We start from the raw sequence: 288,358 nt of genomic DNA on the forward strand, positions 1-288,358 counted from the left end.
CCAGGGACAAGTACTCTTAGAACGAAAGTTTGCTTTCTTGGCAATCACAAATTTCACATTCACAAAATAATATTTACAAACAAGTTATAATTTACACATTCGGAGAAAAAATTTGGTAGGAAGAACCACAAATATTCAACTAACCTCATGAGTGAAAAGCACGATGGAAATTAAGTAATTGCGTTTGCCTTTCATACGCAGACATACAAAGTGTTAGTTGAGCAATCGCAAACAATTGCTAATAACAAAAGCTTTACAGCACTGTAGACAAGTTTATAGCTTAGGCCAGAGGTCTTTAATCTTGCAGGACTAAAGGTCTACTTTCCCACAACAAGTGTGTCTCTGTCTGCACCTGTCCTCGCTAAAGCTGCTTCGTAATTTAACTTGAGACACCTCCAATAAATATGCCCAACTCGACAGTTATTTGTGTTATCCACGGTACGGTGAGACTTGTCCTCCGCTGAACTGTGGACCCTGCATTAACTATAAGCAGATTAACCATTGGGCAGTAGCACCGGTCACATATTTTTGGTCAGGACACTTCTGACAAGGTCACACCGCGGTGGTGAGAGATGTGAACTCCCATGCCTCGTATGCTAGAGATCATTAGTTCGATCCCGACCTTAACACGTTTATATTTTAAGTTTGGATGTTCTCCCCGTGGTGATGTAATTTTTTTCTCCGGGTCCTCCGGTTTATCCCTCCACATTTAGAAACGTGCGAGTATTTGGCTGCTATACATTTCCACATGATAAGCCACTTGGTTGAGCTATCATTTGTGGCCAGGTCGCTCAGTGGGCCCTACCTGATACAATAAAAATAGCTAGTAGTTTTAATTTGATGCCATGCACGCTGGGAAGGCCGTGTGGCCGATGGGATGAGCAAAACTACTTCCGAGTGTCTGTGTGGAGGGGATGGGTGTGCATGCATAAATAAGGAAGAGGTAGGAGGCAAATTTCCACTGGGGATCATTGTCTCGGTGTGGTTTTACTGATTTTAATTGCCTCTTATGCACAGATGCATATTACATAATGCATCTGTGCATAATGCATCTGTGCACCTGCCCTTCATGAACAGTGGAGGGGTGGGTAAGCGGGCGGACGTCCTTACACTCTTTCATCATGCCAATATCTCGGCAGCGCTTTAGGCGGCATGCTTGGCAGTGCCGGCGGTTGTCCTTGGTGATGTTGCACTTCCCTTCAAATGGACAAGTGAAGGAAGCACTCCTCTTCATGCTCCTCCTGCACAAACACAAATGCCTCCGCGTTTATTTTCCCATTTTCACCTTCGAAAGAGAACCCTAATTACAACAATTACATAGGACACGTTTTGCAATCAGTAATATTTATGCACGCCACATAGGGAGTATATCTACTGGGAATTCACCTGCTATATGTAAGAATGCACGGCACAATTTGCGGCAATAGGCTATTATATGCGAATATCTAAGTCCAATATGCTAAAACAGACAATTATCTGCATCTAAATTGTGAAAAAATACCTAAAATGTCCCAGATCTTTCCTTAAAAAAACGGATCGATGAATTCTCACAAAAAAACTGCTCCAAAGACAATTTATATCTGTTTGTCTTTATTTCTAATATACAGATATATGGACATATGAATACTGCAATCAGAGTTTGATTCCTTGCTTTGGCTCACATTAGTTGAATAATTTCTTCATCAGTTCTGAGCTCCGCATCACGAACTTGTGCAAATCAGTTTGATTAAATGTCTCCAAACGTGCTTAAATATGGCTGAAAAATCATGATGAAGTATTCATCCAGCAGTATATTCATAAGGGATGAACATTATTATCCATTGCAGTTTACAACTATCGTACCATTTACCTACAATATTGCACATCTTGTAAAACCAACCAAATGTCTATTGTTAAATGTTATTTCAATGAATAAATGAAAAGGATAACTCTTACAAGACTTGAATTGAAGCTCATATCGGCGCTAATGAAAACAAATGTATACAGTACAGCGTTCCCTCGCTTCTCACGAGGGATGCGTTCCAGAGATGCTCATGGAGAGCAAATTTCGCGGATAATATTGGCCCACAAATATCGTATGCGCAACGTCTGCAGACGCTTCTAAAGCTTCAAGAAGTTATCTCTTTCATCGCTTTATCTCATCACTTTTCTCTCTCTCTCGATGTAGCCGTGTAGAGTTGCAGATACAATTCGCGAATAGCCAAAATCGCAGATAGCAAGGTCGTGAATAACGAGGGAACTGCACTAAAGGGAATGCACTATTGTCTTGTGTGACTCCACACAATCTTGCACAAGTTATGTAACGTAACGTTGAACATAATAGACAGGGCAGCCTTTGACAACCATCAGAAGGGGCATTAGTGCAGCTTGTATTAAACACATCTCTGCTACAACTGCCCATACAGACAGATATTTCAGTGTGTTCATCAAAATGAAATACATCAGTCACCATGATGGCATGAAACGATGCACGTTAGGCAACTTGTACCCTGGGTACTGATACCAGCTAATTTTCAATCACCATACGTGCAAAATAACATTTGCGATTGCATGGAATGGAATCCGTTTGTGAAAACAAGTCAAATGTATTTGGTTAGACACTTAAATTTGTAGTTTTATCTTCCCCCACGTTAACTCTTAAAGACTATTTATTACTAAACGTGGTGTTTATCCATAACATTAAATACACGATCTAAGGGCAAAGGTGGAACATGCCATGCAAATTGGTTACACAAGCAACATTTTTTTTTCTCTGCTCGAGTTCTCACTGTCTTAAATTGAATCATTGGGTTATCACCGCAATACACTGTACATAATTAAGTGCTTAACAGGGATTCATATCAAAGCAAAGACCTGCACTAACTTGCGTTTATTTGCATATATAAGGGTCCTCCATAGACCTTTGCAACAGAGCAAGGGTAACTGTGCCTAGTATATCAAAAACAATTGAGTTAATTACAAACAACTGTCCACAATTACCTCTCTACCGAGCATATCATGGATTACACCTGAAAATGATGACCCATGATTCCAATGTCAAAAAGAGTTTAACGATTGTCTCTTTAATTGTAATAAAATACTGGGTTAAAAACTGGTAGTCGTCAACAATCATCAAACATTGAGAACCTGATGACGGTCGCTTGTGTTGCGCCCGAAACGTCGTGATCTATTTTATTTTTTACCTACGTGACTTTACCGAAAGAACCAAAGAGTATAGCCTAATTTTGTCACCCATTTAAATTTGTGGCACTTTACCCCTGTGGTGCACGGGGTTTGGACTCATTCACTCCACAAGGGTGGCATTAAATTAAAACAGGTCCAAGGTTTTTTCCAGGTGGACAGAGCCGGTCACGTTTCATCTCGAATACCTGAAGAAGCCCTTGCATCCTTCACAGGTCATGGCATTGAAGTGGTACCCCGTGGCCTTGTCTCCACACACGCCGCACACCTTGAGCACGCCGCCCTCCTCGTCGTCTTCCAGAGCGTTGGAAGTGCTCACCGTCATGTTCTGAGTGGCCATCATTGCGGGCTCAGCAGCCTAAAGCTGGCCCACCTTAAAAACGATCTCACACAATCAGAGGAACAACGGGTGTGTTCGTACCGGTGAATGCATGCAGTGTATTTTGCTCGCACATTTTTTTTTTTGCAAAACAATACAATAACATTCAATGACATCTTGCTTTTTGCAAAGGTGTATTAAAAAGGACAAAGTGTTGTTTGGATGGGTTTCAAAGCTAAAGCTGTGGATGGATGGAATTTGTCAGCATTACTGAGAATCACTTACATTTTTACCGTACATTTAAATAGCAAACTAAAATAAATACAAAAAAATCGTGGCAAAACAGGCTATCAAAGTCCATTCCTAGTGGGTACCAAAGAAAAACAGCAGAGATGTACCGGTAATTTACTAGACAGTTGCAGCAAAAACGTCAATAACCTTTTAGCCAAACTGTTATGTAAGAGACCAGCGTTTGCCTGCACGTATTACACCCATCTCTGTTCCTGAATATGGAATCACGAGGTGGAGCGGTATTGTACAGCCCAGGAGGCGTGTTTTTCATGAAAAAGTGTCCTATTATTATTAATAATGGAGCCATCCTCCTCCCGTGCAGTGCGAAGCCAATGGGACGACCTATTTGGTTATGTAATGCCCCACCGTGCATGCAGCACATCGCTCGCTGCGTTTATATAAACGCCGAAATAACGCAGACGCGCAAAGAAAACACAAATCATGATCGGACCTCAACGAGACGCGCACGTTCTCACAACGTTCAGAGGGGGCCCCCTCCCAAAACAACCACGCGGAATAAAGGAACCGAGACACTTCTAGATTTGAAGCTTTCGTGACTTGCAAGGATTCATACTCTTAGGTTTTGTCGGTAAAGTCACGTAGGTAAAAAAAATCAATAGAAATAATAGTAGAAATAAAATAATATAAATACAATATTTTATTTCTATTGTTTTTATTATTATTTTTTTCCTACGTGACTTTACCGAATAAACACAAGCGTATGAACCAATACACTTTGGAACCCCCCTCTATGCAGACCCCCACAACACCTCACCCCCCTGTTGGCTTGGCCAGGTGTCTTGGGGGCTCCTGTTGAGAGTCAAGCTACGACTATCACCAGCCTTGTCCAGAGACCCCTCATCAATCCTCTCTACTCAACACCGATCCTATGTCCCAGCCGTACCACAAATCTCACCCTCTCTCTCATCCGTATTCCTTTTCGTCTCTACCTCCTCCTCCTCCTTTTCAAATCGTCTCGAGTTCCACTCTGTATCTCCTCTAAATTCGACGGTAAAAAACAAATCTCCACCACTCCTTCAAAATACTCGAAACTCTTTCTGGAACAGCGACTTTCGTCTGTACGACGTCTCCCGCGGCGCGTCTTGCTCACCTGGCGGGGTGGGTGAGAGCCTCTCTCGTGTCGTCTTCTCTCTCACCACCACCACCACCCACAACAACAACAACTCCACGTCGTGGCACGGTGTACAATCCTCCACGCACCACCCGCTCGCTCGAGTTGTCCTCTTCTTCCACCAGGAGCCTCCACCGAAGGGCCACGCCAAAGCGACACCACCCACACCACCACCACCACCACCCCAAAGCGAGACCACCACCACCACCACCACCACAAGCCCTCTCTCGCCACCAACACCGACCCCCGCTGCGAATCGCTGCCGCTACCGTCAACTCGGCAGGACGAACGATCCCGGCTGACGGGCGACGTCCCGTGGTGGTTGAGAGACAGCGGGGCAGGGTCAAGTAACCGAGAGGATTGAGAGGCTACGGCGGCGGTGGTGGTGGTGGTGGTGGGCGAGTGATGGTGGTGACAGTGACCGCGGCGTTGGTGAGTTACGGTGGTTGAGTGGCTTGCTGCTGGTGGCTTGTTGCTGGTGGCTTGTTGCTGGTGGCTTGTTGCTGGTGGCTTGCTGCTGGTGGTGGCTTGCTGCTGCTGCTGGTGACGGTGACAGGGACAATGCGAGCTGGGCCCCTTCTCCGCTTATGTAATCGTGCAGGGCCGCGCACTGTACTCGGCGCACTATGCCCGCGTGTGGTGGATCGATTCCGATTCTGCGCGCGGTCTTTGCCGGCACGCGGGAATCGAATCGAAGACCTGGCATTGCTCAGAGAGGAGGGGGGTGTTGGAGTTTGTTCGTCTGGCATCATCATCATCATCGTGATCATCATCATCGTAGTCAACAACAACAAGCCGCTCGGTGCACACGTTCATAGTATTACGTAACCGTCGACCCACACGGTTTCATCCCGTATTATTGTGCAGGGAAATTGAGTTTTCAGGTCCATACGGCGTTCAGCTGTTTCAATACGGGCAAAAGGAATGTCTCTTTTTTTTGTTTTGTGTTTCACCCTCGTGATGGGACTTTGTCGGATGAACGTTGAGATTCATAAGGGGCACGGGGTGACCAGTAAGGTCTCAATTGATCCGTGATAAAGTAGGCACTGATAAGGGGTTGACAGGTATGCACCATCATCATGCCTGTAAACAACAACAACAACACGCGCTTGGTGGACAATCTCACCAGAGGGAGGAGGTTCTCTGAGGTTTAGACTAGAGAACAACAACAGCACGCGACCATCAGACACTGATACTCATACCTGTCAACCCCTTATCAGTGACTACCTGATTACAGATCAATTCAGACATTACTGGTCACCCCGTGCCCTTTATAAATCCCAACGTTCTTCCGACAAAATCCCATCACAAGGGAGGAACACAAACAAATAGGACAATTTATTTGGCCGTATTGAAACGGCTGTACGCCGAATGGACCTGAAAACTGAATTTCCCTGTACAAGAATACGGGGTAGACCGTATGGGTTGACAGGTATGGATGCTGGACACGAGGCCTTTGGGGATGGACGTGAATCTTCAAGGTCCGAAGTGGCTCAGTCTGGCACTGCCCCCCCCCCCACCCTGGCTACGATATTAATAATACCCAACTCTTAAAGAGCATAAATTGCTTCTTGGTGTGTCCGCACGAGACAGAATCGGAATATTGATTTGTACTGGATGAATCCGATGAGCTATAAAGCTCTTTTTCTTTGGGTCTTTCGGTAAAGTCACGTAGATGTGTTCAAAGAAAATTACAAAAACTACGACGTTTCGATCGCAACACAAGCGGTCGTCATCGTCCTTTCCTGATGACGACCGCTTGTGTTGCGACCGAAACGTCGTAGTTTTTTTGTTATTTTCTTTGAACCTATCTACTACGTGACTTTACCGAAGGACCCAAAGAATATGAATTCCTGCAGTCAAGAAAGCTTTAAGTCGAGACTTAAAGCTCTTTTTCACAGATGTCCAGTCGGGGCGGGTATGTACGTTACAACAAACAATATTAAAAACACAATAGGAGTGCAAAGTATAGGAAAGGTAAATCAAATAATTTCGCAATATTCAAATAAAACTAAATGATATTTTATCTTACCAGGCAAAGCCCACTGAGCTACTTTTATTAACTTATTTTTCAGAAGTGACCTGGCCACAAACGATCGCTCAACAAAGTGGCTTATTGTGTGGACATTTATAGCAGCCACATACGCTCGATGATTGGCACAGAAAAATGATATTGATACCTGTCTGAACCACACTGCTGGACTATACAAAGGTATTGCAGATACAGAATAAGTTATACTGGTAGGAACCTCCTGGTTACACCAGCCCACAGGGGATTATTGTGTCCGTCCGTCCGTCGTGCATCCAAAAATGGGAGGGGTGGGGCTGGGTGGAGAGGGGAGGGTGGGGAGGGGCTGGGTGGGGAGGGTGGGGGTGGGGCTGGGTGGGGAGGGTGGGGCTGGGTGGGGAGGGGCTGAGTGGGGAGAGTGGGGAGGGGCTGGGTGGGGAGAGTGGGGAGGGGCTGGGTGGGGAGGGTGGGGAGGGGCTGGGTGGGGAGGGTGGGGAGGGGCTGGGTGGGGAGGGTGGTGCTGGGTGGGGGGTTGGAGGGGTGGGGCTGGGTGGGGAGGGGCTGGTCACCCCGTGGTGCCCTTATAAAACTCAACGTTTAACCTACTCATGCCTGCTTGTGCCCGCCCTCACAGTCGGGCATATTTGCGGAATACACCACGCCGCCGTTGACCCTGGCCATTGACCGAGCAACCCAACGTTCCTACCAGCTCCCAGGGGGGGTCTGGCGAACAATAGCAGGGCTCTCATGAGTTGGGGGAGCTTTTGGGAAAAAATGAATGTGATCATGAAAAGCAATGCACAGCACCAACGGGCCTAGAGAAAAGCGGTCTCAACAACTGCAGATATTCGCTGCCATAACCTGGCTCATAACCGTTCACACTTAGAAAGGAACGGAACAAAGGTTGAAGAGCATGGATAGATGGACTGACCGAGACCAAGACTCATCCTCTCTTCGAGTCTCCAGCAGTAACAACTGAGACACAAATTAACATCCGTTCCATAAATCACCTTAAAAATAACAATTTTCGCGAATTTACACCGAATTACACATGTCGCTTGAGTTGTTTTATGCAGTGAGACACGTGATGCGCAGTTCCCTAAGGCTGGCTCGATGCGACTGCGTTGTGCCATGAACACTTAATCCTAATGAGGCTAACGTGTTACATAAGACACCTTAAGCAGAAACTTCCCCTTGCTTTGTCACTTAAAGTAATGCCGCTGAAGCTCAAGAGGAACGTCACCAGATGTGAATTAAAACATGCAGCTCAGCTTCGGCAATTAGCACTGAACCCTCCCCATTATCACAATGGAAGCTGCTGCCTCTATTTGCTTGAGCGATATCAGAGCCGAAGCCGCAGGGAAACGCGGCGATAAGATATTGATATATTTATTTAGCCATGTGTTTTTGCTTTGCGTCTGCGCGTACTCGCGGCGCTGACGTGATACGTTTAGTAGATAGTGTAATTGTATCCTTTAACATAGACCTAAGTGGCGGATTTGCACGATTTGGATTTAAGAACAAGTCATAACCTAATCCGCGAATTCGTCGTGGAATAATTTGACAGGGAGTCACAAAGCGCGCTGACCTTTCTCCCGTAATCCGCGGCACACCGTGTCGGCACGAAAAAAAAAATGCGGATTCATTGGGATAACCTCTGCGGTGCACCGCGGATTACACGATCCGTGATATGGTCGCCCCCCCCCCCCCCACACATCTCTGCCCCCCATATCAATGTGGATCATTGGATTTCTGCTGAAATTGTTAAAACTGAGATTTTAATAAATATTCTGTATGTTCTATGCAATTGCATATAACATTTCATGGTACAGGCAATATTAAATATGGAAGTTAATTGAGGTTGGCCCATATTTATTTTTGGGTTCCACGTGGTAGTTTTAGGCGAAAGTTATTGTCGTTAACCCTCCACCGCCCGACACGATTGTCACGTCTACTGGATATGTCTTCATAAAATTCTGACAAATAGAGCTCGAAGCTCACCGGTGGCTTAGGACCTTTCATGACAACATTTCACGTTACACCATGATGTTTCGCTCAAACTACTTTGACCTTCACCAGGTGGTGAACTTGGGCGCTGAGTGAGGCTGCCTCCGCTGGCTCTGTGCTCTTAAGTACCCGCCGTGACATCACCAAACGACAAAGCAGGGGTCACCTCCATGTCTTTGTAATTTGGCCCTGGGCCACCTTTGATACATTCATTCTTTCAAACATCCTCAAAGAAATCCATTTTCAATGTTTTTCAGTGGACTCCCAATTCAGTGGGTTACTTCCGGGTCGTTAACGTCAGACATGGCTTTTCATAGACAATACACAGATCCATATTTGTTCTGGGGTGAGGTCACGGAGTACTGTGGTTTTATGCCAAAATTCTTATAATTATTTATCGTCAATCACACTCACGGCCATGAAAAGAAACACATGTTTTAAATATTAGGCTTTGGTAGCGATCTGTAGTTTTCAAGCATTTGTTGATGTGTTCTGTGGGATGTCGAGACCACAGCATGAGCCGATCAGACCACGAAAGGCCCCCTCCGACAGAGGATGATTTACACATTAACCAGATTATTCGGGTGGACACCGGCATTTAGTCATTGAACATATTGCGCAGAAGCAAGAATTACAGCCACCTTTCTTTGGTTATTCAATCATTAAATCAATCAGGTTGATGATCCAGCACTCCCTCATTCACTCACCAGGGTTTAATGCTAACCACCGCGATGGTTAACGATTACTATTTAACCACCGTGCTGCAGGTCACCACACTTTTATCTTCCTGCTTCTTCCTTGGCACGACTCCACTTTTGATTTTCCGTCCCTTCATCTTCTTCTTAACTAAGTTCTCATAACCTTGCTCAAATCAGGAAATGTATGAACTCTGTATCTATTACAACTTTAATAGTGCTGTTTGGGCCAGTGCTTAGCAACTGTGATTAAAAGAAAAGTCTATAATTAGCTTATTTTAATTTGTTGTTGCATAAATGTCATCAGCACATCTACACTTGTACCCACTTTGTCTCTTTATGTTTGTGTTTATTTCCCAAATACAATTTTTGGAGAGAAAAAAATAATAATTGTTGCACAACTTTGGAGAACGCGGTCTCTTTCCCCGACTCATCTTTTGATTTGTATGTTTGGTTGTTCCATTTTTGTAAGTGTTTTTATAATAAAGTTTTTTTCCATTTGTTTATTAAAGCTCCAAAGATGGACTCAATATATATAAAAAGGCGAGTGTACTATAAGTTTGTTGACGAACGTAGACATCTGTTTGGAGGAATACAACTGGAAAAACCACATCGGAACATGTAACCTTTGGCAGCTATTGAAGGTGGATCGGGATTAAAATGTTGAAATACAGAGCCGGGCGAGAGCATGTTGGAAGATGTCTTAAAAAACTGAACTTAAAAATGACATTGATTGACAGAGTAACTTATAACATGTTTCACCGATGTGTATTACCCGCTGTTATATACATAGGAAACATGATCACTGACAAAGAAAATGAAACAAAAGATGAAAAGTAACCACATATTCAAGAAAAGGTGAATATTTTGAATTGCAGCACGAGGCAGGAAGAGAAACGCGTGCATTATATAATCACTCGCATGTTAAGCACACCATATATTCTGTACTGTTAAGACAAAGTGGGATTGGGTCTAACACATCGCTGTAAGGGATAAAGGCCGGTGGTCGCGACTAACGAGGGAATTGTAGCCAAGCAGAGAACGCATTCAAGACGTCCACTGTGATGCTTTTGCATTGCGGGACTGTGAGGAACTGGTGCGTCCCAAACCTAGAATGGATTCTTATTTTACTAAGGGTGAATTTATACGTTTAGGAAGTGAATGGGAGACGTAACCAATGGCAGGCAGCAGGGAAGACGTGTGGTTATATAATAACGATGGCACGTTTGTTATCCCTACATTTAATTTGAAAAAGCTGCCACGATTTAAACAACGTTATATAGCTCGTAGCTGTAGAGAGCGAGAGAGAACAATGCGGTTATATTTCGATTTAAAGCTTTCGTGACTGCAGGGATTCATCTTCTTGTTTCTTTCGGTAAAGTCACGTAGAAGGGAAGTAATAAAATAATAAACATAAAACATAATAAAACAATTCTCACGACGTTTCGGCTACAACGCAAGCAGCCGTCTTCAGGTGAAGAATGAGACACTACCAAACTAGGAGCTTATATATAAGCTGCATTGGGGGTTGAAGAGCGCCTTAACAAAAAGAATGTGCATGTGAAGAGGAATTTAGCATATTCATGGAAAATGCGTAGGCGTTGGGCGGGGGGGTGTCAAAGTCATATTATGCCCATGCATTATGCAGGATCAGCAGCAACCAAGGGGGGTGCAGGGATTAGCAGTAACAAAGGAAAGGAATGTTAATGATATGTAGCTGCAGTTACTCAACAACCACGTAGAAAACTAAAGTATAAACTACATAAAAAACTAAAGTATAAACTGCATCGCACCATCAGTATACTTACTATACTCTATAATAAGCTGAGTTACTAACAGCAAGTAATACATTACAATTCTACCTCGTAAAAATTCTATAATATGCTTCCATCTAAACCTTATTCTCTTATATCACACGAGCATATACCGTACTATATACTGCCATAGATAAACCCAACATTAAATTATATACTGTATTGCTGTAAACCAACCTATATCTTATACATTTAATATAACACTATGTATTATTCTACACACCCTAATGTGTATCGAAATAGTTTATTACGTCCTTCCAATGATTGCTGAGCCAGAATCCATCTTCTCGGTTAAAATTGTCTCTGTGTTTGTATATGTGGATCGCCTCATGAACGAATCTCTCATGATAGCCAGATGGCTTGCAGAGAACCTCTGTCTTGGAGAAGTCGATATCATGTGAGCCCACTGAGTTGTAACAGTGATCTGCCACGGCTGAGGTGTTTGTCCTACCGTGTTTCAGGTCAGCTTTATGTTCACGGATGCGGTCCGAGACATGTCGTTTGGTTTCCCCAATGTAACTGCTACCACAGAGGCAACTTAGTTTGTAGACGCCAGGGTACTGTATGTCTGGAACCACATCTTTTACAGACGGTACCAGATCACGGATTTTATGTACTGTGTTGAATCGGACCTGGATCTTGTGTTTAATCAGGATTTTGGAGATCTTTTTTGTGACTCCAGCAATGTAGGGTAAGGTGATGGTCTTGAAAGGCTCCTCAACAGGATCCTTCTTGATGGTTGGAGTGATGGCTTTGCGGATTGTATAGTCGGAGTAACCATTTGCCTTAAGAGCTTGGTGTAGCTCTCAAGGGCTTGAGTCACATCGCTGCAGACGTAGCAAGATCTGAAATCTCTGTAACCCTCAAAAACGCTAAGATGCCAGCTAGCAACATCAGCAAAGAGGAGCGTTTTGAATTAGCTCAATTAAAAAAGAGGGATGACATTGTCATCCTCTCAGCCGACAAAGGCAATGCCACTGTCATCATGGACAAAATAGAATACAACAACAAAATTCAAGAACTATTAAACGATGGCAGCTATACAAAAATAAAAAGAGACCCCACCAACAGCCTCGTCTCCAAAACCAACAACATCATTTCTGCTTCAACCGCATTAATTGATCAGACCAAACAGTTCTCGTTGAAACCTTCTGCAGCCAGACCACCAAGATTGTACGGCTTGCCAAAGATACATAAAGAAGATACACCTCTTCGTCCCATTGTCTCTACTATCAACTCCCCCACTTACAAACTGGCTCGTTTTTTGTCCGAAATCCTACGGCCTTTCACTGGAAAAACCACCTCTGCAGTACTAAACTCTACTGACCTGGTATCGACAATCAAGGGGATTGCCCTGTCCCCAGACGACCTGCTTGTCAGTTTTGATGTGGTTTCCTTGTTCACCAAGGTACCTGTGCCTGACACCATCGCAATCATTGAAGACTTGGTTCATCAAGGACTGAATGCTGGGGTACCCCCCCTGGTGAAACACTGCTTAACCAATACATACTTCACCTGGAATGGAACCTTCTACAAGCAAATTGAGGGCACCCCAATGGGCTCCCCCCTATCTCCGGTTGTAGCCAACATCTTCATGGAGAAATTTGAGACGGACGCTATCCAGACTGCCACTCTACGCCCGACCTTATGGAAGAGGTACGTAGACGACACTTTTGTCATCTGGCCACATGGCCGGCCTGCTCTAGACCAATTTCTCGACCACATCAATTCCATACACCCAGCCATCAGATTCACCATGGAAGTCGAAAATGATGGCAAGCTACCCTTTTTGGATGTCCTAATCAAAAGGAGACCTGATGGTTCAATGAGCCACTCTGTCTACAGGAAAGCCACCCACACGGATGCTTATCTAAAACCGGATTCCCACCACCATCCATCCCAGAAGAATTCCCTCATCAAGACTCTATATCATAGAGCCCAATGCATCTCCGACCATGAACACATTTCCAGTGAACTCAAACACGTACGCCAAGCTCTTAAGGCAAATGGTTACTCCGACTATACAATCCGCAAAGCCATCACTCCAACCATCAAGAAGGATCCTGTTGAGGAGCCTTTCAAGACCATCACCTTACCCTACATTGCTGGAGTCACAAAAAAGATCTCCAAAATCCTGATTAAACACAAGATCCAGGTCCGATTCAACACAGTACATAAAATCCGTGATCTGGTACCGTCTGTAAAAGATGTGGTTCCAGACATACAGTACCCTGGCGTCTACAAACTAAGTTGCCTCTGTGGTAGCAGTTACATTGGGGAAACCAAACGACATGTCTCGGACCGCATCCGTGAACATAAAGCTGACCTGAAACACGGTAGGACAAACACCTCAGCCGTGGCAGATCACTGTTACAACTCAGTGGGCTCACATGATATCGACTTCTCCAAGACAGAGGTTCTCTGCAAGCCATCTGGCTATCATGAGAGATTCGTTCATGAGGCGATCCACATATACAAACACAGAGACAATTTTAACCGAGAAGATGGATTCTGGCTCAGCAATCATTGGAAGGACGTAATAAACCATTTCGATACACATTAGGGTGTGTAGAATAATACATAGTGTTATATTAAATGTATAAGATATAGGTTGGTTTACAGCAATACAGTATATAATTTAATGTTGGGTTTATCTATGGCAGTATATAGTACGGTATATGCTCGTGTGATATAAGAGAATAAGGTTTAGATGGAAGCATATTATAGAATTTTTACGAGGTAGAATTGTAATGTATTACTTGCTGTTAGTAACTCAGCTTATTATAGAGTATAGTAAGTATACTGATGGTGCGATGCAGTTTATACTTTAGTTTTTTATGTAGTTTATACTTTAGTTTTCTACGTGGTTGTTGAGTAACTGCAGCTACATATCATTAACATTCCTTTCCTTTGTTACTGCTAATCCCTGCACCCCCCTTGGTTGCTGCTGATCCTGCATAATGCATGGGCATAATATGACTTTGACACCCCCCCGCCCAACGCCTACGCATTTTCCATGAATATGCTAAATTCCTCTTCACATGCACATTCTTTTTGTTAAGGCGCTCTTCAACCCCCAATGCAGCTTATATATAAGCTCCTAGTTTGGTAGTGTCTCATTCTTCACCTGAAGACGGCTGCTTGCGTTGTAGCCGAAACGTCGTGAGAATTGTTTTATTATGTTTTATGTTTATTATTTTATTACTTCCCTTCTACGTGACTTTACCGAAAGAAACAAGAAGATGAATCCCTGCAGTCACGAAAGCTTTAAATCGAAATTTAACCGCCTCTACGGGGAGGGTTTCCACATAACTTTGAGATCCTTCAACAAGCTCCGGGATAAGAAGGCTCAGCTAATCGAGTCTCTCACCTTTCTGAAGAGATGCCGCGACTCTAAGGTAATACCAAACGCATTTACACTAACATCTGCTGCTGTAACTTCTTCTAATGCGAAACGAATTCTGTCTAGAACTAGCTTAGCTCTTATCTCAGAGAAAATCAGACTTACGCGCACCGAACTAGATCAGTTAGACAAGACACTCTACAAATCACACTTATCTTTGAGTGTAACAATGTCCACATCGGATTGGGAACATGTGGAAAAAATGACTGCCTCTTCAGCTGCCGCTATGTCGACTAAATGTAAGGACAACTTGATTTCCAAATTCAATCGCCTCTCAAACAAGAAACCGGACCCACACATTGAAAAGCTAGATATTAACAAAGTCGTAATTAATCGCAGTAACAGTCCTATTTCTGAAGGTTTGAAATCCGTTTTAGCTAAAGGACTAAACTTTGCAGTCACACCTAGACACATACCAGTTAATGATATAATTGCTCGAGTAGATGTAGCTCTCAAGGGCTTGAGTCACATCGCTGCAGACGTAGCAAGATCTGAAATCTCTGTAACCCTCAAAAACGCTAAGATGCCAGCTAGCAACATCAGCAAAGAGGAGCGTTTTGAATTAGCTCAATTAAAAAAGAGGGATGACATTGTCATCCTCTCAGCCGACAAAGGCAATGCCACTGTCATCATGGACAAAATAGAATACAACAACAAAATTCAAGAACTATTAAACGATGGCAGCTATACAAAAATAAAAAGAGACCCCACCAACAGCCTCGTCTCCAAAACCAACAACATCATTTCTGCTTCAACCGCATTAATTGATCAGACCAAACAGTTCTCGTTGAAACCTTCTGCAGCCAGACCACCAAGATTGTACGGCTTGCCAAAGATACATAAAGAAGATACACCTCTTCGTCCCATTGTCTCTACTATCAACTCCCCCACTTACAAACTGGCTCGTTTTTTGTCCGAAATCCTACGGCCTTTCACTGGAAAAACCACCTCTGCAGTACTAAACTCTACTGACCTGGTATCGACAATCAAGGGGATTGCCCTGTCCCCAGACGACCTGCTTGTCAGTTTTGATGTGGTTTCCTTGTTCACCAAGGTACCTGTGCCTGACACCATCGCAATCATTGAAGACTTGGTTCATCAAGGACTGAATGCTGGGGTACCCCCCCTGGTGAAACACTGCTTAACCAATACATACTTCACCTGGAATGGAACCTTCTACAAGCAAATTGAGGGCACCCCAATGGGCTCCCCCCTATCTCCGGTTGTAGCCAACATCTTCATGGAGAAATTTGAGACGGACGCTATCCAGACTGCCACTCTACGCCCGACCTTATGGAAGAGGTACGTAGACGACACTTTTGTCATCTGGCCACATGGCCGGCCTGCTCTAGACCAATTTCTCGACCACATCAATTCCATACACCCAGCCATCAGATTCACCATGGAAGTCGAAAATGATGGCAAGCTACCCTTTTTGGATGTCCTAATCAAAAGGAGACCTGATGGTTCAATGAGCCACTCTGTCTACAGGAAAGCCACCCACACGGATGCTTATCTAAAACCGGATTCCCACCACCATCCATCCCAGAAGAATTCCCTCATCAAGACTCTATATCATAGAGCCCAATGCATCTCCGACCATGAACACATTTCCAGTGAACTCAAACACGTACGCCAAGCTCTTAAGGCAAATGGTTACTCCGACTATACAATCCGCAAAGCCATCACTCCAACCATCAAGAAGGATCCTGTTGAGGAGCCTTTCAAGACCATCACCTTACCCTACATTGCTGGAGTCACAAAAAAGATCTCCAAAATCCTGATTAAACACAAGATCCAGGTCCGATTCAACACAGTACATAAAATCCGTGATCTGGTACCGTCTGTAAAAGATGTGGTTCCAGACATACAGTACCCTGGCGTCTACAAACTAAGTTGCCTCTGTGGTAGCAGTTACATTGGGGAAACCAAACGACATGTCTCGGACCGCATCCGTGAACATAAAGCTGACCTGAAACACGGTAGGACAAACACCTCAGCCGTGGCAGATCACTGTTACAACTCAGTGGGCTCACATGATATCGACTTCTCCAAGACAGAGGTTCTCTGCAAGCCATCTGGCTATCATGAGAGATTCGTTCATGAGGCGATCCACATATACAAACACAGAGACAATTTTAACCGAGAAGATGGATTCTGGCTCAGCAATCATTGGAAGGACGTAATAAACCATTTCGATACACATTAGGGTGTGTAGAATAATACATAGTGTTATATTAAATGTATAAGATATAGGTTGGTTTACAGCAATACAGTATATAATTTAATGTTGGGTTTATCTATGGCAGTATATAGTACGGTATATGCTCGTGTGATATAAGAGAATAAGGTTTAGATGGAAGCATATTATAGAATTTTTACGAGGTAGAATTGTAATGTATTACTTGCTGTTAGTAACTCAGCTTATTATAGAGTATAGTAAGTATACTGATGGTGCGATGCAGTTTATACTTTAGTTTTTTATGTAGTTTATACTTTAGTTTTCTACGTGGTTGTTGAGTAACTGCAGCTACATATCATTAACATTCCTTTCCTTTGTTACTGCTAATCCCTGCACCCCCCTTGGTTGCTGCTGATCCTGCATAATGCATGGGCATAATATGACTTTGACACCCCCCCGCCCAACGCCTACGCATTTTCCATGAATATGCTAAATTCCTCTTCACATGCACATTCTTTTTGTTAAGGCGCTCTTCAACCCCCAATGCAGCTTATATATAAGCTCCTAGTTTGGTAGTGTCTCATTCTTCACCTGAAGACGGCTGCTTGCGTTGTAGCCGAAACGTCGTGAGAATTGTTTTATTATGTTTTATGTTTATTATTTTATTACTTCCCTTCTACGTGACTTTACCGAAAGAAACAAGAAGATGAATGCGGTTATAATTTGTCGATGCGGCACAGCTGATTTGTAAATATTTTATTGTTGTTGCTAAAACGTTTCATTGTTTTTAATTGTACTGTACTTGCTCCCCCACTCTCCCTCGCCCCGTTGGCACTCACAGCCAGTGACGTCTGGCGAAAGTGGATTCGTGAATACCGTTATTGGCTCCGCTCGAGAACGCTTGTCCCGTGCTGGCAGCTGAACCGATGATTGTGTGCCCGGGTAATGACGGCGCTGTTGTGGGGGCCGTCGGCCCCCGGGGTCCCTCCCGCCTGCATCCCCTATTCGTTTACGTTACCCCACCTCCCTATTACCCGCTACGGTTTCGCCGGCATTCGAACGCGACGCCCCTACGGTTACAGCCTCGCGCCGCGCTCCCACGCTGCGAGCATACGTGCGCACATCATCGTCGATCAAACGCCGTGCTCGCAGTATAGCCCTGTGCGGCACGTTCCCAATGCGCATCCGTATTATACACGTAGTGAACGTGCGCGCACACACGCATACAGCTCCACACGCGATACCCACTCTTGCGCCGCTCTGCGCAGCGCTCGCCGCCTGCTGGCCGCTCACGTTATGAGCGCGCACCTGGGGGACGCCGATTACGCACGCACGCCCACACACACGCCGCTCCGCGCACTCCAACTCAACTCACGTTATACTCGCGCACCTGTATCACACACGGAGTGAACACACGCGACACCCACTCTCGCACCGCTCTGCGCAGCGCTCCCCCGAGGCGAGCCGCAGCACCACAGAATCACTGCGTACCCACGCGCAACCCGCGCGCTCAGCTCCGCGCAGCGCTCACTCACGTGGCGAACCACTGTGCACACAGCGCACCCACACGCTCACACTGCACGACAAGATCACGCGAGACCACGCTTCGCTATTAATGATTTATTATATGCCACCTGCGAATTGATGTGGAATCAGTGAGTCGACGAGGCTGGCCTATTCCACTAAACCTGTACCTATTCCCTATTTATCGGCTTACGATACCCTACTTCACCTCCCCACTCACTGTTTGGTGCCCGCGGAGGTTCGCTGCTCTCTGCGCTAACAGCGTACCTCGATGCGTCGCACGGACGTCCGGGTCGCTGGCTGGAACTCCTGCTGGTCCGCTGGCCTGGAGAGAAGGGGCGATTTCCCCTCTCCGCTCCTCTATTTATCCTCCCTACCTCAAAGGGGATGCTGCGCTGAACAATGGGCTCGTGCACCCCAAGCCCGCGCACGGCGGTTCCCGGGCGCTGTTGATATGCTAATCAGTGCGCGACGTTGGCGGCGTACATCCTAATTACTCCCTTACCCTTCCTAACAATGGGGCCTGCGCGCTCAAGCGCAATTATCCCAACCCTCCATGACTATGCGCAACAGCCCCTGTGACCCCGCTATTCATGCTGTCTCGTGCCTCCCCTGCTTGCCCCGTCGACTCGTGGGGGTGTGTGTGGGGGGAAATGCGCCTCAACCGCGGTGGCCGAATGCCCCACGCCGCGACCACACCATATTAAGGCTGGCAGCAGCGCCGCGGTACCACGTAGCACGGGGGAGGTCATCCAATTCCCTGATCGCCGGAAACCGTGAGAATTAATCCCGATAAGGGTCTCTCGGATAAAAACCGGTCGATCAGGTAACCTTCCCTTCCAGCTCTATGGGGGGGGGGGGGGATGCGTGCGGGTGTGTGCTTATGTGGGGCGGGTGATGGGGGGCAGTGCGGTGGGGGAAGCCGGGCGGCTCCCTGGCTCGGCAGAGCGGCCCCGTCGCTGTGGCACCACATAGCCCCCCGGGGTGCCAGTCCCCGTCCCGGGTTGACTTGAGCACCTCGCCTGGGTTGCCCCCACGAGGTATCGCCGCGGGGTCCGCGGGATTCGCCCGGCCCTTGTGGCTGGCCTCGGGGGTGGCGGCTCCGTCTCCTGGGGCTCCGGCGGTGGTCTCCTCCTCCATTCCAACGGCTCCCCTCGGCCCCTGGCACCTGCGGGCTGGGGAACAAACTCAGAGGCGGTGGGGTTTAAGGGTCGCCGTCCTCGTCGCCCCCGGCCCCGCCCGGGGCCCCTCGGAGCCCTGGGCTCCGTGGGGCCCATATACTGCGCGAGGCCCCCGGGCACGGGGGATGCGGGTACTCCGGGATTTCGGGGCCTTCGGGTGACGGGGTTCTCTCTCGCCGGGGCCGCTTTCCACGGTTTTAAGCGGCGGACATTGACCACCGTCTCTCGACCCCTCTCCCCGCCATCAATTAGTACCGTCCAGGGGGAGATCTGTCGCACCACGGTCCAGGGTCCCCGCCAGTAGGTCGTCAGTTTCCCCACCTGCCCGGCCCCGACGCGAGGGGTGTGTAGCCACACCTTAGCACCTGTCAGGAATAAGGGGGGTTCCATGCGGGGTCGGGTGCCCTGTTCCTGCCGCCGATGCGCGGCTTCCCCTTGCGGGTATGCTCGGCCTCGGGCTTCTCGTAGGGTCTCCAACAGGTGTTCCACGGGGCGGCTTCCCTCCTCCGGCTGGGGGGAAGGGACGCCGAATAGCAGATCTGCGGGTAAACGAGACTCACGGCCGAACATCATTAAAAACGGGGTTTGTCCCGTCGACGTGTGTACGGTGGTGGCGTAGGCGAAAAGGGCGTAGGGGAGGTGTTCATCCCAATCCCGTTGATTTGCGGCCGCCATACGTTTGAGTTTCCCCGATAAGGTCTGATTCATGCGCTCCACCATCCCGTTCGCCTGGGGGTGGTACGCTGTGGTTCGGTCCTTCTGGATTCCGAACTCTCGGCACAGTGCCTGGAACAACTCGGCCTCGAACTCGCTACCCTGGTCGGTGAGGACTCGTTCTGGGATCCCGTGCTTAAGTACGTAGTGTTCCACAAATGCCCGGGCCACCACCAAGGCCGTTTTATCAGGGATGGCCACTGCCACGGGGTAGCGGGTGAAATACTCTACTGCGACTAGGATATATCGGTTGCCTCGATGGGATCGCGGGAATGGCCCCTGTAGGTCGATCCCGACCAGCTGATTCGTGCGGCTGACGCGGAACGGCCTTAGGGGTACCTGGTATCGTGCCGGTTTCGGCCCGCACTGCTGACAGGCGCGGCAGCCCTGTACCCAGGCCGCCACGTCTTGTGCCAATTTGGGCCAGAGATACTGGCGACGCAGGGTCTCTCGAGTACGTCGTTCCCCATCGTGGCCCCCGAGTGGGTGGTCATGCACCAGCCGTAGCAGCTGGGGTCGCACCTGGGCAGGAACACAGATGCACCCCGGCTGGCCGGCCTCGGTTAACTCCCGTACCACTCCGTTCTGCACACACAACCGGGCATACAAACCGCTCCAGGGTCCTGGTAGGGCGCTCTTTTCCTCCCGCAGTGCCGCCTCCACTGCCGCCAGATCCGGATCTCGCTGCTGGGTCTGTCTCAGCTGCTCGTCGTTTAGGCCCGGGAAGGCGCAGCCGACGTCCTCCTGGATCCGTCCAATCGGGTCCCGAGCCGCGGGTCCCGCGCTTGCCGGGCGGTCGACGGGATCCTCAGTGCCACCTGTGAGGGTTTCCGTGGCGCACACTGCACTCTCTCTCGCTGGGGGGGGGTCAGTGGCCGCGGCCTCTCGGGGGTCCGTTGCCTGCCGGCAGCGTCCCCCCGTGAAACACGGGCAGGCCTCCTCCGCCCTCGTCTCGGCGTACACCGTGGGTCGCCTCGACAAGGCGTCCGCGTTTGCATGCGTCCGGCCAGCCCGATACTCGATTTGCAGGTTGTACTCCTGCAACTGCGCCAACCACCGGGCCATCTGCCCCCGCGGCTCCTTGAATGTAAGAAGAAACTGCAGAGCATAATGGTCAGTGCGTACGCGACATCTCCTGCCGTACAAATATGGCCGGAACTGTTTGCATGCGAAAATCACGGCGTACAACTCTTGGCGGGTCACGCAATAGTTCAGCTCGGCCCCACTCAAGGTCCGGCTGGCGTACGCGATGACTCGTTCCGTCCCATCCTGTACCTGTGACAACACCGCGCCCAGCCCGCTGCTGCAGGCGTCGGTGTCCAAAATAAAATCGGTGGTAAAATCGGGGAAAGCGAGGGTGGGGGCGTGGGTGAGGTGATCTTTGAGAGTGGTGAAGGCCGTCTGGCAGGCCCCCGTCCACTGATAGGGGTGCTTAGGGGAGGTGAGTTGGGTGAGGGGGCGTGCAATCTTGCTGAATCCCTTTACAAATCGACGATAATAGGTGGCGAGCCCCAAAAATGATCTGATCTCCGTCAGATTCCTTGGCCGTGGCCACTCCACTACGGCGCGTACCTTCTCCGGATCGGTGTGCACGCCTGCCTCGCTGACGCGATGCCCGAGGTACCCCACCTCGCGTTGTGCGATGTAACACTTACGTGGCTTGAGCTTGAGATGAGCCGCTCGCAGTCGCTGGAACACCTCTCGAAGCCTGGACCAATGCTCAGACAAAGATCTACTGAACACTATCACATCGTCCAAGTAAATCAGGCACTGTTCCCACTGCAAGCCCCGCATCACCAACTCCATCAACCGCTGGAACGTCGCGGGCGCGTTAGTGAGTCCGAACGGCAACACTCGAAACTCAAACAGGCCCATCGGGGTGGTGAATGCTGTTTTTGGCCGATCCTCCTCCGTCATCTCCACCTGCCAGTAACCGGACGCCAGATCGAGGGTGGAAAAATACCGCGCTCCTGCGAGACTGTCGAAGGTGTCGTCGATGCGGGGTATGGGGAAGGCATCGCCGAGCGTGACTGCATTTAGTTTACGGTAATCGACGCAGAACCGGGTTGACCCATCCTTTTTCGTTACTAGTACCACCGGGGCTGACCAGGGGCTCGCCGAGGGCTGAATTATGTTATCGCGAAGCATGTCCCCAACTGCCTCTTTGATTTGGTCGCGTTCGGGTGCGCCCACTCGGTACGCAGGGAGTTTGATGGGTCGGGCTGCACCGGTGTCAATTTGGTGCTTAACAAGATCGGTCCGACCCACGTCCGAGTCGTGTTCACTGAATACGTCGGCATACTCCCGCAGTAACTCGCGCAGCCGATCGGCCTCTCCCTTAGGTAAATCCGCCCATGGTACATGTAACGCGTCGAGCAGGGGAACGACCTCGGCTCGGGGAGTCGGGCCGACTCGCCAGGCCAGGTCCTGGTCACCCTCCGAACGACCGGGGTCCTCAGCCCAGAGTGCGAACACCGATTCGTCAGAGTGGCGTGCGTGCAGGGGGTGTACAGTGGCGATCGGTGTGCGCCGTCGCAGTATCGCTGGGGTATTGTGCGGGTTAAACATCCGCATAAACAATCGGTCCCCATCTGCGTTTACCAACGTGGCGGATCCCACGACCCCATATCGTTTTGCCAACTCCGGGTGAGGAGTTAGCATTACCTCCCCTGATGGTCGGAGCGCGGGGTCGGTGGGGGATGTTGCCACCGGCACCAGCATCTCGGTGAGCGGTCCGATGGTGACTGCCGTCGCCAGGATAGCGGCCACAGGTGCGAAGCGGGGGCGCGTCGGTTCTCGTCCCAGGAACGGTATCCGCTCGCCGTTGCTCTCCACGGTGGCGCATCGCTGGCGGGGTTGCACGTTGAGTCCCAGCCGTTCTAAGAGGTCGGTACCTGCGATACACTCGTGACACAACGCACTCGACACGTAGAACTCCTGGGTGCACACCTGGCTGCCTATGCGGACTTCTAAGGTGGCTCTCCCCAGCAGCCCCATTCCGGCTCCGCTCGCCGTGTGCAGCGCGCGGTCCGGTGCCTGCAGGTGACGCACGTCGACCCCGATCGCGCTGCAGTGCGCTGCGCTCACGAGCGAGGCCACCGCCCCCGTGTCCAGCAGGATTCGGGTACGCACTCCGTTTACCTCCCCTTCCACCAGCGACGTGGCCCCCGTGATCCCCGCCACCAGCTCCCGCAGCCAGTCGCCAGGAGTCACCGTTTCTGTGGGCGTTGTTGCTGGAACCTGTGTGGAGATCACTCGCTCGCCATTATTCTCACAGCTTGTTTGTGTCGGGGCTACGTCGATTTCGCCCCCCGGTGGTCCCCTCTCTAGGGGGGCCTTAGTGTTTGACCTTAGCTCTTGTCTAGCTCGGGCGACCTGAGGACAGTCCCTCACCAGATGCCCTCGGCGATCGCACATATAACATGCCCGGGGAGGGGTGGCGGCTCCGTAATGGGCTCTCTGCCCACTCCCTCCTCCCCCAGTGCGCTGCTGCTCATACTCTGCTTCTAGTCGCGCTATCCTTCCAGTTAGCCCTCCTACCGTGGAGTCTAGTTCCCCCATCTCGGATCGGATGGTCTCAATGGAGGATTGCAGTTGGGTCATATTTTTATTTGCTTCCTCGCGTACCTGGGTTACCCTTTCACCTACTTGGGTTATCATATCTCCCATACCGGCCTGTAACCCGGCTACCCACCCCGGGGTCGTCTCGCTGGGTCTCTGTGGCTCTCTTTCCCGGCCCCTTACCGTCCTCGCGAGCTCCTGTTCCTCCTCCTCGTCTTCCGAGAGCAGGCTCGCAATGGTGCGCTCTCGTCCCAGCCCCCGGAGCTGCGCGCGTTCGCTGTGAATTCTTTCACACTTACGTGCGCGCTCGACAAGGGTGTTAAAGGGAAGACGTGGGCAGCTCACGTCTGGCTGCCACCACGCCGTGCGAGACAGGTACCGCTGGATTTTCTCGGCGGCCAGTTCCTCAATAACATCAGTTGCGTACCCCGGGCGTGCGATCTTTGTTAACTCGCGCACTTGTATCACACACGGAGTGAACACACGCGACACCCACTCTCGCACCGCTCTGCGCAGCGCTCCCCCGAGGCGAGCCGCAGCACCACAGAATCACTGCGTACCCACGCGCAACCCGCGCGCTCAGCTCCGCGCAGCGCTCACTCACGTGGCGAACCACTGTGCACACAGCGCACCCACACGCTCACACTGCACGACAAGATCACGCGAGACCACGCTTCGCTATTAATGATTTATTATATGCCACCTGCGAATTGATGTGGAATCAGTGAGTCGACGAGGCTGGCCTATTCCACTAAACCTGTACCTATTCCCTGTTTATCGGCTTACGATACCCTACTTCACCTCCCCACTCACTGTTTGGTGCCCGCGGAGGTTCGCTGCTCTCTGCGCTAACAGCGTACCTCGATGCGTCGCACGGACGTCCGGGTCGCTGGCTGGAACTCCTGCTGGTCCGCTGGCCTGGAGAGAAGGGGCGATTTCCCCTCTCCGCTCCTCTATTTATCCTCCCTACCTCAAAGGGGATGCTGCGCTGAACAATGGGCTCGTGCACCCCAAGCCCGCGCACGGCGGTTCCCGGGCGCTGTTGATATGCTAATCAGTGAGCGACGTTGGCGGCGTACATCCTAATTGCTCCCTTACCCTTCCTAACAATGGGGCCTGCGCGCTCAAGCGCAATTATCCCAACCCTCCATGACTATGCGCAACAGCCCCTGTGACCCCGCTATTCATGCTGTCTCGTGCCTCCCCTGCTTGCCCCGTCGACTCGTGGGGGTGTGTGTGGGGGGAAATGCGCCTCAACCGCGGTGGCCGAATGCCCCACGCCGCGACCACACCATATTAAGGCTGGCAGCAGCGCCGCGGTACCACGTAGCACGGGGGAGGTCATCCAATTCCCTGATCGCCGGAAACCGTGAGAATTAATCCCGATAAGGGTCTCTCGGATAAAAACCGGTCGATCAGGTAACCTTCCCTTCCAGCTCTATGGGGGGGGGGGGGGGGGGGGGATGCGTGCGGGTGTGTGCTTATGTGGGGCGGGTGATGGGGGGCAGTGCGGTGGGGGAAGCCGGGCGGCTCCCTGGCTCGGCAGAGCGGCCCCGTCGCTGTGGCACCACACTGTCACAAGCCCCCGTATTGATGACGCCGCGGACGTGGAACAGCGCGAGATCCACTGACAAGACCCATTGGAAGCCTGGCAAACATTGGTGAATATTGGTTTTGCTTCATTGACATCACCATCAGCCATGACCAAGCCACTGTTGGATGAATGTCTCCCCCAAACTGTGGCCTTCTCTCGTGATTCTGTGATGCAACGATCCGCCTAGCATCTGTACACGTGCAGATTCATTTGTTCCATCTCCTCGGAGGACGTCCTAGGATGCATTTCATCCATTGGCTACCAATATTATTATTGACCATGAGTTAGTTATCATGCCTTCTAGTGAAGTGTCCTGCCCAAGCCGACCGACTTTCCTTAATAGTTAGAACGACGTCTTTAACCAGCGTGTTTTCTAATCCGTCTGTTCCTCTTTCTGTATCTTATATTTGACCCAGCATTAGCGCGTTCACCGCGCGTTGCAGATGTTTACGGTTTAGAATGTATTCATGTTGAACTTCTTTCGTAAGGTACGTAGCCAACCGTGCTAATCGGAGGAATCTGGTCGGCTGGCCTGGTTATCACCGTGGGCACAACCATACAAAAATAGTTGGTGTCTGCTTTACAAAGTGGACGTAAAAAAGATCCCTGCCGTCATTGAAATGAGAACATTGTGTGCTGACACCATAATCCAAATTTGCCAAATTATACAAATTTACCTGTAAATTACTCAGTTGGGATTACACAGAGCAATCGCCGCCTCATACTGGCAGACGAAGACTACATCCAGATTGCAGGCCATGTACAACGTCAGCTTTTGTCCACAGGGACATCTGCCAATGAGGGTGCCCTTTCAAATTATTGAGATAAGTCGCCCATCGCGTGTAAAGTGCCGGTCAAGCCCTGGTGTAAAGGGTACTCATGTCAAAAATAATTAACAACTATCCTTATATTTATCATACAAATATGTGGGGAGCGGAAGAGTAGCGGTTAAAGCGCTGTGCTACCAACCTGGCGACCCTATAAGATTCCCGATCACGGCCAACATCAGTGACGATTATCTGAACTGGGCCTCCCCTAGGTCGACACAGCCTCAAATGAGTATCCGGTGCGGTGTGTAAACATCGCCACTGGGGAGACAAAGGCGGTTGGGTGTGGTGCTGGGCACCCACCCCTCGTGTTCCGTTCCGGCCTTCATAGGTGCTCGATAACAGCACTTGCCCCAACAGTCTGCTAAGGCTACACGGGGGATGTTTGTTGTTGTTGAAAACAACGTCAGCCACGTCTTTGGGCTCCATGGTAGTGTAAACAATGTGTATGTAAATGATGGTCTACACTCAATTAAAAACCAAATTACGTTTCTGTATCAAGTCACATTTCTCCGATGGGCGTTTTGGCCTGGGGGAGAGGAATACAACACGAGGTCTACTTACGAAGAAAATTATAGAAAACAAAAATCCGACACAATACGCACACACGACACAACACGGTGAAAACGGCGCAATGAGGATGTGCGCATTCAAGTTAGACTCGGTCTGTGTCAAAAACCATTTTTAACAGAGCAGTAAAAAAACGTAAAACACAGAACTCTGCCTGTGTGCCCCACTATATTTTTGGACGTCACGTAAAAAAAAAGACACAAGGGAATGAATGCCGAGACAAAGTTGTTTACCTCGTGCCCATGTCATCCTAATTTTCCTTGCAAATTTGCCCTCCATAAAGACACCCAATGTTGTTTACTCGACGATGCAGCAAATGATCGATGCAACAAATGCTTTATTGCAGTAAATTTTGCAACAACAACAAAAAAAAGCAGCATAATCGTGTTACACTCCTTACACCTCGTTTTACACGGACGCAGCAACCCGCTTGCTAGCGGAAAAGTGTAAAAAAAAATCCCCGAACAAAATTAAACCGAACACCTGAAGTCGACATTAATCTACGGAGACTCGGAAGAGTTGTATACATCAGGTAGATGAAGGCGAGTGTTTTTGGTAGTATGAGAGACCACCGTAACGGTCATGTCAGTAAATAACTCACACGTGAATATATTGGTAAGCAAGGCCAAACTGAAAGGCCATCCAGCACATCACAAAAGCGTTTGTCTCCAAGCGTTGAAGATTGGCCTTGGAAAAACAATAACAAGTTTTCAAAATAAATGTTTGCCAAAACCCCAGTATGAGCTTGCACATACGATTGCACACATGCGCTCTTTCACGTGGAATATATGTAAAAAGTTTGGAGAGCAGAGCAAACAGACCGATGCAGTCGCACAGACACCACTTTTAACATACGACCCCACGAAACTTGAGCAAACATATGGATTCTACCTCTCCACCTGGAATTGATAGAATGGCCTTTATGACGTCCATCAAACAAAGAGAACCGACTCAGAAGTTATAAAGTGAAGAACTTTACCAAAACAACTCGCCCCTTGCTACCATTTGAGCATATAATCTTCAGCTAGGCCCCATGAAGCGGCATCCCTTTAATCAAAACATTAAAAATAGTTGCTCTGGTACAAGGCACCGTTAAATTAAAATGATCAACATGCTTTAGAGTAGTTGTCCGTGGAAATAAATCGACTTAAAAAATTTGTAGAATGTTCCGTTAAAATTAGTTTTTTTTCTATAAACATGACATCTGAAACATATTGGCAAAAAACGTAATGACCGCAAAATTGGTGCAGTACTCGTGTGAGGAATGTGCGGCGTTGACAAAGTTGGCAATTCTTTACAAAATAAAACTCAGTTTCAGGATGTGCTACGTGTGTGACTTGCGAATCCAATGCTCGGTGAGCGTCTTTCGCCGCTAGGAATAAAACCACGGGCAAAACATCCTGTTCTTTTTCTTAAAAGGAGAGTGGGGGGGGGGGAAATCCTCGCCAACATTCAAGGTGCGTATAAAATGGCAATATTTGCTAAACAATTGCACCGCATTTGTAGTGCAGCCTACACTAACGACTGCACACCAGCAGCCATTTACTTTGTAGGTTACATTACAGAACTGACAAGCAAAAGCTTGTCGCAAGCCGCCTATCTTCTCCCTCCACCAGTGTGCTAAACATTTTTTAAATCCTTTATATTAAGTTCCCTTGCTTGCTTGCGCGCTTACGACCGTGCAAATCTTTCGGTCGTTTTTTTACCCACTTCCCGTGATCCAATCGAGCTGACATTTTGCACACAGACTCGTTGTGCGTGACAATTAATTTTCGTGAAATTTCTTTTTCCAAAATTTTACACTTTTTAGGAAAAAAAAAATTATATGTAATTACCAATTGCTTAATGGTGGCAAGCAATCATCTGACCCATAGGTGGCAGCCATCTCAAGCCAGAGCACGAGAGGACTCTAGCCGCCACGCATATAAAGGATTTATAGTGAAAAACTTTGTTTTTACGGGTTAATTTTTTAACCAATACTCCTCGCTGTTGCTGCTGAATAACGCACAAGGAGGGCATTTGTAATCTCCCAAAGTCAACCATCCACTCTGAAAGACAATTCAGCAATACCCATTAACACAGCAATTATTATACTCAACTCAACGTACTGTCCAGAAACGGTAAAGAATAAAAAAACATGTTTTTTTATCGTACGACAGTGGAGGAGCTTTTAGACACGAGCTTATATGTTCTTCCTAGGCACATGTTATCGACGCTTGCAAACAGGGTCAAATTACTCCAGTTTAAGGGATCGGGGACTGGGTGATTAATCGCACAATCGTAGCAAGAGCGCAATGGCTAGAGACTTGCAGTTCCATTGTTCGTGTTCATCGGGTTATACATTTCTCTTTTTAACAGTAAATATCACATTCCCCCCCCACCCCCAAAATCGTCACATTTTATTTTAGTGGTGTTATAGCTGTATTAACCTCCTCATTGCATAGCCGGTGGGGAAAAAAACGTTACAGTTCAGTAGTAGTTTTATTCTGGCATACTTTGCCCGCTGCCACTTGTTCTAATCATTACATATTTGACATGCACTACACGCGCAAGGAGCGAGGTTTTAATTAAAGGAAAGCATTCTCACTATTATCCTGCGGACCTCAAACACTCGCGAGCATGTTTATTAGAACCTTCATGGAATGTACAACGTATACATTAAAGGCTGATGGCAGTAGCTCCATGGGGGGGAAACGGGCACATTTCATAAAGGCAATGCTGTTCAGGGCGGTCCAGATGTCTTGTGACCCCCATTTAAATCTCTAAAACTTAATATTTTAAAGTAAGGTTTATTTAAAACATAGATGAATATATCAAAAGGGAAAACATTTTTGAGGTCGATTAAGTGGGGGGGGGGGGGGGGGGTCACAAGACATCTCGACCACCCTGTACACCAGGGTCACACAAAAGTAGACATTCTTTTCACCAGGCATTTTGTAAAGCAAACATTTCCCATGCATTTACACACAAGCTAAAGAGTGTGCAGTGAAACCTCTTAACATTTTTTTTGTGCATTCTCTGTTTGCTTTCATTGTCCATGAGCCCCACCAGTCTGAGATATGCAGGCACAGACTGCAATCATCATCATACCAAATGTAAACCATGTGGTAAAAACGGCTTTGTTTATACGCAAGCATAGTACAGAGAGGTTGGCTTTCAGACGTGGGACAAACGTAACGGGTACGTTACGTTGTCCTGTAAACGGCGTCGAAGTCAACTTCAAACTCTGCTGCACTGCACTTTATGCCGACACCCTTGGTTAACTTGCCGTCACCGCATGCTAAACAAGTATTCTTTTAGACATATGGCATTGCTTCGAATGAAAAAAAAACTTTCTTTTAAGGGAAGAGAAAAAAAACCCCACATTAACATTGATCACCCAATTGTGATGTGTTGGACTCGTTAGAAAAAGATGGCTGTGCCTAATGCTTGAGCGTAGAGAAACATAGTTCAGTAATTGCATTGAAATAAACAAAGTGTATTTGCGTTCTGGTCTCTATTAAACTGAGCTGCTGAAAATTAAGTTTACTAGTGAAGTGTTAAATGGAGCCAAATGAATGCTCATTTCCTGCACCTGCATTTGTTTGCACGGCCAAACCTTTAGGTAATTTCAGACAACAGAGGCGGGTGCGTACGTTCACAAATAAAGCAAACCTTTTCAACTGCCACTTAAGTGCGCACTTCTAAAATGCAGGCTGCCAATTACATTTTGGAACTCAATGGGCTATTTATTGCATTGGTGGTCTTGTGGGGGGGGGGGGGGGGTGCCATTTCATCCCTTGTTACATAACCATTTTAAATCTGTCACAAAGATAGAGAAACCACACCTGGCAGGCCATCCTCTTTCTCTCTGTATGTCAACAAAGCTAAACATACCTCCAGCCTTGACTATTGACAAGCCATGAAGGCGCGCGCGTGTGTCGTCAATGCCAAATTTATTTTCTGTAACATTTTAGCCAGCCGGAGTTTTGTCAAAATGATATTTAAGATAAGTCTTATTTGTTGTTGCTGTAATTCAAATTCCGGCCCTTATCGAAAGTCACCGATGTACGTTTACGCATTTCTACATCGTGTTAAATTTACCGTATCAAATGACAGTGTTCAATATGTGCACGTTTCGCTTGCGGAGATATTTGTTTCACCCGGCCGTGTTCTTGGTGACGTGGGCAGCGAGGGCATGCCGCGCGCTCTCGTGGAGGAAGTCCCTTCTCCACATTTTACTGGAGATTTTGTCGGATCTGCTAATTGTCCGACACGGGATGTACTCTCTTAAAATTGGACCCGACCCACCACCACCCCCGCCCCCCCCAAGGCTGCAACTTAAAAATGTCTGGTCTGAACGCGGCACTGGTCGCTGCCGATTTCTACTGTAGAGAATTGGTGCAACGTGAGGAGATGGAAAAAAAATCGACTTCGTTTCCAGCGGCAGAGGAGATTGCGTCGCACGTGTACCGTCGATGGCGGTTTATAACAAGTTTTAAAAATAAAAGCGAGATGTTTTTGGAGATGTTTTAAAATGTCTCAAAAGGTCGCGCCGACGTCACTGGACACCACGATATTAGTCCACGCATCGCGCAATCCTGCAAAAGCCACATTAAAAAATAAAAGCCAGACGTTATTGGGGAGCAGCGACGGCACAAGCTAGTGAAAGATTGCATGTCGTGCGTAACGAACGTTTGACGAATACGGAAGGGACACGTGTACACGCTGCACGGCGCTTACACTGTAATGGGTGACAGGAAAATTGTAAAGGTGAAATGGTCAATTGTGATGGGGACATTTCAAGTCAAGTCAGTATTTTAAAAAAAATTACCCTCAGGTGTAAGCACCACCACTATTACAAACAATATGCAGATGCAGTGTTAAGAGTATAGTATTATTTTTTGACATGTCTTAATTTGACAGGATATTACTGTAGTGAGGTTTTTTCTTTTCTTCCAGCCCCCTTATTGTTTGACTCAGTTGTCTGCACGTGAGTAATGCCACGTTACATTTGTGTCAGACTAAAGCGGTGACTTCAAAGGGGAGTAATAATGATGTGAAAATCAAATTGTCATCTTCCCACTCTCTTTGCGAAGGTTTCTGTAATTTTTATAAAGTTGGTGGGCACTCCTGCCTGCTGGTATATAATGTATTCATATATAATTTGTTAAAAACATTTAAAATATTCTAAACTGAATGTTCCATAAAAGACTGAAGAATTCACTTCGTTTCAATGACAAAGATAATATACAACAAAAATGTACGTAAAGCCAAACCATTATATAAACCTAAAGTGTAGCGGTATTACCATAAACGCTACGCTGAACATTTTTTAAACATGAAAAGCAATGAGAAATTTAATATTCCAAATCAATTACCAAAATGACATTCCATATACATCGTAGTATTTCGGAGGTCAATGTTACATTGGAAATGCACTTTCACCTGTTATGCTGGCCATGCCACGTCTGTAGACACGAACAGGACTGCAAAAAGATTCACGCTCCAGCCTTGAAATTTGCTTTCTAACACCACTGCGGACAGCAGGGCCTCCTCTCGAGGGAGAAAGTACATCTCTCGAAGTGATATTTCCTTAAATGAAGTAATCCCATGCTACTGCACCATAAGAGACGTATGTAGACTGGGAAACTGGAAATAAACTTTTATTTTACCAGGTGAAGCCCACTGAGCTATTAGCTCTTTGTCATAAGTTACCTGCCTGCCACAAATGATAGCTCAGCAAAGTGGCTTATCATGTGGAAATTTAGAAAACAACTAACTGGGGTTCGCAAAGAACAACACACGGGAATGTGAAAAAAAGCTTCCAGGGGTTACAGGTCAAATAAAGGTCAGTAGTCACAGAAATAGTACTTAACCTAAACTATTAAACTTTAGTTTTTATTTTACCAGGTAAGGCCCACTGAGCTATACAGCTTTTTTTCAGAAGCGACCTGGCTGCCTCAAACAAGTGGCTTATCATGTGGAAATTTATAGCAGGCAAATAATCGAAATGCATGTTTCGAAATGTGGAGGGAAAAACTGAGCCCAAAGAAAAATCCACGTGACCACATGGAGAAAATGCAAACTCCAAATATGCAGGCATCAGGATCTGGATTAAACCCACAACCTCCTGTATATCAGGCGAGGGAGATAACGTCTCGCCACTGTGGCTCCCCAAAATAACGAGCTCGATAATGAATCATTTTTGTTTATGTTATTTGTCAAAGAAGGCAAAAGTTGGCCAAAAAACTGAGCTTCATTTTCAACAAGTCATAAAAACCTCTATCAATATTATTGTCAATTTGACCTGTTATTTTCCAATACGCTGTTGTGTTAAATGGAAAGAAAAACAAAGGAGTAAGTTCAAGGTCATCATCAGTGACGAATGGGAAAAACTTATTAATTTATGGGCTGGGCACCTGCATGCATCACTGCACCAAGGGGCAGATCACATGACCACACAAGGAGAGGGTTTTCACAAGAGCGCGAGTGAGGCCACTGTGACGGCAAAGGCCTCAGCATTTAAGCCTCCTGAAGACAGCCAGACCTTCACACCTTTTTCAAACTTCAGCACCTCGGGTCCCATCGCGGTCCGCGTGCATCCAACGTTTCAAGCGTGCGATGTTGAGCAAGAGGGCGAATTGCCCCCGAGCGGCAAAAAAACTGGCAGGAATGGGCAACGTCGGTTTGTTCTGTAGCACGAGGTGCCAGAGTTTGAGGATCGCCAAGTCACCAAGATACTGTCTCGTTAAAACGCCACACCCCCCCACCCCGCCACCACCATGCATGTGATCAATCGAGGTGTAACCGGGTGCCAATCCATGAGAAACGCACGAGTCCTCGCTGCGACTGCGCTCGGGAGTCAGGACCCCAGCGCTGTCGATTGTGCCACCGGTGCTGTCCAGCATGCAGAGTTGGAATGCAGCACTTCCCCCCCCACCCCCATCTACTTTGGGGAGTCTGTATAATGTTCTGGCTTTACGTAAAGTAATTGCGTTAAATCTGAACCGACACAATAATTTTTTTAAGATTCATGTTCGCGTCTAAGCCTCGTAAAGAGCGTCACACCTCTGAAAGAAACCCACCAAAAAGTAAAAATGTTAAACAAAAAAAATTATATAGAATTAAAGAGAACCTGCCATAATGAATACGTAAAACATGCAAACACTGCATATAGTGTTTAGTAGAAATATTTACAATGTTGTGAGAAATACCCCATTTGAAATAACACCATAACCTAAATATGCTTTAAGTTAAAAAAACAGTATACAAACACTCCGTGCATCACGGTGGCAACACGGGGCAGTGCAGGTCAGCGCACCCTTTGTGCCGTGCCACCTCACTGCCTGCCGCCGCCAGATGCCTTGGTGTTCACCACTAACTCTACGATGCGTTCTCAAGCCTCCAGCAGTACGCGGCATTTCAGATTTTTAATACCCCCCCCCCGCCCCCGCTTTCAACGGCATCGACTTTGGTAGTGGATCACGGGCTAGTTGCTGAAGAGGATGCGAAGGTTGGTCTGGGTGCAAGGGAAATGCCTACTTGCTGATCACTGCAGTAAAGCTGATGTTCGTTCGGGCTCCTCCACTGCACAATGGACGGTAACTACTCTTTAGCATCGGCTGTCCGTCACAGTGCCCGGAGCACTTTGCAATGGGTGAGTCACAGCTGAGTAGAATTCAATTGAGCCTCCTACAGTTGTTCTGAGGTTTATTTTTGTATAACTGTCCTACGATTATTATCTTTTTCTTTACACGAGTGTCAATGCAAAGGACTCTCCCACACTCGCAGTAGTGTTGTTGTTGTTGTTTTGTGCACGCAACTGCTTCTCAACTGAGGCCGGGGTGTGTGTTTTTTTTACTACCCGGTGAGTCTAGTCGATTCCCGGGCAAACACGATCACAATCGCGCGGCTGCTCAGCCTGGCCGAAGCAGCACCCCGGCACTCGCCCTCCCCCCCCCCCCAACTCCCCCCACCCCCCGCACTGACGCAGTGTTACTGAGTGGCGGGCGACTCCTCGCCGACTTTGCTGGCTCTCTGAGATTTCCTAAGCTGCTCCTCCTTCTTGCGAAGCTTCTCCCGCTGCCGCTCGATCTTCTCCTGCGCCTTGCGCTCCTTCTCTATCGCCGTCCTAATCTCCTTCAGCTTCTTCTTGATGCTGGAGCGCTCCGCAAGGTTCGTCACGCCCAGGGCCTGCAGAAGGTGAACGGGAGATGGTTCACAAAACGCCGCGCTTCTGGGCAACCTTCCCACTGACAAACCGAATAAAACACACACACTTCCATGACAAAACTGTGAAATAAAAATAAATAGCTTGTGGTAGACTAATTAGTCATTGATACGCCCTGGTAAAATCATTTCAAATTCACGTAGAAAGCCAACTTAAATTGCTGTTTTGGTCTGGCGTATTACACGCTCTTGACAGTTAACACGTCAAATGTGCATTATGAAACTACCAGGATGATTTGCGCACAACGCATGAAAATAAAGCAACAGCATCCAATGGTGTTGCAGGACACACACGTGTTGCAGGATGTACGCAGATACACAGGCAGTGCGCCTGTTGGCACATCGCACGTGAGGACACGAGTGTGAAGGTCAGCGCCGTCGAAAGGTTTTTGGAGGCCCGGAGAAAAATGCCAAATGAGGACCCCCTTTATGAGGTCCTAACCAAATTCGAGGCCAGACAAAAACTAAAATTGCCATGTACCCAGGTGATCAGGTGGCTCAGACTTCAGATCACTGAGTTGGTATTGCTGAGATATGGCTTCACAAGCATAGTGAGTTGATGGTTTCAGCCCAGTGACCAACAGGGAAAAAAGAGAGGGGAAACCCCTCAACAATACTTACCTGCTCACTAGAGCCCACGGTCATTTATGTCCGAGAAATTGCAATGTTATCATTATAAAGATTATAAACGGCAAGCACCTCTCCCCTCCCTTCCTATTCCACCTTCCTCCAGCTCTACAGGCTTCCAACAACCCCAACTGGACTTATTTACCCACCTGCCACCACTGGTCTCAAGGGACGTGACAATGTCAGCACGATCGAAATAAGATTAGGGGACGAAGCGACACCGACGGAAGGCTGCGGAGAGCCGTCGTAACGGAGGCCGTGGCCAACCTTGAGCTTGGTGCTGTCGAGCTGCAGCAGCTGCTTTCCGTCGACGCCCTGCGTCGTGAAGGCCTCCACGTGCTGCTCCATGCCGAGCTGCGCGAGCCACTGGGACACCTGCTCAGGCGTCCACTCCGGCACGGTGCGGTTCGCCCACTGCTGCTGCTTCGCGGGCGACTGCAGCGCTTCCTCGGAGCCCTGCGACACCCGCGCAACAAGCCACCGTGGTTCGCTCCGTGAGCCGAGTTGCGCACGAATGAAGGAGCGAACGAAGGAGCGAACGAACGAGCGTATCACCCCCCCCCCCCCACCATCCAGTGGCATTGCGCAAATAACTCGTGCTAGAGCAGCCGTGCCAAATCGTAGTCGACTGGGTGCCACGAGGCTGGTGGCCTCACTCCTAAAGCGGAAAGCAAGGCTCAGCTGCTCAACGGGGGAGTGACTAAGAGGCACAATGACAGCCCAACGGTGAGGTTGGACCTCTGTTAAACGTATGCAAATGCAGCAGAATCAAGATTGTTAAAATTAGCAGCAGGTGCGAAGGAGAAACATGCCATCCACTGGATCAGCTACAATCAGATTGTATTTTGTTTTATTGGTGAGGAGGGGGGGATTTGCTATATTTGTGTCAATATTTTATCGAAATCATTGTATTATTTTATACTGTGACAAAAAGCTATAACAATACAATTATATTTCATACAAACTCTTTAAAATGTTTTTTTTACAGCTCGTAAACAACCTTTGACTTGAACTGAAATATCCCATGAGGCAGTCCTTGAATGAATGAATGGCAGTACAATGCCATACCAATACTGTCCAGGCACATATTATTTGATTAGAATGTGATGGTGGAAGCCATGCAATGGACGACTTTACCTTGGTGGAAAGGAAACAATGAGGAAGGGTTACAAACTCTTATTCGCAAGCAGGAGGGATGTGGGATGTTGCAGAGACGCCATTAAAGAATGAGTCACAGGGATGCGCAAGAAATGATAAATGACGCACCAGCATCACAGAACAGGATTCTCAAGAGTGAAACGGTCCATTGATTAGGAGCATCAGCAGCAGAAGCATAGGCCCAGAGAGTGCTTTTGAACATATTATTATTTTACTGACAATCTACAAAACATACATACTGTATAGGTCGTGGCATCATTTTTACACAATGAACGCTTATTCATTAAATAATTCGTGACAAATGATTCTGGTTCGGAAGTGATCGTTGGCCAATAAGCTCGTTTTTGCCCATTTCAACGCAGCAATGCTCTCTTTAACTACAGCCTTTTGGCGTCATCTGGTCCAACACCAATGGAGACTAGGCTCTAAGAAAAGCTGTCTCGGGTGTGGACCAATCAACTTCAAGGACAGTGCAGATCATTATCATCATCAGAGTTTTTTTTTTGCATTTTGACTGCTTGTGTTGTGGTTATTGCAAACAAACATGATGCCTTGTATAAAGGTGTCAGTTTTTGTACCAGTTGAAAGGGTAAAAAACCTATTACTAGACACCAGAGTCCTGCTCCACTCGGACCTCTGCGTGAACTCCAACCCATGCATTGCTACGCACTCTGCTCTAGTTACAGGGCGACTGGCGAGATTTGTTTTTTCGCCGCAGCATTGGAGAGAGAGAGAGAGAGGTCGGGGGAGGGGGGGGGGCAAAGAATGAGGCTGTAATGAAACATTTACGCTCCGAACGGAGCCTGTTGTTTCTCTCTCTCTCTCTCCCCGTTTAACGGTTCGCTTTTGCGACAATCTTGAGAATCCTCGCTGCGAGCGGCAGTGCCCTCGGCAGGCGCCGTCCCGGCCCGTGACAAGTCAGTGGTCATACCTCCTCAGAGGAAAGGGTTAGTGTGTGTGAGCGGCCCCTGACTCTGGACTCTGCTACCAGACCGGGCATTTCCAGCGAGCTCGTGCTGCTGGGGCTGAATTCCCCACTGAATGCCTAGCAATGGGGGGGGCGGGGGAGCAGCAGTGCCATCACGGCAGGGTTGACACACACCCCCCTCCACGCATGCACAAAGACAAACACACACCTACTTACATACATCAAGACGCATATACAGAACTTAAGCACGCGAAAATACGCCCGCGCACATACACAAATACATAACAAGACAGACACAACTGCAAAAAACTATTTGCACATATATACACTTAAACAAAGGTGTATAGCGTTAACAGACTTTTGGGGAAAGTGCTATTCGTGAGAATTTATGAAGATTTGCACAGCACACGAGGTGGTGGTGTTCCCAATATCACGCCTGGCCACCTTGTCTCCCCAGTGCTGAGGTTTACACAACGCACCAGGTACTCGTTTAAGGTGTCCAGGTCCAGTTCAGATGTTACTTGTCACTTACGTAGGCCATAGCCAGCATTTCCACCCAGGTCACAGGGTTTGTAGTGCAGTTTGCTAACCACTACACACACACACAAAGACTCCCCCCCCCCGCCCACATATAAGATACAGACTGTTGGGGAAAGCACTCTACGTAAGCACCTAAGGTATTAAGCCTGGCACAATAACGCACGAGAGAACGGTGTTTTTTTCCAAAGAGTGTAGTGTGGCCATAACCACATCTCCCCTCTGCCGATGTTTACACCATCCATAAACGCGATAAAGGCAGAGTTGACCGAGGTGAGATCCGCGGACAAGTTGAGATGTCACTCGCCGACGATGCTATCCGTGGCCAGGAACCGAACTACGATTTGCCGGGTTCAGAGTACAGTGCGAACCACTGTGCGTATTCCTCAACATGACACATCACATACAGAGAGACAAATGCACACCCACATGCAACCAATGGGGGCCCCACAGAGCATTAATTTCACCAGATTCACCGACTACACATGGACACGAACAAACAGCTCACATACATTCGCACAATCCGCTGAAGAACGGAAAGTTATCCGATTCACAATGGACATTGTATAACATCATCAAACAGATTTTCCCCAGCACCAGCACAGAAAGTGACATATCTGTCACTGTAAGCACTGTGAATTCTGTGTCGTTAGAGCAAGGCAAAATACGCAGCATTAGACGTGAACAATATTCGACATGCATTTGGCAAATGGACAGAAAGACGTTAATCAAAAACGAGTTTTTGCATGCACGACTGCATCAGTCATCGTGAGGGTTACAAAGGTGTTTCTCAAGTTCCTTAGGCTCGTGTGGTAAACATCGCACCAAATCGCAGGAATGTGTCACACCTATGGCCGGATAATGCGACAACCGCATTTTGGTGCACTGTGCCATCGTTATGCCAGTTATTCCTCGTCTCGTCCAAAGCCAATTTACAATTTGCGCTTCTGGAAAAATGACAGTCTCATAAGTGGATTCATTATGAAACGTTCGTAGTTAATTTTTATTTCCGAATCAAGGAAGCGGACATTTCTCAACGGCTGAATGTCGCAAGTGAACAAACTCCATCAGCAACATGTAATTCTGGTCCTTCCCATGCGCTTTCACAGCCCGTGTTATTTGGAAATATCCGAATGTTATTTTTTTTGAAGAGTGCATTTATTTTCACTAAAATCTGAGTCCCAACTAGGGATCTGCTCTGGATTGCAATGCACAAGGGAACGTCCTCAAATACACGATGAAATTACGCCCCTATTTATTTACAAAACGGCGAACGCTCAGGAATTCACACACTCATGCGCCGGAGCCGCTCGATTCACTTGGTAGGAGCTCGGGGGCTACATGGGTCAGTCAGCCCCCTGGGAGATCGGAACAGCTTAGGTGAGAGCGGTGAGGAAGGAAAGCGAGAGGCGTACCGTCTCCAGCGAGGTTCGGCTGAAAACAGAGGGCCAGGAGAGAGTGGCCTGGGAGAGGTGAGGACACAGAAGGCTGGTTAGTAACAGACAGAACTCTTTACGGATCTCGGATGCGTGTTCGGGTCGTTAGGGCGTTTTCCTCCATGCGCTGGGATGCCTCAGTGTATGTTCCTTGAAGAAGCTCCCAGCACGTGCAGCAAAACGTCGGACGTCGTGCCAAACAACAGGCGGTACGAGCCGAGCACGCATCAGAAAGCTACAGAGCACAACTGTGAAACGTACGCCGGGAGTAGAAATCTTTCACCGTCGAGCACATTCACAGCAATGTCACACAGAGCCACTGGGTGGCGCTTACACACCTGATACAGCGAAAATATCTTTAAGATCAGCGTTATGGAGCTGGACAGCATCAGGAGCAATGTAAACCAGTTTGCATTAGCAATACATTTGGTAGACTAAACCAGATTTTATCACGACACTTTGAAGAACGAGACGGTGAAAGAACGTAACAGAAATATCGAAATGGTGGCAGAGCACTAATCAGACGATGTCCCGAGAAGCTTGGACATTTTATTTCGCACATGGCTAACCGTACGTTCAGTCTAGCCGTGCAAATCATTCCACAGTTCATTTGGTGAAGCCAAATGAAAATATTAATATATCCCTTTATTTATCTAGAAAAGCCTAAGTCTTAGAAAAAATAATTTTCAGCAGGATCCTAGAGCAGGATGTTTGGTCAAATCCTTAAATGATTATTGTATTAGGAATGGTGTACCCAGAGGAAACCCACGCATACTAGAGGATCGATTTTTCTAACGCATGTTTCTAATGTGGTGGAAAAAACCGGAAGACCCGGAGAAAAATCCACGCGACCACGGGGAAAACATGCAAACTCCAAACATACAGCTGGCGACAGGGTCAGGATCAAACTCATGACCTCCTGCATACCTGGCGAGGTAGTTAACATCTTGCCACTGTGGCACTGGGCTCATACCACACTGGGGACACACTGAACATGCAGGACGTTTCCACTCCTTACAGAATCATCAGACACGGCAGTAAGGGGAACTGGAAGAGCCCCCCGGCACTTCAGGCCTGCCCTAGGTTTGTTGGTGGTGCCCTGGTTGCCCCAGCCGTGCCTGGGCTCCGTTGGTTCTCAGCTCCTTTTGTCATCCCTGAGACCCATTGACATTGGCGCCCCGGTTACTCCGTCCCCTTGGACTTAGCCTCCTTGTTGGCCTGAGGCCTGGGATACAGCGTCGCTCTCTCTCCTCTCTCCCATGAGTCTGGGTCCCAACCACCCCCATTGCACCTTCTTACCGCATATATACAGTATAAAGCCTCTTGAGATGCCGTTGAATTTAGATGCAATGTAAATTGAAATAGTTGTAATTGTTGAGTGCTCTGCGCTCACCTACCGGTGCCAGATGACCTCCAAGTCTTACGAAACCAAATCTCACATTTCTGTCCAATCAGGAGAAGGGTTTCTCATTTTGGGCCTCTTAAAGCTGGTTACATATCTGAGCCAATGCACAGATGTTTAAAAAAAAACATCCTGAAAAACTTTTACACAGTAGATAAATGTTAGTGAATATAAAACGAATTTGCACGTGTACAAAAGCAGCGCGAATCGATAATCCTCCTCGGGCAGCAGGGGTGTGGATTAAGGGCTACTATTGTATAGCACAAGACGGACAAAGCTTATTTACGTCTGCAGTCTGCAGCGCGGGCCACATGTTGGCAGGCGAGCGACGGGAAGGGCCCGGGGCGCTCCTTCCGCCTTGTGCCGCGCCTCTCGCAGTCTGCGGCATGTCAAGTGCCGGACGCCCCTCCCCAGGACGGCCCTCACGGGATTCCGCAAATGTTTCCCGGCTGAACGCAGTACGCGGCCTCCATTTATGGCGAACGTGGCTTCAGCGACAAAAACGGGCGCTCCCTGCCGGGAGCTCGCTCGACACGACGCAGCTTCACGGCCTATTCAATCACGGCGGTGTTTACGCGCCATCTCCGAGCAACGTCCACTTCATCTCCTCGGTGGACGTTGCCCGGTCGCCGGTGCGTTCGGGAGCAACCCGTAAAGATGCTGACGACAAAGCCACAGCCCCAAAATCCCTTGCTTTGACATCAGTGGTTCGAGTATCGATTGTTACGATGGATTCACACGCGGGCTGGCTTCGTTTAGGGCACTGGAGCCCAACACGGCCCATATCCCTGGAAGCTCCGCTCGGGAGTTGCACGCGTTCGGCTGGCGGGCGGGCGGGCGTGCAACGGTCAGCGTCGTGGCCAGCATAACAAATGCATCGTGGCCGAAGGCGTCTGGGGGTAGGGGGCACGTGCACGGCAAATCCACACGCGAGGTGGTGCTGCAGTCCGAGCCATCTCGCTGCACAGCACACGGAGTTGAATGGTATCGCGGTCTCGCGCCGTGTTGCATAATTCCTACTTTGTTATTTTGGAAGCTGTGCTGTGTTTATCGATTGCAGTTCCATTAAGGCACACGGCCGATATCAGGCTATGCAAGATGTACAGATGTGGAAGATAAATTTCGTAATAGTATTTTTTCTGGTGGATGTTGCGTGTGTTTAAATGACATGTATATGCACTCATCTAGCCAAAACAAAGCCTATAGACCTGCTTTTGAGTGGTTTAAAATACAGAACACGGAAAACTCACCATCTATCCACTCTCAGGGTAAAATTTCACCAAGCGCATCACAAATTACACAATTGGGATTGCACATAGCAGCAATCATCGCCCCTCCTGGCAGATCCATTCCCCAGGTCATTCTTGAAAATTAGACTAATCCTGGTCTCTTGGGTTCTCGCCTGGATCAACTAAATAAACCTGAAACTCGACACTTGAGAAATTTTGTCCGAATCTTATGCGTGGAGGTGTACGCGCACACAAGGACACCTTGGTGTCTTTGTACAGCGCTTGCTGGCCGACCCTAGCAAGGTGTTGCCCGCCAGTTAGTTGGCTCCCTGCCAGCTCAATCATCTTACCGCATAATTCCACTCTTTTCTCTCTCTTTCCTCTTGCGTCCCCCTTTCCTGCTTTAAACTTACAACCAGGTTATTCTCGGAGATCCATCCCCCTACACTGAACACATCTTCCCCTTGTATCATCCTGCTCCTGTGTTTCTGTGTTCGCTTTGATGAAAAATATGAATGTAATGTTAAATAGAACGGCACGTGGTTAACGCGACTGCTGGGCAAGAGGCCCCATTGGTTCCGTGAGTGGCGTGATTTTCTCCGCTGTGGTTCCGGCCGCAATGGATATTTATTTGGTCACGATGCGCTCATCCGGCCTCGCCCTTTTGGAAATTGATGTCGATGTTTTGAATGAGCGCTGCCGTGATTTGTTCCTCTGAACCAGTGCACGGGATATTAACTTCGAGAAAAGGTCACCGCATGAATAAAATAACAGGAGATAAATGTAGCTTGGATTATGTAATTTAGACACGTGGCGGAGCACACTCGGCACACTGAGTAAATCTATTTTACAATTATAGAAATAATAGGGAGAACACAAGGGAACGATATGAGAAGGGTATAAAGCTTTGTCTGCAGGTGTCAATTATGGCCCGCCACCACAGATAGGGTATATTGTTGGACGAGATCTTGCCACTCTATGTGAAACTAGTATGAGTAAATGTGTTCCCATTCCACTAAGAATTTGTGTTCACCTTTACGTATACAGCACCTTCAAAAGCAATCTCATTTGGATGCTTTATGAATGCATATTTTGTACAATCATATAATAAATGACATACCAATGCATCGAATCAACAGTAAATATCGACTCTCAAGCCTGGGATACACGCATAAAGCTGCATGCGTAAGAATCAATGTTTTTTGTTTCGTATACGGTGCATGCAGCAGGTTCATTTCACACTTGCAGACACAAGCGTCCGCTACATTCAACACAATTTAAAACAATGATAATTATAATAATAATTTATTGAATCGAGCTGTGGCCATTAATAGCAACGATTCATAACATTGTCAGCGGAGCGAATCATTGCACCACCGATAAATTCGACCGTGATTACATTATCAAATAAACACTCCGCTGCATTCAGTGGCTTCACTCAAATTCCCAGCGATACCATCGTCGGGGGCTCCTTGACAGTTAACGTGAATCTTATTGACATCCCTTACACCAAGTGGATAATTTATTTTTTGTTTGCCGTAAAAAGGTGAAAATGTTTTGCTGCCATGTCAAATACGAGCGTAGCGCCGTTCTTGGAGAGACCCAGAGACGCACGCACGTAAACGCGCCGGCAGTTTACACTCCAGCAAAGCTCAAAAATGAGACACAGCTGGCATCCACAATGGCAGAGGGCAGCACCACCCCCCTGCCATCCTGTCGGCTCCACTGCAGGAAATGCCAGCGCAGTGTTGCAGTGACCTCTGCCCCCCTGCTGCAGTAAACAAGCCCCACTGATTAAACCTGCCCGCCAGAGCCACGATTAAATAGAAACCTCCAAGCGGTCGCCCGTGAAATTGGTCCAATGCAAAACTGTCTGTCTCTGAAGTAGAGACAAATAAATCAGCATTCCCTATCAGCTGACAGGTCAGTCGCTATGGCACTGCATCGTCAGCACCACATTGGACCCACTCACCCACTCCAGAATTGAACAGTGGACATTTTATGTTAGATATAAATTTTCTAAACGAATCTCTAGAACGTTAAAATTGTCATTTCATAAGAGCTACAGGGGCCTTGCTGCTGAGTCTAAATGGGATGAATTCCCTCAGGAACAAAACCTCGCCAAGACTGTGGACGCACTGTTTTTTCTAGGCACGTAAAAAAATTTCAATTGAGATCGATTGCTCAGGGCACGACACATGCATTCAACTGTGAATACGATAAATTATTATTTTCTAAATGTATGTTTATTCCACCGCTATGTATTATTTTTTCATTTTATTACAATAAAAATATAACATCTATTTCGTGAACTGAATCATGATCCTGAACAAAGACACCTCAGTGAATCCTAGAGGAACTAAATATAGGATTACCGATGTTGAATTTAAATAAGGGCAAAGATCACAAACAAAAGTGTTGCACTACAAATACAGAGTATTATTTTTTGCTATACTTGCTTACCCAGAAAAGCCTCACTGAGTCTCAAGATACTATTTTAAGGAGGGCCCTGCCAAGTTTTCACAGTAGGGGGGATTGTGTCTTTGAGAAATCTCAATTGAGTAATGTGATGTTTGGTCAATACCAGATGCACTGTTTTTTGTTGCTGTTGCTTGGGCTGAAACCGAAGAACACGGAGGACACCCATGCAGAACAGGGGGAGAACATACACACTCCACACAGAAAGCAGTCAGACCCCGGAATCGAACCCAGGTGCTTCTTTCTCTGAGGCAAGTGTTACCAATGTACCACCCTGCTGGCAAAAAATTGGTGATAAGGACAACAGCATCAAACCATGTAAGATATTTCTAGCAGCAAAAAAGATAGTGCTGAGGAGAGTCATCTGAAATATGTACGGTCCATTATAATTAACTATGGGTAGCAACTAAATTAATAGATCTTTGAGGCGTTTTTGAGCTGTGCCGCATGTTGTTCGGCATGATGTCCGACGTTTCGATACGACTTGAACATCCTATGAGGCTCCCAGCATATTGAGCGAAAAGTCAGACATCATGTCGAAAAACTCGCAGTACAAACTAAACACATTGGACATAACTGCTAAAACCTACATAGCAAGTAGCCATAGATAATTGTTATACCTCTTATCGTTTTCCATACTCAAAGACAAAGATCCCCCTATAGCCCAAACAGACTTAGGGCAAATGCTGTTAAGCGAGCGCCTATGAAGGCCGGCATGGCACACAGGGTGGCCAGCACCACGCCCGGCCGCCTTTGTCTCCCCAGTGGCAACGTTTACACACCGCACAAGATTCTCCTTTGAGGCCGAGTCGAGCTAGGGGAGGCCCAGTACCGGTTCAGACAACTGTCACTGGTGTTGGTGGCCGTGAGCAGGAAATCGGACCCACGCGTCCGTTCCCGCAAGTGCTGGGTACCTACCCTGGCACGGCGCTTCTCGGGGCTGGCGTTCACGGAGCCCGGCTCGGCAGAGCTGGTGGAAGAGAAGGAGCCCTTGCGAGTGAAGAGGAAGGGCATGCAAGACGAAGAAGCCATGTCTGGCCCCACAGCCACACCGCCATCCGCGTCCCCTCCATCTCTGGGGATGCAAAGAACACCGATTCCCCATTTAGCGAGCGCCGAGTAAGACAGCCGTGGCACATACGAGGTGGCGGTGTGGCCAACGACAGGCATATCGTACTGCCCTTATAGTTTTAAAAGATTTGTTTTATCGAGCGGTTCTGTGCTCTTTTCGTTTCAAATCTTGTCAGTTTTATTCTGAGTGTGCTATCGGCATTTCCACCAGATGAAAAATCCATTCAGATCTCTTGCAGAGCCGTGCGAGTGACCCTATGAGCTACGAGAACAGTCCATGGAAACGGGGAGCTGGAGTTTAGACAATTAAGCACAGAACCAAATTTCATGTGGAGGTTATGGGTGCAGTGGTGGCGAGATGTTAACTACTTTGCCTAGTGTACACAGGAGGTCGTGGGTTCGATCCCAATCCTGACGCCTGCATATTTGGAGTTTGCATGTCTAACTCCCTGTGGTTCTGCGGATCTTTCTCCAGGTCCTCCGGGTTTTCCCTCTGCATTTAGCCACTTCGTTGAGCGATCATTTTATGGCCAAGTTATTTCTGAAATAGAGATCTATAGCTCAGCGGGCCTGACCTGGTAAAATAAAAATAACTTAGTGTTTAGTTTTTATCCATTGACGAATGGGCTTATACCTATCGACTGCACTTGCAAACTTAATCAAATGCATTCAAATCCAGGATCTCAGCAGTGTCAGCCGAGACGACAGAGCCACCCGGGCTACCGCTTAAGACTGCCTTTCTCTAAAAACCACTGCCAGTGTTGACACACACAGTACTTAATTTGGGTTGAGCAGACCTAGGGGAGGCCCAGGTCACATGCGTGCAGAGTAGGCTGGGCTAACATTTGTTTTGTCCGTTGGCTTTGCTGTGGTTTTGCATGAAATGCGATAACAACCCAGACACAGTGCAATCATTGATATTATGCAATAGGGTTTATTTAAACCCAATAGGAGATCCACTGCAAATAGACAGTGCTTCTCTTTGTCAATGGGAGACTTTGTAAAAAAAATACAAATGTAGGGAGACGGGGCACAACATTGGTGCAATAGCAAGCATGCATTGCGCAGTGAATACATGCCATCCAATAAAACTGAAAACTATTTCCACCTCTGTAAACCTAAAAGCCTCTAATTGGGAATGTTTACAACCCTGGCAAGGAGTATTAATAGGTAATACGGTGGCGATGGGGCTCAGTGATTGATCGCACAGGGAATACAAAACCACAATAGGAATCGCGGGGAATGCTGCTCTTTCCCGCGGCTTATTACAGAGGTGCCTTTTAAGTTTCTAGGGTTGTGCAGCGATTTGGAGGAGCAAGTCGGTGTGATTGATATATTTTAGTCAGTGTTACACTGTATAATGGTTACGAAGTAAAGTGTAGGGCAGTTTTTTTTTATCTGCGTGGGTAAAAGCGACTTCCAAATCGAATGCCACGCCTCGAACAATAGTGTTAAATTCATCTGTGGCCATCTGTCTTCAATTACGTTCTCTTACGAATTTTATTTCCCTACGCACGGACTTTACATATATTACAGTTTTCCCTCGTTACTCTCAAGGGATGCGTTCCGGAGATGCTTGTGAATAGCAAATTTCGTGGATAATGATATTGGCCTACGAATATCGTATGCGCAACGTTAGCAGATGCTTCTAAAGCTTCACAAAGTTATTTCTCTCTCTATCTCTCTCATCTCTTCTCTCTCATCATTTTAGCTCAGCACTTTCTCACGTCACATTCTCTATCATCACTTTATCTTTCATCACATTCTCTCTCCTCACTTTATCTCATCACTAACTTTCTCTCTTTCTCTCTCGAGATGCAGTCGTGTAGAGTTCCAGATGCGATTCGCGGATAGCTAAGATCGCGAATAGCAAGTTAATGAATAACGAGGTAATACTGTACACGCATTTACGCATAACAGGTGTACACATGCAGTGCATATTGTTGCCTCTACAAATTAATTCCCTGGTGAGCTTTCGCAGTCGTATTTTGAGATGAGGAAAAGCTCCCCCTCTGAACCCTGACAGTAAGCATTGTGCCAAATTGTTGGAGAATGGCTCTGAAAGATGGTGTAACAGAACTACTTCTGAATTAATGACATGCCAATGTGTTACTAGTACAACACAGCAGTGTGTTGGAGAGCAAATCCAGAGCATTTACAATCTGATTTGTGGAAAAACAGGGGGTTTTCTCCAAAAATCTGGTTGTCTGCCTGATGATGCACGTTGCAATTACCGGCGAAACATCGTACTCAGATTGAAAAATTATGTGGATTTGCTCTCCAACACACCGGTGTGCTGTACTAGTAATGAATTGGTATGTTCTGTTTACGTGACAAACCTTACTAATTAGCTGTGTCGGGTGGTGGCGGATTTATATTTACACGATCTAACCCAAAAAAAACCAATATATAGGATATTGGTCGCGAAAGCCTACTTGCTATACTTCTGAATTCCCTTCAAAGGGGCCTCTTTGTCTACACTGGCAGTACACATTATATATACCCCTGCGAAGTGTGTTTGCTGCCAGTCAATCAAATGAAACATTTTAGAATTGACAGAGCTGGAAATCGGCTGGATTAGGTGAACAGCCAAATTTGTGCACAGTCATTGGCGACCAGGCTAAGATCATGAACTCATTACACTTGAAAACATGTTTTAATCATGGGTGGCTGAAACCCAGATTAAAACCCAGTGTGTCAGTGTTGCCGACTCAGTGCTCTGTCATTGTTCAGTGTATTTTAATAATCCAAAAAACTTTTTTGCAACCTACACTGCTTAGATTTGAGACTTTTTGCAAAGATGGTTAGCAAAATGAAGACATCAATTAACTTGTAATAATCATCACCGTTGCTATTTGGGCTTCCAAATGAAAGCTTCAACAAGACGCATTTACAAATAAGGCCATTTCATCAATTTATTTGCCTACTTTCGTCTGCAAATGCCACCAGAGCTAATCGTGTAATTCCAACTGGTGGTTAAATGTCACCCGTGTGAATGTCGCGATTCAGAGCGAGTGCCAATGACCTGCGCGTGCACGGGCGGAACCGTGGTCACCCAGTCAGTGCGCCGCGCCTACGAACCCGGTGACCTGCGTTTGATTCCCGGCCAAGACTAACATCAACGGTGGTTATCTGAACCGGTCCCTGGCCAGTCCTCGGTCAACTCGACCCTAAATGACAAGCTATGCATGGTATCAATGACAATATCGGTGACGATTCGGACCCATGCTTGGCATTCCGGTGCGAAGCTATCCCGATATGTGAGATACAGGCGGCCGGGCACGTGTCCTGGTTACACCACCCCTTCGTGCGCCGTGCAGGTCTTAACAAAGACGAAGATCTCTCATATAGCCTCGAACAAGGCAAGTACTGTTAGCGAGCACCTATGAAGGCCGGCACGGCACACGAGCGGGTGGGTGGCCAACACCACGCTCAGCCGCCTTTGTCTCCCTCGTGGCGATGTTTACACACCGCACCAGGTACAGGTGACACCTGACTTACGATGACTCGACTTGCTTTTATGACCTTTCTCATATTCAGTAAACCCCCGCCCCCCCACACAGTAACGACCAAAACTCGCATCTACGACCGCCTAACGATTGCTACCGACGCCGGGTCGATTGGCGACGAGTCTGCGTGCGCAGACTCTTAGTGTAGTGTATAGTAGCGTAGTGTATAGTAGTTTATGGTAGTGTAGTGTATAGTAGTGTATAGTAGTGGTGTACAGGCCACATGTTATGCTCAGACTCGTCGCCTGATGGCGCTGCTTTGCTCTTCTGCCGTATGGGTATGTACAGTATAGCCCGACAGGCTGCTGCTGCGCTTAGAGCAAACGAAGAGTCTGGTTAGCAACGCTCTTCACTTTTTCTAAACATTTTGAAGAATTGTCGCCTTCCGCTATGTCTGAGAAGAGGAAATGTGATGCACATGAAGAAATTTCAAATGTGTTTGATTTTACTTAATGTTTATAAAAGTTATGTTAAGTTACAATAAATGTTTGTTAGGGTTACTTTCATGTATTTTCTGGGTCAATTTTGGTATTTGAATGGTATGTAATGGGTTTCCAGGAACGGAACCCCAATTTATAACATCGTGCATATGGGGAATGAGGGTTCAACTTACGACGGCTCCACTTGAGACCGTCCAGGAACCAATTAAGTCGTAGGCGCGGGGGTCGCCTGTACTCAATTTGAGGCTAAGTCGACCTAGAGGAGGCCCAGGACCGGTTCAGATAATCGTCGCTGGTGTTGGCCGTGAGCGGGCTTAACAGGCACTCGCTAACAGCACTTGCGCCAACGGTTCGTACTAATATCTGCGAGATCTTAGTTATTATACGTACGTAGATGCAGCATGTCTGTGTCGAAGGCAACTGGGTCTGCGAGCCACTGCGACTCACCTGGGCAGCGTGGACGCCCGCTGGTCCTTCTCAGACTTCCTCCCTCGGCCCGATCGCCGCAGCGAGGCCCTGCGCGGGAGAGAACACACGGCCATCAGTCACCGTGCGGGAGAGACGACAAGGCCTCCCCATCTCATCATCGTCGTCGTCGTCGCCATGCTCGTTAGGTTGTTGCCGGCAATAAAATATCCCTGTTGGTATGCATACTGCTGCTGCTGCTGCATCACAACACCGGTGTCCGAAGCGATTCCCGGTAGTTACGATTATACCTATAACTCCAATCCATAAAAAAGAACTCACCTCGCAGATAAGCAGGCGGCGATAACGACCTCCCGTCACTGTAACTCACGTGAATGACCTATTCTGAAACTGCTTTGCTCTGGTCCCAAGGTGGTCACACATGGTATGTGGCAAATATTAAGCGAGCCTCCAGGGCCTTCCTGCTGAAAAAATGGAATGACCTCGGGAAGCGAGAGGCACATGGGGGTCTAATGAAGCGGAGCCGGAGCGCCTGCACCACATCGATTTGATTGCATAATAATTATGCAATACGAATAAAAGAAAGTCACTTCCACCGGCACTGAGAGCTGCGGTGTAAAACATGAAGGGGAACACCGAGTTGAACGAAACAGGAAGCGTGATGGAATATGCGGCTACTGCATGTGGCTTCTTTTGATTAGAATTTACCAGGTCTTGTTAACCATGATGTTACGTACAAGTGCGTAGGATTTCACAGTTGTGCTGGATTGCTTTCTGATGTATTTTCGGGCTTGTTGGCGTGTTTTGTTCGGTATGATACCTGACGTCTCGCTGAAGGTGCTCCCAGAGTGTGAAACTAGTGAAAAACCACGATATTACATCCCAAGGGAAAAAAAAAAAACTTTCGCGATCATTCAATGAGAAATCTAAAAAAGTAAAAGCCAACATAACAGGTGTAAATTGGCAACATTGTAAAAAAAACGAAGCCTGCATAGCATGAAATATTTTTCCGACGACAGTTACGCACAGCTGCGGTGCCTTGCCGGGGCGGTCCCATGACAAAATCCCAAAACTCCCGAATGCCGGCGATCGGCCGCCCCACCGCCACGCTGGAACACCCGATCCCTTACTTGACCGCATTCGTCGCGGTGCAGGGAACCGGTGTTCGGTGATTGGCTATTAATAACCGGCATCCTTAGGCAAAGGGTCAGAGCGGCCGTGCTGATAAAAAAACACACATCAGGCCCAGTTGACTCGGCTTATTCATCGACCTTGCTGTTTCCCTCCGCGAAGCGTTCGCCACTCACGGTTAACCTTGGCGCTGTTCTTGCGAACAAAGCAGCCTCGTTGTTCTGCCCCTTGCCGTCCCGAGGGAGCGCAATCGGGGAGCGAGCATCAACCAATCAAACGGGGGGCACATCAAAGGGCACTTTGCTGAAGGCGGATGCCGGCAGTGGCTCCGGGGGTTAAACTCGCCCCGCATTGTCACACGGACGCCAGCGGACACTTGGGGACGCGACGTGTTATTCGGGCGCACACATTGAAATCACTGCAATTTCAAAATGTATTGTGGGGGAAAAGTACAGCTTAAACGTAGCACGCTTTTGCTCCACTGTTGGGGTGCAATTTGTATGCCAATATTTAGAAGGCTACAATAGTACACTTACACTGTTGTGTCTAAAGTGGCCTGTTACTTTTACCGTGCATTTTTTCCCCCCAGTGTTCACAATGTGAGATTCAGGGACATAGTAAGAGTTTTTGTTGGTGTTGTTCGGCCGTTGTGTTGATTTGCAAACGGCATTTTTGCTCAACACAAGTGGCTGTCAACCTATCACTTTTCTCACCTAACATTTTTCTGGCAGGCACGTCATGTTTGAAATCAGTAGAAAAGCAGCATTCGGTTTTCCTGTCTTTTTATTTAACAAAAATAAAGATTACATGTCCTGAATATGTCAGACCCTCTATTATTAGGTTGCAATTTTATTACATCTGCTCCAGGAAATCTATACTGTTTTAAAACAAATTATCTGTCTCAAAACCTTGATAATCCATCTTCCTTTGCCTATCTATATATACATACAGTATATATAAATTAGATATGGATATATAAATTATATCTATCCAAGAATGCAATGTCTTTTTACATTACAAGCAATTGATTTTACATTCTGCTGCTAATTTAAATGTATTATTCTTGAATATTTTATTTACTTTCACGTTACATATAGGATGGGAAAAATATTGAAAAAACAAAATCTTTGCACGTTAAAAACAAATGTGTTCATAGTCAATGGTAAGTTATTGTGAATTCATTTACATCGCATGTAAGAGACAGCAAAATAAAAAGTGTCGTCAGGCAAATCCATGCTTCCTCTGAATAATTATCTCGTTTAGGGAATGTTCGCGAAGCTAACAACTCTCAATGGAAATTGTCGTCTAAAACCTCGTGTGTTTGATGCACTATTTAAAATAGTTTAAAAGCTAAAGCGAATCAGATTTATTCAGGGCTAAATCTCTCACTGAATACTTCCCGGGCCAATGGCAGAAAGGAGTAGGTGGTACGGGGACTAGTAGACACAGCCAGTGAGAGGTACGCTGGACGTGGTGTGCTGGGTTTGCTGACCCTGATACGAGTGTTTTCTGGCTGCAGGTCACAAACCCAATGTCGAGAAACTTGAGCCGGGATTTGCTGGTGGGCGTGTCCTCGGGTCCTTCTCCCGGGCTGGAGAAGCCAGCATCCTTGTCCTCGTCTCCAGTACGAGCATCCGACGCTTGGGGAAAAAAAAACCAAAAGCAGAATGAATCAAAATATGTATTTATACTGGAGGAATCCGATGAGCTACATAGCTCTTTTTCGCAGATGTCCAAAGCGCCAGAAGACCGCCCCCGTCTCCATCACTCGGCAAAACGCCAGGGCCTGTACTACAGCTGACAGGCTATTTACAAAACCTACCCACCAACCTAGTATCCCACAATTATCCTTCAACTCACCTGCACTAATTATGGGTGTGCCATAGTGAGGCCAAATCCAGTGAGACAGAGCGACGGAGGAAGGTTAATCAGCCATGTAGCCCCCCCCCGCCTCTCATCATTAAGCTCCAATTCCTTGGTGGCTACGAAGCCTTAACAAAATAAGAGTGGAGCACAGGCTAAGGAAGGTGGGGGTGGGGGGTGTAGTGAGCACATTAGATTCCCCTTTAAAAGGACAACAACCCTGTCCAATCACTCGCGCATTATGGAATTAACGAGGAAACCGTCTCCACAAATCCAAGGTCTCATTATTCCTGGCACAGCAGGAGATCCCACCATGCGACGCCGATTAAGGATACACACGGCAGGAGTTTCGGGCTCATTGGCTTGCCGGTGTTGGCTCTCACACCGACCGAGCTATTGTCGAGCAACATCACAGCCAGAAATGGACAACAAAATACAGAGCACTCGGGCAGATTTACAAAACAGTAACATTTTGTAAAAAGGGAAACGCTGCCCCCTGTTTACTCTGCAGCATACCATAAACAACGTGGCACTTCGATTTACAAACTCGTTTCAACATTTATTGCTTCTAAAAAAAAAATCCGAGACAGCTCTTGTATTACCTGTCGACTCCGCTTCACTAAGCCTGAACTTACGACGTGTTTTTTTTTTTGTCCGTACAATTTTTGATCTTTCCAAAGGAATGCTGGTTCAGATTTACTCCCTTTGAGAATTGATTCGTGGCAGTCCCAAACTCGTCTGTGGCACGGCGTGTGTGCGTGTTTACTTGCGAGCAGGGTACCACCTCGCAATGCCAGGGACACATGCCCGTGCCGCTGCGACAAAAGCATCGGAAACAAAGGACGCATTTCTAAATTACTTCCGAGTAACCGCTTTCATTCTGCGGAGAGTGAAGATGCGCAGCGTTTTTTTTTCTCACGGGGGTTTAATTGCTCGGCGGTTTCGCGTGCAGCAACTGGGGCACATGATGCTCGCAAAGTCCCCCAAGCTCGCGCATTTACTTTGTTCGTCATCAAAATGGCTGAGCATTTTAAATGAAGGTACATTTTTAAAAGATGCATTTCCTGAGACATCTGCTGTGGATGCATTTATTTATTTACATTCTGGTTGTTTACCCAGGAAAGCTTCACCGAGTCTCACGACACTTTTTTTTGCTCACTGTAGGGGACAATGATTTTATTTGCGAATTCCAATTGAGTACCTTTCCGGAATTTATTTTTTAATTGGTAAATTTGGACCACGAATCCGGCACGCAATGGCCCGCTCTTGCGAACCACGTTACACAACACCGCAGCAGCAACAATCAGGGGGCCGGGTGGCTGGATTCGAATAGAAAACCTCTGCAACCAACCGTGAATGCTCTACCGCTAGGCCATGTCGCCATAACCAGGCTGCTTTTTACTCAGGGATTGATTATTTAAACAGGTGTTAATAGGGTCGTGGCCTGTCTGTAGCTGCCACCACTGTACTTACATTCCAAGTTGTTTTAATCGGTAAGCCTGTATTCCTGATTACCCTAATTACATGCCGATTGTGTATTGTGGCTGAAATCTGGGTGGATGAGACCTAGCGAATATTAATCCCATTATACAGGGTGGTCCAGATGTATTATAATTGACCCCTAACATTGTTTACCTCTGCATATTCATTTCGGTTTTAAATAAACCTTACTTTAAAAAAAAGATTCAATTTTAGAGAATTAAATTGGGGTCACAAGACATCTGGACCACCCTGTACATATCAGTGAACTGGTGTTACTGTGCAAATATGCCAAAGTTTTTGTCTAGCAAGTGCAGGGAGCTTTTACAGCAACTCATGCGCAGCATTTCCCACTTCTTTCCTGCTCCTATCACTTTCTTTTCCTCTCTCCGATTGGCACTACAGCAGTGTGATATCATTTCAAGGCTGCGAAAGTCACGAGAGAAAGATACAACTTTGCAGGTGATTGAAGATTGAATGCAATGCTACATTCCATAATTAATAATATTAATAAAATGTAGCAGGGAAAACCCACTGAGCGAGAGAGCTCTTTTTCAAAAGCGATTTGACCATTATATTATAGCTCAGTGGCTTATCACGTGGAAATTTATATCAGCCAAATATTCTATATGCGGGTTTATAAATGTGTTGGGGAAAAACCGGAGGACCTGGAGCAATATCTACGTGACCACGGGGAGAACAGGCATCAGGATCGAGGTCAAACCCATGACCTCCTGTGTACCAAGCGAGGCAGTTATACATCTCGCCACCACGGCACCTATTCTATACTTGCAGAGTAAGAAAAATAACTATCCGATTCTTTGTATGACATGCAATTAAAAATTAAACTGATTGGCCTTTTAGAGGCAAAGAGCGTGAGAAATTGACAACATGTACGGAATGTAAATGCCACGTTGAACATAACTACCACGAAACAGGTCGTGGCACTCGGCCTAACTGAGGTTCGAGCCATCCTGATGACCCAACACCAATGTGACCTGCCACCTTCCGCTCCCACTCTACCCGTTTCCGTCTCTATGGGATAGAGTGTCACACCCCCCTCGTGCGAGTAGGTTTTCTCCGAGTGCTCTGGTTTCCTCCCACATGTAGACGCTCGTCGATTGAACGACAAAGCCTGGATGTGTGTAGAGGACCGCAGAACTTGGGAAAAAAATTTGGCGCCAGCTCGCTGTGAGGCTGAACTCTCCCGCTCGTCTGTTGCTTTCCTCTTGCCTCCGAGTCGTACCTGCTCTCTTCGAGAGTGAGCGAACGCTGTTCTGCGCGATGCTCATCGATATTATTATGGATGCCATCCGTGCGTGTGCACGTGATGATACGGGTGTTTTCGTTTGACCAACTGCTCTGTGATCGCTATCACGCTCTTGCTCATGGTCTTGCAACGCGTCTGTGGTTTGCGCGCGTGCTTGTGTGTGTACGTTTTTGTTTTTTAATATTGGCCTCTGTGGGGGTGACTCATGGTTCGTTTGAGGCAGCCGCTCACAACGATAAGTAGAGTGCCGGGCAGCCTAAACACGTCAATGAACCCATAACACCTGGGTCTGTTCCATGATACGTCAATGAGCCGTCAACACTTTACATGGCCTCCAAGTCCACCTAGCCTGGCACAAGCACTCTAGGGATATCACCGTCACTTAGTGGCGAACGGTTATTGTTGCTGTCGTTATGCATGTGTGTGTGCATGTGTGCTCAGACACTGCCAGATCGAGGTAGATATACAAGTATGGTATGGGCAAGATAAGAAATGGGGTTATGTGGATCTGGGCTGGTGTGCAAGACTTGAAGCTACATAGACTTGACAATGACTTGGTGTGGGTGGTTTAAAGATTGGCCACTTTGGAAAGAGCTTGGGAAGTTAATGTAGGTGGGGAGTGTCGGTGGGCCTTCATCACTTAACGTTGCCAGATGTCAACTCCCTCGCCTGGTATACAGGAGATCGTGGGTTCGATCCCGACCCTGACGCCTGTACATTTGGAGTTTGCATGTTCTCCACATGTTCGCTTGGATTTTTCTCCGGGGGCTTCCGGGTTTTCCCTCCACATTTAGAAACATGCGTTTAAGAGTATTTGGCTGCTATACATTTCCACGTGATAAGCCACTTCCCTTGAGCCATCATTTGTGGCCAGGTCGCTTTTGAAAGAGAGTTATATAGCTCAGTGGGGCCTTACCTGGTAAAATAAAAAATAGTTTATAGTATCTTCTTGGTTCTTTCGGTAAAGTCACGTAGAAGGGAAGTAATAAAATAATAAAAATAAAACATAATAAAATAATTCTCACGACGTTTCGGCCACAACGCAAGCAGCCGTCCTCAGGTGAAGAATGAAACACCACCAAGCTTGGAGCCTATATTTAAGCTGGGTTGGAGGGGGGGAGGTGGGAAGAAGCTCTTCGTTGTGGCCGAAACGTCGTGAGAATTATTTTATTATGTTTTATTTGTATTATTTTATTACTTCCCTTCTACGTGACTTTACCGAAAGAACCAAGAAGATGAATCCCTGCAGTCACGAAAGCTTTAAATAGAAATTTAGTTTATAGTACCTGGGCTGACGGGCGAGGCCAGGGAGGTGGACTTGGCCGCCTCGATGGGCGTCTCCGTGGGCTGGCTGGGCGACGACGTCTCGGCCGCTCCCGGCACCACGGTCTGCGTGGCCGGGGAGGACGGTGTGGACTCCAACTCCTCCTCCGCCACCTGACAACGTCGAGCGACTGGTCACCGTGCGCACGCCCGCACACGTCGCACGTGCTACACATGAACTGTGCGTCCGTGCGTCAGCGGCCCTCGAACGATGACAATGATCACGCCGCAGTGAAAACCGCAGTGGCTGGTGTGCGGCCTCTGTCGGGTTGCCTCGTATTCATCTCACGTCCCGCAATGCAGCCTGAAGCCTCAAGGACCCCACGATGATTGCTGTCGTGGTCATGGAGTGAAAGGCTTGAGGGCAGTTGAGCGAGAAAGGTCAGTGCCTTAAGCGCGACTCTTTTCGAAGCACGCAGAATTTCCGGAAGAAACTAACGAGCGAAGATGTCGAGAGACCGCCGAGTGAACGCATCGATAATACCGAGCGAACTTTCACGAGCCGCACACACGTAAGTGACGCCAAGCGAGGCGAACGACCGGAGTGCGACGGCACGGACCTCGCTGTCAGTCTTGCGGAGTTTCCCGCGTGAGGGTTTCTGCCGCTTGGCTTTGACGATGAGCTGCGCGCGGGCTTTGTGAGCGCTGGTGTCGAGCCTCTCTGTGAGCGGCACCACGGCTGAGAAGTCTGCACGCCGCACAAAAAACAAAGCGCGCGGACGACGGCACGGGTCAAGGGCCAACGTCTGGAGCCCACGCGGCCACGTACGGAGCTTTAACGAGACGAAACCTGGATTGCCGTCCTCATGTCCCACGCCGTGAATGCGACCCAGGCGGGCGCGAGCCCTGCTCGCTGCGCCACGATGAGCATTGATTGACGCTACGGTGGGCGGTTGCCCAAGAACATATGTTCTTTGTTTAACTTGGGCAAACGACCCATAATTCACGCTATATATTTTTATGTGGCCCAATGGGAAGGCAACGTGTTGTGCAAAGTTAATTACATTTTGTAATTTATTTCTGGAATTAACATACACACGCCTACTGCCGGTTACATATTTAAAACATACCACTGGCTGTCAATTAACATTAATTCAATATAAAACAGGATTTTCTAAATCTGTGAGCTACTATAATTATTTCCATAATAACCTCCTTTATACTTATGAATTTATAAAAACTCAGGCTTCATTGACATTTTGAAAGCTATTATTACACTTAGAGTACAAATTAATTAATTATTCCAGCCAAACTCAATCTACTCATGAATGAAGGACTCCCCGTGCCATGTCGGTCATGGGGAGGGGGTGGGGCAACCATACTTCACCATGCTGGTTAGTGTGGGTTTGGTGAAATTATAGGAAAGCAGGACCAGTTCTGATATCCCTTTGCCACTGAAGTTAGCCGTGGCCAGGAATTGAACTCGGGTCGTTGGCTTCATAGCACAGTGTGCGAACCACTGTAACCACTGCTCTATTCCACTGCATTTGCACATGTATGTGTGTAAGTTGAACTTCTTTCGCACCTTACGTAGCCAACCGTGCTGATCGGAGGTGCGGGAAACATGAACATAAGTAGAAATTGATTGGGAAGAGTTATTGTGACATTGAACACATCTGATCTCTGGCCTATTCAACGTGGAAATTCTCGTGAGCACAAGCATAACACTACCAGAAAAACAGACAGCAATTCACGCTTTATAGGCAATGAAAGTGTGAGGCTTCTGCCAGATTCATTTAGCAAAGAGGCCCAATCTAATTAACAGACAGACACCCCTTCAAGGAACAAAATGCTTTCACCGGTTTTTCTTTTTTTAAACCACTGCATATTTATTTGCGGTTCTAATAGATTATTGGATGGGACATTTATTGACTTTCAATTAGGCCTCCGGCTCGCAGCTCGGCCGTCTGGAGACATCCGAGACGCGCCTTTGCCGCAATCCCATGGTGCCCAGAAAAATAACGTGCCGTGGTGAGTTCACGTTAATTACAATCGGGAATTAATAACCTGGGATTCTTTTTCGTCTCACGATACATATGCACTGAATAATACGTTACGGTTGAAACAATGGGAACATTTTAACGCATCTGTGTAAAACATGGGATCTTTTTTGCCAATAGCAAAGTATGAAAAAATAAGATTAGGTTTTACCCTTCCTGGCAATAAAACAGGCGTGAATTGACACGACGGTCAATGGTACAGTGTATAATAACAAATAGTATAACATTTATATGCTTAATACAATGTACAAAGTAATATATAGTATCGTAATTGTATAGTAAACATATAGCAGTGTGATACACATTAGGGTGGGTAGAATAATACATAGTGTTATATTAAAATGTATAAGTGGTTTATAGCAATACAGTATATAATTTAATGTTGGGGTTGTCTATGGCAGTATATAGTACGGTGTATGCTTGTGTGATGTAAGAGAATAAAGTTTAGATGGAAGCATATTATATAATTTTTACGACGTATAATTGTAATGTATTACTTGCTGTTAGTAACTCAGCTTATTGTAGAGTATAGTAAGTATACTGATGATGCTTTTTTATGTAGTTTATACTTTAGTTTTCTACGTGGTTGTTTAGTAACTGCAGCTACATACTATTAACATTCCTTTCCTTTGTTAATGCTACTCCCTGCACCCTACCTTGGTGCTGCTGATCCTGCATAATGCATGGGCATAATATGACTTTGAAACCCCCCCCGCCCACCTCCTACGCATTTCCCATGAATATGCTAAATTCCTCTTGATATGCACATTACTTTTTGTTAAGGCGCTCTTCTTCCACCTCCAACCCAGATTATATTAAGCTCCTAGCTTGGCAGTGTCTCATTCTTCACCTGAAGACGGCTGCTTGCGTTGTAGCCGACACGTCGTGAGAATTATTTTATTTTATTATGTTTTATTTTTATTATTTTATTACTTCCCTTCTACGTGACTTTATCGAAAGAACCAAGAAGATGAAACTAAAACAGGTGTTAAGAGGTTTTTAACCACCAAATAGAAACCTTTTGCAAGGAATCATGTCTGCATTAACCATACGTACTTGTGGTGCAAACAGACAACATGCTCTAATAATTATATATGCATCATCTTTGAAACTAATTGGTCTACACCAGAGACAACCTTCTTTAGGGCCTAGTCTCACCAACCACACAAGTACGTGTGGTTATTGCACGCATGATTCCTCGCAAAAGGTTTATATTTGGAGTTTGGATAATCTTAACATAACTGTTTTATTGCCAGAAAAGGTAAGACTATTCTTATTCTTTCATACGTATGTGTGTACGTTGAACGTAGCCAACCGTGCTAATTTGGAGGCGCGGGGCGAGGAAGAACAAACTAAACAAGAAAATAAATTATAAAGATATGACGTTTCAATTTAGATGTAAAAAGTGCTTAAATAAACCCCCTGTCTTAACACCCCCCCCCCCCCCCTCTCTCCGCATGGCTAGGTCACAAGTTAGTCGATATGCAGGTCCTGTGTGGTGGGATAAAGCGTGGGTACTCGCACCCCTTCCGAGATGTCTGTCTAGCATTGAAGAGTCGGACAAAGTACTCTCTGTAGAGGGACTCTTTAGAACTCCCTCGAATGGAGGCTTCTCCCCTGTACTGGAGCGTGGCGGCGAAGTAGTGAAACACTTCAATAGCCCCCCCTTTTTTCACCAGTGCTTTGACTCTCATCAGCCACCCGCTATTGCCACCTATTTAGATGGTAACAATAAGTGTCATCATTCAATCATCCAGGAAAGACTCACAGGTCTCAAGAAACCTCTTTCTAAATATGGCTGCATTGGGTCGTTTGACCATGTCCTTTTTAATCACGTTGGAGGAAAGCAAAAGTAATCGAAGTACCTACAGAAAACCCACTGTGCACAAACGAGGGGCGAACATGCACATCTCTGCCCAGACAGGGTCAACGAACCAACGAGAGTTTGGGAGTTTCACAAAATCTGTATGACCCACCAACCACACACCATTCCCAAGCATTGGACTGCAGACGCTTGCAATCAGGCGGGGCGCTAATGCTGGCTCCGAAGAAGCCCATAAAGTACAGGCCGGGCTCGGAACCAGCACCCCTCCGGCCCACTCGGCGGCATCCGTTCACAACTTGCCATCCGTCACGGTTCCTTTCCGTTTACTGGAATCTCATTCAGCCAACGTTGGTCTCCCGTGCCAGCTGTTGGCAGGGGAGGCAGGGCTGGGAGGAGCATAGCAAGACAGGGGCAGACGTACGCGGGGGAGGAGGAGGGGGGGTGTTGCATACTACGTACGTACAGTACTCTATGTATGCACGCATCTGCAGTTCCTCGCATACTTGGAATTCTGCTGTTCCAATGTCAACTGTTTATGCGCACAGCACCGCAAAATGAACACCGACCAAACGCAAGAGGGCAGGAATTGGTGGGACTCCGTCCTCGTCTCGGCCCGAATTGATTCCCAAGGCGTCTGTGTCGAATTTAACCACGACGAGCGTGACACGTGCCCACACAAAACGCCCCACCCTTGTCCAACACCGCTGTGGAGGTCCCGTTGCTAACTCCTTCGGGCGCAAAGTCACGAAACGAACCTGAAAAAAGCCACTGGTTGTCACCTAACAAACCTAAATTTGTCAAAAATATCACGGGAGAATTTACTAAAGATGAAACTGACAAAACTGATATCTTGATAGAGACCTGGAATGACTCCTAAATCCACATAATGTCCTTGTCCCACCCCTTCCCTGCGACTTCCCCTGCCTCCCAGCCGCTCAAGAGTTCAACAATGCCTGGCGGGTGGGGGACTCCATTCTGTTCATTTCCTGCTTCATCCGAGGTCAATCACCGTCAGCCGCATTGCACTAAACGTAAATGTTGTGGGTTTAGTCTCCAACACACCGGTGTGCTGAACCAATAACGAATTGCCACGTTTTGTTCACGTGACAAACCTTACCGATTGGCCGTGTCCGGTGGCGGCGGGTTTTAACGACACATTTACATTCACGCGATCCTAAACCAAAACACACCTCTATCATGGATATTATTTTCGTGTCGTGACGACGGCTGTAATAAAGGGAGGACAATCTAGCGATGGAGCTGACAGCACCGGCATTAATCACTTTATCCGCGCAGGGCAGAGTCGACGGACCTTGCGCGGCCGAAACGAGCGTCGCCCGATGCCCGTTTTTCCCATTGGCGGCACCGAGCTGGGCGACAACGCTGTGGACGTTGCACAAAGTGGAACGTGTGCTTGTTATTTTACCGGTGGGGCAATGGGCTGTCAACAGCCCACTGTCCAGGGGTTGTATGCTTTGGCCAGACCTACAGCAACAATGTTCTGTGAATCTACTCCTGTCCTATTTAATGGCAGATCCTATTGTCAGTGTTAATGCACAAAGATTACGCCTTTTATCCGGATGGTAATGCACGGATAATTGTGAATAGGATGCATCGGCCACTAATTTTGGGTCACCCCCCTTATCCGCATGAAAGCTCGGATAATGGGATGAAATCAGTGCACCTGGGAGGCCGTTTCAGCTGAATAGGAAGAATTGGTGCGGTCAAAATTAGTTTAGTTCGGCTTGATAAGGGTGTGCAGACAATTACTAACGTACAGTGTGAATTTTTTTAAACGTATATACATACAATGCAGATAATACGTTTACAAATAAGATGGTTTTTACTATTAAACATAACTTCCCATCCACTGCATCAACCCGAGTGAGTGTTCGCCCTCGGGATGAGATCCTGGAAGTGCTCCCAAACACTGTACATGGACGGATGTGCAGTGCCCTCCTCCCCCTCCTCCTCCACCCTCACCTCCTCCTCCGCCCCCCACCCCCTCCTCCTTCACCTAGGCACCGCATCAATGCATGGCAGAGGCACTCTCTGCGAGAAGCCCTCGTGGAGCGGAACGCTTCGAATTAAATCGCGGCACGCGCGAGCAGCCGTCTCGGCCCCCAGCGTGCGCGATCGTGCAGGTGCTCGGAGATTCATTCGTTCCGCGCCGTGCCCTGGCACTCTCGCACGTTCTCTAGCGGAGGAGGCCCTTCCACCGCCAATGGCGCGGGCAAAGTAACTGCAGGGCTGCGCTTTTACATTTCACCTGCTTTGCTGCACTACTGGTAGTTGGCACGCCACTACGCCGAGTCTGGCAACCTGAGATCAATTATTGGTCAAGGTTAACATCAGTGGCGAGTGATATCCGAGCCTCTCTCCTTCACCAACCTGTAGGGACCAGCACGGGGAAGAATGATCAAACAACCCCCACGACTGACATGGCAGGGTAAGGCTTTTATCCGGCAGTGAATTATTGTATTATTTATCTCTTCGGAAGGATAAGTCTTTCATCGGACCGCTGCGTTGCCTCCGCACAGGTTTTGCTCCCATATTTGTAGGCAGCAGTCAACTTCGTTGAGTAATTGACCAAACATTGGTAATTTACAAATTTTTGTGGATTTCTCTGACTCCTTAAAATTTAAAGCGTCCACCCCCATATCCTGCATCCCGAAAGCGAGCAACCTCCAATATGCCACGCCAAGCGTGATGTGGCTGACAATGCCAATGACATCACGAAGCCCTGCACATCACCTTTCATCCAGCAGTATCACGTGGGAACAGAGGTGAAAATATTTGTTTTCCAACTACTACCGTCTTATACCATTACACCCCGTGTGCCCCCCCCATGTGTTCCAGTGTCTCTCCCCTGTGTATTCCCACACCTCCGTTTAGCACGGTTGGCTACGTACGGTGCGAAAGAAGATCAACATACATACATACGTGCGATTACTCGAACGATCGAAGCGATAGTCAGCAGAGTAATGAATGCCTTAGGTAACCGGATGTCCCAGCTCAAGTTGCAAGCATTGCAGGTGGCCACAGAGCCTGCGGGGCTGTGTCTGTGGCCTCCAAGGGTTCGAGCTGGAGAATGAGGACAACTCCTGAAGGCCCTCACGCAGCCCTGCACCATGCATGGGTTCTGGTTTTCTTGGGAAAATATATTTACTGGGAACTAGATTTCTTTTTGGAATGATCTAGCGCACAACCAAGTAAGGTATGTTATCTGTACGGAATGTTTACAGTTCCCGCGACAGTTTACTTACTTTCGGAGAAGTTAAATCTACACATGTACACACTCGAGATTGCAGCCAGAAAAATCCGAGCGCAAACTCTTAAGAAACACCCACAGCAACGGAACATTATCCTCAATTACGACGGGCCACCATGATGTCAACATCATTTAGATTTATGGAACAAGCGTGATTACGTCAAGGATGACTAAATCATATAGGAAAAAAATGGACAATTCTGTTCTTGAAAACGTATGAGCACCATGCACTTCAATAATACAAAGCGTTTTATGCTTGACAAATGGTTTATTTTTGGTTAGATCGTGTGGGTAAAATGTAACTGACGCTAGACCCACACAACTAAAATAATTATGTGTCGTTTTTTTTCAGTGTCATAAAGTGTACAAAGTTGAGAAGATGTTAAATTGTACTGTAAATATAACCTATCCGTAGCAATGCAAACGTCCAGCAGCAAAACGTCATCCATTTTTAAAGTTGAAGATACTAGTACATCTTACTGAGTGTTTTGTTGTGGAGTAGAGTTTTGGTGCAGTGGATATAGCGCGCTACGCCATGAACCTAACAACTGGAGGTGTATTATCACTTTATCACTACAGCATTTTGTTGACAAAACTGTGAACCAATATTATTATAATATTTTTATTTATTTATAATCAATTAAATCTAACAGCATCTTAAGATTTTTATGTAAAATAAAGGGTACGTATACAACGCTCTAGTGTGCTTTTGGGTTGTACGGATGTGTTCTTCGACGTGACGTCTGACGTTTTGCACCACGTGCTGGGAGCGAAACGTCGGACATTGTGCCGAACAACACACGGAACGACCCGAAAACACATCGGATAGCAGTACGGCACAACCGCCAAAAACCTTCGCAGTCAGGTGACACGCGTGTGCATGTGAAACCAGCAGGAGGAAGGAGGTCATTCTCAAAACACAGGTCATAGTTGCATTCGGCGGTGCTCGTGCGAGTGTTCGCGAGGTCTCAACATTCAGTTCAAAGTGCAGCCATCCGCTCATTCCTGCCTTAAAAGGGCGAGGGAGGAAGTGGAGGATGAGGGGAAAACGGAGGCCCCGGAGGCCTGTGTGTGTGTGTGGCTCTGTTTCACGACAGCTCTGCCACTGCCAGATAACTCATCCATCACGCCCCACGCCACCGCTCGATAATAAATTCGCACGCATGGCGCGGCAACACCCGTCTGTTGCAGCTGCCCGCTTCCGAACGTTATCAACACAGGGGCTCGTCGAATCTCTGCTGTGAGACCCCGTGGGCCCCAGTGTTCCTGCACCCCTCGAGCCACGCTAAAGGCTGCGGCTATATCTGAGTGTGGGGGGGAGGTTGAGAATTGGAGTGGGGTGGTGGTGGTGGTGGAGGGGGGTGTGGCCCTTGCGGAAACAATGTCTTCCTGTCAACCAGCTCACTCTCAACCTCCACAGAGAATACAACCGAACACGCTCTCCATGTGTGTGTTTAATAGTCACGGCGGCGGCGTGTGTTTAAGCGGGTAGCCCAAATGTTGCCGAACAATTATTATGCGAATGCACGGCACAGGGAAGCGACTGTTAGAAAGACACGCGCAAAACATAAATTCCACCTCTCCATAACTGCAAAAATGAGACTTTTGTTGACGTTATGTGTCACAGAATGCTGAATATTTTTTATGTTTCTTTTTCTATTTTTCACACAAATTTTCATTGAAAATGTGATGTTTATGGTGGGATGTATGCGTATGTTATGTGCTCATAGACTTGGCACAAACATCACAATCACACAGCCATGCCTCAAGCTGCAACTCACACTACCCATCAGCATTTTTTTGTGCTGTTGGTGTGTCATGTCATGAGACCCCAAGAATTCATTCAGATGGCTCGCAGAGCAGTGAAACCTATCATGTTATTCTTATTATTACGCTTGTTTGCCCATAAAAGCCTCAAGATTACTTTCAGGAGGGTCCTGACAAGCATCGGCAGTGACAATGATCACCTTGCAGAGTACAATTGAGTAATTTGTCAAATTTGGAACAGTTGGGCTACGATGCTGGGAAAACACATAGGCCTACTCCTGGTAACCACGTCACGGGATCTCTCACGCCCGCTGTAAAGCAGACGGCGTGCACTTTGTTGTTTCACGCATCCGCAGTAATAATCAGAGCAGTTGCTGGACCCGAACCGCGAACCTCTGTTTTTGTTTGTTGCGGTTGCACCCGATTCAAGAGCTGAATGGCTCACAGGGCTATACCAAATAAATGAAACAAAAAAAAAACTGAAAAACTCTGCAACATGCAGCGAATGCAACAGCTGTGTTACAGAATTCCCTCCGGAAGCGAGCATCACAAAGCTACCTCTGAGATCCCTACAAATAACTTCTAGATCCACAAAGTAGGGGCAGTACCTTGCCACCCGCCCTACTTCAGACAGTAATGTTCACTGCATGACAGCCAAACTAATAGTTAAAATTCGAAGAGCTGAAATTTAGCCAAATGACGTGTAGAACAACATTTATCGTGTTTGCTTTTCTGTGCAGCCATTGGTGACTAGGCTGAGTCTAATTTAAGGCAGTTGCATGGGTCCGAACCTAATCTCTCAGTGGTGCTAGCTCAGCGCACGGGCCTCCATCACGCGCAGTATGCCTAGAGGGGGTGGCCACGTGACTCTCTCACTGCTAAAGCCTCATTCACCAGCACAGGCTTAACCCACGCTCGTGCAAAGGCATGGGAAATGCCACCGAGTAATGGTACCCACTTGGGTGTTGGACAAATTGGTGTTGAAAGTCAGAGAAGGCGCTGGGCATGGGGCGACATCAGTCAGGTTTGATTTCGGCGAGAAGATTTTCACCACACGCCCGCACGTAGCTGCGGGTTGACCGATCACGACAACCCCCATAGCTCATCTTCCTAAGCCTCGTCACTAACCACGAGAACTTTCCTTAATTCAGGAATGGCGATACATTTATGACTTTAAAAAAACCTGCAACGCAGTTGGCTCCATTTACATCCTGCATCTTTTTCACCGTTGTCCCCGACACACACGTGGAGCACCCAGTGCCGGACTAAGCTAGTGCGGGGCCTGGAGCATATGTTATAAAACAAAAAAACACGTAAATATGAAAACACATACATGTTTTACTTGCATAATAAAGTAATTGTATTATTTCATTTGCTACACAGCCAGATAATATGACAAATCGGTAACCTTAAACACCCAGCCGTTCATAAAAGTTGAAGGCAGTATAGTACTATAGTAAGAGCAAGTGCAGAATCACTGAACCGGAATTGGTGGCTTAAACGCATTTAGCACGGGGCCCTTGAAAGTGCGGGGCCCGTAGCATTTGCTACTTTTGCTACGACAATAATCAGGCATTGGGAGCACCTCCTCCCCCTCCCTTCCTCCCGCCAGGCCTGGGCCAGTTGTCAAATGCCCCCTCGGCCAGGACGATCGTACAGACTTTGGGATCAGATCGAAATTAGACGATGCTGGATTTAAGCTTGATATTTGAGGGCGACCCTCTTAATAGAAACACGGCGTTGCACACAGCTTGCCGTCTGCCTCGTGCAAAAATTTTATGTACGGGCCAGATAAGATGAAGCGCACCCAAAGGTAAACGCTGAGTGGATGCCGTAACGGAAACATTTATTCCTCAGAGCACAATGCACAATTAAACTGCCAAACCCAATCGTTAGTCGGTTCAAGCGGCCTATAACAATTTGTGCAGGCAGATTTTATGAAGTATTCTGAAACGTAGTTAAGGCGCTGAAGATGTGTACCATCCTTGACTGCACTTGGCTTTAAAGGCGGCGATGCGGATTGCCGCCACTATGCGCAAGAGATTTACACCTCTTCCACTGACCCACTCTCCACTGGAAGCACCTGTAGACCAACCACCCCCCACCCCTCGCACGCATCTCTCTCTCTGTAGAAGGCTTCTCCCAATTTTGGCGCAGATAATTGAACCGTGAATCAACACAGCCCACGACAGGCCGCATCCACCCATCGTGTGCTACGGATAATTTGTGATAAAAGCCATTATTTCTGGGATGTCATTCAAGAAGCATTAAGAGGCATATTCGGCCGGGGCATATATATATTTTTTTAAGTACAGCAAACGCGTGCTAATCGGAGGTGCGGGGGGACTCACTAAACACACACACAAAATGTCTCACGTTTTTTTCATGCTGCCAGCCTTACACGTGTCGGCAATCCACATGCGGGCAAACGCACGTGCGGCATCGCAGCGCTGTCACGTGTGCCCGCCGCTGCCAGCGGGAAAGAGACGATCACCCGGCGCGAGAACGGGCGTGATTCAAGCGAACCCGACAAAGATAGGAGCTCTGAGTGCGATTTCATGTTGCAGTATTGGTTCGGCTGAGGAATCTTGATCTGCATTAGATCAGTCGGCGAAATCCCACGCGTTTCCCACCGCCCACCTCTCACATGCGCGGGGGAACTCTGCTGCACACGGCATTCCTGAAATGTTCCTCATTTTGGCTGCAAACCGCTCGCCGCACATTCTCCATTATTCAAACGACGAAGTGTACGGCGGAGAGATAGCGCTGGCTGCGTGGCCTAGGCGGGTCCCCCCACGTTTGCCTCCCAAACGCCAAGGCCACCAACCCCCCCAATCAACGCCCTATCGGCCGGTCCGACGATGATCCGTGGTGGGGAATGATGCGAGAGATCAATGCTCCGTGGGGCTCGCAGAGGTGAAGCAGCTTCTGCCAAACTTCCCAACTTACCGCCTCGCCGGATCCCACAGAATGCCGCTCACCCCACTCCCAGCAGGGCTGACAAGACCGAGCTGTGGCGTGGCAAAGCGATGATGGCAACCATTCACCGGCGTAAATCACGCACGTTCAACGTTGCTAAAAGATGCCAAGTTAATATCACGTGCCATCTTCTCTGTGCCATTAAGCTCCCACGTAGCTCACTGGAGGAAGAACTGTAAATGCAGTCAAGCTCTTCGTCAATCCGCTGCAGCGGCATCAAGGCCCCATCCCCACGCATTGTCATCTGTGGAGATTGCTTGGACTGTACTTGGTTGCGATGGTCACTACCGCTTGGTGGACGTGGTGTTATTATCTGTGTAATTATATCGTTCGCTGCACTGTGCGCACACTCGCGCACTGCGTGTTTGCACGACACGGCAATGGTGTGTCGTGCACCTGTAGCCAGCGGGCGTGGAGCGATGCTTCGGTGTTAAATATGATTCTTATGAATAAAATTGTGTCGGTGGGAATGTATTATTTTATAATCGGATACTGTATGCTGTATGTATGATGAGGATTGCTTGCGTTGCGATCGAAACGTCGCGATTTATTTTATTTAATTTTTTTCTACCTACGTGACTTTACCGAAAGAACCAAAGAGTATGGATTCCTACAGTCACGAAAGCTTCAAATCAAGGCTGTATGTAGTTGTGTGTATGTGGGTGTTGTGGGTATGTGTTTATGTATATGTGTGTTTATACGTGTGTATTGTGTGTATGGGGAGCGGCGACCGGAGTTTGATTCCCACTCATGGCCAACATTGATTACGAATATCTGAACCAGTCCTGGGCCTACCTCTAGGTCGACCCAGCCTCAAATGTGTACCTGGTGCGATGTGTAAACATCTCTACGAGGGAGACAAAGGTGGTTGGGCGTGCCGCTGGCCACCCACCCCCCTCATGTACCATTCATAGGTGCTTGCTAACAGCACTTGCCTCGACAGTCCAATAATTCTATGGGGGGGGGGGTCTTTGTGTGTGTGAGAGAGAGAGGGCATAAATAAAATCAATAGAAATCCACGGACATGAGCGAGGTTTCCTGGCACAGGCCAAATTATTTCACCGCCATTACTATTGACAAACGCTCCCTTTTATTTCCGCCCAGAATAAAAGGCACGCATGCTAAACGCAACCAATGCGCGATATTGACGCCAACGAGACACGATTTGAGACGAACAAAAATGCACTAGCAATGCACGGTTTGTAACAAAACAAAAAATGTAAAGGAACGCTTTGCGGACAAAAAAGGGCATCTGGTCCGGGCAGAATAAACAAAAAAAAAGGCGCCGTGGCGGTCTCATTTATACCTCAAGTATTTACGACGCCGTACAAGCATTGGCTCCAAAGAGGAATTCACACAGCGACCTGTGTACGCGGTCCTGCGGCCAGAATGTTAATTCCATTAGGACGACGCCGCATCCTCCACATCGATTCCTGCAGCTGCCCGGCAACATTAAGCAACACCGTGTTTCCCAGCTTCTTTGTGCTTGTCAAAGTCCATTACGTGCACTCGATTTACTTCACATGAAGTGCTCCATCTCTCTCTCCTCCCTCTCTTTTGTCATTCTCTTTATTCTGCACATTAGCTCTAATTTATGGCAACGGTATTATTGCTTCAATGCCTATTTGCCAAATCGCCCGGAATGAGTTCGATTCTCATCAGATATCGGAAAGCTGAGCGGTTTGAGCCTGGAAAGTGCGTGGATGTGCCACCATCACAACAAACAAACTGGTTGTTATAGGCTTCGCAACTATGTGGTGGTAAGCAGCGGGCAAAGCGGCAAACTCGAATGTTGTACTATACTTCTGCGTCCCCACGTCTATTGCTCCATGCCGCACTGACCAGAGTGAAGTCTGGTGAAATAATCCCCAAGACCCGCGCAGTGTGGGAAGGCCCTCATCCAGCAGTGGATTGACAAAGTGCGGTACAAGAATATTTTTTTCAATAGCTCATGCAAAAGAATGTCAATGTGCCTGGGGTAATTTGGGTGTTTGTTTTAATTCAACGTCGTTACACATCGCAGATTTGCACCATGTGGCTGAAAAACAGTGGAGAGCTAAGACATATTCACATCCTAACGTGTATACGATTCCTATTGCTAACATTGCAATTAGCACAATAATATAATGATCATGCGGCTTATTGATAACGCACGTTTAACTAATTATCAGATGCGGATGGCAGATTATGAGGCCAGGCTGTGCTGCAGGGCCCAGGTCATGGACACCCAGTACCAGTGTGAAGTGATTCGAAAACTGCTGACCTATTTCACACCTGGCGATGTCAACTAACAAATCGTGATTCAATCTGAACCAGCGTGCGGTCCATGCCACCCGTCGTTAATAGAAATATGTTCCATTATTCTTAAGCAATATTACAGCAAAGGTGGGATATCCGGGCCTCCGTGTGGCTCAGAGCTGTGCCAGATTTCCATTCTGTGGCCAGTGTGGCCGTTTCCGCAAATACCCCTTCCCGATTGGCATGATTTCCTCGAAATCCTGTCCCACGGCCGCTGTATTCTGAGGTGAAAACAGCCGCAGGAAGCGGTGATACATTTCCTGAGAGAGATAGCGCACATGAACGGCGTGCGCTTCGCGATCGCTCGCTCCACCGATATAAATGCGCTCGTGGAGAGACACGGCGTGGCCTCTGTGCATCTACACAAATCTCGTGGGGGGCCTCAGCCAGAGTTTGAACGTTTTTAGAAATGCGTTAATACGACGCACGCGCCGGTGTCTCGGGATTCGTACGTTCATTGATTTTTTTGTAACGTTTACAGTTCTCCTGACATAACTGCCTATATCACACACACACACAGATGCCTCATCTTAATCTGAAGGGACTTGACGTTTGAGGAATGGAATTTGGCTATGGTACAGGTACTTAAGGTGCAGTTACTGCAGGTAGTATGTGCAGGTACTCTAAACAAATCAACTAATACACTCTTCAGAGACAAAACAGCTCACCATTTACACAAATGGCTCTGTTCTTTTTCAACAACCTCTATCTAGTATCTACCTGACGTTCAGCCACAGGTAAACACCTGGATTCCATGGGGGTTTTCTTTACACTTTGACACCACAAGACTAATGGTATACATTCCACTTTGTCCATTGTTATTCAGTTATCGCGATGAAATTATTTAGGATTTCTGTCAGGTGGGGCCTGGTGAATGTTGCCATCAGACTAGTGACCACATCACGATGAAAATACTGCGGCCTCTGACATTAGGTTCGAAATTCAATTGAGACACTGAAGCAATCGACTGTACATCAACTGAATACATTTTCCTGGCTAAACTGACCTGGACTTCAGACATTGCTATTCATCCGGCCACACGAGGAGATACAAGGGACCCGTAAGCCGCACAGATGCTACACCGCCGATGCGTGAAGACCAGCGGCCACTATCGTCACCACCCGCTCGTCACGCAACGTCTCCCCGCTCTGCCACTGCTTGTCGATCAGCTGCGACAAAACACACCTGGGTGCCCAAGCAGCCTACGGTAATCTCCACACCGTTCCGGACGGCGTGTTTTATACACGGCAGCTGACGGACACTGTCAAGAAAATGTTCGGATGAAACACACAATACATCCACAGGTGGACATGGACAAGGTTTGGCAAGGCATGGCAGAGGCTTGGGAACGCGTTGTGAAAACATTTCCGGCACTGGCTTGAACACTCTCAGTTTTAACGCTTCTCAATGTAATCTTTTTTTGTCCCCCCAGCTCCCACACCCGGTGGTGTCTATATAAATTTTAATAACGCGGCAGTATATGACCCGTTTACGATGGATGCACTGCACCGTTGATCACCGCAGGTGTTCTGTGATGTGTAACAAACACTGTTCCACTACACCTCTGACTTCCAAAAGCCAATGGTTCCACGACTGCGGTAGAGACCCTCTTGAACAAAGTGCTTTACATTTGTGGCGCAGGCTTGTTTACCGACAGACCCCTTTTAAAAACAGTAAAACTGAACGGCGATGTTTTAGACAGGGGCAACATGTTATTCCCCGTAGATGGTAATGGCAATTCTTCTGTGTTTTTTGCTGCGTGTGCGGCTGACAGATGTAAACGTGCAGGGGAAAGACCCAAGATTAATGGGATAGCCGCAAGGGGATGAGAGCAGCACGACAGCAACAAACGAAAATTGTAATTGTTTATCCAGGATTACATCGCCGACTCTTTACCACGGGGTTTGGGATTGTTTTTTTGTGAATCTATTATGTAAGGGGCGTTTTGCATGAGGGAAGCAACCGGAACACCTGAAGAAAACCCATACGGGTGAGGGGATAACATTCAAAGGTCGACAAAGACAAGCTCACGAACCAAATTCATCCTTATTGGGGAAGTGTGACACTTCTTAAAGCAACTCCACGATTATCAGGAGGCGAACCAGTCTCTCGGAGCGGACGTGTGCTTAAGAGGATCTCTCTCTATCCAGACGTGATTTCGGTTTATGTCATGCATCGTTGGACACGACGGTCCGGCGTTTCGCTGAAGCTGACTAAGAACGTAGAGCGAGATGTCAGACATCAAGTCAAAATGCACAAACTACAACTCGAAAGCACATGTGGACAACTGCCATCTTAAATCCGAACAAAATAAATCACTGCTCTATGAGTATTAAAATCTTCTTCCTCCATACGGCAGCCCAACAACCATAATTTCACATTCAGGAGGTCAAGCCAGATACACGTGTAAGGAGCAGCGGAGATGTATCGCTGTAATTATTTAAAAAATGTTTTAAAGGACATTGACAATAAGTAGAACTTAGTTGAATAAGAAGTAAAAATAAGCCTGCAAATGTTCGATGTTTTGCTCCAAATGCTGACATTCTTTTTATTACCCTTGTTTACCCAGGAAAGCCTTATTGAGTCTCAAGACTTTTTAAGGAGGTCACTGCCATGCTTTTGTAGAAGGGAGCAATGCTGCTCCTGTGTGTAATCCAATTTAGTAATTTTCAGGTAAATGTTCAGCTTAACACTTAGGACTTTCGCGACCAATATCATCCATAATAGAGGTTTTGGGTTAGATCGCGTACATTTACACATAAATGTTCAGCATTGGGATCTTTGGCCAATACCACTGCATGTGATTTTTTAAGCGATGGGAGGAAACGAAAGAACCCAGAGGAAACCCAGGAAAAACAGGGGGGAGAACACACAAACTCCACACAGAAAGGTGCCCAAAGTTGGGAAATGAACCCAGGGCACTTTTTGCTGTGAGCCACCCTGCCCCCCTCAATGTCTCAGAGATCCCCCCCGCCCCCAATGCTCAACACAGACAGAGGCCAGCCCTGATGAGAGCAGAATATTAGATGTCTCATAGCTGTGTGCGAGCGTGGACATTTAAATTAAAAAAATAAAAATGTAAACAGTTGAAAATATCTCACATATAAAAAACCTCAAGTGTGCAAGCTTATTACTTGTTGCACAAACGTAGCGTCATATTAACAAAAAACGAAATATCAATTACCTGGCACGTAAAAGACACGCAAATGAACGTCGCCTTGTGAAACGCAAGAAGCGTTTGGGGGGCGGCTCAGGAACGCTCATGGTCTGAGGCGAAGCTTTTCAGCTTCCCCGTTCAAACCTCTGCTCACGATAATGGCGGGTTGGGATTATTGGTTTTACTGGAGCGGCTGGATAATCCTGTTGAACGATGAGACTACCGTTTAGCATGCAAGCGGGTTTAGAGATGAGACACGTTTGGCGCAATTACCGCTGCCACGTCGATGATAAAGAGATGAGCTGTGCGGAGTTTCACGCCATATGCCATGCTCTGCTGGCATTCGAATAAACCCATTAGGTAGCATGTGCAGGATAAGCATGTTACGGATAAATGTTATTGTTAGACATATGCCTCATGCCGTCTACAGATTCTGCATTTAATTACGATTCATACATGAATAGCTACATTAACTTGCGACTTGTGATGCAGTGACATGCAAAGCATGTATTCAACTAAACAACGCAACTGCATAGAGCAGCCTGTGAGTGTTTATATATGGGGACTGTGTCGAGTGGCACAGCGATTCATCCAGGCCATTAGCCAAACACAAGAAAATGCATGGAGCAGCCTGTGAGCACGTGCTCCAAACCCTGCGAGCGTGTGGTTCTACGATGGCCGTGCGGAGTGAAACGCAGCGACTCACCGAGCCCATCCTCCGGCTCTTCCGTCCCGGTGTCTGGCGTCTCCGGGACATCCACCTCGCCGGCTCCTCCTCTTTCATCTTCGTTCTCCGCGTCGCCCTCCTCTGCCTCGTCCGCCGCGCTCTTGTCCTCCTTCACCTTCTCCTCGTCGTCGTCGTCGTCAGGCTCAGCAAGGGGCCCCGTGGGCTCCTCATCTCCCTCCTCGGCGGGCCCACACGGCTTCTCCGCTTTCTCACTGTCTATCGTCTCCCGGATGTCTTCGTCCTCCGCGGGCACCTCTGTGTCCTCCTTGGTATCCGCCTTGGCGTCCGCCTTGGCATCCACCTTGGCGTCTGCCTTGGCATCCGCTTTGGTGTCCGCCTTAGCGTCCAACTTCTCCTCTTCTTCATCGGCGGCATGGGCGGCGGCTCCGTCCGTGAGAACCGAGGCCTGGGGCTCCTCGGCCTTCTTCCCATCTCCGTCGCCGGCCTCGGGCTCGTCGGCGGACTTGCTCTCGTCGTCCTCGGCCGGCGGTTTGAGGACCACGGGCTCGGGCTCTGCGGATGGGCGGAGAGAGACAGACAGAGAGAGAGGACGGCACGTGAGACGCGGGAGTGGAGAGCCGTGCGCATGGAGGCTTCGTTCACGACGGCACGAGCCTCCCAGCCCCCATTCAGTCGCCGTTCCCGGTCGGGCGGCCCCGCGGTAGTCGGAGTGAATCAATCTCGCCCGCACGCCGCTGCCTCTCCCCTCCCCCCCCCTTTCCTGCGCTCCTTGTGCATGGGAGAGGAACAATTTCTGCAGCTTGTCAACGATAACAAACTAAAAAAAATACTGCAGATGATAAAAGCACCCTCGCACACGCAGACAGGCAGACACGCTTTGCCGGGCCGTGCGTATTAGCATTCAGAGGGGCAGTAGCTCTCCTGGGATGTATCTGGAGATGCGCCTCAATAATAAAGATTGTGACATCCCTTAAGCGTTACAACCCATCAGCGTCCCAATCTCCGCGCCGCGACTATGCACGCTCCATTTGGTGCAAAGCGCGCGCGTAAATCGTGGATAACGGTAACACAACAAAATCAAACTTTGCATCCGAGCGAATATCACTTGAAATTCAAATGAGCAAACTATGAATATTTATTAAATACATTTATAGTCTACTTCATTTGACAACCGCAGTAGTTTACGTGCGTGTGTGCTCCAACAGCTTCTACTGAGCACCCTCATTGCAACCCATATCCATAACCCGCGACACACAAACACCACACACGAGAACGTGTTTTGTTAAATTCCTGCGAGAATGCATTTCATTGATTTACAAACAAACGGCCTCGGGACCACCACAACAGCAGCAGCAGCAAGCAGCGGAGGCCCACTGAAGCGACACACCACAGTGCAGTAGCAGCAGCAAGCAGCAGAGAAAGCAGAGGAGTTCACGAGCACAGACTCGAGGTAGGGGGGGTGGGGGACACTCACCGCAAAACTCCATTGTGCCGGCCCCTGGGAAATCAGGAAGAGGCTACATCCCTCCTACATCCTGCCTCGACGCGTCGCTGCTGACCGGCGGCCGACCCACCCCCCCCGAGCACGTCCATGGAGTGCCGGGGGCCCCCGTGCGTCAAGCGGCCGCGCTCCGTCCCCCACCACACCCAGACGCGGCGTGCGCTCACGTGCGCGCGTGCGTTCGTGCGTTCGTGCGCGTGCGTGCGCGCGCCACGGAAGGGGGGACCCGCGCGTGCACGCGCCACGGCCGGGACCCGCGCGCAGGAGAAGAGCCCCGCCGACAGTCGCTCTCTCACGCGCCGCGGAGCCGTGGGCAGGGCAGGGCGGAGCCGTGGAAATTCGCCGAGCGAACGGAGCGGAAGGGATGCGGGAGTGAGCGGCGGCGGCGTCGTCGTCGGCGGTGGTGGTGGTAGTGGGGGGGAGGGAGAGGAAGGAGGAGGCAGCAGCGGCGGCGGCGACGTAGCGAGCGAGCGAGAGAGCGAGCGAGGGGGAGAAGGAGACAGTGACGGAGCGGCGCGAGGGAGAGCGCACGAAACGCAGAAGGGCTGCAGCGAGCGTGCGAGCGAGGCTACATTCCCCCACAGCTGGGCAGGAAGTGGGAACGCGAGGCAGTGCACGCTCCGGCACGGGCTGTGTTGTTGTGCGTGTGAGCGTTCAGGGGGTGAGGGGCCACACGCGGATGCTGACATCACCAGCGCAAATGATGAAGTTAGCCAAAGGAATCTGCTGCTCGTCCACCCAATTAAGTTCCGTTATTGCTGCTCGTTGTTCGCCTACGTCGATTGCGCGAGCGAGCAAAAATGCATTCTTCCATTGTTATCCTCAAGACAAAAGGCAGTAGTTAGATAATGATTACACGGCAATATCCACTCCTTGTTTCCACTATGAGCTCATTTGTTGTCGACTGGTGTGGTGGAACCAGCCTTATCCTTTTTATACTTAAGCCTCCTCCACTTATCTTTTAGTGCCCAAGTCAAAACTGTATCTGGTCAAAGTTAAATCCGACGTTCAACTTAAAGAAAACGAGCATGTACTTAAGTGCATTTTGGCAACGAAAGTGCGACGCACGTAGATTTTGCAACGTTGACTCATTTCCAAACATCAAACGCACCTGAAAAATAAAAGCTTACGAAGCATTCAGCATTTTCAGCACCAAAACAAACATTCCATTGCAACTTCTACGGGCCTACTTGTGCCTTTTCAAAATAATAAGAAACGCCACAGTGCATTGCCATGGTACGAGTCGACAAGTCATTTATATCCCCTTACAAAAATGTGCACACGCGCCGGCAACATGAAACCAACGCGCCTCGTGTCAAACCGCTCGCTGAAGGAACCTCCTTGCCAATGAAAAGGGTAACATTAGCGAGGGTTGGGACCGGGCAGAATACCACCACCACCCCCTAACAGCAACAGCTGCCGCTGGCCTGAGACGCGCGATTTAAATTGAGACTCCTGAGTGGAATCTCATCCGCGCGGTGGCCGGTGGCAGCCGGGGTTGAACGCCACCGTGGGGTCATTCAAGTGGAACACGGCGGGACGCTCCTGGCGGTGAGCGACTCCGAAGGCTTGCGGGCCACTACGACATTCGCGGAGGCGGTGCGACAACCATCGGTGGAGGGAGAGGAGGGGATCGGGCGTGGGATTGATGCTAACCCGTGAAGTGTATCGTGAGAGGCAGCGTCTCAAGCGATATCGGAGAAGGGTCGATGACGTGTAAATGCACTGTCTTGAAAACTGAAATACACTTTTTTTTTAGTTTACCAGGGTAAGGCCCACTCAGCTATATAGCTCTTTTTTTCAGAAGCGACCTGGCTGCAAATTATAGCTTTAACGAAGTGGCTAATCACGTGAAAGTTTATGGCAGCCAAATATTTGAAACGCGTGTTTCTAGATGTGGAGGGGAAAACCTGAAGATCCGTAGGAAAATCCACACAACCACGGGGAGATTACGCAAACCCCAAATATACAGCAGGCGTCAGGGTCGGAATTGAACCCACGACCTCCTGTATACCACACGAGGCATCTCGTCCTGCATGGGCCCATTGTTACCCAACTTACTTTTAATGTCCCAAGGTTTCCCCGGAAAGTGACTTCCAAAATAGGACAATTGTGGGGAAATCCACGACTGGTGGGCAATCAGATTGTGCAAGCAATCAGTGCGCGCTGCAAACTCATAAGTCCATCCCTCTGCGGGTATACACAGTGACACCGCTCCAGCACCTAATTGAGCGAACAAGCGGCAGAGGACATGCTCGCGGGAGTGCGAAGTCCCCCAAAGTGCCGTAATGAATGGACGTTGCCGGCCGAATGCTGATGGCCCAGACCGGGCAGCACGCGTGGCATTCGGGCCGGGAGCCGCGTGCCCGATCGTGGGGGACCGTCGTGGCTTTCCTCCACCAAAAAAAAAAAAAACTTCCCAACGCTTGCCGCGATGCGTCCCCGCTGTTGCTAATTAGGGCGACTAATTTATGGCGCAGACGCAATCATTACCGAAACAGCCCTCCACGTAAGCAGTACTGCGATATTTAAAAGAATCATCTGCATAAGCAACCGTGGCTTCTATATTGTACTCTATATACAGTACTATTTACAGTACTATTGTTTATAAATCGGAAAAGGGTTTTATAAAAACAGAAAGTAATTCGTTGTAGATTTTTATTGTTGTAATAAACGCAAGGTTACTGTATATGTAAAAATATATTTTTTATTTGAGACCATAAAGCCCCACGGTGAGGTCCAGAACAATTAGTGCAATGTGTGGGCAGAAAATCCAAATGTTATTTTGTTACGAGCCATTTGATGGATGCCCTCTAATTATTACCAGACTCCCGTACGTCGTTCAGAAATATTTTATTGAATTAACAGAAGCAGATAATACATCGTGGCATGTTAAACAGCCCCCTGCGTTGGCGATTACCTCACCCTAACAATATCCTTCCTTGCTTTATAGACTCGGCCCCTTAGTGGGGTTCTTTATTGTAATGGTTTGGCTGAAGCTCAGTACTAAAAACTACTGAGACATATATAAATGAATTATGTTATGAGATGACGTGCACATACGTTGGTGCCAGAATGTGATTTAGGAAAACATGGGACAAAGTCATCGGGATGTGACAAGATTTTCTCTGTCTTAGTCCATTATGTTTAAGAATCTAAATCAAGATGTACCGGCTGTCACCTAAAATGTACCTAAAAGACAATACACAAAATATTACGAAAGTTTGTAAGATAACCCAGCTCACGATTCTGTTACAAACTAAAACAAAAGAGGCCCAAAGTTTTAAATAGCTTTCATCGTCATCAACATGAGACAAGATATATCCACTGCTGCATGAAGGTCTCCCCAAGTTGCCATCACCCACCACAGTCTCGTGATGCCACAATCCAACTAGCTCCTGCACAGGAGCCGATTTCATCGCTCCATCCTCCGCGGTGAATGTACTGTCGCAGGTGTGTTTATCCTCCATTGGCTGCCACTCCAATCATCATCAGGCTCGATAAATCGGGCATCGTCACTTCCGGCAACGTCGTGCCACCCAAGCCCACTTTACTCTCTGCACAGTCAGTTTATTTACTGCCGCACTCATTGTGCAAAAAGTGCTTGCCACAAATGAACCACAGTACCTTGCTGGTCACGTCAAAGAGGACAAAACATCACGCCAACTCTGGTCATCCTTGCAGCGGCTTTTGGCGAGCCGTCAAACAGAGACGGTCGCCACATCGGGAGCTTTCAGATGCGATTCTGCGGCCGTCTGGAACGCTCTTCCTTCCGATATTAGGACGCCACTGGAGCTATGCACTTTTCAATCTAGATTGAGATTGAAAATTCATTCCTTTAGAACTGCTTTTTATGTTTAGGTTGTTGTCCTCCCCTGCACCTCCAATTAGCACGGTTGGCTAAGTACCGTGCAAAAGAAGTTCAACATACACATAAAAACACGATGTCTTTAACTGGAATGTGTTCTGTGACCAATGCGTTCCTACCGTCTTTTCAGTGCAATTCCAAGCGTGCACTTCTCCACGCTTGGTGCAATTTCCTTCAGCTTTTTTTCCATTACATTCATCAGCGTTCATGCACATCACCCGTAATAGCAGGTCACATGCACGTATTGAAACATGTATTCTTCACTCACGTCGGTACGTTACTTCCCATTATCGAGTTCAGCTTCCAAAATCGCTCCAACCTGCTCTTTCCTCGCCTCTGCAATTCACCATATTTTTAACCTAGTCCACCTTCAATAGCATACCCTGATGTGCATTCTAGTTGTGCCCCTATTAAGAGCCATCTTCAAAATCTTGCCCTGCCAGTAACACAATAAATAAACACTGCGATATGTAGCACCGTGCACGCGCTATTTTCGTTCGAGACCGCACGCTGCTATATTCACACGGATAAGTTGGCGAGAGAGTCTAAAACAAGCCGACGCGATTCGTGAAATGAACTGAGAGTGGTGGGACAAAAAGGGAACACAGCGTGCATGCAACACCCCCACCTCGATTCACGGGTACCAGGGCCGGCACTTGCTGGCGGGGGGGGGGTGGCGTGGGGGAGGAGGGGACAGGAGGGGGTGGGCGTGGGGGAAGGAGGGGGACGAAGAAGGGTGGTGGAGGGGGTGGTGGAGGGAGTGGTGGAGGGGGGGCGTGGGGGGAGGGCGTAAGGGGGAGGAGGGCGTGGGGGGAGGAGGGGGAGCGTGGGGGGAGGAGGGGGAGGGCGTGGGGGGAGGAGGGGGAGGGCGTGGGGGGAGGAGGGGGGGGGGGGCGTGGGGGGAGGAGGGGGGGGCGTGGGGGGAGGAGGGGGGGGGCGTGGGGGGGGTGGGGGAGGGGGTGGGAGAGGTGGGGGAGGGGGTGTGGGGAGGAGGGGGGGGCGTGGGGGGAGGAGGGGGGGTGGGGGGTGTGGGAGGAGGGGGTGTGGGGAGGTGGGGGCGGGTGTGGGAGGAGGGGGAGGGGGTGTGGGGAGGTGGGGGCGGGCGTGGGGGGTGGAGGAGGGGGGTTGAAGGGGGGATGAGGGTGGGGGCGTGGGGGAGGCGGCGAGGGGGTCCGCTCTCCCAGGTGGGTGAGGTGCTCACACCCACACACGCCCTCGACCAAGTCAGCGACTATCGCGGCAAAAAGCTTGCCACACAAATATTGCACACATCATTCTTATTATTCACCAGTCACATTTTGTCCCTATTAGCCGCTAGAAAACGTTGTCTTTCTCATCACTCGCCATAGCCGGAGAGGCCATCAAATGCATTTCAGCTGTGCGCGTTTGCTCTAAACGTTGCGTGTTTGAGACAATCACGGCAAAAGAATAATCCCGCTTCCTTGCAATTTTCGGGACGGCAACGATTTTGTCAATGGATAAACACGGGGGTCTGCAAACAGCGAGGCTGCTTAGCAACGAGGAATACACCGAGTGGACGTATGGCGCCCCAGGCTCTTGCCGCACATTTGTTTTTGCTTAGGCCTCGCCATGGCTTCACTGAAGGGGGGATGCTTCACCGCTTTAACAACAACACTTTGTTTGAACCACGCTGAGGCTGTGCTCTTAATTACCAACGGCTGCCCCCCCCCCCCCCCCCCATTATCAAAGCCACGCCAGTGGTTTCCAGCTCAAAGGAGCCGTCCATAAATGACGTCACGCGATTTTGGACGATTTTTGACCCCCCCCCCCCTTCGTCACAAAAAGTCAGACCCTCCTCAAATAAAAAAAATTCTTCAAATCGCTTTAAACTATTGCCATTGTAGTGCGTATTCAATGTGGCGCTGCACTCTGATGTTGTAGGAGAAAACATTTATTAAAAAGTCTATTCAATTAAGTAGAACGTGTTGTCTATATTTATTTAAAGTTGAGCATTTTTATGTGACGTCACATTTCTCAACCCCCCCCTCCTCGTCACACATCGTCACAAATGTCTGACCCCCCCCCCCAAGTGCGTGACGTCATTTATGGACGGCCCCAAAGAAACAACACGGAGCCGCAGCTCTGATCCCTTTTGACAGCACGAAACCAGCGGTGGAAATTCCACATTCCTTTGGAGCGGGGCGAGAGTTCATCCAAAGCACATCCACAATGATCAACTTCTCACTGCTGGGTTTATTTACCGCAGAGGGATGAAAGGCCGAGTCGAAATCTCGATTAAGATTTTTTTTGAACTCCTACGCTTTCTGCGAGTCGTGTGGTTAATCCACTGCACTGATAGGACACTTTGAAATAAAAACCTTAAGAGTGATGGTCCTTCACGGCAAATGTGCAACACCAAGGAAGCTCAACAAATCACGGAATGCATCCGCAATAAAAAGCCATGTCAGTGTGCGATGCTGCCAAAACGCAAGCAGTAACAACGCGTTTGGGCGTTGACAAAAAGTGCACACTCTATTTCCAACCCACGTGCTCCTGCTCCCATCAATAACAGCGCATCTGCATCAGCCGCAAAAAAATAACACTTCAGGCACACGACGTCAGTTTTCAAGCGTCTCCCGGACCAAGTGCGCGCTGCCTGACAGGAAGAAAACACATTCCTGCGGAGGGAGCTGGTAGGAACGTTGGGTTGCTCGGTCAATGGCCAGGTTTCAACGGCGGCGTGGTGTATTCCACAAATATGCCCGACTGCGAGGGCGGGCACAAGCCGGCGTGAGTAGGTTAAACGTTGAGTTTTATAAGGGCACCACGGGGTGACCAGCCCCTCCCCACCCAGCCCCACCTCTCCCACCCCCCACCCAGCCCCTCCCCACCCTCCCCACCCAGCCCCACCCTCCCCACCCAGCCCCTCCCCTCCCCACCCAGCTACTCTCTTCACGACGGACGGACACAATAATCCCCTGTGGGCTGGTGGAACCAGTAGGTTCCTACCAGTAAAAACGCCTCTCGATACGATTCCTTTGCGCCCGTGAGGCAAGTCGACACATCACCCCCCCCTGGTGGCCAGCCGGCTGCAGGCACCTGATCCTCGCCGCTCTCGTTCCACTGAGCACGGCACGCAAGCGCTGCGATGTAAGCAGCGCAGTATTTACTGCGGGCAGCAGCGGTGGCAGCAGCAGCAGGCTGAGCCGCTCGCAAAATAACGATGAGTGATGACCGCAGTGTGCTTGTTTATATGCCCGCTGACGCAACGCGGTGCCGCCAATACAAAACGCCACCACAGTTCCCCGCAAAATTTTAGAGCCGTCAAGCGGCGTTCCGTGAACGAACGGTGGTTTGTTTATAGGAGGTTGGGTTTTTGGAATATTCGGTTTTTTTTTTCGTTTTACCCGTGCATTACGTGCGCAGGAACGTGCACAGCGGAGGAAAAAACAAATGCCGCCCACTCCGTGGACGCATGTGCCCCAACGTTAGCAGCTGGCGAGGGGAATCAAATTGCTCGCTCTGCTCAGTGACCACTAAACCTTCCAACAGCAATGAAGAATGCCTTCCTCACCAAAATAGTGCCCGCTGTCTCTGCAGGGAGCGTATGAATGAGCTGCGTATTTAGTTCCCCGCATGTTCTGCGCCTGGGAGGAACCCCGGGTGCATCGACATGCAAAGATTGAGGAGTGCAGAAATGCGAAGGCGACTATGACACAAAACAACTCTGGTAGGGACGATACGGCTGTGAAGTTTGTGATGGTTTGGACACAGTGATGTCGGTGGATTGTTGCATTGCATGACCATGAGAGATGGTGATGGGTCATCCAACAGTGACTTGATTATAGCTGCTCATGATGATGAAGCTTATGATGACGTATGTATAACGACCGTCAATTACCTCGTTTGTTAGTTCTGCAATATTCCTTAAGAACCCTGTTCTCGGTATCTGCAATATTGACGTTTTTTGCCTTTATCTTGTTGTTGCTGTGCTCACACACCACGGAGGTGCCTTGACAAATAGCTGGGCGACCAGCTAAACGGGATTATTCCGCGCAACAAATGAAAATAAACTCAAAACGTGCAAGAATCGAGGAAAGTAAGACGGGAGAGACGTGGCAAAGAAAGATCTGAAAGAAATGAGCCTGGAGTTGTCAGCAGGCGGCGCGACTGATGCATTGCACATTGTCGGTGCCGAGCGGACAAAACGGAACCAAAGGAGGAGGATTGTTCTGCGATGGCCGCCTCACCCTCGTCGGAGCTGCAGGGAGACGGCTCGGGGGCCTGGTCCCCCGCCAGGCCTTTGTGCAGCAGCGTCTTGGAGAGAACGTCACGTGCGTCGGTGACGGACTCGGGGTCGGCTGAAAACGAGGGGCCCTCACCCGACGGGCCTCCATCCGACGGGCCCTCATCCGACGTGCGCGGCAGCAGATCATGCTGCTGCAGAGAGGGAGGCGCGGGTTGTTGGTTACACGCGCGCAGGGGAATCCTCGCTCGACAAACAAGATAAACCGGGCATAAAATATTGCTCGGGTGATTTATGTTGTACGGTCAGGTGTTTCGATGCCACAAAATGAGCCACAGAAGCAGCTGATGAGGCCCTTTAAAACACACACTTGATTGAGCGCAGGAATCACGCTAACGCAGCAGGTGCACGCCCACACACAAAGATCTCCCCATAGAGCTTACATACTCTGTTGTAGCAAGTGCTGTTAGTGAGCACCTATTGAGGCTGCCATGGTGTACGAGTGTGTGGTGTGACCAGGACCAAGCCCGGTCGTCTTTGTCTACCCAGTGCCGATGATCTCACACGGGACCAGGTATTAATTTAAGGCAGCTTAGGGAAGGCCCAGGACCAGTTCATGTTTCATTTACTGCACATATGCACACTCCAATTTTGGGAAATCACACTGCACTGAAAAGAAAAGGGAAGAGTTGAACAAGTGATAGGCCTTTCTATTCCAAGACACAGGCTCAGTTATGATGCAGGTCCTTATAAACAGATTAATTAACACTGCAAATTAAATCACACCACTTAGCAGCATCATTAGTGGGGGGGGGGGCCCACCTGCGGTGGGTGTGAGTGCCACTCACCACCGTGCCAAGCGCGACGTCACGCAGGAGAGGGGCGGACTGGGCAGCGTGCTGGGCAGCGTGCTGGGCAGCGTGCTGGGCAGCGTGCTGGGCAGGTGCGCCAGGGCTTCCTGTACTGTCCACATGCTCCGCAGGCAGCACCTTCTCTCTGTGTCAGTGAGAGAGCAGCACACTCATGGGTAAGACCACAGATGTTAACTATCTCGCCTGGTATACAGGAGGTTGTGGGTTCGATCCCGACCCTGACACTTGTATAGTTGGAAGCTGCATGTTCTCCCCATGGTCGCGTGGACTTTTCTCAGGGTCCTCTGGTTTTTCCCTCCACATTTAGAAATGTGCGTTTAGAGTATTTGGCTGCCATAAATGTCCACATGATAAGCCACTTTGTTGAGCTATCATTTGTGGCCAGGTCGCACCTGAAAAAGAGCTATATAACTCAGTGTAGCCTTACCTGGAAAAACGAAAAATTGTTTAGTTTAACAGCACATAGACACACGGGTCACGCAGTAGCACATTAAAGCTGCGGTACGCTAATAGAAGGCTGTGCTACGTAATAAATGATGGGTAAAGGTGATGCCCTGCAATGTCTTTCTTACACCACTGCTTCCGCTGGAGGGAGCTGCAGGAGCCCCGCTAGAGGGTATTTTTTACTCGCTTTTCCACATTGGCCGGATGCCTTGGAAGAGGTGGAAAGTACCCAGACTCAACTCCTACGTAGAGCCGATGACCAAATCGCCCGGAATGTGCCCACTCTTGTCAGATCACGGGAGCTAAACTGGGTAGTGTTTGAATGGGCGACCACTAAGCACAAACCGATTGTCATGGGGAGGCTGCAGGCCTCTGTTACATGGTGGCCAGCAGAGGGCTGTGCGTGAAAACCCGTTGTTGTGATGTACCTCTATGCTCCCCACAATCACCTATCCGCACTGACCAGCGATGGTCGAGTATGATAAAAAAATGAATGAATGAATGAAGAAAGGCAGACCTGTGGTCATGAGAGCCAGGTGGTGGAGAATGCGACACGAGCCCTTTTTCCAGTCGCTCGCTGAGCCGCTCCTTCACGCCGTCGCGGTCCTCGGCGAGCTCCATCAGGGCTCGCTCCTCGCCGCTCTCGTCCTCCTCGCTGCCCAAGCTCCTTCCGCTCCCCCATCGCAACTCCCCCTCGCCGGGGCCACAAGTCTCCCCGTGCAGCTCAAGTGACGACGATGACTCCACCACGGAGACCTGCGACACGATCAAACGACGCACGCAACAAGATCGTCGGCGACTATTTTGTTCTTGCGCACGGTGGCAACGTGTTCAGGAGGTGAATGCCAATGTCGAGGTCTGCAAGCCATGACCAGAGGGCATCCGGACAGAGTTCGTGTAGTTTCGCTATTGCCCCGCCTCCGTTGATGGTGCGCGCACTAGTGGTTTACTGTGTGGTCCGTAGTTTTGGTTGCATGGCCACAGGCACACTGCTGTGGCTTGTGTCTAATCTCTCCATTTATGAAGGAGATGCATGCATCGGGCCGTTCATGTTATGATGCTGTTGTGTAATTGTGTCGACATAACAATGCAATGTTGACTGTCCACAGATCCCGTCTATGTGGACAAGTAAATGAGAAAGCATTTCAGTGCACGATACTGACCATATTCTCCACGCTGTTCGTGAAGCTCACCCATGCAAGATTAGCAAAACAAAAACATAGAAAAAAATGCGGCATCTTATTTCATCTAACAGCATAATATATTTTCACAGTTTAAATTTATGGAAAAATCATCAGCAGTAGTTAATTATCGGCACGATAGACAACACTTGAGGCAACCAAAGCGGAACGCACAGCGCAGGCAAATTTTCTAACGAGCGGCGAGTCTGTGATTGCGGCGGGATTGGAGCCGGGGTGCATTACGCGACGGTACCAAGCGCTGCAATAAGCACAGGGCGCACACGCACACACAAAAGACAAAGATCTCCCGTATAGCCTTGAACCAGACTGTTGGGGCAAGTGCTGTTAGCGAAGCACCGATGGGGGGCCAGCGCCACACCCGGCTACCTGAGCACACGCACGCACATGCGCGCACCCACTCACGATCACACACAGGGATCCCTCCACTAATGTAGGCCTCAGGATCGTTTTGCGAGCTCGTACGTGCGTCAACATTGCAGGTCACGAGCCTTCTCACCGAGAGCCGGTCGGGAAAAAAAAATCACAACATCTAAAGACTCTGAACAAACAACGATGCTGCTGCTTATAACCAACATAAGGCCCCCACAGACATAATATAATAACTAAAACTAGTGAGAGCTACATTTGATATTTGGCAATTAATGCTTCCAAATGAAAGATTGTTAGACCCTGATTGTTTTTCACAGACATTGTTTCCAGCCACTGTGAAAATCGAATTCTGCAGTAATTTAACATGACAACATCTCAGGCAACGTACCCGACGATCTCATTTGATCTCGGAAGCTAAGCAGGTTTGAGCCTGGACAGTGCTTTGATGGGTGACCATAGCGCATAACGCAGGTGCTGTAGGCTGCTGCAGGGATAAGGTGTCAACAAATGGCAGTGTCGCAATATCCATTGTTGTACTATACTATGCTCCGACATCGTAGGTTCCCACACATTCTTCTACCCCTCAAGATCCGCAGGGGTACGCGGGAGGAGGCCCTCGTCAAGCAGTGGATTGGCAACATTTCCGCACGTGTAAAATTATTCTGCATTTACGTTCCCACCGTCTGTACAACATGGCTAGCAACCCTGTGACATGATCTTAGTTAAGGAGGGGGCCATACAAAAAAGTGGGGTTGGGGGTGCTCGACACAATCGATATTAAACAAGTGTTACTCTAAGCAGAATGGTCAGCGATGTGATCTACTTGCGTCGATCCCGCGTTCTGCTCTGTCTCTCGCCCGCTGTGTTCCGAAGAAACGGCTGCATCGCCCATTGCTACATCGTACTCAGTTTTGTGCCAACATTTTTTTTTCTGCTCGACTATAAGAATTGGTGGCAAAACCCGGGCCCGGTGTCCCAGCGGGAGGGGTAAGCTGCTCACAATCGGAAGCTTGCGAGGAAAAAAAATCCTGGTTGGGGATTAACTCAGCCGATCACCCCTCCTGGGGTTCACAAAATGTATGTCACTCTGTGGAGTAGCCAAACGGTGGTTTTCCTATGGGTGGACCTCACCTGTCGCAACACTGTGGAATTTTCACCACTGGCTCCAGCCTGTGAATGAGAGGTGCGCACCTCTCGTAAGAAGAAATCAATTTGACTGAGCCTTTAGCGGGGGGGTTATCCCCTTTCAACCCCCTCCCCCCCACACAAGGTGAAGGGGCTAGACTACTCATGGACAAGGAGCCTCCAGTGCAAGTGTGGAGAGTAAGGGAGGAAAATCATGAGGCGAGGACGAGCGGAGGACCATCTGCGATAGGGTGCGCACGGTGACGCCCGCTGCTGTGTGCCTGAGAGAGTTACGGGCCTTGGGAAGATCCCTGGCAAAGGATCAACAAGAACAACAACAAGATTCCCGAGGGACACTCCTCAGCCCTATCCCAGACTTTAGTTAAGCGCCGTGGTTTATAACGAGAGAAAAGGGAGGATACTATCATGGCCACTCTTGGATAATATTTACACGATCGAAACGCACCCAGTTATAATAGCGTATTTCGCACTCTCGTTGCATGAAAATGTAGGGGGGGGGAGAGGGAAAAGCACAAAAGTATCGTGGATGTCGCAAATTATGACCCTTTATATTTGCTTGCTCAATTTATTCACAGATTTATCCACTCTGGTGAATTTACGTAATTCCGCAGAACTGTTAAATGTGATGCATTGCTCTTTGCCAATGCACATATCGTGCCGACAACGCGACTGCCATCTGGCACTTGAATAATGATCAGGAACTCGTTAACTTCCATTGCCTTGGATGGAGCGAGCAGCGAAATTCCCGGGATGCATCTGGGCGCTTTGATAAAAGACGGCAATCTTCTGTGCAATTGGGTGCAGCGAGCCAGCATCCTCGGCTGGAAGTTTTGCTGCCATGCTCTTTGGTTCTTTCGGTAAAGTCACGTAGATGAAAAAATAAAAATAATAAAAATAATAAAATGATTTTTTAAATATAAATAAAATTACAGCAATTTTGCTCACTACAGTAATTTTGCTGTGGCTGTTCCACCTGATGACGGAAGCTTGTGTTGCCCCCGAAACGTCTGACTGAATTTAGTTATTTTCATTTTTTTATATTATAATTTTTTATCTACGTGACTTTACCGAAAGAACCAAAGAGTATGGATCCTTGCAGTCACAACAACTTCAAATCAAGAATTTTGCTGCCATGTTTTATCGTGGATAATTGTAGAAAAATTGAGTTGGCCTTAACTGGGAGAACCATGCAGCCTTTTACTCCCGTTAGGGCAGGCCAGTACGATCGATACATTAAACTGCCGTTTTGGATTCGTGATTTAGTTTGTAACTAATACAAATTCGAGCTAGCAGTCTGTTAAATAATAGATTTACAGTCCTATTTAAATCTACTGCTGGATGAAGGTCTTCCCACGCCATGTTGGTCATGGGAGTTTTTTTTTCACCATACTTCACTGCACGGGTTAGTGATGAGGGAAGAGCGCCCAAGCCCGCCAATAATAAAGTCAAAATAAATGTGCGCTTGTGAAATATTAAATAAATAAGGGTAAACCCAACCAACGATTGTCATTTTCTTGCCGGAAGATTTGCGAAACATGTTTATCCATTTCATATGGCTGCTGCACGTGTCCCGTTGGAAATGTAAGCAATAATAATTGATTCCCAAGCCATATGTTGAGAGCCGAATAGATTCATGCCGTTGGTGATAAGGCTGCAGCAGTGGTCTGCCAAGGCGTCATATTTACCCTGCACGTGCCCAGACTGCTCGCCAAGGTACAGCCACACAGTACGGCACGTGCAATCTGTAAATACGAAATCGCCTCTCGTCTTGCACACGCATACAAACTATTTGAGAATTGTAATCATCTATATAAATAAAAACGAATGCGCTGGATACCCCGTGCAAAAAAAAAATGTTGATCATTTTTTTGTTTTTAGGAGCGCAGTAAAATTTTAACTCGAGGAAATATTTACTGTGCGTCTGCTCTCGCCCCATGTGACACACACGATGGAGCAGAAAAGCCAGCGACTGTACGTCTGGCACTGCGGTCAGGGACACAGATAAAAAGCCACGACCGGCAAACCCGCGAAAAAAATGTAAAGGATAGCAAAAAAAATAATTGGAGAAAATTACAACAGAAAAAATGTGCACTTGTATCAAAATATGCCAAGAAAATGCATTGGAGTAATCTCAATGCCACAGATAGATGTACACGTCTGCACAATGTTAATGTCTGCACATTTATTTTGGCCTTGGAGGAGGGTGACACGCGATGGTATGATTGCACAGAATTGTAAATATTCAGAATAATCGAGGTCGCTCGAGACCGATGCTCGCAAATTATTTGTTAAATTCATTATTAAATCAATCCACTGGATGTGTGAAATTTTATTCTACATTTTTCGTAAAACGTTGCTTTAAAAAAAACATACCGCACACGTACCTAATTGCAGACTATTCAAAACATTTTTATCATTTCGTTGTTCAATATTAACCACTGAATGCCATAAATTACTTCCATATTTCTGCCAAAAACTCAAAACGCTCCGCAAGAACACTGCCCTAAAAGGAAAACACATACGTCGAACAACAGGCGACGATACAGCCAATGTCTCTTCTTTACAGTAGAGAAGCAGTTGCCAAAAATACCACTTGTTCTTTTTTCCCTTTTAGGGCAGTTCTTGACGAATATGTTGAATTTTTTTTCGATTTAAAGCCTTCATGACTGCAGGGATTCATCTTCTTGGTTCTTTCAGTAAAGTCACGTAGAATGGAAATAATAAAATAATAAAATTAAACATAATAAAATAATTCTCACGACGTTTCGGCCACAATGCAAGCAGCCATCCTCAGGTGAAGACCAGGTCTGTCGGGGAGACAGTATCTCCCCGATACGTCGTGAGAATTATTTTATAATGTTTTATTTTATTATTTTATTATTTCCATTCTACGTGACTTTACCGAAAGAACCAAGACGATGTTGAGTTTTTGTTTTGCACTTATGTTCCACCGCCAATGCAGTATATACATATGCCATATTTATAGTTCTGAATTAAAAACAACACGTGTTCAAGAAAAGCGCCTTGTTTAGTTGAAAGAACATGATGGGTATTGGACGAGCAAAGCCAGGCCAAGCCACTTAATCCTCCCCCATTGTGTCCAGTGCTGGGTTTGCTCATCTCGAACTGAATCGACAAGGCCCTTAAAAATATGGATTACTCAATAGCCATCGCTTTAACCTGTACACGGCACGGCGAGCGCTGCACTTGTTGACGCGGGCAAGCGTGCCTGTTTCTCAATTGCAGTGATGCCGTGCCCGTGGCGTATCAAGAATCGATTTCCTTGGACAAGATACTTTGTCGGCTGGCACATCTAGCCTGTAATGATTACTTATCCACGATTCATACACGGATATCTCTTATAAACGGTAAGTTTTCATCTGTTCGCATAATTCAACCGACTTTTATCCATTCTGACCATCAACAACGAACTCAATTTCTTTCTCATGAACAAAAAAAGCATCTGAGCCAAGGATCTGAAAACGCGAGTGGAATACACCGCATTCCATAATGCGGATGATATGAACCACCATCGTGAGCCACAAAATCCATTTGAGCATGTCTTGTGTTCAATCAGGACATGAGTCCACAATTGATGTCAAGCACAAGCAAAGAAACATACAGATTTTGGAAATAAAATCCAGCCATCACCTCTCTACCTGCTTGTAACAGCAATCGCAGAGCAAACTCTACTTTTCACTCTACTCACCTCCACGCACTCTCCTACCTCATCCCCTCTCATCTCATTCTAACTCTGGTGACCTGCACGGGTCACCGGCCTTGCCTGCACAGGTGCGCGAACGTTACTGCGGAAGGCCACTTGAGATATTTATGGTCAATCGCCCCGCTGCACACTCGGGCGACGTTTGGATTAGAAAATTTGCCCGCACACCCAAAGTACTGCAACGCACGTGAATTTCTCACATGTCAGAGGGCATTTAGAGCTTACCGCCACATAAATTACATAGATTTATGACAGCATTAACTTATTTTACAGTGTGATTAGGGCATCAGTGTAATGAATCATGGAATATAACTGAAAATGTAGGTTAAGCGCTCAGGATGGACGAATATCTGCCACCAATGCACATTAATAATGTATCTTTTTTATTCAATTATTTAAACTACTCTCATATTTTGAAGCGTTACATTTATCTTGGAAAATATACTTGCGCAGGTTGGATGACCCAAATGATTTCTATAACCTGCACGGCCCTGTTTTATGATCCCTTACGGATTGCTTGAACATTAAAACATTCCACGGAAAGACCACGGGTTGTGGCAGGACACAAATATTCCATGGGCCAAGACCAAATATTGTATTTGTTGGTACCACCTGAGATCACCAGTGGGGGGGGGGGGGGGGGGGGGTGGGACGTGCCCCCCATTGATCCGATCGAAATCCCTAATTTGGATCGGATCATTGGGGTTTATTAGTAATAAATCGGCATTTTGCGACCCCCACTGCCACTGTGTAGCATATTATTATGTGCTAGGGACTCTATGAGATGATAGGACAATAGTCTGAGTCCAAAATTGGCAATAAGTAACGGCAAAGCTGTTATAAGTGACTCACATAATTGTGCGCAGTTACGTATGCAGTACACGACTTCCCTGAAGGAAAACACCTTCAGCGAGCGCGATGCCGATCACACACGGTTTGAATTTGACCCTCGATCGATGGCTGCGCCATTGCCGCACACGCGTCAAATAAAAAGCAAGGGACAAGTCCTTACTTACTAACAACTCCTCTATCACCATTGGTACCTCATTTGCCAGTAAAAAATATGATAATTGTTTTTTTACCCTTTTATCTGGAAACAAAACTGACACCTTTTTTACGAGGAGTCATGTTTGCATAGACCACAATACCTTCAGTCATAATGCAAACAAAAAACATAACTCTGATAATGTATGCACTGTCCTTGAAGTTGATTGGTCCACACCTGAGACAGCTTTCTTCGTGTAAATGCTTACCCCGAGCTCTCATACTTTGATGGTGCATTGTCTTTGAGTTGTGCGCCTTTTGGCGTCATCTGGTCCAACCCAAGGACAGTGCATACATTATCAGAGTTATGTTTTTTTTAGCATTATGACTGCAGGTATTGTGGTCTATGCAAACATGACTCCTCGTAAAAAAGGTGTCAGTTTTGTTGCCAGATAAAAGGGTAAAAAAACAATTATCAACTCCTCTATCATTTTCCATTGCTGGAGGGGTTGCCCCCCCTACCTGAAAATCCTGGCTCCGCCATTGCCTGAGATGGCTAAACCCGAGTTGTATCCATATCTTTAAATTGCCAATAAAAGTGAATAATTCCATAACCTTATTGAACAAATATGTTATCACATGTTCTACTTTTATTCGCCATTGCTGCAACTTGCATTTTCACTAAATACATGCCACCTCCAGAGTAAACCAAATTTTTCTGTGGTTCATGGGCCAAAAATAAATAATTAAACACCTTCTGCTGCAGTTTGGCCAAAACATTTCCCAACTTAATATACAATAACGGAAAGACCAGGAGACTGAATAATAATAATAATGTGGTAGCCATGAATAGGAAACGCACCACTGAATACACAGTAACAATCAAGCAAGACCGGGTTGTATCCTGCTCCCGATGCTGGAATAATTGACGACTGTGGTGCAGGAAAATTGCTTTTTGTGTTTCGTTTGTTGTCCTTCCCCAGCACCTCCGATCAGCACGGTTGGCTACGTACGGTGCGAAAGAAGTTCAACATACGTACAGTACATACAAGAATAGAAGGAGTCAAATGAAATAACGGGCATCACCTTTGTGAAGTGCAACTTGGTGGCGGTGGTGTTGTCACCCTCAGGCTCGCTCGATTGGCCGTCGTCCCCTCTCTCCTCGAGCGCCGTGTCCCAGCCTCGCTGCTCGCCGCGGCTCTCCGGCGCGTCTCGCTGTGGGACGGTCGGCTCTTCCGGCTCTGCGGCACTGTCATCATCCTCCTCTTCTACCCAGGCCTGCGCGCAACAAACAGCGCAAGCGAATCCTCAGAGGGAGGCCCATGTCTGTGCAAGTTGAACAATTACACAGAAGTCACCTGGCAAAGGGAGATGTAATACAGTAAAATAAATAATGCATATGCGTGGCTTCTGTAAAGTGAACTCTGTAACACAAATGCACAAACGTGTTTGCATATTTGATAATGGCCATTGTTGTGCTTGTGTGTACCAGCACGTTTTGAGTAACGCTTCGATCAATTTGGACAGTTTTCAAATAGGGAAATTATTTAATAACAAAACCATATTTCTACTTTTGTTTGGTTCACAAATTATAACTTTGAAAGGAGCTATCATTTTCACCCCCCACCGCAACCCCACCGTTACGGATGGCCACACCGACGGAGAGAGAGCTGACGAATAAACACATTAAACCTCCGTTGGAAATCATTGAAGAGAGCCTGACACAATGCAGCTCTGTTCCGAGCTTTTGAAGCGTTCCATCTTTCGCGGCTGACTGTGTCAAAGCGAGTGCTGCTGGGAGTGAGCACTTGATTGGTCCGCTAGGCGTGTCGATTGCTGGCTTCTCTCACCCCCCCGTCCCCCCCAGTAAATAAAAACCCTCATCTGTGTCCTCATCGAACACTGGGGCCGTGCTTAATAGGGGCAGCAGTGGGGGAAAAGGGGCCAACTTAAGTGACACTCGAGCTGCGCTTAACAAGAATTATATAACCCTTTTTGAAGTTGCGAGCATTACGCAACACCGAGTTGTTGTTCCTTGGGTGTAACTTTGACCTGGTGTTTTCCTCTCAGGAAGTTGGTACTCAAGTTGTTATGACATCAGCTGAAAGCATCCGAAAAGTGCAATCCTAGCCCTAGAAAGAGAATTATCATGCTGCTGATGTCAGTTTCGTCGAGAGAATAACTATCAAATTAGCAATACGTTACAAAGCCATTTATACCTGAGAACAGGGATTGTTGTCGTCAGTTCCATAATTTAAAATGCTGCCATGGGTGATAATTATTTTTGAATTTCCTGACTAACGTGACCGCTTATGAGCCGTCGCACAAATTCAGATGTACATTGTGAAATGCGTCTACGATGTTGTTATTCATGGGTATCAAAATTAAGCGGATTTTCGCTCAGGCATGGAACGTCAATAAATCGGGACTGCGATTGGGAGAGTAAATTATTTGTCCACAATTCGTGACGAGGGAGATATGCTCGTAAAATACTGCGGTGTTGGACGTACTAAGACAAACTGGCTCCTTCATCCATGCCGTGATGGTGCATTCAGTTTCCTCTCTGTCAAAACATTGCTTTATTTCAAATGTAATACAAATCATTTCAAAACGATACCCCATATGTTTTTGCTAAGATGGAATTCAAATTTTGACTGAGGTTGTCTAATTTATAGAACAGCCCTGATATAAACATTGGAAGTATTCAGTGGATGAAAATGATCAGTTTCGCATTGGCACAAACAAAAAGAAAAATAAACAAATACAAACTACAACAGCGTGTTAGCAGTTGTACAATAGTACACATAACAACAGCAACCCAAAACGTTCGTCAATAACCCGAACCCTGAAAGGAATAAATATGTAATAGACGGTGTTTCCTGCATTTTTCCTTCATCATAAGAAAAAAGGGCCATTTCCGAAAAAACGCCTTCTGCTATGAAAAGTCATTGCTCAATACATTGCATATTTTACTGGTAGGAACCTCCTAGTTACACCAGCCCACAGGGGATGATTGTGTCCGTCGTGCAGGGAGGGGCTGGGTGGGGAGGGAGGGGCTGGGTGGGGAGGAGAGGGTGTGGAGGGGCTGGGTGGGGAGGGGCTGGGTGGGGAGGGTGGGGCTGGGTGGGGGGTGGGAGGGGTGGGGCTGGGTGGGGAGGGGCTGGTCACCCCGTGGTGCCTTTATAAAACTCAACGTTTAACCTACTCACGCCGGCTTGTGCCCGCCCTCACAATCGGGCATATTTGCGGAATACACCACGCCGCCGTTGACCCTGGCCATTGACCGAGCAACCCAACGTTCCTACCAGCTCCCTCCGCAGGAACGTGTTATATCTCTTCCGTTTCAAGGTTAGTGTTACTGACAAATGTGTGGATTTTTTTGGGACAATGTCTGTATTGATATGGCCCAGAACAGATATCGTGTCCTCCAAAAGCACTTGCATGAGCATCTCGACTGTGTATGTGTGTGTCTAAGAGGTGCAACAGGATTAAAGCTGAAAAGGTCTTAACTTGGGAGATTAAGGAACCTTAACCTGCCCGAAACCACATGACTGTGCCTAATCATTAGCGCCGTATAACGTATAGCTGGATTGTAATGGAAAACATAAATAACGGGACGCAAACCTATGCTTGCCAGTGCTGGACCAATGAGGTTTCACGATGTCTATGAGGAAATTAAGCCATGATTTTTTTCTGGCACGAGGCAGGAAGATATGAAGGCTAAGGCCAACAGAATTCCACGGGGAAGACGCTATTCTTCTTTTGCAAACGTGGTTAATTTTTGTGTGTGCGAAAACAGAGACGGTGTCTGCGGATGTTTGGTCCAGGTAGCGAGCCTGCTGGGTTTAGCACCAAGACAAAGCTGGAGAGGGGACACACTCATTGTTATTCAACTGCCATTGTCGAAGAAGCTATTAGATTTTTATGGATGAAAACCTATAAAACGGACACTGTGTTTATCTCCATATAACATGGAGAGTATTTTATTGCCAGGTGAAAAGGGCTTGTGCCTTCACCTTATTCCAGCAGATGCATGAACTGTACAGTACACACGTTGCATAAATAGAGCCGATTCGCATACCGGGACAACAATTATCAGTCACTGTGTTTGTTTCGCTCAAATGTAGGGGGCCGTCCATAAATGACGTCACACGATTTTGGACGATTTTTGACCCCCCCCCCCCCTTCGTCACACGGCGTCACAAAAAGTCAGACCCCCCCCCTCAAATATGACGTCACAAAGCTCTGCCCCCCCCCCCCCCCAAAAAAAAATAAAACATGCTTCAAATCGCTTTAAACTATTGTCATTGTAGTGTGTATTTAATATGGCGCTGCACTCTGATGTTGTAGGAGAAAATTTTATTAAAAAGTCTATTGAATTAAGTAGAACGTGTTGTCTATATTTATTTAAAGTTGCACATTTGATGTGACGTCACATTTCTCAAACCCCCCCCCCCTCGTCACACATCGTTACAAATGTCTGACCCCCCCCCCCCTAGGTGCATGACGTCATTTATGGACGGCCCCTAACCACGTTTGCAAAATAAAAGTGTACCCCCCGTGGGTTTCTGTTAGCTTTAGCCTTCACGTCTTCCTGCCTCATACCGGCAAAAATTGATGGCTGAATTTCGTCATAGAAATCGTGATCGTCATTGGTTCAGCACTGGCAAGCATAGGATTGCAAAGTGTTTTTTACTCTGGCTGTCACCTGATGAAGCTGGTTGTAATTACTGGCGAAACGTCGTACTCGAATTGTAAATGTTGTGGGTTTACTCTCCAACACACCGGTGTGATGTACTAGTAACTAATTGTCATGTTTTGTTTACGTAACAAACCTTACTAATTGGCTGTGTTGGGGTGGTGGTGGGTTTAATGACACATTTATATTTACGCGATCTAACCCAAAAAAAAACCTCTATTATGGAGCGTTATTTATGTTTTCCATAACATTTCAGCTATGTACGTTATGCTGTGGTAATAATGAGGCAAAGTGTGATTACCAGATTGGAACACCGAGGAAAACGGCTCTCAATGAACCCGGCCTCGAAATGAAAACTGTGCTCCATGTGACGTCGCCAACCAAAGGGGTGTCACAATGAAAAGGCCACATTTTTGCAACTACTAGCTCACGCCATTGCTGGTGGAAGGGACCGCGCGCTAGAGGGAGCTCTAGCGAGCCCGCTCCATCGAGAGCATTCTTACATACTGCATCTGTGTATGGTACACCAGCTGCACAGTGGCTCAGAGGAAAGCGCTCCAGAGGGTCATCAACACAGCCCAAAAGATCGCCGGCTGCCATCTCCCCACACTGGAAGAACTACACAGTTCACGTTGCATCAAAAAAGCACAGAACATTATAAAGGACTCTTCTCACCCTGGACACTCACTGTTTGAGCTGTTGCCATCAGGCAGACGATTCAGATCAGTCAAAACAAGGACAAACAGATTCAAACAGAGCTTTTATCCTACAGCGATCACCACACTCAATAATGCTAATTAATTATTAAGTAATAGTGTTTACAATTGACTGTGAAAGAGATGTGCAATGACAAAATGTAACCTTATGTGGGTATGTGGGTATACTTGGGCTGTTTTTATATATAGTATAAATTGATTATCTTTCATTTAATTTTATTTTTATTTTCTTGTTTTATTTAATTTAAATTTATGAATGATGCCCTGACTGGTGAGCATTTTAAATTTCGTTGTACTGGTGACAATGACAATAAACGATCTATCTATCTATCTAGGTTGGAGTACCCACGCTTTACCCCACCACACGGGACCCGCCCATCGACTCAGTGCGGCATACCCGTACCGTTGGGTGGACAGAGGGAGATTTAAGAAGCTTAACCCCGTTGCTTCAACTGCCACGCTGGGAGATCAAAACGGCGACCTCTGTATTGCAAGTCCAACGTGGAGCGTTTCAGAATAGGGTAGTGCTCACTCACTATGAATGTTTTTGGAGCTGAGCCCATAAAGATGAATTTCAGCCCTGAATGAGAACCCAAGCTCACAGCCCTGCTCAAAGAGAGCCTCGTGGGGTCAGGGGGTCATGGGTTGAGCACACAAGGAGCCTCATGCATGGCCCCGGGGTCACGTGGCCGTGTGGTTCATCACAGAAAAGCAATGCCTCTGCTTCTCGCCAGTCAGAAGGAATATATTTGGGGAAATGCTATAAAACACGACAAAGATACATTTTAGGGCCACTAACTCTCACATTTCTTCGTTCTCCCCAGAACAAACAAATAAAACTCGGGAGCTCGGACGCAGCAAGCAAAACAACAGTGTTATATTCCAAAGCGTTACACTTTTCTAAAGGATCGATCAGAAACATCTCTCGGGCTTGCTCTCTACATCGCTTTACGATTGCGTGTTCGTGTTTTACGAACGTGTTCTTGACAAGACATTTAACGTTTTCGCTTCACGTCTTGAGAGCTTCCTCGGGAGTTTCACATCCAGACATCGTGCTGAATGACGTGCGGCACGACCCAAAAACACACCGAGTAGCCGTACGCGGCCGTATCATTATTTCTGTTGCACCTAATAGCTGCAATGCCTTCGATGCTGTACACCTTCAACACAAGTCCGTGGGCTGGACGAACATAATGCACTCAAGATCGTGTTTCATTCTCGACGGCTCACAACGTCATTAGCATGCAAATAACTGAAAGACGACAGTCCCGCACGACGTCCCGTAAAGCCGCTGTTGGCCTTACGCTGGGTTTTTATCTTTACCCATTATGCCGGCGACGCGCTGAAACACTGGACGGTTAATTTCCGACAGAGATAACCATTCAGCCTGAATTAAATCTGCGTCGGCGAGCCCAGCCAAGCACAGCCCAGCCCCAGCCCAGCCTTCAAAATATACAAACACTTCGTAAAAAAAATTAAATGTGGCAAAACAAATCATGGAGCGACTCCACAAGTGGGGATTACGCGACACCCGGCCGTAAAGCATTCCGGCTCAACGCCGCGGGGGCCTCGCGGCAAACACTCTGGACTGGCCCGCGAGAGTAATGAAGCTAAAAAAGACCGTGTCCAACAACCACTCCACAGGAACCCTTTCTGCAGCGGAGAAGGGTTTTAAGGGCAGCACTCCTGACGGTGTCACGGCCACTATGAGCCCACGGTTCAGTTGAGCACGGAGCACGTGCGAACGAACTTGTGAGCAGCGTCACACAGCGGTACTCCTCCTCCTCCTCCATCGCTGCGTTTCCATGACCACTGGTGCCCTGGAGCAACCCACTTGCGGTCCAGGATCAGCAGCACGGGCCGGGATCCGTGTCCCTCCCACGCAATGTAAGCGGTGTGGCGCGGCCCCTTCCCGATACACCGCTCCCACCACCCTTCCTTCCTCTCCCTACCCGACAAAGCCGAGGGGGTGTGGGGCTAGCAAGGTGAGCTTGCTTGGGTTTTTATGAACAGCATTCAAGAATCCTGAGTGAGGTTCGGTTATCCAAAGTGAAAATATTTCAATTCAGTCATTTTGTACCCATGTGCTTTTATATATATATAAAACAACACGGTCAGCGTAAGAACACCACGTGCAGCGCATCCCAGTGCTGCGTTGAGTTCGCGGTGACACAGTTGGTTCCAAGCGTTGCCCGGGTAAAAGCTTGTGGGCTTCCTTTATGCAAGAGCTCTTGCCTCCAGCACGCCTGCAAATCAGAGGTCGCAAACGGGTTTTGATTCCTTACCCGTACCCGGCCGCACCAGGGTCGCAAATGGGTACCCGTACCCGGCCGGGTACAGGTACCCATACGCTACCCGTACCCTACCCGAAATGAGTGACAAATGGTTACTCACCGGTGACTCACGGCCTACCCGTACCCTTACCCGGCCGCACCAGGGTCGCAAACAGGTACCCGTACCCGGCCGGGTACGGGTAGCCGGGTATCGGGTAGGGTACGGGTATCGGGTAGGGTACGGGTATCGGGTAGGGTATCGGGTAGGGTACGGGTATCGGGTATGGTACGGGTATCGGGTACGGGTAGCCGGGTATCGGGTATGGGTACGGGTATCGGGTACCCAGTTGCGACCTCTGCTGCAAATTGACCCATATTGCACCCCTCCCCTGCACCCCCCTGCTGGGGTAGGCCCAGTAGGGGGCGCAACGGGAACGCGGGCTCCACCTTGTGAGCCCAGTTTTTCCAACCCAGTCAGGAGCTTGATCGAGTGCTCAACGATACAAAGTGTAAATCTTGACTAAAAGCTTTCGTGACTGCAGGAATTCCTATTCTTTGGGCCTTTCGGTGAAGTCACATAGATGGTTTACGTAGACGTAGCTTTTTGTTATTTTATTTGAACCATCTACGTGACTTTACCGAAAGACCAAAAGTGTAATAACCACGAAAACACAACTTCCTATTTCGTGATATTTCTTAATTCGTGTCAACCACCACTCTCAAAAACAATAAAAAAGAACCGGCTGACTACCTAAGTGAGAGTAGGTGTGTGTGTGTGTGTGAACGCTTAGCCCAAGATGTATTTTAGAAACACAACGATTCATCGCGGCAGCTATCCTTTTCTGAATCTACAATTAAACCGCTTGTCACGTAAAACCACAGCTCGCCATCGTCCCTCCAAACCCCTCCACATCGTAGCAGCGCGCCTCTTTGCTGTTCTCCACCCCTCCCCATGGATAACCCCTCCAATCATCTTACCCGCACTCCCTTATTACACCCCCCACCCCCGTTCCACCTGCATCACCACCCAATCAACCCTCCACAGGTACCCACGCATTCCCAATCAGCCACCCCGTTCTAACCAAACAAGAGCAATCGCTAATTCACACACCCCCCCCTGCCCACCGCCCCTTTACCGGTCACATGATGCAAAGAGCGTGGCTGTTTTCATACGCAGCGAGTGGGACACACACACGTGGACACTCACACACACACACGAGGACACACACACACACGAGGACACACACACACACGAGGACACACACACACACACACGTGGACACACACGTGGACACTCACACACAACAACAACCGCCATTCGCCACTAAGTGGCGGTGACGTCACCACGATGCTTGTGCCAGGCCAAGTGCACCTTGAGGCCACGTGAAGTGTCGAACGCCCGCTGGCAGGAGGTCACGGGGCAGACCCAGGTGCCACGGGTCGACTGACCGAGATGACCGAGATGACTGGCTGATGCACCACCTGTGCCCCCTACTGTACCAACTTGCTGTGCTTTAGCCACCCGGCGCTCCACTCGTTGTTGTGAGCGTCGCTCCTCCGCCCTCCGTTGTTGTTGGAGGGCGACTGCCTCCAACTGCCCAGTAGCGTCCTTCACGAGCCTCCTCCACTGAGGCCGATCTTGACACCGCTGGTACCAGTCATCGGCAAGTCCACTCAGCTCCACGTCCTCCTGTACCACATCACTCCATCTCTTCTCCAGCCCGTGCCGCGCCCGTCTAGCCCCCTCGATCCGGCCGAACAAAAGCTGTTTAGGCATGCGGTGGCTGGGCATGCGGGCTACATGACCCAGCCAATGCAGCCTTGCCTGCCGGAGGAGCTCACTGATGGGACTTTGCTCAGATCTTTCAAGGATTTGTGAGCTCCTCACACAATCCAGCCTGGTTAAACCCAAGATGGATCGTAGGCAGGCCAACCTAAATGTTTCCAACCGGCGAAGATGCTCCACCAGGGGGGTCCACGCTTCGCAAGCGTAGAGAAGGGAGGGAATGACCGTGGCCGAGAAGACCTGAAGCTTCGTGCGGAGCGACAGACCAGGTAGCTTCCACACAGCGTTACGCAACCGATGAAAAGATATTGCCGCTCGACTGATTCGGAGTGAGACCTCTGCTGATAAACTGGAGCCGGTCATAAGCACACTGCCCAGGTATGGGAAACTCTCCACTCTCTCCACAACTGCCCCATCACCAATTGGGAGTTGTGGGGGTGGAGGGTCCGATGGTACAAAATACCCAGGCAGGTGCTTAGTTTTGGTGGGGCTGATGGTAAGGCCCCACCTCTTAGTGGCACGCTCCAGTCTCAGCAGCAGCGTCTCCAACTCCTCTTCTGAATGAGCAGCTATTACCAAATCATCGGCATACATAACGTGGTTGACCAATAGGGAGCCATCCCTTGATCGCACCCGGGCATCGATCAGCCTCCCATTATATCTGTACCAAATGGAAATTCCCCCGGTACAGCTATTGAAGGCTTCACGAACTACGCGGTCAAAATAGATGTTAAATAATGTGGGAGCCAGAGGACATCCCTGTCGCACCCCAAGGTGTACAGGGAAAGGCTCCGACTCCCGGCCACGTAGTTTTACCCGGGCCCGCTCACCATCATGAAGGTCTTTAATGATCGTGAGCAGAGGGTCAGGGACTCCGAAAGCACGAAGAACAACCCAGAGCCCAGTCCTACTGATGGTATCATAGGCCTTGACCAGGTCAATAAAGCAGAGATGTAGGTCTTTTTGGAATTCCCTACACCTCTGCTGTAGCAGACGGACAGAAAATATGGCATCTGTGCAGGACCGCCCTTTCTTGAAACCGCATTGGGGCTCCGCAAGCCTCTCCTCAGCGTGCCTAGCAAGGCGATGTTGAATAATCCTTGCCAGGACCTTACCCGGCACACTGAGGAGTGAGATGCCCCTGTAGTTGTTACACACACACACGTGGACACACACACACACGTGGACACACACACGTGGACACACACACGTGGACACACACACGTGGACACACACACGTGGACACACACACGTGGACACACATACACAGCAACCTCCACATCCCGCGAAGGCGATTAACCGGGACTTGGGGGAAGAGTCGTCGTCGCACACAGCATTCGCTACGACGTTTGAGATGATTCACAATGCATGTTGCGGAGGTGGAGTGGTGGGTGGGTGGAGTGGTGGGTGCACCGGTTGGCGACATGCACAATAAACGCAGCATCCAGAGTTGGATTCCCAGCCACAGCGAACATCAAGGGTGAGTGGTGTCTGAACCAATTCTGGGCCCTCATTCACCAACTCGCATTGGCCTGCATGATTCCGTATGGTTAAACAACTCCCCATTACTCGCATGGTGTGGCAAGCCCTTCGTCTTGTCGGTAGGGTGACAAAAGGCTGTACAATAATGTTTGTATTAGTAATAGAAGAAAGTATGACCAATTTCAAAAGCACACACCGCCATCTTGTTGGTTCTTTCGGTAAAGTCACGTAGAAGGGAAATAATAAAATAATAAAACATAATGAAATAATTCTCACGACGTTTCGGCCACAACGCAAGCAGCCGTCCTCAGGTGAAGAACAGGTCTGTCGGGAAGACAGCGTCTGAATGAAACACCCCAGGCTTGGAGCGTCTATTTAAGCTGGGTTGGAGGGGGAAGAGCGCCTTGACAAAATAATTTGCATATCAAGAGGAATTTAGCATATTTATGGGAAATGCAGATATGGGATTAGTACTACTTGTGAAATGCGTAGGAGGTGGGCGGGGGGTTTCAAATTCATATTATGCCCGTGCATTATGCAGGATTAGCAGCATCAAAGGGAGGGGATAGGGGTAGCATTAATAAAGGGAAGGAATGTTAATAGTATGTAGCTGCAGTAACTAAACCACCACGTAAAAACCACGTAAAAAACCCTTCTATGTGACTTTACCGAAAGAACCAAGAAGATGAATCCTTGCAGTCACGAAACCTTTAAATCTAAATCCACACGACACTAGTTTTGAGGATTCATTGCTATATCAGCGTCCGTTGTGGAAGCTAGCGTGGAGAGGCAGGTGACAAAGAGAAAAATCCCCCCATTATAGTAAACACGAGATTGTGATCTCACGCAGGAGATGAGTGTGTGTGTGCATGTCTAGGACTCAGGGTTAGTTGATGGCCTCCAACAGAATAGTTTTATAGCCGACTGAAGATTTTAAATTAAACCACATCAAAAGGGCGCAGTGCAGATGCCAAAAAACTGTAAATTATTTTACACTTTACGGCATCCGAACGATAACCATGCAGGTCGTAAAAGCAGGAAGCAATCGTGTTGTGGCCTATGATTCATTTCCCACCCTCTTGCACACTCCACTCCCAATTCCATTATTCAGATATGATAGAGAGTTTTTTCTCCCCCCATCCTTGATTTGTATTTGTTAAATCCATTCTGAACAGCGATTACTCAACGCGCAACTTGCACGATTTAATATTTGTGCTATGGGACTTGTAGTGCATGCGTGGGTTGAAGCATTTAGCGTGAATTTAGTAACGGCTCGTAAATTCCACCGATATCAATCCTCAACACGAAATCCACGAAGATCCCAACAGTGCGAGAGCTTTAAACGTGTTATGCTGATGTAGAAAAGCCACCCGCCCACTTCTAAGCCCAAAATAGTTCGGCAGTGAACTCCTACTTCGGTTAAGCGCTCGATGCTTGGCAGCAAAGGTAGCCAGGCTTCATTAAGAAGGCGTGGTGCGTCAAGGTGCTGAGTAAAAGTCTGCTAAGGTTATGAATGGCATTGTTCAGTCTAAATAACATGTATGATTACTAAACAAGATGCTCTTAATATACCATTTTAGAACTTAAAAAAAAACTTCAACTATTTTTTTTAACAGGAATGCCCACTGAGCTCTATCGCTAGAAGCGACCTGACCACAAATGATAGCTCAACAAAGTGGCTTTACCGTGAGTATATTTCTAGCAGCCAAATATTATAAAGGCATGTTTCTAAATGTCGAGGGAAAATCCGGAGGACCCGGAGAAAAATCCATACCACGACGGGGAGAGAGACACGCAAACTCCATATATACGGGCGTCAGGGTCGGGATCGAACCCACGACCTCCTGTATACCAGGCGAGGTAGTTAATGTCTCCCCACTGATAAACGCGCAATTCCCAGAAAGAACAACCTGCTCTTACACAAATGACCCGGTCGGCTCTCACTCGCTAATTATAAGGTGATTTGGAAAAATAATGATGCTCGGTGCAATTTTTATAAACCGCCACTCAAGCACGAATAATCTTTAAAGCCCTAAGGACGTCGTTGATAGTGTCAAGACTGCAACTTGCAAAGGTTGTCACTGAGTACACTTGTGGCAAAATGGTACCACAATGAGGCTTGTGAGTGACAGGTCAGAACAGACCAAATCTCTGCTACCAAGGTGTTATTTCCACCCTTAACATCAAATATTTTGTTTGCTATTTATCAATAATATTTCGAATGCTTTATTTTAGTTGGTTCTTCGCATTAAAAAATAGAGTGTATATTATTAAAGTGTACAATGTTAATGTCTAATATTCTATAAATCAGTAAATATTCTATAAAACATGTTTGGTAATATATATCATTACTTCGTAACTCTTATTTGAATGCGCCAAACCTCACTGAGGCAGTCATGACGGTAGTGCGTATTCTGACACTTGCTCAAACATTCACAGTTTTTAGCCGTTAAGGTTGCACTCGGTATACACAAAGTGCTTGCCACAAATGAACCACAATACCTTGCTGATCTCGTCAAGGAGCAGAAACCATCATGCGAACTCCGGTCATCCTCGCAGTGGCTTTTGTCTAGCCATCAAACAAAGACGGTCACTGCATTACGCGGTTTCAGATGCGCTTCTGCGGCTATCTGGAACGCTCCTCCTTCCCATATTAGGAAGCCACCGAAGCTATGCCCTTTTAAATCTAGATTGAAAACTCATTTCTTTATAACTGCTTTTTGTTTCGTTTGTTGTCCTTCCCCCGCGCCTCCGATCAGCACGGTTGGCTACGTGCGGTGCGAAAAAAGTTCAACATGCATAAATACAAACATAACAGAGGCGACAGTGCCACCTTGTGGTGACCACGGTGAAGAGGCGTCAATTCTCATTTCTTCTTCATCCTCCCTCGCCCTCTCCGAGCCTCGCGTTCATCTTTTCACACTTTTTTTTAACACGGAAGAAATGGCCGTGTAGGGACCCCCCCCCCCACTCTGCCCTAACGTGCTCTCCCTTAACATGTGCCTATCACCACTTCCTTACGCACGTCCAATCACGTCAAGATCCTTACGATGCCCAGAAGGAAAGAAATTCCTCCTGGGAAGAAGGGGCCCATGGGCAGAGGTCGCAAACGGGTTTTGATTCCTTACCCGTACCCGGCCGCACCACGGTCGCAAATGGGTACCCGTACCCGTACCCGGCCAGGTACAGGGTACAGGTACCCGTTCCCTACCCGTACCCTACCCGAAATGAGTGACAAACGTTTACTCACCAGTGACTCACGGCCTACCCGTACCCGTACCCGGCCGCACCAGGGTCGCGGCCGGGTACGGGTAGCCGGGTAGGGTACGGGTATCGGGTACCCGGTTGCGACCTCTGCTCATGGGTGATGAAGGGGACTGGCTTCTTCACATCCAATGACCGTGACCCCGCAGGGAGAACTTTTAACCCCTGGACTTGAGAGAGAGGGAAAAAAAAATCTCCTGTCCCAGACTTGTGTTGGTGAAATCGAATCCACGATCCCATTAAAGATGGGAGTAACAACATATAAATTTGACGTGGGCTGCGGAGATGAAAAAGTTAAGACATTTCACCGTGAATAACAAAAGATTTAAATGACCATCTGTTTCCATCTAGAATGCAATTCAAGGGGCACTCAGCAAAGCTTTCGCTCTGTAAATACACGAGCATTGATAACACAGTAAGCAGCCGAGCTTTAAAGTGAAGCCTTTTAAAGTATTTTTAAATGCTTTTTTAAAGTCTTTACTTTAAAAAATGTCCTGTTCTCATATTTGTTTTTGATAAGTAATCATTTGTTTACATTCAACAGGCCCAGCCAATATTCTTGTTTAATCACGTGGGAATGCGTTTTGATAACTTTTCTAGTGTGTCAAGCGGGAACATTTGTTTTATATCAAATTTCCAGATGCTTGCTGCATATTGCAAAGGAGTACACTGGCGCTACATATACTCACTGTGACGCACACCTCGAAGAAGACAGAGTAAACACTTAAACATGTATTAGCTAAAGCACTTTCCCTCCCAACAACAAGAGTTAAAAATGTGTTATGACAAACACTGCAAATCTTGACGAATAAATAGCTGAATGTGTTGAACGGATCGTGTTAATATTTCATGGAATTTAAGCTCTTGATTATCAATTTCACCAAAAGAACAAATAATACAATGATGACACAATGACTTTTGACCCAAAAAAACAGGACAGCAGATGCTCATAGCGTTGTATTCAACAGAAATAAAAAATGTAAAATCTAAGGTTCATAATAAAAAACAAAAACTTATCATTCATATAGTTGTGCATTCCAAGTAAGCAATTATCACAACATAATTTTCTCACAAAATATATTCCCACACGTGTATCCAGTCTCACCTGCACGTATTCTGGTCTGGTGTTCCAGACTTGAGTCTCCATCTCGGCCTCGCACGTCTTGCTCAAATGCCTCCTGCTCTGGTTCCTGCCGAGCTGCGTGCTTCAAGCCTCCGAGAAGAGATGGGGAATCGTCGCAAGGAATCGGCTGGGAAACAAACGCCGCTCGTTCGCTTTTTAGGACACTCGTCGTCCCAAAGCTGGGCTCGCTGAAGCTAAGCGGAATCTGCGACGTGCAGCTCACCGTGCTGTTCTCCTTCGTGGCCTCGTCCGTGACCGCGGTGCTGGGGTGCTCGTAGTGAAACGTGGCCACTGGACAAACCGCAAGATGCGGTTGACGCGTGTCGTCGGATTCGCTCGCAGCGTTGCTGGCAATCTGTTCATTTGCTGTGTGCTCCTCTGGGACCACCTGCTCAGCTGTGCCTGGTTCTACGATTTCCCTGTGGTCTACCACCTCTGGCTGGAACACACCTGGCAACTGCTTTACGCTAATCTCCGACTCCTCCAACCTGTGCCAGCCCAGCTCTGCACTTGGCACCTCCTGCACGCTTGGCGGCTGGCGCAGATTAGAGAGGTCTGCTTTTATTTGATCGGACTCCACATTTATAATCCCTGGAAACCTGATTCTTGGTTCTGCTAACTGCTCTGGGACGGCCTGCTGTTCCAAGACCTTTGTTGTCGCTTTCTGCTCAGCTTCCTTCTTTTTTTCTGACTCCTTGTGCAGAACCTCCCGAGCCAATGGACTTTTGGGCTTGGTTGCAGCAGACTTTTGCCTGCCAATGAGCAATCTACAAGAAATAAACAAAAAGCAATTTCACTTGGAGGTCAAATGGCACTTCATCGGTGTATTAAAACATACGTGCCATTTTATGGTTGTGTGGCATTCACGCGATTTTAAGGTCGTGAAAAACTTAAGAGTATTAAAAAAGTACCGATCACACCCCTGTTTAAAAAAAAATAATGGTTTTAAAAATATTTCCAAGACAAAGACACGTACAAGGTAAAAGGTGCAGCCCTGCAATTGCTCACTCACACCGCTGCTGGCGGAAGTGTCACCACTAGAGTATGCTATAGACTAAACTTTTCAACTATAAACTAAACTAGTTATATTTTGCTAGGTAAGGCCCACTGAGCTATACAGCGCCTTGTCAGACGCGACCTGGCCACAAATGATAGCTTAACGAAGTGGCTTATCATGTTAAAATTGACAGCAGTAACCAAATACTCTAAACGCATGTTGATTCTAAATGTGCAGGGGAAAACTGGAGGAACCAGAGAAAAATCTACACAACCACGGGGAAAAATATGCAAACTCCAAATATACAGGCATCAGGCTCGGAATGGAACCGCCAACCTTCTGTATACCCGGCGAGGAAGTTAACATCTCCCAACCATGCTGGCCAGACAACTGGGAAAACGTTAGGGTACCCACACTTTACTCCCCCGCACGTGACTTGCCTATCAACGAGCTATGCTGTACCCATCGACACAGCTGGGTCGACACAGGTGTGTGGGGAGTTAAGAAACGTGACCCCATTATTTCAACGCCAGGAGACGCACATCGAACTGGTGACCTCCGTGTTGCAAGTTCAGGTGCGCTAACCGTTACACACCCACGGGGGCATCATCCCCATCGTACCGCGTTAAACAAAACACAGATCAAACGTGTTGGCAAACAGCGGTTTGGTTACGGGAGAGAGGATAGCTCGGGTGCAGGGAAGAGCGAGACCGTGCGCTCCGCTATCTCATGCGAGCCGTGCCTTGCGATCACCTCCCAAAGCACGTGCACGCCACTTTGCCAAATGACGTCAGACAGGGACAGAGGCTTGGGAACGAACTCGTTGCCAGTTTATTCTGCACCCCCCCCCCCACCCGCTACCCAACCCTTGATTGAGCCCTCGCACTGGAAAGGTGCTGGCAAGAGCCCCGGCTTTTATTCAACCGCTTGATTAATATGTGCGCGTGCATCTCGCGGAGAGAGCGTGCCCCGTGGCTCCTGAGCAAACAGGCCCAGCTGGAGTTAATGCGTCTGGCAGCGGGCACTAAAGGCCTGGCGCAGAAGCCCCGAGCCCATTCAGGCGACCAACATAAGCCGCACTTTAAAAGCTTTTCACGGGACGAGTGATGGATGTTTTGTCAGGATTCCAATAAGCGCTGGAGATCTTTGCAAAACCCAGGATGCGAAAATGGGCACGTCTCGCTCACGGATAGGAGCTTTATTTGTGCAGAATCGCTAAGCTCATTTGACTGTTGGCGTCTTACTTTGTAAGCATTTAAAATAATTTCTACTTAATATGACATAAAGCATTTGCTCAATTAACATGGCATTGAAAACCCCCAAAATTAACCTAAAGCGATGCTACATAACGCAGCCGTGATATCTAAGAGCATTGTGATATATCACACTTGATACGTAACCATAAAAGAGCGTTACAGGGACAGCAGGAATAAAAATCCAGGGGATTTACACAGCCTCTCCACCGGCCCCAAGTTCCCGTGCTGAGTGGCAGGGTCGCCCCCCCCCCCCCCCTTCTTACTTGACACGGCCGATGGTGTTCTTGAGCAAGGTGCCTGCAAACTCCTCCGAGATGCCCACCAGGCTCACACCATCCACCTCCAGCACCTGGTCACCGACGTCAATCCTGGACAACAGAGAGGGCACCACGCTCGCAGGTCGGGAAAACCACTCGCGGGGTGCAGGGCGACGCCCGGCCTGCAACACCGAACCTCCAACAGAGAACCGTCGATGAAGCGAGAGTTCATGAAACCACCTGTACTGCCCCACCCATTACGGGGAAAACAGCCAAAGCACATCGCCCTGGCGATCTGCCTAAGTTGTGGTCCCTCTGGATGAGGCCGCGGGTTGAGAGTTTCTCCTCGCAAGCTTTTACCAGGCATTGCCTGCGGTTGACTTTGGGAGCTGGCAAGCCTGCGGGTGAAAGCTCAGGAGAAGAATTTCCCAACATAACGGAAGGAACAATCTCTAATCACGCGATTCGGACCTGCGCACTTTAAAAAAAAGGAAGCTCTGATCTCGGCCCAATGTCAGGGATGGGTGGTGACAGTCGCCGTCAATTATTTGGAGCTCCACGAACCCAGGTGATTCAACAGACCTCGGTTTCAACCACCGCTGCAATATCCAACATCAAAAGGGTTACTTGGAATCAGCAAATCCCTTGATATTTCGGAAAATGCGTTGTTCCTTATTTTTTTAAAGAACGCGAGCTCGTGAAAATGAGGCAAGCGGAAGGATTTAGGGAGGGGGGGTCAAAAGGCAGCACCACCAGGGCCTGTATCCCGGGGACCCCGAGTAATCCCGGGTTGAAGGCCGGGGAGCAGGCAAAGTAAAAACAGCAGTCGGGGGTTTTTTGTGTGTGCGGCAAACGTTTGATGATTACAATCGCAGCAAAAAAAACGAAACTTCCACAAAGACTTTTCACAAGCATGGCCGTGGTCTCAGCCAGATTTTGATGGGCATGGACAGAGTGAAAAGGGGGGAAAGGAAGAATGTTTCTTTTGCAATGTACGGCGGCGGTGTAAGCATATGATTCAGTAACGTGTACCTTTTGAAAAGAGATAAGAAACAAACTGTGGATTCCCCACTGTGAACACTGGAGGCAACAATGCACACAGAGGTCACTTAATGTCAATTGTTTATTCTGAAAAGCCTCGGTGATTCTTCAAGGTTTTTCACTCGGGCCATACATCGGGTCGTTTGGGCCGGTTCCCTTTTCAGAAGTGTTTTGTGTGGTGGGAGAACACCAATGTTTCTGGAGAAAATCGACGCATCGAGACAGGTTTTATGAACCCACTTGCTGTGCTGCCACCTTGCAACCCCGGCTGGTGCGAGGGTTTCACAGATCTCTACGCGATCCACCAACACGTGTGTTCACCAACGTGCCCAGGTGGAAGTTGCGTCGCATTTTATTTTACCAGGGTACGGCCCACTGAGCTGTATAGCTCTAGAAGTGACCTGGCCATCATCAAATGACAGCTCAACGAAGTGGCTTATGAAGGGAAATTTACATCAGCCAAATACACCAACACGCGTGTTTCTAAACGAGGGAAGACCCGGAGGACCCGTAGAAAAAGCCACGCGACCACGGGGAGAACATGCAAACTCCGTATATACAGGCACGAGGGTCGGGATCGAACACACGACCTCCTGTATACCAGGCGAGGTAGTTCGGGTGAAGCAGACGTGATGAGCATCGCTTCTGCTTCACCGAAAAGAAACGCTCCAAGTGTTTGATATGTTTTGCCGGTTGATATGCCCCACCTTTTAACAGTGCCTAACCCAAAATAAAAAAAACACCTCCCCCCCCTCACCTGCCGTCCACCTTGGCAGCTCCTCCGTCCAGCAGAGCCGCCACGTGGATATTCTGCTCTTCGGGGTTGGGGCCTCTCCCCAGGATGCCGATTCCAAGACCTTTGGGGCCTGTGGGCACATAGGACATGACCGATGGAAACCAGGCTCGGCTCTTCGTGAGTGGTGTGTTGAAGACAGAATGTGGCCATAAAAATGTAATATCTTTCCCATGGGAATGCCTGTATGACTCAGGTTCTTCTAACTAAACATTGTTCTTGGAGACTTGTTAAGACCATCTTCTTGGTTCTTTCGGTAAAGTGACGTAGAATGGAAATAATAAAAATAAAACATAATAAAATAATATAATAATATAATATAATAATTTGTTAAGACCACTCAAGATTTGCTGGTTAGATTGGTAAAAAAAAGACCCTAATCCAAGCAAATGAACAAATGAGATTTTTTTTTTTTACACTGAACTCAGCCATGCACATTTTTCAATCACTCCGTTATACCTGAGCCACCTTTATCCAATACACGACTCTTCAACTCTGCCACTTGTTAGGTTACTCAACCGCGCCGCAACGTGACACTGTTATAGCACGCCTCGGGTATGCCGCCTTAACAAACATCAACACTGAACGTTTCAGAATGTTCCCGAGCAGCGAACGTTACGCATGAAGGCTGTCAAAGTTAATATGCGTTTTAATAATACATTTTAAACACGCATTCGTCCAACGAGTATCATTTATAAATGACAACGCATAATTTGCCATGTCCACATGTGACCAATAAAACATCTTGCTGGATGCCGAACTCTGCCAGTTGAGGGCGCAAGCCAGAAGCCGCAGTCTAAAGAGATGGACCGCTTGCGTGTTTGTGTGTGCAGAGGGGAGCGGTAGTGTAGTGGTTATCGCGCTGCGCTATGAACCCGGGGACCCGAGTTCGATTCACGGTCAGCACCAGTGACGATTATCTGAACCGGTCCTGAGCCTTCCCTAGGTCGACTCGGCCTCAAATCAGTACCTGGTTCGGTGTAAAACATCGCCACTAGGGAGGCAAAGGCGGCCGGGCGTGGTGCTGGCCCATCCACCCCCTCGTGTGCTGTGCCGGCCTTCATAGGTGCTACTTGCTAACGGCACTTGCCCCAACAGTCTGTTCAGGCTATACGGGATCTATGTTTGTTGTGTGCAGAGGAGGCTACGTGTTATCGGTGACCCAGTTCTGAGCCCACAGAGATAAGCAATCGGCGCCTGCTTCACCCGAAAGAAACTGCAAGTGCTCAAACTGTTTGGCCAATAACACACGAACTCTACACACGTGCGGGGCAGTTGCTGTGAATTTGGAACAAAATGCAAAGCAGAAGAATGTAATGCAAAGCACCGAGCTGGGGGTGTGTGTCAGCCGGCTGTGATTAAACCGGGTTCTCAGCTGTGGGTGTGAAATGATGGTCTCAGCCTGGTAACCACTGACTGCACACAAAAAAAAATCCCCATCGTATTATTATTATATTTAATATTGGCTAAATTCCAGCTGTGGGATTTTAAAAAAGAAATCAGTTTTGCGTGTGATTTGGCATATTCCACGGACAACTTGTTTTTCTCGGAAACAATTGTGATAGCAATAACGGGGTGGGGGTTATTGATTCTGCGAGAGTTCCAAATTTGATTCTTCAACTCACGACATGACACGAGTGCGAAATTGGAAGACATCTGGCAACAAGACAAAGACATATGCCGACAAAAAAACCAGCACACTGTGAACAAGTCTTGACAACTCTGTGGGCTGAGAAGGTTGCCAATTGGGAGTATCATGCAAACTTATGGCACACTTTGGAAAGACTGGTTATACCGATTGTTTAAACACCAAGTTGTTATACAAATATTTTAAAAAATTAACCCGTAAAAACAAAGTTTTTCACTATAAATCCTTTATATGCGTGGCATCGGGGCGGCTAAAGTCTTCTCGTTCTCTGGCTTGAGATGGCTGCCACCTATGGGTCAGATGATTGTGTGCCAGCATTAACCAATTGGTAAATAAATATTTTAAAAAAATTCCCTAAACAGTGTAAAATTTTGGAAAACATGTTTCACGAAAATTCATTGTCACGCACAACGAGTATGTGTGCAAAATTTCAGCTCGATTGGATCACGGGAAGTGGGTTAAAAAACGAGCGAAAGATTTGCACGGTCCTAAGCAAGCAAGCAAGCACGCAAGCACGCAAGCAAGCAAGCGAACTTAATATAAAGGATTTAAAAAAGACACCGATGATGTATATCGAACGGGATGACATGCGAGGTGCCTGTGATGCCAGGACCACGCTCGTTCTCTCCTCTCGTCTCACGTGCCACACGGGTGCCCAGATGCCAACTGCCCATTGCTGCTTCCGCTAAAGCCACACGCCACCTGAACCACTATAGAGGAACGCACAGAGCAGTCGGCCAACTCTCCAGGGGTGCACAAGCAAGAGCCTTTGAGAAGGATGGGGCGGACGCTGTTAGTGAGCACCAGCTAAGGCCAGCACCAGCGCTGGCACCAGCGCTGGCATTCATACACAATATGAGATCATCATTTAAGGTTGAGTTGACCTAGGACTCCTTACAGCACAGTCAGATACAACTTGCCACTGATTTATTCCGTGGTTGGGAATTAAACTAAGGTCACTGGGTTAGTAAAGCAGTGCTCTAACCATTTGTATGTCCCCAGTGATGATGTTTACAAACTGCACCAGGCATTCGATTAAGGTTGAGTTGAGCTAAAGGAAGCCCAGGCCCGGTTCATATAATTTGCGCTGACGGTAGTCGAGGTGGGGGAATTAGACTCGGGTCGTCACGATAGCCGCTACACTGTTACAAAGACAAAGATCCCCCGCATAGCCTTGAACAAACTGTGGGGGCAAGTGCTGTTAGCGAGTGGCACCTATGAAGGCCGGCACGGCACACAAGGGGGTGGGTGGCCAGCACCAAGCCTGGCCACCTTTGTCTCCCAAGTGGCGATGTTTACACACAACACCAGGTACTGATTTGAGGCTGAGTCGATCTAGGGGAGGTCCCGTTCAGATAATTGTCACTGGCGTTGGCCGTGAGAGGTAATCAAATTCGGGTCAGCGGGTTCATAGCGCAGCGCGCTAACCGCCACACTACCGCTCCCCACGTACAAACACAAACAAACGACGACACGCCGCACTAACACGGGCTACGAGTGGCATCACCTCCCAACGGGAGAAATTAAGATGCCGAGTGACCTGCTGCTCCTCGCACAGTCACCGCTCTGTGTGCACGCGCGCGCGCGGTCACTGCCCCCGCATCGCGTCACGCCGACGATGGTCGAGCACGCGCAGCGGCGGTACCGCCGGGACAGCTCCGGCCGCGCACAGCGAGGGGGACAGCCGAACGGTAATTGGCACTTAATGACACGCGGTGAACGCCGACAAGCAAGCTGGCGAGCGGGCGAGCGTCATTCGCCGCTAAAGCTGCCGCGCGCTGTGTTAGGGTGACGGCAACGAAAGGCGGTGTTGCTTTCTCCTGGATGCGCAATAACCCCCGAGTCTCATATTTACGAGAACGACTGCGCGTGCCAGCACTGCGTTGAAAATCGAGGCCAAAATACTTCAAGGAACGTACAGCGCCGTAGCAATTAAGTGTGCGCGTCACGTCATGGCCTGCGTGTGTCAGAACTGGCAGTGAATGTCACGTTCGTAGTGTGCCATGCTCAGAACCCGGCCACCCGAGTTCAATTCCCGCTCACGGCCAAGGCCAGTGACGATTATCTGAACCGGTTATGGGGTTGGTTTTCTTAGGTCGACTCAGCCTCAAATTACTCCTATTTAAACTATTTTTATTTTACCAGGTAAGGCCCACTGATCTATACAGCTCTTTTTCAGAAGCGACCTGGTCACAAATGATAGCTCAACAAAGTGGCTTATCATGCGGAAATGGAAAGCAGCCAAATACTCGAAACGCATGTTTCTAAATGTGGAGAGAAAAACTGGGGGACCCGGAGAAAAATCCACGCGACCACAGGGAGAACATGCAAACTCAAAATATACAGCAGGCGTCAGGGCGTGGTGCTGGCCACCCACCCCCTCGTGTACCGTGCCAGTCTTTATAGGTGCTCAACAGCACTTGCCCCAAAAGTCTGTTTAGGCCATACATGCTTTTTGTCTATATACATCACGTAGCAATGATTAATTACAGCTCTTTGGTTAGTAAATATTAGATGCAACCCAAAAGATAAACGGCTGTTATCTTTTAGATAAGTACCTTGGCTGTGTTTTCTGGGTTGTTATTAATGAGGCTTTAACTTTTTGTGAAATTCACCATTATTAAGCACCTTAGAGATGTCATCCTGACTTCACAGCCATACATTTGTATACATTAATGCAGTGCATTAGAGCGCACCATGCTGGAACAATTGATGGAGACTTCAAAACTGTATTTTGTCATGAATGAAGTGCATACATAACGGCCCAAATATACACAGCGTAGATACGCATCAAAAACACAGAGCGTAAGTCGGAAATTGAACCCAGTGGCCCGTATTAACGCCGTGCCACTCTGTCTAACGGGGGACGGTCACTATAACTCCAATGTAAATTACATTTTTGCATAAAGTTGTGTTTCTGTTCGAGACTTAACCTATAGAAAACAATACAAATTGACCAATGCGTGGCCTGAAACTTGGCGATAAAAACCAGAGTGATATGGATGAACCTTTTCAGCAAAGGCAATGAAATCGATGGAAAGTGGTGCAAAATCCATGCACGTGCAAGATGTTTCTTCCGCGTTTGGATCCGTACACAACGCAACACCACGACACGAGACGGTGGCCCGTTCGTCAGCAGCCACAGAGGCTGCCCCTCTGATGACACCCAAACAGAGTCAGCCTCAACCGCCCATCGTTCCGGCACGGGGGTACGGAGGGGGTTGGGGGGCAGAGGACGTCGCTTCCCTCCCAGTGCCCCCCCCCCCCATGGGACAGGTGGCATGGCCACTCTGTTTGCGCTTACCGAACGCTCACGTATGTCGCCATGCAGGAACCCTGCTCGCGAGGGCAGGGGGGGGGGTCATGTTCCAAATAAATAAAAGTAGCTAAAATTACCCTGAACGCCAAAACCCCCAGACAGAAGAAATGTAAGGTGAGATTAAATAGTAGCTCCTTGGTTCCAGAGTTGATGGACGAGCAGTCATATTTAGCCGTACGCAGAGCCGGCCCAGCCACTAAGCGACCCTTGCAATTGCAAAGGGCCCCGTGGCCAGCAGAGGGCCCCCTAGAGTCACTGCTAGCGAGTGGGTGAAAAAAATCAAACATCAAAAGGGCCTCCAACCAAATTTTGCTTAGGGCCCCCAAAGGTCTAGGGCCGATTCTGGCCGTACGCGAGGAGAGAGATGAAGAGATGACGACCGCCGACGATTACATGATTACGCCCAAACCTGGAGTGTTCACTGCAACTGAGAGAGAGAGAGAGCGCCGGTCAATTCAAGCGTCGGGCGAACGGTCCGTTTACCCGCCAGACGAGGAAGCCAATTTTTAAACAAGCGTTTCATTGCACCACTCGTGCACAAAGCCACTGGTAAAAGAGCTGTCAGAGAAATATGCCATGAGCAAGACGGATCTGTGCTGCTCGGTTTCCTGCTGCAAATCCAACAAAGAACTGTGGTGGAAGAAAGATTCTCCAGAAGATGGACTTGTCTGCCTTCTTGTTGAGGTGAAGAATTCAAGACGTAAATCTGTCACTTAAAACAAACACCTATTGTGACGGTTTAAGATTTTGGCTACGTTTTGGTTTTGTCACCCCCAGTGATTGAGGGCAAATGTCAATCGTTATTTTCATAGAGCTCCCGCCCTTTTTTCGCGCTGCACATATAACACATTTATTTTCTCTTTCAAGGTTCCGCTGTTTACATTAGCAAGCAGGCGTACACCTTGGCTGTTTTCCTTTTGCCTCGAGAGGAATTCCCTGTCTCTGGTCATGCACGGAAAGGTGCAAGCCATTCTACACCTGCCTAAAAAGAAAACACACCAACTAAAAGCTGGCTTTATTAATATTGACCACATTTCAGCCCATTTCCCCCCCCCCCCCACAATTTTATCCCGATTGCGCCATCAGGATTGTGCCACGAGACGAAGAATCTTGCTGTTAAAGAACAGAACTACCTCTGAAGTCACTTCAAGTTACGTTCATTCCATGCCGCTCAAACTGACATTTCTAATTATCAGCGCTAGGAATTCAGGCAAATTAAGTTACAGAACCAAATTTAACACGATGTATTTTTACACGCTTTTATTTAACTCACTTCGTCTGTTGTATCCTCAAAAAAGAAATATTGTAACTAAATTTTTACACACTTCCCAATGTGCTATCGACTGCAAACTTGAAATAGCTATGTCATACTGATGACAAGACTATATTCTATCATACAAAATCCAAAACATCTATTTTTAAACATTTTACACGCTTTTATTTAACTTACTGTGTGTATTGTCATATCCAAAAATCTTATAACTCAATTTCAACCGTATTCCCAATGTCGTATCGACTGCAAACTTCGTATAGGTATGTCATACTGATGACAATACTATATTATATCATTAAAAACTATATGTTTTAAAACAATCTTTTTAACGGCTCTAATTGTCCACGCTCAACTCACGTTGCCTGTAAATCACCACGTGGTCCCATACGTCACGGCAAGCCTCGGGGAGCCACGCCGAGGGGCGGGGGATGTGGAAGGAGGGGGAGGGGCGATGGGGGAAGGGGGCACGGGGAGGGGCAGCTCGGACAGTACATTTCATTAAAGCGTGTTTTTAAAAATAGTATTTTAAAATATTTGATTGTGTCTACAGTCATTGGTAACTGGGCATGAGACCGTGAACTCACAGCGCTTCAGGAACCCAATTTAACCCCAGGTGGTTGCCTGGGTTTCAACCCAGGGGTCTTGATGCCCCCAGCTCAGTGCTTTGACCCGTGAGCCCGGCGGCCACCGCCACCAGCTTCAAGTCAGATGTCACCCAGAAGACGAAGGTTTACGAAGGTTGGGGCTTCACGCCGCTTGTATAGTGTTGCCAGATTTTTTGCGGAGATGGAATGTTGGCTGGATTATCAAAGCGCATGATTCCTGTACCGCATTCACGGATGCATTGCAATTGTGCGGTGCAGGCCCTGGAAAACCATTCTAGGAATACAGAGCCTCCTACTGAAGCCTCAACATTTTCTAACATGTGGAGGAAGTCTGTCTTTCCAAAGCACCGTTGGTAGGCGCACACAGAGGTGGAGGCAAACAGACCCTGTTTAATATGTTCTGGCAAGCGATGTGTGGGTGGTGATGAATACAAAATCAAGCCGAATGAATCAGTCAGAGAAGTAACATCAGTCTTACTGAAGAGTGCCTCTCCGCACAGCACCACTGATAAGGGATAGATCACGTTGCTCGCCGCTAGGGGTGACCGTGATTATGCAAGTACAGTACCAGAAAAAGCATACGATGTTTCTTAATTATTCAAACGACTTCATAAGCAAGTGCAAATAAACAAAAGCAGGTTTACTTCAGTCGCTTAATGTGCTTTTTGCGTTGTTCTAATGAATGCAGATACATAGACTGATTGAGTAAGGTGTAATGATAGTGTCTAAAGCACATACCAATTTAAACCTGCATGAAAATCGGACGTAAACTCATATTTAAGTGAGTGTTGCAGGCCGTTTCTGAGGAGGGGCTGGTCACCCCGTGGTGCCCTTATAAAACTCAACGTTTAACCTACTTACGCCGGCTTGTGCCCGCCCTCACATTCGGGCATATTTGCGGAATACACCACGCCGCCGTTGACAACTGGCCATTGACCGAGCAACCCAACGTTCCTACCAGCTCCCTCCGCAGGAATGTGTTTCACAAGTGACCTGGTCACAAACAATAGCTCAACAAAGTGGCATATCACGTAGAAACTTACAGCAGCCAAAAACACATCAACGCATGTTGATTGTAAATGTGGAGGGAAAAGCTGGAGGACCCGGGAAAAAAATCGACACGACCACGAGGAGAGAGACATGCAAACTCAAAATATGCAGCAGGCGTCAGGGTCGGGATCAAACACACGACCTCCTGTATACCAGACGAGATCGTTAACATGTCGCCACAGAGTCGATCACGGTGCACCCCAGACACTGCGTTTCGACATCGCGCTGGAAAACATCTCCACTTTGGCTGACAAAGTGCATTTTGCGGGAGGCAGCATTCTGCTAAAGGCAATATCAGGTCGTGAGAGTTGCCACATACAGCATTCTGATGCACGGCTCTGCAAAAACCCAAACGATTGTCAGAACTGAAACGGGTTTCTTACTTACATTGAGTAATTTAACCACTTTTGGGTGAAGTGATGCATTTGAAGTAAGCTTGTTTTATTTGTGCTTGCTTATAAAGTCTTTTTACGAGTTGATAACTGAGCAACGTCATCTGCTGTTACCGGTACTTGGATAACCGTAGTCGCTTGCAGCGAGCCACACAAGCCATCGCTCATCATGCAGGGAGGCTTTCCCTGTGCTGCAGAAGTAACTTCTCTGAGTGACTAATAATAATGTAGAAATACAACCGACATGGCTGATGTTCTTGAAAAAATACTGTTATGGGGTAACTGATTGAGGCCTCCAGACTCTCAATTCTACTGATAGCGAGTGGCGACCAGCGCCATGGATACATCGCAGCTGGGATGTCAGTGCGATGTTCCGCTATTCCCCGCGCGTGCCAGTGCAATTCTTCAACCATGCAGTCACTACGCTTGACACACCGTGCCACACGCTCCTCGTGCGTGGAAAATAATTTCCAAAACCCCTTGGAAAAAGCAACCAAATGAATTTAGGCCTCCCTCCTACGCACAGGTACCTGCACAAAGAACACACAAGCTCCTCACAGAAATGTGCCCAAGTCAGGAATCGAACCCAGGCCCTTCGTGCCTTGAGCCACGCGAGTTAACACTGCGCCGCTTGACGCAAACATGCTTGAGGACCCTCCCCCCCCCTCTGAGTGGGGGCCAAAATCACGCCAAAACTATTTGAACGCCACAAGCGCTGAATCGTGGCCCCCCCATTGCGCTCGTACCTTTATCCAGCTCCACTGGAAACGATTCCAGATCTGCTGCGACCACCGCCGGCTTGCGAGTCTGCGCAACGACTGGAAGAGCCGCATCTCGACGCCCCTCTTCAGCCACTGGTGGGATCTCCTGCACCTGTGAGCACGGAACATTCAAATTAGATACTCATCTCAATGATCATTTTATGTCCACTCAAAATCATCCAATGGAACATTTGATGCTAAGCGTGACTAAAATGGACTCGTGGTACCTAATAATGGGCGAGTCATTTTTTTTAATCCCCCTGCTACTGTTCACCCAGCCATAAGACGAGATACACCGCAGTCAGTTGAGCAGCAGGTGGGGGGTAAATGTCCGGGTACTCCCATCTCTTCCAAGGCGTGCGGCCAGTGTGAAAGAGTAGGCCAAATACCCTCTCGAGGGATTCTATAGAGCTCTCTCTAGTGGAAGCCCTTCCGCCACAAGCGGCATGTTGCAGGGCAGCACCTTTACCGTGGAGCTTATGACTTGAAGAGTGATGGTAACGGGTTCGACTTAGGCCTCTTTTCCCGAGTGGCAGCGGCCACCGGTGTTTGATGCACAGCGCTGCCGAATCTCGCTAATTGTGTAATTAAAACGAGAAAATTACTGAAAACCTCAACGCAGCCAGGTTTATAGACCACACACTCAATGCGGTGACTGGTGGCCGCAGCGAATGTTTACTTTGCTTGGCCAGAAACCACACTTTGGGTGGCGATTGTACGTTACAAAAACAGCGGGGGTGGGGGGGGGCACATGAGACGATGCTCTTGGCACGAGGTTTGTTGAAGCCACGGTGCCCACCATGGAAATTATAAAGGCAGCTGCGATAGCGTAATTTATTTACTCGACCCAGACCACCTGCCAACTTCCTCGCGCAACTTTCGGGAAACCAAAATAGAACCGGCAGACTCTTGAAATGATGCTATAATTTGAGCACCGGCGCGTTTGCTGCGATTAACAGTCCGCACATGGCTCATTTTGGACCGGTTACAGAGGGATTGTTGCAACAATGGCAGACTAAAAGTAGAATAAAACAAAGTGCCCTCCCCTAGAAATTGTGTGAATAATCAACCCTGGCACCATCTGGTAGCCGAGCTGTACTTCCACCGGAGGATTCACAAATACGATGCAGGCATCACAGCGATAAACTCCGCTACTCCTGATGCAATGTCTGTCTGTGTAACCACCTCAATGTTGCCCTACACCAACATCAGTCATACGAAGAAGAATCAAAAGGCGAAAAAAGACTCGAGGATCCATATATTGATCATTTTCCACGAAACGCGAGTGTTGTATCGAGCACGCGGCTCCGATGCCAGGTACGCCGGGTTGGCGTCACATTGCACCTAAGCTGACCCTTGGTGCCCGGCAAGGAGCCCAACTCTCTCCGTCCTGCTCACAACTTGCGTTGGCGGCCTTCACTGAAGAGCCACAACGATCGAGCGAGTGGGGGGTTTGAAGCGACCAATCGGCGCACAGCGGCGCGCATGCCGACCACGGAGCCCAATTTAGCAACGTGCCAGAACCATCGTCGTCTTTGTAACGTCTTGCAATGTTGCAAAGGCAATGGTTGATGATTGCGCCACTGTAAGAAGGCAGTGTGAGACGCAGCATTATTCATGCCAACAGACCCCCAACACTGCTTGATGATGGTTGATAAATGAATATAACGATGGCACGGTCATTTGTCTGCATCTGTGAGAAGACGCTGCTGCAGGAAGCTTTGGACGAGCAGCAAGTTTAAGTTTGGACAAATGAGTGGAATAGCTATCTGATGTGTTTCCTTCTGGAAATCTGTGAAAAAGAGCTTCATAGCTCATCGGATTCCTCCAGTATAAATAAATGTTCTGATTCTGTTTCACCTTTATTTCCGCGTGTTATTCGTGATGTTATTCATGCTGGGGAGCATCTTCGGAAATTGTTCCTGAAGAAGCTCCCAAGCTCATTATCGTAGCAGCACGATAATGAAAACCCGAGGATAAGCACGGTTGGCTACGTACGGTGCGAAAGAAGTTCAACATACATGCAACCTACACAGGTAGTGAACAGAATGGCAGCCATGGGGCCAAAAGATGAGCAGCTTCACTGGGACTTGATGAGATAAAACTCAATTGCCTGCCGTTAATTACCAGCAGAGCCATTGAACTGACGGCAAGCTCAAGGATCCGTATTGTATCGGTAGGAGAAGAAAAACACAACTTTGCATTCTGTAAACCTCGATCGTCTCTCACACTCGCGGCAACTTCTGCCCACGTAACAATAAAATTGAACGCAGCGCTTGCTTGCTGTATGCTGGCTTTGCTGCACATCTGGAATGGTGCTCCTAATTACCGTGCAGATGAGGCAGACGCATCCATGCCAGTCATACCCAATACCCACACACATATATATGAACATAAATATATCGACGAGCTACCGAATTGTACAGTAGGTGCCTGGAAGCACTCAATCTATGTCGATCTGGTGAATGTCTGGCCGCACATGGCAAGTTTATTTAGCAGCGGGGGCTTTTCACAAAATATATCCCTTTCTGATACGTGTCGCCACAGTACGGCTCAGAGCCCGTGTCAGGGCAGAGCAATCTCGAAGCGCGAACGGGCAAACACAAATCCACCCAAATGAACACGTGCACATAATAATTATATTCGAAAGCCAATGGGCAAATGAACAGAGAGGTCTTGAGCGATGGGGGAGAGATGAGAAATTATTGGCTCACGAAAACCAGCAATTACTATTTTTGATTACTATTTTTTTTATCAGGTAAGGCGCACTGAACTATATAGCTCGTTTTCTGAAGTGACCCAGTCACAAATGAGAGCTCAACAAAGTGGCTTATCATGCGGAAATGTATAGCAGCTACATACTCCAAGCGCATGTGTCTAAATATGGAGGGGAAAAACCAGAGGACCCGGAGATAAATCCACGCCACCACGGAGAGAGAGACGCAGACTCCAAATATACAGCAGCAGGCGTCAGGGTCCGGATCGAACCCACGACTTCCTGCATACCGGGCGAGGTAGTTAACATCTCGCCGTCGAGAAGACGAACGGAAGGAACGATTCGCAATTAATTTCAAAGAATATATTAGAAAGGATCGATGCCGATCGAGAGAGAGAGATGGGGAGGCCACCCTCCCCACTGTTTTGAAGACGCGCATACCGCGAGCTGCGGCCAGAAAGGCTCCAAGGGAAATGCGCGAGTAAACACAGCCACTCGTTTCGTTAATAAACATCACACGCACCTGTGTTTGGGTGGGGTAAGAGTGGGGGGTAAATTCCCTCGAGATATAAATTAAAAAGTTCAAACTGTATAAATTGTGTTTGTTAATCTCCACCGCCATCAATGGAAAGGCCTCCTCTCCCTCCCACTGTCACCGATTCACGCGGCCATGCGACGATCAGCACGGCCACGTACGGTAGCGAAATAAGTCCTACATGCCTACAGAGTGCATGCAAGCCGATCTCGGTGCTCCATCTCCACGGTAGTTGCCCCTCTCAAAAATCAACCGCGCCCCCCCCGCCTCCCTCTCCTTTGACTGCCATTCTCTTCTCAATCTTGTCCATCGGCCAAAATCCCAGTGATGTGTCCTGCCCAAGCCAGTTGATGCCCTGAAGGAGTCAATAGGATGTCTCTGACATCCGCCCGTATTTTGATTTAAAGCTTTCGTGACTGCAGGGATTTATCTTCTTGGTTCTTTCGGTAAAGTCACGTAGAAGGGAAATAATAAAAATAAAACATTATAAAATAATTATCACGACGTTTCGGCCACAACGCAAGCAGCCGTCCTCAGGTGAAGACCAGGTCTGTCAGGGAGACAGCGTCTAAATGTCTCCACGACAGACCTGGTCTTCACCTGAGGACGGCTGCTTGCGTTGTGGCCGAAACGTCGTGCGAATTATTTTATTATGTTTTATTATTATTACTTTATTATTTCCCTTCGACATGACTTTACCGAAATAACCACGAAGATCCACCCGTATGTTCCCTCATCCACACGTGCCCCCCCCCCCCCCCCCCCCCCCATTCTAGCAAAGCAAGTATTTTTGCTGTTGTGAAAGATTTGTTTTACTGTTGAAACCGTGACAGGAGTTAACTAGTATGTGCTGGTTATACACCACATCTCTCCAATATTACACAACAAACTTACATCCCTGTCAGTTTTTATTTTATTTTAATGGACAACTATGTTTGATGCAGAGTCATTATACACTGAAGTGAAGGATTGTTTTGCTGTATACCATTTACAAAAATACGATATGTGCAGTACATCGTGGTGATGATGATGATGATACCATTTGACAAAAGTTAGAGAGCACTGGAGATGAATAACAATCCTAATTCGTGTAAACATCTTCACCCCGCTCAATAGTTAATTGCCTTCTGTTTAGTTTTGATTCGAAGCGACTGATACTTGTTCTGGAAGTCTGTTCACGTGTACGACACGGTCGACTGTTGTGACCCGGGTCTTCTTTGATTTACTTGCAATGGACTCTCTCTCTCACCCAGTTAAAACAAAGTAATGCATACCTGTCAACTCGTACGGGTTACCCGTATTCTTGTAGAGGGAAATTAAGACTTTTTTTGGTATACTTGTGTTTCTCCCTTGTGATGGGATTTTGTCGGATGAACGTTGAGATGTATAAGGGGCACGGGGTGACCAACAATGTCTGAATTGGTCTGTAATAAAGCTCGGCACTGATAAGGGGTTGACAGGTCTAGTAGTGGTGAGCGTAGTGGTGTGTACAAGTGGTGAGTGTACTAGTGGTGAGTGTACTCGTGGTGAGTGTACTCGTGGTGAGTGTACAAGTGATGAGTGTACTCGTGGTGTGTACAAGTGGTGAGTGTACTAGTGGTGAGTGTACTAGTGGTGTGTGTAGCAGTGGTGAGTGTACTAGTGGTGAGTGGTGAGTGTACTAGTGGTGAGTGTACTAGTGGTGAGTGTAGTGGTGAGTGTACTAGTGGTGTGTGTAGCAGTGGTGAGTGTACTAGTGGTGAGTGTACTAGTGGTGTGTGTAGCAGTGGTGAATGTCTATTTGTTTGTGTTCTCCCTTGTGATGGGACTTTGTAGGATGAACGTTGAGATGTATAAGGGGCACGGGGCGACCAACGAGGTTTGAATTGGTCTGTAATAAGCTCGGCACTGATAAGGGGTTGACAGGTATGGTAATGGATCGCCCGTTTGTGAATACAGTATATGCAATACACCTGGAGCAGTGACGCTACTTGCATTGAACTTTTAGTTTCAATTAAAAGTGTCAGCTTATTGATGTAAAAGAGAGAGCGGTCTTACACCTCGAGCAACAATGAGTCACGGTTTCTGCCGCCAATTCTGCATCGAGCCATAAACTGTGATTCATCCACTATTAAGGTTATGGGTGTTATTTTACATATAACATATATTCATTTGCTCACGTTTTTGCTTCATCAATATAGCCAAAAGGTGTTGGTCATGATGTACGTGTATCGTGACAACAAGGGCACCTGTAGTGTGCTTGGCCAATGGGCGTTTCCTGAGAAGGATGTTTGCGATATGTATTTGGATCAGATGGCAACTCCTGCTGAACCTGTTTATAGACAGTGCGGTTTAAGTTGTCTCCGATGGCCTGTGGACAATGGAAACCTTTCAAAGTAGAAGCCAGTGTCTCATTGCACACTCGTGTTCACTTACGCGAGTCTTGGCACGAGCGAGTGGGTTCCAGGCACAGCACAGAATGCGACTTGTAATACTGCTTCGTCTTTACGAGTGCAAAATGTTAAATTTCGATTGAAAGCTTTCGTGACTGCAGGGATTCATCTTCTTGGTTCTTTCGGTAAAGTCACGTAGAATGGAAATAATAAAATAATAAAATAAAACATAATAAATTATATAATTGGGGTGTGCACGGTGGGTGTTAAATTTTTATTATTTTATTATTTCCATTCTACGTGACTTTACCGAAAGAACCAAGAAGATGCAAAATGTTAATTCATGATAAAGCAATTGACGATAAAGTGTTACTGTTTGTGCGCTGCGCTCAGAAACTTTGATAAGTTATATTATAGATATTAAAATTGGCCTCTGTTTTTTTACTCTATTAAAAGCTTTAGGAGGTGAGCCAAGGGAGTGCTTTAATATTCGGAGGCGAAAATTCTCATTGGTCCTGCGGCTTAACGAGTGATTGGGGTGTGCAGGGTGGGTTAGTGGGTGACAACGAGAGAGGATGGAAGCGATGGTAAGATGTTAACTACCTCGTCTGGTATGCAAGAGGTCGTGGGTTCGATGCCAACCCTGACGCCTGCTGTGTCTATGGAGTGTCCATGTTCTCCCTGTGGTCGCGTGGATTTTTCTCCGGGTCCTCCGGTTTCTCCCTCCACATTTAAAATCAACATCACCAGTTCAGAGTATCTGAGCTATACATTTCCACGCGACGAGCCACTATGTTGAGCCATCATTTGTGACAGCCAAGGTCGCTTCTGAAAAAGAGCTACATAGCTCAGTGGGCCTTACCTGCTAAAATAAAATAGAGTTTCGTGTTCAGCTCAGGGACGTCAAGTGATGCGACAACAAACCTGATGTACTCGGATAACACTGGTCAACACACTTTTTCTGGCATAAGGTATTCCAACGGTTTTAAGGTAATTTTGGTGTGCTGATTCCAAATCTGGCATCAGTTTTTGTCTATCACATCAGGTTTTTTAAGATATCAAATATTGCATTTTCAATAAAAACTGCAGAAAAAAATATTAAATAAATGTGGATATCTACATAAAATGATATTATAAACACACTATCCTAAAAAGACAGCACCATATTTTAACACTAAAGCAGTCACTGACTCGCAACAACTTGCAATCATAAGTGACAGAGTTAATTTTGGGTAAAATCAATGAAAATGGGGTATGCCGATAGCATAAAATGAGATATGATAGAGCAAATGTGAGATCAAATTTGGAATCGGCACCCTGAAATTAGTCTAAAACAGCTGCAAAAGTCCAGGCCAGAAAAAAAGTTTTTTTTGTTGACCAGTGTAATCTGGGCAACCAAAATTGCCGCCCCATTCGCCTTACTCCATGGCGCTCATTTCCACGCATCTCATCCGCTGTGTGTCGCGCCACGTGAATTAAAAACCGAGGGAGCCGCGAGTTATTTGCTCGCTTAGAAAACTGCACACACGATAAATCAGTAAATAAGAAGACTGCCTCCACCGCCTTGCACAGATCATTACCTTCAAACAAAAGGTCTCCAATCTGGAGGGAAACAAGATCCTCAAATCGTAACGCGGAGATCCATGCCCCCGGGGCTATAAGTGGCAAGCACAAGCCCTTCTTGTTGTTGTTGGGCAGCGAGTGTTTAACTACATTGTAATTGTAGGTCAAACGTGCTGGCCGCCACCGCACTGCAGAGGACTGGCATCGTTGTTATTCACAAGTGACGGTTTCTGAAAATTGTAATGGGGCAACAAGGGCATACTACGCACGAATGTAGAAACATATTTTGACCCGTCTCAGATTTGCTCCAGACATAGTTGATTGAACAACCTTCTTCGTACGGCTGATTTTGATGTAGAGCAACAGCCATCATTTTACATTGAAGTGGCTAAGCCAGATAATTGCATTAGGAGCAGCGGAGATCTTTTAACAATCAATGGTACTAAACTACAGGAATGATTGAATAGCTTAATAAAAAGGTTCGTTAATTTAAAAAAAAGTTTCATGAACAATTGAAGATATGTTGCAGACAAAGAAACTTGGGAAACACATTTGAACATGAATACATTGGGCAGTTACTGAAGGCAGATCGGGTTCAAAGTTATGAAATAAAAAAGAAGCAGATGAGAGACGCTTCGAGTGCTTTTGGTAAGTGGACTTAATGATGAAAATCAACAAAACAACCGTATCTAGTACCTGTTTTGACATATGGGTCGGAAACAAGGACATTGTCAATGAAATTAGAAGCATGGAGAGGTGCACGCTTGGAATGACACCGAGATGCAGGTGAGAGTAACACGTGCATTAGAGAGCACACACAAGTTAGAGACGTCATGTCGACTGTCAGATAACAACGTAAGTGGGCTTGGAGTAGGACTCGTTGCCTGAAGGAACGATGGCCGTTGGTCGAGAGCAGTGATGGAGTGGCAGCCCAAGAAGGCTGCCTATGTTTGTTCTCTCTCTATGTATCTCTGTGATATCTGTCTGCTTATATGTCTGTCTATATGTCTCTGGTTATGTGTTTTATCTCTCTCTCAAATTTAGCATTCTCAGGAAGAACGTAATCAACCATGTAGGGTGTTGACTGTTATGTTATCCGACTCTCTGTTGTATTACATTACATTTCTAAGTATACTAGATTTGTGTTTCTATTTCATTTATACCTGATGATGATTGCTTGGGTTGCAATCGAAACGTCGTATGCTAGTATTTAATTTATTATTTTATCTTTATACGTGACTTTACCGAAAGAACCAAAGAGTAATTCCTGCAGTCACGAAAGCTCCAAATTAAGTTTTAGCCCAAGAAGGGTTTATGCTCGAGAATAAGACCCCCCGCGGCTCGGAGAGGCCTTCATCCAGCAGTGGATAGATCACAGCTGCTGCAGATTATGATGATGAGAGGAGTCGCTTTAAACACATGTGCCAAGCAGATGATACCCAATTAAGTGACTTAAATATCAATTACAGTGTTTGAAAAACTTATGTTAACTGCGGCCATCCCAACATATAACGGTTTAAACAAGAGCATGATACCAACTGGCTTCCATCACAGGTGCAGCTCGTTACTCATTAGACTCTGAAAACAAATCGTGTTATTGACTGGCCGGGTGTTTGGTCAGGTCAGCACCATCATTGGACCATTCTCTGCCAAGATGCCAGCGTCCTGATAGCATTGTGTTTTCATAGGAAACACACATTTTTACTTTAGTCAAATACAAAAGTCAACCCATATGTATAACGCAAATACACCCAGGCACCATGACTGAAGCCAGAATTCACGAAGGTTTGGTTTTAGGTTTTATGGATTATAGAATACATTTGATTTATTTCAGTAGGAAACGACCAATGAGCTGTTAGGCTTCATTTCATCGGCGTCCTGTGACGGTACAGAAGTTACACAGTATGTGGCGACACAAACAGAATGTGCTTCACATGTTACAGGAATATGGAACCGGTGTAAAACGTGACAAAAATCAATAACTGTAAAAATGTGGTACATTTGGTAAATCTTCTTCTTGGTTCTAGATTTGAAGCTTTCGTGACTGCAAGGATTCATATTCTTAGGTTTTTTTTCGGTAAAGTCACGTAGGTAAAAACATTAAAAAGTTAAATTAAATAAAAATCACGACGGAAGCTTGTGTTGCCTCCGAAACGTCGTGATTTTTATTTTATTTTACTTTTTAATGTTTCTTCTTGGTTCTTTCGCTAAAGTCACGTAGAAGGGAAATAATAATAAAAAAAATTATAAAACAATAAAATAATTCTCGTAAACACTGCAAACAATGTCCTCACTGGACATAAGCTCCGACTTCTTCTTCACTCTGCTGTCCGGACATGGAACTGCCTCCCTGACCACATTGTCAGTGAGATAACAACACTGTGTAACAATGTTTTTGTTCCTGGGTAGTAAGTGTTATTTTCCAATTGCTTATGCCTCAAAAGTACAGAAAATGGCTATTAATCCCCACAAACTTTGCTTTTGTGACCAGGACAGTGATATTTTTAAATGTACCTATTTTCAATGAGAAAACGTGGTGTGCATTTGTGTCATTCCTTCACGTAAATTCCTGGTCACAAAAGCAAAGTTTGTGGGGAATAATAGCCATTTTCTATACTTTTGGGGCATAAGCAATTGGAAAATAACACTACCCAGGAACAAAAATCATGTTACTTAGTGACAATCGGTTCTGGTCTTTAGGCCTTCAAATGCCGAGCACATGGACATATCTTAATATCACACACGCCTTGTAAGACTGACTCTTTGAGCTGCAGCGAAACAATAATTAATGCCGATTAGATGTACTAATGTCCGATATGGCCGTTCATAATTGCACCCAATAAAAAACAAACCTTTACGTACATTCTATTCTGTGTTTGTCACAAGAAGTGTTGCAGAGTTTACACATTTGCCTCGCCAATTGTAGCTATAATGTGTGGCAACACTGCTGCCGATCTTGCGTACCGCATGCCAACAACATAGTTTCTGCATGCGCAATTTGGTAATTCAAACTCACGCAGTGACTCATCCTAGACCCTCAGTGCAGAGAAATGCCACAGTTTTGCTCTGACCCCTGTACTGTTCTCCCGTTCAGCTGTACTGTGCACCGATGCCTACTTTATTGAGGGCGATAATGGCATGTGAATTTAAAGGTTGATTGATTGAGAATGTCTGTGTTTACATAGTACCAGAGATCATTTATCGTATGAGGGTTGCACACAATATTGCTTTTAGCGTTGAACAGAAGGAGTGCTCCCACTAATAACATTTTAACCCAGCGGCATTGGTTTAACGCGCCTGACTGCTGCTGATGAAACCCAGAATGCCGAAAAGGGTGCAGAGTTTGCTTGCTTAAACAAATGCTTTCTTGAAAAATATTGGCCTGGAAAGCCAAAGAGATGAATGGACTTAAAACATTTATTTAAATGTGGAGACACTTAACTGCTTATACTTATTTAACTTAATATGGTATTTAGTGCGTCCATTACAGAGTTACTCCACTCAGTTGTAGCGAAATGGTTGGCAATGTTTACGTTTTTTTTTATCATACACACGCATTCGATACATGCTCACTGAATAACTGGGTGGCACTTAACCAATCCAATTCACTTTGCCCACCCAGTAAATAAGGATGTCACGTTTATTGTGATTGTTTTAACGAGATCGTGATTTGTCGCTCGCATGGGCAGTCGTGGGGGGGGGGGGGGGCTGTCCGTGGGCCGTGATCCTAAACCTGGGAGACCTGTGCAGCCGGTCCCTTCCTGGTTCCTAAACAAACTGGAATTGTTCAAAGTCACTCTCCCAGAAAATGCACTCGCGCCTTGCAGCTACTTGAACCCGTCACGTCTCTCTCTCTCTCACTGAGCGAGGCAGCAACACATCTCTGAGCCAAGGGACAAGCGAGCAGTCCACACCGTGACCAAGCCCCCAACACTGGGGACGGCTACGGATAGATCGGGCGATATTTGGTACCAGCAGCATAGTCACTACACGTTTACGCTATCAAATACAACAACAACTAAGTGGCCTGCGCTAGCAAAAAATAATGTTCAGTGACCGTGTTGGCAGAGCTGCCCTAGAAAAATGTCTCCACCTACCCACCCACCCACCAGTAATTTGTTGAATCGGCGTAATTCAGGGTGACGATACGATTGAAGACTCGATTGTATTATTTTAACTTTGTGGTGAATACGGGGCTACACTCGTGGCTGGCTGCATGCATGAAATTAACCCATTGCATCGAGCATACGCAAAACAAATCACATCGATTTCTTCGCATGTGATTTGATGCATGTATCGCGAGTGCAAGAGTTGATATTGACGAATCAGTTCCTTGTTACTACACCACTAGCGTTCGTCATTAACGCTGCCCTACGACACTAACATTAACATTAACCTATTAACACCGTCATCATAACTGTATTTATATTTCTAATGAGTGTAAACGATCAATGTGATGAGGTTTTTTTTTTCTATCAAGAAGTAATATATATCCCTTTATCCAGCCACGACTGGATGAATGCCTCCTCATGCCCTTGAGTCATAAGATTTGTGATCATACTTCAGCCGCACTGGTCAGTCAGTGTGGGTTGCTCATACTTATTTGCTTAACGAGGTGAGAATTCAAATGAGCAGGGTAGTCTCATTTGCAAGCGTGACCTGAAGGCGAGTGGGCCGAGACCGGTTCACCAACTGATTGTATCTTTAGTGTCGAATGAAGGTCGTTAATTCACAGGCCAGTGCACTAACCACTGCACTGCCACCCTTTTTACTTATGCATACATGACGCACCGCGTATAGATGCTTTCGGTTTTTTTTAAAGACTGCCGATACGTGCGATAGAGCATATTCACTCGGGGACAATGTTTGCATGCATTTTTTCGTGACTAGACAACTATGATAGAAACAAATCAACCTGCTTACCTTCTAAATCTGTGAACATTTCACCTGCCACTCATATTGCTTTTGCGTGGCAGGTGAAACCCACTCCGGTACCACATAATGTGACATATCACTCAGTAGTCTGTGTCAACAAAAAACCTTGATGTGAAGCCGTAGAGGAATACACACTTTCTGCTTTTAAATTCTAGATATAATAATAATCAGTGATCACTGATGCACACGCGATAACGTGATCCAAGGGGCATTTTCAGCTTCTTAAAACCGGTCCCTATGTTAAAAAAATTGAGTTACAATATTTATTTTTTGAGGATACACCAGACGGAGTGAGTTAAATAAAAGTGTGTAAAATGAAATGTGTTTTTTTTTAATTCTATATACACATACAATGCACCCGGATACAGCACTGTTTTCATCCCAGTGAAACGGCAGCTGCTGAACGAAATCACATGCGGGGGAAAGAGCAAAGATACGCATGAAGACAAACGACCCCACAAAGACCAGTACGCTTTGTGCCATAAAAATAAAGTGAGCGCAAAACAAGCTGGTAAAGAATCGCCATGATAAGAGTCCTGTAACACCACAATGAACTGTTGAGTGAATAGGGGGATGAGGGCGGTCACGCTGTAAGAGTAAAACAAAACACAAAAGTTTCTTTTTTTTTCGCCAGCAGAAGGTGCGATTGTGACCACGGGCACGGCCCTCCCGCATCATGCCTGGCAGGTCACGTGACATCACCATGCTGTGAGTATAATGCGCATGGCCTTGTGACTTTACCCGTCTGAGTTAGTGGTCTACACCAAGGCTGTGCACGTGGTGTCATGTGACATGAAAGGCGTGATAGTTGGGCCTAATGCTACAGTCTGAATTGCTCCCACATGCAATTTGTATCCGATGAGCTTCTCATCGCTCTCATAAAAAAAGATCAATGGCTTTGCTCTTCTGCGAAGCATTTGAGAAACGCTAAACCGCATCTACGCAAACCATGGTCGACGCGGATACTTGATGCACAAATGAGGGAAATAAAAAAAATCTCCACCCAGAACAGAGCACAGAACATGTAGCGGCGACTCAATGCCCGATTCACAAACGCAAAGGAGGCGTCATCACAGCCATGAACTCCGATACCCCCAATTCCAATATTTTGCTCAACCACCTCAATGTACGATTATAGTTGCTGCTCTATATCGACATCATCCATACAAAGAAAACGACAGAAAGCGTCAGGATTAGTTGCTTGCCACGTGTGACGCTGTGCATCAGCAGCAGCAGCAGTATCCGGCACCATCGTCGCCAATGAGCACTGCTGCATTGTGGGGGCAGGTGAACTGACAGGCAACACAGAGGAGCCCGTCCACAGGGGAAGCATCAATCCACCTCTATAGCTCCCCGTCGTGCTCTCGGTAGTCCCGTGCGTTCCTTCGTTGTCCAACGTTTCACTCGACATGCTGGGAGCGTCATCAGGAACTGAAGGGAGCAGCTCGCTTTCTCATTCGATCAAACAGCATCTCGCTGGGCTGCGGCTGCCGTTTGATGTAACACTACACTCGCATATGCCGGCCGATGTTGATTCTTATCTTCATTGCTTGCCCAGTTCCAGATTCGGTTCCTAGCACGTTGGACAACCATGCTGAAACTGCACGCGGTGCAGCCCAAGAGAGCTACGCGGGCACAACCGTGAAAACACACGAAGCCGCGTCCATCCCAACTTCTGCATTACCACGTAGGCCAGATTTTGGACTTAATTTCACACGTGCTCAGCATGTAACAAGTCGCTGCCGCCTGGCTGACAACACGAGTAAATCACGTCCACTGCTCGATAGGCCTCAGTAAGACAAACAAGGTAAACACAACACTCTTTAACGGCTATTAGAGAAGTTTGCAGAGCTCAGAAGTATGACAAATTACCCAATTGGGAGTTCAGCTAACCCTGTGGTCAAGCAATGTGCCCACATCGAGGAAACGATCGAAACCAAGCCACGGTGTTTAAAGCTCATTTAATTCACATAAAGTACAGGCACTTCTCTATCCACTGCTGGATGAAGCCCCTTCCCGCTGATGCTATGTCGGTCAAGGGGGTTTGTTTGGCAATGCTGGTCATTGGGGTTTGGTGAAAAGGTGACCAGGACTCTTTCAGATATCACTCGTTGCTGATGTTCGCCATGGCCAGTAACCCAACTAGGGCTGTAACATAATGGACTCACCACTGCACCATTGCTCTACCCCCCCAGAATGCTCATTTGCTCATGATAACTGATTGTCCTGCTTCAGAGAATCAGATACATTGACATAAAGCGGATGAGAATACAATAAAAAAATGTCTTTAAGGAATGTAGAAAATAATGAACATTTTAAATTAAGAAGCTTCGTGATCAATATTTTTCATTGCCAAACGCTGGAAGGGGCTGCAGCGGCACGGATAGACGACCAGACCGAACGGAAACAAACGTCTCAGCCTGAACTATTCCGCCAAAGCAAATTATATTAAAGGGCTATATCCAGAAGATTTACGCCATTTTCCAAGGTCACGCGTTTAAGCGAAAATTGTTCAAAGCCACCTTTTTTAACGGCGTTAAATTTGTCCGCAATTAAAGAGTGTGGGGGGGGGGGGGGCGGCGAGTGCATGTGACCCGAGGGACAAATCCAGAATGCGACATCAAAATTCAAGGAATTGCCCACTCATGCTTTGGCGATTGCTGTTCAGATGCTTTCCTTCTGTAAGCTGAAATTGTTTCCCGGCACATGACAAAAAAACAACATTGAGGTTAATGTTCACAAAATGTGAACTTAACAGGATCACGCTCGTAGCCTCCGAGGGTCATTGCCACGAGTCTTTCTGTGCAAATGTTTGCGTCCCTTGATCGGTCTGCATGACTGGGGTTGCACATCACCATAGCAACACACGCATGTTACCAAGCAAGGTTTAACCAACTCCAGTGAATACGCAATGCAGCTAATTATTGGAATTCAGCCACGATATCTTAATTAAATGCTCCAGTGTACAATGGCAGCCGACGTCTTACCATGTTTAAAGTTGCTAAGCAACAATGGCGGCCTCGGAATGAATGCTCAGTGCACAACCAAAGCGCCCAAAAGATAACAGGGAGTGGGTGAAGTGATTTGAAAAAAAATATTCCACGGGAGTTTTTATTTTATCAGCAGCATGGAATCCAATCAGGGTATACTAATCAGCCACTTTCATATTATTAGGCGAAATTTAATGAATAATTTAACGTTATGATTTCATTCTACAGATTGCCAATTGAAATCGCTAATTAATACTGGCCACTTGGAATTACTTCTTTCTTGTGAGAGAAATTAATATCCAAATTGAACACCGTACCGCGTGGCGCGGAGGGATTGTGGTTTAAAAACGTATTGCGCAATATTCCCACCAATCCAGGTTCAGTCTGTGACGAAAACACTGCACGGAACTTGAACCCGAGGTGTGGTACAGCCCTTCTTAGTCTATCCACTGCTGGATGAGGGCCGTTTCACTGCGTACAGGTCGTGGAGGTTATTTGACTGCATTGCCCCCTCGGCAACCTACGACAACCTGGCGTGCGTGCTGGTCCCCACCCATCCACGCACTATCCAGGCTCAAACCAGTTGAGCTTCCGAGATCTGACACGATCGGGTGCCATTCCCAGTGACGTGGTCCGTAGTCGCTGCCAGAACTTGGTGTTGAGAGCCCCTCAGGAATTTTTTGTTTATATCGCTAAGCGTCTATGCAGTTTACTCCGTGTGTGCGCGCGTGCGCGTATTTCTTATCCGACATTCGTGGGAGACGAGGCAGTGCTCAGCGTTTGGGCGCAGTGACCTCTCCACAGGCCGCCCTGCGCTGCGCCGACAGGATGTGAAACACAATGCCCAGCTCGGTTTCGGTCAAGACCTCGGCCTTAAGTTGTTTATAATAATTCGTAAGAACAATTTTCAAATTTCCGGTTGCACGCAACCACGATGTACTTTGGGGAGGGGAAGGGGGTCACTTTCTAATCCAAAATGTGTATGGCAGTGAATGTTGAAGCCTCCTTGCTAGCTGCCTGTTTCCACACTGGCCTCTTAACCGGAGAAACTGAGACCCGTGCATTATTGGGCACTCGGTATGGGCAAGTTCCCTGCGGTGCAGTTTTCAGAATTCTCTGTTCGAATTTCATGTTGTGTATATTTTATTATTCCAACGTGTTTCTTGCGTGGAATTATTCGGAGCTGCCACAGCCGAACCCGCGTGAACCTCGCGGTTTGCGGAAGTGAACATTTCCTTGGAATGCGGTGGTCTGTGTAAAGTGTTTACTTAGTTTGAAAAGTTTATGCTTTTTCTGTTTTTAATATTGTGCAATTCGAGACACGCGAGCTTGTTGACATTCACCGACAAGATCGAGCGAAGCAAAGAAACGCAACAGATCTTCAATTACGCCTGTGTGTTTGTGAACACATTAAATGCATGATTCAACATTGTAAATAAATACGAAGTGCGGTCATGCCATCGCATATTACGCCTGGATTTCACTTTTAAACTGCTCGTTAACGAAGCAAAAATGTACTGACCTCATCAAACAGAGTTCACCACTGTTCCCTGAACGGCTGCACAAGTTTGTAAACATTTCCCTCGCAATCCAAACTCACTTCAAATGCCACTTTGCCTCTCCTGCCAAGGTGACCAGTGCCAAGACTCACTCGGCCCCCACACCGAAGGCGAAGCCGAGCGTCAGGTGTAAGCTCTGCGGCTAGCGTCACACGCCACGGCAGTGTTCTCACGTTGCGCTGGCCGCTCGTCACCAGTTTCACTCCGGTCCAAGTGCTGCCCACCCATTGCGCGCTCGTGTCAACCGCCGGAGCCGCGCAGGCCCCTCAACGATACGACTCGTGGGCACCTTTGCAAAATACTCTTAGGTTTTTTCGGTAAAGTCACGTAGGTAAAAATAAAAATAATTGAAATAATAATAGAAATAAAATAATAAATCACCTTTACAAAAATAATCAATCACCTTTACAAAATATCAATTTCTATTTTATTATGTTTTATTTTTATATATTTTTTTATTTCCCTTCTACGTGACTTTACCGAAAGAACCAAGAAGATGAATCCCTGCAGTCACGAAAGCTTTAAATCGAAATTTATCAATTTCTATTTCACAATTCTTCCTCCCCGACCGCCACAATGGCCATCACATATTTGTACTGGCAACGCTCATTCCCTGGCACTGGGACGCTGCAGCAACTGTCCACGTCCTTCCCCCTCCCACCGTCCTCCCTCGCAGGAGCCGGCGGCACCGGGCCGTGGCGTGCCGTGGCTTCACGGGAGCCGCTGCCTGGACAAGCCCCTTTCTCCCGGCGGCTCTTGGGATTCCGCGCCGTGGCGGCAATAAACAATGGACGCATTGTCGGGACAAACGCCGATCGCGCTCAGACGTTAGTGAATACGCGATGAAATGTGCTTTGTGTGCACGCGGGTGATGGCGAGCCAAGTCCGATATCGAAACTCCTCAGTGGTGTTTTTTTATGAATACCTGCGTGCGTTCCCGTGTGTGTATGTGGAGCTGTAGTGTAGCGGTTAGCGCGCTGCACCACGAACCCGGTGACCCCAGGTCGAATCCCACGCATAGCCAACATTGACGATTATTTGTATCGGTCCTGGGCCTCCCCTCGGTCGACTCAGCCTCATATGAGTACCTGGAGCAGAGTGAAAATATTGCAATTGGGGAGATAAAGGCGGCCGGGCGTGGTGTGAGCCACCCACCCCCTCCTGTGCCGGCCTTCATAGGTGCTCGCTAACAGCACTTGCCCCTACAGCAACCGTCTGTACGGGGGGGTGGTTAGATCTTTGTATTTGCACTGTGTGGTACAGTGAAATTAGAGATTAGCCTGATGTCATCCACCACCAGCTAAATTTGCCAGAACAGGTTCTGCAAAGTCCATCACGTGAAGGATGAGCGAAGAACTTAGCTATTCATGCGAGTGCTCTGGGCCACACCTGAGGTTAAGGAAGATCAGATAGGCAGCTGATAGAGGCTGCAAAAAATGCAGCGACTCATCAGTCGCTCGCGGTTACACGCATCTACTCACGTGTGTAAGCATCGATGGGTTTTCGATTCGTATGTTGTAAGGATTCGTTCACGTGAACCCTGTGGTCATACTCATGGCCGCAAGCTTTGTCACAAAGTAAACAATGAAATGATCAATTCCTTTTTCTTCCCAAATCAAATCATGACCCCCTGAATCGCTGCCATTAATTAAATTGCTGGTATGGGAGGGGATGAACCAATACACTCTTCTGGTACGTAAGCTGCATGCTTGAGCGGCGTGATGGAAGTCTGAAGCTTCATTAAAGAGGGGGGGAGAAGGTTTTAAAATCGCCGTCGGTAACAGTGCAGTGACCGTCACTGGAGTGAAGTATTAAAATGTTCGGCAGTGCCTCAATAGTGCACTCCTGGTGTGTTTTTCACACCGACGAAGCCTCAAGAGACACTTGTTTTCTTGAGCCGTGTCGTCCTTCAGATGACAACGAAAACCGTTTAAAAAACAGACACGGACTTCTCAGTGTTGTGGGATTTATCGCTTTCTGTAAATAGGCCTTGTTTGTCGTGTTCAATTTTTAACTCAATCGATAACCAAATTAACTCAGAACTAACCCCTGGCAGAACTGGGCACGACAAATTTGCTCAAACAAACCCCAAACGTGCTGTTTAACGCGTAGGCTTTCGCGACCAATATCATCCATAATAGTTTTTTTTGGGTTATATTGCGTGTTGAACGGCAGCTTTTAAAGCTGGCAAATAAACAGGGGGGAGGGAGGGAGGGAGGGGCAGAGCTCTAAGCGGTGGGGTTGGTGGCTTCCCCTTGGCACGCCATGGCACAGCCAGCCTGTAGGGATATCTGGGCTTCTCAGGAAAACTGCTAAATGTCAGATCCACGAGCCAACGCAAGCAAAGCCCAGGGCTGCCACGGGGGCCTGCCTGGCAGTACAACTGGGGGTGTTGTCAGCAGAGCGGGTACTACTTAACGTTTTTGTTGAGAGAATAAGAAAAATAATTTCTCGGAAGGACTGCATTGTTATTGTACTCGGCGGGACAATAAATAAACTCGGGCACTTTCCCCAAATGATGAGAAATTCATGAAGACGGAAAAGTATTTGCAGGTTGGAACAAAAAAAAAGAGTATTCATACTTCCACAACTGGCATGAGGCTGTCTTGCTTTTGTGGTCAGATGGCACTGTCCCTCGTAGGCAACTGGTGCTGCGATTAGTGAAGTTAAAGGTCGTGAAATGAAATGTCACTATAATACTGTACAAGCAAAAGGCGATCAATCGAGAGCAAAAGTTGCGAGCATACTCTTAGGTTTTTTCGGTAAAGTCACGTAGGTAAAAAATAAATAAATTAATCAATTAAATCACAACGTTTCGGAGGCAACACAAGTCTCTGTCTTCCGGTGGGACCGTCACAGTTATTTTTTTAAAGGAAATTATTATTTTATTTCTTATAATTTTTTACCTACGTGACTTTACCGAAAAAACCTAAGAGTATGAATCCTTGCAGTCACGAAAGCTTCAAATCTAGTTGCGAGCATGACCAGAATATCGGTCCTCCCATCATCCCGTGCATGCCAAGTGAAATCACCATACTGCAGTTGTCTCAATGCCCTGCTGCTGCTGCTGCAGTCGAAATTCATCCAGCCACAATTCTGACTCTTTCGAGATGGTGTCTTGTGTGGTCTTATACACACGGTATGCTGTTGTCACTTGACATCCAGGTTGTGATGGAAGGATGGACCCTACAATCACAACCGCACATTTTTCCGTTTATAAACCACCATGCATTATTATTGCAAGGGACAAAACAAGAGTCCACACTCGGAGTGATTTCACTTCATGAGCCTTGAGACTTGTGGAGTTACCGCCGCAGCAGCAGCAGCAGTTGCCGCATCAGCCATGACGGGACTGCGCGATCCCACATCAAAACAGAAGACAGGCTTCAAGCCAGCTCGTGCCCCGGCGTGACGAGAAATGAGGCGGAGGGCTTTTGCGTGACCGGACGAGCCGGGGCTTGCTCCACAGCATGCCAGCCTCACGCCTCCGTCCACCGCGGGTACAACAACTCCCGGGACACGCCCTGCACGCCCCCACTCAGCCCGGAGCCTCCAAGTCTCCCACGGTCGCCGGGAACCCCCACCGCCCGCCACCCCCAGCTCCATGGCACAGCCCCTACGGGAACATCCCAAACGCTGCTGCCACCGCCACCACCAATGTAGCGCCGAACAAAGGGTGTAAGCCGAGCACGGAGACGGAAGTTTTGGCCATAAGTATGTTGGCCACAGGTATAATCGCCTGCATAGGCTAACAGTAACTGGAGCGAGAGTTGTCATGTGTGGGGGGGTTGCGCAACCGATAGTCGCATGCGATAGAGAAAATCGACTGTGTGTTTGCCGCACGTATGACAGTGTGTCCCAAGTCGAGCCCTGCCGATGGTGCGCTCCGATGGCTGATCGAATCGCATTTGAAGGCGCTGTGCGGTTTGAGCGTTCGCGCGTCCCACGATTCATTGAACCGGGTTCTAATCTATCGATTCTGAACGTGAAAATTGCAAAAACTAATAATCTATTACCAATCGCAGCTCTAAAAAGCGTCCATATACCGTGCAAAGAAGCAATTTAAGACTCCAATCATGAGCAGCACTGCGAGAAGCCGCCACACATTGCTCTGCGGTGGTTAAACTCCCCGGCAGCGAGTTTACCGGCTGCGTTAATTGCAGAATTGCGTTGAGCCCAAGGTGGCTCTAAAAAATTCATTAGCACTGCAGTTGTGCATTAGAAGGTCGCACTACGGGAGGCCGTCGTGCTCTGTGTGGCGCGCGTGTCCCGTGCGGACGTGTGCCCCCCGTGTGTTGGTTACAACACAGGACAGAGCACGTGGAGAATAACACTCCGCAACACCCAACACGACTTTCACGTTTACTCGGTTAAATAATTTTCTGAGGCATCCGCTTCAATTTAGAAGTGGCTTCATTGTGTTACCTGCCGCTGTGTTTGATGAGAGGGGGGGGGGTGGTAATGACCCTGGCCATTGTGAGAACACTCAAACACCTAATGCTACATCCGCAAAAATACACTGCCGCATTGTTTTTTGTTGTTGCTAAATGGCCATATCAGTTCACGTGGTGAGAAAACACTCAAAGACAATGAAATGCTGTGAACTGACGTACTGTACTTGATTTTACTGTGTGTAAACACAGATGGACCTGCAGATTACACAGATGAGCTTGGGGTACCATAACAGTCAGCAAAAAGTAAAGAGTGAGATTAGATACAGCATAGACCAGTGTTCTTCACTCATTTTCAGATGGGGGCCCCTTTTGCCGATACGACATCAGTGTGAGGGCCCCCACACATTTGAAACCATTGATGTTTGACAACGCGATGATTGGGGGTGTTTTCACATTTGCGTATTCAGGGGCCACACTAAAGGTCACCAGGGGCATGCCAGTGGCCCGTGGGCCTTGCAATGAAGGACACTGGCATAGACGTTTGAATTAAAAACACGAGCAGCATGACAACCCGATATCGCTGGCACGGTCGCGCTGCCAGGTTTGGCATCATCGGACACAGCCACCACGGCTCGAGCAGGTGTGTGTCGCTACACTCGCATGCACGTCTGGAGCAGTAGCACTTCTCCTCCAACAGCAGCAGCACTTCTGCAGCAGCACACCCTTATTTGGGCATGAACAGCAGCATCAGCATTCGGAAAAGCAGCTGAAATGGACCTCGACTGTTGCCGGTGACCCGATCGCGACCCACGGCGATGGGGATGAGACCCAGCGCAGCGGGAACAGGTTTGGCCGTCCGGCTTGCCCCCCTCCCACCAAACACGCATGACACTCTCATACTTACTCTGCGATCTCTACAGCAAAATTGTTTAACGTTCGGAGAACGTGGTGGCTCTGGGCAAAAAAGGGGCAAATGGAAATATTCAGCGTTTCAAAGGGTAAAACACTGGCCAATAACTCATTATGAAAGATGCACTCATTTAGCTTCAAGTGCTCTCGCCACACAGGCACGGAGGGATCCTGCAGTTCCGTGCGCAAGTCAATTAGCCAGGCTGCTGCTGGGCCACCTCTGACCCGCATGAAAAAATTCTGCCGCGATAGCGGACGTTTGTCAGAAATCGGTGCATCCCAAACTATTTTGCACGCGCGTTGAAATCGGTCCCTACACTCCAACTACCCTCGGAAACACACACTTGGTCTTGCCTAAACGTCGAGAAGCTTTACGGATACAACACCTCAGCTATCGTGGTGCAAGATGTGGGGTTGATTTTTTTGTGCGTGCGCAAGAAAATAAAATTTCAATCGATGCTAATCATCGAAACGTTTGTTAGAGCTCCCAAACTAATTGGGCCTTTGCGGGAATTTATTTTGTCGGAAACAGACACAAAAAAAGCACACGCAGGGGCTCATCGGTGCAACCTAACAAAGAGGCCGTTGGCTCAAGCGAGAAACGAAAGAAAACCGCACTTTGGTTTGTGCAAAAAAACACTGTATCCAAAATAGAGGTTGCCGTCCAATATATACTGCTTTGAGGTTGAACATGTCTTAACCTGGCTCTGTGCAGCCTCTACAAATCCACAAGGGCCCTCCGGAGGGGTGGGAAACACGTCCTTGCAATGGAGAGCGACAGCCACAAGCATGCAGACCTGCGATGAAGTAAAATGCCCCCCCGGCAGAACGGCTTACACTTTCAGTCCACATGAGCACGTCGCGGTATGGGTATAGCACGGAGATAGGGCACTGTGTCTCCTTTCATGAGTATCGGTTATTAGTGCCACGAGCTTTCCGGCATACCTGCGTGCTGGAACATATTCTCAGAGTGATCAAAGTTTTGACACGGTGTGTGCGAGGCGCTGCAAAAGAAACAGCGGGGGTTGTACTCCAACCACCTCCAAACGTGCCTTATCACCCACAATCATCAGAAGCTAAGCAGGTTTTGAACCTGTTCGCGCAGGTTATGTTTTTTGTGCATTTAGTTTTGTTGTCCTTCCTTCGTACCTCGTACCATGTCTTCTTTTGACTACATACCAAATACATTGAACAAAGACGGCCACTGTATCGCGTGCTTTCACATGTGCTTCTGTGGCCGTCTGGAACGTTCTCCGATTTTAAGATGCCACTGGAACTATGTACTTTCAATCTAGATTGAAAACTAATTTTTTTAGAACTGATTTTTGTGCATGATGTGTTGTTCTTCCCACGCACCTCCGATTTAGCACGGTTGGCTACGTACGGCGCAAAAGAAGTTCACAACGTACGTACGCACATGTCAATACCGGACGACGATGGCGTACATGTCGATAACTTTAAAGTCATTTATCTAGCACGAACAAGATTGCAAACTTAGTTTCTGTACTTATCTACATGATCTCGTTATCTTTGTTTCTATTGTACCTCGCTGTAAAAGAGGGAGGGATGCTTTCACTGTTGCAGTTGACCGTTGGTAAAGTTGTCAACAGAACTGTCACGCAGCTCACGAGGATTGTGAAGGGTGTTGCCGACGGCCACAAGAATCCTACGCAAAGCGGCGATCATACGAGCGGTGCGGGTCGTTTTCGACGCGACAGCGGCGTTCTTCAATGCAAGGCCCGTGGGGCCACTGGCGGTCCCTGGTGGCCTTTAGTGCAGCCCCTGATATGCGCCCCCCCCCCCCGACAATACACAAATGTGGAAACAATCCATTGCAGGCGGTGTGGCGGCCCTCGCACTGACAAATACTGAAGAACACTGCACTACATAGAGCGAACGGCACACAGGGATCGAGTGTCACCCACCATGGCTGCAACAGGTATGAGGAAAAAAATAATAGAAATAGTAAATCTAGCTGTGACGGTCCCACCTGATGACGGAGACTTGTGTTGCCTCCGAAACGTCGTGATTTATTTTATTTCTATAATAAAAAAAAATTATTTTATTATTTATTTATTTTTTACCTACGTGACTTCACCGAAAAACCCAAGAGTAGGTATAAGGAAACCAAGCGCAAGCTTAGGGCCCACCAAGCAGTTCATGAGAACACAAGGGTACATCAAGCACCAGCTCAAATTCAAATCGATGAAATCTAACAAGCTTATCATTATTCTTGTCATTAGATGCTCCGAAAAGTAAGACGCACCCCAAACTGTGCCTGGTGTTAAGTTATGCCATTCTGGTCGGATTATAACATGCACAACACATTTTTGCTTTAAAATGCAGGGAACAAAATACACCTTAACATGAGATAAAAAGCCAATTAATATATGTCATATATATCTTATCACCATTTCTGTTCTTTCATTTCACTACATACACATTTGGAGGATAATTATTTTATCTCACATCTCTTGTCTACATAGGACGTTATAAATTGAAAGAATAGAGGGCCCCCAAAAAACATTTCTGCTTAGGGCACCCCAGTGGGCCAGCACTAAAGATCCCCTATGTGGCCCTAACCTGACTGTTGAGGCAAGTGAGCAATGAAGAAGGCCAGCACGGCACACGAGGGGGTGGATGACCAGCACCACGCCCAGCCACCACCACTAGGCAAAGACAAAGATCCCCCGTATAGCCTTAATAGACTGTTGGTGGAAGTGCTGTTAGCTAGCACCTATGAAGACCGGAACGGCACACGGAGGGGGTAGCCCGCACCGTGCCCGGCCGCCTTTGTCTCCCTAGTGGCGATGTTTACACACCGCACCGCTGGTCACACACACACACACAGTGATGAGACGGTGGCTTTGCAGCACACTCACAAGAAGCTCATTCACACCGCGGCCGTATTGTCACACGCGGTTCCCATGCGCGCGAGCGAAACAAAACAAAAAAAAGTGCCATCCGCCACGCACAGACGCGGACCAATCGCTTGCCGGCGAGACACGGGGCTGCTCAGCAGCTCTGAAGCGCGTCTCCAAGCCAGCGCCCCTCCAGGAATGCAGCCCAGAGCCTTTTCCCAGGCACATCCTCCACAGCGAGCCGAGAGCCACCAGGGGATGGGAACACGGGGGTCTGTTTACAAGGAATGTGGGCATCGGATCTTTGCCTTTTAAGGCTCGCCTGAGACCGCAAACAAAAGCTCCACGGTTCTTGAACGGAGCCAGGCGCACGTCCAAAACTGCCGGGGACAAGTCAAGGAGAAGGTCACCTGCAAGTTGACGAGCGAAAGCTGTCCGCTGAACTTGGCGCGAAAGATAACACAAGCAGATAAACACCCGAATGGATAAACACTCCCCACGGGCAAATAAACTCGTTACACTTGAAATTACGAGGGATAATTACGCCACTGGCATGAACGGCGAGCCAGAGTTTTAAGCTCGCTACTCAAGACTATAAAAGGGATGTAATGCATACAGCAGGAAATAAGTCTGTGCTGTAATATAAAAAATAAAAGTGACTCGTAAAGGAGGCCAAGCGTGCAGATCCCAAGGATCTCAGAGACGAGTGGTGCTTGCAGGAACCGATTTTTCTGGCCAGGATGAAATGAAAGAGGATCACACCCAGAAGAAGAGCCAGCCATAATTGTATTTGGCGCCACTTAAATATGTAAATATATGCTCTGCTGTTTTCTAAGTGTATCCTATCGCTTATCATACCCAAGGCAAACCTTTTGTTTTATTGGCATCCACGACCAGGCAATGATCACTCGAGGTTCACCGAACTGCACATTAATAAAAGAAAAAACCGCTGGCTCAAATCAAGGCAGATGTTTTGTGGTCGCACCAACTGTGTTATTTGAGCTCACCACCCTCCCCCCCTCCACCCCTCCTCATCATGGTCGTCCCTGAGGCACCTGCTGCTTGTCCCAGATTTTGTTGTTGTTGCAATCAGACTCTGGCAGATGGCGATGTCCAAGGTCTCGGGTCTGAACAAGTTTCGTAATGGAAAAGCAGCAGTTAAGACCCTAATGTTGCACGGATTTCGTATCCCACGCAGAGCTGTCAAATTATTGCACCTCACCTGTAGCAATGGATACCGCAGCCATGAGAAAGCGCACGCTAAGGCGTCGGCGTTGAAAAATAAACTGGAAATGCATTACGCTACATATTACTGTACTGCACAGTGAATAAACCTGTGAACCTGTGGTGACAATTTTTTTTTTTTTACAAATGTACATGAAAAATCTATAGGATAGATGCAAAAAAGTACATCCTTCCAACAAATTAGAATAAATCTATGCACGTCTTTTACATGTTTTTTCAAATACAATTTGCATTTTGGACGCAGCGAGTTTGTGTTTAAGCCATGCTAAGCCACACTTGACGGATTCCGTCCAATCAGGGTCACAATAGGAAACTGAAAACTGTCCGTAAATCTCTGTCGCACAGCACCAGTGGCAACCGTTCACGGGAGACAATTCCGCATTGGAAAACGATAAGCTACTCGACCGTGGAATTCATTTGTGATTGGAAATAAGCCGAGTTAATCATCAGCCACGGATGTAGAACGTTAACTGGGGAGACGGAGCGATGAAATCATCTTGGGTACAGGAATAGGGCGCCGTGGTGGAGAGATATTAACTCCCTCGCCTGGTACGCAGGAGGTCGTGGGTTCGATCCCAATCCCTGACGCCTGCTGTATATTTGGAGTTTGCATGTTCTCCTCGTGGCCGCATGGATTTTTCTCCCGGTTCTCTGGTTTTTCCCGGGACATTTAGAAACATGCGTTTAGAGTATTTGGCTGTTACAAATTGCCACGTGCTCAGCCACTTTGTTGCGCTATTAATTGTGACCAGGTAGCTTCTGAAAAAAAATAAACTAATACAAATTAGTTTAGTCTTTTAGTTTAGTTTCAATGATGTAGTGTCTTTCCCATTGACAGGGTAAGTGCCCAAAAAAAAACAACCACAGGGAGGAGGAACGCCACACCCTGAGAAATGCTGGTCCCAACAGACGGAGAGATGCGTGTGGGGTGTGGCCGCACCGGTGAAGTCCTCCCTTACCTGGGTTAACCCAACACTGCTGATGTGCAGCGAGTGTCAGGTCTCACGGAACATTTTTTCTCTTGTCAAAGCTAGGCAACGACCGCGACTTTCCACAACAATGGTGGTGCGTGCACAAAAGGCATGGCATGAAAATTCGGTCGGAGGATCGTTATGCACTGTGCATTATTTGGTTTTTCCCTCGGAGCAGTTTGCGTGAACGCAAGGGAGATTGTTTTCTTCACTTTGAGAATGTGGCAGCAATACTTAACGTGTAAACATCATGGACATTTAACATTCCCTGTAGTAATATTCCACGCTGCAAAATTCCGTCTTGGAATAGCGGAGTTGAGTGAAGAGTACACACTCCTCTTATCCGTGGCCCTTGTAACCGTGATTCCTATTGTCTGTGCAACCCTATAGGGTACACAGAAACTTCGACAAACAATGCCCCTTGTTCTTCAAATTAATTATCCACGATTATGGGGTGTTTTGTAGACGAGTGAGGTAAATTCACAGGTAACATTGCAAGTAGGATCTGCAATGTCCACCCCTCACATCATTGCGGATAAGCGTTCTACTGTATATGTTGAATATTGGACATTGCCAGTTGGGGTAGAACGGTTCGTGATGAATCGTTACGACTCAAAGAAGCGATCTGACACAAGAACCCATTCAAGACGAATGTAGAGCCCACTCGTGGATGCAGGGATCACGTTCATCCATTACGTACAACACACTTGAGGAAAAAACCCCGTAGATTTTTACACGCCTAATACAATACACGTATCACGGATGTAAGAATCAATGTTTACTGTGGGAACCGATGCATCATTACACCACGTTCCTCAGTGACAGAATCAAAGTGCCATTCCCAGATGCATCTGTTTTCCTTGGAACAATCCCCAGAATCGGCACTGGATTAATGGGCCCTCGTGATAGTCTATAATTTAATAGGTGCGCTGGCCCTGCAGGAAGCCCAGATGCCTTTGCTCGTGCCATAATTCTCGCTCTTCGAGCCTCGACATATGGCTTACATTGAAACCAGACTGCGTCCAATGGCAAGTTGTCCACTCGCTGGATAAATATTGATTTTTAATGTTCAAATGAATCACCGGTTCCACGTGTTATTTTATGCAGCGCTGTGGCCCACTGTCACGTACAAGGCACAGTAAACATTTTACGGTCACCCTCTCCTGTACAGAAATATCTATTAGGTGCTCGCTTAGTTGCGTTTCATCTCTCGCGAAAGCTACCGCCTGGATCCCCGCCATTGGAAAAGTACCACGGTGCGGTTGACATTGCAGACCCGAGAGAAGATCTGCCTGGCGTGAATGAGCCTCAGAAGGCCTCAAAGAAAGACACTTCAGGTCATACGCAGTCTATACGAGCGCATCGTGTCGATGCAATCCTGTAGAGCTGGGACGTGAGTAAAAGTCGATTGACTAAAATTAATAATCAATTCCTTTTTGTCGTGGTTGATTACTCAGGACCCCCATTAAAAATGGTGGATAACCCCCCACACCCGGCCTCGCGAAGGTGGGCAACCTCATCTTCTTGGTTCTTTCGGTAAAGTCACGTAGAAGGGAAATAATAAAATAATAAAAATAATAAACTAATTCTCACGACGTTTCGGCCACAACGCAAGCAGCCATCCTCAGGTGAAAAACAGGTCTGTCGGAAAGACAGCGTCTGAATGAACACCACCAGGCTTGGCAGCGTATATTTAAGCTGGCTTTACCGAAAGAACCAAGAAGATGAATCCCTGCAGTCACGAAAGCTTTAAATCGAAATTTAATGTGGGCAACCTCGTCAAGGCAGACCCAGCGTGCCGCTGCTGATGGCCACCCAGGCCCGTCGATGACCTCCCGCTCAGCGGCACACGTGCAGGATGAGGGGAAACCTTTTTTCAAACGATTGTGCAATTAGTTTTTGAAATTGAGGAGATAATCGGGCGAGTAACAATTACTTTAAAATCGGATATAGCCCAGATATCTGCAGTCCTCTACATGCCTGCGAGAGACAAAGCAACACCACCGCATTGAATTTTCTTCTCTAAATTTAACTTCGCCGAAGTCAGGGTTGAGCGCAAATGCTTTTGCCTCCAGCGTAGTCAATACCAAAGCAATTTACAACTGAAGTTGGACAATGCTACAAGCTGAGCAGTGGATTTTGACGTGGAGTCATTTGAGGCAATTGGTCTTAAGCTCAGCTCAATGGAACATAAATAAGTAAATGTTGCAGACTAACTGAATGTCATCCACAAGAGGTTTTTTTTGGGGTTAGATCACGTAAATATATAAATGTGTCAGTTAAAACCCGCCACCACCCGACACAGCCAACCAGTAAGGGTTGTCACAGTGAACAGAACAGTGCCAATTCGTCACTAGTACAGCACACCGGTTTGTTGGAGAGCCAAGCCACAACATTTACAATCTGAGTACGACGTTTCGCCAGTAATTACAACTAGCTTCATCAGGCGACAACCTCCGTGTTAAACCAACTGAATGTTCATGGAAGACCACAGTGAACGGTTGAAGGTCACTGTCGTCGTTAACCACACAGTTCCAAAGCGTGTGCCTTGGAATCCCCTACAAAAGGGATATTGTAATAGCAAAGCTCTAACCCAGTACACCCCGAAGTAAAGAAAACCAATCGAGCATTCTTTAGCGGCTCACCTGACCTGAGAGGCCAGGTGCTCCGCTTTACAAATTTTTGCCGACGTCAAAATTAAAGTCTACGAAATCAGATGTCAACACGGCCCCTTGCCAAAATTAGAGAACTCTGTGTGAAAGTCTCTCTCTTGCTCGTCACAGCTACCTTTTAGTCAAATGCACCGGTTCCGCCACACATCAACGGCTCCCCATTAGCCCAGTCCGAACAGCTGGGCACACACTGAACACGTGAGTGTCGCGAGGAAAACTGGATATCCTAATGGCCTGAATGCATAGGCTATCGGCTTGTCCCAGGGCACCCCTTAAATAGGCAGAGGGGTGCAAGGGCAGCTGCCCGTGCTGAGTAACGATCGCCAATAAGTATGCTTCATTTGTGGTGCCACGGTGGCGAGATGTTAACCACGTCGCCTGGTATACAGGAAGTCGTGGGCTCGATCCCAACCCTGATGCCTGTATATTTGGAGTTTGCATGTTCTCCCTGTGGTCATGTGGATTTTTCTCCAGGTTCTCTGGTTTTTCCCTCCACATTTAGAAACATGTGTTTAAGGGTATTTGGCTGCGATACATGTCCACAAGAAAAGCAACTTCGTTGAGCTATCGTTTGTGGCAGGTCACTTCTGAAAAAGAGCTATTTAGCTCAGCAGGCTTTACCTGGTAAATTAAAAATAGGTTGGGATTTACACTGCATTGAGTGTGCATTTATCAGGCTTCGGGCAACCTCCTGCAAGCAAGATAAGGTCTAAGTGAAGCTGCAAGAATGTGCCTTACATCAAGATTCCATCCACGCCACAGACTATAAACAAAACATTAGGACTTAATTTATTTCCAAAATAGATTTTCAACGAACGAACTTTTTTTTGACGTTTAACCACATGGGCAACTTCAAGTAATCACCCCATGAGCATAGCCAGACAACAAATCGGCTAAATACAGAACAAAAAAAATAGGGTTATGGATAACTCCTCTTATCCGTAACCCCATTCCTATTTGCCTCAAATTGTGGACAGAGTAGATTCATGGATAATAGGATCCACAATGGTGATCTCCCATATCACCGTGGATAAGATGAGTCCAACCGCATTGCAACTGTAAACTGGCTTTGAATTAAAATCTACTCTATATATGTACAAAATTAAACGTTGACTAATCACGGTGGAGTTTTGCGAGTGCAATTCATCCGCGCGGGCCAGTGGACACGTGGCCACAGTCGTGTGCACGCCTTCACCCAGAAGGCCATCTGTCAGACATCAATTCCCTCCCGCAAACTGTCACACATCCCACACCTAACAAACCAAGGGCAATAAAATAATTTCTGCCGCAGCGCTAACTTCACGTCAAATCGCAACAAGATCTTTATATTTTTTTGTATTAAGCCGTTTTAAGTGGGGCGAGCCATTATACTGGCACGGGGAGTGTGCTAAGTCGTGTCAACTTCGACTTCCCCCCCCCCCCTCTCGGTTTACTAGTTTCAATGATGCAGCTGCATTAGCCATCACAGAGGCAGGTTCAACCCCCCGCTCCTCTCCTGTTGCCCCCCATCCCGGCTTTATAGCGCAGACCAAAGACTCAAGAAGGCAGACGGTGCACCGCACCGCTAATCCGTCTGTCCTCGCCTGTCTGCCTCCCTCCACTTTTCTTCGGCCCGGTGCATTTGCCCGAGGAACACAATTAGTAAATCAACTACCCGGGCCCTGTCTTCTTTTGGAAACCACATCGACAGGCATGCAGACAAGTGCTGCGTGTATATTATATACGTGGTTAAGTCCACGACCAAATCGCCAAAGAATTCACCTGATCTTGTCAGATCGTGGAAGCTACGCAGGGCTGATCCTGGCTAGTTCTTGGATGGGCGGATAGTTCTGGGACGGGCGAGTAGTGTTTGGATGCGTAACGCATGTTTTAGGTTGTGGTGCAACGTGGCGAGCAGCAAACGCAAGGCAATAACATCCATTGTTTTATCGTACATCTATACTTTGGCGTCTATGTTCTTAAAACTTCACTGGAAAACACTGGTCGATACGGCCGATAGGATGCCCAAACTAATTGTTATTTGAGTATTTTATAGTGGCCAATCACGTGTCTCTAAAATTATTCATTTAGTTATTCATCCTTTAAAATCCACAGGAGCAAGATAGATAAGTTGCATCGTGAGACCATTACGGGTGGTGATGACTTTGGGAGAGCTTCCATACATCGGGGGATAGATCATGGCTCACGGATCCATAATACAAAGAGGTGGTGCACGATAAATTATGAATATACAGGATACGGTACTGCACTGTAGACGAGGCAAGCAAGTAAACATGTGTTGAGCACGAGACAGGAAAAGTATGCAGAACCTTGCACTCAATTTACTTCTCAAAACATAATAATTCATACGAAACTTTTTTATACGCCACATACCAATGCAGCGATTTTTGTTGCTGTTCCCCCACACCCTAGTGGCACGTAAGGGGTAGTTTATTAAAAATAGAAAAAGTAATCCTGACCTCCCTTGGAAACTACAAAACCCTTCCCCTCCACACCCAACAACAAAACAAAGACATTTGTAACATGCCCCAGTAAATTCCTTTTGTGTACGTCCTCTTACAGTGCAGCGTTTTTACAGCAAAACTCTCTCTCTCAAATTTCTCTCACTGTACCGCAATGACATTTTAGCACTCCCGATCCTGGGAATTGCAACTTAAATCCTCCAGGAATCGTACAAAGAAACCCACAAACATTCCACACAACTAAGCTAGCACCGGCACTGCATTTCTAAATTGTCACTTTGTTTTGGAAACGCCAGCTTGACGAATAAAAAAGAAACCTGTTTTGTGCACATTCTGTGAAATGTTTTACTTCTTAGACGCACTCAAATTTGTGACCTAACCATATTACCAGACCCCCATTGGCAGGTCCCTTCTTCACCAGCCCAAACCGGTACCCAGCCCACAAGCCCCTATATATCCCTGCCGCCACAACGTTCCTTGCCACATCCACTCATCGGCCCACCGTGATCCGAAAACAAAATCAAGTGACCCCTGAATCCATGGTTCTATTGCTGTGCCTCAGCCACGGCAGACAAAGGGCCGAATGTTTCACGAAGCCCCACCAAAAAGCTACTGGACTCAAGCGTAATCCTCACAGGTATACTGTCGAAAAAACATTATTAAAGATGTTTAAAAAATATATAGAAATGGAAAATTACTGAGAATGAATAATAAATAGACACTTCCTTTATGGCCAAAGGTTTCAAGCCTGCTCAGGACCAGTCAGACAAAATTCTAACTTTTCTAAACGTTGATTGTGTTTTTTCTTGCTTAGCCTCAGATACATTTAAATGTCTTTATTTTTACTGCACAACGTGGAGTAGGTCAACCCTAATCCTCACACAACCCAAGTGACACATCCTGTACAGTATCTGCATTTTAACATATCTGATGTAACCACCAAGCAATGCTTTATTTTAGCCATCAATGGTAATTTCTTAAGTCATACAGTGTTAATAATTCTCATGACCACTGGCATCATACCTACCAATAGTACATTAAGCACCCACCCCCCTGTCTCTGTATTCAGAGTTAATTCTTCTGAGGTTAAATTTCGATTTAAAGCTTTCGTGACTGCAGGGATTCATCTTCTTGGTTCTTTCGGCAAAGTCACGTAGAATGGAAATAAGAAAATAAATAAATATTACTTATTTTATTATATTACTTTATTATGTTTTATTTTTATTATTTTATTATTTCCATTCTACGTGACTTTACCGAAAGAACCAAGAAGATGAATCTTCTGAGGTTGCCTGCAAAGGCATTATATGCAATGACAACTATGCAGCAGTTGGGCTTCGGGGCACAACGCTTCCCCTCACAACAAATCTCAACTGCACCGCAATGCCGAGCCCTCACCCCAGGCCCAGTTCCAGCTCCTCCCGAATGGGGGGCGGGGGGAGGGCAGTCGAGCCGCTGTTTGGGCCAGATTGACAGCAATACACACCACGCAGGAGAGGAGTGAACATGGCCGGGCCAAAGGGACAGTTGGTGGTGCAGGGCCCACCCAGCACCCTCTAGCGCTGGCAACTGCCTCACCCCCCAAATCTAGTCATTTAATTGAACTCGGCAGGCACTGTGTTCTAGCACTCCTAACAATGACTGGCTGGACTGTAAATTTAAAGTATTATTATTAGTAAAGTGGCTTGTGCCTCAGGCTGCATTTCAATCAGGTCAGCCAGAGTCGATGGCCCTGAAGAAATGTCTGTATCCCGGCACACCGCATCCAGTTTACCTCTCGCGATGGTTGCAACGACTGTTCACGTGCCAGCTAATCCAATTTACACAGCAACATCTGACGGATGACTTGCCACAGCAATGACTACGACTACCTAGGCTGCGTTTCCACTCAAGTCAGGTTCGCTCAGGGGGGAAATGCATGGCAAATTCCACACATGGGAAGGCACCCATTAGCCCGTTTGCCGTGTCACTGTGTCACTGTCATTTCCCATCACTTAGCACCGGGGTCTCTTTTTGTAATGGCAGCAGGGCTAAACAGGCTTAAAACTGTTGCTAACAGCTGTTTTGAAACATAAAGAGGGCTCTGGACTTTGCGTGTTACAGACATTCCTTTGAAACATGCGGGTTGCCGCCACGTGCACAAGCCGTTTGCTCCAAGCCTCTTGCCAATTCGCAAGCATTCAAAACATGAAATATCAGCCTGGCCCTTTATTAACTGTACACGCAGAACAATAGTTTCCCAAACGTTGGTGCCCTGCTGGGGTTCGACCTTGCACGGGCCTTAACCCACTGTCTCTTTCGCAAATGAATGAGGATGATCTAAAATGGCTCTAATTTGATTAAAATACAATACGCTATGTTAATTCCGAGTCCAGAATGGGCACCGCCCCCCCACCCCGACCTGCACGCTATGGAGGTCTTAGCAAAAGGGCCGCGCTTTTACATGGATTAAAATCCACAATTCTAACGAGTGAAAACTCGCGACCCTGCAAGAAAGGCTACGTTTTGTCTTCATCTTAAACCCGACATTATTCGAGGTGTACAGGACTCGTCCCCCAGTGACATTTTCGCTTTGAAAGAATTCACCGCGTTAACGTGGATCACAATGTGTGTCACTGCAGAGTATTAAGGATGATGGTTGTGACATTACACACACCGAGACTTGCTTGGCTAGTTTTGTGTGTGTGTGTGTGCGTGCACCGTGATCATGTCCCCCAGCACCACCCTTCTAGAGTATCAACTTCATTAAAGTACAACACTGTATTTATTTATTACTTCCTCCGCACGGCAACTATCCGGCCCATACCGAATTCAACAGACGGCAGGGAACGCCGCTGGGAATCAAAGCCCCGAAACATGCTGCTCTGCTTCTCTGTCTGACCAAGGCTGCATCTTCTATACTTGCCGTCTCTTGGTGACACTTGGGCATGTGTTCTACAAAAATGATGTAAAAAAAATACTTAAATATATAATGTATTTTATCTGAACTCTTTCATGGAAAATACTATCGGCATTTTCAATGATGACTTTTTTTAGTACGCAGGCACTGTGTACACGCCAATGAACAAAACACCCGACGTCGTCAGTTCGCGGAAGCACAGTAGGGCTGAGACTGGCCAGTGATTGGATGGGCGGATAGTGCTCGGGTGCATAACAGGTGCTATAGGTTGTGGCCGCTACCTGGTGGGAAGCAGATGTCAGTGCAGAACATTTCAGTGTTTTGTGCAAGCCTGCAACATCTATGCTCCCCGCCTTCACCGATCCGCACTGACCAGTGTGATGGTCCATAATACAGGTTTTTTGGGTTAGATCGTGGAAATCAAATACTACATAAAGCTAGTGAATTGTTGTTAAAAGAGAAAAAAAGGATTTACGCGATCTAACCCAAAAAAACCTGTATTATGGATGATATTGGTCGCGAAAGACTACGTGTTAAACCAGTGTGGTGGTGTTAAATATGGAGTCAAAAACCACCCAAGACCCGCACAGTGTGGGGAGGGGCCAGCAGTGGATTGACAAAAAGAGCTGTGCGTGGCAAAGGACATTCATTACCCAACTAAAGCCCTGAAGCAAAATAAAATACATAGCTACCCTTTCCACATTGGATTCCAATTTAAAAACAATTGCCAAATCGCCTGCTCTTGGGCATATTTTGGAACAACTGCCACGTAGAGTAATGTGCTGCCTGCTAACTCGGACTCAACAAAAATTAACCCGTAAAAACAAAGTTTTTCACTATAAATCCTTTATATGCGTGGCGGCTAGAGTCCTCTCGTCCTCTGGCTTGAGATGGCTGCTACCTATGGGTCAGGTGATTGCCTGCCACCATGAAGCAATTGGTAATAAAATAGAATTTATTTTTTCCTAAAAAGTGTAACATTTTGGAAAAAAAATTTCCTCTAAAATAAATTGTCACGCACAACGAGTCTGTGTGCAAAATGTCAGCTCGATTGGATCACGGGAAGTGGGTTATAAAACGACCGAAAGATTTGCACGGTCGTAAGTGCGCAAGCAAGCAAGCAAGCGCGCAAGTGAACTTAATATAAAGGATTTTAAAATACCAGAAGATGGATATGCGAAGCAGAAATCAACCTAAATGTGCTCCGTCTCAGGACAGCTTAGAAGTTAAGCAGGTATTGAGCCTGGTTATTCGATGTTGTCGGCTGTGGGGCTTTGAGATGTGGCCAGGATACAGAATATAGGCTCAGGAGATGGCAGTGTTAGGTGTTATCCCCTTTATACCGGTTTTTTTTTGGACACTCCCGGTTTCTTTCCACACGACACTCGTTTAATTAAGGTATTGGCCAATCGTCCCAATGCAAGATCGTTATGAAAAAAGAGTCTTGAGAGTCAGTGAAGCTTTTCTGAGTAAAAAAGAATTGTAGTTGCAGCCACATTGTCAATCAACTGTTGGACGAAGGCCTCCACACATTATTCGATTACATTTTTTAAATTTAGTTTTGTTGTTTATGTTGATGCTTGTAAGAAACAACCAAATGTAAGCTGTTTTACAAGCGTGACCCAGGGAGGACCTTGATGATAAAAAAATTAACCCGTAAAAACAAAGTTTTTCACTATAAATCCTTTATATGCATGGCATCGGTTTTATTTTATTATTCATTTCTGTTTTTCTTGAGTAAGATTGTCATTTTTATCAGCATTGGTATTTTAAATTAAATATAAGGAAAGTCGTATATAAGGATTCAAATCTAGAATTAAAGGATTATAAGGTTTTCAGTTTTTGTATGATTGTTTATATTGTACATTTTTGTTGTTTTCTTGAATAATTTTCTGCGTTTAGGAAAAATATATGATTGTGTTAGTGAAATTTTCTTTTTTCCTAAAAAGTGGAAAATTTTGGAGGCCTGGTTCAGTTTTCACGAAAAATAAATTGTCACGCACAACGAGTCTGTGTGCAAAATGTCAGCTCGATTGGATCACGGGAAGTGAGTTAAAAAACGACCGAAAGATTTGCACGGTCGTAAGCGCGCAAGCAAGCAAGCAAGTGAACTTAATATAAAGGATTTAAAAAGGGGAGTTATAGCAGCGAATGAATCGTAACATTGCAGACATTGGGTAGCAAACACATTGGAAAGAAAAACAACATCGAAGCCACGCACCGCTCCGGCAAGCACTGGCAGCAGGTGACACAGAAATATAGCGCCGACTCGGGCGGGGTTCGCTCGCCACAAGCGCAAGAGAAGGGGAGATCTTGAATCAGGGAAAGAGAGCTGTTTAAATACACTGCACCACGCTGGTCATTCCGGGTGATGGAGGGAGGCCTGGTTCAGTTATCGCTTACCACTGATGTTGGACACATCCAGGAATCAAACTCGGCTCACCAGACCTCGAGTGCAGTGCACTATCCACTGTGCGGATGATCCACACGAGGTAAATGATTGGGTATCACTATCGTGAAACAATGTCGTGGGCTAGCGCATATTTATTATTTGGAATCTGTTAATTGCACTTTAAGGAAAAACAAGATACGCTTTTTCTTAAGTTTGACACGTAGGCTTTCACAATCAATATTATTAACAATCAAGGTTTTTTTGTGTTAGATCGCGTAAGTATGTGTCGATGATGCTGGATGTATTTACCTGAGACACGTCGTACTCAAATTGTAAATGTTGTGGATTAACTCTCCAACACACCGGTGTGCTGTACTAGTAATGAATTGGCACTTTTGTTTTCGTGACAAACCGTACTAACTGGCTGTGTCGGGTGGTGGCGGGTAAACGACACATTTATACTTATGCGGTCTAACTAAAAAAAAAACTTTATTGTGAATATTTTTCTAAAGTTGCTTATTAATCTGAATTACAGTTGTAAGAGGACTTATTTTGGATTTTTCCACCAGAGGGTTCACCATTTTGTAAGCTGTATATAAAGTATGGTTGAGAATTTTACAAGCCATAGCTTGCACGACACCTCACTCTCAGCCACACTCGTTGTGTGTGCCTGTTGGCAGTGTACATTTATCTTTAAAAGTAAAAAAAAATGGTTTCGCTTTAAACAACCTATAAAACACAGCAATATTGTCTTGTAGGTTAATTTTTGGCAGTCAGGTCTTGTCATTACCTCTTAAACTGTAGTAGAGTACAGTGGTCATCTTCGCTTGAAGCATATTTCAGATGGTACAAAGACATATCCAGGAAATGAGCCGAACAAATGGGGCACCTGGATAAAGTGGAAAATGGCTTGAATACTGAAATGTTGGAGAAGGGGAATCTGAGTGTGGTTATATGATTTTGTGGTCGGTAACATCAGCTGGAACGTCAGGGCTTTCAGCGCCCGTGACCGATAATCTCATGCAAAACATTTTTTTTACAAAAAAGTTGCAGAGTTGCAGACCGTGTACTGCAGTTGAGGGCATTCTTTACGATGCGCAGTGAGCATTGACAAGTCATACGCTTTAACAAATTAAACAAAGTGCAAGTTGGTCAGAGGGCAAGCAAAGCTGCGTGCCACCTTCAGTTTTAGCCCAAGGTGAAGAATTTTAAACAATCACGTGCACTTCATCATGGGACCTCCTTGTGCACTCTTGCACAATTTCCACATTTAAGTGCACTGTGGGGGTTTTTTCCCCACGAATTCACACTGGGGAACGGATTAAAATTTGAATGTTTTTTTATTGTCCAAGCCATTTGCTAAAATGATTTCAGCATTCAGCGATGCACTAACACGGTGCAGGATGGAAATGCAGCAGGAGAGAGGAATTTATTAAAAGAGGCTACGGAGGATCTTTGTAACATATGGTAACTGAGCTGCTAATCAAGCACAAAAAAGTATCCAACTGGGTTCTTAAAAAAGGCCACAGTAGCCATAACAAGCAGTGAAGGACTTACATCGTTGTATCAACCACATGTGGGAAATTCCCAAGTATTGTGCAATGTTTTCTTGAATGAACTAAGCCTAATTAAGTATTTAATCCTGCCTGATGATCACAAGCTGCTAAACTGCTTAAAATACAGGTTGAGCAAATTGGGAGGGTAATTTTTTTTTTTAATACCCTAAGCCTAGGTGTATATGGGCAATCTAATAAAATGAAGCACAATTAATATAAATATAAAAGGTGGATAGCATGCTGGTTCTTAAAAGCCAGACTTATATCTCCAGCTGTTGTTTTCTTTCTAATGCAGAAAGGCGCATGAGCAAACCGCAGAATCCATTATCTCCTGCAACATATCAAAGTGTCCTTCTGCAAAGTAATACAGTACACAGATATGAAAAATGTGCCAGTAGGCAAATTGAAAAAATTATGTTCCAGGGAGCACATTTCAGCGTCTGCACATTTCATGTCAACTTTTAATACTTGCATAAGGAGTTTTTCTTTTTCTTTTATGTTATTATAATATATACCGTGAATCATTCTCTCTCGACAAGTAACATCCGCTCCCAGTCATCCTAAACGACTTTGGTGTGGCCAAAAACTGTAAGTTGCTGTCTCATTTGTTGTGGACAAATGCCAGGGCTTAAATAGTCAAGCAAGGCGGTTCAAGACTACTCTATTGTGCAACATTGAATTAATAGTTCCTTAAAATAAGGTGGCATATTGCAAGCGCAGTTACTGTTGTCTTCACATATCACACGCTTACTTTAATGAAGAGAAAACATGTTACACAACGATAGATAACATACATTCTAAACTACATGGTATATTTGATTATTTATTCCGTAGATACTGTACTCTAAAATCACCAGTCTTATATTCATTTTACTTTCAGAGCAAATTCAAATACTCAAAATTACAGAATTATGTAATGCACAGCAAAATTATTTATCTATTAAAACACTCATTTGGGGCCAAACGCCCCATAGTATGACATCTTTTTATTTATCCTTGCACAACCGCAGTGTATGCAGCGAGGTTTTTCTTTCATTTTTTAATCAGAAAAAATAAAACCAACACTGTCTTTTCAACTCCAACGAACGTCAGTAACTTTTTAATTACTTCGTACCAGAGTGACGATGGCTCTGGCCCAGAGTTAATAGATGTTATCAAAGCATCTCTCATGGCCAGCAAGCACAGCGGGGTCATGACACGCGACCTTTGAAGCAGGTCATGGACTATGGGAACCAATAACATTACGATGACATCCTGCAAGCTTACATACGCCCCCCCCCCTCCCCCAAGCTTGTGGGCATTTGACTGATTCCAGAACTTGGGTTTAATATCACCAAAAATTCACAATCAAGAATGGCTAGAATAAACGAGCCGCAGCTGTGACTGCTTTTGCACATCAGAGCGCGTGCGCAGCAAAATGGCCGTGAAGGACTGCGGTCAAATTCGATCTGTTCAATTACCGCGAGGCATCAAATTAATATTGACTCCCAACATACAATTAATCTCGACTGCCCCACCCGCCACACCCAAGCAAGCAGTCAGCCATCAGGAAAGGCAAGCGTGGCACTTACCCTGATTGAGCTCTTTGTAGAGTGGGTCGGTGCGGCGGCGGCGGCCACCAGCTGAGGCTCCAGATTTCCCCGGAGTTCTTGTGCTGCCCGATGACCTTCGACCCCAAGCCCCAACTCGGTGTCTCCATCGACGATGGCCTTGGTCTGCTTCTGCAAGCAACCCCGGCTAGGTTTCTTCAAATCTACCGCGTGGGCCGCCGTCTCTACTCGGCTGACCTCAACCTGATTCTCTACGGCCATCGTATACTCTTCGTCGTCATCATCAGAGTCGTCAATAACTTCCCTCTGCGCATGCATTTTACTTTCAATCACCGTTGTCGCAGGAGCATCGGACACTTTTGAAAGCTGGGCGTGGGCATCTACAATCGAAGTATAATCTCGATCTTCTTCATCGAGGAGTTCTTTCTGTGCATGCATTTTCTCATCTAGAATGATTTTTGCAGCAGTATCCACTTCTTCAGAAAGCATGACGCTTCTTTTATAGGGCTCTTGCTTGTCATCTTTTTTCACCGGTTTGTCAGTTGTGATTTCAAAGTATGTGGATCTAGCCTGGACTTTGTCCAGAATATGTGCATTCTTTAGGTCATTGTCTTTCATGGCCTCTTGTTTAGGACCTGCCTCTGCCGTGGCATCTGTGCTAATAAAATGCTGTTGTTCAAACACTGCACACGAGACACCAGGAGAAGTTTTGCGAATATATTCCACCTTAGTGTCCACCCCAGTGACAGAGTGAGTTTCCACGTCGGGCTGCTTTTTAATGACCGATGCCTCTGCTTGTGATAGCTTGCTCTTAAAATGACGGCCATCTGTTTCTGACACCTTACTTTCTGGCAGAGCCTCCTCTTTCTTAGACATCTCTTTTTCAGACAAAGTCATCTCAGTTTCCAATGTCTTTGTTTGAGCCAAAGCCGTGTCTGCCGCAGGTACCTTGCATTCAGGCAAATCCATTTCTGTCTTCACGATCTTTGTCTCAGACGCACCACAAGTTTTTGTTTCGGATATCTTTCTTTTCGGAAAAGCCAGGTCTGTTTCGAATGCCTTACTTTTAGGCGAGATCACCTTTGTTGTGTCTGATGTCTTCTGGGCAAATGAAACTGCTGTGGTTAGATCGGTTGCTGGAAATTCTGAAGGAAAGTCACCGCTGGTGTCCATGGCCGTTGGAGAAAGCGGCACCTCTATCCGACTCCAGCGGACACCCTGGCTGTCGTGCTGTGATCTGAAAGGCCTCGGGCATTCTAAACTGAACTGCCTCGCTCTCTTGAACGACTCCCGTGAAGATGGACTTATAGGTGGTTGTCCAAATCTTGGCTCGTCTTCCGTTGGCGACGCCAGGACAGAAGTCGACGATGTCAAAACAGACGTTGGTGATGTCTTGAAAGAAGCTACTGCTGGCAAACCTGCAGTTGGCGATGTCTTCACCACTGTTGGCGATGTCTTCACCACTGTTGGCGATGTCTTCACCACGGTTGGCGATAGCTTCATCACAGTTGGCGATGGCTTGTCGACAACTGGTGACTCAGAGCCAGAAACTGGCGATGTTGAAGCAGTGGACGGTGAAGTTAAGACCTTTGCTGGACGTGCCGCGAATGTGGCAGTAGCTGCAACCCGTGGCAGAATCTCTGGTTTTTGTGCGATGGGTGGAGAAGATGAGCTTTGAGATTGAAGGACTGGAGAAATGTTACTCTCCACGGGTCCTTTGTCCCTGGTGTGATGAAGCTCCGTTTTAATTGCCTTTTCCTTTTCTTCAGCATGAAACACGTCTTCAGCTTCATCGTCAACATCATCATCATCATCATCTTGAAGAAATCTTTCCAATCTTTTGGACATTGGTCCAGCATTCACCTGGTGCCCAAATATGGGTGCGAGCTTGTCACTTTTCGTGCGCTCACGTGCAGGGTCATCACCTGGACTTTCAATTCCACTTGACTTTCGAATTTGTGCGGTGGGCATCGCAAACTCTGTCTTGGGAGACACGGACTGAGCACCGGGCGACGACCGCCAGCTACTGCTCACAGGGGAGTGATCCACCGTGTCTTTCCCCTCAGGATAAGATGTCGAAAGGAGCAAGGACGTCATTCTTTCCCTCGGAACAGGCGAAGGCAGGGCGGCGGGTGTTGTGGCTGTGCCGCTTTCAAAAATCTTTTTTGTACCACAGAATTTCTTTTCAGAGTGACACGGCGAAACGGCCTCACCGCCAGTGCTGCGGTGCCTCCCATTGGGACTCGTAGACTCCATCACGACGCTCGACCTCGACATGAAAGCAGACCACGGCCGTGGTGCCAGCACAGGTCTCTTTGGCTCTGGTGGGTCCGAGTCCACAGAGAACATGTTTTTGATTCTTCGTACATTGAGGCCGTAACCTTTCGTGCTGTCGTTCTCGTCTTGAGTATCGTCCTCCTTCGTCTTGTCGACGATGTTGTTGTTGTTCGCGTTCTGCACCTCCTCCACGCTGTTCTTCTCGCTCTCCATACTGCTCTCGTCTGACATCCTTGCGGCTCAACGATGACAGACCTGCCACAGGCACACAAGGCACATTTCAAAACCTGCTGCTCGCCTTGCACACAACTAATCCTCAAAAGCATCATAGTATTAAAAAAAAACAGCATCCTGCTAAATAAACAGGTAAAGGTGCAGCCCTGCAATTGTTTACTCACCCGATTTGTGGTGGAAGGGCCTCCAATAGGGGAGCTCTAGAGAGCCCCTCTATAGGGCATTTGGCCTACTGCTCCATGCTAGCCAGACATTTTGAAACTAAACTATAATGTTTAACTGATTTTATTGTACCATTTAAGGCCCACTTAGCTATATAGCTCAATTCCCACTCACAGCCAACACCGGTGACGATCATCTGAACCAGTCATCGGCCTCTCCTAGGTCGACTCAACCTCAAACAACTATTTAACCTATTTGTATTTTACCATGTAAGGCCCACTCAACTATATAGCTCTTTTTCGGAGGTGACCTGGCCACATATGATAGCTCAATGACGTGGCATATCATGCGTAAATTTATAGCAGCAAAATAATCAAAAAGGTGGGGTGCCCACACTTTATCCCACCACACGCAACCTTGCTGATCAACTGTAGGGTCCACCTTTTACTGCCGAGTGGATAGAGGCCACGGGGTTACCGAAACATTACCCATTGTTTCAACTGCCATGCCAGGAGATCAAACCAGCGATGTCTGAATTGCAAGTCCAGTGTCAAAGCCATTACACCCACAGTAGCACATTGTGAAATGTACTCATAAATATATAAATATGAGTACATTTCACAAATGTGTTCGCAAAACAAGTACTAAACAATAGTTGTCAAATAGTTTTGCAAATATCATTTGTGCAAATTGTGTTAGGCTAACCTTAAAAGCCCTATTCAACTCAACTCTGTGAACTATCCCCACACAATGCCACATGAGGGCTGCCAGCATGTTTTAGATCTTTACTTTCGCAGACATAAATGTGAAGCCAGGGCCGCCAGCGCACTATCAAAGATTATCAGGAGCCGCAATGTCGGGAGTGAACTTTGTACCGGTGGCAAATGCTACAGACTGCCAGACCACCCTGGTTGGTGACCACTGAGGTGGCATTTATTTCCAAGCCGTTATTTCTGCTAGGTTAGGTAAGAGATCCTATGGGACAGACATTCACAAGAATATGCAAATGAACAAAAAACCAATGTGTTGAATCCACACGCAAAGCTGCTTTAACAGTGGTGCCCTTTGAACGAACGGTGTATATAAACTGCGGCCAAAAAACACACACACAAACGGCAATTGTGATGTTAATGTTTCGTTTTAATTGGCAGCGTTTGAGTAAATTGCCATCGCCACTTAGTGGATCCCAATTAGTTAGGTCCCTTACAGCAAGCGTCGCTTGTTTGCGTGTCAGAGTGTATCCGCGATGTGGCAGATGCTGGGCACAGTGGGGCTATAAAGGGTCAAAGTTTATTTTGGGTACGTAGCAGAGGGCTGAAAACAGCTGAGCCCCAATGTGTGGCTCTGAGCTGAATGGGAAAATGCTCGCATACCAGCCCACGAGTAAACCAGATACCACATTATCAGGATAAAGTGGACTCATTCTAAGTGCAGTTACCAAATTACCAAGCCTGTCTTTAAACTGACTAGAAGGCCGGACAGTACACAGTTGCTGTACACATTTCACGGTACGTACTAAAACAGCAATTCCTCAGTGAAGCTGATTGCTTTGGCGGCTGTATTGGTTAAAAAATAGGGTAGCAAAATCAAGAGACATGCACCATTGAATTTGGATTGCAGTACTCCAACCGCATATTGAAGAAGAGAAAATACTTTACACGTTTTAATTAAAGAGTGATCGCTCCTGACATTTTTGTAACAAATTACTAAATATTTTTGGCAACTTAATTAACAAGTGAAAATGGAACATAACGTCGCAATATGGTTTGAACTACACCCACTTGTCACCACGCTGAACTACATTTATGCTGGCTTCAACTAAATACCTCTGGGGAGTTAGTTGAATAAAGTCTGAGAAGCCCTGAGCACAGTGTACGGTGAGGAGTCTTGTGTTCATGCGCGTGCACGTACTACAATGAAGACACACGCGTGCGGATGGGTGAACACCTGTCCGTGAGCACACACACACTACTCCTGCTTTCAAAACACAGCTCAAAAAAGCATCGACCGAAGAGGGACCTTATAACCCAGTGATCTCGAGCAACGAACACGGAGAGAGAAAGTGGAAAAATAGGGCAGGCACACACGGTATAACACTACAGTGGATAAGGGGGGGGGGGGGGGTCAGCTTCAAGTCAGCTTTTAGCACGCACAGGGACCCCTTGAACACACACTCCAGAGAAGTGACAGAGTGGACGTTCAGCGAGATGTGAGCGAATGGGTGAGTGTGTGCGCGCGAGTTGAGCGAATGGGTATGATGAGCAAAGCGACCCAGTAGTCTCCTCCACGTAGCCAAACTCTCTCACACACTCACACATACATACGCACACATTCGCATTGAGTTTAATGTTTTATTGTAATTATTATTTTTGTTTAATTGATTGAACACTCTGTTTTGTATCTACATTGTTCTTTTTTTGGTGTGGTTTTCATAAAAGCCCTCTTGGGGTTCCAACCTCACCTGCACACCTTAATAGACTTTTTTTTATTACCACTGCTTGTCTTTCACTCGTCTTTTTTATGTGAATAAAGAATAATTAAATAATAATGACTGTGGGTCTACGAGTGTACGAAAGGGTGTGGGTGGAGTGGTTGCATAGATGAGAATGATGAATAGGGTGCGTAAATGTACGAATTTTCGTGGGCGAGTATGCGAATTGGTGGAGTGAGTGTATGCATAAGTGAATGGGTGAACAAGTGAGTGGAAGGGTGAGTGAGCAGGTGAGTGAATGTGCGTACGTGTAAATTGAAAGGAGAGGTGAAAGTGAATGAGTATGTGAATTTGTGGATGGGCGAATAGGTGGATGTGTGTGTGGGTGGATGGATGGGGCTTATGGATGGGCGCGTTCCTAGGTGTGAGTTGGTGTGTAAGAGATATCGTGGGGTGTGTCAGTGGGTGAGTAAGAGGGTGGCTGGGTGGGTGTTGTGGTTCAGTGTGTCATCCTTATGCATGAAATCACTATTTTCGCAACGCAGGAGCGTGCGTGTCCTATGAACACCACCACGCCATGCACAGTGCCGAACTACGCTACCGAGCCGTTCCATACACACACCTACACACGTGGAAACACACACACCTAGCATACATATGTGTGTGTGTGCGCGAATACACAGCACTCCAACACAAACATCCGTGTACAATACTCCTGTGGATGTGTACAAAGACAAAGATCCCCCTTATAACCTGAACAGACTGTTGGGGCAAGTGCATAAAACAAAGATAAAGATCCCCCTTATAACCTGAACAGACTATTGGGGCAAGTGCATAAAACAAAGATAAAGATCCCCCTTATAACCTGAACAGACTGTTGGGGCAAGTGCATAAAACAAAGATAAAGATCCCCCTTATAACCTGAACAGACTGTTGGGGCAAGTGCATAAAACAAAGATAAAGATCCCCCTTATAACCTGAACAGACTGTTGGGGCAAGTGCATAAAACAAAGATAAAGATCCCCCTTATAACCTGAACAGACTATTGGGGCAAGTGCATAAAACAAAGATAAAGATCCCCCTTATAACCTGAACAGACTATTGGGGCAAGTGCATAAACCAAAGATAAAGATCCCCCTTATAACCTGAACAGACTATTGGGGCAAGTGCATAAACCAAAGATAAAGATCCCCCTTATAACCTGAACAGACTATTGGGGCAAGTGCATAAAACAAAGATAAAGATCCCCCTTATAACCTGAACAGACTATTGGGGCAAGTGCATAAACCAAAGATAAAGATCCCCCTTATAACCTGAACAGACTGTTGGGGCAAGTGCATAAAACAAAGATAAAGATCCCCCTTATAACCTGAACAGACTTTTGGGGCAAGTGCTGTTAGCGAGCACCTATGAAGGCCGGGACGGCACACGAGGGGGTGGGTGGCAAACACCACTCCCGGCCGCCTTTGTCTCCCCAGTGGCGATGTCTACACACCGCACCGGGTACTAATTTGAGGCTGAGTCGACCTAGGGGAGAACCAAGACCGGTTCAGATAATTATAATCGCCACTGGTGTTGGCCGTGAGCAGGAATCGAACTCGGGTCACCGGGTTCGTAGCGCAGCGCAGCGCTCTCCGCTACACCACCGCTGCCCATATACACACATACACACAGACGCACACTCACACACACTCACACACCCGAGCGCCGTGATAAACACACAATAACAACACACACGCAAGTGTCAACAGTGCAAATTGGTGAGCGGGCATTTAAATCCACGTGGACGACAGCGCGTGTGCGTGCTGGACTAACCTGAAGCCGGACCCACCACCCCCCAGCACACGCGGACACAGAGCCCAGGCAGCAGCAGCAGCTGCTGGATCAGCTGCTGGAGCTGAATCAGCTGGAGCGCAAAAGCCACCGGAGCTACGGCTCGGTAGAACGTCTGACGATGTCCTCCGGGAGGAGTTCTCGGCGCACAAACAACAACCACGGACGGCAGTGGCACATCCCCTACCCTACAGTCGTGCGAGACCCGGGTAGGAGCCCCCTGCCCCCTGCCGCTCTTGGCCCTGCCCCTAGACCTGCCTACGAGTCTCGCACGCTCCGCCCAGCAGCAGCAGCAGCAAGCGGCGCATTCGGGGTGCCCGACTGCGAGAGCTTTTGACAGCCACGGAGGGGAGGTGACGGGCCGGGCAGCTGTCCGGTCCGTTGAGCTTCGTGGGGCAGGGCAGTATTGTCGACATCGTGGTGGCGAATTAATGGGCCATTCTTAGTGCAGGCTGTCTAATGACGAGTGATTGGGCCAGTGTGGACTGGCTTTTCGGTGACTGACTGGGCAGTATATTCTTGGTTCTTTCGGTAAAGTCACGTAGAAGTGAAATAATAAAATCATATAAATATAAAACAATAAAAATTATCACTAAAATTCTCAGAATTTGTATTGTTTTATATTTATATTGTTTGATTATTTCCCTTTCTACGTGACTTTACCGAAAGAACCAAGAATATGAATCCCTGCAGTAACGAAAGCTTTAAATAAAAATTTGACTGGGCAGTGTTAATTGTCGAGCGGTCACTGAATGGGCAGTAATGATTATCTAGTCAGTATTGGACGTCTCTGAAAAGGCTTCGCAGTTCGTCGGATTCCTCCAGTCCAAATAAAGATTCTGATAGTCGTGGTCAGGTCGTCGAGTACCGTAAGAAGTGGGAAGTTCAGAATGACCATTGGTGATTCACTGGACAGCCTAGCACTGGGTAGTCTAGACTGCCCAGTGGTGTATTCCGCAAATATACCCGACTGTGAGGGCGGGCACAAGCCGGCGTGAGTAGGTTAAACGTTGAGTTTTATAAGGGCACCACGGGGTGACCAGCCCCTCCCCACACAGCCCCACCTCACCCAGCCCCACCCCTCCCACCCCCCAACCAGCCCCTCCCCACCCTTCTCACCCAGCCTGTCTGGGCCATCTAGCAGTGCTGAATACTAACCGGCCTACTGGTGACTCGAGAAACTGTGCAGTGCTGACTGGATTGCCTAAAGTGGCATCTGGCTTGTGACTGAGAAGCCTTATCTGAGTGGGAGGCATAGTGCTGACTGTACCACTATACAGCATTGACTGTTCCTCCTAGTACTGTCGTGAATGATCATCCGATAGTGGTTTCTGGACAGCCCATTTATTCAATTGAAAAGGATAATGAATCTGAATGGGGCACTATTTTGTTAAAGGGGCCGACTCCACTACTCCCACAGATAATGAGTAAGAATAAATGCCCGGCATTATATATCTCAGCTATATCCCTTACCATTAACCCCAGCTATAACGCTAACTTCTTTCTCCGTTTCAGCTCCACATAAAAACGAATTGTGTGCTGATGGGAACTCCAAAGCGTCGACTTTTTTTTTTATATATTCACGATTTAAATTTTGGACCTTTGCTATTTTGTTTTGTCTTCGCGCCTCCAGAAAATGTATGACATTGTTTTTGTATACTTATACAAAGTATGAACTGGATGTTTCCAAACTGAATAAGCTGGGGTGGTTGGATGGTTCGCGTACCGCACGACTTTCATTCTCAGCCACTGGCAACAATCGTGGTCACAGTGATACTGAAACCGGTCCTGGCTAACCTTCGCCAACGTGTTCTGACAAGTGACATATTGTCAAACAAGCCCTGTAAATTACATGGTATGGGCATACCTAATCCGCGCCTCCGATTAGCACGGTTGGCTACGTACAGTGCAAAAGAAGTTCAACATACATACAGGCAACCTAATGGTGATGGAAAACACAAGGGTAGTTGGATTGAATTGCGGTAGCCGATACTCCCAAGTGAATGGACATCTGCATGCGAGGTGGGACCTGCCACTGCTGTTACCCCCAATGCAAGGCAACAAGTGAAAATAAATCTCAGCAGGACATTTTTACTTTGAGATTCCGGAGATAATGTCAAGGTGAGCTCATTCAGAACACTTGTGCAACCTCAAGCAAAATGTGTAATCTCGCAGACTTACACCATAACCATTCTAGGATGCTATTCACCAGTCGAATTATCACTGCGCCACCTGTACAGATAGATCAGCAGAAAACACCAAAAGGTTGGCTCAAGCCCCACCCTGTCCCCAGGGCTAAACAAAGACGATTTGCATACAGGAAGAGACAGGCTCTGGCAGTCACCGAAGCCCACGTGTAAACAAACAGTAGCGCGTTCCACCTTCCAAATCTCACTTGCACCAACATCGCATTGTTTTTTAGCTGTACTGGCACATGTAACATGGTGCAGTAGGTTCGTAAAAAAACAAATATAACCTCACATCTTGCTTCGAAGCTTTAGTGACTGCAGGGATCCATACTCTTTGGTTCTTTCGGTAAAGTCACGTAGGTAGAAAAAATAATAAATCACGACGTTTCGATCGCAACACAGGTGAAGACGGTTGCTTGTGTTGCGATCGAAACGTCGTGATCTATAATTTTTTCTACCTACGTAACTTTACAGAAAGAACCAAAGAGCATAACTTTACATATTTAACTGCCATACGTATTAAAAAAATATTCCAAAAAGGTTTAGGGTTAAATCGCAGTCTTTAGTTTAGATAATTTCCATGCTTTTACCGAGTTAAAATTAGTGCAGTAGTATGTACAGTATGCATGTATGTTGAACTTCTTTCGCACCGTACATAGCCAACCGTACTAATCGGAGGTGCGGGTGAAGAAGACCAAACTAAACACGCATTACCAACAGCCTACATGTTTATAGGAGCTGCCCTGTAAGCAAACCGGCAGGCCCACGGTGCAATATTGAGATTTACAGACACTAAAATTCACATTTAGAGTGTGTTGTAAGCACAGTATCGGCATCATAATGTGAACCCTCGCGGATTTACAGATTCGACACCTGTTTACCACCAACTTCCCTCTTCCCTCGGGCGTGTATGCGGCTCCAGGTTGCTTCATCTGGTGCGGTTCGGGTGCACCTTAAACAGATTGAACCGGTTACAGTCCAATGAATTGAAGGGTTCAGAACGGTTATCCGTTTGTGAACAAACTAGTGCGTGCCGGTGAAACTGTGCATATTTGTTTTAAATTTGGGAAATAAAGACCTGTCCCGTGTAACTTACATCGCAGGCGACAACGCAAGCTTCACGCGAGGCCTTTGTTTTGCTCGTTTGTCCGTCTGTTAAAGTAAATATGCAATGTTTATTGAAGCCATTGAAATACTCCCAATGGACGGTGAAATTGGAGATCAAAAGATACACGGATATGCAAAGGCCAACGAAGATGCAGTAGCAATGGCAGATGCAAAGACAGAGTAAGATGCGAAGACAAATGGAGATATTTAGTTGCGTGAACTTCAGCAAATTTTTATATATTCCAATCAATGAAATTGTGGTTAAAGTATATATTTTATGAATGCTGGGCATATCGTGTTTGTATTACAGTATTGCAAGCACTAAAGCACAGTACATACTATACATGGAATAAAACAAACACGGTTACGGTAGTAATAGCACACACAGCAACAATACATCATATAATTTGTCCGGATTTTTTTAAGCTCATTTTTTGAGCGCATGAAATCTGTGAAACATTAATATTCAATGAAACTGATTGAGCGTATTTTTAAATGTCAGTAAAAATGTTGAGTTAATATTTTTTGTAAATATTGCACGTGGTCTGTTTACGACGGTCCGATTAACGCCCCACATTTACGTTTATATGCCGTCGTGGATCGATTTACAACGCAAACTCCGACATGACTCCGAACACATTTAGACAGCGATGTTTCCACTGTGAAACTAAGTAGAAGGTCAGCGAGTTTGTGTCCCTCTCTCACACAAGGTCAAGTCACTGAAGCAGAGGAAACAAGGAAATGTAAGTAAGTAAATACAAAATATTCCTGAATGTTATTGTCTATTAATTTCTTACTTAAGAGTCGTTTCGATTTTATTATTGCATGTGTAGTGACTAACTCGGAGACGATAAGACTTGGAGGCACTTATTCTATTTAACGAGCACCATCGGTATAATACACACCCTACGTGGGTACACACTCTACTGTCGCACTATTACTGTTGCTAGCCGAAACATAACACTAACCGTCTCAACACTGACGGCGCTGAACCGAGACAGCCAACAACTATCTAGCAGCGCAATATCGAGTGAAGGTGACGATGGCAACGCTCTTGAACAGCACAACGAGGATCTCACTCCGGCAACAGCCCCGAGGTTTCTCACAGGGCCTCCTTTTATACTCTCAGCGTGGCCTCGCCCCGCCCCGGACACGCCCCCTTTCTGGAACCTTCTAGCGGCTTCCCGAGGCTTCTCGATGGGCCCCCACTCTGTGACCTTTCCCCCCTAGATGTCCCCCTCTCGCGTCTCTCGTGGCCTGCTGACGTCAGTACTGCCGTACAACGCAGTCCCCCTTTTTCACCAGCAGCCAGCGCTATGCCACTACACATGTAAAGGCTTCATTGGTTACAATTGAAGCCCGAAGGCCTCCTAAGCACTCCCGCAGGACCTAAGAGATGATGGCCCTTAGGGCCCGAATGTTGTGGGTTTATTTTCCCGACACACCGGTGTGATGTGCCCAGTAACAAATCGACACGTTTTGTTTATGTAACAAACCGTACTAATTTACTGTGTCGGGTGGTGGCGGATTTAACGACACATTTATACTTAACGCCACATTTATACTTAACGCGATCAAACCCAAAAACCTATTATGGATAATATTAGTCGCGTAAGCCGACGTGTCAAACTGTTTTTAATGATTATTTGAATGTGCACGTGGTGGCCTTTCATTCATCGCGAAACTTTACTGTTAAATATCGCACATTCCCCCCCCCCCCAATCTAAACCCGTACCCTTTCTCCTTCGTGTGTACGTATCTATTTGTCTTTGTGTGTTTATGTCGCTGAGTGCCGGGGAGTGTTGTAACCCTCTCACTCTCAACCCTCTGTGTGTGTGGCTCTGTGTTTATGATGACGTCTCTCTCCATTGACTGAACGCCAGAGGCTCCGTGGTCAATGTGACCCTGTCGGGCTATTTATTGGCTTGCAGATTGCAGAATTTTAAAATAGTTGTTACCATCCAAGCTGCTTGTTTTAAACTGGTAAACATCATCCCCTTGGTTGATTTTAAATAGGTATTGTTTCAGTTTTCGTTCCGAAAATAATCGCGTTCCAAACCGGTTCATTCCTCCGATGTTTTGGGTTCGGTTCAATTCCCTGGCGCAAATTAAGTCATTGCAGTGGTCCGTCAGTGTTCGGAGTAAGAATTGCATCTAGAAATGAGAAAAATGTGCTGGTGGCTTTTCCTGCACGAGTCAAAGTCCCTTTTTTGCTGTCGCAGAGAACTAACAGATGGACACATTCTGACCGAGTCATCGATCATTGCAAAGAGCAATCTACCTTCACCGCGCAGGCAGTTTGACACTTGGTGGACTGGACATTTTACCAATTACAACATGCCAATTAATGCCAGGATAGCCTTACTTTTTTGAGAATCAAAACTATCCCTGCGTGGGGATGTTTGGCCAATCACGTTTAATGGAATGTGGGGTAAAAAAACTGGACTCACTGCAGAAAACCTACGTACAAGACGATGAAAGTTGAACACTGGCACTTCCTGACCATCTCGCACCCCTACGATTGTAACACCTGGCAAGTTCAGGAGGTCGCCTATGAAAATACTGCACATGTAAAACGCAACCCTGCCTGGGCAGTTCCAAGAAACCGTATGACGAACATCGGGCACATTTGCGAGGGGAAGTTTCTTGTAGGCATTTTAAAGGTGCCTTACAAAACCACGCTCAATAGGAGTAGAATGTAACATTAAATGCGAACTAATTTGACAGCAAATATGTATCAAACGAAGCAATCGCACATATCTCATTTCGAATTTATGGGGTGGTGAAAGCATTGCGGATGGCTGCGATGACACCTGGTGGCCGATCATTGAACGTTCTACGAGTAGCTGTGATGCCATCTGGTGGCCAATTCAAGAAAAATTCACGCATATTTTAGAAATTTCGATTTAAAGCTTTCGTGACTGCAGGGATTCATCTTCTTGGTTCTTTCGGTAAAGTCACGTAGAAGGGAGATAATAAAATAATAAAAATAAAACATAATAAAATTCTCACGACGTTTCGGCCACAACGCAAGCAGCCGCTGCTTGCGTTGTGGCCGAAACGTCGTGAGAATTGTATTATTTTATTATGTTTTATTTTTATTATTTTATTATCTCCCTTATACGTGACTTTACCGAAAGAACCAAGAAGGCAAATTTTTTAGTTAAAACTTTCGTGACTGCAGGAATTCATATTCTTTGGTTCTTTCGGTAGTCACATAAATAGAAAACAATAACATAAAAATATTAATTTTATTGTATTATTTTCTAAATAAAATGTATTTATTTATTATTTCTATCTACGTGACTACCGAAAAAACCAAAGAATATAAACATTCACACTGTAGGCTGTAAGACACCACAAGGAGGCTGCTGGCTGATTCGTGAGAAAAGACGCTTTCAAGTGCAAGCACCTCAGGACATTTCAAACCATAAGCAATGAATGGGCTCCTCTCTAAAGGTTTTATTTTAGGCAGTTCTATATGGTCGTGTGAAAGCTCGGATGTAAAGGACCTTTTCACACCCAACATCAGCTCCAGGAATCCAGTGTGGAATGTGTCAACACCTATGCGCACCCCATAGCAAACATCACCTTTCCTCTCTCCCTCGAGGGCACTTATATTACATTCCTGATGATTGTGCGTGTGCGGAGTGATGTGGTGCTAATGTATGGTTCCAAAAACCTGGTGACCTCCCTGCCATGCAGTACCAGTTAATGGGGCTACTGTTTCCTGGGTGCAAACTCGACAGGACTGTGATTAACTTCCTTTTCATATACGGTGCGGGATTTTTGAGTTGTATTAAATGTTGGTTACTGCACCACGCACTTCCAGATACGCTTATACGGCCGTCTAGAACGCTCTTCCTTCCGATATTAGGAAGCCACTGGAGATATGCACTTTTAAATCCGCTAGATTGAAAACTCATTTCTCTAGAACTGCTTTTTGTGTTTAGTTTGTTGTCTTTCGATTAGGACGGTTGGCTATGCACGGTGCGACAGAAGTTCAACATAATACTGTGCAGAGTAGTATATTTTTCAAGGCTCTGCATTTGAAGTTTGAACTAATGTACTCTATAGGCCAATTAAGTGGTGAAACTTGAATTCATATCGAATACGTGTTGTTTTACATTAGTGGTGTTTTACTGGTAGGAACCCACTGGTTCCACCAGCCCACAGGGGATTATTGTGTCCGTCCGTCCGTCGTGGAGGAAGGGGCTGGGTGGGGAGGGAGGGAGGGGCTGGGTGGGGAGGGGAGGGTGGGGTGGGGAGGGTGGGGCTGGGTGGGGAGGGGAGGGTGTTGAGGGGCTGGGTGGGGAGGGTGAGGAGGGGCTGGGTGGATAGGGTGGGGCTGGGTGGGGGGTGGGAGGGGTGTTGCTGGGTGGGGAGGGGCTGGTCACCCCGTGGTGCCCTTATAAAACTCAACGTTTAACCTACTCACGCCGGCTTGTGCCCGCCCTCACAGTCGGGCATATTTGCGGAATACACCACGCCGCCGTTGACCCTGGACATTGACCGAGCAACCCAACGTTCCTACCAGCTCCCTCCACAGGAATGTGTTTTAATAATCAGGAAACACTTGAATATTCGCCTATGCTTGAACACATTACGACAAATAGCTATGTACAGCCCCTTTGTCAATCCACTGCGTGACCATACTTCACTATGCTGGTCAGTGCAGCTTGCCAACCCGTTCAGATGCCACACCCACTGGTGCTAGCCGTGGCCGGGAATCGAACTCCAAGTTGTCGGGTTGATCGTGTGTGTCACGCGGACCACTGTGATATTACTGCCCCACCGAAAACACACCAGGGTCTGTTGTAATCGTCAAAAATGTCACATTGTCAAGCAAAGTCAGTGATAGCAGGGATCCAGGATGCCTTTACTTATACAGCTCTCTATAACCCATGCAACGATAGACTTACAGGACCTTTTTGCCAGCATAAACATGATGAAAGTTTAAGAATCCACTTTACCCTTTCTGGCAATAAAACAGGGGGTGTTAAGATGTTCAAACGCCGAATAGATACCTATTGCAAGGCATCAATTGTGCATGAACCACACATGTGGAATAACGTGCAAACAAGCATGCTTTGATAATATATGCATTGTATGTGAAACTGATTGGTGTACACCAGTCAGCCTTTTCTATGGCGTTGTCTCACCAGCGTTCGCCCATTGGACCAGAGAACGCCGAAAGGCAAAAAGGTCCCATAGATATAACTGCTCAACCTGAACTACAGTCATGTGCTGATGCTTTGATACTTGAATTGTCTTTGTATTGTTCGCTGTTTGACGTTCGCTGTTTGACGTTCTCTGGTGTCTAGCACTGGTGAGACAAGGCCATAAAGAAGGCTGCCTTGTCAAGGCGCTCTTCCCCCTCCAACCCAGCTTAAATATAAGCTGCCAAGCCTGGTGGTGTTCATTCAGACGCTGTCTTTCCGACAGACCTGTTCTTCAACTGAGGACGGCTGCTTGCGTTGTGGCCGAAACGTCGTGAGAATTATTTTATAATGTTTTATTTTTATTATTTTATTATTTCCCTTCTATGTGACTTTACCGAAAGAACCAAGAAGAAGGCTGTCTCTGTTGCAGACCAATCAGTTTCAAAGACAATGCATTTCTAATTATCAAGGCATGTTTGTTTGCACGTTTTGCTACATGTGTGGGTAATGCAGACTTGATGCGTTGCAATAGGTGTTTATTTTGTGTTTGAACATATTAACACCTATTTTATTGCCAGATAGGGTGAAGCCTATTCTTATTTTTTCATCAATATTATTGTGCATCTTGTCAGTAGTGATACCATATGTGCACGTACAGTATATATTTTTTGCTATGTTTAAAAATCCATCTCACGCTGCTTTCACTTACCAGAAGATGGCAGCAGTGGTTCACCTAAACCTTTTAAAGGGCAGATTCTGGGGGCATAGCAATGGGTTGGCCGCAGGAATTGTTCAAGTCTATAATATGGTGGTAGTTCAATTACACCAATATCATTAAGCAATTTAAGTTAAAGCTAAAAACTAACTTTTTTGAACTTGCTTTTACTTAAGATTCTTTTATAGTGTTATTTTTGAAATAGGCATTTTCTAGCAATTTATTATGCCATTTTGTATTTCTGGAAATTGCTTTTATTGTTCTTGCGATGTAGTATTTTAAGAATGTTTTCTTTTACATGTAGAGCACTTTGAATTGCATCATTTGCACGAAATTGGGCACTAGAAATAAATACTTGATTGATGACAGCAGGGTTTCCCAAACTTCAGTCTTCGCGACCCACCACGCTATCTTTTCCGCATCTACCAATGTTTTGCCCCGTTCAAATACATATTAACCCGTTCCACACTGCACGCGCCTGATGATTGCTAAACACGTCCCACGTGACGCGCCAAGCAATTAACGATGTGTGCGTCACGTGGACCGCTTGTTCACACACATGCGCACACTGAGATCGTAATTTGAAGCGGCTCTTATCAACGCGGACAGCGTTAATTGCTGAGCGCACCACGTGGGTCGTGTTTAACAATCATCGGTCGCGTGCAGCGTGCAACGAGTAAATTAGTATTTGAATGGGGAGGACATTGGTAAATGCGGAGCGTGGTGGATCGCGAGGGCTGATGTTTGGGTAACCCTACATTACAATGGACTGTAGTATTAAACGTAAGCTGTTTAGCTTTGTGTCGTTTAAAACGTCGTGATTTTCCCATCAGAGATAAAAAAAAATCCTTGGTAGTTTTGTTCAATCAGTTCCTTGGCTTGTTGATGTAGATATTGGCGGTGTTGTGAACAGATGTGGTGCAGATGTCTTGTGAGCCCCAATTAATTGACCCCTAACTAATTGTTTTTGTATCCTTTGAATATTCATTTCTGTTTTAATTAACCTTACTTAAAATTATTACTGAATAGAGAATTAAGTGGCGGTCACAAGACGACTGGCACACCCTGGATAACATTTAGCAGTAGGTGCCTTCAATGAGGATAGCAAGGTTGGCTCACCCACATCGGGGCGGAGGCGGCTGCACCACCTGAGTATTGTACACCACTCCATGTACTCATTGCTGGCCTATATCACGTGGATATATGAAGGGGCAACTCGAGGTGGAATACTGGTGGGGATAATACCGTTGTCTGATATATTTACTATATATATTTTTTACAAATTGCTCTCGGCCACATTTTCTTATTTAAGCAATACAGTACTCCAAAATGCAACACTTTACCTTTAATCCTAATTACCTTCCCCTGAAAATAACACGGTTTATGTATTTTAATTAATGTCGATTATTTCCTGGTCTTGCGTGACAAAGGGGCTCTGCTGTCGGTGAGGCCTTTTACACGTACAGCCCTTTTGTCAATCCACTGCTGGATGAACCCCCCCCACCTCACACGCTGTGGGCCGTCGGAGACATTTAACCATCCGTGTACTTTACCATGTTGTTCAGTGCCAGTTGGTAAAGGCGGGGGAGCATAATTGACGTTGAAGCATAATTGACGTTGAAGCATAATTGACGTTGAAGCATAATTGACGTTGAAGCATCATTGTACGTACTCATAATTTTGCTGCAGTGCCCTCTACTGACAACATATGCCAACAGCAGCCTACAACACTTGTACTAGACATGGCGGTCGCCCATCGAAGCACTGTCCAGGTTCAGATCTGTTGGTGGCTTTGGAGTTGTGACCAGATCAAGAACGTTCCTGGTGATGTGGTCATTTTGTTATAGACCAGTAGGGGTCTTACCTTGTCGTGGAAAGTCGTCCAGTTATTTAATCATAGTTGATGTTTCAGACCCACCTGGTCCTCTTTCAAAGTCTCTTCAGCAAGCAGCCGGGGATCACGGCTTACCGCCTCGATTGTGGATTTGTTATGTGCAGGCATGGGCCCAAGAGCAGGTTTAAAGTGATCCAGCATGGCCCTTTCAGCCAGATCCCTCAACTATGGTGCAGAGTGTTTGACTTCAATTCACACGTAACCAACACTAAATGGTGGTCACTTACAGATTGCTCGGTACACAGGGTAGTAGTGCTTCAAACTCGTTATTGTGGTGCTCAATACAGAGAAGAGAACGAAAACAGTACTGTACTGTAGTGTCAACACTCGCCATGAACGAAATTCACGGCAAGCCATTCCTGATGCATACCATAGTCTAGCAGATGCTGTTAGGCACTTCATTAACTTTTTATTTATTTCCTTGTCCCTCTTTTTTTACGAAATAGCCAAGGAAACGGCTACACATTCCACAAAACACATCATGTGACATTTCATACAAATAAAAAATTGAACACTTTATTTTTTTTAAGTTTGCATCTACTGGCGTGGACAACATATGGGATGAATCGAATAAGGACACATTCGTAAGGCACACAAAAATAAATGCCGAGATGAATTTCTACGTTCCCAAATGTGTAAGTTCCCTGTCTATACTGCATACAAAATAGCATTTTACAAAAATCAAAGCTTTCTGCATCGGCACTAAATGAAATATACAAAAATTGTACATGTCCAGGTGGCTATCCCTTTGCTTGTTGGATATTACACAGGAACACCAACACACGCACAGAGGGGAACCACTATGTGAGAGAGCAAGCGGGGATCCACATGCCTATTTTTGGAGAACATAGAGCGACTCACGCAAAGCCACTATACGAGACGTCGGCGGCAGCAAGGTCATCAAGAGGGGGTCAACTAAAGCAGGAGGACAACTTAAAGGCTTTCCCCAGGTAAGCGGAAGATTTAAATGTGGAATCGACATCCAAAAAATTGTGGCCAACACTGCAACAAAAAAAGACTTAATTTTCAATATATATTTTTTTAAACAATATGTTTATTTCCAAACAACATGGACGCTTTCTTTTTTAAGTCTTTTTTTTTGGTCTTGTTCGCTTGGCCATACTGGTGTAGCATGGATTTAGTAATTCCATAAGAAAACAGTTCTGGTCTGGATATATTTCACATCAAGAAAAAGAGGTGAATTGTTCATGACCAGAGTGACTTGAGTCAAATGAGGCAGCTAGCACCTTTAGCTTTACTGGGTTCTTCAAGTTTGCTGATTTTTTTTATGCTTAAATAAAACCAAACCCATAGTAAAGTAGCACCTTTAAAGATACAACTGGAAGCACTACGAAAAGCACCAAATGTAACATATACAACACATGGTGTGTTTTGTGAAGGCCGTCTCCCTGCAAACCAAATAAGACAGGACAGTTATGCAGTCCGAAAATGTGTTTAATTACCATTTTAGTCATTTAAAAAATAGCCTTTTGTTTAAAAAAATCCAGAAATCTTCGACTCACATTTAAAAAAAATCCATTGACACTTTTTGTAAAAAAAATTTGGGGGCAAAAAACTACTCCTGTTGTTGCGATCAGAATATTAAAGTGAATTCCTGTAAAAGTAATTCCACAGCAATATGAACAACATCAAATGTTTCTAATTTACACAGAACAATACAGATAGGCATTTTCACACTTTTTGCCATGAAATCCAAACATAAGCCTGTGGATGGAAGACCATTAGCAACGTTAAACGGTCAATCTTTAGCCGCTCAGTGCAAGGGTTTGGTGGATGGCGAACAGAGGTGGAGTTGCAAAGTCCATTGGTTTTACAGGAAGCAGACGGGGCCAATTTCGACGCCAAACTCTTGCTCGGGTCCACCAATGTCCAGAGGTGCGATATCCACGATCGGCAGACGAGACGGCTTGTTTGTCTTGTATTGCAGCACTGTCTTTCCCCACTCGCCAGTGTGTTTCTGCAGGAGGTGAGAGAGCGCACCACAAGAACACGTGACACGGACAGATGATGCAACCGGCTGCGAAAACAATGTGGCACAAGGTGCTAAGCTAATAGCGTCTGTGAACAAAGCTCGTGATATTCGTCTACTTGGCGTAACGCACCTTCGCAAAAATACAACTTCCACAATATGGAAGGCAAATAAATATTGTAATGAGTTATCATTGGACAATGTATAGAAATAAATAATCTCTGAGTTATCTGCCTAAAGGCGCTTTAGTTTCCTCAACACATTAATGTTGTTCCTTCCTCGACATTGCATCCGTTCTTCAGGCTGTCGAGTAGCACCTTTTTTCCACCTCTTGGCATTTCCCCCCAACATACATCCTTCTCGAGCGTGCTCCTTCGACAAAACAAACTATGGACAACCAGTCCTCATAGCATGAACACTCTCCGGACTCAAACCCACACAAAAGCCCCCACCCCATCTCTGGTGCCTTTTGACTTTGGTTCTACCTACGGGTGTTCACAGCATCGCACGGCAAGTCAGCCGGGGGTGTCCTACTCGAGAACGATTCCTAGTGGGCTATTTGCCGAGGATCACAGATGGGAACCACGAGGTCGGCTTCGAACTTGTTTTTTTTCTTTCCCTGACAAGAGGCGATCTACCGCGCTTTAATATTAAATCTTCTGGCTACGGAACTCGGTATTGAGCCCCCCAAAACGTTCGTGCAAATGTAAACGTTCCGTCGTCAGCATAATTGCCATTTATTACCTGGTGACAAACACCAAACATACCATTGATTTGGGGGGATGGGGTGGGGGGGGATATCTCCCCTTAGGCCACGTCTACAAAGTTTTGGGGGAGCGTGGACAACCACGGCGTCGCCCCCTCGCACGCGTTGCGTCACCCTCTTACCGCGCAGCCGTCCTCCAGCATGGAGTAGGTGAAGCGGTTCTTGCCATCTGCGCGCAGCTCGAGCTCGCCCGAGCCCATGAGCCGGACGGCCTTGCGCAGGCTGCCCGTGGCATCCGCGTACGCCACGCTGTTACGGCAGAGGTACGTGATGTTCTGCGAGGCCTCGGCTGCCACGAGGCGCAGGAAGTTGAGCTGCACCTCGGCGATGTTGGCCGACATGGTGTCGTCTCCGTAGCTGAACTGTGGGGTGCACAGACGGGGGAAGGCGGTTATTTCATGAAGAGGTGCGTGCGCGCTTGAGTGCGTACGTGCGTGTGCATGTGTGCTGTGCGCGTGTGTGTGCACGTATGTGTCAGGTGCAGTAGCGTAGTGGCTATAGTGTTTGATTCCGGCTCGTGGCTAATATCAGTGGTGTACAACTGAGCCGGTTTGAGACCTCCCCTAGGCTAGGTCCACTCAACCTTAAATTAGTACCTGGTGCGGTGTGTAAACACCAGCACTGGGGGAAACAAAGGTGGTCAGGCGTGGTACTGGCAACACCGTTCTTTCATGTTCCGTGGTGACCTTCAATAGTGTTCCCGAATAGCACTTGCCCCAACAGCCTTCGTAGGCTACACGGGGACTCTTTGTAATATGTGTAAACGTTATTGATTTGAGCACTCAACCTATGGACTTGTTCTGTTTCTACAACGTAGCTGTTGATTGTGGATGAAAATGTGTATTCATTGTGATATTGGCATGCGTGTAAACGGTGTCTCCCTCTTTAGACAATGGGCACCTGAAATTCAGTGGTATGGTCACTGACATCGACCTGAAGCAGATCAAATTCATTGATTTCCTTTCCAATAATCTTTCTGATGCTCACTGAATTTTTTTTTTTATCAACAGTGACCCTCTCAAGAACATAATTCTGTAATAACCTCCAATTCTAATTACGAAGAATGTCCAAAAACGCCTGAGAAAGGCGTTTAGATTTCCTAACGACGATCCCATTTCCACTTTGCCGTCGGTGATCGACAGGAATGGACCGGTGCCGCGTTGATGCGAAAACTCACGTGGAAGCCACCGGGCATGGCCTCTCCAAACCAGACATGCTTGTGCTCGCGGCTGCCCTTATTGCTCCACCAGTTCTTGCTGGGAACGTTCTTGGGCTTGGGATAGACGCAGGTCTCCCCGGTCTCCATGTTGCACCAGACCTTCATGGCGTCCAGCACTGAGCCCTCGTTAGGGTCGATCCAGTACTCACCTGTGGCAACGTGCGGCAGTCAGTACGTGCACGCGCACATGGTACCGCAACTTTTACATCTATTAAGCAGCAGAAAGTATTCAAGTACTAGGTGTAGAAAAAACTTAATTTTCTTCGAAAACGGCGAGCTTCTCTCATCTCTCAAACCACTGTACGTTCATGGTTGTCATAACCCAGCAGAATATGGTTTCTGCCAAGGCAGTTCTACTGAAAGTGTTCTCCTACATGCGACAAATGACCTTCTCCAGACGGTGAATCACTCACTTATAGATCTCATCGACCTTTATGCTGATTTTGACAACCATAAATTGTCTCCATACCTAGGTAGGAATCTCTGGCAGACGTCTCTCCTGCTTTCAATCTTACCTATAAAACAACTCGTTATAGAGTTCTATAAAAGCACAGTATTCCTCTCAGAAACCCCTGTGCTAAGTTGATGATTCTGGGTTGACTTGTTAATCAGAGCATTGTGACAATATTCTGCAAGACTCATGAACAGTGAATTGGGAGCCTAGAGAACATTTGAATCGGACCGACGGCACAAATGTGTGGGGGGATCCCAACCAAGTCACTGCCTTAACCTCGGCTCTCACTCACCGCTCTTCCAGTCAGAGTGGCAGAGCATGAGGTCTCGACAGCTGCGAGCCGGGTCGGTCTTGGTGCCCTCAGGGCTCATGATGTTCTCGAGCTGGTTGGTGAGGCTCTTGAGGGTCACATCCACCTCAGCATCGTGCTCCTTGAGCGCCTCATCGGCACGGTACCGGTAAGGGTATGGGTCCGGTCCCTTCTCCATGCCAGTCAAGGGCAACAGTCCGTAGCCATTTGCTGCGGGGCCGGGAGGGCCTGGGGGCCCAGGGATACCTGGTGGACCAGCAGGGCCCTGCGAAGAATGGTAAGGAACAAAGTCAGGTGTGTTCGCAAGCGCTGCGGCCTTATGAACTGATGCTTTGTGTGGGTCCTGCCAAGGAGGGTGACGTCCAGTACTAATCTTGGATTCTTTGCAGTGAATTTCAAGTGACAATTTCTTATTTTATTCACAGTATTAGTTTGTCTAGTTATCTAAAGCCATCAAACATTCAGTTCACACTTAGTTATGAAATATCGGTGCGAGAGGGGCACCCATTTCCTCAAGCCCAATATCAGGCGAGTCATCTTACATATACGTATATAGCCAATTTTAATGTTGGTCTTTGTCAGTGCACTGCGATCTCCTGCGTATTTCATCAGACTCATTAATTACATCTCATTCGAGTCACGCTCAGGTCTTTGACGAACATTTCCGCCACTGTAATGTCACGAACAAAAGGAACGGGGCAGTCGTCGATGCGTTACTCGTGATTGCAAGTCCTGAGAATTTACTCACAGAGCTGCCAGCCTCGCCTGGACGACCGCGGTGGCCAGAGGGCCCGAGGGGGCCAGACTGTCCGTTGTGCCCATCCTTGCCACGCCCGCCCGCTGGGCCCGTGGGTCCCTGAGCACACGCAGGCACACAGAGCGTACGGTCACACCGTGCAGCAGTGGGAATGTGCGGGGCTTCACTCGTCACTCAGTGTTGTTCGGGGGCACTGGTGAGGACTGGAGTAGGCCGGGAGGTGGCACGCCCCGGTAACCACAGCCCAGGCAAGAGGTATTCTGGACGTGGTGTGACGGGCGTGGAAATATTTTCCCGGTCATTTACCCGGATAGACTCGGTTGAAATTAAGCCCTGGAAATTAGTGATCACCAACGATGGTTCATTGGACTTAAATCTCGATTTGAGGTTTTCGTGACTGCAGGGATCCATAGTCTTTGGTTCTTTTGATAAAGTCATGTAGATATAAAACAAAATAAATGAAATCACGACGTTTTGGGCGCAACACAAGCGTCCGTCATCAGGTGGGACAACCACAGCACAAAACAACTGCTCAGCAGTTGTTTCGTGATGACGGATGCTTGTGTTGCGCCCGAAACGTCGTGATTTTTTTTTAAATAAAATTGGACTTAAATAAAAATGTCGATTTTTTTTGGACAACGAAAGTTTTATAAGCTGTTAAGGGACATAGTTGGAGGGAGTGCATTTTGCTCCATTCTCACTGACATTGACGGGAGGGAAAAAGAAGACAGTTTTATACCAGCTGAATATAAATTTCACGAATGATATGTATGTTAATAATGTTCAGTTTTGAAAGAAAATCAGCAAACCAGAACCGTCTGAAGAAAAAGCAAAGGTTATATGACTAAGATATCGACAGTTTACTGTATCCTTACAAAGGATACTTTCTTTAAGTAAATAACTTTTTGGTTTCACAAAAGTCCTGCTTTTAACACTGACTGTATCAGACTTTTTCTCAGTTCTGAGACCCTTTCACATAAGCATATGTGCAATGTTTATAAAATGCCCAATGTCCATTCTGCCGGACTGGGAAAATGAGGAAAATGTGACATTACTCACCCTTGGACCATGGCCGCCATTGATACCAGGGCCTCCTTGGTGACCGTGAGGACCCTGAATGTAGCCAAAAGACATCGTCAGATCTCTCTCCGTTACTGTACACACAAGGTATTTGTGCTTGTGCATGCCATTCACATCAAAACCTTATTTGGACATTACTTCAATCTGAACTCTAAACATAGTCAACATTCCATTCAATATTGCCTGCATTGTTGGAGATTATATAGCCGTAATGCAACGAATTACTGCAAAGGAAGATAAAAAAAGCTGTACGGAGCTATGCTATTTGAAGAAATTAGATATCTTTTGGGCTGGCGCTAATAAATATGCACTTTTCAACTCTCCACAGCAAACGGTGCGGTGCAAGCTGTGTAGCACCGCCTCCAGGCATCACACACACACCGGCAGGCCAGGCAGACCCTGGAAACCGCTCCAGCCGCGGTGGCCCTTAATTCCCCTCTCGCCTGAGTCGCCCCTCTCGCCATGGGCTCCGTTCGGCCCCTGAGGGCCCTGTCAACGACACACACAGACACACGCACGCCTGCGTCAACCAGGAACAACCATCATAAATGAGAGACATCAATGTCTCACGCACGCATGCACGCATACACACGCATGCATGTATCAAACACATGTATGCACTTACACTTGAAAAACACGAGATGTTAATATTACACAATCGATCGTTCGTAAAAACTGAAAATGTTAAAACTTTTAAAATAGACTTTGAATACTGTTCTAGTAATAATTATCATTCTTTTGTATTGTGTGCTCTCTGCTAAACAACACGCGGCACTTACAAGTGGCCCTGCAGAGCCAGGTCTGCCCACGATGCCTGATTCTCCGTGAGGGCCCTGCAAGACAGAAGCGTCGCACCCACAGTTGTAGAAGCAGGGCAGTGTGCACACGGGAAGGCACGACCAGGATTCGCTCCCAACGCACGCGCTCTCTCTCCCACGAGGCGCCGCGTCCTCCCGGCAGGCACCTCCTGACCCGTGACGCGCACAGCACTCGGCGACGGTCACAGCCACCAGCAGTGGAGAGGTTCTGGTGGCCCCAGGTCACGCTTACAAATGGGACTGTCCCTTGTGTCTTGAATTCTCACCTGGTTGAACGGATAACCTTGACCGGATGAAATGTCCCATGTAGCCACCTGTCACTACTCCTGATATGTTGATGTGCGGAATCGTTTTTAAGAAGTTGAAAGTAAAATCAATTCCTCGTGTAGATAATGGCTTAATAATTGTGTGTTGTTTTCACGGTTTGAACAGAAGCACGATTGTGCCACACAAAGGCCAGTATTTTTTGTCCTTGAATCAGAATTGCATCCACACATTTTTCACAGTCACATTGATTACATTATTACTACATTTGTTTGCTAAGGAAAGCCTCACTGAGTCTCAATATTCTCTCAGAAGGGTCCTGATAAGTATTTCACAGTAGGGGGTTGATGCTGGAATGTGGAATCAAAATTCCGTAATTGGCAGGTAAGTTTTCAGCATTAGGCCAACACCAATTATGCTGGTCTTATTTTTTTAGCTACGGGGGTGAAATTGGAGAACCCAGAGGAGACCCATGCACAACTGGGGAGAACACAAACTCCACAGAGAAAGGCGCCCAAGTCCGGAATCGAACCCAGGCGCTTCTTGCTGCGAGTCACAAATTTGACCACTGCGCCAACCTGCTACCCAACTATCCACCTTTGCCGTCCACGTGAGCTGCTGCATTCAAGAAGCAACGCGTGGGTCAAGGTGTCTAGGGGCCTCGTTGTGCGTGACATTTGGGACCCAAGCCATGCTAATAAACAACACCATCGTATTACCCTTTGACAAAAGTTATATTGAAAAATCACATTTTTTTTTACGTTTTCACCATTATTAAATACACACGTGCGCACATGCAGTTATGAGGCCACATGCCACCGTGTGACGGCCATACATAGCAAAACTGTAATATGTGGATGTCTTGTAAAGTTTGTGAGAGTGATGAAAAAGCGCGACTGTACACCACAATAGCAAAATAAAAAACAAAAGTCTTTTGCACACATGGCTAAGTGTGAGGGGTAATAACCTTCAGAAACTGGTGATGCTTGGTAAAGTAGAAGACAAAAGGATCAGAGGTAGTCAGACTAAGATGCACACGTAGTATTGTATATTTAACCGAGCCCTTTATAGCAATGTAGCAGCAAAGCCCAACATCACGGAGAGTGGAGCAGTTTCATCATCGAGGTCGCGAATCCTCCGCAGGGAGTAGAACGACGGAGAGAGAGCGTGAGGTGGTGTAGCGGCCGCACCGCTCGCTCGCGTGTAGACGCGTTGGACTCACCGTTTCACCCTTGTGCCCGTCCTTGCCGTTGGCTCCTGAAAGGCCAGGGTTGCCCATGTTGCCTGGATTTCCTGGGCGGCCGGGCGTCCCAGGCTCACCGCGGTCTCCCTGCGCACAGCAAGCGGCGATGAGCCTCGCGGCGGTGGGGAGGAGGGCTCCCGCAAAAGGGAAACTGAGCTTGCTAGTGAATCGGTGTCTCTTGTAGCAGGCCCCTTACAATTTTGCGCTCTATTGGAAATGCCGAGACACCGTTACCCCTAGCTGTTATTGAGAGATAACGTGCCAGCAATTGATACAGATTTCCCTTGGCCTTGTTCAGGGTTTAATTTCTCACCGAGTAGGCAAGTGACTAGTAGCCAGTCAAAGTGAGATGTGTCCTGAGGGTGTGGGCATATATTTTCTGGGTGGCTGACCCGAGACAAAACCCGGTTAAAATGAACACCGAGCCAAGTGGGCATACCTTTGCTTCACGCGCGAGGATGTACACGCAACGACAATTATTACTCTAGGTGACTGGTGTTTGGGGACATGTGCAGACAGTGAGCACACAGGGGCAATGGTGGCAGCATTGCAGCCCTCGATGCATGAGGTGGGGGGGAGTGCAGTGGTGGCCTCACCCGCACGCCAGCAAGGCCGTCGCGACCGGCAGCTCCATCAGTACCAGATGAACCCTGTTAACAACCACATAAAAAAAGACAACAATCCCAATGTATTATAACCTTTAACGGACACTTGGGGCAAGTGACATTAGCGAGCACGTGTGTGTAGGTGCACCGACATCACACGTACGCATGTGCAAACAATGCACAGTTGACAACAAAAAAGCTGAACACGTTGGCAATGTGCTTTTGCACCGCTGGACATCGTGGCAATTATCACCAAATAGTAGTCGAATGCACAATAACAAAGTCTCGTTCAAAAACGACGCACACTGAAGAGTTGTAGTTTCGACAGCAGAGGGCGCTGCCTCACCATGAAAAACATGGGAAAAGTAAAAAAAAGCTCCGCTGCAATTCTCAATCAAGTGGTGGGGGGTGGGGGGGGTGAGAGATTAATTCCAAGTCATCCACAACCCACGCCGGGGAAGAGTTCTCACGTTGACGGCTCTCGCGTGAACCGTGCAAACTCGCGCATCGTTCTGTCCCGCGAAGCCGTAACTTGACGACCCTCCGACTACTCCCCTCCCTTTTGAGTCGCTTGGCTTTTTTGCAGACGGCGTCGCGTAAATAAACGAATAAATAAAATGCAAACGCACGGACGGGGTGGTTGGGTGGGGTGGTGAATGGTGCAGGGGGGGGGAGGTGGAGGAGCTCACCTCACGGCCGGACTCGCCGGGAGCGCCATTGAGACCCGGGGAGCCCACGTTACCCGGAGCTCCACGCTCGCCTTGTTCACCCGTGGGACCGCTTTTGCCGAGAGAGCCCTGCAAGAGAGAGAGACCGTGCACCACATGGAGCCACGCCACACACCCCCCGCCCCTCACCGGCCGTCACCACCACCTCTAACTCCAACCTTACAGAGCCGTGGCTCAATCCGAGCAACCAACAGCACCGCCCCGCAACAACAACAATAGATGCCACGCAGGGACATCGTCACTAACCGGCCCGGACGGCCGTACAGAGAGAACGAGATGATGTGGCCTTTTGTCGTGCACCTTAGTTCGTGGGATTTGTGTGTTTTTTTTATTCTTTCTCCCCCGTCTCGGGCTGCGCTTTGAGGAGGGTGTTTTGTGGAGCAATTGTCGGCGTCGACTGACGCGGCGATGCTCAACTAATGGACGTTTCGAAACCCGACAAGAAACCAATGACCCTCCGAGTGGCGGACACAAAAGATACAAGTTCTTTTTTCTTTTTTCTTTCCTTGAGAAACCTTCACAGCTTTTCAGCCTGCCTACATTTAGTAACCAATTTAGCGTCCAGGTAAATAGCCTGAACAGAGAGTCGCGTAAAGTGATGGAGAATTTACGTGGGATTCAACGCGTCAAAATACGTGTGTCGCCTACGGCGGCTGCCGATATTTCTCGCATGCATCACAACTGCAGGCTGGAAATTCCATTTCCAAATATAGCTTGCTGCCTGATATTAATGAATCAATTTTCCTATGTTGATCTTGTCAAAATGGTGGTGGAGATTGAAAGCCATCCGTTTTTTTTTGCTGCCAAAGCCCTCGGTGGATTGGTTGTACCCAGGGCTTAATTTTTCACTGAATAGTTTATACGTCGCCGGAAGACTAGAGTGAGCATATGACGAATAGCCACAGCAAGACGTATCCTGGATGTGGTGTGACGGCTATAGAACAACGTTCCGGGTCTCTGACACGACGGACAGACCCGGCTGAAATTAAGCCCGGGTTGTTTTACACGAAATTAATGCGTGTCTGGTGTGAGAGCTCTCCCAGGGCTTGGGGCCTGGTATCGTGAGGGCTCTTGGCCTCAACAAAGCTGATCGCTCATTTGAGTGAAAGCATAATAGTGAGAATGTGCAGTGACAAGTGAATTTGCATCCAGTGTCAAACTTCTTTTCACGTAAAACCAATCTAATTTTGCAATTAAAAAACAGAAATGGAACAAAATGTCTGTGGTAATAAATATTTAGAAAATACAATGAGTCACGAGTGGCATTTTCCACTGCCATCACTGATATGTGGCCTGTGAGTACCAGTGGGTAGGTGTTCACAGTTGTGTCATACAGCATTGCCAGCTGCTGCTGGTGTACATCAAACACCAGGAGCAGCCGGCCACGTCGTACAAACCCGGTTGACGACGTGAGCTGCTCGACTGTTCACGAAGAATTACGTGGAGCAAAACGTCGGACATCGTGCCAAACAACGTCGGAGCGCCGCATTCAGCGTCGTGCTCGAAAGTTCACCCACCGTAGGACCGTTGAGCCCAGGGACGCCCCTCTCACCACGCTGGCCGGACAGACCCTGGATACCATGAGAACCCAGGAAGCCACTGCTGCCCGGTGCCCCAACGGCGCCCTGGCAGAGAAACACACGCAGCCCGATGAGCACGGATGGCTACGTACGCTGCGAAAGAAGTGCGACATAGATAGGCACCCCGCACGGCACAATCGCACACCGCTGGGACCGGTGAACCGCAGCTCAGAGGGTTCAGCCTCCAACGGACGATAACAATCCGAATCAGAAAGGGTTTTATTCGCCATGAAAGTTCGCACAGACAAGGAATTTACTTTGGCCGGAAGGTGCATACATTCTTAAATCTTAAATAAGTGGTTTACAAGTCTAACTACATTAAAGGTACAAGTCTAATTAATACTAAGGAGCTAAAGTATGTAAAAAATTAATACAATAAAATCTAAAATATACAATTGCTATAATATACAATATAAAATTACAAAAAAATTAAAATAGGGTAACATAGTGCAAATATGGCAGGGTGTCATTGTGCAGATATTGTGATAAATTCAGTTTGAGCGTTAAAGATTTCGACACTGCGCGGAGAAAACCTCTTTTGTATCCGGTGATATGAAGCGAAATAATTACAAATCTGGCGCCGTGTCCAAGTGCAGGTCTCATATAACTGACATATCCTCACATTACACTGGCGAGGGGGAAGAAGAAGGCAAGGGGCAACTTCCGAGATGAAAGGATAAATGCACACTGCACACGTGGCCTTAATCTGAGATGGTGCGCTGATATCCAGCTTCGACTGGAAGTAAGAAGTTCTGAGTTCAAAAGCTAGCACAGAGAAACTTCCTGGAGCTAAATTGCCTCCAAGAGGTGATGCCCTTCAAACGAATATGTATTCATCCCTGAGAATCTATTCACAAAAGTTCTTGTGAACACCCCTTTCACCGACCAGGGAGAGATCTGCAGCTCAGGTCTAACTCACCTAAGAAATCCCTGTGTATCATAGCTAGATTCTGTGCCGCGTTTCACCAAAACGTGGCTTGTAGAAGAGAGCTGAAATGATATAATCTGCCTTGGTGCAATGTAAATATAAATAAATATACCCTGCTGTGCTGTCCTACTGTCGCTTTATGAATAATACTACTTCATTGTCAGATCACTTAAGTCATTTTAAAACACACTTAGCAATAGTTAGCCGGGGACTATGAGTCATTAACTTCTTTTTCAATCACATTTTAAAAACGAAAGTTTTTTTTCCAATTTTAGATTTCATGAATTGGTTTTCATCACGCTTTTAATCATTGTGCAGTTTAAATAAATATATTTCTCTGTTAAATATTTTATCGTACTCATTAATAGTTGTAGTTCTACTTTCGTTGTTACTTTATGACATTGTAAATGACCTTAGGATGACTCATTGTGGAAACACAATAAAATAAAATACGTCAACCGTATTTGATGGACTTCACACATCAGCAGCAGCAGCAGCAGGGCCGTCACTGGCGTAAAAGTAAAATAGATATAATGTAGGTGATGTTTCGGGCGGGAGAGATGAATGTGTGAATTTCTGTTCGTTGTGCTTGTGCACACTGTGGATGCTCTATATATACAGGAGCTTTAATTATTAATATTTCCACGCACCCATAAGTGAGGGCAGCGAATTGGAGCATATGGCGAGACAAGCTGACTGACAGTCACATGACCCAGGGGTTTAAGGGCAGCTTCCCAGTCACGTGACCCCGGGGGTGTAGCAGGGAAGTCAGCGGGACCTCCACTGCGGACACGGCGCTCACTTACCCGGGTTCCGCTTGGGCCCCTCTCGCCACGCTCTCCGTGATTGCCAAGGAGGCCGGTGGGGCCGGGCTCCCCGGGCTCGCCTGGTGTGCCAGTCTCGCCGCGAGGGCCCATGCTGCCGTCCTTGCCCTGCGCTCCCGATGAACCCTGAGGACCGAGGCCTCCCTGCGCAGCAGAGCACGATAATAGGAAGGAGAATCAACGCTGGCACGTCGAGAGAGCCGCTTTCGCCCGGATGAACGTCCCTCCGCGTGAAAGCCAGATGCACTCACGCGGCAACTGTGGTGCGTGATCATATTCGCAGAGAGCAGCAGTCGACATGGACCCAGGTGTGATAAGGACACTGAGGGATAACGCGACGGGTGAGAGATTGCGAGCCCGGCCCATTGAGCAATTGCCGCCTTTGGTTGAGACTAATCTCGTGCCACTTACCAGACACGCGATTTACGTACGCAGATTAACTGTTCAACGATTCCAATTTAAAAGTAATGTTCACCTCCTTTGTGTCGTAAGGGGGGGCCGGGGGCCGGGGTAAGTATGCTGGAGCTAAGTGGGGGTGTAGAAGATGGGGTGGAGGACTTACCGGAGGACCACCAGTGCCAGATTCACCAGGCGCTCCTGGGAATCCAGTCATGCCCTGTATTGCAGAACACAGGTCAGGCATCAGTGTAGGCACACGAAGGTGGGCAACGAGGCAGTGCCACCCAATGCTACGTCAACACCGCAACAACTACCCCAATTGCTGCAGGATTCTTGTATCAGAATCTACAGCCTTTTTGAATGTCTGCAGACGAAGACACCTCATCAATCCGGCGAAAATTCAGAAACGTGCGATTGCGACGCGAAGGCGTTACGGGGGTAAGGCATGGGCAGTGTCCACGCGGTACTTACCATGCCGCCAACTTCACCAAGAGCTCCCTTGGGGCCGCCCTCTCCAGCCGGTCCCTTGGTGAGAAACGAAGTGTTAATCTCAGCGTATGATGGGATCGGTAAAAATGTAGATGCAGCTCCGCAATTGCTCGCTCACGCCCCACTGCTTGTGGAAGCGCTTCCACTCAGGGGAGCTCTCGAGAGCACATCACCTCTCTATAGAGTATTTGGCCTACTCTTCCACACTTCATGATGGGAGATCAGTCAACATTAACAATGCGGGGTGGGGGGGGGGAATCATTCATCTCCACCCCCTGGTGGATGCTGTTTTATTTCCACCACCTCATTTGAGTTATTTAAAAAATATTTTCTTAAATTTATTCCGTATTATTTGCTCCACTAGCTGAGATGTTACATGAGCATATAATCATAACATCAGCAGCCCACTGATATGCGCACAGCGTGATAAACCAAATTCGACTCTTGGGCATGACTTACCGATTTCAAGTACTCCCTTCATCCAGCAGTGGCTTAACGAAGTGCGGTAAAATGATCATATTATGTACAAATTACGCGGACGTCAACGCGTCGATTCGTGCGTGGCTCAATTTGATGCACGTAAATCGTGAGACGTTAGGAATCAATATGACCCCAGGATTATAGCGCATTGCACTTCCCTAGTTGACAGCAGTGGAGGATTGCGGCGTTATACACAAAAGGGTGACTAAGCAGCAGCAGCAGGCAGCTGATTAGCTATTCACACGGCCCGCGATAAAGCAGTGCCATGAAGTGGCATCACCATGAAGAATCGTTTAATAATTCAGGTACAGTGTTTCATCGAGAACGGTTGTAGAGGCTACATAATTTTTTAACTACATGCATCATCATAGTCTTTAAACAACGAATCATATGTACGTGGGCATAGACAGTAAAACAAAACAAAAATCAGTAACGTCAAATACAGACGAAACCAGTAGTCGCCAATTAAATCACAAGCCTGTAAACGACTCACGCACGGCACGAAAGAGATTTGTCTCAATATTTAATGTTCGTTGAGAAAATAACAAAGCATTTTTGTGAAAAGAGTCTCCGTGTTTTGCTGCTCAATCCAGCACGGGGAGCTACTCAACTCCCGTTTACAGCTCAGAGCCAGTGGTGGAAAATCCCCATTCCTCTGGAAGGTCTGAGTCATTCCATATGACGACCACTGTTGCGGTCGCCATTAATAACGAAATAGCAAAACGTGTCTGGACACCTGCAATACGCATGGCCTGACCCTGTCCTTGTGCGTGACGCTAGGGAGCTAGCTGTGTGTGACGCTTGCAGCTGTGTGCGATTTTAGGTGGCTGTGTGTGACGCTATGATCTGTGTGTAATGCTAGGAGTCGTGTGTGATGCTAGGAGTCGTGTGTGATGCTAGGAGTTGTGTGTGATGCTAGGAGTTGTGTGTGATGCGTGGATTGTGTGTAATTCTAGGAGCTGTGTGTGATGCTAGGAGTTGTGTGTGATGCTAGGAGCTGTGTGTGATGCTAGGAGTTGTGTGTGATGCTAGGAGTCGTGTGTGATGCTAGGAGTCGTGTGTGATGCTAGGAGTCGTGTGTGATGCTAGGAGTTGTGTGTGATGCTAGGAGTTGTGTGTGATGCGTGGATTGTATGTGATTCTAGGAGCTGTGTGTGATGCTAGGAGTTGTGTGTGATGCTAGGAGCTGTGTGTGATGCTAGGAGTTGTGTGTGATGCTAGGAGCTGTGTGTGATGCTAGGAGTTGTGTGTGATGCTAGGAGTTGTGTGTGATGCGTGGATTGTGTGTGATTCTAGGAGCTGTGTGTGATGCATGGATTGTGTGTGATCCTAGGAGCTGTGTGTGATGCTAGGAGTTGCGTACGATACTGAATAAGCTGTGTGTGATGCATGGATTGTGTGTGATCCTAGGAGCTGTGTGTGATGCATGGATTGTGTGTGATGCTAGGAGTCGTGTGTGATGCTAGGAGTTGCGCACGATACTGAATGAGCTGTGTGTGATGCTAGGAGTTGTATGTCATCCTATGAGTTGTGTGTGATGCTAGGAGTTGTATGTCATCATAGGAGCTGTATGTGATGCATGGATTGTGTGTGATGCTAGGAGCTGTGTGTGACGCTGGAGGAGCTGTGTGTGATGCTAGGAGTTGCGTGATAGGCCCCGAGTGAGGCGGCCTGCGTGGGTATGGCACGCATGCAGATGCTGACCTGTGGGCCCGAGGACCCGATGTATCCATGGAGGCCAGGGGCACCGTTATCACCCTTCCCACCGGCCACTCCCTTCTCACCCTTGGCCCCATTGTGGCCGCTCGGCCCCTGCTCGCACGAGAGAGGACACATTGACACCGCGCGTGAGAACCCCCAGCACGGGCCACGTAAAAACAAGCGTCAGCTTCCAATACCGTGTTCCGGTGGATTACACATGCTCACAGTGAGCGATGCACTGGGAGGGCGACAATGTTCCGATGTTTTCATCACCGGCGTTGAGGGAAATTGCCAGAGGCGATGTGTGTTGTCTGTTATGTGAGCGAGTAAATGTGTGGTGGGTTGACCGAAACACATGAGGTGGAAATTTATGTTAGTTTCTTATTTATCTGCTGAAGGTTTCATCATGCAGAAATAAACGTCAATTAAGCATTGAGTCGTCCTCCGATTACTGGGATGAGTCCGATTATAATGATGAAAGCCACATTCACGGTCTTGTGAGTGAATTCATTTTGCCATGCTGCTGCTACTGCTCATGCTGCTGGATGACAGCAGCAGCATGAGCAGCAGCAGAAACAGCAGCAGCGCTGACATCATCATCAGCAAGTGACACGAGTGGCTGCGCGGGTGACGGTGGGCACGGGTACTCACGGGAGATCCGACGAGTCCAGGGATTCCAGCGGAGCCGACACTGCCTCGCTCGCCCTGCAGTCAACACGCACACACACGCGTGAACTCAGCCCATGTCGGTGCACAAGCAGCCAAAGTGGTGTACACGCAGAGGCGCACCTTACGTGTACACGCACGTGTTACCCATTGTACAGGCTTACATCCGCACACACAGGCAGGCGCGTGTACACGAACAGACTACATTCACACGTGTAACACGTCCACGTGAATATATGCACACGCATGTACGCGAACACAGACAATGTACCGTTAGCGCTATTTTGGACTATATTTTTATATTTGTTTCCCCGGTTCTCATTAAAAGTTGAGTCAATTAAAGGGAAGTTCAGGACAGGTTGAGATATCATTTGCCACTGATATTATCCGTGACTGGGAGTCGAACCTAGGTATAAACGGAATCATAGCAGAGCGCTAACTACTAAACCACCCTTCTCTATAACTACGTCACGTGTATAAACGCACACACACACACACGTGCACGCACACACACATGCACACACGCACACACTAACACACGTACATCACTCAAGTTGCCATGCATAACACCCGCAATGCATCAATGTGCAGTAGCTATGTATAACACGTGTGGGCACATGTAGTCGGTTTGGTTAGCTGACCACACTGCGGCTTGGTACATGTTCGACACTAATGTAAACCATTTGCAAGCTCCGCCGCTGATCGCACAGACGGACTGGGTTACATTAGCGCACATGTGTGTGTTGTACCAGACATTCTGGCAACAGAAGCCACAGACACACCGCATACCGCCCTTATGAAAAACAACATCCCATGGCCAAATTGAATGCATCCTGCACAATGTGCATTCAATTTAGACGTGAATGCAGCCTAGGAACATGGATTCTTACCCTTGTAACCAATGCAATCTCCATTTTCATCCCCATAATGTGTACATCTCATACTACACGAAGGCTGAAATTGATTATTCTCACTTGTCAGCTTGTGGCCACAATACTAGCAGCAATCACAGTGCCCACAAAACTTATTTTTTACTTGACTGAGCGTATATTATCCAGCAAAATGCAGGCAGTGCTTTATGCTTTGTTACTCATTATATTGTTCGGGCCAAGATTCATCTTTTCCTTCTGAAAAGAATGTACGCACATTATCACTCTTCGCCGCAGACTGATACCACAACCGTTGTTATCCGACGCACGGATCTCCGCGCGTCGCTTCGTTTGACGGACAGCGGTGCTCTCGCCACTCCCGACCCAGGCGCCGTGCCCGTAAGTGGCGCGCGTGTTGTGTTGCCGCGCGGTGGGAAGGGAGTGGCGTGCGATGAAGCGGTGCGCCGGCGAGTTCACGGGAGACGCGGTGGGCGAAGCGGCAGTACTCACGTTCACTCCTGCGGGGCCGGCCGACCCAAGAGGACCAGAGGCACCATGCTCGCCCTGCGGGAGAGTGAGCGCGGTTAGAGACGAGAAACTAAAACTAGACTACGAACGATTATTTTTTTATTTGTTTACCGTGTAAGGCCTGCTGAGCCATATGGCTTTTTTTCAGAAGCGACCTGGCCACAAATGATGGCTCAACTAAGTGGCTTATCGCGTGGATATTTATTAATGTGGAGGGAAAAACCGGAGAGCCCGGAGAAAACTCCACGCGACCACGGGGAAAGCAAATACACAGGCGTCAGGGTCGAGATCGAAACCACGACCTCGTGCATACCAGGCAAGGGAGTTAACATCTCGCCACTCAGCCACAGCCCGCGACAAATCCACTCAGCGGGGCTGACACCGGCAGTTCCACTATCCATGTAAGGTTCCCGCAGTTGTGCTGCATAGGCTGGGTTGTACACTGCATCTTGTTGGACATGTTGTCTGGCGTTTTGCTCCATATGCCAAGAGCTTATTAAGTAGCCGTCAAGAAGCTCCCAGCACCCGGAATGAAATGTCGGACGCAACGTCAGGCATCATGCTGAACACCGCGCGATACAACCCAAAAAGCACGTGACACAGGCTATTAGCAGTTCCGCGTGAAGATGTTCAAATATAACAAAAGCAGCACTTGCTGGAACCTTTAAATCTCATGGGGTGTTCAATTTATTTTTTTACTTACACCTCATGAAGCTAACACTGTCTAAAACAGCCGACATGTAAAGCATAACCGACGCTGTACAATTGGCATGCCTTGCAAGTACTGGGGCGGCCATGCACTGTCTTGATTAGCATTTGCTAACTCTGGCACGCTCGTGCGTGAGGAGCCGAGGCTTCCAGCAGGGCCCAGGGTTTGTTTTCACAGATGGCTGGTCTGGGCCCTCACAACGCGCAGCCAAAGACCCGTGTCTTCCAAGAGAAACAGGAAAGCTATTTTTCCCACTTACTTTGTCGCCTGGAGCACCGCTAGGGCCTGGAGGCCCAACCGGACCAATCACGCCCTGTGTGGGGACAAGAGGACGGGTCAATAAATTAAGCAACGTTTTGGGGAGAAAAATGCATTTGCGCGTGTTACGTTATGCAGATTTTTTTTTTTTAACAAACGACTTGAAATTACATTTCCTCTGAAGGTGCAGCTCTGACACGTGCAATCATAATAAGCCGTGAAATCAATTTCATAGAAGTGTTAACAATCTTAGGTAACGGGGTGGTTTCATTTGAGCTCGACATTGGGAGTATTTAAATGCCATCTCGTTATCCTGAACCAAAACAGTTTAAACGCTGTGCACTGCATCCATCGTGGGCTGAAAAATAAATTATGATTCCAGTTTAAGTTTTAACGTTTTTTGTGTGTGTTAATCTACAGGGTGCTGCCGGCCAAAACAGACACTACCTTGTGGTTTTGTTTCTCATTCTCATTTAATTCCCCGAAATGAAAAACAGAAGCACTTACGGTTTACGTTGGCTAGAATTTACCAAAAGCTGGCAGTCGTATTCCAGACTCGTGGACGAATTAATCACAGGGAGGATTCACGGCGGACAACTTGTTCATGCAACGCAAGTTTATTTAGCCGGAAATTATTGGCCTACGCGCTCAAGACTTTGTGGCTAGAGCTCACCAAACGACTCGCCGTAGAAGCTATCTCGACAAGTTACAGTGACACTTGCGAGCCAATGAGTATCCCTCAGAGAAAATTGTAATCACGCTTAAGCACGTATTATAATCATGTTTTGTAGGATAGAATACACACATAGCCGGTGCTTAATTTCTCACTGAAAATGTTCTGCATCACTGTCGACTTGAGAACTCAGCAGTAGCCACAGCCATCACAAGGGGTATACTGGATGTGGTATGCTGGGTGCGGATATATCATTTGGGTCACTGTGTGAACATAACCGGTTGAAATAAAACACTGTGTATGTCATATGTAAGCATACAGAATATGTAATCTTCCAGTACACTCTTTGATACGTGTGAGTAAACAGAATTTGCTTGCCACAAATGCATTATTACAACGTTTGGAAAATAAATGCAGCTGATTTACGCGATGTGAAATACACTTGAAGAAAAACCGCACTCACTCGGGCTCCGTCTTTGCCGGGGTTTCCTTCGTAGCCTCTCTCGCCGTTGTTACCCTAAGAGAGGAACAGCGTCAGGAGGTAGCATCGAAAGAGATGTCACGCAACAACACGTTCACGTCCGCGGAATCGTTTCAAAAGGGCGTTTCTTAAAAGCACGAGCATTAGAAATTATGTCATGTGTGTGTGGCTGTTGAACTAAATATAACATTAGGGGTGCAGCGAAGATCGTACCGTAACCACCGTGTGTCAAGTACGTGCGTGCAAGCGCACAACGGCGCACAGAAGTCTGAATGAGCGTCAGGTCGCTGTGCGCGCTCGTTGTATTCTCAAGTACCAGCTCATGAGCTCGTGCAAGGTTGCACACGGCCGGACATTCACGTGATTGCACGCAATAATCATAATAATAATGTCATTATATTACAAAAGCAAACCTCACTGAGTCTCAACACTAATTAATTATGCATGAGAAGCGTGCAATGGGATGTTTTGCCGATTCCATTACAATAAACATGTTGCACGTTCTCATAATAGAGTTCTCGCTTGAGTCACCGTGTGTGTGTGTGTGTGTTCACGAATGTTGACTTGCACAAGTGGGCAATCGTCGACGCATGGACACCTTGGTGCGTGCGTGTTCGAGTGCACGCATACGTATGTATGTTGAACTTCTTTCGCACCGTACGTAACCAACCGTGCTAATCGGAGGTGCGGCGAAGGTCAACAAACTAAACGCACAAAGCAGTTGTAAAGAAATAAGTTTTCAATCCAGATGATTTAACAGTGCATAACTCCAGTGGCTTCCTAATATCGCAAGGAAGAGCGTTCCAGACGGCCGCAGAAGCGCACCTGAAAGCGCGCGTTGCGGCGACCGTCTTTGTTCAAGTGTCCGCGACTAGGGTGAGCGTATGGGGTGAGCGTATGGGGTGAGCAGGCCGAGTGTGTGCGTGTGTGTCGCACCTTGTCCCCCTTGCCTCCGGGGCCTCCGCTTACTCCCCTCTCACCCGGCAGCCCAGAGGCACCGGGGTTCCCAATGGGACCGGATGGCCCAACAACTCCAGCCTCGCCCTGCCATCGCAACGGGAGGGGGAGGGGAGGGAGAGAATCACCAGCAAGGGGTGAGCGTTATCGACGCATTACCCCAAAACAGAATAGAATTCCGCGCAGCTGTCATCAGTTTGTTCATAAATACATCGTATTGATGATCAGATTTTGAATTGGCATTGCTGTAGAAAATATGCAGCGATGCTTTTTTCCGTCTCATGTCCACGGAAACGTCTCGTTTACGCGATGAGTGCACACGACTTCTGCGTGCTCCGTTTTTTGCGATAATTGGTCAGGAGTAAATATTAACATGGCTCAGTTGGCATTTTATATTGATACTGTGGTGGAAAAAGGATGCAACACAATATATTGCCGTCTGTTATCTGTACAGTACATGCCTTCTCAGTAACACGTAATCTGGCATCTGATCGCTTAGATTTTACTGGAGGCCAGTAAATCACTGCATGACAAATTGAAAACATAAGCCTACATAAATCATAAAAGTTAAATACAATTTCCCGTAAATGTGACGTTTGAAATATCGTTAAAAAAACTCTTATCCAAGGGGTATAAATTACATGACTAGGTCTAATGAATAATATTTATCTGGGGATATCTTGGCTTAGAAACAAAGATTTTGTCGTGCCAAAAATGCACCCATTCACCAAAGGCCCGACGCAGAAGTGAGAGCGTTTACATAAGGACGCCATTCATGTACAGCGATAAGAATAACAAAACCAACGGCAGTCAAAAAAACACTCGCACCAAACACTTAAAAAAAAAACACGATCAGGATGCCATGGGATGGAATAACAGAAACGTGAAACCGCCTCCAAAGCAACAGCAAACGGAAAACGAACACCAAAACGTGCACCCTGATGGAGTGAGACCACGGGACTGTGAGGCTCACTGCCGCTTCACGACGCTTTCGCGGAGGGACAGACACTGGGCCATCGAAGCAGCGGAGTAGCTACCGGGTGTGCAGCTGGCGCCATTGCGTGGGTGCCCCATGGGCTGATGCCGGGCAGCGAATAGGGTTGCCACGGTGGCGAGATGTTCACTACCTCGCCTGGTATGCAGGAGGTCGCGGGTTGGATCCCGTACCCCTGATGCCTGCTGTATATTTGCAGTTTGCATGTCTCTCTTCCCGTGGTCATGTGGATATTTCTCCGGGTCCTCCGGTTTTCCCCTCCCCATGACATGAACATGCGTTTAAGAGTATTTGGCTGCTATAAATGTCCACACGATAAGCCACTTCGTTGAGCTATCGTTTGTGGCCAGGTCGCTTCTGAAAAAAAAATATATAGCTCAGTGGGCCTTACCTGGGTAAAATAAAAAGAGTTTAGTAGTATGGTTTATACTTTGAACAGGTGACTCCATTTCATGAATTGCACGAGGTCGTCATGCCAATTGCACTATGCCACTGCATCGTGTGCATATTTCACACGACTGAGCAGAGCCACCTACAAACCGGGGTCTAATCTACCCAGACGCTGAGGAGTCACATTTGTGACAAACAGCAAATGCTGTGCTGCCGTCGTCGTGCATCAAGCGTTTCCCAAACAACACCAGACAGACGACATGCGGGCAAGGCTCATTTTACAGAAGCAACCGCCATTACTCCTTTTAAACTGCCGGACGTTGTGTTGCTAAAGCACGTCTGCTGACACGCATTCAGGCGCCCTGCTTTGGGCAACTTTAGGTTCCAATGCGGAGTAGGTCCCAACGTGCCTGCTACGGTGGCCGTGGTTACAACGTGGGACAAAGCAGCGCCCAGTAGCTGCTGCACTGACTGTTGGGCCAGCGTGACGTTCTAGCGGCTCGGTGTGGTTATGGCTGCCTAAGTCTCCCGAGTGCTAACAGAATCAGAATCTTTATTAAGACTGGAGGAATCCGATGCGCTATGAAGCTCTTTTTCACAGATGTCCAGTAGATTCCACAGATGTCCAGTACCCATCGTCAATATCGGATTAGTGGAGGCAGAGGCCAGAACAGGTTCTGATATCACTTGCCTACTGATTTCACCCGAGCCCAGGAATTACACCCAGTTTGTCGAGATAGCATGTATCGCAGTGCGCTAACCAATGCGCCACCACTCGGTGGGGGGCCAGGAGTTGACCAGCTCTCCCGGCCTCTTTCCCTCGAGGAATCCATCTCACCTTGGCTCCAGAGGTGCCGGGGGTTCCAGCCTGACCACGGATGCCCTGGATGCCGCTGGAACCAGTAGAACCGCGCTCACCAGGTGTGCCAGCCTCACCCTGGAATACACAGCGTGAGGGAGTGAGTGGGAGAGTGGGTGAGTGAGCAAGTGAGTAAATGTGTGAGTGAATACGTGGGTGAGTGAGCACATGGTAAGTGTGTCTACATAACGTGCTTGACAAAGCCACTTTGTCAGAGATTATATGTACCCCACAAGTATTTGTTCTGCCACAAATTTCAGTTCCCCTACCAACAAACATTTGGGAATATTGGTTTCCCTTCTGAATATTTGCATCACTTAAGAAAGCAACTCTAATCCAATGGAATTAATTTCAGCTAAGTCAGACCAGGCCAGCAATCATGGAAATATTTCCACATCTGGCACACCACATCCAGTATACCTTCTTATATGGCTTTGGCTACTAGGCAAATGCCTACTGCAACCTACTAGTGATCCGAAACATATTCAGGGAGAAATTAAGCCGAGCATATGCCTAACGAGAGCAATGTTTTACTTGTGGTGGGAACTTATATTAATTCTCTTGGGGGAACAATTTTTGGGAGGAAGCAATATTTGTTCACACCAGTCTGAATGTCTGAGCCTCTTAATGCTGCCGGCGGTGCTGCTGTGGCACTGGAGCACAACTGTTAATCTCGCAGCGTCAGTAGCAAGTGTCACATCTTCACAAACGGCTGTTCCATTTATTTTTAAGTATTTTTTTGGTGGTTGTAAAAGAAAGTAAAAAAATCATATATAAAAAAAATATTTATTTATTCTCAACAGCTTTATTTTATTGGTATTATTTTATAGTACACAAAACTGAAAAAAAAATCACTAACATAATTGATACTGATGCATGCACATATAATGCATAATCGTTTTGTTTGTGTTCCTTCAACAGAAGAATAGCAAAACTGCATGCACTCTATCCTGAAGCCCTCTTATTGTGGCTAGCAGAGCACGACATTGGCATTTAGCTTCGGAACATTTTGATGCCATCATACACAAGAAAGGAATTGATTGGTTTTGGATTCATTTCTTGACTCATCTGAATACAGGTTATGTGCAGGGTGCGCATCAAGAGAGGATCCACTGTGAGAGTGATTATCATCAGCGGTGCGAGTGAGCTTGATTGGAATGTCTCGCTTCACGCGCTCGCTCGGTGGTGAGGAGATGCGACTGGCCAAGTCTCTCCTCTCGGACACTGCACGTCACCCCCATGCCGTTGTTCAACACGTGATTGGTTTAGTCGATCGACTCCATCGACCGTGGATCATTGTCCGGTGGCGTCGACAGCGCACGTAATAACTTCGTGTCCCATGTTAGAAAGTCACAAAAGTGCAAGCTCATTCTAAATCACACCTTTCGTGTTATGAACATTCTGATGCTGGTTGGAAAAATATCTCATTCTGTCATGGGGGTAAACGGGTTCCAATCATTGGCTGTGTAAAACAAAAAAAGGAGTAAATGTCCTGCATCACAAATGTTCGTGTGCTTTTTTTAAGAGTTATGTCATGGACAGTTTCGTTTGCTTCTGTGTTGAGTTGTTCAATATCACTCCAATAGTTTTTTTTTTGTCAAACACTTGACCTCTCTCCTACATTCAACCACACTGCCCAAACCAACATCCAAATACAATTACCTAATCCCGGATGACACCTTCATTGACACGCCGTGTATCAGAATGTCAAATGTCGCTCATAAACACAAACGGTTTAAAATGCGTCGTCATTTCCGCCATCACTATGTACGCGCCGAGGCTGCCAGGGTTTTTCTTACCTTGGTACCAGAAATTCCAGGCGCACCAGAATCTCCCGGCATTCCCTGGAGGGCAGAGGTGGCGGTGGAAGCAGTGGACACGGGGGGGGCGGGGGGGAAGCACACGGTGTTTGTTACACGGCGATGATCCAGAATGCGAAGAGGTTGCCGGCAATCTCACATCAACTTACGTAGCGCCAGGTGAGTGGTTATTTATTTTTTGAACGGAGGTCTGTGCGACGTGGAATCGCGCGTTTCCACCTCGTTGTGTGCAAGTGATTTGTGCCGCCACAAATGGCAGCGGCGTCGACTTGAAGTGGCACGGCTTTTGATTCGTGGGGCCATAGTTACCATATTCTGTCTTTTCTGTCTCAGTTGTATTCAACTCATCCTATGTCATAGTAGATAACGTAATTATAATTATTATATTTATCATTGTTAATCCACTGCTGGATGAAAGCTTCCCCATACAATATATCGGTCGCGGGGGGCTATTTGACCTGATCAGTCCGGGCTGGTGAATGGGGGGCCAACATCGATTCCGAAACTGGACTCAGGACCCCCAGGCATGCCGGAAACCTGATATCAGGCCTCGGGTTTTCTGACGCAGATGGCTCACCATTGCACATACATAAGGAGAATGGGCACGGATGTGATGCAATTAATGATTAACTTATGAAGACTGCAGCACGTTTCATCAATGTCAAGGTTCGATGGGGCATATCAGTAAAAGCGTCTTCAACCCAGCAAATGTGCCTCTCAAAACCAAAGCGCATCATTCAACTACAGAGAGAATGGTAAACAAGTTTCTACTGCTCGCATGAATGCCACTCAACGTCCACCTGATTTCTACGCGATCACAAACACAGTTCCTGCCACTCTATTTCCAACTGATTGCAGCAGCAATACTCACTCTGTCACCCAGTCTGCCAGCCATGCCAGGTCCACCAGGGGAGCCAGGCACACCCTGAAATATAGAGATAAAGAGCTCGGTTAGGGCTGCGGTTATCATCATCATCATCGTTGTCGTCGTTATCATCGTCATCGTCATTATCATCGTCGTCGGAGTTATCATCGTCATAATCATTTTCGTTGTTGTCGTCACATCTCTCACCTCTTTATCACCACCACCGCCATCGTCACAATCATCTTCATCAACATTATCGTCATCATCGTCATCATCATCATTATCATCGTCACATCTGTCTCATCATAATCATCATCACAATCATTATCATCATCAACATTATCACCGTGAAAATCATTATCATCTGCATTGCCTGTAATTTCCTAGAGGAACATATATCCAACGTGTGAGCAGCAAGGCGATGTGGTACTTTTGCCCACAATCCAATACCATCTCGCTAATTTAATTTAACACAGCGTCAATAATGCAACTGCATGTCAAAATGCCGCACAATAAATACCGAACACAACACGAAGAGGCACGTTACGTGCACAGTAAACTTGGTGATCAAACCTAGGTAAGTCTTATTCGCATCGGCATCACATCACCGGATGTTTCTCGCAGCGATCTGCTGCTGGTCTGTGCGTGCGTGGTCGCCCGTTACCTGTGGGCCACCCAGTCCAGAGGCCCCCTGCTCTCCTCGTTCTCCGCTTGCGCCCTGCCACGCGAACACAAGGAGCGTTAGCCGTGTGACCCACGACCCATGCACCCGTGGCCTCGGGTCGTCACGTGCAAGGCCCCCTTTTGACGATGCGGATTTGTACAATGTCTAAGTGCGACCACACCTCAGAACGCTGTTGCAGAAACAGTGGGCGTATTTATTGTATCGAGATGCAGGCAGTCAGTCAGTCATAGGCAATGGAAGGTCTTTGAGCCTGGACTTTTATGTGTGGATGTTGAACTACTTTCGCACCGTAAGCAGCCAACCGTGCTAATCGGAGGTGGGGGAAAGACTTGAAAAGGGGGCAGGGAGTCAACAGCACGGACGGCTGGGGGCAGAGAGTTCTAGACTTGTGGAGTAGCAGAGGAGTCACTTAACAACGTTTCCTGTGTTTCCAAACACCACGATGAACGGCTAAAATCCCCTGCAGGTAAGCTCCCATCTCCAACTGGTGTGGAATGGAAAGAGACCGTGAATGGGGAGTGAAGTGCACGAGAACCGCACTCCACGTGAAGCCCAGCGTCACTCACCATGGGTCCGCCCGCTCCCCGTGCTCCATTCTCCCCATCCTTCCCAGACTCGCCCTGTGCCAGCACAGACACTGCGGTCAGCAAAGGGGGCCACTCGGCAAGGGGGAAACGCGGCAAGGGGGACACTTGGCAAGGGGGCCACTCGGCAAGGGGGAAACGCGGCAAGGGGGAAATGCGGCAAGGGGGAAACGCGGCAAGGGGGACACTTGGCAAGGGGGCCACTCGGCAAGGGGGAAACGCGGCAAGGGGGAAATGCGGCAAGGAGGCCACTCATCAAAAGGGACACGCATTAAGTGGGACACACAGCAAGGGAATACTCAACAAGGGGGACCTCCAGCAAAGGGGACACTCGGGGAGAGGAACACCCTGGGAGAGGAAAACACATTACGTGGGAGACTTTGGGCTCCACCATTGCCCTTTATTGTGTTTCCCAACACCGAGGGTTATCCCGACATTCACTGCCTTAGAATGCACGCGTTGCTGCAGGCCAACGCGGCCCGACGGCATGACCGTTGAGCAATTTTACAAATATTATTTTAGAATTTGTTGTTTGTTTCCGACTCACCATGGGACCGCGGTTTCCATTGCCGCCAGTGGCACCGGGTGGCCCGACCTCCCCCTGTAGAACAGAAGAGCAACAGCAGTTCCATCAGCCGCATCCGACGCGAGGAATTCAAACATTCTTCTGTACGTATGTTGAACTTATTTCACACCATACGTGGCCAACCATGCTCATTGGAGGTGCGATTGGAAGGACAACAAACTAAACACAAAAAAATCTATTTCTCAAGAAATTAGTTTTCAATCTTGATTTAAAAGCGCGTAGCTCCCAGTGGCTTCCTAATATCGATAGGAAGAGCGGTCCAGATGGCCACATCTGGAGCGCGCAATGCGGAGACCATCTTAGTTTGATGGTTAGCCAAAAGCTGCTGCTGCGAGGATGACCGGAGATCGCTTGATGATGGTTTATGCTCCCAGATGACGCGGACGCCGCTGCGCTTGCCCAGCACAAACGGTCCCTTTGCATCCCTGCTCCACTTCAAATCGTGCGTGAAATCACAACACATTTCACTTCAAAATTGTGCCCAAATTGTCACGATTTGAAAGTGCGGCAGTTCCATTTTTGCAATTGCTCAAGCGATTTCCATCAGACTGCAGTTACTACTGCGTCGGCTTTCGGGTTGTAACATCTGACAATTCTCTTCACGTGCCGGGAGCATGGAGGGAACTGAAACGTTGGACATCGAACCGAACAGCGGCGAGGGGTAAAACCGCAACACCTTGGACAGCTACACACTGCAGTTACATCACCATGTCTAAAGAGAAACGAGATGTTCTCATGCATTTCGTGTGCCTTGCATGGTCACACTTGTGCACAGGTAAACTAAACTCAGCTACGCTGCTCTTTTTTCAGAAGGGACTTGGCCACAAATGACAACTCAACAAAGTGGCTTATCGCGTGGAAATCTATAGCAGCCAAATAATCTAAATGCACGTTCATGAATGTGGAGGGAAAAACCGGAGGGCCTGGAGAAAAATCCATGCGACGACGGGAAAAACATGCAAGCTCCACATATACAGGCATCAGGGTCGGGATCGAACCCACGACCTCCTGTATATCAGGTGAGGTAGTTAACTTCTTGCCACCGTGGCACCCCACATAGGTTCCTACGTGAGATGGGCTTTGCTTGTGCACTGCATTGAGACTGCAGTGCACCATGGAAAACCAAAATGTCATTTGGCTACATAATGTAGATGAAAAGATTTATGGAGACCGCTGGTTAAAAATGGACTAAATTATTGACTAAACTAAGAGAATGACAAAATGAAATCCAAAGACTAAAACTTGACTACAACTCCACAAGGTTCTAGTTCCAGTAGAATAAAGATGATGACAAAAAAAATAAAAATGCCGAGTAAATTAACACAGCCATCAGGTGAGTGGCGTGCTGATCTCACATCAATGCCCTTGGGCCCAGGGAATCCCATGGGACCAGGAGATCCTCGGCCCCCGGTGGAGCCTGGTCGACCCAATCGGCCCTCTTGTCCAGCTGCACCCTGCAGGAAAACGCACGCGGCAACGCACACAGGAAGACATCGAAGCCCCACGGTCACAACTGAGATAAGGCCGCTGTTGATCAAAAGCTGTCGGGGCTGCACACGTATTTACAACAACCGCTACGTGTTGTTCTCAAAGAATGCGACATTTATTTTGTTTCAACGCTATAGAAATGTTACGTAAATGAATACTCTACTCGTTTCGAAAAATTATTCATTGCCGTGAGCATTTATATTACATTTTAACCGTGTATATTTTTTTAATTTCTGAACTGTTTTTGCTAAAAAGTTAACTAATAATATGCAATATTTTGTATTACCACTTAAAAAAGAAAATACAAAGCCAACTGAAAAAGTACATCGCACTTTAAAAAGGGGCTCGCAAGCGCGTTTACCTGAGCACCAGCCTTTCCAGAAGGGCCACTGCTGCCAGTAGACCCCGGCGCACCCTGCGGAAGAGACACGGGATGCGGTCAGCGCGACGGCCAACGGACGAAGCCAACGGGGCATCGCACAATTGCCCGAGATGCACTCCAGGAATAAAATCTTTCGCACTCTCGGGCAAGCCATAGCCATGCCATGCCACGCGCCCGTCCACCTGCGCGCTGTGCACGAGATTCAGCCGGGCAGAGCGCAGCAGGAGAGCACACGGGCTCGCCATCTGAAGTTCTGCGAGTTCAAAATACTCGTCGGGGAATCAACTCAGCCGTCATCCATCCAGCACACCCGAGGTCAATTATGATGACTATTACAGCAGCAGCAGTGTCAGCAGGAATTATAATCACAATTACATGGCGATTGCAATTCATTACAAACGACGCAAGTACAATCGTAATTGACCCCTGGGGGAATGAAACGACCACCACTTCCTGGGGAAGTTAACAGTGGTTGCCCAATAGGGATACTTGCCCCCGTCATAAGAATGTGGAATTTCCCACACTGGCTCAGGGTTCAATTGAGCGGTAAGCCTCTGAGACTTGACTTTCCGTGACGCCCCATCTAGAGCTCATCTCTGGGCCATGGTGCAGGTGTTGGGCCCCCGCTTTGTGAGCCGTGGCACGGGGGCAGCGGCGGCGGTGGCGGTGGTGGCAGGGTAAAGAGGTGGCTGGGGGGAGGGCAGGAGGCAGCACGCACCCTCGCTCCCGTGCCACCGGCCTCGCCGGGGTTGCCGGGCTCGCCGGGGAGGCCCCTGGCTCCGGAAGGACCGGCCGCTCCTCGATCACCAGGCAGGCCCTGGTACGAGGTGTGGCACACACACAAGCACGCACGTGCACACGCACACACAAGCACGCACACGTACGCACACACGCACGCACATGGGCACACACACATGCACGCGCATCAGCGACACGCAATCGCAATAACTGCACGCACACATGCGTGCCCAATAACGACCACAATACATGGTGATGGTGCACGCCACAAACGTATACAATTTTTGTTTGCACACATGCATGTGCTTAAAGTATTATGTAATTGCAACTTCCGTGTATATTATGTATGAGAGGTTATGTGTGTTGCATATGAGTAACGTTGTGCTCGTTCGCTGTTTTGAGAAATGCAATTGGAGTTCACTTGCCATGCCACCCGCACCCCCGTTGGGACCTGGGAAGCCATTGACTCCAGGGGCACCCTGCACACAAACCAATCATCAGGGCAGACATTAAGGCACTTTCACTCACAAACCATTTGCAGCATTTTAGCTCAGCTCGATATTAGATGCGACCTCCCAGCAATGCAGATCCGTAAAGTCCTTGAAATGGGACGCTGAGCTACACGTCCATCTGTTTGGTAGACGCAACATCAGGCTTGTGTCTGTTGCTCTGACAACATTGCAGCACAATGTGAACCTACCCTGGCACCACCCGGGCCGGCCAAGCCAACGTTGCCCTGCTCGCCGGGGCTGCCACGCTTGCCCTCTTCTCCAGACAAACCCGCGGCTCCCGTGAGACCAACGTTGCCCTGAATCGGACAGACAGAGCCACCAAGGCACACACACACACGCACATACACACGTACACACGTACACACACACACTCAATGACAAAGGCTCCCGGTCTAGTGCTGTCGGCGAGCACCTATTAAAGCCAGCGTGGTGCTGCGGGAGGGTCGTGCGGTCAGCATTGTGTCCATCCTCCTTTATTCGTTGAATGTTGATGTTCCCCATGCCCCCTCCCAGGCAACACGGGGAAGGGATTGAGCTGGACATCGACCCTGCCGGAAGATGCCCCTATCTGAGTGGACAAGTCTGGAGGTGTCGGAAAAAAAACAACGGCAGGCACCTTGAGCCCCTATCTAAGCATTTGTGCATCACACGGATATCAATGTGGCTCCCGTACAGGAGGTGTGCTCCCAGCTCTGCTCATGTGACAATGACGCACGGCAGTATGCACAGCTGCAGCCGTAATTGCCGCATCACCAAATCTGCGCTCCCAATTTGTGTCCTGTTTGCTTGAGAGAAATAACGATAACTGTGACAGCAGCCGTTCAAACCAGCGGTGAGATGCCACTGAGCGTTCCGAACGAAAAAACCTGCTTGAGAAGATCCTTTTAACCTGACCCCAGTCCCACGCTGATGTCCCAAGTTGTTCACACTGCATGCGAGCTCTCTTCTTTTGACAGATGCATAATGACATTACTGAATGTTGTGTTTAGTCATGCTCCACGTAGTCCATAAAACCTCAACCTCCATCATGCCTCTACCTGGACCAGAGAATCGATAGCCCGCAGCTCCGGAGCCGCATGCGACTCTTAAAAGACTGTTCCGTGATGTTATTTATTAAGGACCCATCGTCTGATATTCATCACATGCATTGCGGCTGTTGAAATATTCGAGTTTTTTTTACCGAATAAAAAAAAAGGCTCTTCTTGTTATTTTGGTTACTGATCCCCTGACCTCCACCATCTTTTCAAGCCTCTACCTTCCCACAGCACAATCACTCCTCCTGAGTCAAGTATTTAGACAACTGCAATAATTTGACGTACATCAGGATAATCATCGTAATCATTTTTTTTTCATATCGCGCCCTTCCATGCTGTACATCTCGAGGTGCGTAATATATTAATTGAGGGAGCTGGACATTTGTACTCACGTGTTCACCCTTGGAGCCTGGTTCTCCCTTCAAGCCGGGAATTCCAATATCGCCCTGAGTGGAACAAACATCCAGGATTAAAATTCGTGTGAGACATTCATTGAAGGTGAAATGCCGATGATCTGTAAATCTCACAAACATTCGTAACTTTATCCACAAAAGAATGATCAGAAACCTAACATAATCTAATTTCAGTTTTCCACCAGTTGGTTTCATAAACACATGCAATGTTTACATCATGCAGCAGAGCCGCACACAGAGTCTTTGTAGTCTGATACAAGGGTCACTGCCATGGGTACAACAAGAGCCTCATTGTTATCCATTATACCTTATTAAGTAGGCAGTTTTAAATAATACATATCAGTGGTCATAACAATCCGGTTTGGATAAAGTTGCTTTCTGTAGGCGGTGTGTGCATTACGCGTTAATCACATTCGCGTTTAATGACTGCAGCTTCGATCTGTGTGCAAAGGCCACGTGCAGTACTCACAGAGGGCCCCTTGAGGCCAGCGAGGCCGGTTTGACCTGGGAGGCCCAACACTCCCTGGGGGCCAGGGAAGCCGGGGGCTCCAGAAATGCCAGGGTTTCCCTGTGAAGGGTCAGGGGTCACACAGACGCCACTCGCGGTCACAGCACCGCCACATGACACCACACCGCATGTACCACCACACCACATGTCCCACCACATTGCATGTGCCACCACACCCCATGTTCCACCCCACCGTCTGCTGCACTCCGAGTGTGGGTCCTCATGCCCACACACTCACTAATGGGTGACAGCCAGAGGTGACGCAATTCCTAGGATGGCACTCGCCAGTCTTGTGGATGACCGGCTGTAATGGAATTGAGGGCATCGTTTGGTCAATCACGATAACTTGCTTAGATGTTTGTGCCTAATCATCATCCACATCTCAAAAATCGTCATCATCATCATCACCATAAACATGGTTGTTAATTGTAACTAATGGTAGAATCAATTGTAGGATATGTAATTAAAGATGGTTGAAATTAAATATGTTGGTTAATATATACTGTGTATATTGATCTTTCAAGTTAATATTTACAGCATTCCTGAATAATTTACAGAAATGTTTAAATACTTTTTTATATTATTACAGACGACCACACATAGACATAAACACATATTTCAACCATACAGCCAGACTTTTTTTTACAGTCACTCCGACTGCGTCATAGGTTTTTCCAGGTAAGAAAGATCAACATTTCGGGCCAGAAATAAATGCCTTAAAAAAATTTAATTTTCCTTTTTGACTTTCCCCCCATAGAACTAACCTACTTCTGTCGATGTTATGTCTACGTAATGTGCCAAGCAGATGACATTCCACGCGAGCGCTGGCTGCATTGGGCAGGACACCGTGCGGTGCGTGGGCGATCTCGCAAAAAAATAACAAAGCGCCTCTCCGACTCTGCCTCCCGCTGCCGTGCGACACGAAACACCCCCGAGCGACCGGGACATTGGGACTCGGCGCGATGGCCTCCAGGTCCTCTCGTCTAGCTCAGCGCAGTCGCCCGGTGGGAGTCGCACGCTCGCAGATCGCCGATCGCGAGTATCAGCAGCAGCAGCAGCAGTCATTCAGGGCTTAATGTCAGCTACAGCTGTCTCGGGGGCTGAGCTCTCGGGATTATGTATTCCCCACCTCCAGCCCCCCTTAGCCGTACCGTCGGATGCGAGGGGGGGCGAGGGGGGTGTGGGGGGTCTGGGAGTTGGGGGGCGCGCAGAAAATATTCCGTGAGAAGTTAAGCTCTGATATCATTATTGTCGGTTAACGAATAGAGATTGGGTTTTTCTTTGCTTGAAAAAAAAGGTGTATTGTCTAAGCTAGTTTGAAGTCATATGTCACCTCGTGACTCAGTTAATGAGCGAGATACATTCCAATATTAAAATATAACCTTTGGAATACGATGTAGCTACATAATAAAGCGTGGGTGATTATATTGGATCGATTATCGATAAGGATCATTTGTTTTGTCACAATCGATTGTGCAGTGATGGAAAATAATACATGACAGCATCGTAAATAACACATATATACATAAACACAAATACTTACAAGTGGTCCTTTGCTTCCAGATTTCCCATTATGTCCGTTGTTTCCCTGTTAAAGACAAAAATTGCACAACGTTTCTGAATACAAGTTTATTTTGTGTAACCAGCCGAGACCTCAGAGAGATCAGGATGAGTCTCATTCGCAAGAGTGACCCAGGGCATGAGTCTGGAAGTTGCTGCTGTGTCTAATCCCAAGTCAGAAATTTGCGGATTAATTTGGCCAATTGGACTGTGACGTCAGCACACGAGAGCCGACTCTTGCGAATTACCTCCTGAGACCGTAACCGCCGACTGCGGTTATTGTGATGGTTATTACATCCACAGTAATAAAAAACCAGGGTGGCCACTGGATTCGAACCGTGAACGTCTGCAACAAGCGGTGAATGCGCTACCGCTATCTATTTATTTGTAACTGAACTATTTTATTGAGCAGGTAAGGCCCACTGACCTGTTAGCGCTTTTTGTTCAAAGGCAACCTGGTCACACACCATGGCTCATCGAAGTGGCTCATCATATGTGGGAATTTATAGTCGCCAAATCATTTGAACGCGTAAAAAATCGTGAGAAACTTTCTTACTTGCTTATGTACAGTTAGAGATGTGACAATATTTAGCTTTCCAATGATTTCGGTGGCATGGAACGCGAATTCAAATGCTTCACTGCTGACCAAAACAATAGCAGCCCTTGAATTTTAAACAATATCATTACAACAAAACATAAGCACTCAACGCATATGAATAACAAACGATTGGCAGTTCAAAGTGGCTGGCCTCAACAACGTCGTAGGTTAAAACAAAACGCCACTTCACACAAACAAAACAATGAGGTAATGCACCGTGTGTCTCACAGCGCGTTTTAATTCTGACAATGAATCAAAGCAACGCAATGGCCTCTTGGAAGAAATTGGGGCTCGCACACAGACACGCTGCATAAGCAGTTTGTGTGGTGGACTGAGGTTTGAAGGTATCTGCTGGGACAAGAAGTCTTCAGCGAATGGCAACTGTAAGACTGCCCGAAGCAGACTCTGATGCCTCGAGTAAAACTCCGAGGACACTTGGGTCAGAGCTGCACCGAGGGCAAACGTGATTGATTAAAAAAACTGGCACGTGATTGATTTAAAAGACTTAAATGTTAATTTTGCTGAAAACATTTCGCTGCCCCTGCCCCATAGAGGCGCTGCGAGCTCACGCGGTTCGTGGCGTATGGGCACGCACGGTGCGGGCAGAGATAGCACACACACACACAAAACACTTGACTGTGGCACACATACGACTGATAGAGAGCACTGTGAGAATACACAGATGCTCTATGCAATGTCGTATATGCAGCGCAATGTCCATGACAAACGCCTGTTAAAAAATATACTCCATAATAATATCCAATTATGTACCCAGGAAAGCCTCAACAGGTGTCAAGATACTTTTTTTTCAGGCGGGTCCAGAGTTCAAATGTTTTATTAAAATGAAAACAGCTCTGTATTATGCACACCCGCCAAACGCATCGTCTGTCTTTTCATAATGTCCACGGGCAACCTGTGACCGGTGCGGACCTTGTGCGTGAAATGGACTCTACACATTCACGCGCGTACCATACGTACGGCGCATAGGCAGGCATTGCCCCCCGTCTCCCTCGTGTTTGTTGAGTGCGTGAGAGAGAAAACAAAACAAATGGGTGTGGCGCCGTGGTTTCAGAGGTCAGAGAGCTGAACCACCACGCTGAGATCCCGGGATTCAAAACCAAGCAGTCGCCTTGGTAAAACTGTGTTCTCTAAATTTGGTTAAAATTCCAGCTCGGTTAATTGAATGACATCACTTTGATGTATTTTAATTATGCGATGAACATTTCTCTCTCTCTGTGGCAGTGCGGGTGGGACATTTCAGCTCTCGACTTTGTGTGACGCAATGGTCACGTGAAGGGATCTCAGAGGTAGCTCTGTGGCAAACGGCTCTGTCGGCCATAGATTCTTCATCTCATAATGGGAATAAATTGGTGAGGGGGGGGGGGGACACAATAATAATAATAACAACAACAAATAATGTATGAGAAAAAAAAATCTGAGCAAGAAGCGTACCGGGAGCCCGACGAGGCCAGGAGACCCAGGCAGGCCGACCTCACCATGTGACCCCTGTGGCCCCGCAGGCCCACGCGACCCACCAATGCCGAGCTCACCCTGCAAACGACACGGCGACGGTGGGGCTGGTCAGACCGGTACAGGTGAGAGCGCGCTGCGGGACACAGCATCAACGGCAAGGCACAAACTCCTCGCAGGTCTGATTAGCGCGGTTGGCTACGTACGGGTGCGAAAGAAGTTCAAGATACGCACGTACATGTTTCCCAACGCTGTTGTTTTACCACATTCTCAGCATTAAAAAAACATGCTCCAGAGAGTAAGGTGTGAATAAAGTTATACAAATCTAATCGCACACACGTGAAGCAAATTCTAAGATGCCCACCACACCAACTTTTTGTTGTTGTTGTTAAACATAGGGAACAAAGTGTATCTTATAATCCAGAAAATGTGGTACCTCTACTGAACTACGCAGGACAGAGTTCCAACAGCAGCTGCCACCACACAGAGGCAGCCTTCTCCCAGGAGACACTGGTAACCCCCCTGCTCCCACCACATATCCCAATTTGTATTCACTCTATGACTGATTTGACTTCACCATTAACTATGGTCGTGTACGATGGGACAAAACTAAACCACCAGTACAAACCACCTATTTTGGACAAACCTGCATAAAAAATGTATTAACGCTGTGCTTTTATATTACGTGAACGTATGTTAGGAACACCCAAATTAGTCACAGGCAGTATATACTATTATATATATATTTTATATATATAATGGGCCTACCCATCAATATGCCCTGTGTTGAAATTTTGACTTTTCTTTTGAGGTTGTTGAAATTGAAGTGTGCAGCATGCCTACGAAAACATTGTTTTAAGCCTCATTTTCCAAGTCTGCCTGGGCGCAATTGTTCATTTCGTCCTGCCATTTTTGGCCGCGTTTCTTTCCCTCTGAAGGCAGAAAAAAGGTACTCTACCTCCCTACGCTCAGCCCAGGGCTGGGGTCTATTACCACTTAGGCTGCCAACTCACCTTAGCTCCGGGCTGTCCAACAAAGCCAGATGCCCCAGCGCTGCCCAGTGGACCCTGCAGGCGAATGCAAAGGACAGCTTCGTTTAAAAGTCTGCACGCTGTGTCAGCAATTCTTAGAGGATAGGCAAAGTGTAAGGCGCGTTTAACGTTTTCCGCAAAACAAGAGTATCGTTTTTTCTCTCTCTCGTCGGCACGCGCGACAGCCCACTGATGCCGAACGACCGAAAACACGTGACGTTTAATCTTGGATTTGTCTGCGTCGTTTGACATCCTCGTGTCTTTGCTGTTTGACGATTCCAGCAGGAGAGATTGTACATTTTTACCATTATGAATAAAGAAATAAATATATTTTTGGCAATGCGTAAAAAAAGTATTCAAGAGGAGATCCACTGTGGAGATGGAGCGATGAAATGAGCTCGTGTGCGGGTAGCTGGATTATCACATTGCAGAACCATGAGATACGACGGGCGGCGCGGTCATCATCCAGCAGTGGATTGACCATGGCCGATGATGATTATGATGATGAATGTATAACAGTTCATATTCGTGATAAAGCACAAGGTCATAACTTTCAATGCGGGCAGGTACTCACAGCTGGTCCCCTTGACCCCACCAGCCCATCGCTTCCACGGGCACCCTGAGTCAGGAAACAAACACACACACACCGTTAGAACCGATGCTCTTTAAAGGTTTATTTTGGAACGTTGAATGCCTCTTCCTCTTCTTATTGCTCATGGCAGGGAGTGAATTGGCGACGTCTGCGTGTTCACGTTGAGGCCAACGAGTGAACCGGGCTTCATCGGGAGTTCGCCACGCGGTGAACTTCATCAACGCTGCCGAAGACAGGTTTTTATTCCGGCGCGTTGTGCATAGGGGGGTTTGCGAAGCGGTCAGCATTGAGGAGGTACGGTAGCCCGAGAAGCACAGGTGCCGTCGCGCGTGAACGTGTACAGGAATATTTGAAGGAGTTGTATTTGAGAGCATGTTTGGTTAACTGTGCCCCTTGGCTGTCACCGGGTTTATACTCTCATTTTTGTTGTTGTCAGAAGTGAGCTGTTTGAGTGGATGATGGTTATAAAGTGTATTTGGTGGGAAGAAAATATATATGTCATGTACTTCTTTCGTGAAAAAAGTATCAAAACCACACAAAATATTTACGTCTTCTTAACTTTGATCAATTATAGTGAAACCACATTATAACGTTCCTGCTTTGCATTCCGCATGTTTAATCCCACAGCTATTACGCATTCAGTGTTATCTGATACAACATATTCCTGCATCTAACATTAAAATTGACCCATACCCTTAAAAGTAACATATCTACGTTTCATGGGAAACACACCCGAGGAAACGCCGCACTGGAAAAAATGAAGAATCGTTTTCGTACTAGGCGAATAATTGATGCTACTTTTAACTGGAATCCCATAAAACGCTCGCACTGTGGCTGCACGTGAGTGATGCCACGTGCGCTTGGGACGTGTGGGGATGGCTCGTGGTGAGGAGGTCGACAGAAGGTGTGTGAGTGACTGTGTCACGGCGAAGAGGTTAAGAGGATGTGTGTGAGTGACTGTGTCAAGGACGGGGTGCGGACACTCACGCTAGAACCAGGCCCTCCGGGACGTCCTCGCTCACCAGTTGATCCCTGGGGGCCCTGGGTACGGAGAGAGGTAGGAGAAATGTGATGTAAGAATAATAATCATCATCAGTTCTTTATCTGTTCCTTAAATCGCAACCGTCATGGGGGTGCCAGTGATGCCTCATCCGTGGACTTTCTTCGCGTTTGCCTGTCCTTCACAGTCTCTATCAGGGTCGTGCCGGCTGGTCAGTGCCTGGTATCACATTCGTCATCCAGTCGATGCTGGGTCATCTTCTCCCTTTCTTTTTAATCACGTCATGTCCTGTAAGATGACGATGTTGGATAGTCGCCCCCTTACCTTGTCACATGTCCAAACCACTGCAGTTTTATTTGATGCCAACAGCGGCTCTAGGTGTTGTTCTACCTTTTATACGATTTTGACGAGGACCGATTCATTTGTGTGGTAGGCTGCTTGTGGTATCCGTGGTCATTTGCTAAGGCATCTCATCTCGGCTGCTAATATTCTATTTTTAGACCTCTGTAGTGATTGTCCACACGTCAGCAACCACATAGCACTGTGGAATAGCTATTGCTCGTAGGAGTATTTTTGTGGGTGTGAGTGAAACACTTGAATAATACTTAATGGTAAATAATGTAAAACAATGCAAATAGTAATGGGGGTATAAACACTTACCACGTTGCCTGGGGAACCGTTCTTTCCAGCCGCACCTCTCTCCCCCTGCAAGAGACAGAGGAGTTGGCAGTCACTCCACAACTACAGCAGTAGAGTCTACACGGATGTTGTAAAGTCTATCAGAACTTAAATATGGAAATTAATGTTACGTGTATGCGTTGTTTCACAGCGTACACCTTCGATATCAGGTGGCACCGTGCAATTTGAATATGCAATCAAGACAGAGTGCTTGAACGTTTTCCAGCCACGTGTGAAGACTATTTTTTAAATCATATATTTACAAAATTGTAATATTTTGTAGTTTTTATTAATTTCAACCCCTTTTTTGTGATTTAATTGTAGCAGTAGTTATACATTGTTGTGCTATTTTTAGATGTAGAGTGACTGTGGGTAGCCCTTTGTAAAAGACCCCTCTGAGATTAATTGTATTGCTTTTAAGGGCTTCAGTCGAATCCTCAGCTAACCAATGCCTTCTGAAAGATCCACATGTCTGTGTAACGTCATCACAATAATAACCAAACTTTTCACGTACGTTTCTTCCTATTTTCACAATGCGATCTTGTTGATGAGCATTAGAAGGGGTTAAACAATTGTGACTAAATTTAAAATCAGGGGACCATCCACCTCGATTAGAGCTCTGTACATGCTTCTCTTGGCAGTGATGCTATTTAAGAACCAGGATGGGCTTGATTGGTTGGTTAGAAAGATATAAATGATGATGAGGTGTGTGTGTGTCAGAGCTGACAGCAGTCATACCCGGTGACCATTCCCTCCAGATTCTCCCTTGGCTCCAGGAATCCCGTTGTATCCCTTTGGGCAGAAGAATGTATTCGGCATTGTTATCGACATGGCTGCAATAACAAAAAAATCGAATGCTATTGTAATTCATAATCAAGTAGGCACAACCATAAGCTTTCTCCAATTATCGTATAAATGCTAACAAAGAATTTAGAAAACGTGCTCCATCCGTACTCATTTTATCAAACAGTCTGCAGGAACTGAAGGGTGCAAAGATTAAGTGGGAAATAACTGAAAGCATTTAGAAATGTATACGCTTGAATTATTGCAATTATTATCAATTACTGTGAGTCAAATACATCAAGTAGCATTTACAACAATAATATAATGTATGTGCAAATAATGTTGATAACCTTTCTTGACATACCAAGAGTCACTTAAGACCTTTACAGAGCACTGTTATAATTTCTTAACCACCGTTTTAAAAAATAGACGGGTGACATTATTTTCTTTCTAAAAGATAACAAAAATTGCATTTTGGTCAACAACAACAAAAGCTCACCCTGTGACCTTCGTGTCGGCTCCATTATATACAACTTGCTATATTTTGTTGTTGTTTTAGGACCGAGCTGTACACGTGTTCGGTGAAGTCAAGCGCTTCTGCGTGTTCCCACGAGGTGTGCGTGTAAAGCGTTTGGGAGACGTCTCGCTGCTGCTGCTGCTCCTGCTGCTGCTCCTGCTGCTGCGTGTTTATGGGTGGGGTCCGCTCGGGGTCACGCACTGCCGGTGGTGCGATGGGCGTGGTGACCGTCTCTCTCGGTGGGCTCGCTTACCCTGTGTCCCTTGGATCCGTGCATTCCGGGGCTCCCGTTCATTCCAACAAGACCCTACACCACCAGCCGACACAGCAACAAACCTCTCATCCATCCCTGGAACGTTGCAATACACCTCCGCCGCAAACAGTTGTAGAGTACTGCAAGGGGCAATGCAGCGCAACTACACGATGGTGGGAGGTTGACAGACCCTGTGCCTACGTCTCAGCAGCTGGTTGTGTTAGAGAGGGCCTTTGTTTGGCTCTCAGTGGCTTAAGGAAGTCAACTGAAACCTGACTTGACAATACATATTTAATGAGCTCACTCTGATGTACATGCAGCTCCTCTGCACCCAAACAAGGACCCTTACAAAAATAAATCACATTTAGATTTTCAACCATTTCATTAAGTGTTTGAACCCATGATACTGAGATGAATTGTTCAATAGCTATTCAAGCTAACGTTCACACAGTTTTACATTTTGTCAGGATTTTCTTTCATAAGGTTTTTCAATTGGCTTAACTCAATTTCAGAATCACATTAAGGGGGTGGATTGAATCAAGTTCTAACAAAGCATTTTCAAGCTAGCTTTATACCCATATCCTCTCACCCCAACAGCAAACCTAAGTGACTATATTGTATTTTATATTTGTTTAAGTATTTACAGTCCTCCTCTTCCTTTGTAATGGGCACTTCCAACTGTTTTATACCACGTGTCTAGATACGGATAAATAAAAATGCTACATATAATAAAGTAGTATTAGGCTGCGCATTGTATTGAGCGAGTGATCAGCGCAGAACTGAATACAGCATTGCCACCAAAACTAACCTCTCATCCCTGCAACTATAAGCCTTGTTACACTTTTTTCTCATCTCTATATATATGCTACTGGTGGAAAATCAATATCAGAAGTTACTATGCTGGTCTGTAAAAGGGGGCAAAAGCTCATTCAAATTGCCGTGACGTGCAATACAATGGACAGGCACAAGGATCTTTGTTGAATAACTAGTTCAACCACAGGCAGCCTACGAACGCACATCCGTCAAGACAGCATAACTACAGGGCTGAGTGAAGGAGCAAGTTGGGATGACCAGGATGGTGGCTGACCACCCTGGGAAATGCCCTTCCCTGTCACCTCTGCTCTTCATGATGCTATTTACTTATTTTTGGTTCACACGCTAATGGGCTGTGGTGTGGTAGGTTCGCCTTTAATTAAAGGTTCATCTGCAGCAGAAGGTAGTAAATCTGAATGTGCGGGTAAAACCGAACATCTGTTGCCTCAGCCACCTTGAGTGGCGCCTTAAAGCCCCATTTTCACGAGGGGTGATCTTTGCCAGATGTAATCGCCAGCGGCAAGCACGAGGCGTATGCAAACTAAGTACAAGCTTAGGGCCCCCAAGTAGCTCCGGTGACTCCAGATTCATAAATTAAATAGATGTGCATGAAATAGCAACTCGAATACAACCTCCAGTAGAGCATAGCATGTCTCAATCTCTGTCACCTCCCTTGTCCACGCACTTATCTCACTACTGACCCAATTGTGACTATATTTCTCTTAACGCACTCTATATATCCATCTATTGTCTATATCATCTCACTCAAGATTTGAGCAATTTAAGGGAGGGTTTGGGGCGGGGCAGGGTGAGGTGGGGTTTCCGAAAAATAATTTCTGCTCAGGGGCTCCAATTGGTCAGCACTACCACCGATCATCGCATTGCCAGCGTGAGCGGAGGGGGAGAGACGCACCATGTCACCCGGTCCGCCACGATCCCCTGGCCGGCCCGACTTCCCGTTCTTGCCCTGAAACAACACGGCAGGGAGAGGAGGGCCACACACGTGCGGAGGTTAACGCGCGATCGCCCGGCCTGAATGTTCACAATGTACACACGCACGCACACACACACACGTGGCGTCTTTCGTTAAACCGCGCTGCCAGTGGAGCTCGAACGCAGAGAAAACGAAACCCTCAACGCATTCGGCCCTCGTTCATAGCAGAGAAGCACCACTGCCCTGAAACGTTGCTTATTTATATTTTGTTATTATGTAAAAACAGGTTATCACGTCACTAATATGAACGGAATAATGATTGCAATCAACGGCTTCGTTACAGTGGACTTTACAGTTCACGAATGACTAAGTGATTTTCGGCTGGTGGACAATCCACGGCTGGGTGAAGCCCTCCCCGTGGCCCGTATTGGTCATGGCAGTTGTTTGAACTTTCTTCCCTTCGCTAGACCGTGTGTGGGTTGCTGAAGAATGGGTCCCAGGGACAGGTTCAGATACCACCCAGGGACCACTCAGGTCACCGGGTTCATAGTGCAGTGCGCGAACCGGTGCACCGCCAACCCCACATGGCATGTATATTGCATATACCTCGCGTTTATGTTACACGAATGCACATCACTCAACCAGCATAAACACGGGGCTGAGTGAAGGAGCAAGTTGGGATGCCTGTGAGGCATATACCAACAGGATCCCTTATTGGAGCGAAAACACTATATACACATACTCAAAATAGCACAAAAACTTTTAATATATATACACTATATATATAAAATGTGTGAATACAGCAACTAGCATGTTCAAAATACACAGCGTAAAGTGTGGAATAAATCATGTATGTAGCCTGTAGTTATTCATACAAACTCAGTGTTTGTGGCACACAGCTAAATATCGTATTTATCTGGTGCTGCACAGCGATGAGTGAGTGTATACCGCATGTACGCTAGAGCTGGGGGTTAAGCGGAGGTCACTGACAAAGGTCTCATTTTATCATCGAAGTGTAGGGACTGCGAGAAGCTGTAAGCATCTTACATCATCTCCAGGATGCCCAGGGGGGCCTGGGGGACCAGTTGGACCCATGTGACCCTGGAACAAGGAAAAGGACAAGTGTTAGACGTACACACAGCAGGCACAGCACGCACACCGCACACACACACATCTCCCCTCTTATAAAACACAATGAAAGGCGAATTGTAAAAAAAAGTGCACAGAAAGGACTTTTCATTTTCTGTTCAAGTGAGAACATCCAATATTGAGCCATGCTTCCAAGTTTATGCTAGACCTCAGGCATTTATTTTTGTCAGCCCAAACAAAAGACTGATTAATCCACAAGATCAGCCTCGATGTGCGGGAATCATTACTTTAAATTACACGGTGGCACAATGTATACATTTATGAAGTCAATTATTTGAGCCGCAGCAGATTTCCCAGAATACAGTACTCTAATGAAAGCGGGCCACCTACTTGAAGTCGTTTTTATTTTATTTTACACTAACTTAGATGTATTATATTTCAGACAAGCAAGCATGTTGCTTCTGATTCCACCTGGGCACGACAGTAAATTCCATAGTGTGGCGGGTGTCTCTTGCGACTGAGCAGTGACATATTTGGCAGTTCACCCGTCCAATGGGGCTTTACAATAAAACCGCACAGTCGTAAATCAGTGTCTCTCCAAGAGCACCTATTCTTTAAAATGTCAACAACAACACAATCAGAGGCGTGAAACAGCAGTGGCAAACAAAAACTAATTCACAACCATATTTTTTTAAATATTTGTAAACATTTACCCCACTCATTCATGTATCAATTTTGACCTTCATCAATAATCTGAATGAAATGTAATCATAACACTGAATATCCCCGTCTTATAGAGTTCAACATTTTAAACACTGCCACCGCCGGTGACAGCAGCAGAGTGCATTACAAGCCACACTGTCTGCTGCTACAATGACACTGAAGACACAGGATCATCACCAATCACAGCAGCAAACTTCCCAGTGTCAGCACCGCATCAAAAGCCCAATTCCCTCATCTGAAAATTCCAAGCAACATTGACAAAGGCCCCCTCCCTGCCTTGCACGGTCATCAGTTCTCCTCTGAAAAGACTGGCCAAATCCCGTACCGGATTGATGTTTTGTTTAAAATTAAGGCCTTGTCACGAGGGGTACGTTTTGATTCATAAAAGCGTCGACACCACAAATGCAAGTCCCGTGCTACTCGATACACAGACACTTTTACTCCAATGACATTTCAGCAATATTTCCACACTGACCAGATGGATTGTAAAATGTGCACGTACCCACACTACGCCCCGCCACAACTGATCTACCATAAGACTTACTGTGGTGTAAACATTTTATAACGGAGGGGGGGGGGGGGGCACAAAAAAATAACTGTTTTAAGGGCTTAGCCACCTCTAACAGGTATTGCACTTTTTTATTCAAAGTTGTAACTGTATACTACTTACTTGGGTAATCTGACTTAAAACATAATTAACGTTCATCTATTTTATTTTTACAATAAAAAGTGTGTTTTAAGGAATGTATTGGAACACATTGTACTTGACGTGTTGTGTCTAAGTAGTTGGGCACTGTAATACAAAAAAAAACACTTCTTGCAACAATTAAAGTGAATTATCCTTAGCATGGATGATATTCCTTCGTGGCCTGATGAAATACAGCACGAACAAGATTAAAAACTGTTCACTGCAAATTCCGTCTGTTGTGAGCATGCGTTACGTTTTGTTGAATTCAAATTGGTACTCTGCCAAAAACCATATAAGTCAGGGAGATTTTGGACACATTTTTCCGTGGATATAGTTGAGACAGGCCCGTTGAGCAGTCGCAATAGCGAACTGCTATGCCGATGAGCCGTGGTGAACATTGGTGCACGTGTGGTTGCGTATGGGAGTGCGTGTGCGCGTATATACCGGAGACCCTTGCTCTCCACGGATGCCTTGTAAACCATAAGGACCAGAAGGACCCTGTCAGAGGAACGAGGACTTGTCAGAGACACGCGTGAAACGTGACACAGCAAGTGAGCCAAGAGAATGCTCTGTGACACAGTTTACTACATCTTGAATCACCATATTTAGATACAGCCTCGGGTATTTCAGCTCAAATGCCAGCAGAAACAAATCAGTAATGGGTTAGTCGAGCAAAAATACGATCTAATGAGGTCTCATTATCCTTAATCTCATAAAAAAGAATTATTTTTTCGTAGTAGATGTATTTCCTGAAATGATTTGGAGTTAAACAACAACACGATGCTGTTAAAAGCCCCTTTTACAATTCCTCAAACAATAACCAACATTTAGCGCTGTACCCTCTCATCAGATTTCGTGAACATGATCAGCAATGGAGCGACACTCCTAATCAGATGGCTCGTTTAAGGCACGGAGAGAAGTGATAACCACTTCCCCTCATACCACGCACCCGTAAGTCCCCCCTTGCCTGTCACCTGTAGCTGTTGGGGCTTCCTCAGACACATTCGGCCCATAATGGGCACCTACCGTGATATTATTTTTAAGCCCTGAGGTGTCAAAGGTAGCCCGACGTGCATTCTGTTTCACCTTCCCACCCCCATTCACGACAAAACGGCGCCAAAGTAACGCTCGTTATTAGCCAGAGGCAAAGGTGGCGTGATTGGGAGACGGGGGAGCCAGAGGTCCTCACTGCTCAAGAAAATCCCGAGATGAACTCAAATGCAGCGGTCAATCATTCACACATGTGCTGTCCCCCATGGGCTGCAGCAGTAAGTGCTGATCACTAGTGAGGATGTTATTTTGTCGGGATTATTTATCAAAAGCCTCTTTCTTCTCTACAACCACCATTCTCATCCCAGAAGTTGGCATCACTTTTCCAGACGAAAGGCTTGATTCTTTTAACCCCGTGCTACTTAAGTGGCTAATTCCCAAAAGCTCTGTACTAACCGCGTGTGAGGATGTACACAGGCTCAATACAAACACACAGAAGCACTGATGTTTATTTAAAAATATTGTGTTTAATCTCTTGAAGGAATGCTTACCCTGCCAGATTTTCATGAATGCAAACCTTTGTCTTGGCATCTCGACAAAACAACGTTGCACATCAAAGCCTTTTTACCTTCAATGTAAAGCTGCGGGAGCCATTTAAAGACTGCACCGTGATGGTAGTTATGTGGACTGATTTTAAAAAAAATATGCTTTTGGCAACTGACATTAGTGTGCTTCTGCTTATTTCTATTGGCCACGGTGACGACAAGTGAAAAGTGTCCTTACTGAAGACCCTGGCAGTCCGGGAGGACCCGGAGGTCCAATGGAGCCCTGCGCGACGAGAAAACGACGAAAGATTTGAAAAGCGTTCAATGGCGAGCAGATCACATTAATTCTTCTTCACAGCCTCGAGCATTACATGGAGGCAAAAACTTTCGTTTGAAAACAATTCATATAAATCACAAGTCAACGAAACACATTGACATCTATTCATATATTTTATTCGCCTCATTTGCACCATTACGTTCATATGTACCATTTTTTTAATTCTCTGTAAAGCAACTTGGTCAAGGTGCTATATGAATTACGTGAAGATGAGATATTGTAAGCAGACGTGCACAATTTCACGTGCAAAGTAAAGTTTTCTTGGTTCTTTCGGTAAAGTCACGTAGAATGGTTTACGTGACTTTACCGAAAGAACCAAGAAGATGAATCCCTGCAGTCACGAAAGCTTTAAATCGAAATCAAAGTAAGGTTATTGACAGAACAATACGTGGGGCTAAATATTCTGCTCATGGAGCACCGTTGTCAGCCCAAACGTATACGGAAATAAAAGGCCACGCTCACATCCATTGCACTGCGAGTCATTTATGAAGTGTCAATGGGACACCTTTTGCGAACCACCTCTGACCTCAAGGCATTAAATCCAGGAAATCAATTCATATATAACACCTTGAATTGTCTTCTTGGTTCTTTCGGTAAAGTCACGTAGAATGGAAAAAAAACGTAATAAAATAATTCTCACGACGTTTCGGCCACATTCTACGTGACTTTACCGAAAGAACCAAGAAGATGAATCCCTGCAGTCACGAAAGCTTTAAATCGAAACCTTGAATTGTCTTCTTGAGCTTCTAGTTGCTCATTGCATTCCTGCTTACATGTCAGATTATAGAATTGTACAGGGATGTAACAACCCAATTAAGGAATATGTACTGTGGCCTTTGCGATGTGTTCAGTTTCAGAAACACAGCGAGAGGAAGGCAGCATACTCTGCCACTCTTCTTCGCTGACGACCTTTGCTGGTGCCTTCATTAGACATACACTTGGGAACGGAGTCCACTGAAATTCCTGTATACGAATGGTAGCTTGGGGGGGTGGGGGGGCAGGGGGGATGGGGGGAGGGCATTGGCTCACCGGAACAGTCATTCCCATTCCCATCATGGATTGTCCTGACTTCTCGTCGAATCCTCCTGCCATTTGGGCTTGCTGCAATGCACAGGGGCGCACATGTGAACGCACACGCTCATGCGCGCGCACACGTGTACATGCATTCGCGTGCACAGCAAATACCTGAGGCATAACGCTGAATTGTTACCACTCTATGAAGCCCATCGTCATATGTATCGTTACCAGCGATATACACTGAAATAATTCTAAATCACGAGTAAAGGAAAACATGTAATGGGTAGCATTTTGATGGTTAACAGCTCCTAGATAATTATAGCAAGCAATACAAACAAAAAATACGCATCGTCATCTGACATAATTCTCGGCATGTGCCGCATTATTTTAACGTGAACATTTCTAGAACAGATTGCTCACAGACCGCATTTTAAAATCCTATCGTAAATTGTCTTCCGTTGCGTTCCCGGGTTGTGCCGCACGCATCTGTGCTCAATTCAGCTCCTTGAAGAGGCTCCAGTCGAGCAAATGGGCGAGAAAAACGTCGGCGGACGTCGCGCCGAACGACACGCGGTTACGAGCCGACGGCACAGCAAGTGCCGCCGCACAGCACGACCGTGAAAAGCTACGCCACGGTAGCATCCAATTGGAAATGTATTTCTCAACTAAAAATGATCAAATTAATCTTCGATGTTGGAGGGGGGGGGGGGGGTGGAGGGGGGCGGGGAGCAGAAATGTACCCCCAATGGTCTCACATTTCCAAAGCGGGTGGAGGTGGATGGGCCGGGGGGTCCAGGGGGCCCTGCTGGTCCTCGGGGGCCGTTGTTGCCAGGCTTGCCGGGGGTCCCGGGGATACCCGAGGAGCCCTGCAGGACGGCAGCACAGCCACCGCTCAGCATGAGCACCGCGTATCCAGCAACCGTCTCCACTCGGTCAGCGCCGTCAACTTTACAAACGTAGTATATACGTGTACGAATATGAATAAACACACGTAGGTTAGCGGACATGATAGGAGTGCTCTTGTGCCTCTGCAAAGTAACAGAATAAATAACGGTTGTACTTTATTTTTTAATTCCAAAATAAAATGAAGTACGTTCGACCAGGTGAAAGTGATGTGGGATGTGTCGTTTGAGAGGGACGTGAACGCGATGGCTGACGGGTGCTTCATAAAGAATGCTTTGTGTGCTGCATTTGCTTGAGGAGTAAAATGGCACGGAAATATGTTATTGCATAAATAAATATTAAATAATCGGTAAGACATTCCAGGGCTTTTTTTTTTCTGACGTGGGTATAGCAGATTTGTTCTGAGCCACCATCTAAAGCTGTACATGAGGAATAGTACAGCTGAGAAGCAATTACCCTTGCCAAGATAGTGTGCATTTAAAGGTGCGTTCTGCACAAGTGTAAAAAAAATTATGAAAATTATGAACCTTTTGAATACTTTTTGTGGACAATCCATTTTTTTCTTTCACAAATCAAAGAAAATGTCTCAGTATTTTAAGCATAGGCTCTTTTTGTTCACGGTATTTCTCTCATCCCAGCATATTTTCACAATATTATTCACAATATGGCCCTTATTATCTAAACAAACCTCGCGTATATATTTGTTTTAAAATCAAAATAAATCTAACCATTTCGAATGTTCCTTCCATTTCACATTTTCTCAGGTAAGCAACAATTTACTTTCCCATGATCCAAGTTTGTGATTACATTCAAGAATAAATCAACTGTCTAATTTTTACAGCTTCGATATAACTGTCTGGCTTTTTCTCTCAATGTTTGTTGAGTTTTGTTCATACTATTAGCATAATCATACTATCATACTATTAGCATAATCATGACGTAGCCATATTGTGTGCATATACTTTGCATAACTCAAGAAAAAACTGATCCTCACACCCTTACAAGTGAGGCTATCCTGGTCTCTTGGGTTCTCACCAGGTTTAACAAAGTAAACCTGGAAACAATTCCATGAACGTGTCATGACGAGTGTTTTAAGAAAACAATCGAAAAAAGGGCCCTGACGCATTATTACGTGCCTACTTTGTGCACATTTGTCTGGGTCTGCCAGCTTCCACCGTGGCTGTACTGCTCTCTGTGAGCCCTGTGGGACAGCGTACCGGATCTCCGTTCAGCCCATTGGATCCTTTTGGGCCGGGATCTCCTTTCGTGCCCTGCAGAAGCAGAAGAGATAAGACATCTGCCCATGACAGCGCCTTTCCATCAAAGCAGTCGGGATGTGTCAGTGCAGTAAGTCACCTGGAATGGTCGGTGAAATTTAGAATACTGCATTCAGTGTGGAAGAGTAGGCCAAATTCCCTCCAGGGGGGCTTTCTAGAGCTCCTCCTAGTGGAGGCCGTCTGCCAGCAGTGGCATTAGCAAGCAATTGTCGGGCTGCACTTTTACCTTTACTGTATTGTATTATAAAATACATAAAGTTACATATATATTAAAAAAACACGATACAGACTTCAGTATGGTATGACACTCAGCCCAATATAAAGTGGAAAGATGAGCAGCAGATATGGTTCAAGCGCTGCTTTATATCACGTGACATATGCGAAAATGCGGCTTTCACTCCACGCTCGAAATGCTTTCGCAACAGCTGAAAGAGGGACATTTCACCCACCACCTACCTCCACATGGCCACATTCTGGATACATCATTACTTACTGGGTTTCCAACAAGAAGTTGGATAATTCGGCTAATTTCGAGAGAAAAAACGTGTATTCATACATGTTGAGTAACTTATCTTTTCTCAACGTGAACTTTTTTATCATAATCACCTGCCACTGTTGCCGGGTGCTGTGATCTCCTCATTGTATTTAAAGTTTCTTCCTGCCCGCAATTGGACAGATTATGTTTAACACGTTTAATTTCATGATCAATATCATCCATAATACATGTTTTTTGGGTTAGAGCAATAAAATTTGGGTTACATTGCGATCTAACCCAAACAAAGCCTGTATTATGGATAGATTCTATCATGTGTTGCTAATTTTAAAATTAGTGTGTTCGCTGCATCCAAAATGCATAAAATTTGAAGATATAGGGCACGCATTTATATTCCGTTTACAGGTTGAATAAGGTTATTTTTTTAGGATGTGCACATTTGAATTCAACCTCCTGATTTTCCAAACAAAAAAAACTTTCACTCGCATAAACGGTGCCTATTTGAATAAAAAAAAAAGTTAGTCGGAATCCTGGTTGGTGTCACAATGCATTTCCACTGCAAGGGAGAAGTCACCATGGATAGACGACGCTAAACTATGACAGCAGCGAGTTGCGTACCTTTTTTCAGAGAACAATTTAGTGTTTCTTGTCGTTGGGTCTTGCGACTTTTTGGGATTCTCAAGTGATGACATTTTGTCAAAGCAACTGAGGACAAATCTCGTGACTTTCTGAGTAAAGGACATTATTCCGATGTAGGAGCAATTCCAGGTGTGTATAAGGACCCTGTATCAGTTTACTTGGTAAAGTGTCATTTGGTGACGTTTTTGATTACTCTAGAAGGACGGTCTCAAGACAGAGAGTGGCGTTTTAAGGTTTGTTTGGCATTTTTGCACTTTAAAGAGGTAGCAATACTGGTAAAGAAACCAAACTTACCTTGGGGCCAATGGGACCAGTCTTAATTGAGGGCTTTATTACCTGCAACAGCAAAACATAATGCGCAGGTTAGATACCGAAAGACACAGGCTAAAAGCACCAATTCATTTGTTATGTATTAGCTATGCAACACTGAGGACAGACCAGGATCAAGATGATGAAGTAAAGAGACGGACCACAGCGAGTTGGAGCGTGTTTAAACACGTTGCATAATTGCCCGCTATGACGTATGGATCAGAAAGACGGGACATTGGCAAAAGGAAAAAGTGGAAACAAAAATATAATTGCACAAAGAACGAAGGAGAAGATTGCGCTTGGAATCGCAGTGACGGGAAGAGCAACGAATGGACCGGAGAGAACATATGCAAGTTAATAGGCATTATAGTGAGTTACAGAAAGTAAGTGGGCTCATGCCCACTTACACCCTGCTAGATGGTGGACTGTGGTCGAGAATAACGAGAGTGGCAACCAAAGGAGAAATACGAGAACGGGAGAAAATGGTCACATGTTGGGGAAGGCCTTTGTTCAGCAGCGGATAGATAATGTCTTATTTTAAGGGAAGCATTGGTAATTATTCAGCGTTCACTCAGCGAAAGAGAATATTTGATGTGAGAGAGCAAAACAAAAACTTGAATAAATAGGACTTACAGGAGGAGGTGTGGGTTCCGGATCTAGAAACAAAACAAAACAAACAACGAGTTAGAAATGTATTTTTTTAAATATATAAAAGTGTGAGCTGATTTCAGTACAAGGGTTAGAGGTCTCCACAGTCTCGGCATGTATGTCTGCCGATCTCCAAACCCACTGGACCAGGGGGGGGGGGGGGGCACCGTGCATCTCCATGGTAACAGGTAGTAGTGTGCCCTCGCAGACATCAAAGACCTCAGCAAAGTGCTCGACTCAATCCCAGTCTCCGAAGCTGCTCAGCAATACGAGGTGACCCATGTGGCAGCTATCACCAAGGCTTTCTCTCGTGGCAGGCGAGCTGTTATTCCAGCAGGTCGTTTGCTTTTACGTGGAATATTTCGCTACGAGATCGATTTTATCCCCATTTTAGAGATCACCACGTTTCTCTGGGAGGATTAACATGTGGACACATGTGGTCAGAATTAACAGCGGCCCCTCTCTCTTTTTCTCTCAGCCCTGCCCCCTTTTACATCGCCATGCCCACTCAGCCACTAGCCCCACCCACAGTGAGCTGATTGGTTCTTTGTGACATTGACCCTGCCCACTTCCAATTGGCCACGTCTAACCCCTCTGCCAGCGCTGCGCACTACTCAGGTGGGAGCCCTGCCCTCTGCCTGTATCATGGACATCAAGCTGGGACGAAATCCTAGTTTTAACAAAAGCTTCGCGACACCTTGTACAGATTTTGATTTAAAGCTTTCGTGACTGCAAGGATTCATCTTCTTGGTTCTTTCGGTAAAGTCACGTAGAATGGAAATAATACAATAATAAAAATTAATTTATTCAGACGCTGTCTTTCTGACAGACCTGTTCTTCACCTGAGGACGGCTGCTTGCGTTGTGGCCGAAACGTCGTGAGAATTATTTTATTATGTTTTATTTTTATTATTTCATTATTTCCATTCTACGTGACTTTACCGAAAGAACCAAGAAGACCTTGTACAGACTTTATGAAATCACTGTGACTGTCTCAGCTAAACCAGGACCTGAGGTAGCCTTATCCCTATCTGGAGTAGATTCTAAAGTTGTCTCAGCACACCTGACATGTTCTACGCGTCAGTTACAAACAACCATCATACAGCCATAAGCATTAACACACATACACGAATAACTAAACAAGGTGTAATATGCAGCTAGAGGAAGAATTAGGTGGAAGCTATAAATTATGCGTGAAAAGACCCTATTTTGAAAATTGTTACAAGTAAATTGCACACATTTGTAACCTCTACTGTGAGATGAGCTTGCATGCAAAGCAATTTCACAAATACGTGACACGGTGTTTGTGCTGAGCATGTAATAAAAGCACAGGTGAGAGTCTGGAGAAACCTGAATGAGGAGAATTCCTCTGCACTCTGGAGTGAATGTAAATGTTGTCTCTGATCACCGTGTTTAAACACCACACACATAAGATTCACCAATCACCGCAAGCGTTTTAAGTGTTAAACATTTTAGCACTACTTGGGCATATTGGCAGAAGACATATTTGCCCATGGATGGTGATGATGAAGACTTTAATTGAGTACATATCGTACAATGGGGCATGCTAAATCTGAACTACATATCAACCAAATATAGCTACCCACATTCCTTGAATCATAACGGCTTCATAGAGTGTGTACTTCTGAATTGAACAGAATGCACATTTGTTGAAAACCCTAGCCATCCTGCGACACCTTGATTCAAACACTTTAGAGCTGGTGAACGATTACAGAAAAGCAATCACAAACGAAATCTTTCCAGCAAAGTCCAGATCACCGAAAAGTCGTGCTGATTGACATTGACGTTGGCGTCGGGAGAACGCTAATCACGGAGACACGAGGCGTGAGGCTGCCTTGGAAAGCAGCCTGAACAGTAGCTCGGGTGTTTTGCTGTGCGCCGTGCAGGCACCACAACAACACGAATCTCACCCCAGACCCCTCACCCAACCCCAACACCACCCCTCCAAACGCTTGTCCGTCCGTGTCGCTCGTGCGAGACATGTTCCATATCTCTAAAAGCCACCCGCTCTCCGAACAGCTGATTCAATGCTACTTCCCTTGAGCGCAACCCAGTCAGAAACAGCTCTTTGCACGCAACTCAGCTTTACCCACAAACTTGTAGGGCGCCTCCTGAACCTACGGTAGGCAGCATATTCTGAGCTGGCAACAAAATTGACTCGTGCCACAACGTACAAGAATACATGTAATCGTACAAGGTGCCCACCGGTTTTATGACCCAATGTTTTTGTTTTACACATTCTATTCCCTGTCGCAGTATCGTCCACGTGCACATTCGTCAGCAAGGCATTTCCATGCCACTGTGAAAGTGAATATTCACAGGCGGACCAGGTCGTAAAACCATAACAAACGTGCAGACAACGCTCATGGTTTAAACACATCTCTGGCGTATGGAGCCAAGGGGGTCCAACTTAATTCCACGTGCAATACATTCACATAAAAGGCACCATTAACAGTCAACCATAACAGGAATCCCAGCATGCTTTTGAATATCAAGGTGACTGCCATTCTTGCGCATAGTTTGCGCGCAGCATTCTTTCCAGGTTGTTGAATTGCCTCTTGAGCAAGGGGACGTTTTGATAGATACGCTCTGTCGACATCAGCGTTAACACTCTTTGCTTCTGCAGCACATGCCAAGTGTGCACTCACTGGTGGTACTTAGTTTGCTATTGCTCTTGTCTATATTACGATTTAACCGAGTACAACAACACTTCTGAAGGCATCAGGACCCCTGACGTTTTAAAGAGAACCATTGAATGAATGGCACTCCAAAATAATATTATGATACTGTATATTCTTTAGAAGCAACGACAACAAAATCGAAAATTTTCTCTCACTGCTCGACCATAGTTCAAATTAAATGCCTATAAATAATGTTCGTTGATGTGCTCATATGCATCACTTAGGATGCAAGGCCACTCAGAGGTCCCTGGAGGCCCAGACAGAACGCCACTTGGGCCCCCACTCCCCTTATTCCACCATCCAGACGCCCATTATATGGGGAGGGCCTCTATTGCGCGAATGAAAACGCTGTGACGATGCTGAGACTTTGCCAGTTGAGCAGCATGAGGGAAGGAGCACAACGAGAGAAAACGTTCCGGTTAATTTGTCCTGCACTTTAAGTCCCTAGAAAAGGACCCTGTTTTTGAAAGCAACAGTTTGTGCTTCAAACTACTCAGTCATCAGTTGCACACTGAATTAAAAAAAGTTTTACGAGGAGGCCTCTAATGAGAGGTGTTTATAGCAAAATCTTCATTGCAATAATATGTTCAATAAAAGACCAGCTTGACAATAACTGAATCTACCGCAAAGAAGTGCCTAACTATTATAATTGTGCTCAATTGTTATTAGAGCATGTCTGTAATGGCCTGTATGTTAACCCCAAGCGAATGGGAAGCATGTGGTAAGCACACTGTAGAACCACGTCAAATATAAACAAAGATCCCCCCGTGTAGCCCACATCAACTATTGTGGGTAATTGTTGTAAGTGAGAACCTATGAAGGCCAGCACAACACATGAATGGGTGGTGTGGCCAGCACAACACTCGGCCACCTTTGTCTCCCCGGTGCCAATATTTGCATCAGGTACTTGTTACGCAAAGATCCCCCGTATAGCCTTAACAGACTGTAGGGGCAAGTGCTGTTAGCGAGCACCTATGAAGGCCGGAACGGTACACGAGGAGGTGGGTGGCCAGCACCACGCCCGACCGCCTTTGTCTTCCTAGTGGCGATGTTTACACACCGCACCAGGTACTCATTTGAGGCTGAGTAGACCTAGGGGAGGCCCAGGACCGGTTCAGATAATCGTCACTGGTGTTTGCCGTGAGCGGGAATCGAACTCGGATGGCCAGGTCCGTAGTGCAGCGCGCTAACCACTACGCCACTGCTCCCCATACACACATGTACACACACGTGCAAGTGTAGCACAGACGTCCATGATGGACGTGGCGCTTACCTGGGATATCTGTGGGGCAGATGGGGCAGCACTCTCCATCGGGGATCTCTGGGTTGGGGCAATCCTCCACGTCCTCGGCGCAGACGATGTCATCGCACAGGATGTTACCACTGTCACACACGCAGATGGTGCAGGCCTCCGGTTTCCAGATGTCCTTGTCGCTGTATACATTCCCTTCCTGCACACAATTCACTGTGGGCACAAAAAAAAGAGACAAAGATAAAGGTCCCTCGTATAGGCTTCAACAGACGGTTGGGGCGAGTTCAGTTAGCGAGCACCTATGAAGGGCGGCATGGCACACGAGAGGGTAGGTGGCCAACAACACCACGCCCGGCCGCCTTTGTCTCCCTAGTGGCGATGTTTACACACTGCACCAGGTACTCATTTGAGGCTGAGTCGACCTATGGGAGGCCCAGGACTGGTTCAGATAATCGGCACTGGTGTTGGCCGTGAGCGGGAATCGAACTCGGGTCGCCAGGTTTGTAAACCGGCGTGCTCAACGCTACACTGCCTCTCCCGATAACTGTAGACACAGCAAACAGCTCACACACACACAGATGAAGATGATTATTTTAGCGAGGTAGGCCAGTGGCAGTGATTGAATGAATTTGCAATCACGTGTGATGACCGAAAATTGACCTTTACACTCGACTTGTGCGAGCATGCACGTGTGCCGTTATTTGTAAATGAGCAACGATTGCCGATTTTGTGAATGGTCGCACTCTAAATGTAAATCTTTAAGTTTAAATGTCAATGGAAAGCCTATTATACTTCATAAAACGTAACACATCGTTAGAGTTATTTGACAGAAAGCCACAGTACATTTTCTAATGGACAAAATACTTCGACATGGTTGAAGCCCATGCTTGTAAAAATATGCATCACATTGAATCTTCCAGAGACAATACGATTTTCGCTGTTTGTTGATAATTCTTCCGAGATCCACGTTGTAAGAGATCGAAATTCACACACTAAAGAAATAACTCTCTCCACATGGATCTAAATTACACTTTTAATGTAATAAAATAACCTATACGCGCTATAAAATACGTATCCATGAACGGATATGATTGCCAGTCAAACTGGACGATTTTTCAATGTGTGAGTTTTTCTTTACATTTAAGTAAACCAATACTGGTAAGACGCCACCTTAGAGTTCACTGTAATTGCTTCCAACTAAATTCCATATTTTGTGCACAGGTACTTAGGCAATGAGAGGTAAACTAAAGAAGGACCTAATTCATGTTTAGACACCCTGATACATTTGGCCGTCAGTCTGCGTCTCCACAGATGTGTTTGTCGGAGCTTTTCAAGATTCATTGTCAACACATCGAGCTCCCGCCAGGACCATCGTAAGACTTCACACTTCAATGTAACGAGGGCAGAGGTGAGACAGGAAACAATTTCGCGAACATTTATTTTCCCACTCAGTACATTCACAGCTGATGATGACAACAGCATTTCCTTCACATGGCTATAGAGAGTGGACGGCATTCACCAATATTGAATTAAAGTGCAGCAGATTGAAACATGATACTGGATGTATTTACGTATTCTGAAATCCATGCGCAGTGGGAATATTAGCTTCTAAAAAAATAATGTTGGCTCTTTGTAAACGTACTTATACTCATATTTCAAAGGAAAAAGTCACTTTCTTGACATCTCACCAAACTGTTATCTCATTCTGTCACGAAGAACCCGTTTCAATATTCATTATCCCAAATTTAAAACGCACGTGTAACATCGTCATGTGTATTTTAGCAAGTAGAATAAGTTAGTTAAAATAATATATGCCTCGGGATAATAACTGATGTGGATAGAGAGGCCCACGAATTGTTTTTTTAAATAAATGTTTGCATCTTCCAGGCTTGTTTTCGAACACAGGGTGGTGCACTGCTCGCTGTGATAGTTCCAAAACATATGTTCATTAGTCTCATGACATTTGCCTGATAGCCCAAATAGAATGGAATTTGGAGAGAAAAATATGATGATAATAATAATAATAGTAGTAATAAAATCTTACACTTGTGCAAATGAGAGTAAATGCTAAAAGTATTTTGAAAAGATCACGATTAGAGGTAGGCATTCCTGTCTTATGAACAAAATGAAAGACTCGGTGAAATAAAATAAATAACAAACACCGATTCCACAATCACAAATGTATATTTAAAAAATGCCAAAAACTCTGAAGAATGTGCCTCAAAGCTAACAGGAATACGCTGTAGAAAGTAACAATGTGTGAATGTAATTGCCATTGAAAGGCAATCTCTGTTAGAATATGCCATTCTGTAAATAAGAGACCGTAGCTACCACCATACATTTAAAGAAACCAAACTCCAAAGAAATTGTTTGCAAAACACTGGCCCTTCCCACATAATAATGAGGGCCTATGTTTCACAAATAAACTCATTACAGGGCTCTAAATAGCTTTCATTACAGTACTACAACACGGTACAGCTATACAACTGATAAACAGTCTAAATCTTTACATACACAGACAGCACATGGATGACAGTTAAGATCTTCTGTAAATACACTTTTAAATATTACTGCGCTTACCACCAAAAACACTCTAGTGATTTAAAAATGTATGGAGCATTGAAAATGATTACGGTAATTGCTCACTCCCAGATAGTGTCTTATTTGTTGGCTTGATATTGTGGAGGGCTTAGCGGATTTTGAAGTAGACCAACCTCGTTAAAGATTGATAAATGTTTTCGGCAAAGCCGTGGGCATATCGGTAGTTGGCTAAACGCAAGCCAGTGGTTCCACAAATGAGCAGTTCAACGGAAGCTGATGAGTGTAAACAGGAAGACGATCGTTACCTTCTAATCGTCTCCAATTCTGAGAATGCCTCCATCGCACAGAAGCCAATTGAGGGCAACGCCCAACCAAGAGCTTCGACATTTAGCGGGGAAAGAGGCACTCGCCCGTCGCTACGTTAAAAAAGGGCAGATATATCAACGAAAGCAAATCATCACAGCAGAATTCTCTCCAAATTTACGTCGATTTTGGATGGAACGTTTGCGAAAGCAAGTTTCTCGTCACTTAGTCGCACCGTGCAACAACCAAGAGAATTGCCGTGAGGATGCTGTCCGCAAAACGTTGTTGGCGCCTGCGATGTCTTCTTCCACTTCGTTCGCGTGGCTTTTTTGGGGGCATTGCTACAGATTACAAGCCTGAAGTCGAGCTCTGATATCCAGGTCTCGTTTTATGACCAAGTTCTACGACCGAGTGAGTCACCGAGGCTCGTGTTGGTCTGCCAGTCTTGCTGTCATAAAACCATTCCCTTTTGTTGCACTGACATGTATTGCAACATATGTTCAATATTAAAGTGCGGGGTGGGGGGGAGCTAATGATAGCCACATGTGTGTGACTCTATTTATACTTGTGTAAAACATCAGCGCTGGGGGGGGGGGGGGGGCAAAGGCAGCCGGGTGTGGTGCTGGCCACACAACATCCTCCTGCACGTACCAGCCTCAATAGGTGCTCGCCAATAAGGCATACAGGGGAACTTTATATCTGCGTGTGTGTGTAAATGTGTCGTATCGCACTTGTTTATGTGCCGATAACGTGTGTCTGTCCCATAACATCCTGCTAGCAACCCTCCGCAACTTCCGTGGTCTCAAAGAGCACCTAGCCTGGCACAATCACAACAGAGATGTGTCTTTCGCTTGGTGGCGAATTACTTGCTGTGTTGTTCTGATGTATGCCTGTATGGGTAGGGCCGATTAATGACAGCTTCTGAGTGTCTAATAACGTTCTCTCTAACAGATGTCTGGCTCCTATGCTAAACAATGAGACACGAAGTGAACTTTCTTCCAATATGGAATTCCCCTCGAAGGGAAGCCACTCAGCACACACAGCCCGATACATATGAACACCTGAGAATGCACGGAGCAAAACTCTGGTCCCTGTGCTGCAATGTTTGCTGCCGTGGGGCAGGAGCAGTGTGAATGAACATCCTAGACTGCCACATTTAGAAGCATTCCTGGTAGACCTTCAGCGAAAAAAAATATCTCAACATGATTTTAGAAGTTCAATGGATGAAATATATAATTTGATGCCAATTATAAGAATGTTTCAATCATACACCATGGCAGACACAAGGTGATGAGTTTCCTTGGGTATTTTTTCAAATGTATCTAAAAATGTATTGGTGTTTGAGTGTTTGTGATATCAGTAGCAGGCGGTGTGTCCTTGTGAGTGTTGAACTGCTGCCTTTGACGTGCAGTGTAAATGTGTACGGTAAACAGAAGGGCAACGGAAATGCACGCTCGCAATTCTCGATAACAAAATCACATCCATTACTATTATCTGGTATTTTTGTTTGTGTGCATACATAATAAGTGAGTTTAAAATTTGCACGATCATCAGAATACTCGGTAGTAACCGATATGGCACGTCTATTCAGTGGCTTTTGAGCTTTGCAAAGTTTGTTCCTTTCCATCTGATATTTGATGGATGCAAAACAGCAAATGCAATGCCGCAGTGCAGATGCATGTATGCTGAATGAACAGGCACAAAAGCATTGCTTCTTACGGTAACTTTCAATTTGCACGATCAAGAGAATGCATGTGGCAAATTTCTCACGCGCCCATCTCTCACTAATTTAATTACATTTTGTTGTTATCCCTGGTAGATACGTGGGGCAACATTATTTTATTTGGTTGCTGTGCGTTTATTACATAATTATATAACATTGAAGCAGATAGTGTCATTACATTAAATTAGTATTTTGCAAGCAAATTCAACGATTTAATTTGAATAAAGACGTAAAACTTCAATATGCCAAAATATCCTTGTGATTCTACATCCACTAAATATCTGCATACAGAGGTCACATATTTAAAGGTATAACCCAAGAAACAAACATCTCTTACCTTGCCGATACACACCTGGGCCGTGTGTCCCAGGCTGTCTGTCTGACAAGGATTTGAAACATTATGAATGCCTTTCAGCACTCCATTGACACAGTGTGGTGACAGTCCCAAAAGGTACAGCAGTCACACTGCAGTGGTGATGTCACTATCGTGTTACCTGAAATCCACTTTAAAAGTATATTGTTTCTCACTAACAAAGCTTCATACTCGTGTCAGACAGGTCGGTACCTACAATAACGAATTGTTTAATCGGGTTAGGAATTTTTTTGTTCGTTTTTTTTCTTCAAATAATATTTTTTATTACAACAACAATGCGGGCACGGCCAAACCACGTAGCGGGAGATTCCAACTACGAAGGGGGGTAGCCCCCCCCCGCTCCTGCTAAATGTAGACCTCACTGGGGGGGGGGGGGATAGACGTGATGCCATTCCTTTAAAACGAGTGACGGCCGTACACAGCAGACGTAACGGCTGCCCTATAAAACTGTGCATACGTGCAGCATTGTAAAGCGGTTGCCACCTACGTGGCGTGGTTAAGTTGCATGAGTGCGAGAGCTGGTAACGGCTCGGGGAGAGGCCTGCAACCAGCGGTTGGATTGATCTACGGCTGATACTGACCTCTGTGGCAAAAGGTGCAACGCACGCACATTCAGCAATAACACAACCCACGGACTGTGCGTGACCGTCACTACTGCTGTCGCGTTAGATGACAGAGTCGTGGCCCAGGTGCCTGGATACCGCTTAAGTGAAGGCTGCAGGGGACAAGCCCTCCTGTCTTCATGGAGCCGTTACAAAGCGGTGAAACAGATGGTGTTTGACCTCTTTGGCCTATAGCAGACAGCACCCTACCTGAAAACAGTCACGTAGTGCGGGGTGGGGGGGCAAACGAGTGTCTTTTACAAGATCAAAGATGAGAGAACATGTTTTGATATTTATGACAATGTATTGGCAATGAGTTTGTGTATTGCTTTTTTTAAATATCGTATATTTACTCATGGGGAGTGTAAATAAAATACAGCAATTAAGCTATGTTTTAAGAAATAATAAACACGTGAATACATTACATCCTGTTTTAGAATGCGATGCAAATATAAGATGCATGCCCATCTTGGGGGTTTGTTAACCGGACTCAGCAGCAACGTCCCCTTGGGAAGCAAGATTGTGAGTTCTTGAGTCGTGACATCACGACAGGTTTCGTCGCACTAACGAGACCGCTTTCCCGCAGAGGAACACGTAGGATCAATTCACGTGAGCGGATAGCAATTGGAATGTTTTGCAAGTTAAATGTGAAACAAGCACACGCAGAACAGAGACGGCAAAAGAAAGATGCATTGATGGGAAATGCCACCATAACAGACGCCGCTCCCTGCACGCACGGTTGGCTACGTACGGTGCGAAAGAAGTTCAACATATTTATTGTACTGGGCGCACGAGGCGATGCCTGCATCGACCGTGTCACATTTGTGTTTTGCTCAAGCTTAGGTTGGACTTCAAATATGCAACACACTGCCGAATCAATAATGGGTGTTGTTTAACCATACTTCACCATGCCGGTCAGTGCAGGGTAAGTGCAGTGAATTAAATGTGATTAAATTAGTGTCAATAGACTTTTTACTTTTATTGCATAAATGTAAAAGTGATTTATTTATCTGCAGTGGCAATAGAGTTTCGCCATTGGTACTGATTTCACGAGATAAAAATGCTCGCTTAATTCGCCAGTTTGCAGCACTTTTGCTCGTGGTTACAATTTGTAAGTTGTAGGCATTGCTGTTGTTCAGTTTAATCAAGCGTTCCTTGATTAAATGCACACACAGCTTGGCAATCATCGACCACGCGTTTAACACCATGCGGTGAGAAACTACGAATGCCCTCGAGTGCTCACAGCCAGGAGCCAAACGATTACTGGTGCAGAGTGGAAGCCGAATGATAGAGCATCCTGATGAAGCCACCACACTGGTGTAAAAATTATAAAGTTTTTTTAATACTCATGCTTGAAAAGCAATGCAAAATAAATAGAACACAACATAGTGCAGAACAAAAATTAGCGAATGGTATAATTCACTACTTACATTATTAGCAATGCCTGACGACAACAGAAAATAACATATTTAGGCTGATGTTTTTAGGCCACGGCTTTTCAAGAAGCACCGAGACCCTTCTTGACGAGCTGATGCAAGTCACCGAGAAGGGTCATTGCGTAAAACATCAGCCTTAACACAAATATTCCTCTTATCGGGCAGTCTTAATGGCACATTAGGTCGGTTGATTTGTCATTATTTTTTTCCCAGGCAAGATTCACGGTGTAGTTTTGTTATTGTTTTGCTATAACCTGTGCTTGTGCACAATTCACAATGCTTTAACTGTTTATTGAATTTTCAAGCTTGCATACTTCACGTTTTTTTCCTTCTATTCGGTGCCATTACCACGCTGATTACACTTTCAGCAGCCAGAGATCTTTTTCAAGTATACGAGGGCATTTTTTGTGTGCAACGGGTCTGTTTTTGGTTCAACAACTGTGGCTGGGCTACGCCAGCGTCATCAATCTTTGCCTGCCATGTTCTTACCGGAGTCAGTTCCTTGCTGAAGGCTTTTCCACATGGGACGTCTGTCCACATCAAAGCGTCTTGGACAATCGTAACTCTTAACCCCCCCTCCTTCCACCCCCCCCCGGCTCACACAAAGACAAAGATCCCCTGTATACCCTGCACAGACTGTTGGGGCAAGTGCTGTTAGCGAGCAACACCTATGAAGGCCGGCATGGCACACGAGGGAGTGGGTGGCCAGCACCACGCCCGGCCGCCTTTATCTCCCTAGTGGCGATGTTTACACATCATGTTTACACACTGAGTCGACCTAGGGGAGGCCCATGGCCGGTTCAGATAGTCGTTATTGGTGTTGGTCGTGAGCGGGAATCGAACTCGAGTTGCCGGGTTCGTAGCGCAGCGCATTAACCGCTACACTACCACTCACACAACAACAACAACCGCCATTTGCAACTAAGTGGTGGTAACGTTACCACGGTGCCTGTGCCAGGCTGAGTGCATGCTAAGGCCACGTGAAGTGTTGAACGCCCGCTGGCAGGAGGTCAAGGGACAGACCCAGGTGCCATGGGTTGACTGACTGAGATGACTGGCCGATGGACCACCTGTGCCCCTTACTATGCGTACACACACACGCGCACGTACGCGTCCAGTGAACGGAGGGGTGGGGGTTTACAGCTGCACAGCAGATTTGGATGAAACGTTTAAAAGCCACAATTACAGATACACTGCCTGTGTTTTGCTCTGTTGTTTCACGTAATTTGCTCTCTTTAAACATTTCCAGACATTCTCTCAGGAAAATGTCTATATTTTTTGTTTAGGGCGCAGTTCCCTTTCGCTGGCATGGGCAGACAATGAATGGAACTGCTGCTTACGTGTGCGTAGCGGAAAAGTTCAGAGTGTTGCCTGTGATGCACTTGTGAGTGGAGCTGTGATTTAGTGATTTGCGCACTACGCCATGAGGTCAGGAACCCAAATTTGCCAAACGTCTGCATGAAATTGAATACACTCTTTGTACATAAAAGCCCATATGGATGCAGCCTTTAAAATATATACATTTATAAAATATGTATTACTAAACTAATTATAAAAAAAATATTACGTATAAAGGAAGTTACATTAATTCAAAGACACCACCAATAACCAGCCTACAATGACCGCTAGTGTTTGTTTGTAACCAATTTCGTATTATGTGCGTACAACAACACACCACGCCTTTCTGAAAAATAATCGTCACTAAAGATTGTTAATATTTGTGTGAACTTCGAAAGGTGCGTAACTACTCACTGGCATCAGCCAATTAATTCAGGACAGCAGAGATCGTGGGACAGAAGTGTGGTCGGCGCTGGGACTGTGTCCTGCAGTACCATCACTATGGACCTTTCCAGAGACATGTACAGCATCACACGCGCGGCGAAGGCATCGTACGATGCGCTGCACACGGCCATTGTAGCCAATCAAAAGGCGGGAGAGTGTAATTGCTTTATTTTTTACTCCAGTGCGAAATTTTTTTTAGATAGTCCTATCAACCATTTACGAATATTTAGTTTTTTGTGTGATACCTTATTAAATCATATGGGGCTTGTGCGACTATAGAGATAATATATGTAACCATCCTGCGTTATAATTCAAGGCGAATGTACTTAGTAAGCATGTTATAAAGAGGAGACTATACGTGCATGTGGCCCATTTATCTGTCTGTGTTGACGATGAGAGGGTTGAGTTGAGGCACACCACGCTAAGAACCCAGGTAGCTGTGTTCGATCATCAGCCACGGCTAACGTGAGCGTTGATTGATATCCTAACCACTCCTGTGCCTCCTCCATCATCTCCACAATGTCCACTGACCACAGTGGTGAAGCATGATAATAAAAAAAAAACCCATAAAATAACACAATTAACACAGCATGCAGAATGCTTACATTCAGTATTGGGTTTATAAAGGGTTGAATTTTTTTATTTACGATTGTTTCTATATATATAATTTACGTAACTGTAAACTGCACCTGTGCATACACAGTTGCGTAAATATGCGGTGAGGTCATTTGGAACGTGACCACACTCGAATGTATACTTTGTAACTGTGCAATGGAAGCATGAGTACTCGGGAACGAAGAAGCTGCTCAGAGGAGTTGGCATCTGTGGCTCGGGTCAATACCGAGCACGAGACTCGCGTTACCGTGTGCAACATAAACCCTGAACAGACGCCACTCAGAGCAGTGGCAGCCTGACCACCCTCCACGAAGGGCATGGGCAAAAAAATGTCTGCGTTTCATGCCCCACGGCCTCTTATTATAGTTACGCTTTTCAAGCACCCATTCAGTTTTCAAAATGAGTTGAATAAAATATTTTTCATAAATGGTTTTCCTTCGATGGGAATTTCCACCCTTACAGTTGGAGCAACAACTGTAATTTTACATTGAGATGGTGGAGCCAGATAATTGCCAGGAGTGGCGGAGTTCATTACTGATCCAGATTCAAGAAATCTCTCCAGCGCTCTCCCCGCATATGGAGAAAGTTGTGTAATGTTAATTACTGAGGCGCTTACAAACCCCAACTGCGACTACGTTAAGTGACCTCTGATAATTCGCATGATAGTTAACGGTCAGGAAATGCTTCTAAAGTCATTTGTTCTCTATAAACAGCACCCCCCCCCCCTTAAAACTCTATACACTCATAATCTGTAACAGAATCAGATTTCAGGGGCAAAACAATTAAAGTGAGGATGGGAAGCTTGTTATACATTCGTAAGTGAATGATGCGTGCCAAAAAAAAATGCAACAAAAAATCTAAGGGACCGCGTTGGGCAGCAGGTTTGCAACCTTTAAAAGCAAAACTAAATAAAATAAAACAATCACAAATAATCGTAAGAAATAATAGTAGTCATACTAAATATATTATGTATGCATGGCAGCATGAGGCACACCGCTGGGCTACACACAGCAGGATGAGCCGGTATAGTTTACAGAAAAATATATAAATATAAGAAGCGTAACAAGAAGCCCATACAAACCCACAAAACTGACTCCACGATGATTGCCACTAATGGCACCATTAAGGCTTTAGATTTTGAAAGGAAAGACCGTTCTTCACTACAAGCAAGCCGAGTCACGGCACAAAGGCATGCTATGTAACACTCTGTAATCAACGATCGAGAGAGGCACGAAAGTGGATTTAAACATGTTGGAGGAAGTAAACAAGGCTCCAGAACTTAGAACGCGCCCCGGGAAACATCCTGGGTATAGCCTTACCAGGGCCTCCCTTGGGAATGAGACTCCTGCCTTTAATTCATTCTTGCCTCGGTTATGAATTAAATACACTTTCATACCTGTAACGTGCAGACCTGGAATAACGCAAAACATAAACACGTTCACCAACATAGCAGATACCACTTTCAATGGAAGTATGTTGAGCATTAACGGAGGTGGCTTTGCCGAGGTATACATAAAAACAACAACTGCACTGTGGCTCATGTATGAGATGTTCGACTGGTGTAAGTGCTGTTGGTAAGCACCCGATACATCCAGCAAATGGCTCTCAAGAGGGAGTTGAGGCCACGAGCTCACAAACAACATCCGTCCCTCCATCAGTGAAGCTTAGACGGATACTGGTTCATCATTTTAATCTGGGCCAACTTACGGGGAGACCTACCTAGGTCAGGTCACAGATACCAGCTGCCACTGCTGTGCATAGTCAGGTGCCGATATGATGAATACACATACACATTCGTGTGCTGCAATAGATGCGTGCAGTTGTCATATTCACGCGGTGTATATTCATTGATGGTTTAAAGCTGCTCGGGTACAGCACTACGAGGTTATGGGTGACATTCGGGCAAATTTAGCATTGGCGATAGTGTACACAGCGTGAAGCAGGAACCCACTTTGTCGGTGGAACGGACATTATGCTCTCGTCAAAATAATCAACAATCCAGCAAATTATGGGCAGGACAACTTTCATTGTTATTGATCCATCCAACTACATGGGGCCACATTGCAACGTTCCATATTGTCCCCTACGTGTGCAACAGTGTCTCTATTTTCTTTGGGCAAACACAATCTGGCCAGAACGGCTATTTAAGATAGAGTCTCTTGAAAATAACTTCCGTGAGCAAATACACGATGGTTTTCACTTAAATGGGGTCCAATCTAAATCCTTGACTTTAAGATTAAATTCCTTCCCGTGTGGCGATTGACAGAGGAGGGACCCCCCTTCCCTCCCCCCATAGTGCGGGCATTATAAACCCAACACGTGATGGCCAACCCTGCTAGCGTCGCGCATGTAACTTCTTTCCTCTGTGGCAGAAGAATCCCCCTGCATGGACCAAACGCAGCAGCTCTTCCTGTCACTGCTGCGTGAGTTAATTGTACTATTTAAATGTGGCAGTTTGGGCATTTGTGTGGCCTGCTCACTCAAGGCAAATAATTGTTTACATGGCTTCTCTCCCATTTACTTTAGTTATTGTTTTGCTAATTTCATTAGTTTATGTATGTTATTTACTATGTTGATGCTAATGTTGGGAGATATGACACATTTTATGGGTTTTTTAATGTCATCCTAAGTGCTTAGAAACAGTGATAAAATCTTATATTATTCGGATAAAGACCACATCCCTGTGGATTTACTTACAGAAACCGCTTACCTTTCACACCCAAGTTCAAGATGCTGGTCCCGATGCGTAAAGAATGTGATTTTGTTGATAAATGGTGATGGAGATGATGATAAATTCCATTATGCTACTGCTGTAGCAGCTGATGATGGATAATCCACCAACTCCCAATTCACCAAATGCAATGGTTAAATACGGTGGTGATAAAGACTCTGCAGACAGCCCACGTGCATGACAGCCATGTCTACATTTGGTGGTCAAATCGAGGCATTACAGCGAAAGGCTGCCTGTACCATTGTTAAATAATGAAACATTTCTAACCATAATATGCAGCCCTAGATGAAGGATTCCCCACGTGCTGTATCGGTCATGGGGGTCGTTAGACCATACTTTACCACGATGGTCAGTCCAGGTTGGTGAAGTGTAGGGTTGGTAGAACCGGTTCGGTTATAACTCACCACTGACTTCAGCTGTGAGTAGGAATCGAACTGAGGTCACCAGATTAGTATTGCAGTGATGCCCACTTCCTCTCTTCATGTCTGCGTTACCCCGTGACTTGTGTCCGTTAGCTATACTGCTATGTGGGGGTATCATTGTCTTTCAGTAGGGGTGCATGTGGGTGAATTTGTCTTTGTGCATGTGTATGCAAACGTCTGTGTGTATAGAATTGTGTGCGGGAATGCAATGTGCCAATGAACCTGGCCACTTAAGCTGTATAACCAACACACATCGGTGGTGGGTGGTATCAGAACTTGTTGTGGATATCTCTTAGGTTGACTGAGACTTTAATGGGTGTCTGGCATGGTGTTTGTAGTCTATCAAATCGGAGGCATGTGTTAGTGAATCACACGAAGATTTATGAAACTCCCAAATCTGCTGGGTTGCAAGATGGCCAGAAAAAGATGGTGCAGAAAGTGGATTCTTGAATCTATCTGTGTGGACATTTGAGTCTCATCCTCTCTAAGCCTCTAAGTATGGCAGCTTCCTCCCACATACACCTTTAAAATGAGTGTCGGGACTCGGTGAGGCGAATCATATCACTTCTGCATCCATTTCATCATCATTAGCAGCAGCAGAAGCAACATTATTATCACTAGCAGGAACAGCAGTAACATGATCATCATCATCATCCTCTTCATCATCAGCATGAACATCATCATGATCAGTCACCATCACAATAATCACCACAATCTTCATCCCAATCATCAAGGGCATTGTTATCATTATGGACATCATTCTCATCTTTGTTTCTTTGTCTTCATCACTGTCACCTTCTGAATGCGCGCGTGCACCTCCCATTGATCCTTGCCGCAGAGCTTAGGGCAGCAACAGCAACAAAAAGTTGCCCTACATTTTGGGTCGAAGTGCGTGAAAGAAAAATAGGAGTAGCGAAAGAGAGGAGAGAGGCTAAACCCGTGAATTGGTGCGAGGTGGGTCGCCACGCTCCCTCTGCGCAATCCACACTTGCGGCTTGCGAGTGACACGGTTGCGCAAATCCCAAAAAACTTTCTGCCAACGCAGACTTTTGCCGAAACGACTCCCACACCTGCCCGTTTCCCAAATGCGGGAAGTGAGAAGCGATGGAACGGATGTGTTTCGTGTACAATCAGCCACGTGTTAAATGGAAGAGGCAGAATGGGTCTGATTTTTTTTCTGTGAAAACGACTGTCGTTCCACCCAAAAAGAGGGCAGAATGACTAACAAAACAACTGAATGAATGGGGCCTGCTGCTGTTTGTGAGCTCTTCTGATGCTTCGAATATCAGGTAACACAAAATGAAATGAAGAAAAAAGCCAATGCAGTAAAGCATAACAAAGACAAACATAAGCCTTTATTTAATCAGATAATGAGAGGCCATTCAGACCACAAGTCTAATTCTCAGATGCCAAAAATTACAATTGCAAGTTATATTTAATAATATATATAGTGTAAAATATAGAGTTACACTTCAATCATCTCACCAGCCACCGAGATAAGCGAGCTGTGCAATCATACCCTACATTTATTTCCTTGCTCACCCAATAAATGTGGATGGTCAGTGGCATAGCACGGTTAGCATGGGCCCTGGCACAAGGAATTAAATGGGGCCTCCAATGTCCAATGTCTCCATTCTTTGTAGTCCACTCCCTGGACCCCTCTGAGCCATTGACCCGGCGCAGTTATACTCCGTGCACACCGATATAGCTACACCAATGCCTTTGCTTGGTTACACGAACAATTCCAGTTATTCCCACCCTCCGCCCCTTCTTAACTTGTTCTCCTGCACCATTGGAACCTCATTTGCCAGTAAAAAATATGATAATTGGTTTTTTACCCTTTTATCTGGCAACAAAACTGACACCTTTTTTTACAAGGAGTCATGTTTGCATAGACTACAATACCTGCAGTCATAATGCAAACAAAAAAGCACAACTCTGATAATGTATGCACTGTCCTTGAAGTTGATTGGTCCACACCCGAGACAGCTTTCCTTAGAGCCTAGTCTCACATGGTGTTGGACCAGATGACGCCAAAAGGCGCACAACTCAAAGACAATGCACCATCAGAGTATGAGAGCTCGGGGTAAGCATTTACACCTTGTTCTCCTGCAATTTAACAATGAGAGAACGGTCACTCCAGGTGTGTAAGTGCAACCGACACCTTGCCGTCCTCAAGGAGGTTCCAACCTCTGCAACATGTCACCGAATTGGCACTGCGCGGTGCCACCACGCCGCTATATTTACTCACCCTTGTCTAAACAAGTTGTGAACATCGGCGCCAGAGTGATGACACAAGGTTCCACGACATCGCGTCCCACTGTGACGCGTCACGCTCGCCACAGAGCAAAGCTCGGGGCTATGTTGAGGGAGAGATATGGGAAGGAGCCATCGTGTCTACTCTCAGTTCTTTCGGTAAAGTCACGTAGGTAAAAAAATGAAATTAAAATTAAAAATAATAAAATCACTACGTTTCAGGGGCAACACAAGTCTCCGTCATCAGGTGGGACTGTCACAGCCAAAGAACTGAGAGTATGAATCCTTGCAGTCACGAAAGCTTCAAATCTAGAATTAAGGCATCGTGTCTTCTTATTTGTTATTTTACTTAAATTCCCCACAACGATGCGCATTGATATTTTCGGTAATGACTAAGATCGTAAGAAAACCCAATAATTATTAATTCTGACACACGGGTGTAAGTATTTATATGATTCATATCTGCGAATTGGCATTGACATATTAACACTGATATTCCATATATATCATGGAAAGCATAGAAATAATAATAAACATCTTGAAAAAATTATCCTGCATGTCTGATTACTACATCATTTGAAAACAGCGACATGAAGTACAAATACATATACTGATTAACAGGGTTATCTAGGTACTGTGCTGGTCCATTACATTCCTTTACAAAGATATCAAATTTCTATCAAACTATAGCAAAATAATTACATGACTATCCACCACACTCAAACTCATTTAACTTCAAACCTGTTCCTTATTTTCTTGTAATTGTGAATAGTAACTGGTTATCTGAATACACTGCCACAGATGAGTGGTGCTTGTGTATGCACACCCCAAATCCACCGCTGGATGAGGGCCTCCCCACACCATACGAGTCATGGGGGCTATCTGACCATACTTCACCACGCTGGTCAGTGCCCGTTGGTGAAGGCAAGGGAACATGAAACTGTCAGCACAGAAACATTAGATTTTGGCGCACTGCCCTCTGCTGCCCGCAGCCTTTAATACATGGTATGCATTGTGCCCACCCCGATTAGCACTATCCAGTCTGTATTCTGCTTAGCTTCCAAGATCACTCCAGCTGAGTTGGTCGTAGGCAATGGAAAGTTTAGTAACGTTACTGAGTATTGTGAACGCAGGCGAGGCACACTGAGATGCACGCGGAGCCATTTACCAAAGCAAAGTTCTGTCTGAGGTTATCAAGCACATTCCCTCGTTTGCAATCCTGATACGGTGAAGGCAAACCGGTGGAGTCACGTTTAGAAACCAGCAAGCCAGCAGGGTGGCTGACTCTTTGGCTCGGTGCCCTCAACATAAGAGCGTGGCTGGTATGACAGAGATTAAGTACCAAAGACCAAGGAACAAGTAAAAAGCGTGGCCTCGAGGCTATAACAAGAGACCCGATGATTACAACAATCAATCCATTCGTTAAAGATACATAAGAAATCAATTTTGTGGTTATTGCCCGACCTCCCTCATGTAATAATAATGTAAACCAGAACTATTGTAGTAAATCTTTGAGCAAAAATAATAATTTGCTTGTCCTATTACTGCCCTTGCTGTGAAATGAGCAAAGTTTGAATTGATACGTGAAGAGAAAATATAAGCAAGACACACATTATTACAAGGAGTCTGCACTGTCTCCTAACTAAACACATTTATACAACAAGAGTCCTGACTTCACATAATAAATAGACTTAAATAGCTTTTTTTTAACATGCATACTTTTAACATATAGTTTGAATTTAAGTTATAATATACACAGTACATATATGTGTGATCATGCCTACTTGAAAAATATAACTAATTCTATAAATCTGTACTTTCTTGCCTTTTGCTAAGCATTGCGCCTTTAAATAATTCAGTTCACGAAATAGCATTCAGTTTGTTAAGAAAAAAACATTCTGTGAAAAATATTATTAAAACATTTTTTTTAGCTAAAATAAGTCTGAGCAGCAGGGTGCAACGTGCATGAGCCAGTACGGCCACACCAGTAATGACTCTCACGAAAGCAATACTTTGTCGTGGCGTTTTTTAACGGCGTATACTCAGCTAAGCCTGGAAGGGAGATTGTCTGGGATTAGCACTGTGCAAGAAAACCAGAGAACAACTTCGACTGCTCCGCCAGTGACAAACTAAACCACCTCATTGCTCAACTCAGTGGGGGTCTCCGTTTTCTCCAATCGGGTTCTCCTTGGCTTCGCTGCTCACTGCCCTGATCACATCAGGCTTAGATTAAGTCTGATGGGTTAATGGTTTTTCGCACTCACTACACACAAAGCGCTTGCCACAAATGAACCGCAATACCTCTCGCTGATCTCGTTGAGGAGCAGAAACCATCACGCAAACTCGCTTTTGGCTGGCCATCGCACGCTTTCAGATGCGCGTCTGCGGCCGTCTGGAACGCTCTTCCGACATTACGAAGCCACTTGAACTATGCACTTTTAAATCTAGATTCAAACTAATTTCTTTAGAACTGCTTTTTGTGCTTAGTTTGTTGTCAATCGCCCGCACCCCCGATAAGCACGGTTGGCTACGTACGGTGCGAAAGAAATTCAACATTCATACGTCCAAACATTGCCTAAATGATTTGGTTTTGACACCAAGATCTACCTTCTGATAAAAATCTGAATTGCGAAACAAAATAGCCATTTTTACACAGACAGCCTATTCAGTAACAGAAAAGAACGATTGTATGGTTTAAAAAATGTTCATAAATATTAGAAGGCAATCTTGCAGGGCTACCAAGGAATTTTACATTATTTCTCAAACGTTACAAAGTGATAAATTAAATCTTTGCAGCGCATTTGTATCGCTACAACTTTGAAAAAACGGCCACCTTTGCGGCCAAACTACAATATTCAACCCTGCCTGTTCTCGCATCCGGTGTAAACCAGCCCGTTGCACTTGCATGCCTCTTGTGTGTCAGCAGCGCCCTGCGCTCCTCGGCGTCGTGATAAAGTAGCCAAGCTCCTTTTACAACCACCGACGCTGCTCTGTCTTCCCTGTGCCACTGCGCAGAGAGGGCTTTAAATTCCCAGCTCGGAGGTTGCGCTCCAGGGTAGATGCACGCACATCCTGCTCCACACAGTGGCTGAGCATAGAACACAAGTGGATATGCAGGTTTTGCCACGTGCCGCGTGCGGTACAAGCTGTATTTATACTATACAAGTGCTATAAACAAATAAATAATACAAATGAAAACATTAAATAAGCAACATCAAACCCCCCCCCCCCCCCATTCGAGCTGAAGATTTTTACCCCTAACTTTATTTTCGGATATTTTCCCAGAAGTTTAGGAATCCAATTGCAGGAAAAGAGGGATTTATAAATGTGGTTACTGTAAACATTCTTTATTTATCTTCCACACTTGGAAGACGTTGCGGTCTCACAGATATAAAGAGGACCTTTTAACTTCAAGCGCGCTTTGCAAGCCTATTTCTGTTCTAAAGTTTATTTGGTGTTAATATTGTGCCAAAAATACTTTGGCGTTTTAAAAGCAAAAACATTAATCCTGAGGATATTTTTTAAAGAAAATTTTATTTAAACTATGGCACTTATGGTATGACAGCAATTGATTTAGCGTGGCCCGTAAAGCCACTACAGCAGGGAACATCTCAATGAACGCTCACCTGTTTAAATAAAGGACATCGATCAATCAACCCGCCAGTCACCCCGCAAGTTCCACCAAAGCACGAGTGAACACAGTTCCAACAAAGGAATGCTGTGTGTGGGGTCCACTATGCAGCAACAGTGCGAGGTAAGTAATTCCGTAAGCCAACCAAGTCAGGCTAAAATTCTCACTCAATAGAAATGATGAACGGAAGAATGCACCTGAATTTTTTTTATATAGCTCTAACTGAAAGGCGCAGTCACTGCGTTAACGTTTTTTAGGCTGCGTCTGCGTTTTTTATTTTGTTTTCCTGAACTGCACAGCATGCCACATGCACAGCAGCAGCTGATGATACATCAAAAACTCATCCCAATTGCTCTGATAGCGCGAATGCAACGGCCATAACTTGTTTACACATTAACTTTTTCACTCCCCAAATAAGCATCGGTCATCACAATTTTACATCCCCTTATTTAAACTCTGACAAAATCCCGTAACACTTTTGACACAGACCGCGATGTTCATGCTACATTTAACTAAAACCCTCCCAAGTGCCCGATGCATTCAGAGACGCCACCGCGCGTGAACTATGCAGTGCGGACAAAGGAATACATACACCCGTGGTATTTTACGACACACGGTGGCTTTGTTCCCATGACCAGACTGCCCTCTGTGCATGCCACAATTAAAGCTCACAAATTGCCCCACCGAGCGGGAAACCATTCAACTGTAGGGCTCGTGGCAACATTTGCCAGTTTGCATGAACATCGGCATCTCGCACGCATCGCTTGTCACGAGAAAATGTGTAATTGCACGAAAAATCTGCACGTTGACGGGCGAATTAAAATGAACAAAACGAAACGTTCGTTTAACGCAAAGCTGTCGCCCCCTTCTGCAGTGGCAGTGCCACTTTAACCGAGTACAAAGTTGCTCGAAGGGCATCGACACCTGGAGGCAGGCTCCGGGCTGGAGTGCGAAGGCCATTGTCACTTACAGAGGTCGTCCTCTTGGCACCTGACGACCGTCACCGCCGCTAGCAGCAGCACCACTCCCAATTGCCGTATATCCACAGAGCTGAACATGTCTACACCGACATGCAGACTCTTTGTCACGCCAACAAAGTGTAGTCCTTGCGAACTACCGAGGAGTCATATGTTTGGGGTCGGACCGTCTGCCAGCAGGTTCTCCACAGCAGAATGAATACCAAGGCTTGCCTTGCGCAGGGCTGCACCACACCGCTTTAACAGCCGGGTAAAGTATTCCTCAGCAAGACCCCCAACATGGCTGTAATCCGATCCTTTCAGCGGGCCACTTAAATTTTACCCTCCTCATTACCGCCCGGTCCCAGCTTTAGCGAATTATTCCGCTCAGCGGCTCGGCCAGCGAATCAGAGAGGGCAGCAGACGCGTGCATATAACGGGAGGGCGGCCCAAGGAGCACAGCGGCTCCTCCCCGCTCTCAGGAGTCTTATTATACGTCTGCTGCCCAAACTGCATTCTCTAACGTTCTTGAAAAAAAAAAACATACTATTAAAATAAAACAGAAACGACCTACTTTGAGGTTTAAAATTTTTTTTTTAAAGAAAAGTTACGGAGTAAGGAAAAACTTTAGGCATTTTCACTTTTTTTTAGTCACCATGTTTTCATGGACAATTGAGAGTTTCGTGAATGTGCAACACATGGTACAGTCCTTGATTTTACTTTTGTGGAGAATTTTTTTGATAAAAGTGACATGTGACAACGAAACTTAAGGGACAGGGCGTTTCAATGGCAGAACTTTTCACCGTGAGTTAGCCACCAGACCAGCAAACATCGTTGGTGGACCTAAAACCTTTCAAATTTTGCACAAATTTCTCATGACAAGTCTGCTTCAATTACTTTAGCATATAATTTTCCACAAATCTGCTACCGCCGGTTTTCTAAAGTTTGTATATCTTTACCACCGCAGCAGAAAGATCCACCCATGCTAAATTGGTGTTGAACTCACTCTGTAGAGGTAATTAAGCAGTGCATTTCCTGCATTGTAAACTCCCTCGACTCACCCATGGCTCCCCATCGGCCCAGGCAACACATGGTGTGGGAAAACGGAGCTGCATTTACCTGATGCCTGACGCATCTCATACATGCACGAGCCACTTTGCTTCTCTAAGCCATTCCACGATTCAACTGTTGGAATTATTTTTCACGCGTGTGTACCAGTGGACAGCTTCAAGCAGCCGTCAATCTTTACATCGAGGGAGAAACTGAGCTTCTCCATTCAATGCCTACAAGAAGCTCCCAACACATGGAGTGAAACGTCGGACGGCACGTGGTATCAATCTAAAGAAGAAAAAAAACAACCCCACATCGCCATCCGTGCTCACTGCTTCGCCGTTCGGGCACATGCAGTGGGTTCGTACGCGGCACCGGAGGCGTGACGCGCGAAGGGGGGGGGGGGGGGTCCTGCGGATCCTCACCGCTCGGCGAGACCGTGAGGGCCTCTGCCGCCTGCCAGGAACTCCTCTCCCGCCCCGGCGCTGCCCCGACGCAGCCTCCCACGTGGCACGGGAATTCCGGCATCAAAAGATGCCACGTGGCGGATCTAGCGACATGCGCCCCCAGCACAATTCACGAATCTCGTCGGGGTTCGATTCGCACACGTCCTGCTCAACCACCGAATGCGTGGCGTGCTGTGTTTGACGCACTGCAGGCATCGCGACGGTGGGGAATGGAGCAGTGGTTCGCGTACTGCGCAATGAACGTGGAGATAGATATACGTTCCATTCCTTTACCGCAGCTAATGTTAGTGACATAACCCTATCCAGACTCCCCATACCGCCCCGCTTCAACCCTTTCTGCAACATGCACCGACTGGCATGGTGAAGTATAGTCCAAAAAACCCATGAATGACATGGGAGTGGGAACGTCGTCACCCAGGAGGGGATTGACAATGGATTGTAACTTATAATTCTAATAGTATTTAAAGTTTAGTTATAGTGGGGCGTGACAAACGTCTGATAATACACTGTGGTTGCTGCTGAACACAAGCACGGAAGCAATTTGTCTGTACTGCGGCCAGACTTATTTGGTTCCATAAGTCGAATTTAGTTTAATGTGCTGCCGAAACCTGCAAGGATAGAGTTAGAAATGTTTTCCGGGTCCTCTGACCAAAAAGATATAAAACCCTGGCCTGTTTTAAGCACGCAGAGGCCAGGGCATCTGGAGATGTGGTCTTGGATGTGGCATTACTCAGAAGTGGCAGGCTATTTATGCACTCTTTATCGGACCAGGGATGTGCATCTGGGGCCTCAAGACTTTAAAGTGGCATTCCCATACATGCCTCAGCGTTCGTGTTCCATAGAGTGCACGTCGTGTGTGCATGCATTAAGGTAAAGCGAGGCTACGCAAAGTATTTACAAAATACCATGTAGGTAATGACGAACGCAACCACTCGTGCAGAAATAAACCTGAACACCCACGTGGACACAATTAACCAGTATGACTTCTATTGAGCCGTAAACGGCTCGCCACTTAATTCAGGTAGCAAAGACATGATCTAGAGTTAGACTTTATGTCATCAGTGAATCCGCTCCACTGGCCAAGTCTATCCAATCTCTTTCCACTCTTCGTGTCTCGTCTGTCATATACAAGTTCACTTTCAAATCCAAAGCAGTGCAGCTTGGTCGGTGAACTTATGCAAACTAAAAGAAAAGAGTGGCTGAATTCTGGACTAAGACAACGAAAATTGTGTCAGGAGGTAGATTTGTTTTGGCTCTGAATTTTGAATTCTATAACAAATGGAACTTTTGGCACGTGATTAAAATTTCCAAATTTAATTTCACAATCCATCGCTGTACGGCACTTCTTTTGAATTCCACAATAGTAAAGTGTGCGGCTGTTTTTTACAGCAATAATTGCAATAAAATAGTTGGATTCATCAATTTTAATCTCTTTCCAAGTGCTTGTGTTGGCCCTGCTGCCAATTCTTCACGCACAGGGAAGTCGGCATTCAAACTCCACTCTAACTTACAATCGACCTTTTGTTGAATGCTACGTTTCCCCCCCCTTTATCCCTGTGCTCGTATACTGCCGGGATTATCCTCACACAGCGTTTTTTTTCGTTCAAATTTGCACTCAATATAATGCTGTATACAAATTATTCTGCCTTGAAGTGTAATGTATGCATGAATCTAAAACGGACGCGTACACAGGCAAAATTATTCGTAAATTGCATTAATAATAAAACGTATAATAGGTAAAGGTGCATCCCTGCATTTGTTTGCACAAGCCACTGCTGTCGGAAGGGCCTCCAATTGAGGAATAATAAGAATTTATTTCACTGTGTAATCAATATTTTTTGTTCCTGGGTAGTAAGTATTATTTCCTAATTGCTTATGCCTCAAAAGTACAGAAAATAGCTATTATTCCCCACAAACTTTGCTTTTGTGACCAGGACAGTGATATTTTGAAATGTACCTATTATCAATGAGAAAACGGGCGAACATGTGTCTTTTAGTTCACGTAAAGTTAGGAAAAAAACAACATATGAATAAAAATTAACATGTATGTATACTAAAGAAATACAAAATGACTACAAAATATTTAAACGTGAGTATATGAAAACATCACAGCCAGTTATGCCTTAAACTGGTTGATGACATCCTTCCAATGATTACCGTGTTCGTGAGCATAAGGCAGATTTGTAACACGGGAGGACCAACACTTCAGCCGTGGCTGATCATTGTTTTAATCCGGTTGGCTCAGGAAATAGATTTCTCCGAGACGAAGGAACTGTGCAAGCCCACTGGGTATCAACAAATATTCGCCCATGAAGCCATCCATATATACAGACACATACACAATTTAAACCGAGAGGATGGGTAAAAACTCAGCGATCATTGGAAGGACGTGATTGCGGGAGTAACTGATAAACTAGTCAGATGTTTGGAAAAACAAAACATCCGAGTCAGATTTGGCACGGTACATAAAATACAGAAATTAATATCTGGTACAACAGATGTATTACCGAAGCTATCAACAGAAGGTGTGTACAGAATTAACTGCACGTGTGGAAAATGTTATGTTGGGCAAACAGTACGAATGATCAGCACGAGACTAAAAGAACATCAGAGAAATATTAAATACTCCCAAATACAACTGTCAGCAGTAGCAGAACACGCGTGCCAACAAGGGCACTCAATTGATTTTGATAATGTTGAAGTTCTGTGCAAAACTAGCTACTACTGGCCAAGACTAATAAGATAATCCATAGAAATTGAAAGAAATAGAAATAATTGTAATACGTTCAGGATAGCTACCGCCTTAGTGCTGCATGGAAGCGAATCATAAAGTAACACATTATTTAAACGCATGCCTATAAAGGGCACCATACTTGAAAAGGGATTACCGTTGGTACGGCTATTTTAATACACATGTAGTGGGCCCAACTGAGTATCAGATATACTTCTTAGAGGCAACACATTTATTTCACCAACATGAATACACAAAGGGGTAGCTGACGATTTACCAGATAACAGCCTAGGGTGGTGGACCACCCGTGCAACTACACTAACACACTTCGAGTTAGCTACAACGGACCGGACCCCGGATTGGGTTCCGGACCACGTGTTGGAGACTCTTCTGGACGTAGAACGTAGATCTTCAGATGACGGTAGCAACAACGAACCCTGGTCCCTGCGGGGACCCGGCTTATATTCTCCCGGGTCGGGGCCGGCTCTGCCCTTAAAGAAGGCACACCCCTTCATCCTATCGTCTCTACCATTGACTCACCCACCTACAAACTGGCCCGATCTCTGTCTGAGATCTTAAAACCATTCACTGGTAAGACTGCCTCAGCTGTACTTAACTCAGCTCACTTGGTTTCGTTAATTAAGGACATCTCACTATCTCCAGGTGGTTTGCTCGTTAGTTTCGATGTAGTCTCTTTTTATTTACCAAAGTCCCTGTGCCTGACACCATTGCAATCAATTAAGATTTGGTCCAACAAGGACTGAATGCTGATGTACCGGCCCTGGTGAGACACTGCCTCACCAACACTCACATCACCTGGAATGGAACATTCTACAAACAAGTTGAAGGTACCCCAATGGGTTCTCCCTTATCTCCAGTTGTAACCAAAATTTTATGGAAAAATTTGAGACAGGATGCAATCCAATAATCCACTCTACGTCCGTCCTTGTGGAAGAGGTACGTAGATGACACGTTCGTCATCTGGCCACATGGCCGACCAGCTCTGAATCCAATTCCTCAACCACATCAGTTCCATACACACAGCCATCATGGAGGTGGAAAAGAATGGTAAGTTACCATTATTGGATGTTTTAATCGAAAAGAAACCAGATTACTCAATGGGACGCTGTCTACAGGAAAGCCACCCATACGGATGCATATCTAAAACCCGACTCCCACCACAATCCATCCCAGAAGAAGTCCCTCATCAAAACTCGACACCATAGAGCTCGATGTATTTCCGACCATCACTACCTAGCGAGTGCACTGGAACACGTACACCAAGCTCTCAAGATTAATGGCTATTCAGACTACACAATCCGTAAAGCTATCACCCCAACCGTTGGGATTGAACCAAGTGAGGACCCAATCAAAACCATCACCCTGCCATACATAGCAGGGGTAACCAAAAATATTTCCAAAATCATGAGCAAACACAAGATCCAGGTTCGATTTAACACAGGAAATAAAATTTGTGATCTGATCCCATCTGTGAAGGATGTGATCAATACCCCGGCATCTACAAACTAAGCTGTGTCTGCAGCAGGAGTTACATTGGAGAAACTAAGCGACATGTCTCGGACCGTGTTCGTGAACATAAGGCAGATCTGAAACACGGTAGGACCAATACCTCAGCCATGGCTGATCATTGTTTTAATGCGGTGGGACTCACACAGAACTTGATTTCTCTAAGACGAAGGTACTTTTAAAGCCCACTGGCTATCAACAAAGATTCGTTCATGAAGCCATCCATATGTAATAACACTCTGGAGACGGCTTGTGGAATCGGTCCTTGTATTTACTTTCCTCAGTTCACAAGCACTCCCCGTTGCTGGCAGGCAACGGGGAGTGAGCAGACAGATTGCAAGAGACGCACCGCCACGTGGCACTCGGAGCCCCGCTCGCGCATGGCCACCCTCTCTCTCTTCGTTCCTCGTCTGACCACGTGTCATTCGGCTCTTCCCTTATTTAATGCCTGGGTCACGTGGTACGCTCCAGCCAATCATTAATAGCCTGCGCTGAATGTTCCAGATTCCTCCATCAACTCCCGGGACCACGCCCCTGACTTGTCTTCCCATTGGCTGAGGCCAAGAGTAGCAGAACCAATCATCCTAGCTGACATCCCTCGATCACGCCAGGGCCATGCTCCCAGGCTCTCCCCCCATTGGCTGTAGAGCAGGACCGGCAGAGCCAATCACCACGTGAGCTGGACATAGGCTCTCATTACACATATATATAGACACAGACACAATTTCAACCGAGAAGATGGGTACAAACTGAGCAATCATTGGAAGGACGTTATCAATCAGTTTAAATCATAACTGGCTATAATGTTGCCATCCTACTACCTTCCGATGTTAGTTGCGCTGTACACCCATTTCACAGGCTTCACACCAACACAGCCACTTCGCGCGCCGACTTCTCCTTGATCATGGCTCTGAGATTTTACCATTAACATGCTAATCTCCCATTAACATGCTAATTTTCACCTGTCAGCCCTTTGATTGGTGGAAAACCAACCACTGTTAGGTTGGCTGCCCACCACTTGCATTAACATTGGCTGCTGACATTTGGGCTACGTCCATTTCAAACCCTTATACATAGTTTGTCTTTGGAAGCTAACCCCCTTTTCCTGAAGACGACTGCTCGTGTTGCGATCGAAACGTCGTAGTTTTTTATTATTTTCTTTGAACCTATCTACATGACTTTACCGAAAGAACCAAAGAATATGCAACTACATTGTTGAATAAAACCAATGTATTTATTAACATTATGCATTTGTTTGCGATTGAGAACCAAAGGGGTGCATGGCTGCAGGAAATGTTAAGAACCACTGACTTAATGAATAACGGTCCTTATAACCACCGCCTTTCACGTACTTATTCTGGGCCTCATTTGACGCCGAGTCTTAAGACCTCATCGACATTAAGACTTTGTTGGCGTCGGCCATCCCGGCCCTCATTGTGGTTGGATCTCATCAGCAATTTAGCTGTTATTCATACTGGCTTGTGTGGGACCTCATCAGCGCTGGGCCTTTGGAACTCTTTGGTATTGGGTCCATGGGCGGAGTTTACGGGGGATGGGGGAGGGGAAGCCCCGCCCAAACTGGACATCTTTATTAATTTATTTTCAGTAATCTACCATTGTGATTACAAATAAATAGGTAATTATGCGCACCTACGATTCATAATGTGAGGGACAAAGCGAACGCCTGCCCCCACCCCCCGCCAAATATAGAAGTCAAACTCCACCTCTGGTTGGGCCCCTGGACCTCACTGGCACTGGAATGTCTTAACCATCGGCCTCTAGACTTCATTGCTCTTGTTTGGTCGAGGTTGCTGGGCCTTGTCAGCGCTGCGCCATTGTCAGCGCTGGACTATTGTCAGCGCTGGGCTATTGTCAGTGGCAGGTTCTGGCGGTTCTGCCCCTTGGTGCCGTTGTGCACGTCCAGTCCCGGTTGCCTCGACATTGCCCCCGCCCCCCTTATCTCCCATTATTTTTCCTTTTTTGTCCTTTTATTTCATGTAAAGCACGCCGCGTGGATTTCAAATTATTTTAATAATAATGATAATCACGGCAATTATTTTAATTGCTGTATAAACCCCTTCTGAAACGGTGTAAGAAATTCCAACAAGTGGTGCGTTGTGCTCTTTTATGCTCACAACTTAACGCAACGAGCCGTCCACACGTTTTTTTAAAACAACGGAGCAGGGTCGTGTTATGGCTCCTCCCCTTGCTTCGCTGCCCTCACCATCACCCACACAGATTGCTGCCAGCCCAGCGGGTGATCAAATCTCCCTTCACAACAGCCACCACCCACCCACCCACCACCTCTCCTGCTGCAGCACTGATTTATTGTGGAAGGCTTTGGAGAACCATATGCATCTTGCACAGTCACAGCCCAAGAAATGTGACCTGGTTTTAAGATGACTTAAAACACACACAAAAAGTTAAAATTAATTGCTTTGTACTAGGCTGTATGACAAGTCTGTGCGAGGAGTGATTGGGTTCAGTTGCAATGACCAAGGCCAGGTGGCTCTTTACAGAACATCACACCTCGGCGATGAAATGAGCACCATCCAAACCAGGTTCTTTACCAGTTCCAGGATTGTTCCAAACTCGTAAGCAAACATTGTACTTACACACCGTGGATATCAAACGCCTTTCCGAGGGCAAAAAAAGATGTCTCACAGCTATCACGACGACCACGCGCAACATGCACATGTGGGACGTTCATGAATGATTCCCATAAGATTGCGATTTAATGGGGTCCAGAAGCCCCACGTTTGAAGGTGAAACCTGAGCGGGCGACTGGGGGCGTGCGGTGTTTGTGAATGGAGATCAGCTCGTGCTAGGTGAGACGTTTTAAGACCTGGTTGTATTTTTTGCCTTATTGGTTTTTGTTGTTGATAATTTATTTTGAGCCCATCGTTGCGACCATCTTTGTGCAGTTCTAGAACAATTTCCCGCAATACATTTTCATCGGTTGCTACGACGCCTGTGTTACGAGTCAATCTGAGAGCTCAAACTTTCTCTTTTTATTCCTTTAAAACAATTGTATGTGAATGTCCTCTGTTTCTCCAAATATGCTTGGTGAGCCTCTCCTTTTCACTTGTGAGTTGTATATTTTTGCTGTCTTCACGCCATCTCAATGTAGCAGTTTATACATTGTTTTCAAGACTATATGTGTTTTTTATTAAGGCCTTGCTTTGTGAAAGCCTATATCACTACTTCAGTTTCCACTGCATACAATGCCCTTTTCATAGTCTCCAAAATCCAGACATAGTGGGACTTTGACTCTCATTTTGTCTTTTCTAGGATCTAGTTGATAGTTATGAAAGTGATCATGGTAGAAAACCCTTTCCTCAATCCAGCTGGCTCATGTGGTTGGTTGGCCTCTATATTGTCCATTATTCAGTCTCCTATGATCTGCGCAAATAATGTCTCGTGCAATCGGCAATGCTGTCTGCGATTCTTTAAATCAGTTTTGTTCCCTTTTTGAACAGAAATATTGCATTCTATGCATACATTTAGAAAATAGGTCTAATATATATTTAAGTATTGATGTTTTGCATATAAAAACTAATGCAGATTAATACTGGTAGAAACCTCCTGGTTACACCAGCCCACCGGGAATAATTGTGTCCGTCGTGCAGGGAGGGGCTGGGTGGGGAGGGGGGACTGGGTGGGGAGGGTGGGGAGGGGCTGGGTGGGGAGGGGGGGCTGGGTGGGGAGGGTGGGGAGGGGCTGGGTGGGGAGGGGCTGGGTGGGGAGGGTGGGGCTGGGTGGGCGGTGGGAGGGGTCGGGCTGGGTGAGGAGGGGCTGGTCACCCAGTGGTGCCCTTATAAAACTCAACGTTTAACCTACTCACGCCGGCTTGTGCCCGCCCTCACAGTCGGGCATATTTGCGGAATACACCACGCCGCCGTTAACCCTGGCCATTGACCGAGCAACCCAACGTTGCTACCAGCTCCCTCCGCAGCAGGACAACGTGTTGATGTGTCTGGTCTGGTCACTCACTATTCGAGCGAGTGGCTTCCGATTAGGAGCTTGCGAGTTAAAATTCCACGTGGAGTTAGACTCAGTCTCCCATTCCGATTGATAACACTAGTACCGCCACTTTGTGGGGAAGACAACATTCGAAGTCCTATTGAAAAATAAATCCCATACCCGCCATAGCAATGTGGAATGTCCATCAGTGGCTCAGTGACTGTAAACGGGAGATAAGCACCACCTCGAACAATATGTGCGCATTTATCGATTTAAAATGAAACACTTGCGTTTCCAAGGCGACCTGTGTCTTCGTGACGGTCCATATGATGGAATGCACAGCACCTCTTGCAGTGGGCACACGCAAACGAATGCAGTCGCCATTGCACACAAGCAGCAGTGGAAACGACTGGGTCCATAAGGCCCCTCACTCTGGGACATCAGCTGAAGAAGAATTCTTCAATTCTGAGTCACACAATACTCGTCCAGTTCACCTACTGTGAGACACTGCTCTTGAGCCAGGAAACGAAACAAAGAAATTATTTATATGTAAGGAGCCATATATGGCAGGGAGGGGTGTGGAACAGAAGTATGAAGGGCTGGAGGGATCTTTGTGAATCTGGCAGGAGCCAGAGCTGGGCCACTGAATGGAAACTATGGCCAGATATAATGCATGGAATTGAATTTTACCTTTGAGCTGAATATTTAAGTAACGCTCCTGTAATGTATGAATCGGAGGTGCCGGGGAAGGACAACAAACTAAACACAAAAAGCAGTTATAAAGAAATTAGTTTTCAGTATAGATTTAAAAGTGCATAGTTCCCAATGGCTTCCTAATATCGGAAGGAAGAGCGTTCCAGACGGCCGCAGACACGCAACTGAAAGCGCGCGATGCAGTGCCCGTCTTTGTGTACGTTACAGGTGCTGCCCTTTATCATTCCACTGCAGAATGAGGGCCTCGCCGTGCCGTGTGGGTCTTGGGGGTTACTTGGCCATACGTTCGCCAGACCGGTGAGTGCGCGTTGGTGAAGGAGGGGAGCGTACACCCACGTGTACGCTCCCCTCCTTCACCAACGCGCAGTACAACTACCGTACGTACTTCGCTGCACTAGCGCCTCTGCTGCCGACAGCATAGCCCCACAGCAACCCATACCACCTGTAATGCATGGTGGTAGCTCATTCAAGCACTATCCTGGCTCAACCCCGATTAGCGTCTGAAATGTGACGAGGTCTGGAGCATTTTGGATGATTTATTCATGGAGAGCACTCCTTTAATATTCGTGAAAGAAACCATATTGCAGCTGTCTGCCTCAACACACCAGAACGCACTAATGTGTTTAATGTTGAAAACGTGCATTTTTCGCCTGTTTACACTGGGTTTAGAATAATAATCATAATATGTATTTATACTGGAGCAATCCGATGAGCTTTACAGCTGTCCAGTTAGGGGCGGCTCAGAACGTTCCAACAAACAATATAAAAAAAACACGATGAAAGTGGAAAGTATCGGAAAGATAAGCAAATTACGTAAAAATTTACTAAACTTTTTTTTAATCTAATCAGATACAGCCACTGAGCTATTAGCTTCTTTACAGCAGCGACCTGGCCACAAATAATAGCTCAACGAAGTGGCTTAACATGTGGATATTTATAGCAGACAAAAATGTAAAATTAATCTAAATGCATGTTTCTAAATATGGAGGGAAAAAAACCCGGAGGACCCGGAGAAAAAAAAGAAATCACGCGACCACGGGGAAGAAAGAGAGAGGGACATGCAAAGTCCAAATCCACAAGGCGTCGGTCGTCGGGTTCAAACCCTCGACCTCCTGCATACCAGCCGAAGGAAGATAACATCTCGCCACCGTGGGGTTAAGGCGAGCCATGTGTCACATTGCCGGAGACAAAGCGCAGGGCAGGGCCCGCCTCCACCACCGTTGTTGTCACCCGAGGGGGGGGGGGGGGGTTCGAGCAGCGGTCGGTGTCGCCGGAGGAGCGATCGACACCGCTGCCTGATGAACGCCCCGCGTGGCCTACGAGCAAGATGAGCAACGGGGGGTGGGGGGGGGGGTGATGTCTCGCAGCTACGCGCCACTCCTGCGTGATTCGAAGCAGCAGCTTCACGCACGTGCAGATAATCAGCGCTCAAAGCGGGCGGGCGCGTTTCGCCAAGAGCACCTGGGATGCACCCGGGGAGGGAGGCGATCCTCATTGCAATCCACGGCTTCAAGTAATGAATGCGCGCGCGGCCTGAGAAATGCCCATCTCCTATTGCGCCAATTGACAATGGGGGGGGGGGGGGGGTGTGGAGAACAGCGGCGCGAGTAATGAGTTCATCTGTGCCAGTCGCAGGAAGAGAGGGCGCGCTGGCTGGCATACGTGTTGTGTAAGCTGGACGGACAGGTGCGCATTTCACGATTTAAATTAAAGAGCCCGTGGTCAACCCTAAACCGCATCCGCACACGCAATGGCAGATGCGGATACCTGATGCACAAGTGGGAAATTAAAACTCTCCAGTAGTGTACGCCCTGTGGTCATCCAGAACAGACCATATACAACGTTCAACAACGCAATGCCAGATCTACATATATGACGGAGGCATTACAGCGATACACTGCGCCGCTCCTGACACAGTTATCTTGCTTGACCACCTGAATGTGAAGCCGTAGTTATTGCTTCTGCATCTACGTCAGCCATACGAAAGAATACGATTTTAGAGGTTGTTGGGCCGAGAGGAGATTGGGATGGTTTGGCCATAACGAGGACGTTTCCCTGGAGGAGTGGGACAACTGGGAGGAGGAGCGCAGTGTCTCTGATGCTTGACGGGTGATGGAAAACAAACGGAGCCGAACTCCGTGTTCGACCCAAACTAAGCGCGCGTTTGCTAAATCAGGTCGCCTTACAGATTGAATGCAGCAAGCGCCCTGAGAAGGATTGTTTCAGGGCGCTTTATAAACTTAAATTATTCTTTTGTGTTTGTCCACGATAATATCCATGCTGCAGCGTTCCGATTTATAGCAAACATGCTGGTATAGTCAAGTGTGTTGTTTTCATATAGCTTATTTGCTGACTCCCCAAGCTGTCCTTCGTTTCCTTCTTGGCCTCCTTCCCAGCATCTGTGAAATTATATATAGTATTTTGGAAGCCTTCCTACATTCTCTAAACATGTTCGCACTGTACCCCTGCAGTTAGCGTATTTCATGCCCCCCTCTTCAATATCACGGGATGACAAGCCCCGACTTTGAGTCCCTTTTTTAATTAGCAATACAGGGTGTTTAAAATGATGGACCCAATTTTAAAGTAGTATATTTCACGATGTCAACATGTTACAATTACACTAAAAGTTTCAAACGGTTCAATGAGTTATCAAGTTTTACTAACCATTTTCTGAATGCTCTATGTGCCCTCCACCTGCTGTACGGACAACATCGAGACGATAGTAGAATTCGTCCCAAGCGCCTCTCTTCTCACATTTTCCTCTGAGATGCGTGGTCGCCGTGTGCTCTTCCCCTTACATAAACAGCCTGTTTCCTCAAATTGTCGGTACCAACGACGAATGCTCTTTGACATTGGCGGATCAATGCCAAAGCGCCGTTGAAACGCACGCTGCCCTGCAATTACAGATTCAGTCTTGCTGAACTGCAGAACGCACAACGCCTTGTGTTGTGGGGTCACCATCTTGCGAATGACTGAGGCTAGGGGCTGTTTGTGCGCTGGGAGAGGAATCGAGCAGTAATCATTTGAAACTCTATGCCCCGCCCTCTCTATGCCCCGCCCTCTCTATGCCCCGCCCTCTCTATGCCCCGCCCTTTCAAGTGGTAAGAGTTTCATTCATGGGCGGTTCGTGGTTGCAGAGATAAAGCGATTTCAAATCGGGTCCAACTGTTTTAAACACCCTGTATATTCTCCAATAGAAGCATGTAAATTGTTTATTATGTGGACACACAATTGGCCTGCTTCTGATAGAAAGGTTGTGGGTTCCTATACGTACAACATGATGTTGCATGTGACGTCCCACGTTCTCTGTGGATCAGCCTCAACACTGGTTCACCAACAAACCTGTAACTTGTGACTCAAGCCTGACACCCCATGCTTGTACAACCCTTTCGTAAAACCGCTGCTGGATGAGGGTCGCTCATGCTGTACAGGTCATGAGGATTATTGGCCATAATTCACCACGCAGGCGAGTGCAGGTTGGTGAAGGTGGAGTACTTAGGCTTTGGAGCGTAGCAGAGTACAACAATGGATCGTTGCCGCACTCTGCGGCCCACAACATAACCCACCAGGAAATGTGTGTAAAGTATGCTGCTTGTTTCCACATCGCCGAGGAACATTAATAACCATGACGCCACCGCTCGTCAGAGGCCCTCTCTGGTGGGCTACACGCTGCAAATGCCGTCGGGCTTCCTGGGATTCCGACCTCGTCCATTATGAGCCGGGACACCGACCTCTGGCTGGTGCGTTGACCTCTGTGGGAGCAACAGAAGAGCCACGGATGACTCGCCAAGCTCCCAATGCGTGATCATCCGTGCTTTGCGTCTGGTGAGCATATGGCGCAGCTCCTTGATTTATAATCTCATGGCCCGCTCCACTCACCGCACACCCTACCAGTGGGATCTTTCGCTCATGAAATCAAAGGGAAAATTTTCGCAATGAAGCGTTTTTTTTGTCAACAATGACTGCGGGTGGATGGAAATCGCACCTCTGATTATCACAGTTAGCAATGGACGGTGCGAACATACATACAAGCGTAATGATGACTAAAACTACTCTCCAAACCCCAATGTATGACTAAATGTTACGAGACAAAATCAGCTGTTCGCGAAAATGTAATAACCAACAGAAAACTTTTTTGTGTCCTTTAGACAACTAGACTAAGAGAATGAGTATATGATATCCACAGGCCTAAGACTTGGCTCAAACCTGAGAGGTTTATAATCGACTAGACTGAGACTATGACTAAAATAAAATATGCCGACTAAATGAATTCACGACAATACCCCATGGTGTCGTGTAACTCGGACCTGAGCGGCAATGCCGTTTTCTCAAAATTTTCCCAAGGCCCAAATGGATTGCAGGGCCTTACTCTCGTTGTCAGTGTTCACCGACCGATTGAATGGCCGCGAGCAATGGGCACAGTGCAATTTGCGGGTCCATAATTAAGCCTCGCCCATAAACAACTGCCTTACACACTGGATCCATTTAAGCCAAGGGAGTTGAGCTCACTTTACTTCATTGGAGTTAATTATCAATGCAATCTCCAAACGGAACAACGTCGAGACAGTGATAGTCACAGTACATCCAGAAGCTCGGCTGGATTAAACGAGGGGCTCGTGTTTACAAGACACGCACAGGGGTGGGTGGAGAGGGGTCATTATACCTTTAACCTGTACACTAAATTGCGTGCAAATTGACTCAAAAATACTACACTGTACAGAGGACACACTTTAGTACTCAATGCAGATCTGCGCCGGACTATAAATCACCACAAGAAACATTTTTCGTGCATTGCCTACAAATCCCCTTCACCAGCTTACTCACAGAAGGTCTGATGCCTAATTTATCGGGCTGCCCACAAAGGGGAGTTGGGGGGGGGGCAAAAGGAGCAAACTTGCCAGAGGCATCAGACGAAAGACGGCCACGCAGCAGACCTGGGGACTCGAGTGGCCTTCTGCCCCCGGGTCTCCAGTAACTATATGTCTGGGATGCGCTGCCAATTCATGCAGCTATTTGTCCACCGGTATGCTACTTTTTGGAGGAAATGACAGTCGTTTAATTTAAAATTGGAAAACATTTCCACTGGTTTGTAAATTGTGTGCAGCCACTTCCACACACAACCCCATCCCCCCACCAATTCTGCCACTTCTCTGTCCACAATTTCAGAATGGCCCAAAGTGGATCTGGTTAGGGCAGAGCTTACGGTGTGCAATGTCTCCATCATTGCGCGGAATCTCGTCAATCACAAGTTTGGGGGGCGTGCCTTGCATGGGGAGAGAGCTGAGAGAATGTGGCAAACCACACCGCACAAATTCGTGCACATGTTTGGGGCCTCCGTTCTGCTCCATCTTCATGTATTCGTACAGAAAGTATAGAGCAGGAGTTTGGAAGCTCTTAAACATTTTCAGAAAGTAGCCAAACGGAGACGGACGTGCACGTGAAAATGACGGTGATTATGAAGATAGAAGCAGAAAGATGATCCATAATACAGTTTTTTTTGGGTTAGATCGCGTAAATATATGAATGTGTCGTTTAATCCGCCATCGCACAATTAGTAAGGTTTGTCATGTAAACAGAACGTGCCAATTCGTTACGAGTACAGCACAGCGCTGTGTTGGAGAGCCAAGCCACAACATTTCGCCAGTAATTACAACTAGCTTCATCAGGCGACAGCCAGATGTGTGGAGAAGTCCTCGTGTTCCGTTCCTTAAATAGAGGGGTAGATGTGATCACGACGCTTGTGCGCTCTTCATACAAGAAAGATGATGCTGGTAAAGACACTCATTGATTATTTTCCATCTTTGTAAAATACTTCCCAGCATTCACTGCCTTAACATATTTTTTTTTAAATAGCAAGGTTCCTCAAAGCCTTTCGATGAGTACATTCCCTCCACGTACACCGTGGCTTGAGATGCAGTCACAGTTGGACGCGTTTATAAACACAAATTGGATTGCACTCGAAACCAAACAACACGAGCAGACACGAGATCAAATGAATCCACGCGCATCAACACCACCTTCCGTCTCAGAGATGAAGACGTTAAGAGCTGCTTCAGTCTGCGACACACAGCAATACATCTGGTCATAGTTGTGGCCGCTGGTGTGCATCGTTTGTTTTGAGTGTAAATGCCGTATAAAAGAAACCTTTGTTGGACTTAACACATGTCGGAAAAACCGCAAGCCCCCCCCCCCCCTCCACCGAGTCTCCAAAATGTCACCGAAAGCACCCACCCCAGCTTTGATCTTCCCACGTGGCGTCTCTCTGCCTATCTTTACTGTCCTCCCAACAGCTAGCGATCTGCAGATAGCGCTGGCCCAGTGTCTCAACAGGATGCCCTATATCACTCAGGTATTTGCAGTCACTAAGCGAGACAATATTGCATGGGTTAGGAAGGGGTCCTGCAGCACGGATGAAGCCACAGTTACAGGTAAAGCCTTGAAATTGCTCACGCATGCCACTGCCGGCGGAAGGGTCTACAATAGAGGGAGCTCTAGATAGACCCTGTGGAGGATATCTGACCCACTGGTCCATGTTGACCAGAGGTTTTGCACGTGCTAATGTATGTGCGAAGCACAATTCTGTACAATTCATACCATTAATTGAAGGGCATTTGCAATGTTGTTGTCCTATACTGATAAGAGGCGTGTCGCAATGTGTGAATTAACATTGATTCTTACACTCGTGATGAATGTGTCAAAGAATGTGTGTGAGTTTGGATGTTGCTGGAGGAGGCCCACTTCCACCATTCGTACCTCATTTGCCAGTAAAAAATATGATTATTGTTTTTTTTACCATTTTATCTGGCAACAAAACTGAGAACTTTATTTACGAGGAGTCATGTTTGCATAGACCACAATACCTGCAGTCATAATGCAAACAAAAACATAACTCTGATAATGTATGCACTGTCCTTGTTTGCATTATGACTGCAGGTATTGTGGTTTATGCAAACATGACTCCTCGTAAAAAAAGGTGTCAGTTTTGTTGCCAGATAAAATGGTAAAAAAAAACAATAATCAGGAAGCCCACTGTTAATCTTCTTAAGCAGGGCCACTCAGAGGTTCCTGGAGGCCTGGGGGCAGAATGCCACCTGAGGTCCTCTGAATTTATATGCGGAGGGCCCCTCTTCTGCGTGGAGTGCAGAGCACTGGTTATGAGGCTACGCACTTGTAAATAAGCAACACGACAACGGTGCGCTGCTGCTGCTGCTCGAGCAGCTGCATTGGGTGCCTGCATATGCGCTCGTGTTTGTACGTTCGTGCAACGGAGCAGAAAAATAATATTCTCCCGTGGCTCCTGACTCAGAATTAAAGCTGAGGTTGGCACAGCAACAGCGAAGGGGATTGGGAAGGGGGGGGGACTAAAAAACACGAACAGCACTCTCCATTTCCTTACCCAAACTCTGCGAGTGTAAGCTGTAATCACTGCTGTGAGCACTGTACAAGTATGACCTGTCAGACGTTGTTTATCCTTTCATGAGAGATTGAATTGCGTTCCCATTGCTCTTGAGAAGCAATTGTACGGGTAAATCAACACTGAATTGCAGTGGTTCGACTCTGGGGTTCAGCCGCCTGTGGTTTAATCTGGGGGTTCTCTGGTCTCAGCTTGGTCACCAATGACTGCACACACACACACAAAAGACATGACATTAAATATTTGGTTCTGCTTTTAATTTTGAAATATTGCAGGTCTGAGAATTAAACGTTACCTTGCGATGCTCCCCATTTCTGTAAATTAGAAATCACTCGAGGATTCTCGGAGGGAGCTCTGTGATATCCACTTCTGTGGGCCGATCTCTACCAGGAAGGGTTGCACTGCTGTTGCGAGACTTCCAAAATGAATCTTCGTCTCGGGATACAACGAACACAATCGAGATAAAACTGGGGGAAATAACAAACATCGGTTTTTTTTAAATAAAAATCTACATCGCAACGCATAGTTCTTCTTTCTACAGTTTTGTTGAAATTCACAGCGTTGTTAAAACTGAGATTAACCTCGTGTCACACGAAAACCGTACACAGTAATAGATGCTCGCTTGAACTCTGATGCACGTTTCAACTGTGTCGGAGATAAGTATTCCCATGCATCCAAAAACTTTTGCCCACGTGGAAGCAATTATAGTGCATTTACACATTTTTATATGTCCACTGTTAAAATATACGTAAATGGTTGTACCAGAATACTTTAAGAATCAAACCTCATCATCATCAACGTGGTGTTTCATTTGCCACTATTGTGAACACGTGGCACGCACAGGCAGACAGGAATGCACGTAAAAAAGACACGAGGATATCGGCAGGCAAACGCTATTATTTAATTGTATTCCTTTTCCCAACCGTATTCCTCCTGAAATATTGACATCATGCCCTAAAACAAGGACACACTCATTTTGGTAACGCATTGCAGTAAGCATTGCATCACGTTGTGTCAAACTCTGCATTCCCATGAGCACCTAATAGCGAACTGGGCAAGTGGGCCTATCCCAGACTGCTAGAGCAGCCCGTGAGCTCCACCCGAGCCGTGCAGCCCACTCAGGTAGCTCCTGTTGCCAACGGGGATTACAATGCGAACGCGATGGGAAAAAATTAACCCGTAAAAACAAAGTTTTTCACTATAAATCCTTTATATGCGTGGCGGCTAGAGTCCTCTCGTCCTCTGGCTTGAGATGGCTGCCACCTATGGGTCAGATGATTGCCTGCCACCATTAAGCAATTGGTAATTAAATATAATAAAAAAATTCCTAAAAAGTGTAAAATTTTGGAAACATTTTTTCACGAAAATAAATTGTCACGCACAACGAGTCTGTGTGCAAAATGTCAGCTCGATTGGATCACGGAAAGTGGGTTAAAAAACGACCGAAAGATTTGCACGGTCGTAAGCGCGCAAGCAAGCAAGTGAACTTAATATGAAGGATTTAAAAAAAACTGGCTGTGGAAGATGCCGTCGCATGACCACTTCTGAATTCCCTTAAATTGCCACGTATGCACACTGTCACTTGCCCAGCTGCAGTGATATTTATTGCAAAGGTTGTTGAAACCAAAACTGTTGTCCTCAAAGCAGGAACTATGCCAAATAGTGAACTACATTTAAACTCAACTAAGCAGCTCAAAGAGAAGTTGTTGGCATTTGAGCAATGATGTTTTAGATGGATACTATGAATGTGATAAACAGACAGGATAAGCAATGCAGGACATGGCAGATAAGTGTTGTCGATATGATTAGGGAAAACAAAATATCGTGCTGGGTAAGACGTGTGCTGGATGGGGAAGGACTTGTTACCAAGCAGGCATTGGAGTGGTCTCCACGAGTTCAGCGAGCAAGGGGAAGACCTAAGAGAAGATGGCGAGAAGCTTTCAGGACAGATTCTGGAGGTTGCATGTCGACAGTGCAGCAGCTGCAGGATCTGGTAAAGGGCAGAAAGCATTGACGAAGCGTGGATGTAATAGGTTTAGCAATTTTTTTTTCGATTTAAAGCTTTCGTGACTGCAGGGATTCATATTCTTGGTTCTTTCGGTAAAGTCACGTAGAAGGGAAATAATAAAATAATAAAAATAAAACATAATAAAATAAAATTCTCACGACGTTTCGGCCACAACGCAAGCAGCCGTCCTCAGGTGAAGAACAGGGCTGTCGGAAATAATGCACGTATCAACTGTCATTCGGACGCTGTCTTTCCGACAGACCTGTTCTTCACCTGAGGACGGCTGCTCGCGTTGTAGCCGAAACGTCGTGAGAATTTTATTTAATCGTTTTATTTGTATTATTTTATTATTTCCCGTGACTTTACCGAAAAAACCAAGAAGAGGTTTAGCAATGATGACATTGATCTTGAAATATCGTGAAGTCTTTGGTGATTGGGCTGAGACCTTGAACCAGCAAAAAATTGAGAACCCAGAAAATCACTGCAATGGCTGTTTGGATTTGAACCCAAGATTTTAGGGATACCAGTTGAGCGCTCTGAAAAGATAATATCTCCCAGGACGACCCGGCGACCTTTAGGAAGAGCTATTCATAACAAACATAGCCCACCTCTACACAGGTCAGCAGGGGGGAAATATAAAAAAACGCTATGCATCAACAACGGGTGGAAACATTATTCAGTTTTTATTACGAACGTGATTTTTTTTTCAAACGCAAAAGCATTTAGGTCACAGTGCCAGTGCATCGAATTCCTTCCATGAGTGAACGTGGCAGAAGCTGAGTGGCCCAAAGTGCCAGGCCTCTGCAAGGAAAACTGTTGCCGTGGAGTGGTCATCTGAGCAACAACACAGGTCAAAGAGTGCAGAGTCAAATATGAGCGCGATTATTCCAATACTTGCACAGAAAACTATGCGCCTTTGCTCAACGGAAATAACGACGTTAATTGCGAACCAACAACTTAGCCATGCGTTACCAGCACACGCACACGTCTATTTAAAGAATCCTGGCATTTAACATCAGAGGTTCTATGACAATGCAACACGACCCACTGCAGCACCACACATATGGCGTTTTTTTTTTAAAAGTGCATACCACTGCAGAGTTTACATGAAGGGATGTTTGCATTTTCGTGACCGCATGTCATCGTTATTATAAGCAGACGGTCATAAGCCATTTTTCCCGGTGTAAAATTGATCTTTACTTTTACATGAGATCGGCTCTTAAACTGGCACTCAAACTGGCTCAGCATCCAAGCAGCATTTGCATGCAAATCATAATAAAGCAATTTTAACGTGTTTTAGGAGATATACTGTGGTACAGCCCTTATTATCATAAGCCATTGTCTATACGCTATTGGAGGAAGGCCTTCCCATTCCGTCACCATCCATCTGGGTCTAGTGCTGCTATCGTCCGTTTCTCTACTCCGCATGAACTCATCTTATCGCTCACTGCCCGAGGGGGTCGTGCTCTTGGATGTACTCATCGTCCTTTGGCTGCCATTCTGTCACCAGTCTCGTCCATCAGCCATCATCCCATTCACGTGACCTGGTTAATCTCATTTATCTTACTTGGCAACACGATGTCTTTGGTTCGTGTTTCTTTCCTGATCCGTGTGTTCCTTTTTCTGTCCCTCGGTGCAATTCTAAGCAACGCATCTCTCCAATGCTTCTTTGTGCAACTTTCTGCTTTGCTCCATTTCTTTGCCAATATCCATGCTTCAGATCACCTTTTCAAAGCTGGCAGCAGAGTGCACTGATTAAAAACTGTCTTCTTCATGACTCACTGGTGTGCTTATTTTTCACTATCATGTTCAACTCTCCGAAGGCACTCACACCATCCTGTTCTTGTTCCCCTCTTTATTGCAACGTGGTATATCACACTGCCCCTTTTTTGTTATTCTAGCATGTGTGTGGCTCTGGAAAAGAATACGGAGACTGAGACGCATTGTGAGCTCTGCAACGCATTTCGGCCCGACCAGGTATGGAAACTCCGGGGTAGGAAAATTATTCCATCGTGCTTGGCGAACCGTCGTGCTTGGCAAGAGTTTATTTTGATGGGACCCTTGTGTCGCTTATAAGATTGACTTATTAAGCAGCATGATCATTCGGGGGCCTCATCCTCACTCTCACAGCTGCAGCAATGTGTTTAGACGCCGTCCATGCTTCATTCACATTCAGAAATAAAGACAATACTGGTGATTATCAATCCAGTGCTAGACCTAAGGCCTCCTCAAACCCCGTTAGTTACGACTTTGTCGCACACGTTCAGTGCGGGTTGTAGAAGAGAGATGCCCATGACCGGTTTAAGATATTAAGCGCCACTGGTTTTTAGCCATGGCCAGGGATACAACTCAGGTGTGCTGGGTTCATATCTCAGCATGCTAAACAATTCATATTCGTATGGCTGATGTTTGATGTGCAGCAAATTTGATTTTACATTGAGGCGGTTGAGCCAGACAATTGTGTCGGGAGTAGCTTATACGCTCCGCCACCAGAGTCCAGCAGGATAATCGCGGTGACTCATTCCACAGCAGGCGAGCGACAATTGCCACCACGGCATGGAGCCAAGCGGCATGAAACTCGATGAGACGGTTCTATTAACAGGTTCGCCGATGGCTCCTGGGCGTAGCCGTATCTCTCTGTGTCCCACCAGAGCAGTCTACAGCTGCGAGGGGCCGTTAAAGGCAGTGTGGCGTCTTAGAGGCCCTCACGAAATCCACCAAGTTGTATTATTGCTGGATGGAGTTTTGCCGACGCGGCACAGACAATTCCACTGTAAAGTCCGTGTATGGAATCAACCCTACCCCACACCCACATCCAAATGGGGGTAGGGAGGGGGCTCTAGAGTGGGTGCGTGGAATGGAGCACCCATAATTTGATGCCTAATACACTTTGGCAGCTTGTGCATTTAATACATCTTCTGGAACTTGCTGAGAGGGCGGATTGCAAGCTTCGTGTACTCTCCCTCTCCTGCACCCCCCACCCCTCTCTCCCAGATCCCTTCAGTCCCCTGCCCTGGCATCACGTGACACCACCTCCTCTCTGGTGAGGGAATGGATGGGGCCCTCATCCTCCCTCGCAAGGGCACCCACTCCGCGCTGTCCTCTCAGCTCCCTGCACTGGCTCACTTCACGCCTCCTTCCCCTTAAAGGACGGAATGCTCGCTATTCTTTCTTGTTTCCCCCTTTTCTCCTCTTCAAAAAAATCACCACGGGCCATCTAAAAAAGAAAATATTTAAACCATATAAGCAGAGCTTTTAAAAAGCATTGACAGTGCTTGTTGTAGATATTTTCCAACATCTGCAAAAGCAGATCCGTGCAGTCTGAAAGACAAAATGCTATCAAATTAGTTTTAAAACGAGATATGTTCTTTAGTCTTTGAAATGTGTTTTTGTTGGTTGAGCAAACGTCTAGTTCAGTTTTTAGTGAGGACACAGCAACGTAATTCAGACATCCACCGATGCAGTTAAAACGAAAAAAAAACAAGTCAACTGCTGCCACACAATTTGGCACGATCAAATCCTCGCGTTAAATCTGCTGTCGTGCAGACTAACGCGCATTCACACAAAAAAACTTCAGTAGCTTTGCGTCTTTCTGCTGGAAAACATAACCACAGTGCGGCTGGCAACACGGCCTCGCTGACTGCGCCGGGGGTCCAGACACCGAGTGAACACGTCTGTGGTCAGCGCCACATCCCATCAAGACACTGGCTTTTGTCTCGCCATATGTGCACCGCCTCACCACTGCTTGCTCCCTCACTTTTTAAGACATGAAATATGCCCCCACCCACCCCTCCCGATCTGGAAATCGTTAACTTTGCTCTATACACAGGAAAGAGAGAACTAATGTTACTGGCTTCTTGCCTGTTTCCAGTGCTCACTCTTGCCAATTCTAGAAAGACTTCAAGATGGGCAGTCCACGACTCGTTTTTTTTCTCAATTTGTTAACAAGATATTGTGGTTGGTACTGTGAGTTGCCAACCAGAAACTGCCTCGACTCTGCACGACTGAACTTGCCTTTTCCGGTCCTTACAGGGCACTGTGGAGAGTAGATGGCCGACTGGAAAACTGCTTCTAGAGCATTCTTTTTTGGGGCCATTTACACTTTCTTACTGCTCCAGTAGGCCTAAACTCGACTGGTTGAGCCAGTCGTTACTTTGAAGTTTTAATAGACGGCAAATGACCTTCTCGGGGCTCCCTTCAATGGGCCTCTATTAGGCCACGTGCTTACATGGTTCTTCACGATACTCAATCAAATATAGTGGCAAATTTAATCTCGAAGAGCTTGGGACGAGCAAAGAGCACAACCAAGTTTTAAATTGGCTTCACTTTGTGTCTGTGTGTGCCGTCACTGGTGACCGTTCGCAGCCATCCATTTGCTGCACATAGAGAACTTGCTTCGTGCAACCTGTGACAGGAGCCAGGATCTGTCGTGCTGGCTCCGTGATCTGACGTGGTCATTAATGAGTCCCCGGAGCCATCTCTCTTGAGTGCTTAAATGCGTTTATACGCACACTAGGGAGAACCAGGCGCTCTTCCGAAGGGAGTCCCAAGACGTGAGGTTACGTCCAATAGAACTGGGCCTGCCAGGCACCAACTCGAAATGCACACACAACGCAAAGGGGCGTTCATTGTTGAAGTTTTTTTTGGTTTGAAATGTAAAGACGTTTGGAAAAAATGTAGTTCTCCAGCACCTCAAGTCGAAGCGGACGTCAGGAAGATTATGGATTTTTTTTCAAAGATTGTTAATGCACCAGGAGCCGAATAGTTTTAATTAATAAAAACGCACGTAAATAAACTGCAGTATAATTGTTAAATTTCAAATCGTCTCACTATTGCACACCAGGTGATGGCATCACTCCATATCCATTGTGGTCATCGTCTCAGGTGTGTTCCCTACCTTTGGCTGACATTCACACACAAAAAAAACACGTGTAAAACCTGTGGGCTTTATGGCTAACTTATGGGTTTTCTGGCCTGCACTATTCTTCCTGTCGTGATGCCCCCCCCCCCCCCCCCTAAAAAAAAAATTGTGCTGCAGTTTCGATTGTTCAACTGTCGTCCGCCCGAACCACCTCGGCGGCTGCTCCACGTGTAAGAGCCCTCGATCCGAAGTCTCTTCCACCTGCGAATTCCACCCCCGTCCACCCCCGGGAGCTCGGCGTTGCCCGGTGCCCGCTCAACAGGCGCGGCAAGAGCCCGCGCGCGTCGGACTCTGCTGGCCGCAGAGAACGGACGGGCGAGCGCGGCGCAGGTTAACTTGCAGGGTGCGCAAGGCTCAAATGGAGAAGACTGTACGCCCGCTCGGGTACTGTACATCCCCAAGAACATCGCGCCGTGTGCGCAGTCTCTCTCCATCCACCCCCCCCCCCCCGCCAAGGGCCTCCGCGCACGGCCGCTATCACTGCCAGGGGAGTCTCCTCTACCCTCCCACGTGCAGACAGGTTCCATAATTTCTTGCAGATGTGTCTGGCAGGCGGCGGGTTTTTTTTTCTTCTCTGTTGTTTGGCCTGGCCCCGGTGACCGGGGGTGGGCGAGCGGGCGGGCGTGCGTGCGTGCTGGCCAGGGTGGGGGTGAGGTGGGGAGGAGGAGGAGGTGGTGGGGGAGGAGGAGGTGGTGGTGGGGGGGAGATGCCAGGAAAATGTGAACCGTCGCCGAGCCGCGGTGTCTCGAGCGGTAGTCGTGGTCGAGCAGAAGAAGGCAGTTGGGGTCTTCTCGAGCTCACCAAGCGCAGAACCAGCTGTGGGACGAGGCGCGCGTACGGCGACTTGGGGGGGTGCGGGGAGTTGTCGCGTCTTGCGCGACCGACTTGCGTGCACGCGTGCGCACATCTGATTGTTGTGATTTTCAAAAAAAAATGTGCACGGCTTACTGGGAGATTTTTTTTTTATCTGGATAATTCATCGGAGATGGAACGTTCTCGTTTGCACGGGAATCCGGGGTGTCGAATGACACGCAATGCAAGCACGGAGAACGTGGACTCGTAAACGTCGGCCCACGCTGATTGTTGAATTCGGTCACGAAAATTCTCAAGCCGCTGATTGGGAGGAACTTGATTGGTCAGAATGTATTCAGTATTGAACTGTACAGAGTGGTCCAGTTTGTCTTGTGACCTCCAATTAATTGACCCCCTAACATTTTTTCCCCTCTGCATATTCATTTCTGTTTTAAATAAACCTTTAAAAATGTTAAGCAAGTTTTCGAAAACTAAATAGGAGTCACGCGACATCTGGACCACCCTGCATGCACGTGTCGAGTAATTGGTATCTTTGTAAACTTGACAATCTCTTTGGGTCGTGGTAAAGTTAAAGACATTAATGTTGGCATTAAGCTACCAACCACGTGATCCAACCCAAAAACAAACATGGGATCATTGCGTTGGCAAAAATAACCTGCGTTTAAGTTTACAGGAATACAAATATTATTTGGGGGTTTCGGTAAAGCCACGTAGATAGAAAACATATCTATGTGGCTTTACCGAAAGACCCAAAGAATATGAATTCCTGCAGTCACGAAAGCTTTAAGTCAAATATACAAATATGTATTGGTTTTAATTCTTGTGCGTGTGGTGATGTTTTCATGTTGGTGTGATTGTGGTAAGGTCCATTTAATGGGCATCACTCCTTCACTGGTTGGAATCGCTACAGGTTGATGCCATGACGTGGTCGACACTTTAATTACAACTGAAACGTTGCACGCTTTTTCATTTACACTCTTGTCGCAAAGTGGATATTGAACTCGATGGAAATTCGCTCAGAGAAAATTGAGAAAATACCAATGACAAATAAATATTTTTTAATTCTTCACTTTCTGAGGATTGTATATTCTGAATTTTTAAAAAAAATATTTTGGGAGATCTCCCCACCACCGAAGAGGTAACTCGATTTTAATCAAACCTGGGCTTAAGTAAACTGCTTTTTTAAATAATGCACAAGTATACATAACAGTTGAGACCGCTCCTTTATCACAAAACAATACTCAGACTTCTTATTCTTGGTTCTTTCGGTAAAGTCACGTAGAAGGGAAGTAATAAACTAATAAAAATATAAAACAATAAATATTTTCACGACGTTTCGACTGCAACACAAGCAATCATCATCAGGTGTGAAATCCACAGCAAAAAAATGTTCTTGCTGTGGATTTCACGTGACTTTACCGAAAGAACCAAGAATACGAACCCCTGCAGTCACGAAAGCTTTACATCAAAATACTCAGTCAGACTCTTTGGAGTACCAATATTTTGGTAAGTAATCATTCATGAGCTTAAGTGACCCATTAACCCCCCCGAGGTGCTGTACAGATGAGCCTATTCCTGACCCTCTTTGAGGATGATGTTACCATTCATTAGAATCAGTCATGCTCAATCCACTGCTGTATGAAGGGCTCCCCAAGCCACCACCACCTCTCGTTATCCTTCTATGCATTAACCCAACTAGCACTTCCACCCGAACTGATGTCATGGCTTCATCTCCTCGGTGGACCCTCTTGAGAACGATCAATTCCTTAAAAGTCGTCACTTTAAAATATATTGCAGTGGTCAGATCTAGGAGGTGTCTTGTGAGTCTTAGCACCCCTGCTGCTTCACCATCCCAACCGAAGCCGATGATTGTTGGATCCAGAGCTGCTGGCGACTGGGCCCATGGTTTAGGTCAGTGGTTCTTAACCTTTACTGTAGCCTTGCACCCCTTTGGTTCTTAATCGTTAAACAATGTATCATGTCAATAAATAAAAAGGTTGAATGAAACAAAGTAGTTGTATATTCTTGGTTCTCTCGGTAAAGTCACGTAGAAGGAAAATAATAAAATAATTTCCAAAAATTGTTGTTTTTTATTTTATTATTTCCCTTCTACGTGACTTTACCGAAAGAACCAAGAATATGAATCGCTGCAGTCACGAATGCTTTACATCAAAAGTAGATGTACTTACGTGCCCGTGCTTAATTTGTTTTTCGATTATTTAATTTCGAAAAAAATCTGGCTGGTCTCGCACCCGCCAGAAAGGGCATCTCGCATCCCCAGGGCCTGCCTTCGCCCCAGGTTAAGAACCACTGGTTTAGGTGCATTGATCATGAGATATTCTCCCATTGTGAACCCAGTGTCCGGTGAATGGGCACAGGGTTAGCACTCGGCTATAAACGGTGATTAACGTGCACTTGAGGTCGTCACGTTTCTTCAGGGATTGATGGTAAATGTTCAGAACTTGCGTGGGACGTTCGATGCTTTATGCTCTAACCGTGTAATCATAAACGTCCAATCGACAACAATTGCCATTAATGATATAGCTGCTGAAAGTTACGCTTTGCAGATGAACTATATTAATGTTAAAACAAATACATTGTTTAGTTTCTTGTGGGGGGTCCCTCTCTCCCTCCCTCCCCTCGCCGCCTCATTCTGCCTTCACCACTGACTCAAATACCCTTTTAACCGCAGTCATTCCACAAACACACATCATTTACCAAGTCCAAAAAGTCACACCCACAATTTTCCAAACTACCAACAGCCGGAGAGACATTTCTCAATTCGTTTTTCATCGCCCTTTCTCACAAACCTTTGCCGTGCACTGTGTTCTGTAACAACGTGACATTATCACCGCCTGGCGACGCTTAGTCAATCACAGAGGAGTTTATATCGGATGGGGGAAACAACGAATGCGAATTTCAGTATATAGATATATTGCCATCCAGCACTAGATGATCATGACCTATGAGAAATTGAAATCAACGAATGAATGAAATCTCCTTTCATTGCACCCGTGTCGGGAAAATATCCATTGTCATCGCTCGTGCACGCGTCAACAATGAGGGTGGCACTATTTGTTGTGATTTACCGTTGTCCCGTCAGTCAGCCTTCGCGTAACCTGCGAATGTCTTTTACACGGTTTGTGGCTTTTGCAGAGAAGTTGGTTGGGGTCGCTGTGGGAGAGGAGAGGGGTCTTCGTGGAGTTGCCATGCAGCTTCAAAATAAACCATGTCATGGAAAACAGACGGCCGCTGGCCGTCGCCAACGCCAACATCTGATCTGCATTTCCTCGCATTCTTGTGGCAAGAGAGTGGCTGCTGCCTTTGTCTCGTTTTCTTAATAAAAAAAACCCGCGACATAACATCACAACAGCAAAAACATATATATACAGGAGTTACACTTAAGAACACGACCACAAGATTTATGAAAGTCTCAGCATAAGTCTTGAACGTGTTACATTTAAAGTGGTAAATGCTTGATTCGTTTACATCACAACTTGTCCACCGTACAATGGTACGGGCTCGTGGAGTTCATCAAATAATTAAGAAGACGTACAACATTTGTCTTTAACGGTGTCGATTATTTGCTTGAATGCACAGGAATAAACAACATCTAGGACAATGCTATACTTGTGTACACGCAGGCAGAGACAGCTGCTTACAAAGCCATAATATATCCTATGGAACAATGGGGGCGATGTGTCTCACTCACAAGCCTTGGATATGGCCCAGCCCGTGCCACGTACACACTACTCCTGGGGGAATCGCTTACACTGTTTTGCACACGAGGTGAGATTTAATACCACACTGGTGTTCCAGGATGGAGCCCACAGACTTGTGCAGTACATACAAGAAGAGATCAGCAAAGCACAACTACGTCGGGTGGCAGGGTCAGTTTAATAAGAGTGTTTTTCACATTGGCAAAATTCATGGATCAGGACAATGAAGGTGAGCTCAAAACTAAACAGAGGCCCTCCCTTGGGGTGCTAATTGGTGTGGTGGCTAATTATCATGCATGAAAGAACTAGCAACTTTCCAGAGGTTTTGCTCACCGCTTGCAGTTTTCAAACAAAGCACAAATCGCATCAGTCGTTTGAAAAAGTGTGGATTTGCATACAATGCAACATCAGCAAAATAACAACTCGCGACCAAAATACAGCGCTACACCACCAAAGTCATCAAGGTGGAAGGAGGGTACATGGTGAGAGAATGGGCTTGCCGGGAAGGTAGAGAGATTATTGGTAACTTGTTAAGTCAAGAGGCCCTTTTATACTTCACAATCAGCAACGGCCACATTTGTAGTTCGAAATGATATTTCTAATGTTAAACGTTTCTTTAATGTATAACAGATTTGGCAATTGCCAGTGCAAATGGTTATTCCAGACACAACTTTGTCTCGCTCGACACACACGCACCACAGCACTCGCCATTTGCTTCCAGTGAGCGAAACGGTCATTATTGTGAAGGCCAGGACGGTAAAGACCACGGCCAAGTAAAACACAGCTTGTGAAAACCCCCGAGACACGAGCGCATCATGGGAAGGCCATACAAGCTGGAGGACTGTGCGCTTCGTGCACATGGAGGCGCTGCCGAAGGTCTTGAGTCATACCCACATCGTCATGCCATCGTAGGGCAGTGGTTGGTGAGCAGAGGACTCGCATCCTAAACCCGTTTTACCACGAACTTTGTAATTTGACGGTCCTTAGAGGCACCTACAGCCACCAACAACTAAGTAATTAGATCTTCTTGGTTCTTTCGGTAAA

General features: G+C 46.7%; 3 protein-coding genes across 7 annotated transcripts in view; all 3 read right to left on the bottom strand.

Annotated features, from left to right (window-relative positions):
- The window catches only part of LOC133349771 (vitamin D3 receptor B-like), a 24,613-nt gene extending 19,057 nt beyond the window's left edge, over positions 1–5,556 (bottom strand). Inside the window, exons 1-3 of the mRNA XM_061563494.1 lie at positions 4,902–5,556; positions 3,369–3,553; positions 1,111–1,241 (exon numbers count right to left, since the gene is read on the bottom strand). Of these exons, the coding sequence (XP_061419478.1) occupies positions 1,111–1,241; positions 3,369–3,523 (286 nt within the window). The 5' untranslated portion in view covers positions 3,524–3,553; positions 4,902–5,556. The remainder of the gene's footprint in view (positions 1–1,110; positions 1,242–3,368; positions 3,554–4,901) is intronic.
- Positions 5,557–27,321: 21,765 nt separating this feature from the next.
- Positions 27,322–170,529, bottom strand: LOC133349773 (sterile alpha motif domain-containing protein 15-like). Of its 5 annotated transcripts, none has more exons than XM_061563499.1 (15): positions 109,148–109,349; positions 94,909–95,100; positions 86,915–87,153; positions 85,930–86,077; positions 85,086–85,272; positions 75,524–76,057; positions 58,081–58,208; positions 57,484–57,634; positions 53,114–53,225; positions 50,476–50,544; positions 45,927–46,083; positions 39,879–39,926; positions 37,930–38,043; positions 36,108–36,296; positions 27,322–35,177 (listed from the first exon to the last, which is right to left on the bottom strand). In XM_061563499.1, exons 1-15 carry the CDS (start codon positions 109,187–109,189, stop codon positions 34,980–34,982), a joined length of 2,508 nt encoding a protein of 835 aa, XP_061419483.1. In that variant the 5' UTR covers positions 109,190–109,349; the 3' UTR covers positions 27,322–34,979. The 5 variants fall into 5 exon arrangements, with proteins under 5 accessions (XP_061419483.1, XP_061419482.1, XP_061419484.1 ...); XM_061563498.1 differs by having other exon boundaries at positions 85,086–85,275; XM_061563500.1 differs by lacking the exon at positions 37,930–38,043 and having other exon boundaries at positions 85,086–85,275.
- An 11,115-nt stretch (positions 170,530–181,644) lies between these two features.
- On the bottom strand, positions 181,645–258,303 carry LOC133349774 (collagen alpha-1(II) chain-like). Its single transcript, XM_061563502.1, has 53 exons — positions 258,002–258,303; positions 238,638–238,829; positions 234,649–234,671; positions 234,001–234,042; positions 232,515–232,568; positions 231,150–231,260; positions 230,407–230,478; positions 229,279–229,323; positions 227,950–228,003; positions 226,053–226,106; positions 224,985–225,038; positions 223,259–223,312; positions 222,444–222,497; positions 221,688–221,732; positions 221,015–221,068; positions 220,010–220,054; positions 219,418–219,471; positions 218,387–218,485; positions 216,320–216,364; positions 214,738–214,836; positions 214,248–214,301; positions 213,010–213,117; positions 212,735–212,788; positions 212,290–212,388; positions 211,551–211,604; positions 211,057–211,155; positions 209,663–209,716; positions 209,098–209,151; positions 208,511–208,564; positions 207,853–207,906; positions 206,961–207,005; positions 205,141–205,239; positions 202,898–203,005; positions 201,944–201,997; positions 200,809–200,862; positions 199,823–199,876; positions 198,429–198,482; positions 197,781–197,888; positions 195,579–195,632; positions 195,271–195,324; positions 194,691–194,852; positions 192,894–193,001; positions 191,338–191,445; positions 190,640–190,693; positions 190,023–190,130; positions 188,498–188,551; positions 188,100–188,207; positions 187,698–187,751; positions 186,630–186,737; positions 185,864–186,146; positions 185,076–185,266; positions 184,021–184,260; positions 181,645–183,120 (listed from the first exon to the last, which is right to left on the bottom strand). The coding sequence occupies exons 1-53, from the start codon at positions 258,087–258,089 to the stop codon at positions 182,974–182,976; spliced, it is 4,431 nt and encodes a 1,476-aa protein (XP_061419486.1). The 5' UTR covers positions 258,090–258,303; the 3' UTR covers positions 181,645–182,973.
- Positions 258,304–288,358: the final 30,055 nt, after the last annotated feature.

The sequence above is a fragment of the Lethenteron reissneri genome, chromosome 31 (assembly GCF_015708825.2).
Source record: "Lethenteron reissneri isolate LAM-NWPU_2019-01 chromosome 31, ASM1570882v1, whole genome shotgun sequence".
Taxonomy (NCBI): Eukaryota; Metazoa; Chordata; class Hyperoartia; order Petromyzontiformes; family Petromyzontidae; genus Lethenteron; species Lethenteron reissneri.

Bases quoted from the DNA above. Each gene is read 5' to 3' on its own strand.
- LOC133349773 (XM_061563497.1), bottom strand. From the start codon at position 165,646: ATGTCAGACGAGAGCAGTATGGAGAGCGAGAAGAACAGCGTGGAGGAG. The intron at 122,670-163,159 runs GTAAGTGCCACG...CCGTGCTCACAG, and splicing joins CTACAAAGAGCTCAATCAGG to GTGCAGGAGATCCCACCAGT. The intron at 95,101-109,147 runs GTGAGACTGGAT...TGTTGCGCGCAG, and splicing joins CCAGACCAGAATACGTGCAG to GCCTGGGTAGAAGAGGAGGA.
- LOC133349774 (XM_061563502.1), bottom strand. From the start codon at position 258,089: ATGTTCAGCTCTGTGGATATACGGCAATTGGGAGTGGTGCTGCTGCTA. The intron at 226,107-227,949 runs GTATATACGCGC...TCCTTGTTCCAG, and splicing joins GTGGAGAGCAAGGGTCTCCG to GGTCACATGGGTCCAACTGG. The intron at 193,002-194,690 runs GTAAGTGAGCGC...TTTCTCTGCCAG, and splicing joins GGGGCCCAAGCGGAACCCGG to GGCGCCGTTGGGGCACCGGG.